At 47.2% G+C, this 288358-nt stretch overlaps 1 protein-coding gene and 1 long non-coding RNA gene across 5 annotated transcripts; one reads left to right on the top strand and one right to left on the bottom strand.

The window, feature by feature from the left end:
• Positions 1–51108: 51108 nt before the first annotated feature.
• Positions 51109–206420, top strand: LOC135900911 (uncharacterized). Of its 3 annotated transcripts, XM_070534432.1 has the most exons (6): positions 51109–51282; positions 54777–54828; positions 137675–137749; positions 149622–149693; positions 184734–184851; positions 206052–206420. In XM_070534432.1, exons 3-6 carry the CDS (start codon positions 137725–137727, stop codon positions 206116–206118), a joined length of 282 nt encoding a protein of 93 aa, XP_070390533.1. In that variant the 5' UTR covers positions 51109–51282; positions 54777–54828; positions 137675–137724; the 3' UTR covers positions 206119–206420. The 3 variants fall into 3 exon arrangements, 1 of the variants encoding a protein (XP_070390533.1); XR_010563974.1 differs by lacking the exon at positions 137675–137749; XR_010563975.1 differs by lacking the exons at positions 137675–137749; positions 149622–149693; positions 184734–184851; positions 206052–206420 and adding exons at positions 77820–77961; positions 78458–78589.
• Positions 100933–111830, bottom strand: LOC135900910 (uncharacterized). Of its 2 annotated transcripts, XR_010563973.2 has the most exons (4): positions 111521–111830; positions 110681–110880; positions 109059–109195; positions 100933–102636 (listed from the first exon to the last, which is right to left on the bottom strand). It is a non-coding gene; the product is annotated as an uncharacterized lncRNA (long non-coding RNA). The 2 variants fall into 2 exon arrangements; XR_011511883.1 differs by lacking the exon at positions 111521–111830 and having other exon boundaries at positions 110681–111185.
• Positions 206421–288358: the final 81938 nt, after the last annotated feature.

Consider the following 288358-nt stretch of genomic DNA (forward strand, 5'->3'; position numbering starts at 1 on the left):
TGTCTTAAGCAAAACAAGTCTAGCGATTGCGGGCTGCAAGAACAGAATTCGCAAAGCTCGCCCTTCATAAGAAGCGTGTTGCACTGCTAAGCACGAGGTCCTGGGATCAAATCCCGGTGACGGCGGCCATGTTTCGATGGGGGCAAAATCCAAAAACACCCGTGTACTTAAATTCGGTGCACGTTGAAAAAAACCACATGTGGTCAAAATGAATTCGCAGTCCCCCACTACTGCGTGTCTCATAATGGCATCGTGGTTTTGGCACTTAAAGCACCATACTTTATTTTTTAAAAGTAGCGTTCATCATCGTCGCCTGTTAGTGGGTTGCTGTAGTACATGCGGGACTCACCAGTGACCGTAGCTTAATTCCACCGATGAGTAAGTGTTTTGCGTGAAATATAGTAATGGGGTCCAGCTTTATAGATGTGGTTTCGGTACTCGAGAAGTAAGGTATCGATGAGTGTATTCACAAAGGATTTCGTTGGTAAAGGCTGTTTGCTGTTTAATCTGACTGGCCGCTTCCGCCACACGTGTATTCAACATCGCAATCAGCAGATGCTTCCTCTTGCGAATAGTTAGAGGGCAAGAAAGTCCTAGCAAGTACGGGCACATATACCAAAAGTGCGTATTCCGCAGGCACTGGCAGTAGACAATGATAGCTATCAGAAAGCAAACGTGCTAGCACTGACGGGCAAAATAAAATTTTAAAGTAATATTTAGAGAACGAAAACAAAATGGCAACGAGAACATGGCAGTATACATGCACGCCAACTTACTTCCACTTTCCGTCTCCGAAATATTAGCTTCTCAGCGTCACTCAGAGATGCCGAAGTAACCAGTTTGTGCAGTAACAATATTGTCTTAGCAATTATTACTTCCGTCATGTATCACTGGTAACTTGTTTGCTAACTACACCCCCCACCTCGAATGCTTCCTGCGCTAATGGGAGGTTGTCTGCGAACATCCGTGTGAAAAGTACGCAACGAACCTGAAAACCCGGGTCATAGTGGAATACCTTCGGGCGTAATTAGAGGGAGTGTTTCTTATTTTTCTAACACTAGCAACGACAGCTCTGCCATCGCACACTTCGCTTCACGATCAGTGCATATTCGCATAAGGCAGCCACTTCTTTTTTTCCAAAAGAAAACAACAACGAAGAGAAAAACAGTGCAGCAAGGGTTGCCGAAGCACCCCTCCAAACTCACGCATCTATCGATGTGAGAGCCCCAGAATTTTAGCGCTTGATTAAAAGGTGACACTAACTAGCGTCCTAGCCCGACGCCCGAAAGTTGTTCCGCAGCTGGTTTCGCATGCACGGGAGAGCGATGCGCTGCGTGTTTTCGAAAGCATGCCCTAAGTGTTACAGCGGTGCCCAGTGCATCGTTTCTTCGGGACGATAACGTCACGAGTCAATCCCTCCTGCGCTTCCCTCTCTCCGCTCGTGTGTTCGATTGTGTGACGCGGCAAAAAAGCAACAAACAATGGCAGGCCATCTTTCTTTCTCGAGGGGGGTTCAAATAAGCGTGGATCAGGATCAGAATAATTCATCAAACAACTCATCCACGTACGACAAATGGTTGCGATAGAATTGATAGAGAGGTTTAGTTTAGGTGACACAAGCGGCTTGCGTACGCAAGAACTAGGGGCGACGGTACTGCGCATGCGCAGACCTCTACGTCTGGGTCTGTGCATGCGCAGTATCGTCGCCCCTAGTTCTTGCGTACGCAAGCCGCTTGCGTCCCGTAAACTAAAGCTCTCTGATGTTGCGCTATTTCTTTTGGCTCGATGCACCTGACAACCTATTTGTGATGCCGTTCACCCACTTTCTGAGAATATTCTGTGGATATAACCGAGTATATCAAGCCACCTGCTCTGTCCCGTCGCAAGTGTTCTGATAAAGAGCACGAGGTCACGGGTTCGATTACTGGCCACAATGGCGCTGTATTGCCTTCCGAAAGCACAACGCGAAATGCTGGTGCCTCGTGCTTAAAGTGCGCGCACTGGGGAATCACGGGTGTCAGTAATTAAACCACAGCCGCCTTTAGAACTTCAGCCTTTGAACAATGCGATACAGGACGCAGGAAAAATCGACCCACCAGGTTAGCGCTGACAGTAATTAAACGTTTTCTTATAGCGCAGTTCCACGTTAAACATATAGTAGAGATAGATAGGTAAGCGAGGAAGTCAATCAAAGAACCAGTTAATCGATTCATTTGTCAACGGGCATTTTGTTTTTGTCGAGAGACAGAAGGAGAGGCAGATATAGACAGAGGGAGATTTCTCAAAGTTGTCAAGCTGTCGAAGCATGTGGGAAGTCGATGTATGTCGTAGAGAGCGGGATAGCGTCGCTCGCAGGCGGTAGCGGGGAACAGCCGGCGCGGGCGACAAGGAAGACGCGCCACCTGGGCAAAAGCATGTACGTCGTGAGCGGAAAAGCGTTCTCGTGCGTCGCCACCTTGATCAGGATTGATTACGCCGCACTCGCCGGGAACACTTGACGCGCCGCGCGTTGCTTGCTGCGAGTCGGTCCGTGAAGTGACTCTCCGTCGAGGTCGCTTGCTTTCGATACCCAAGCATGCATGCTCATTTTTTGATCCCCCACCCCAGTGTAGGGTAGCAAGCCGGAAACTCGCCCTGCCTTGCCTATCCCTCTCTCTCTTGGTGTAGTATAATCTATCCAGCACTTAGTCTGTGCATTTCAGCTTGAGTGAAGGCGCTTGAATGCGTGCGCTTCGTTAGATAAGTATCAGGTCTACCACAGCTGACTGAAACTAATTCGCTTGAGAGATTGCAGCGGAAGCGGTGAAGAATGGACTACGACGAACTGCGCTATGTACTTATATCCTTCGAGTGTATTTTGGAGTTTGATTAACAGCGCAGGGACCCCAGAGGAGACAGGAGAGAGAACAGAGCGCTATGTCATATCTTCTGTCCCCTCTGGTGTCCTTGTGTTGTTAATAAAACCTTACAGCATGTTTCACCAACAAGCAGAATCTTACGCCCTTCGAATGTGCAAATGGAAGACATGCCTGCTATAAGCTTATGAGGGAAAACATTAAGTGACAATACGTGACCGCAGCAGGAGATGGCCCGAAAGATGCTTTGTCATACCTGGTTTGGGTAGCAGGAAGTCCTTGGACAGAAAGAAAGTGTGCGAAGCTAGTAAATGTCTTCAGACTGGGGTTAACGTCGTTACGAGACTTTGGCCATCGTTGGGCGATAACACTCAGGCTAGTCGTAAAGCGCCAAACCACAGCATCTCCGAGCCACGCATATCCACAGCACATAATTGACAAAAAAGGTGCGAAGGGATCTCATTGATAATCGCATGCTTGCGATGCGAGCCGGCTCCTTTGTCGAGGCAGACTTCCCTCCTGCGATGCTTGAAATTTCCCCACCGCCAATGAGATAAGCGCATTAGACGCGCTCAAACTTTTAAAACGTCCTGTGCCATCGATCTCACCTCGCGGTTGGTTAGATTGTGCGTCAACGAGACACAATGCACATATCGTCGCTTTCGTAATCATATCGTAACATGCACTCTCATCATGGTATACTTCCTGCCTCAGCCGTGAAGACTAAACAAACACACTCAGTGCCTCCAGCAGTTAATATATTCTAGTGTCCAGCATGATGTCGCGCCTTCAATTCAGCACCGTGCCGGTTGCTTTACAATGGGTGTGGAGTGCATAAAACCTTGAATAGGAGCATTGTGTGTGCATTAGGGAAAGCCATGTGGTCAGTTTAATTCGGAGTCTTCCACAATACCGCGTCTCCTGAAAAAGTTCTTGTTTTGCTTCGGTAGCGTTGAGTGCTGTCAGCCATGAAAGTAGCGCGGGTGGTGTACCGGAACATGCGCTGACTAAAGTTCCAGCTTTGTCCTCGATGGTTGGCGACGCTTTTTTTCATTGGTTGAAAGCAGTGTGCCTGGCAAAGGCTGGGCTCAGCAGAGACGAGGTGGCGTGTTTATGGACCACAGACTGCTGTGATAGCCTGTCATTGGTCATGTTCCCTTCGTTCCTGATTAATAGATAGATAGATAGATAGATAGATAGATAGATAGATAGATAGATAGATAGATAGATAGATAGATAGATAGATAGATAGATAGATAGATAGATAGATAGATAGATAGATAGATAGATAGATAGATAGATAGATAGATAGATAGATAGATAGATAGATAGATAGATAGATAGATAGATAGATAGATAGATAGATAGATAGATAGATAGATTTGTATGCAACCAAAGAAACATTTCACAAAACACATTGTGGGGCTAGTTAGCGCTGCATATTTTCTTTCTTAATAAAATAGTCCAGCAGCGCCACATTTTATGACAAGGACACAGAGGGACATGACAGGATGGGCTCTGTAAAAATAAACAAAAATTGCGCACCGTCATCGTAGCAGAAAGAAATGCATGATGTAACGCATTACGTAAGCCTGTATGTAAAGAAAGATAATTGCCGAAGTCTTCATTTCAAAAATCTATATTCATTTCCAAAATACTAATTTCGGTTTCCCTTTAACGGTACGCCATACCGGTCATTCCACTACACAGAAAGCAAACTTATTAGAATGTATGCGCCATTTTCAGTTTGGACGCACTTGGAGTTGGTAGCACTCTGTTTTGGGCCACTTGTTGTCTTTTATATTAGTTTATAATTTTTCAACCCACTATTTGTCTGCACCTCAATTCATTGCCTCGTTTTCTCCCGAACCATTCAACTTATCGTCGAAAGCCGTCACGTTATGGGCAAAGGAAGCAAAACTCTTCGGAAATCGTCGTGTACACGGATGCAACGAGAGAAGCCGGAACAACAAGTATCGACAGAGGGTGTTCTATCAACGCGAGTTGTTGCCACCGGCATATCCGCAAGCTTCCTTCAACGCGAGCGCGCCGCTGTAATTTGTCCAGCTACGCGCCCCTTTTTTCGAACGATACAAGCTGCACACTTTTTCTTAGTTGAGAGAGCGCATACGTGCCGCACATTTCTAAATACGGGAAACAGGCACAACGCGAGACAAGATGTAGCAAGGAGCGCGCGCTCGCGTACGCCTGCTACGGGAAATTGAATTCAGCGTCGCGCTGACGGCGACAGATGTTGTCGCAGCCCGCTGTCGTCGTGTTCTTCCCGTCACTGTAAATGCGCGGCGAAGGCCGCTTCCGCAGCAGACGCAGCCTTGCAGCTCGCACGCAAGCGCTTCTGCTGCGGCAGACAGGGATGGCGAGGGATTGCGGGAGGCACGGGAGGGACGCAGTGCGGCTGCACCCGTGCATAGGGAGCGCGACCTCCCGGATAGGCGAACTTACCGAAGCATGGCGCGGTGCTCCTTATCGTCTTGTTCCTTATAGGCGTTTTCTGCCTTACGTGCGTCGACGGCGACTGTCCAAGTTGAGGCATCTCTCCTACATGCCTCTTTCACTTTCTGTCGAAGTTGTGTATACGCTGCGAATGGGTGATGACTTTTGCCTTCGCGCACCCGGCCAAACGAAAAGGAATGAGGCTCGTCCAACAAAACAGGTGATGATGGGGAAACGACAGCGGGAGTTCCTGACCCTAGTTCTTTCCTTGGTCGCTTTCTTTCTTTCTTTCTGCGTCTCTTTCTTCCTGAGCTTCCTTCTGCCGCATCTTGCTTCTTTCACCCCTTTTTTCTTTTATTAGTTCTTTTCGTTTCTTTTCATTCATCTTTCCATCTTTCTTCTTTCTGGCTGGTGCATTGCGTCATTTTTTTCTTCTTTTCTTTGTTTCTTGCTTTCTTCTTTATGCAGTATTTTCTATTTCCTGTCGGCCTCTCTGTCTTTCCTGTCAATAAATTCTGTTCAATTCAACTCTATTTCCAGCTTTCTTCGCATTTTCTTTCCTTTCTTGATTCCTCACTTCCTTTCTTCTCTCGTCTCCTTTGTTTCAGCCAATGCAATGGCTGCAGACGTGGGCTCCATCTCTCTCCGGTCTCAACTAAACTTAGTGGCGAGCGACGTTGAAGTTTTCCACTTTGTGTCTCCCACTTCTGATATCGTAGTGTCATACAATTGGTTTGTTCTTGCACTTTTTTTAAAGCGGAGCTGCATACCTCTTCCCCCCCCCCCCTCCCCGCCCCCCAAATGCATTTGTCCTGTCCGGTGACAAAAAGGTGGGCCGATCCCAGAGGTAGTGCAATACGGTGCCGACCCGTAGCGAAGGTGAAGCAGGCTTCATGAACTCCGCCAGCAACAACAACAACAACATCATCATCATCAACAACAACAACAACAGCAACAACAACAACAACAACAACAACAACAACAACAACAACAACAACAACAACAACAACAATAATAATAATAATAATAATAATAATAAACGAAACAAACAAAGACACATTGTTTCAAGTCGATGGGCATACTGGAATCGTTTGTCAAGAGAACATGGACTCGCCAGCAGGAAGAATTGTCATATACGAAAAGAGCGAAACGCATGTACAACCATACACCCTTGACTCGCAAAAGGAGAATGCTACCGACTGTGGGGATGTTTCTGCCGTACAGACGAAATACAGTATTGTGATATCCGCTGTGTATATCGAGAAGTTCATGACCGCGCACTTGGCGTGGTCAAAAAAAGAGGTGAGGCACTTTTTTTTTGCATTATGAATCCTTATCAACTAGCTCAGCTTTCTGTCGTTCCGTGTGATCGTCATTGGATATCTTAATCTGGACATTTGAAAACCAGACACGAAATGGTTCACTCACTTTGTGCTAGAAGAGTTTTGTTTGAAGTATCGCACCAATCCAAGTCACTCAACTACTCGACAATGGTCGCGTACATACTTAACTTTGGCCAAGATTATGTTTAAGGGTGCAACCGAACCAACCAGTGTGTATCACAGTAATCACAAAGCGATCGTCACTATCATTACCAAATGATGAAAATACTCGATACCCTCGGCTAACGCCGTGTGATGTGCTATACAGCTTCGTTGGTCATCCACCTTCACAGTTTGGAATGGCTCCGTGTTTTTAGATTTAGGTGCACGTTAAAGAACCTCAGGTGGTCGAAATTTCATGAGTCCTCCCCTACGGCGTGCCTCATAATCAGAAAGTGGTTTTGGCACGTTAAACCCCACAATTTTTTTTTCTACCCGGAGCTGATACGCAACAACTGGTCCTACACAATCTATTATTGCCTCACTAATTGGAATTGTTGAACATTCGCTTCTGTCCGAATATTAAGGACAACAACACTTATTGAAGTCTACAGGGAGAGGAAGGAGCGCAAGTGGAAGGCTGTTCTGTATACTATTTTTTTTCCTCTCTCGTCTCCGTCGGGTCTGCCCGTGCTGGCTGACACCCGTTGCCGTCGCTTTCCTCGCCTTCATCTCCTTGGCGATCTTCCACTGCGGGCGTGTCGTACTCCTCCGTCCGCGCGGCCGCTGGTTCACCGCGTCGACCGTGCCACAATTATGCAGCAGTTGCCTCGTGATACTCGCTGTCTGGGAATGCGCGCCTGTAATCCATGCTCCCGAGGAATGCCCTGCTGCGGTGTACCCGGCTTCTTTCGTGTTGTACGCGAAGACGCTGTAAAGGCGCTGCAAGTATGTCAGAGCGTGCACCGTTTCTGTCCGAAACATTTAATTAGTTTTACACAATGCGTTTTGCTCGTCGGTGGTGGGCTATGTGCGTATCATTTCACGTATCATTCTTCACATCTGGACAAGCATAATAGGCGGCTCGCCAAGCGAATCTGTCAGGTTTTCATGAAAGAGACTCCCTCTATGCATATATTTCACTTTTGTCGGCTCAGGATGTACTAAGTTACTCGCGGACTTGATCATTATTCCCTTCATGCGCTGTGGCATATTCCTCGTAAACACGTAAATTTCTTTGCCACCAGAAAGCGTAAATGTGAGCAAATGTATAAGGAATTTGCCCATGCTCACACATTCACAGAATATATTACGTCACGCTAGTAAACATGTCAGATTATTCATCTTTGTGTTACTGTGTATATTTTTCTTGTTGTGCATATATATATATATATATATATATATATATATATATATATATATATATATATATATATATATATATATATATATATATATATATATATATATATATATATATGTATATATATATGTATGTATGTATCTGCGCTTTTAACTGCCTTCGACCTGCTTTGGAATGTAGCGCTGTGCTAGGAACCTTAATTCGAGAAAGAGAGAAGGAAATAAAAAGTTGACACTCACTTAAGTATCCTTACATTATTTGAATGGGAAAGCATAGCGATCTCTACTCTATAAGTTATCCACCTTAAAATAAAAGTCTACCTTAATGCACCTTAATTCACTTTTGAAGGAGGGTCACGTCAATTGTGGGAGTGGGCCAATTCGGTTTCTAACGTGGGTCAACTCAATAATTAAATTGGGCAAAGCCAGTTTCGAGGGTGGGCCAAGTGAATTGTAGGAGTGGGCCAGGTCTCTTCTGAAGGTAGGTCAACTCAACTTTCGAATAGGGCGAAGTGAATTTTTTGGGTGTGGGCCACGGCACCCATCCGACGCCGTGGTTGTTCACCGTGGGATTTCGCATTGCGAGCCGCAGCAGGCCCAGCGCTGAGAACGTTGCGTCATCACTTGGTCACGTGGGTTTTGGTAACACGGATGTTAACGCTGGACGGACACCGCATTTTCAGCTCCATGGAACATGCATTTTAATGCCTTCGCATTAAAATGTGCAGACGCACGTGTCTGACGAGAACATTCTGTGGCAGCATGGCCAAGGCTACGTGGCCGCAGCCTATGTACATGTGTTACTACGCCAAGTAATCCTACCGTATCGCCCCGGGTTACGGTTTCGATTTCACCAGCGCATTCCGCCAAAGCGCGTTATTCATAACGACGCCATGTGAGCATGCGGTGCATGCTACGTTGGAAGGTAGCGTAAACCTTTATAAAACGTGTATAGCGTTTAGCGTTTCGCTTGCAGCGTTTCCCGGTAAACATTACGGTTACATAAGCTCCAGTTCCCGGGAAGCGAGAGAAGCAGTCAGGGATCTTTGAACGCCATCGTGTTGCGCTCCTAAAGACGAAACTTAAACGTTCTCCGTCTTTTCTATTCGCAGTTATTTTCTTCCTTACAGCCTTGCTCCGATACCTAAGGAGATAATGAATAAGGGAGAAAAAGGCTGATGAGATCGTGGGGAAAAGGGATGGTTTGACCCAAATTCGCTTCGTCTTCGTCGTTGCCATACTGTCGACGAGTTACCGGATCACCCGTGTTTGGTGCTTCCAAGCGGCGCTCGCTTTTACAATGTATATACCCCGCTGGTGTCCCCGCTGTTTCCTCAGCTTGTTAGCCGAGTTTGTGACCCAGACGGCGAACAAAGGTACAACGGAACAAAGAAGGAAATAGGCAAGGAATAGAGAGGAGACCAAGCTGAAAGGGAAAAAAAATTATGTCAAGAAATGAAGCGGCGCGTGTCTGCGTTTTATTGCTCCTTCTCCTACTCTTCGTCTCTGCAAATCTGACCTTTAATATAGTATTCCTTAATTTATTCTGACGCCCGTTTTTCGATCTCTCAAAAAGTCTTTCATCGCTCTTCTGTCTGCACAGGTCTCCGCCATTTCGGGGGCGCCCGAAGAACGAGCTATGATATGAATAAAATAAAATGAATAAAAAGAGCGACGAAACGGAGCCGTCTCCTTATAACGGTGGGTCGTAAACGCAGCAATAGCTCGCAATGAGTTGGGCTACACGGCTCCCACGCACAGCGGCACAGCTTGGGAGAGCCGTTCCCGTTCAGTGCCTCCTCCCACCCATGTATATCTGCTTACATTCTATATCACGCTTTTCATGGACGTTATTAGATCTCGCACTTTAGTTATCGGCACAGCTTTTAGGTCCCCGCTGTGCGCTGCTTGGCAATGGAGAAAGACTGAAAGAGTGGTCGGGGTTAAGGCACACTCCGGGGTGCCGCAGGAAAGTGTGGGTGTCATGGCAGATCAAAGAGCAGGCGGGCGTGGGCTGGTGTTCTCCGATTACAATTGCCTGCATATTTCCATTTTTCTTATGTGCCGCACACTCCCTTTTCCATTCGCTGTTGCTTCTATATAAGTGATCCGCGAGGAAAGGGTCGTATCTGAGTCGCCTTAAAAAAGTCGTCGTACAGTTTTGACGAACGGCCTGCCGCAAAAAAAAAAAAAAAAAAAAAGCGGCCCGGCGCTGGCGGATCCCGTCATCCGCCGGGGATCTTTATAGTGATACATGCGATATGTTAATGCGCGATATCCGTTCCATTCTTCTGACCGACACATACTGCTGACTCTGACGTGTAATAGATGATATGAAAGAGTGAGATATAGAAAGAGGGGGCCTTGAAGAAAACGAAGTCTAGCAGTTCCGGATCGACTGATTCGGCGAAAGCGAGGGCTTTTGGTAATATATGGGCTGACCGTACTTTTTGTTGTTTACCTCGCATGATACGTTGAAGGGCAGGCGAAGGCGATATTATGCTGGCTTCGACATATATTTCACTCAATTGTACTGCTGCCTTTTTTTTTTGCCTCTAAGTGGTGCCATTGTAGTCAGGCTGTTACGTGAAATATGCGAGCCTTCCCGTCTCAAAGAATAAAAAAAAAAGAGGAAGAAGAATTAGACAGGAGTAACAATAACAGAAAAAAATATGGATATCTCAGGCACTTTTGGAATCGATGTAAGCGGAGCTTTCTTTGCTGTTTGCTTTGACTGACGATAATTCGCGGTGATGTTAACGGCGAAAGCTTCATTTTTTCAACGTTTTGGCTGACACGAGAGTGATGAGTTGATGTTAAACATTACCTTGCGTGCGCGACTGCTGTTTGTCTGCGTAGTACACAGAACACAGAGGGAGAGGTGCTTGCTTGGGGCGTTGTTGTGCACCATAATGCATAACCTCTGAGAGGGTTGAGCACTGTCATTGCCTCACATCGCGCATCGCATGGTGGCAGAAGTACTAAACTTGAATTGGGTTATGGGGCTTTATGTACCAAAACCACAATCGGATTATGAGACACGCCGTAGTGGCGGACTCCGGGTTAATTTTGACACCGTGATGTTCTTAAACGTGTCCCAAAATCTAAGTGCACGTGCGTTTTCTATTTCGCACCCGTCAAAATGCGGCTGCCGTGGTCGGGATCAAATCAGCGACCTCTGGCACAGAAGTGTTGATGTGACGGTCGACCGATTCCGTAGTGTCGCCTGGACCCTGCGGTGCGCTTTAATTATTGCAGCTCTTTCTGCACGCTCAGCGCAATATGTCCGGTTGACATGTTTGCATGATGTTTATTTTTCAGAAATAGCAGGAACGTACTGTACCGTACCTTGAACTTAAGCTTATCCACTTTCCCCGCAATTGCTGACGTATATTAGTAGGGTTTCCTTGCCTTCTCACGTCACCTTCCCACCTCCATCCCCTTGTATGGGAACTGCACCCTCTCCTCCTTCCTCTCTACAGACTTGCACGTTAGTAGAAAGGGAAGCGCTGCAGTTTCTGTAATGCTTCTGAGGGGGTCACAGATAATTACAGTTGTCAAGAGGCTAAACATTACATTCGCTAGACACAGGACGCCGTAAAAATAAGTTGCGGACGGCTAATATACTAGGCTGTTTAGCGTGCGCTTTCTTTAGCTTGACTGGTGGTAACGGCCATAATACTTTCACAAATAAAGAAAACAATGTAATAAGGTTGGCTCTTACAATAATTGAAAATTATTTGCTTCATTCTCATGTATGTAATCATGCAAAACATCATTGTGCTAAAGCGCTATGTTTTTACTGCTACAGGGGGAAAAATTCAGTCTCATTTCACTTTGTGAAGGTGGATGGCCAGCGAGCTGTGCATCTGGGCCTCTTAATGGCGAACTGACCACTGCCGTCCGTCAGACGCCGTATGCATATAAATGGACGGTGAGGCACGACTACTCGCTCCTCCACGATGTTGAGCCTCAGAAGATGATGAGGCACCTGGGGTACACATCCGTACGTGTTTTTGCAAAACGCGGCAGGACACCTTTTACTAAGGAATCCCGCCACGTACAACAGGCACGCACCTCACCGCACTCCGAGGGCGCACAGTGCTTCACCGTAGCCAAGGCCATCGTCCGTGGGTCGACGTCCTGCAATGCAGTAATGGTTGTGAGGTCATTCGAAAATTACAAGGGGTCGCACACAACACAGGCCAAACAAAAGTGCTTCCCCACAAACACCCTCTGAAACCTGGCCGTTGATCCGGTGAAACGTCCGAAGTTCGCGGGATCGGGGCCACATGGACGGTTCGCATTTCTTTCTGCCTCGCGGTCCTGGGGAGCAACACGCTTATGAGGCCGCCACCACGGGAGAGCGGAAGGAAAGCAGATATGCAAGTGCTTGGAACGTCGACAAAGAGAGCGCCCGCGAACGTAGGCATGGCCGACGCGGATCACAGTATCTCTTCTCTTCAGCTCAATATTTCATACAAGTAGCATTTGTGCCTAAGATATTAAAGTTATCTTTGCAAGTTGACGGAGTGATTAAAGCCTGTTTCATCTCAGCCGCGGGTCCGCCCGGTATTTCACTATTTTCGGGATCGGACCGCGTATGGGGAGGAGAGAGAGAGAGAGAAAAAAAAACATTTATTCGGACCATCGAGGTGATTGCTCTTCAGGTGAAGTGGGGTATTGGGAGGAATTCTCGATCTACGCGGCTCCGTAAACGCACGTAAACCTTTCCCGAACCTGGCACATTGCAAATATTAAACGAGCTGAATGCACATTTGTGTGCGTGCGTACGTGTGTGTGTGTGTGTGTGTGTGTGTGCGTGTGTGCGTGTGCGTGTGCGTGTGCGTGTGTGTGTGTGTGTGTGTGTGTGTGTGTGTGTGTGTGTGTGTGTGTGTGTGTGTGTGTGTGTGTGTGTGTGTGTGTGTGTGTGTGTGTGTGTGTGTGTGTGTGTGTGTGTGTGTGTGTGTGGCGCGCAATATTAGGAACATAACCTCCTGAAGTCGTAGTCGTCACTATTCTTCCGATGAGATCAACAGCATCATTTGTTCGAATTGTACAATGAATGCGGATGCTTTGCTTGCATTTGTCACTTTGCTGTGTTCCAGGGATATCAACTATGATTTGAGGGCCGTTTATTTCATCGCGTAAAGGAAAGGAACAAACAAATAGGCATTTCGGTGAAAGAGTGCGATGCTCCGGCCTTATTTCGAATTAGCTAAAACAAAGATATGCGGTACACGGCCAGCTCTTACATATGACCTTTGCCCTTAACGACAACGTTAACTTTCACACTTGCCCAATATTCACCGATGCATTCTCGAGAAGCCGACAAGGCATCATTGCCTGTTGCGTAAAGGTGAAAGGAACGCATTTTAGAGGCTGAATGTGTCAGATACAAAACAAAAATGAACATAACCGAGGCACAAAAGAAGCGCATATAACCACAGTACGGTATGCCACGTCCAAGGTTCGTACACAGAGGATGCGAGTTTTGCGGAAATGCGTCCAGACCACAGCAAAAATGTGCGAGTCGACTACCGCAATCTACATATGAGAACACGGAAGCATGCCCCGCGGACATATATATTCTGGACGGCGAAACTCGGGGCATGTGTACACAGCGCTCGACAAGCAGATGTACTACGTACACGTGAGAGTACGGCCTCATAGCATTGCGAACGCAGTTGCCTATTACTGCTGCTGCTGGCGCCTACCTCTCGTCGTCGTACTCGCTCACACAGCGAGAGGCGAACGCGCTCCAAACTCGGCGAACTCCTCCTTGGGCGTCGAGAGGCACCTGCGTTTCCCATCTGAGCTGCGCATGTTTGGCTTCGCGTACCACTAGAAACGTGCAGTACTACGGAAGTTGGACTCGACGGAAAGCGTCGGAAGATGAATCCGTAAACCTGTAGACATGTGAGAGCGGTTTCGGTTGGCTGGAAGCCGATGCGCCCACCGGTGGCGATTGCCAAGTATAATATAGCCAAGGTGCGTGGGCAACTCGAGTTCTTATAAGGGATTCATTTCATTTCATTATGGGGTTTTACGTGCCAAAACCACTTTCTGATTATGAGGCACGCACGCCGTAGTGGAGGACTCCGGAAATTTTGACTATCTGGGGTTCTTTAACGTGCACCTAAATCTAAGTACACGGGTGTTTTCGCATTTTCGCCCCCATCGAAATGCAGCCGCCGTGGCCGGGATTTGATCCCGCGACCTCGTGCTCAGCAGCCCAACACCATAGCCACTGAGCAACCACGGCGGGTTTATAAGGGATAGCAAATAGAAATACGAAAAACATAGATAGATAGATAGATAGATAGATAGATAGATAGATAGATAGATAGATAGATAGATAGATAGATAGATAGATAGATAGATAGATAGATAGATAGATAGATAGATAGATAGATAGATAGATAGATAGATAGATAGATAGATAGATAGATAGATAGATAGATAGATAGATAGATAGATAGATAGATAGATAGATAGATAGATAGATAGATAGATAGATAGATAGATAGCATGGGACGTTAAGTCCCTCCACTGGCAAGAAAGGCGATTGGTCAGTCTTGCGTGAGCATAGACTTGACAAAGAAGAAAGGGGGAGAAAACAAGTGCAAAGATTAATCTTGGTGCGTGCACTTTAAGGCCGTCCCTACATTTGTACACACACACGCACATATGCAACACACGCACACAACACACACGCGCGCATGCGAACGCAAGTATTTGCACACACGGACACACGCACTACAGAGAAGAAAGGGAAGGAGTGAGTTACGTGACTTCACTGTGAAGCTGTTGACGCCGTTTGTTAAACTGGTAGTCCGAAAAGGACAGTTTGTCCTGTTCAACATGTCGAACTGTGCAGACGAGAAGTGATACGAACAGGACAGTCGCTAGTCCCGTCATCCACGCAGTTCAACGCAAAGAAACTAGACCAGCTTAGACGCACGCATTTTTTTCCAGAACCTACCCGTATACAGTTTCGCTGTAAAAAAGAATGTAAGTACAACTTCTGTAAATATCGGAGGTCGTCTTTATTCTTCGCACTATCTTTTCACATTGTGTTTATATTGTACCTATAGTTTAAATGTTTTTTTTTCCGGCTGAACTGTTCCATTGAAAACATAAGGCTAAAAAAGTCTGAAAGCGTGGGGGGAAAGTAACGCATGTTTCATTGCGCTTGACGTTTGGTGTGAATAGTCCATCGCTGTAAGTCTATGCGGTGAGGGGCCCAACCGAGACGCTATCTCTCAGTTGAAAAAATGAAGCATCACTGCGAGCCGGCCTAGACTTTACGCTAAGCAAATGGCGACAAAAAATATACGCAAGGACAAGCCATATCTAAGTGGTTTCATTTTTTTTCGGAAACATCAGACCTAACTGTCATACAGATGAGCGCAACACATCTCAGGATTATATTTACGGCGGACACAGCGATCACATTAATTGTCTGGAATTTGTATGGACACGAGGAAAGTAGCAACATCTCTTTATCTAACATAACAATGAATGGGTGACTCACACGTTCCTTTTGCTGCGAATTGTAAAACGCTTCCTAGCCTAGGAACGCGCCCTAGCCCGCGTACGATCTTGCATTGTGACGAGTGTTCGCGCACAACCTGCCTTGACAACACAGCCACCATAGTGAAGCATGTACGTGTGTGTCTGTAGCTTCTGTTTCTTTTGACCACGTGTTGCTTTCTAGCGGAAACAGCTCACTTACCTATACCTATACCTGTACTACGTTTACATGGACAGGAGACACCAGGCATAACAAGAATAAAGAAACCAAAAGTGCGCCAGATCCACTGCTGGGGCGGAGATAGGCGGCTCGGAAGCTATGATACCGTTCCAGCTATTCGGGCGGCAGAATGGCGATTATCATCTATAATACCAGGGGTGCCATTTTCTGTACCCATGCTCCGTCTCCTCTTCAGTGCAGCTCGCATAGGAGGAAGTACTACCGGCGTATGACGACGTCGTTCGAACTGAGAAGCTCTACAAGAGTACGTCGTCGTACCCTTTCTTCTTGACGGTCATTCTCCTTCTATGGCCGTTTCAATGCCGTGATTTATTATGCATGTAGCCGCACCCCTTTCTTCCTCGATGGGCGCGCTGCCGAAGGTGCCTCAATTCGGTATTTCGCTGTGAAGGCGATGGACATGCTACGGGCTCTGCTATATCTATCTTTCACTAGTCTGTGTCTGTCCGTCCGTCTGCTTGTCAACTGAGCTTTTCTTAGTTGTAACGCGGTAGCGTTAAGGAGCTCGTGTCGTCGGCGTCGGCGCCGTCAGCCGTGAGCGAAAAATGCCGAAAGGCAATTCATAAAAAACAACTTGCAAGATGGGGTGGGTGGGAATCGAACCAGGGTCTCCGGCGTGTCAGACGGAGGTGCTACCACTCAGCCATGAGTTGGATGCTTCATAGCGGGACAAAAACACTTCTAGTGAATGCGGTGTTGCCTAGTGAATGCGGTGTTGCCGGTGCGGTAATTATGAGCATGTAAATTACAGAAGTCGCAGTTAAACACGTAGCCAAGTACGTTTCCGCCACACTTCTGCGCTTGCCGCGCACGCAGAGCCATCTTGCGGCAAACACAGAAGACCCCCTCCTCGCAATGTACGGCGCTGCCCCTACAGGTGATGCGCCACTCGCCCGCGCGACACGGCTCCTCTTTCCGCTCACAGCGCGATTCCTAGGTGCAGCGTCCGATGCGGGATGCCTCTGACTGATCACTGCGCCGTAGCGCGTCCGATGGGAAAGTGTCCCCTGCGAAGTGTGCCATGCTGCTAGTGAGGAGTCATTCGTCTGCATGGTGCTCCCAAGCGAGATAGAGGACGATTCCATCGAGGCGTCAGCCCCCTGATCGCGTCCGCCTTCATGGCGCGTCGCGGCCCGGCTGTCCGTGCCGATCACGGCGTTTGGCTCGCGTAGATCGTTTCTCCCTCCGAGACACCGAGTTCTTGCTTCGTTCCGCTTGCTCAGGCGCACGTTTCGTCTTTGTGTGACTCAAGAGCATGCCGAGCAAATGAGTGGGCGGTGCGAACGGGGTGCGATAACGATATCGCGTTCCCCTCTTGAAGGCGCAGCTTAAGCGTCCTTCAATTTTTTTTTCTGCCGGTGTGCTTTTTTTCACGTGCGCTTGTGGGCTCCTTTTCTGATGCGTAATCACTGTATCCTCTGTCTGTTATCAATTAGAGATGAAAGTTGGGATAGTTGGAGGTTATTACGCACTTGACACAGCATTATTATTATTATTATTATTATTATTATTATTATTATTATTATTATTATTATTATTATTATTATTATACGCAAACATACAAGCACACAAAGGAAGCAGAGAAGGAGCAAGCTGACAACTGCCACTGAGAGAGAGAGAGAAAATGATAAAAGGAAGGTAGGGAGGTTAACCAGGACTGAGCCCGGTTGGCTACCCTACACTGGGGAAAGGGAAAGGGGGACGGAAAGATGAAAAGAAGAGAAAGTCCACTGGAGATATCAGTCGGTCACTCAGTCCGAATCACAGGCGCTAACTCAATCCGGTCGCTTTCAAATATCGCAGCAGCGCTTTTGTGGCCTTTTGCAGCTGCGATATGTGAGGCCATGGTCCCAAGATCTTCGTCAAGGTGAACGGCTTCCCATCCAGCTGATTGAGAGCTGTGCAGAGGTCTTGCCTTTCGTTTTCATAAGATGGGTAGTAGCACAGTAGGTGTTCTATGGTTTCCTCGACACCGCAGGCAGTGCACTCGGCGCTATCAGCCATTCCAATCAGAAATGCATAAGCATTTGTGAATGCGACTCCCAAACGTAAGCGGCACAGCACTGTTTCCTCATTTCGCGGAAGACCTGGTAACAGCCGCAGTTGCATAGAGGGATCGAGGGAATGCAAGCGATGGTGAGTGAATTCAGATGTGTGCCACTTCTCCAATGTCAAAGAGTGCGCTAGCTTGCCTAAGTGTTGGGCTGCGTCGGTTCGCGATAAAGGTATTGAAACAAGGGTTGCTCCTTCGTGTGCTTTTCTAGCAGCTTCGTCAGCGAGGTCGTTGCCGGAGATACCGCAATGACCAGGCAGCCACTGAAACACGACGTCGTGTCCTTTCGCGATCATGAGATGGTGCATTTCTCGTATCTCCGACACGAGTTGTTCACATGACCCGCGACGAAGAGATGCCAGAAGACATTGTAAGGCCACCTTGGAATCGCAGAATATAGCCCACCGATTAGCCGGTTGGTTATTAATATAATCAACGGCACCTCGGAGGGCAACAAGCTCCGAACCAGTCGATGTTGTCAAATGAGAAAGCTTGTATTGGATGCTTAGTGATCGTGATGGTATAACCACTGCGCTGGTGGAGCTGGTCTGAGTGGAAGAGCCATCCGTATATATGTGTATTCGATCAAAATAGAAAGTGTGCAAACAATCCAGAGCTGCTTGCTTCAAGGCCAAGGTAGGCAGGTCGGTCTTCTTTCTTATTCCTGGAACCGTAAGACGCACTTGAGGTTGTTTCAAACACCACAAAGCTGAGGTTGAACGTGCAGAGGGTGTGAAACCCGATGGTAAGGAGGCACGATGGATGCTGACCTTGTTGGAGAAGGACGCCTGTGGTCGTCGTTCCGGCAGGCACGCAAGAGCGCTTGACTGCATCCGTGAAACATGACGAACATGGGCTCTAAGCGTTTCGGTACTAATATAAGTCGTGATCGGATGGTCTTGAGCCATTACAATGGTTCCAGCTGTTGAGGCGCTGCGCGGAAGGCCTAGGCAAACACGTAGTGCCTGCGCCTGCACGCTCTGAAGTTCTCGAAGATTTGACTTGCATGTTTTAGCAAGCAAGGGAGAACTGTAGCGTAGGAATCCGATGAACAGTGCTCGATATAACTGTAGCATGGATCCCACTGACGATCCCCATGTTTTGCCCGCGATGAACTTGAAGACGTGAACAATAGATGTGAGCTTCTTCTTTAAGTGGGCAACATGAGGGCTCCAAGTGAGGTCTCGGTCTACAATGACGCCCAAAAACCGGTGATTTCTCTTGTAGGAGATAGGCTGACCATTGATGCATACCGGATAAGGAGTCATCGCTCTTCGCGTAAAAGCGACTAACGCACATTTTTCTGTTGAGATGGTAAGGCCTTGTGCGTGAAGGTAGTCAGATGCTTGTGTTGCTGCTTTCTGTAGCCGTGCGCGAACCTGCAGGCGAGTGACCGCTGATGTCCAGATGCAGATGTCGTCGGCGTAGATTGAAACACTCACTGTTTCCGGTAGGGATTCGGCCAGCCCAAGAAGCGCGAGGTTGAAAAGAATAGGGCTTATACTGCTTTGCGCCACCTAGGCAGAGAAGCACGACGAGAACTCCTCAGCATTTTTAATAATAATAGGGCATATACTGCTTTGCGCCACCTAGGCAGAGAAGCACGACGAGAACTCCTCAGCATTTTTAATAGTTCATGGCAAGATGGTGTCGTCCCACAGGAATGGAAACGCAGCCGCCTGGTACCACTTCTAAAAGCAGGAAAGTCACCGCTCGAACTGGCATCCTATCGGCCTATAGCTCTTGCCAGCTGCGTCTGGAAGCTCATGGAACGTATGATCCTCATGCGTCTCGAATGGTACCTTGAACACCACAAGATTTACCCTGACTCTATGGCGGGATTTCGACGGGGTCGTTCATCGATTGACAATGTCATCGATCTAGTAACATCTGTGGAACAACAAAAATATCGGAAGCGATTATCAGTAGCACTCTTTCTTGACGTGAAAGGCGCTTACGACAACGTTTTCCATCAAACCATTCTAGACGCACTTTTGACAATTGAACTAGGAGGACGAGTATATCGATGGGTCAGTAACTACTTGACACAAAGGTCCTTGTTCGTACGAACGGAAGATGGTCCGACTACCGACCACTACACATGCCGAGGCGTTCCCCAAGGTGGTGTTCTAACTGCCACTGAGAGAGGCACAGCGCCTGCCTACTCTTTCGGGAGGAGGGAATGACAAGAGAAGAAGAGGAGAAGAATAATAGGAAACGAAGAAATAGGAAAGCAAATAGGAAATAAAGAAATGACAGAAGCACGGACAAAAGAAAGTAGGAACACGGAAAGAATGCCTGTAAATGGGAGACCAAATTAGTTTTCTGCATGAAAGTTAGCATGGCTCTATGGGCCTGGTCGCTTTGAGCAGCACTCCTTCTCGGAAAGAGGCAATCGTGAAGGGTCGTACACTTGAGTAGAATCAGTCCGCATTCCTTAATTAGCAGCGCACGTTGTGTGACGAATGCGGGACACTCCAATATAAGGCGTTCAAGTGCCCCACAGAAGCTACAGGACATACACGACGGACTGTCCACATGTGCTCAACGATACAAACCTCGCCCACCAACACAGAGTCAACTCTTAATTTTACTAACGGTGCTCTAGCACTGCGAATTAACTAGCGCGAGAAGGACATCGGACGACAGCGATGTCTGGCCTACGTCCATTTCACGGTAGTTAATGATGTCTCAAGTCCGTCATCAACAAGCCTGTTTGCCCAGTCCGCCGCAGCGCGATCCCTGGGAGGCAATATATGCACCTCCTGGGGATGCGCAATTACACCTGTTGTGCAGCGAAGCTAGTGTCAGTAGCAGCGGTTAGTGATGGTTAAGTAATCACGGAAAACAACGTTGCTCAAAAAGGTGTCGACGCTCAACGTCCTAGCAGCTAACGGGGAAACGGGAGCCGCTGACACCTCTGCTGCACGCGGTGTCAGGATTGGGGGCTCAATCCCATCGTCCGTGGTCCTTTGCCAAGATTGGAGTACGGCATGAATTCGAAGGTAGCTGGCCCATGCCGTCGTCCAACTTATTTACGCTGAGATCGTTGAGGAAGTGAAGAACTGCTTCTCATCGAGAACGGGGAAAAGGGTTTATTTACAGAAATTAACTCAGTCTAACATGACTGCTTGAGAAAAAGAGTAACAGTCCAACATGACTGCTCAAGAGAAGTGTGTCCTCAGCATTCGCACAACCACAGTTTTTATACACTCGATCCGCCGTTCCTACGACGCGGCGACTGTTCGTTTACACTTCACCAACTCGCAGCTGCTCTGAAGATCAGTTTACAGACACAAAGGCACACACATTCCGAAGCCCAAGCGACGGCGTTGAAGGGGGTGCCGTTCCGGAAAGTATCGACGCCGCTCGAGGGTCGCTCATTGTTTTGCGTCTGCCGAAACGTGAGAAGCGCAAAAATCCGTCGTTCCCGCGGCAACTTCTCCAGGCGTGTCTAATCAGCTCCGCGTTGGGGAACTCTGGAATCATTGTCCACACACCGAACTCGTCCCGTCACAATGTCGAAGGGGCTGGAGGAAGGAAGCGGGTTCCAGCGCAAAGGCCGCTTCTTTGAACGCCTCCCAGCTGCAGCGACGGAGAGGGAGAGGTGCGCGTCTTGCACCCCTTGTCGTAATCGGGTGGCAAGGTGGCAATCTTGTTGCGCAACTCGCCATTCTTGACAGCGCCTCCATGGCCCGAAAAGTCTCGACTGTCTAGCGCTGACAACCGCTAGGCAGGAAGAGAACGGCTGCTGGTCAGGGGGGGATTGATGTCTTGGCTCGCAGCGACCACTTGTGCATTGATGTCACCGCCCCAAAACATCCAACAAGGACAGCCAACTGCAAAATGAACCCTACAACACGGCTCTGCGCCGAGATGACGTGCATTGGCTCTCACTTTAGACTCGCTAGGCTTCAAAAAAAACAACAACAACATAAGTGCAGAAACAAAAAAAATGCTGCATTTCACTATGCCAATTTCTGAAGCAAATTCCTGCTGACAAATTCAGCAATCATGGAGGGAATCCTGCTAAATGAGAGGGGATCTTCTTCGCTTAAAGAAAAGCTAACACTAGTAACCCCAAAATTTAGGCGGGACCCTCAAACGCAGAATTCAAATTAGCCTGCTCAAACCATCCGCATTGCTATGCAACTTTCCCTTATATCTAACGGAGAAGTTGTACTCTTGGAGAGTGAGGCTCCATCGGAGCAAGCGGCCGTTTTTGTGTGACATTTGATTGAGCCACGTCAGAGGACAGTGGTCGGTCTCGAAGATGAACTTCGCTCCGTACAAGTAACACGACAACTTCTGGGCGGCCCAAACCAAACAAGCGCATTCCTTCTCTGAAGCGCTGTAGGCTTCCTCTCTTACATTTAGTTTACGGCTGGCGTAGAGGATAGGATGCTCCTCATTATCGTCGCCGACCTGACTAAGTACCACGCCCATACCTCTGTCGCTTGCGTCGCATTGAACTATGAATTCCTTTGTGTAGTCTGGCGCGCGAAGCACAGGGCGAGAAACCAATAGCGTTTTCAAACTTTGGAAAGCGTTCTCTTTGTCCTTATCCCAGTGTACGTTACTCGGTGCTCCCTTTCGGAGGGCGTCTGTTAATGGACTTGCCAATTGCGAGTAATTCGGAATGTACCGTTGATAGGACCCCACAAGTCCCAAAAATGAACGAAGGTCCGTTTTCGTGCGCGGCTGAGAAAGTTCTCCAATCGTAGCTATTTTCAGCTCAGCCGGCCGTCTCATGTCCTGACCGACAACATGGCCCAGATAAGTAACCTGCGAACAACCAAACCTACACTTTTCCGCTTTCATCGTTAAGTCAACTTTAAACGTACGAAGCCTCGCATTCTTGTCGTAATAGACTTTGGCGTTCATTTGAGCTATTGCCATGTTCTTTCCGACTAGTTCTTGGTTTGCACTCAGCCGTTCCAGTAAATTTAGCACGTATTCAACCACGGTTGGACTCTCCCCTCTTTCCTCCCACATCTCTCTTAACATTCTCAGTGGAGAACGGAGTGTCCTCTCATACACTAGTTCTGCTGGTGAGAACCCTGTCGCCTCATGTGGAACCGTTCGCAAAGCAAACAAAGTTGCCGGCAGACAGTTCTCCCAGTCCTCCTTGTGCTCGTAACAGAGCGCACGCAAAACTCGCTTAAGCACCGAATGCCACCTCTCTACACTGTTTGACTGAGGGTGATAGACAGAACTGTGTATTAACTTTACCCCGCACTTTTGCAAGAATGTGGAAGTCAGTGCGCTCGTGAATACTGACCCTTGATCTGCCTGAATTTCGGCTGGAAACCCAACTCGTGCAAACACTGTCAAAAGCGCGTCTACTACTTCAGTGGAGCTGAGCTCTTTCAAAGGGATTGCTTCTGGAAACTTGGTAGCCGGACACAGCATGGTAAACAAGTACCTGTAGCCTGATTTTGTTTTTGGAAGAGGCCCTACCGTGTCTATTACAAGCCGTCTGAAAGGCTCTGTTATTAAGGGCACTACCTTCAGTGGAGCTTTCCAAGTCTCTCCTGGTTTACCAGAACGCTGGCAGGCGTCGCATGATCTTACAAAGTTTTCTACATCTTTGAAACAGCCAGGCCAGTAGTATTCCATAAGCAATCTTTCCTTTGATTTGTTTATGCCTAGGTGGCCGGACCACCCATTTCCATGACAAAGACTCAAAAGGTCCTCCCGATACTTAGTAGGTATGACTAACTGATCTAAAATCCTACCCTTTCGATCTCTGTAATGCCGATACAACAATCCTCCTCTCTCATGTATCGTTACGTTGCGCCTAGCAATGCCTTCTTTAGCTGTGTCATGTAATTTTGCTAAGCTCTCATCATTCTTTTGCTCAGCTGCCAGTGACTCTCTATCCACGCGTAAGAGTTGATCGAAGTTCTTTGAGGCCGGTGATAATAACGACCCTGTCTCGCTTGTGAGCGTGTCTGCTTGCTCTTCCTGCAGGCTAGAACTCTGACACTCTAGTGCTACGCTCTCATTGAGCTGGTCAACTGGCAGGCTCTCCTCAACTGTTCTTTTGTCCCTCGGGCCTAGCTCGGATTCGGGTATTGAAGCTATCCCCTTTTCTGCTTCAGCTGGAGGAGCTTGAGCATTTTCAGCCGAAAGCGCCGCGATCTTACGAGCTTGGCCTCTGGTCAGTGCCTGTACTATGCCCTCTCCCAGTTTGAGCCCTCTGTCACGCAGTAACTGATTCGAACGATTCGAAAAGATGTAGGGATACAGCAGTGACAAAAATTTGGAAACTGCAGCCTCAGTCTCTAGCTCCCCGAATGGTCCACTGATTTTGACTTTGGCCATGGGCAGACACACGCTGTGTTCTTCTACAACCTGTTTTATCCATGCTACTTCGCCGGTGAAGTCATCTACCATCACGTAAGACGGATGGACAATGTCCAGCGTGGCGGCACTGTCTCTTAACACTCGGCATGGTTTTCCATTAACTTGCAGGTCGTGGAGATATGGACTTAAAAGTTCCATATTCTCATCCTTTTCCTCCACGTAGGAAAAAACTACGCTAGACTTCTCGCAGTTTACAGCTATATGCCCCAGTTTGTGGCATTTGTAACAGCGAATTGGTCTAACCGATTCGAATTTTCTTTTCTGTTCTTTTTGTGTGGTTTCTCCGTTAAGTTTCTCCTCGCTCTTTTCTGTGGGCTTTTCCGCCATGTCTACAGGCTCGGATCGTCTAGTTTGCGCACCCTTTTTGAACGGAAATGGTTTCCGCGGTCCATTTCGACCGTCCCAGTTTCCCTCCTCGGCGTTCAATTTTCTACGGGTTGCGTACTCTTCGGCTAATTCAGCCGCCCTTTCCACAGTGTTTACATTACCTCTGTCTTGCACCCACAGTTTCACAGCTTGGGGGATGGTTTTGTAAAACTGCTCTAGACACATGCATTCAATGATCATGTCTCTGCTGTCGTACGCTTCCGCGCTTTTAAGCCACTCGACTAGGTTGGCCTTTAAGCTATATGCAAACTCCGGATAGCCCTCGCTATCTTTCTTGCCTGTGCTCCTAAACCTTTGCCGAAAAGCTTCGGCTGAAAGGCGGTATTTCTTCAGGAGACTAGCCTTAACTTTCGCATAATCATATGCATCCTGCACACTCAATCTGGCGATTACTTCCGCCGCCTCACACGGCAACATAGACAGCAACCGCTGTGGCCATGTACTCGGACCGAAGTTCATCTTTTCGCAAGTCCTTTCAAAATTGCTTAGGAACAAGCCTATGTCGGTCCCGACCTCAAATGGCTTTATTAGCCTGTCCATGCGGTACGATTCTGCCTCACTTGATCGACCCAGAGCTCCTTCACTTCCTTGAGACAACTCCAAACGTCTGTTTTCAAGTTCAAGTTGCATTTTTCTTATCTCGCGATCTTTATCGCGTTCCTCTCTCTCTCTATCCCGTTCCTCTCTCTCTCGTTTTTCTCTGTCTCGTTCTTCTCTTTCTTTTTCCCGTTTCTCTCTCTTTTTGAGAAGTTCCAATCCCATTTCAATATCTTGCTCACTGGCCTGATTGGAAATTAGCTCCAATAATTCCGATTTGAGCATTTCCTTGCGTACATCTAGGCCCAGTTCCTCACCAACTATCAACAACTCGTCTCTCAGCAGTGTCCTTAACTCCATGACTGCTGCTTTACTGCCTTGATTCTGCTCTCTAAATCTAGCTAGGAAAACACAACCTAGCTAACACACAACAATCTAGCTTCCCTACTGTTCTAAACAGAACAACCACAAAATGAAGCCTAGAAAGTCAAAGCAAAAACCAAGCACTCACCGCAGATACAGCACCATGTCGCAAAGTCCATCTCACCGCTGTCAGCCAGTTGTCAGGATTGGGGGCTCAATCCCATCGTCCGTGGTCCTTTGCCAAGATTGGAGTACGGCATGAATTCGAAGGTAGCTGGCCCATGCCGTCGTCCAACTTATTTACGCTGAGATCGTTGAGGAAGTGAAGAACTGCTTCTCATCGAGAACGGGGAAAAGGGTTTATTTACAGAAATTAACTCAGTCTAACATGACTGCTTGAGAAAAAGAGTAACAGTCCAACATGACTGCTCAAGAGAAGTGTGTCCTCAGCATTCGCACAACCACAGTTTTTATACACTCGATCCGCCGTTCCTACGACGCGGCGACTGTTCGTTTACACTTCACCAACTCGCAGCTGCTCTGAAGATCAGTTTACAGACACAAAGGCACACACATTCCGAAGCCCAAGCGACGGCGTTGAAGGGGGTGCCGTTCCGGAAAGTATCGACGCCGCTCGAGGGTCGCTCATTGTTTTGCGTCTGCCGAAACGTGAGAAGCGCAAAAATCCGTCGTTCCCGCGGCAACTTCTCCAGGCGTGTCTAATCAGCTCCGCGTTGGGGAACTCTGGAATCATTGTCCACACACCGAACTCGTCCCGTCACAATGTCGAAGGGGCTGGAGGAAGGAAGCGGGTTCCAGCGCAAAGGCCGCTTCTTTGAACGCCTCCCAGCTGCAGCGACGGAGAGGGAGAGGTGCGCGTCTTGCACCCCTTGTCGTAATCGGGTGGCAAGGTGGCAATCTTGTTGCGCAACTCGCCATTCTTGACAGCGGTCGCTCGCGTTAAAAATGACGAAGCTCATCGCGCCAGCTCCATTTATATGTGCACGCGCTGTTTGGTCTGCCAATAAAGCCAGTGACTCGGTTACGGTTTCTGAAAGAGAGTACAGTCGTAATCGCTATGCTTAGCAGCTGAATGACGGCTCCATATACCCTGCGCTGCCGTAAAACGCGATCGCTGAAACATCTTAAGCTGCGGTGGTTCATCTATTAACGAAATAGTGGGCTTACTTTGCACCGTATTGCTAACAGAGTGACTCAGTCTGACACGGTGCGCACGACACACTTTTGTAGTAAAGCTTTACACGCTAATGATCGTCTAGCAACGTTTCAGAACCAGTTTGTGTCATGCATTTTACATTAATGCGCCCTTAAGAATCTGCGTACTATGTCTGTAGTATTCCCCTGCTCAGCACGAGGTCGTCGACTCCGCCAAGCCTTTCTCATTAATCAACGCTTTGGAGGTCGTAGGTTGGACGTCCGGCCGAGGCGGCCGCATTTCTATGGAATCGGAATGCAAACGCGCTCGTGTAGCAAGCTTTTGATCCACGTTGAACAACGAAAGTTGAAGTGCTCCGTCTATCGGCAAATCGCATTACGCCGATGCTTTACGAGATACGATGCCCGGTACTATCGGGTTCACGCAAACGTAGCGTATCTATAGACAATTGCGGTTTTCCATCGTGACTCTGCGTAATTTATTCAAGTCGCGTGAAAACATCCGATGGACAGCAGTGGTAGCTGAACAGGGTGCACGAAAGTATTACATGAGGAACGCGTTTAGCTGTCGCAGGGAGTGTTAGTGTCATCATTGCACACTGCATTACTTTTTTTAATGGCTCATGAAGTGGAAAATCCGACGGCGCGGCTGGAGATGGTGCAGAGTCACGGGGTCACAGAGACACACTCTTGACACTACTCAGGATTCGTCGTCTTATTCCATAGCTGGCTCCGATGCCGCTCACCATGCCTGCGTTCCCGTACTGCCCCTCCATCTACGAGGGCGCTGACGGCACTGGCCCACTGCCAGTCGGTGCGGCGATTTCGGCGAGTTCTGTCGTGCGCTCCGACGGACGAACATTCGACTATGACTTCTAAGCCCTCGGCTGCGCCCTGCTCCTCTGGACCACCACTCGTATACGCGAAGGAGTCGCGTTGTGCGAGTAATGATACATGGCAACGTAAACAATACCACTACGCTTCGTAAAACGAGTCATCGTCTGCAAGACGCCGCAATGTTTTCGCATTCTTCTACGTAGGGATAGTTGCCATTGCCTTTTTTGGTGGATACTTGGCAGTGTGATTGGAGCAAGCCAGGATGGCAGGGCCGTGCGAGACACTACTTTGTATAAGTTACATGGTTTCTCAAGTTACCTACGCAGATTATTTTGAAAATTTTCTTAAACCTCGATTATTTTGCAAGAACAGCTTACGCGATGCAATGAAATTGTACACCTAGCATAAACCTTTTATCCAATTTACGCTAAAAGAATATGCACCGTCTATGCTTAATACAAAATCAACTAAACTTAGCACACATTGATGAATCCGCCATTCCAGTGCGATAGCTGTAAGAGTTTGTGAATGCTACTCCTACCCCCAGCCGACACAGCAGTGTTGCGTCACATCGTGAAAGGTTCGCTGGTAATTTTTAAGTTTCATTGATGGGTCGAGCCTGTATAAGCGACACTTAAGAGGAAGCTTTAGCTCGTGTGCTCCTATCTAAATACATGTAAAAGGAGAATTCGTTTTTCTCGGCAACCACTGCACCAAATTTGACGAGGTTTGCTGCATTTAAAAGAAAAACTTAAAATCTAGTGACTGTTGGCTTTGAATTTTCGATTTAGGTTGTAAATGTATTATAAAAAATTGGCAAAAATCGGAAATTTTCAGAAAACGAAACTATCAAGTTTAGAACTCCGTAGCCCAGCGAGAAAAAATGATATCGCTATTCTGTGAATTGTATCTGATAGCAAATCTAAAGCGGACAAAATTGATATGATACACATGAACCTCAAAAAGTGTAATAACATGTAATTACAACTTTTGCAGAACCCTTGTAAACAATGTAACAAATTCACGTAAGATATGAAGTGACATATCAAATTTGTCCGCTTTGAATGGTCTAATAGATGCCGTTTACAGAACCGCGATCTCAGTTCTTGACGCAGAGTTATGACTTTGTAAACTTCGTGCTTCTATTTTTTTCAAACTTCTGAATTTTTGAATATCTTTTTCACAAAATTCGAGCCCTAAATCAAACTTCCGCTTCCAACAGTCACTAGAATTTAACTTTCCCTTTTAAATGCAACAAATTTCATTAAAATCGGTCCACGGGTTATCTCAGAAAAACGTTTTTGCGTTTTTACATGTATTTGAATAGGCCGCGACGCGGCCTATTCAAATACATGTAAAACGCAAAAACGTTTTTATGAGATAACTGCTCGACCGATTTTGATGAAATTTGTTGCATTTGAAAGAGAAAGTTAAATTCTAGTGACTGTTGGAAGCGGAATTTCGATTTAGGGCTTGAATATTTTTAATCGATTTTCAAATATTTGACCGTTTGAAAAAAATAGAAGCACGAAGTTTACAATGTCATAGCTCTGCATCAAGAACTGATATCGCGGTTCTGTAAAGGGCATCTATTAGATCATTCAAAGCGGACAAATTCAATGTGTCATTTTACATCTTACGTGAATTTGTTACGTTGGTTACAACGGTTTTGCAAAAGTTGTATTTCCCTATGATTAAATTTTTTTTATATTCATGTGTAACATATCAATTTTGTCCGCTTTAGATGTACTATTAGATGCTATTCACAGAATTCTATTGTCGTTTTTAGTGGTTGAGTTACAGAGTTGTAAACTTGATAGTTTCGTTTTTCGAAAATTTGCGATTTTTGCCAATTTTTAATAAAAAATTGACAACCTAACTCGAAAATTCGAAACCAACAGTCACTAGATTTTAACTTTGTCTTTTAAATGCAACAAACCTTGTCAAATTTAGTGCAGTGGTTGCCGAGAAAAACGAATTCTCCTTTTACATGTATTTAGATAGAAGCACTGGAGCTAAAGCGTCCTCTTAAGTTCTGTGGTGTATGCCAGTAAGTTAACGTGATGGTACGAGCGAGACCATGTAGCTCTCTTGCAGCGTCGACTCTCGATAAAGGTATAAGGAGTGTCGGTGCGCCAGCCTGGCCACTGACACTTTTTCTCAACTAAACAAAATCTGCGGGTGCCACGCACTGTGGAAATCGATTTAAGCGAAGCTTTGTACGCTGTTTTCTTTGATCGACAACTATGAGCAGGGATGCTGGCGGCGAACGTGTAATTTGTTCAGCGTTCACTCCAATAGAAAAGTGGTGAGTTGACGTTAAACGTTACTTTGCGTGAACCATTGTTCTTTGTCTGCGTAGCCCACAGAGCACACAGGAGGCTGTGTTTGCTTGAGACAGTATTCTGCGTCATTGTTCATAATCTAAGGAGGTTGACTATTATGATTACCTCGCATCGGGACAGAAGTGTTAAGTTTTAATTAAATTATGGGCTGTACGTAAATAATATAGTTATTATAGTATAGCCCTATGTGTACACAGTATACATACATTCGCGGTGTGCACCACATTTCGCTGCGAAGCAAAGATGCTCCTGTTCCGCGCGATGCTTCTTTCGGGCCTGGGTGTCTTCGACGCAGAGTGCGCGATTTGGAGCCATTTTGCTGGCGCGTGTTTACGGGCACCTTCTGCATACGTGGCAAGCATGCCGTGGAGAGGCCAGCTCCGAGCGCTCTCTTCAGGCTATGGGCGATTGCAATGTCCACACTACCATAGTCCTGCATTTTTGTCGCATAGGAAAGCAAGCACAGCACGTGCCATACGCACAAACTGTGAAACGCTGCCGCGGTCGCGCCGGTCATGATGCGTGGATTGCAAGAAGCCCAGCGGCGCGAGCGAGTAAGATCACAGAAGCAACAGCGGCAGCGCGCGGAAAGTCGGGAGAAAAGGCAAAGAAAACTTCTCTCTATTTAAGGTCATCCAGCCACTAGCGGCAACCATCATCCAATCTACAGAAAGACTATCAATGCAAGGAACGCGAATGTGCACAGTGCACTATTGAACGGTTTCTTATTTGCTTTTTCTTTCTTGTGTTTATGCGCCGGGGGTATACGACGTTGGCTATCAGTCACACACATTTCCCACGCAGGCGTGCTTGCGAGAGAGAGACAGAGAGAGAGAGAAGGGAAGAAGGAAAGGCAGAGAGGTTAACCAGATTGAGTCCAGTTTGCTACCCTACACGTGGGGACGGGAATGGAGAGTGAAAGGGAAAGAGAGAAAACATGAGTCTATACCGCACTTTCACATGCACTAGGTTAGGTGTAGGGTGTCTATAGGCGGGCACTCAAGTCTATTGCCTTCAGGTAGTGAAGAAGCGCTCGAACTGCTTTCTGGGCTAACGAACTGTGAGGCCAGGCTCCCAAGATCTTTGCTTCTGTAAAATGGCCAGTCATCCAGTCTATTCAAGACACACTGGAGAGTCTGGCATTGGCTGTCAAAGCGAGAACAGTGGCGAGATTCGTCACGATGTCGAAGGTTCTCGGCGAGCTCGTAAACTGCGCCAGTGGATTCTTTTACGCAAAGCGAAGTGGCGGGATTGCGATTATTTTAGCAGCTACTGGCATAATGATAACGTAATATCTGCCAAGCTACTAAGGCTAAGCCTCCTGGTCTAGAACACATTCGTTTAGTACCGCGTGCCTAACCTGAATGAAAGTGTCTGTAGATTTTCTCAGAAAAAAAAGTAGCTTATTATTTGTATCGCTCGAACACGAAGAAAGCTTCACAGAATTGAGAGTGTGTTATCGAGGCTGTGGTAGCCGTTAAAGGTACCTTGAAGCCGTGAAGGATACCTGGATGAAGGCCACATTAACCAAGCACATCAGCCATTGGTCAATATTAGCTATAGCAGAAACGGGGTCGAGTCCACCGATTCTGGGGGCAGCTTCACTGTTTTCAGAATGCTCGTGCTCTCAGCCCTGAGAAATATTCAACGAAGTTGAAAGGAGAGATCGGGAATGCTTTGTAAGCTGCAGGGCGTCGTGTTGTACTTGCGACGTCACAACAAAACACGTCTGGCTTGAGCGCTCCCAACGAGCTCGCATGTGGTACGCCCGGCGAACCATCGGGCGTACTTCGGCCACTCCAAAGAGCCGTGCCTAGAGAACGCTTTGGAAGTCTCTCACGGTATGAAAGTCGTAGCGCCATGTGAGACGTTGTTATGTGCGCAGCGTTCAATAACCCTGGTCGTTGTCGACGGGAGGCTTTGCCCGGTCTGCACTTTGACAGTTCGCGCGGGCTTCACCATCTCCGCTTTCTCAAGTTTCTATGGTTTTTGAGTAAGGGTGGGATAAAGGTTTGAGTAAAGGTGCCTGGTCTATTTGATACGTGGGAAGGTTAGGCCGGAGCGCATAGTCTTTCGCACGCATATGATCACTCGCTTGCCCTTGGGACACGGGAAGACCTCGACCGAACCAAGTTGTATTCTGGAATAGACGTGTTCGTTGCCGATGTTACGCAGGACTGCCGTATTCGGCGTCTACCACTTTCGAGGCTATCGCTTTCACCGTAATGTGATTGGCTAAGCCGGCGGACAGAACGTCGGCATGGGGCCTCGAGTTTCATTCGTTTTAGCAGTGGCCGCGTTCTAGTTAGGGTGAAACGGTGCAGAAACAATCTGCGCTTAGATTTAAGAGCGCACTAAATAACCCCATGTGGCTCCAATTAATGTGGAACTCATGACTGCGCCAGCTCACATAGCTCCAGTGTTGCTTTTGGGCGCTGAAGACCACGAATCAATCTTCTTGATGGATTGAAGACCATGAATCAATCATTCCCACCGTAGTCTATACGGCGTTCTAAAACGAGGATATACCTGATAGCGATGAATTGAGTGAACTGCCCCAGTTAGCAGTATACTATGTATATTCAGTCACTGGTAGTTTCAAAACATTTATTAAGTTGCTGTACAGAGCTAAGTGAAATGTGTTCGGCCGTTGAACAGACCTTGTCGCCGTCTCTTCACGCTGTCGTCTGTCGGAATTGTCCTCCCACACATATTTCCGTAGAGCTTAAGCGTGCCCCATGTAGGAGCATCAATTTGTTTAAAATGCGTAAGCATTTCTGTGCCTAGTCAACGAGGAAACGCGTCTGTCCACCCGTACATCCGTCCACGCGTATGTCCGTTGCTCCATCCGTCCGTCCGTCCGTCACGCATGACGATCACACTCAACATAGGGCCACAGGAGCGAGCGAATTTACCTTCGGGCTGCCTTTCTGCTTCAACACGAACTAAGCGGCGAAGACAGCACTCGGTGCACTCTGTCCCCATTGCAGATCGCTTTCAAGTTAGGGCCGCTGGAGTACGGTTGATCATGCTTGATAGCGGTTTGACGCCGATGGACACGGCGCTAAAGAGCCCATAATGGCTTTTAATGATCCGAACGTCATCAGTGCATCTGGAGCCGCCCCCTGCAGTAGTTTGCTTGCGTCATCAATTCACCTTGTGTCGCAGTCCGCAGCAGTTCGTGTTGCCGCAGGGCTGTCGTTTATATTAGGCGGATCAAGTTTCATAACGTTGATAATGACACCGGTCTGCGTGGTGGTGATTAAGGGGCACAATGCTTATGCATACCTAGAGTACTTCCAGAGGAGTTTCTGCGGGAATTCTTTTATTTTCTTATTGCGCAGGATAGCGTATACCTACTTGAGGTTATTGAATGTGGACTGCATGGAGGAATATGTTCTTACTTTCTCTATTCCTAGGAGGTGGCTTCACAGGCAGTGGTATAAGCATTTTCGACGCAGGCCCTTTGTCCATGACCATGATTTCTGCGCTACGTATTGTCGAAAGTTTCTGACAACATCAATAAATCATCACGGTGTGTGAAAGAAAAAGCGAAACAACGAACAGAGTAGGGTAGACTTGAGAAACTCATGTAATCATTCGTATTGGCGCGGTAGTGTGCATATGCGTAATGGCTTGCGTGCAAATTGTTTTGAGGCTACAAAAAAACAAAAAGTGCCTCTGGCTTTCAAGGCTCCCTTAAGAGCGTGGCTTCTAGGAAAACTTGGAGGCAAGAAAGCAATGGGATTTGAAGGCAAGGAGAGCGTAGGACACACAGAGAAACATACGGCAGCACTCTAGTAACTGATACGTCGTAACTACTACTACTACGTCGTCGGCAAGGATTGACTTCTCACCTTGTAAGTAGTACGTCATCGGTTTCTCTAACAATGTTAAATTGATGTGGTAAAGAGAAGGTGGTGCAAGGCGAAGGGGATCCTTACAGCGACCTGTTCTAAGTTTAGTGCAGAGGCAAGCCTCTGTTCTTCCTGCGAGTAGTCAGAAAACTGTCCGGATGGGTATCCGGTGATCCAGCAATGTGGTTGAACACGCGCAGAAAGAACTGAAAAAGACAGAATTCTTGGGTGCTTTTTCCTAGAGCCCAAGACGGAAGTTGTAGCCCCGGAGAAAAGCCTTCGCTCAGAAATTTTATGGCGACGGTGTCGGGCGCTCCGTGCAATACCTCCTGTGTGTCTGGGGCAAAGAGAGTGCAAGCACCAGAGAAGGTTCTGGCACCGGAGGTGTGTTTGCGCACGGCGCGCTGCCACCTTCTTTCATTGTCACTGGAGATACGCTATAACTTTGCTGGCTTCTTCGACGTCTGCGTGATTCTGCTGTGCTGGAGATGGTTAAAAAAGAAAGGCGAATGGCAAGAAATGTAAAAGCGACAAAATACAGAGAACAGAAGCGAATAAAGGAAAAGCGAGTACGATGTAACGGCGATGTTCAACCTTTTCCTGTCAGAAAGTGACGTGATTTGGTTTTCAAATGGCGCAGTGCGCTTCAGTGGACCGATATGCGGCGAGGCGTTGCCATCGCTTCCCGCGCCTCACCCCTTCTTCCCCAGTTCCGCTACCCAACTGCTTTTCCAGAAGCACACAGCAGGAAGAAGCGCCGGCTGGGATCTCGACCTGGGGCTTCAACAAAGCGCCAGCACTCAGGGCCTTTATCGATGCCTATTTACATTATCTTTCTTTTCTTCGGTAATGCCCTTCTTGCTCATTTCACGACCTGCGTATGTCCTTCTCTCGTTCCACATCGCCATGTCGTCTTCTGTTGTGTGTCCTAGAATATTGCGTGCGTGTGTGTGTCTGTGTGTCATCGACTACTTGCGCCTTCGCTTTTCGTTGTAGTAGTTCTCGCTCTGGTTACATATTTTGTCAGCCAGTCAAAGCCTCCCCCATCCCCGTTCTTCCGACGATTTTTCTCATCCTCTACCTCTCTCCGAAGGTTTAGATTTTTCGCTTCCGTGGTACCGCTGCAGCTTTCCTACGACACAGTTTGCTCAATACGTCCAATTCTGTATTCATTTGCAAGTATCGTCGAGGCCACCTCCTGCAATGTGCCCTCATTGACTACTGCCAGCATTTTTTCCTTGCGACAACAGTTAAAGGATCTAGATTTTTTCTCTCTCTTAAAGCACTGTAAATATTAGGCAGCATCTTTTTTCCCACTAACGTAGCTTTCTGTAGTAGCGGCTGCGTTTTCCAGTACATTCAGCAAGACGGCAAGCAGCCAGATGCCCAAGCAGGCTACATGCCCAATTGCCACCCAGTCGCCACGCAGCCAGCCTAGTAGCCACATTTGCCACATGCCCACTTGCACATACTTAGTGTTGAGTGTTGTCTAATAGACAAGACGACAGCATAAACAACAGCTATAGGACCAGCGTATAGTGGAGGGAATGACAAGAAAAAGCTTCCGACGAAAGCGAAAAAATCCAGCGTTCCGTCTGTCCGGTTTCGCTCCTCTGTTTCCCCAAGCGCGGTAGAAAAATAAAGAAATCTGTTTGGCATATGGCGGACTTTGTTCGAAATAATGAGACACCTGCTGAGTAGTATTAATATTACTTTTGCAACATCATCTGTTGTTAATATGCATGACAGATCTGAGTGTCGTTTTCTTTGCTTGTCTCCATACTGCTGATTTCTTAATATGCAAGCTAAGTAACTTGCTTTGGTTTATCAATTTTGTGTTTGTGTCCTTTGCGTTATTTTATTCCTCCTATTCTGCTTTATTGTTATCATTCCCACATGCACTGTTGTTCCCCCTCCTGATGCCATAAAATGGGTTTTAGGACTTAGTCAAGCTGCTGACGCAGCTTTTTTCCTCAGGACCTGTCCATATTCAAATGTATGTTGTATATGGGAAATAAAGCACTTTACTTACTTACTTAATTTACTTACTTTTACTTACTTACATACTTTGCTTACTTTTACCTACCTTACTTATTTTTACTTACTTTAACTTTTACTTACTTAGGCCCGTATTCAGAAACAGAACTTAATTTGGGCGTCAATAAGTGCGGGAAAAGTACAAGTGTTAGGAAAGTTTTAGGCGAGTTCTTCAGAAACGACACTTAAGTATCACTTTCGAAAGTAACACTTTTCGAGTCAAGTATGTCGTCTGGTGTCGAGGATCCGTAAATATTTGACGTGTACGATAGGTTCAATCGCAAAAAAATAATTTTTGCAGCCGAGTAATGTGGATATAACTGTTGCAGTGCTTGCTCGCGCATTCTTCTGAGTAAAATACAGAGAACGGTTTGGTTTTAGCGCTTTACTCAAACTCGTCTGGCCACAAGTTCACGTTCGCTCTCGCAGCCACTGCGGTTCTGCGTGTCGCCGTCCCGACTTCTTCTCTTTTTTTTTTTTTTTTTGCTGCTGAAAACTTGCGGTGTTCTTGCGCAGAGAGTGTGTGTGCGTTGCGTGTTTTCAACTCGCGCGGACGATGGAAAAAAGGAAAACAATCTTTTCCGAGGAAGAACGCGCCGTGCTCCTTGAGTTCGTTTCCCGCCATCGCAGCCTTTCGACAGTGAAAAACCTCCGCGTCATCTCCTCCGGGACTAGTGATGGGTACATGAGTGCGGTCAATGCACCCGCTCACACCAGGAAACCGTGCGATGGTGTAGAACTCCTCCATTACTGATGCCAAATCATTACCATTTCGCAACTTCACGCGCTGCGGGAACAAAGTCTCGGCAATCATTCTTGACATTCGTGCTATGATTCGAGACACAGTTGCTTGCGAAACATTAACGCGGTTCCCGGTGACAACCTCAAATGTTCCGGCGCCGTAGAATCGCAGCGCGATTAGAAGCTGCAACAGCAGTGGTACGCGGTGACCGCGTTCATTGTCTTTGCGGACCAGTGGCAGCATTTCCAAAAGCCGTAGCACCGCTTGCTTGGAAAAGCGGTACCGCCACGAGAATTCTGCGTCGTTGTATACTTCCATGGGATTCTGTCGATCCTTAAGCCGTGGCCGTAATGGCGACACGTATCGGTATGCCTCATCCTTCGTAATATTGCGCACACGTCCGGCGAACTCCGCAAAGTCGTCGAGGCGGCCGTAGTAGGCGGTCTTCTTGCTTGCTAGGCGAGAGTAGCGAAAGTCACACTTAAGGTTGCCAATGACCGTACTTTACTTTCCGGCACTTAAGTGTCGATTAAAGTTTACTTTAGGTACAAGATTTGTCTATGAAAGGCGTTAAGCATCAACCGGCTACTTAACTCATAAGTTAAGGGTAAGTTCCGTTTGTTAATACGGGCCTTACATTTACATACTTACTTTTACTTACTTACTTTTACTTACGTACTTACTTACTTTCACTTTTACTTACTTGCTTACTTTCACTTACTTTTACTTACTTACGTTTACTTACTTTTACTTACTTACCTACCTACCTTTACTTACTTTTACTTACTTACTTACTTTACTTACTTTTTACTTACTTACTTACTTTTACTTACTTACCGTTACTTACTTTTACTTACTTACTTTTACTTACTTTACTTACTTACATTTACTTACTTACTTTTGCTTACTTACTTTTACTTACCTACTTTTACTTACTTACTTTCTTACTTACTTTTACTTACTTACTTACATTCACTTACTTTTACTTACTTGCTTACTTTCACATACTTTCACTTACTTGCTTACTTTCACTTACATTTACTTACTTACTTACGTTTACTTACTTTTGCTTACTTTTACTTACTTACCTACTTACCTTTACTTACATTTACTTACTTACTTTTACTTACTTACTTTTAGTTACTTTACTTCCTTACTTTTAATTACTTACTTTTACTCACTTACTTTTACTTACTTACCTTTACTTACTTACTTACTTTTACTTAGTTTTAGTTACTTACTTTTACTTACTTACTTACTTACTTTTACTTATTTACTTACTTTTACTTACTTACTTTCACATACTTTCACTTACTTGCTTACTTTCACTTACTTTTACTTACTTACTTACGTTTACTTACTTTTACTTACTTACTTACGTTTACTTACTTTTACTTACTTACTTTTACTTACTTACTTTTGCTTACTTACTTACTTTTACTTACTTGCTTACTTACTTACTTACTTTTACTTGTTTACTTACTTTTACTTACTTACTTTTACTTATTTACTTACTTTTACTTACTTACTTACTTTCTTACTTACTTTTACTTACTTACTTACATTCACTTACTTTTACTTACTTACTTAGTTTGACATACTTTCACTTACTTGCTTACTTTCACTTACATTTACTTACTTACTTACGTTTACTTACTTTTGCTTACTTTTACTTACTTACCTACTTACCTTTACTTACATTTACTTACTTACTTACTTTTACTTACTTTTTACTTACTTACTTACTTTTACTTACCTTTACTTACTTACTTTTACTTACTTACTTACTTTTAGTTACTTTACTTACTTACTTTTACTTACTTACTTTTGCTTACTTACTTTTACTTACTTACTTTTACTTACTTACTTACCTTTACTTACTTACTTACTTTTACTTACTTACTTTTACTTACTTACTTACTTACTTACTTTCACTTACTTTTACTTACTTACTTACTTTCACATACTTTCACTTACTTTTACTTAGTTACTTACGTTTACTTACTTTTACTTACTTACTTACGTTTACTTACTTTTACTTACTTACTTACATTCACTTACTTTTACTTACTTACTTGCTTTCACATACTTTCACTTACTTGCTTACTTTCACTTACATTTACTTACTTACTTACGTTTACTTACTTTTGCTTACTTTTACTTACTTACCTACTTACCTTTACTTACATTTACTTACTTACTTACTTTTACTTACTTTTTACTTACTTACTTACTTTTACTTACCTTTACTTACTTACTTTTACTTACTTACTTACTTTTAGTTACTTTACTTACTTACTTTTACTTACTTACTTTTGCTTACTTACTTTTACTTACTTTTACTTACTTACTTACCTTTACTTACTTACTTACTTTTACTTACTTACTTTTACTTACTTACTTACTTACTTACTTACTTACTTTTACTTATTTACTTACTTTTACTTACTTACTTACTTACTTTCACTTACTTTTACTTACTTACTTTCACATACTTTCACTTACTTTTACTTAGTTACTTACGTTTACTTACTTTTACTTACTTACTTACGTTTACTTACTTTTACTTACTTACTTTTACTTACTTACTTTTGCTTACTTACTTACTTTTACTTACTTTTTACTTACTTACTTTTATTTACTTTTATTTACTTGCTTACTTTCACTAAATTTCACTTACTTTCTTACCTAATTTTACTCACTTACTTACGTTTACTTAGCTACTTTAACTTACTTTCTTACTTATTTTTACTTACTAAATTACTTGTACTTACTTACTTACTTTTACTTACTTACTGACTTACTTTCACTTACTTTTACTGACTTACTTGCTTACTTTCATTTACTTTTACTTATTTGCTTACTTACTTTTGCTTACTTACTTACTTTTACTTACTTAATTACTTACTTGTACTTACTTACTTAACTTTACTTACTTTTACTTACTTACTTTATTTCACTTACTTTTACTTATTTACTTACCTTTACTTACTTCATTTTACTTACTTACTTACTTAGCTGTACTTACTTACTCACTTTTCTTACTTACTTAGTTTTACATACTGACATTTACTTACCTACATTTACTTACTTTCTTACTTACTTTTACTTACTTACTTTTACTTACTTATTTACCTACTTACTTAGTTACTTTTACCTACTTAATTTTGCTTACTTACTTACTTTTACTTAGTTACTTAGTTTACTTACTTACGTTTACTTACTTACTTTTACTTGCTTACATTTACTTACTTACTTTTACTTACTTTTACTTACTTACTGACTTTTGCTTACTTACTTACGTTTACTTACCTACTTTTACTTATTTTCTTACTTACTTTTACTTACTTCCTTTGCTTACTTTCACTTACTTTTACTTACTTTCTTGCTTAATTTTACTTACTTATTTTTACTTACTTAATTACTTACTTGTACTTACTTACATTTACTTACTTACTTACTTTTACTTACTTTTACTTACTTACTTTTACTTGCTTACATTTACTTACTTACTTACTTACTTACTTTTACTTACGTACTTACTTACTTTCACTTTTACTTACTTGCTTACTTTCACTTACTTTTACTTACTTACGTTTACTTACTTTTACTTACTTACCTACTTACCTATACTTACTTTTTACTTACTTACTTACTTTTACTTACTTACCGTTAATTACTTTTACTTACTTACTTTTACTTACTTTGCTTACTTACATTTACTTACTTACTTTTGCTCACTTACTTACTTACTTTTACTTACTTACTTACTTACTTTTACTTATTTACTTACTTTTAGTTACTTTTACTTACTTAATTACTTACTTTCTTACTTACGTTTACCTACTTACTTACTTACTTTCACTTACATTTACTTACTTACTTAGTTTCACACACTTTCACTTACTTGCTTACTTTCACTTACATTTACTTACTTACTTTTGCTTACTTACTTACTTTTACTTACTTTTTGCTTACTTACTTCCTTTTATTTACTTTTACTTACTTACTTACTTACTTTTACTTACTTTTACTTACTTTTACTTGCTTACTTTTACTTACTTACTTACTTTTACTTGCTTACACTTACTTACTGACTTACTTTCACTTACTTTTACTTACTTACTTGCTTACTTACTTTTACTTACTTTTACTTACTTACTTACGTACATTTACTTACTTACTTACGTTTACTTACTTACTTTTACTTACTTTTACTTACTTACTGACTTACTTTCACTTACTTTTACTTACTTACTTGCTTACTTACGTTTACTTACTTTTACTTACTTACTTACGTACATTTACTTACTTACTTACGTTTACTTATTTTTACTTACTTACTTTTACTTACTTAATTACTTACTTTTGCTTACTTTTACGTACTTAATTACTTAGTTTTACTTACTTCCTTAGTTTCACTTACTTTTACTTACTTACTTGCTTACTTTCACTTACTTTTAATTACTTTTACTTACTTTTGCTTACTTACTTACTTACTTACTTTTACTTGCTTACTTACTTACATTTACTTGATTACTTACTTTTACTTACTTACTTAATTACTTACTTTTATTACTTTTACATACTTACTTAGTTGTATTTACCTTTACTTACTTACTTTTACTTACTTACTTACTTACTTACTTACTTTTACTTGATTACTTACTTTTATTACTTTTACGTACTTACTTAGTTTTATTTACGTTTACTTACTTACTTTTACTTGCTTACTTACGTTTACTTACCTACTTTTACTAACTTACTTACTTTTACTTACTTAATTACTTACTTGCACTTACTTACTTACTTACTTTTACTTACTTGCTTGCTTACTTTCACTTCCTTTTAGTTACTTACTTACTTACTTACTTTTACTTACTTGCTTTTACTCACTCACTCACTCACTCACTCACTCACTCACTCACTCACTCACTCACTCACTCACTCACTCACTCACTCACTCACTCACTCACTCACTCACTCACTCACTCACTCACTCACTCACTCACTCACTCACTCACTCACTCACTCACTCACTCGCATACTTACTTTACTGACTTACTTACTTACTTACTTAGTTACACGATCTGCGTCCTGAAATGTTTCTGTCTTGGATATGCCTCATCACTTCTTCGTTTTTTCCGCTGCGCTTCATCGACACTCCGCGGAAGTTTTTATGAAACGTAAAGCTTTGTGCGTGCGTGCGTGTGCGTGTGCGTGTGTGTGTGTGTGTGTGTGTGTGTGTGTGTGTGTGTGTGTGTGTGTGTGTGTGTGTGTGTGTGTGTGTGTGTGTGTGTGTGTGTGTGTGTGTGTGTGTGTGTGTGTTTCAGTCGAGGAGTGGCGCAGATCTGCTCGAGAAACTGTTTAGAGTCGAGGATCGCTTTAGGATACGAGACCCAAGATCACCACATTTTTTTCGTAGCCGTTAAGAATTAACGCGGCATTCACGTGGCCTTACAGAACACACGATGTACGCTGAGAGCTGTTCTACCAAAACATGTAGACTTTTCATAAAAAGTGCATTAGATGACAACTTCAAGAAACCACTTAGTAGCGTTGTCGTTCCCTTTTTTTACTAGTTTTACAATAATGTGGTTACTTATACGAGGACGGCTGATTGGCAAAAGAAACGTAGGAGAAATGGGTCACCCAGCTTATGAAAACTCCCGGAACCGCAATCGGCAAAGCGCGAGTGGGCCAGGAACAAGGCTTTCGTGGCAAAGCGATGATCACGTATGAAACGCTTGCCCGTTGTTTAATGGGGCTTGCGAGAGAAAGCCAAGGGAGAGCGGTGGAGACAAGCGGAAGAGAGAAAGAAACGGGAGAAGTGCTTACCACGTATAAGAAGGTTTCTCTGAGATATCCAGCGGAAGACAGCTAGGAATTACGTTAACGAGAAGCCATGAGTTTGTCGAGGAAATAGGCGGATCGTTATGCTCTCGGCGCCACAAAAAGTGCCGAGAGAAATCTGGAAGCCGGGTAAGTGGTACTGTAGGACTCTTCAAAGAAGCACACTAAACAAACTGGTTTTATTGTGGGCGAACTCGTTCCCGGAAACTCAATTCTAAAGCACTTTCACACAGTTTACAAGAAGAGTTAACAGCAGCCTATTAAACAGTGAACCACGTCTCCACACCGCACTCTCACGCGACCCGACGACCCCGAGCCACGCCGTGACTTCGCATTGGACGGCGGACTCGGGCTCTGCCGTGTGCGCGTGCGCGAGAGACACGCGCTGTCTCGCCATGCACGAGGCGTCGCTGGCGCTCTTGTAATGGCGATGCGATAAGTAATGCCTTGGGGCTTTAGAGATGAGGTGCTTGGAAGGGTACCTCACGAGAGTGCTCGTAACTTGCATGTGGCGAGCTGTCGGCGACAATACGAGAGAAAAGTGAAATGAACATAAACCGAGGGCAAACTTCTGCCCACTTCACACTTTCTTTTGCTGTACAGTTGCCCAGGCTTTCCCTTTCCTACCATTGCAGTGTAGTGACTCTGTGATCGAAGAGAACACGTTCACAGCGAGTGTCGTGGCGTGGGACGTTCTCGCAGCTGTTTTGAAGATTCACGCTACACCCTGTGCGCCGCGCGAAATGCGCGCCGAATGGGAACGGCAGGATTCAGAGTGAGGTGTGAACCTAACAGAGTCGCTGATACTTAGGGAGCGCTGAAGCAGCATACACAGATGTGACGTACGCACACACAACACACAGGCACACACACGTGCACATAGGCACACAGAAGCACATACACACGCACACACACACACGAGTGCGCACGCACACCCGCACACGCATACACACACACGCACACACAGCGCACACGCGCACTCACACACACGCACGAACACGCACACACATGCACACATGCGCACACACACACACCACGAGGTACAGGCAAACTATATCACCCCTCAGCACTACCAGACGAAAGTCGTGGCCCGATCGAAAACGCGTGTAACGTGTGCATACGCCTAATACGTTCGAAGACATCTGTTTTTCGTTATGCAAAACTGTAATTTTAAAAAGTTGACCGACAAAAGCGTAACCCATGCACAGAACGCCAGCACTGCTTATTGAATTTGTGCCACCGGGCCATCATTCACGCCAGCCAACGCCGTTGCCGATATGCAAGGGGGAAGAGAAAAGCGCCCGGGGTAACGGCTTTTATTTAGTTATACCAACGGCGCGACGAGGCTTAGGTTGAGGGAAAAACAGCGGCCTAAATAAAGAACCAGAATGTGTACAGCGCGGGTTCCAAAGAAAATTCCACAGCGTGCGTTACAGGGTTCTCGTTGTGGAAATGGGTTATTCCTACCTGCATATCGCGATTTCAACGAATCGTCTGTCAATAAGAAACGCGCGAGAGAGAAAAAAATAAATACAAGGAGCTTTGTACAAAGAAAACTTAGGCAGGTGCGAATTCGAGAAGCCTAAGACTGAAGGAGAAAGAGTGTGCGAAGCGAAATAAACAAAAGTAGGTAAAATATGAAATTTGACTGATAAGGGCCGAGGGGAAAAACGTCTTGCGGAAATGAGGCTGCATGCATTCAGAACTGCAGGGGTGAGGGAGCTGATCGATGGATTAAATGTGGGTTCATGTGCCTGGCTGTATGTGTGTATATGTCTATGTACGTGCGTCTGAGGGAGAGTTGGAGGTGGGGGGTGGGCCGCGTCAAGTGAAGAACGGGGATATTGTAATAGTCAAATAAGGTTGTTACGAATGAAAAAAAAAGAACGAAAGTTAACCAGGGAAGAGTTGTGGTATGGCTCGAGATTTATGGCTGAGGGAGAGTGCGGTGTAGAGTGGCCGTTCGGAGCTAATTAGCGGAATTCCTCGAACTCCTGCTGTTGATCGCTTTCCCGTGCATACCCAAACGCGCGCTACACATAGTACCGAAGCGCAAGAATGGACTCGGTACTACGTGTTGCTGGGCTAGTCGGTTCATACTGAACACTTCTCGACCATATGACACATATGGCCACTTAGCGCAATATGTATATAAAAAATGGGAGAATGGCAAAAATTAACATAGGTTCGAGTGAGTGGACGCTACGAAAGAAATCTGAAAATGGGGCAAATGAAAAGGAGAAAGAAAGGACAGAAAGAAAGCAATAAACGAAAGTTTGAGTAAGAGAGGCTCAGATACAGGAAGTGCGTGTGAATGCGGAATTATTGGGCCCGGAAGAGGTTAGTATGCAGGGAGTGTGCTCTAGCGTTTCTCTCCTTCTTTGCACTCCCTCGCTTCCCGCTGAATCGCTTAGTTCTCGTATCGTGGCGCAGTGATTATTGACGATGCGACGGTGGCGAGTGGTCTTCCCAGCGAAGCTGGGGTGCCCAAAGGAGAAGCCGACAGCACGTTTTGAATCGATTGTTTACGTATATACTGCACTCGCACAGGATTATTATTATTATTACTATTATTATTATTATTACTATTATTATTATTAATAATAGTAGTAGTTGTAGTAGTAGTAGTAGTAGTAGTAGTAGTAGTAGTAGTAGTAGTAGCAGTAGTCGTAGTACTAAGCATTGAGAGTAGTGTTAACACTTAACTGTAACTGATGCAAAATGCAGATGTTGGAAGACAGAAGTTTGATTAGCGACAAGAGACGCTCCTGTTTGTTGCGCGTTTGTTGTCGCGACGCAGATTTGGTTCACTCCTGATTGTGATAGCAATTATACGGACACTCCTCGTGAATTTCCGTCGTCGTAGTCGCCATCGGCGTCGCGTCATGTTTCGTATAAAGTCCAAGTGCGATAACATCGCGGCTGAGTGCAGCCGCCTGGGTTCCAGTGGGTTCCGCCGGTGGGTTCGATGGCTAGGCGACCCGAGGCAGCTGATGTCTTCGTTTGCGCTGTGTTCTCGCGCGCCTAGTTAGCATCGAAGCGAGAGAGGCAGCACGAAGGAGAATTCGCTCGCCGCTGCTGCCGCTCTTCATCACGGCAGCGTTCTGACAGCGAGTGTCCGCGGTCATCGAGTGAAGATGTGTTGGTGTTTGCCTGAGCTCACTTGACAACGTATTCTTTAATTTAGTTAGTAAGCGAATGCTTACAACAGTTCATCCAGCTGGTGAAACTACTAACATTACTTAGCATTAACATTAACAGTAATGCATAACTTAACATTATTAGTATAGCTGTCTAATAATTTGCTATTGCAATCAATGCTACACGCCTTCTGTGTGAAACTGCGATATTTTGTTGCTACCCTGCAATACACAACAGCACTTCTTCACCCGACTAATTACGTAGCAGCATGTAAAGCGAATTTCCAGCTGCTGGCGCACGCGATGGAAATTGTGGGGTTAATACGGGAACACCCCGAGGGGGGCGACACTAGCGCTTTTTAGGCTATGCGAACTCCCCAGCATGTGTGTGCGCGTGCTTAAATGTTGCTCAGAGTAAACGGAAGGCGGGTACAAAGGTTAAACGGTGAGTAGCAGACGACGCACAGACGACGAGGAAACAATTTGTTGCCCGAGTGAGCCTGCTTCCTTGGAAGATTAGTTCGGGGCTTCGGTTACTAAACAACGATAGCTAACTTGTTTTCGTCACGGGAAGGAAGTTTATTTCATACTGAGGTGAGAAAAAACTATGTAACGGGCTGCTGTGAAAGCGAAGCCGATTAGCGGAGCAGGAGATTGTTTTCGGACGGTGCTCTGTATGTGTCAACACCGCGGAAGGGGGGGGGGGGATGGGTCATGTGTATAACGGTGAGGGTTTGTCTTCCCTGAAAATATCTGCAGTCGCACCCAGTCCACCGGCCATGTCTCTGACCTAGGCGTCCATTGCTTTTCACTAGGAAGTTTTCTTTTCATCTGCACATGTCACCTGGCGAGGATTTTTGCGCCCTCTTATAGATGATAGGAAGGAACTGCAGAACAACTGGAAGTTGGGCGAATCGATAAGCATTCATGGTAAATCTTCAGCGCACCGAAATAACTGTTTAGAAACTACCTGGGTCCTTCGTCCACAGCTGTGTCCGCTGCAGTTTTGCCATAAAAAAAAGTAGGGGTGGGCGAATATCCTAAGTTTCGTATACGAATCGAATATTACAGGCTAACTATTCATATTCGTGTTGGGAAAAAGGATCTTGCGGTATTTTTGAATAATCGAAACTATTTTAGAATTCGCAACAACCGACTATTAAAGTCTAGTTATTGTTTTCCGTCAGCTAAGTAGTATGCCGCCAATGGTCAGAAGTGACTAAAGGACAAGAATTTTTGAAGTGACGCAGAAGCACATTGTATGCAAGATTTGTTTTCGGCTTCACGACAGAGGCCTACGTGACGACCTGTGCTTATTTCTTGTAGTTCGGTCATTAAGTGTTCTTGACATTGCAGCAATGTAGCAGTTGTATATTGCTATATGTTATATATATAGAAATATATATTCTATACAACAGCCATTCGTTCTTGTAAAGCTTGTTTGCGATTGGCGTCTAAAGTACAAGCGATTCCTGCGGGATTTTTAAATGGCAGTTTGGGATATTCTGTGTAAAACTGATCGTTTGTTCCTGGTAGCTGTCTTTCTCATTACTTTTTTTTTCACTAGTCTGTACAGGAGCAATGCCTACTGAATATTCCCGAAACGAATATTCCTGCTGTAAATATATTCGTCTACCTCTAACTACTGGATATTCGATATTCGGTACTTACTACTCGAAAACATTTATACTTACACTATATAAACCCACACATGCTACCTGAAGTTAGCATGCGTGGGCAGACCATTTTTTTCGGAACATTTGAAGGAGATTCTGCGGCAAATTGGCTCTCTAAGTCGGCGTGACGCCTTTTTGCTGCTTTTGGTAACTTAAGCCTTGACTTCTTGCGTTCTCGTTGAATCCGTCCGTGTCACCTGTGCGCCCCGGTAAACATGGCTCCCTCTCTCCCAACCTAATTTTCTCCGCGCGTGCTTGACTGCCTGTCCTTAGTTTCGATTAGTTTATCGGCGTGTGGACAGTGCTGGGTCGTGGTTGAGTTCGCCTGACTTTCGACGGCCGCTTCGCTTGAGTGAGCCTCTTTCGTATAGTTAGTTTCGTTGCGTTATTACTGCTCCCGAGGTCAGGCGCTTTCAGCAGAGCGAGCAAGCGTAGACGTGAGTCGTTCATCACGCTTGCGGGCGTGGCGTGAGGGAAGCCCGACTGGAGAAGAACACGCCGCACGAGATTCACTCATCTGCGCCCTATGGGTGTGTCGGGCTCGATGCCCGTACGCGACGCAATCAACCAGGAAGTTGTGTTTGCTTTAACGCGGACATAATGCATTAGGAAGGTAAGACCCGTATTCATAAAAAGCTCTTACGCTGCTGCCGTACGTAATAGAAAATTCCTGCGAATTCTGGTGCTGGACATGTCACAAGAGCCGCTTCCAATAATGGCGAGGAACACTGACGGACGAAAACGTTTGCGATTTCGGCAAAATAGTAGACGACGCTGGTGCTGTATTTTGAGAAGTCTAGCATTTTAGCACCCGAGTGGGCCGTCTCACACAAAGCTTACCTGCAAAAGAGAGTGCTTCCACTCTGCCGCGAGTTTTCACGACCTGTTGAGAACCAACTGCATGGGCGAAGTCGGGAAATGAGAACTCAAGAAAATGCACACAAAACAAAATTCAAACTTCTTGTGTGGGTGTGTCTTTTCTTGGGTTTGCCTCTTTCCACAGCTCTCTTGGCGCAGTTATTAACAATTAAAGTAGTACTGGCATGACGTATTCAACTAATATTCTTTTTTTGTTTAATTGAAATTTGTACACCTTGAAATCACGGAAAAGATACCGTGCAACCTGGGGTGCCGTGAATAATTTACTGTAACACCGTTTCGGCGAACTAGCTTCTCCGTTTTGGTTTCCGTGGTGTCTCTTTTTCGTTACGTCATTACATAGAAGGTGATCAGGTGGGAGTAGAGCATCGTGACGTTTCGGCACTCGCTCCTGCTCGCTCCGACATGACACTCACTGCTGTACCATGCGCTTTCCGGAACTCAGTGTGGCTGCTCCGCAGGGCAACATCGGTACTGCTGTGTGCCTTCGTTGCATTGAAAGCAAACCACCCGTCGGAGATGCCTAAACTCCTTTGTTCTACAGGCAAATTTATTGTAAGAGCCTACACTCTATATAGGTGTTCACAACACGTATGGCAGATGGGAAATAGGCCATCACATACGGAATCCTTCGGTGTGCAAGCCATTTCATTGTAGGCATGTTCGACTGGATTTCGCTTTTGGGTACGTACGTGTCAGAATTGCAGAATTTAATCCGAGCAGTAATGAATTCATACCAATTCAACAAATTTTCCTACCTACCTCCTGTTCCTCAAAACGCGTCCTCAAATTCTGGGGCGAAATGCATTGGTCAACAACATTGTGCTGGCACAGATAATTGGGATACCTATCTAACTCCCTTGTCTTGTACGTATCTTTTGTCATATATGTGAGTCACTGCTGTTGAAGGCTCCGAACAATATATCCAAGATGTTCAAGAGCTCTTGTTCTTGGGCCAGCCGTCGTTTAGCTTTGTTGCATATTATTACTTTAAATGCGACGTGAACAGCACGAAATAAGTGACACAGAAAGAGATCGGTCTGGTTAATGTCATGTCTAAAATAATAACGTTCACTGCTGATCAACAGTATAGGCGAACGAGACGAAAGCAAATTTTTTGGCAAGGTGATTTGTACAGGGCAAGTCCTCCTGCTGAAATGTGGACACCAAGCTGAGGCTTCTCATGTTTGGGCACTATTGATCACTTGAAGACTCCCTTATCTTTTGCTCACCACCTCGTCTAGCGGCATATATATGTAGATTTCATTAAAAGCATCGAGATCCTTCTGATGTAGAAACTGCAGTAGCGTTGCGGAGCGAACTTACTGGAATGGCGGACAACGCTGCCTTTGACGACTATCGTATAGTGTCGTGTCCTGTATGTAACTTGATCTCGTCCCACGTTTCTGCTTTTTTTTTGTATTGCAATAGTTCAGTATTTCACAAGTCGTGGGACACTTGAACTCATATTGTGCGATGGTCCTCGTTACACTGTGCATACACAAATAATCGCGACTGCGCTGGCTCATACCGACGAAAGACCATTGTCTGAACAAATCATTTTAGAATACCAACCAAGCACACAAGCCGTCACTGCAGAGGCCTACGAAAGCATTGTTGAAGTTCTTACGTACGACAAACCTGCACGGGCGGCTCTACCAGTGACAACCGTTAACTGTTATCTTGTGCTGTAAACAACAGCTATATCTGTGTGTGTTCTGTATCGGTCTCTCTCTTTCCTTGTCTTTCCACGTCTCCCTTAACCCCACTGTAGTGCAGGAAACCCTGTCTTTTTTTTTCCTTCTGGTTAAACTTTCTACCTTTCGGATTTCATCTCTCTCTATTTCTCTCTCTAACTTTCTACTGGATTCGCTCGTAGCCTGGCAGGTCTTAGCTCGAGTAACCCTCGCTAATCGGTAGAGCAGCAGCAGAGACTGATATCAGAACTCCATGCATTCAAATCATACAAAGGTTTCGCATGAAGTCTCCAATTTTTCTCTAACCTCTTGTCTTGTTTAAATGCGCAGCGCTGCGAAATTGGGACCGGCTGGACTCATCGTTTTGCTGTAGCTGCCCCAAAATTGCACGTCTTCTTCGTAAACGGTCTCGTTTTAGAGCGCAAAGAGGTCCCTGCACCAAGCTCGACAAATTTGTCAATGGAAAACTCCGGGAAAACTAAATTATTTAATACTGGTTTCAGACGACGCCACCTTGAGATGTCCTAAGAGCACTGTCTTTCTTCAAAAGCATCGGCACTACATGCCGGTATCAGGCGTTATCAATGTGTTTGTGCGGAGAGATTATTTTTATAGGTTCGCATAATATCTATCTATCTATCTATCTATCTATCTATCTATCTATCTATCTATCTATCTATCTATCTATCTATCTATCTATCTATCTATCTATCTATCTATATATATATATATATATATATATATATATATATATATATATATATATATATATATATGTATATATATATATATATATATTTCTGTCCTTCCCGCTTCACACGCCTTCCGACCTCCCTCCCCCCCCCCCCCGTCTCCTCTTTCTCCAGGGGATGGGGGGGTTATTCTGTAAGAGTCCACCTAGCGGACTGTCCATTTCGGCTGCTGCTTATTGGATGCAGTTGTACGAGCGAGGAGGAGACGAGCGGCCCTAGCCAATCAGCAGCGGCCGCAATGGTCAGTCCACTAGGTGGACTATTACAGATTATCCCTCAGTAAAGCGCAGCTAGCCAAGCGGACAATTACTCCGGTTATCTGGTTATATTTCCTCTGTCCATGAAACGCATGCGCACGCTTCTGCCTAAGCCGCGGTTATGACGGTACGCCGTTTGCACGCCGACTTTCCCGAGTTTCCCGAGAAATGCGTCGAGTAAACACACTAACGCAACGCAGCGGATGCCTGCACGAAAGGCTTAGTTGCGCCAACGTAGAGAGGGCGGCAAACTTAGAACTTCTCGCGGTCGCCGTGCGTTGGGAGCTTAACGAACGCTGATTGTCCCCCCCCCCCCCTCCCATCTCCTCCAGCGCTTGGCTTCAGCCGGGCAGAGCGCCCGGAGCGAGAGTGTGAGCTAGCGAGTTAGCGGCCGTATACGCGTTCAAGCCGCGTGCTCTACCTGAGGTCCGGACAACAGTGCGGCCCAGTGCTTTACAGGGAAGTCCCACTCCTCGCCAGTTCTCCGCGGTTGACCGTCGAGGCGATCTGCGCCTTCTGCAAGCTTCTCGGGAACAGCCACACGTTTGAGACTGGGTAACTTGCTAAGATGATGTTGGTGGGCTAGCTGGCTTACGATTGTTGTAGAAGTTACCCGATTCGGTAGACAAGCGGATAAGCGTGGGAACAAATACAAGAATGCATGCTTGTGTGAAGGTTGCCTATATTAGTGGTGTTACTCGGTGCGGTAACACCACATCCAGGCCATATTCACGAAAAACCTCTTAGACTAAAATTGTTCGGAAGACTAAGGTCGAGCCAATCTTGATGTTGTACATATTATCACCGCGAAAGTTCTCGATACGCACGCACGCACGTGTTGCGCTTCTGATTGTGAACTCTGGCTGCGCCTTCGCCTAATCTTGCCGACTAAGTAGGAAATTTGAATCGAACTCGTTGGGTGTGTGGTGTGCGTACATGCGCGTGCGTGTGTTGTACAGAAGTTAACTTCCCGGTACAACAGCGCCAGTTTCCGTGTCTTCTTCTTCTCTTACCGTCGACAGTTCAAGCTCGTGGACGCTATTCTTGACCTCCCCCTCAGACCGCTTCGCCGACGAAACGACAGCCAGAAACAATAGAAAAGCTCCCAGAGGTACAGCATGCAGTTTTGCTGGCACCTAACGCATAGACCCGTGTAAGGGCCGAACTTTTTTCACAGCTTTGACGACGCGCCTCCCTTACATGGCACCAAACCTTTTGGTCATGATGGTGCCGGTGCAGCTGGCGACTACTGCACACCCCGGATTCCCCAATGTACCTTTGCGTCAGAGGTCAACGAGCAGCTCTCGCCATCTATAGGGGCACGTGCAAGTGCGAAGCACATGAAAATTCGCCACCTAATCGTGGCACCTAACGCGTTTCATGGTATGCTCAGTACATGACATGCTAATCGGGGCACCTACACATCCCATAGCATGCTCAGCTCCATTTCTTTCTCTTGATATCAACTAGAATATCGGCTACACCCGTTTGCTTTCTAATGCACACCGCTCTCTTCCCGGCTCTCAAGGTAGCGCCTAACATTTTTCGTTCCGTCGCTCTTTGCGCTGTCCGTAACATGTTCTCGAACTTCTTAGTTAACCTTCTAGTTTCCGCCACATATGTTAGCACCGGCACAGTTCAATGATTGTACACATTTATTTTCAATGACAGTGGTAAATTCCCAATCAGGATTTGGTAATGCCAACCGTGTGAACTCCAACCATTTTTTATTCTACTGTAAGCTTCCTTCTCATGAGTAGGATCCCATCTGAGTAATTGACCTAGATGAAAGTAATCCTGCCCAGACTCAAGAGGATGACTGGAAATCAAGTATTTCTGTTCCCCTGCCAGTGTATTAAACATTGTCTCTATCTTCAGCATATTAATCTTCAACCCTACTGTTATACTTTCTCGGTTATGGTCTTCAATCATTCGTTGTAATGCACCCCCGGTGTTGCTGAACAGGGAAATCTATTTTGCAAACCGTAGATTGTTGAGATATTTGCAGATGATCCTCACTCCTTGTCCTTCCCAGTCTAATATCTCGAATACGTCTACTAAGCAAGCCGTGGACAGCATTGGAAAGACTGTGTCTCCTTGCATTTGTGACTTCTGAATGTTACACGGCTATTCCCTCTTTCTCAGTTACCTCCACCTTGTCGTGCCCTACGTGTAAGAGCCAGTTATAATGAACGTCTGTATCTTTCTCATCCCTTTCTCTTTCTTTCCGGATTGACATGCTCATCGCAACATGTCGCTATCGTTTCTTTTTCTCTGCGTGCATGGAGTCTGTATAAGGGTGGCCGCTTAATAAAGTTCTTGTGATTGTATCCTTACAGTAATACTCGAATATGCCAAGTGAAGCAAAATACTGGCAACGAAAAGTGACACTCCGAAGAACGACCGCGGTATACTGTTATGGGTCTCGCCGATAGCGTAACTAATGTCTGGGAGTGACCGAGCTGGCTCTTCTTGTTACTGGAGCCGGTGTGAGAGTCAACTCAATCAAACGTCAGCAGGGCCGCTAATTTATAGCGATGCCTTATGCCTTATTCTATGCTATTCTTATCATCCACCACACACGGCCGCCTGATCGCGTTGATAATGTGGGCAGACCGTCGCTCTGACCAGTGGCCAAGCGCGAAAAGCCTGAAAAGGCATAGAATTGGAAAAGGCATCGCTACAAAATACCGGCCCAGGAAACCTTTGCTGTTGCGATATTTTGCAGGCGCTCGGGGGCGACGTCGTGGGAATGCTATGGATTGTGTCGTAAGCTATGAAATCGTCGAGGCGAGTCACTTCGAAAGTCGTGCTTCTGTGATTGCGCACCAGTTCTTTTTTCCCTGTATATCATACGGTGGGTTACAGTGGTAAACGTGATGACATAAATGCACCTCAGTGTATAGGAGCTCCAGGCACTTCTGTGCAGTGCCAGCATCTGGACACATGCCTATAACAAGATAATAGAGCAATCTTCCGCCGAGGAATAGTGAACCCTGCAGAAAATTGCCAAGCTTTCCCGAAATGCATATGAGTACCCGTAACATGGTGGCCGATGCCATGTTAAAATACCGAATAATGCGCAGCTAGTCCATAGTTATTGGTTTCGTGCATTTATTTCCCCTCATATCTAAGACGCAAGAGTGAAAACACGGCCCAGGCTGCCCAATAATCACTATTCTAACGATGCGCTGGCCAATATTATTTTCGTGTTCGTGCACTGTCGGAAAAGCAACTTGGCACTTTTTCTAAACTGACTATACTCCGCTGGACAATGTAGCATTTAACAGTGCGACATTGGACCTTGCTTACTATGACGATCTATGCTATGCGGCATAAGTACGCGGGACGACCAAGAAGGTTTCGTTCTTCGCGAATTTTGTCGGCAGCGTGTGCACAAAGCGCGACTCTGCGCTCGGCTACGATGAGAGCGCATGCGCGGACGGGAGCAGGTGCAGACGCGCTCGTTCCCTCATTAGCGTCCAGACGGCGCCTCCGCGCTGACGATTCAAAGATGGCGGACTCTAGTTGCGGCGCGGTGGTACTGATTGGGTGCACTTGCAGCGCTGGTTCCTGAATAACTAGAGCTTTTCTTTTTCCTTTCTTTTCTTTTTTTGGCCTGTTGACGCCGAGGCCGTCAACCTAGCTACATCTTGCTCTTCCTTTAGTCTTATCGTCCTTCCAATGACTTCGAAAAAGTTAGTTTCTTTCTTTTTTGTTCCCCCCTCGCTGGAGAAAATCTGTCGTTATTTCGCTAGCGTGAAGAGGCCATTTCCTCGGTCATCAAGAGCTCCGGCGTGCACCGTTCTGAAGCCAACAGAAGCGTCGTGTGTTGGCGTCTACTGACGCGTTTGCAAAGAATTTAATACGTCCAAACTGCTCTAGTTGTTGCCCCAAAAGCAGTTTTTCTCTCTTTGTTTCTTTCTGCAAAGTCCGCACTATGCACATTGAAGTGTTTAGACAACCCGTGTGAGCACACTGCGTGTGCGCCTATGCGTATCCTGTTACACGTAGACACTTACATTGTTTTTGTTTTTTCCTTCATACAGGTGCCATCGGGAAAAGGCGAACGCTGAGACGAAGTGGTGACTGAGACAAAGGGTGAGACAAAAGCGTAGTCAACACGATATCTTGGAATTGCATAAAAAAATCCATTGGGCTCAATTGTTTGCTCGGCAGTCCTCCAATTATAACATCACCTACATGCTATTGCAGTGCATGTTCACGAGATGATAACAGGAGGAGACATTGACGCCTTTTTCTTGTTCCATTAATTTATTTATTTATTTATTTATTTATTTATTTATTTATCCTTGCCTTAGAAGTGTGTCCATTTACACCTTTGAAACATAAACGACTTCGAGTCGATCTGCCAGTCAAGCGGTAAAGAAACAAAAACCTAAGTAGGCCGTCGCCGCCAATTCTTTGGCGGTCACCTTTGGCGGTTGCTAAGCCTCAGTCCTAAAACACGAATACTTATGTCAGATGTCTGTGGGCGTAACCTGCGCATGTATGTAATGTTTCCGGAGACCCGCATTAGTAAGGTTTTGAGCTCCGCACGCACGATATAGGGTATGTATACGGCGAGTTCGAACTTGAAGTGTGCGATTCTTGACGTTACAGCCCTCATAGATGGATGTAACCGTTCCCTTGAATGCTAAGAGGTCCCACTTCCCCTTTCGCTCGTTTTCTTCAGGGCAACGAGGGAAAGACTACAAGGTAGGGTGGTGGAGGCGGGAGGGGCCATTTAAAAGTGCATAAGCAGAGACGTCTCCCAAAGTTAGGAATCGCGAGGGAGCCCACCATTCTCTTTCAACGGTACAAATCCGCGCTCCGTCTCGTTCACTGCTGGAAAAATTGTAGACCGCAGGGGAAGCGGGGGACATCTTATGAACTTGCTTCGTAAGACGCTACCCGCTTCGCATAAATTCGAACGCCACCACTAGTTGGATGAGAAGTGCTCCGTAAATGAAAAAGCCGTGTACTCCCTAAAATCAATTTGTCCCATAGAAACAGTGGTCATTTTTTTTGCAGTGATTTATTGTCACCACTACTGAACTGTTTTCTCCTCAAAAATGGCAACATATGTGCATCCATCCCTTGCGAAAATTGATTTAGAAATACCATGGCGCTTCTACTGGCATTTTCTCGACATTAGTGGACTTTCTGAAGAAAGTCAATCTAACATCATAAGCCCTTGCACTTTGTGAAGGTGGTTGACCAGCGAAGCTGTTTAGCACACTACACGGAGGTGACACAAATTTGAATGAAGACACGAACTCATTTATTATCTTGATGGTTGGTCATCCTGACGAAAGGTACGCACACTCATTTATTGTCTTGATCAGCGGTCTTCAGTTCACTCGCAACTGCAATGCCATTCTTTGATGTAAAATCGATGCACGTACGATGCACAGTCAATTGGGCCGGATCGGTGTGGCATCGCGTTCCGTGTAGTCTGCAACACGGAACGCGTAGACCGCTCCCTTTTCGGGGCCGACACATCCACACTGATATCACCGACAACAACGATAGGGGTGGTGCCATCGCAGCTAATTCACGCAAAGTGAGTAGCCATGAACCTTGCGGGACTCTGAGTCATTGAATTTTTTGCTTGCTTACAGGTGTATGAACCATTTATGATGATAGTTTTTGTTCATGTAGAACAAAAATGCACAAAATTCTAGCCATATAAAGCTTAGCTGTAATATCATGCGTAAGTTTCTAAAAAAGAATAGTGTTCTTCGCAGAAAAGTGCACAACGTGAAAGAAGGGGAAAGACCATTTGAATTGTGGCGACTGTTATCTTGTAAACTTCACTGATTAAAGGGTGTTGCATATTTAAAAGTGCGTACGTTTTGTACTCCTTATAAAGGAAGGAAGGAAAAAGTAGAGAAGGAAAGGCAGGGAGGCAAACCAGTATAGCTTAACCGGTTTGCTACCCTACAAATGGGAGCGGGACGGGGGGATGAAAGATGGGAATCTATATGCGCCGATATATCTCCATGCGATCATTTGAAATCCGTGCTCTGGCAGGTATCGCCATCATCGGACGAAGTGTACAACTATTTATCATTCCAGCGTATTCTGTTGCATGATTGTTTCGCCACTATACGCACGGTTTCGTTTCGGTTGGACGATAACAGCCATCGCTGCCATTCTCATATCATGCCTTTCATGGCGCCGGTTGCCACCTACGTTTGCGCCGTCTCCTTATACACATGACGGACAAAAAGAAGTTGTGGGAGTTCGCACGTACACATCGTTATTTGGGAACGTCTAAATGAAAGTTAAATATTATGCCGGGGTAGATGAAATGGCATGCTACTTGAGGTGTTGGCTGCGGTATGTGATCTACACATCAGACACACACACAAACACGGGCACCAATATTGAGCCGCAAGTCCCCATGAAAACGGCGCAGTATATATACATACATATATATATATATATATATATATATATATATATATATATATATATATATATATATATATATATATATATATATATATATATATATATATATATATATATATATATACATATATATATATATATATATATATATATATACATATATATATATATATATATATATTTATATATATATTCGCTGCAACAGCGCTTGGACGCATTCAACTATGTGTTTCGGGGGTCCCCGGACCATTTGTTTCCAATGAGAGCTTCCCCCAGTACTGCGGCACGTTCTGGCGATTTGTGTTTCTCATTGCTCTGGCGCCGTTTCAAATGGCATCGAAGAGCGGGACTCTTTCACGCTTGAGCGGGCAGTAATAACGACGGGGTTTCCTACAATATTACTCGAAGGAACTCCGATGCTACGGGTGCAGCAGACGTGAAAGTTTGAGCCAGCCAGCCAGCCAGTGATGGGCAGAGAGTACAATACTTGGTCCTCGTTACTTCAAGCGGCTTTGTAACTTTGAAAACCTATCATTTTTTACCTTGCGTTGCGTCATAAGTGCCACACTTCCAATTGTTTATGCCCGTGCACTGAAGCCCGTTGTCATCGCACATTCAGTATGCGTACTTGTTAGAAACTTAGGAAGATTCATCGTAATAAATGACACCACGAAAGCGCCTGCAGTCACAAACACGAACGAAATTAAAAGATTTTTGAAAAACTTGGGGAAAGACATGGATGAATGGCTAATGCAATGGGAACGAGCGAGCAAATGTAACAAATTGGACTCGAAGGCCCAGCTTACAATCGTAGTGTTCGCGTTAACTGATACTGCGTTCGTCTGGTGCTAGAACACTGAGGATGCCCTAAAGACCTGGAATATCTTTGTTGAGAGAGAGGGAAAAACTTTATTCAGCTGTAATTGCCGATGGTGTTCCGAGCAGAGTCCCTCCGCCCTGAGCCTCTCAACCGTCTTGTGTCATCCCGGCGTCATGCTAGGCTAGCAATTGCTTTGATGAGACCGCTGAAAAAAAAAAGAGCAATAGGCATGCGCGGCCGATGTTTTGCTTCATGACATTTGTTTGTCGGCTGCCGCCCTCAAAATTCTGACGAATAATTTTGGCAAGAATGTAAGCCCTGGCATGAGCAGCTTTAGTGATAGAACGGTGTGTCAATGTAACCTGCATATACGTAATGCATTTACACGATGTATGTACCACCCGCTGACTAGACAATGTGTTGTTAGGTGACAGTATCGTTTGCACTTTTGAGAGTTTTATGTGCATAAGTGTGGAGCCATTTACTTTGTGTATTGTATATACCATGTGTTCCTTACGTGATAGTCTTCCTGTGAAAACGTTGCGTGACAAGTACTGGTGCTTGTGCGAAAAGAGTATTTGATATGTAATATTGAACCCTGTATTATGTACGAGGGAACCACTCAAGAGATAAGGTGTAGCCGGCGCCTAAATTGTGCGCCAACACCTCCTTACATCATATCAATAAAAGAAACGCATATACGCCGCCCGAGATATAGCGTGGCATGGTATATAGCATACATGAACCTAAATACTTACGGTACCTATCGGTGACACCGACGGCAAAAATGTTATGGCCATCTTTCGCTTCGCGAGCGCAGGTTAAGCGGCAAAGTGTATCGGCGCCACGAACATGCACGAAGATGCACAAGGCTGTCGAGGCACAAGCGGAAGGGGGCGCGAACGCGACGATTCTCTTCCCCACCTCCAGGCGCCTTCCTCCTCCGGCGCTCGCTTCCATCGCGGTGACTAAGATAATTTCTCCCATTTCAAAGACGGAGCGGAGCATCTACGCTAGCGCGTAACAAAACTTATAGGACGCTTAAGCTTCGCCTTTAAGAGTGGAACGCGATAGCATTAAGACGTCCCCGGCTACTCCTCACGCTTCCCGACAACTGCAGCTTATGTAGCTGTAATGTTTACGGAAAAATGCTGGAGCCGAACGTTCTGCACGAAGGCGAGCGGGCGAGCTTTCTGGTAGAAACGCGGCCTCTTGCGTGGTCCGCCATTGCGCGGAGGCGAGCGCCACCTGGAGGTCTTGCGAGGAACCGAGCGCAGCACGCCGCTCTATGAATGGTAGAAACGCTGGAAAACGTGTTTATCTTTGACTTTCCGCGTAACATAATTATGTTTTCTGGTATATTCAAATTACTGTTACCCGCCGTGGTTGCTCAGTGGCTATGGTGTTGGGCTGCTGACCACGAGGTCGCGGGATCGAATCCCGGCCGCGGCGGCCGCATTTCGATGGGGGCGAAATGCGAAAACACCCGTGTGCTTAGATTTAGGTGCACGTTAAAGAACCCCAGGTGGTCGAAATTTCCGGAGTCCTCCACTACGGCGTGCCTCATAATCAGAAAGTGGTTTTGGCACGTAAAACCCCAAATATTATTATTATTATTAAATTACTGTTCCACGCAATCATGTCTGTAGGTTGTGTTTAGGTTGTACTTTACGAGTTTTCTTACGCGTCTGACTTTGTGTTGAATTAAAGTATTCAGTTAGTTCAGTAGGGCTGACTTGTACACCTAGCGTAAAACCTTTGATTTAATTTACGCTAAATATGAGAGGGACCATCATCAGCTAATAGAGAACAAAATACAAAAATTTAGTGCCCTTCTACTCTATGAAGAATGATAAACAGAATTGGTACTGCGATTACAACTATATTTCCTGACCCGCCGTGCTTGCTCAGTGGCTATGGTGTTGGGCTGCTGAGCACGAGGTCGCGGGATCGAATCCCGGCCACGGCGGCCGCATTTCGATGGGGGCGAAATGCGAAAACACCCGTGCGCTTAGATTTAGGAGCAGGTTAAAGAACCCCAGGTGGTCAAAATTTCCGGAGTCCTCCACTACGGTGTGCCTCATAATCAGAAAGTGGTTTTGGCACGTAAAACCCCAAATATTATTATTATTAACTATATTTCCGAACTTAAACCATAAGCAAATTCATAAGTTCAACCGTAAGCATATCCATAGGCTAAATCATAAAGCATAACCATAAGTTTAACCGTAAGCATAACCATAGGCCAAATCATAAAGCATAACCATAAGCTAAACCATAAGCATCACCGAGCCTTTTCACATCGAGATATCCAGGCTTAACTTTAGCTAAGCCCCAGCCAATTACCCCCCCCCCCCCCCCCCAATTGTGTTCAGCCTACAGGACCACAAATAGTCGGCATCACTTATATGCACCACTACCTCACATCACCTCATGAAATCCGTTTAATACCTTAAAGACCCCGTTTAGGGGTGTTACACGATACACGTCAAGAGATCCTACGCTGTACTCTTCAAAAGAATCAAAGACTGCTTTTACTGAACTGCTACGCCCCAAAAGTGAAAAAATCCTTTGATTTTCCTGGCGTCATGCTGAAGTACTGGCCTCTAAGATTTCGGGGCTAAAGTTAAGGAAAAAAGACAAAACGAAATGTGACTTGGATCTTCATTTCCTTTGCTAGTACAATCAACCTATTCGCGTGATAATAACGCAAATAAAGTTTAAAAATTCAGTTTTATCAGTGTAAAGTTATTATGTGTTCCTCATTAGTGCACGAGTTCCCATAATGCGTGAGATCCGTATACTGTTGTCTTATTTGTTCTTTCTAAGGCATGCTTCTAAATAGAAAGGATTGTACAGGTGTTCTTTTCAGCGAGTAGCACTGAACTTCGACTTCAACGCACTTCAACGTATGGTAATAATAGCGAAGCGCGTGTTTAAACAATCATGAACGCTCCACAAATCTACCGCTGCTGGCAACGATGAGTTCTGTGCCCCCCCCCCCCCATCCCCCTCCCGTCTCCTGTTAATTCACGGCTCCCCTTGTTGGCGTCGACGGCGTGCGACATCACCGACGGTGTACGAGGCGCTAGCGGCATGCGACGTCCACGTCCTCGGCACCGCGCGGCAGTCAGGCCGACGCCAGCCGACGCCGGGGTCTGGGAGGCGGCGCGCTGGCGACGCCGAAATAGAACAACGCCTCGTCGAGCGCTCGGGGCCGCGCAAAAAATAACGCCGCAGCCGCGCTGGCGACCGCCCTCTTGAACCAAGTGGCGAGATTGCGTCGTGTAAGTGTAGGTTGACGCCAGAGTTCATCAATCGCGCCACTTCCTCCCGCAACTCAAATAAGCAACTGAAATGATTTAAAGTCGTTTTGGCGACTGGGTTGCAAATCGCGGGCAATCTAAGACAAGAAAACGCCCCTGTGTCTTTTAAAGCGGTCATGTTGCTTTGGAGCGTAAATCTCGAGAAGTCTTCAACAATTTGACTTGTTAGTAAATCACTCGGACTGCTGAGCTGGCTTCTGTACGAAAGACAACACAGGGAAGAACATAGAAGAACAGCTGTGCAATTACCAACTGTTAGGGGAACCTCTCCGAATGGGAATTATCCAAGATATGCGTAGCGATATATTCGGCTTCGGCTAGCTTCTGCTATACTGTTGCAGCTGTTTTGTACATGTGCTGTGGGAAGAGCAATGCTTGCGTGCGTATGGAATTAACTATAGGCTGATTTCTGAAGCAGCCCTTGAAGTATGAGGGAAGGCACCAAAGGAAACAGTAGGTATGATCTGCGGAGAAAGAAAGGACCGGACCTAGAGAACTGTTCCCAGAGAACTGGAAGAATGCCAACATTATACTGATCTACAGAAAGGGAGACGTGAAAGAATTGAAAAAATTATAGACCCATTAGCTTACTTCCAGTATTATATAAAATATTCACCAAGATAACCTCCAATGCAATAAGGGCAACACTGGACTTTAGTCAACCAAGGGTACATGCCGGTTTCAGCAAGGGATATTCTACAGTGGATCACATCCATGTCATCAATCAAGTAATCGAGAATTGCTGAGCACGAGGTCGCGGGATCGAATCCCGACCACGGCGGCCGCATTTCGGTGGGGGCGAAATGAGAAAACACCCGTGTACTTAGATTTAGGTGCACATTAAAGAACCCCAGGGTGTCGTCGAAGAAAGGAAAAGTCTACCACATGGATAACGATTGTTGTTTAGAAAAAGAAAAACCCCAAATTGCGCGAATCTTTTCGCGAGAGTGAAGTGAAAGAAGTCTCACAGAAAGGCATAAAAAAGGGAGCAATGTCAGAACTCAGAAGAAGATGAATATCAGAAGAAGATGGCGATACCTATTTTGTTGTATTATAGAATTTAAAAGCTGCTTCTTGTCATTGCCGCCAGAAGCGTGTCAACGTGGCCGCCGGAGTCGTTCTTTAGCATAAATAAGGCTTTCAAGAATTCTCGAGCTTTCAAATTCGAACTGTCCTCAAGTAATCAAATCAATTTTCGACCAAAGCTCACAACCTTGCACCAGTCTGATGGTCGGTGCTTGTTTCGCATGTATCGTCACACATTCGCACTTGCAATCTATCGCAATGGCGCAAAGCGATAAAACAAACAAATGAAGGCGAGAAAGCCAGCATCATCGTTTTTGTGCCCATTGTTCGTTTGAATTTTAAGTTATGTTATAGTTATGTGTTATGTTAATTAGTTATAGTTATGTTGACTGTGTGCATTCGTATAATCCGTCGCTCATGATATGATGCGCGCAGACGTACACATGCATATTACAGCTGCATAAGTGTACTAGGGCAGTGTACAAGCCTGCCTGCTGATCTCCGTTATCTCGGCAACATAATATACGCATACTGTATACCACACTAACAATAAAGCAAATGTCGCACAGCATCTCGGCTACTGAAATACTGAAAAAGACAAATGACGAGTAATTATGTGTATGAAGTATTACGAAATACGCGTAAATTGCGTAAGTTTTGGTGTTAACGCTATACATTTCTTTCCTTGAGAACATTTTTTTATTCGCTTTACCCCTTATAGTTATATATTGCCGTTCGTCATAATATAGCGAGTCAGCTGTGTCTATTGCCTTCTATTGCTGCCGAGAAAACTATAACCTCGCCACCTTGGCCTGAGCTTCTTGTTTTCAAAACCAAAAGCCGCTTCTGCACCTGCCCTATATTGCAGCTGACAAAGTGAAGGACTTGGCGCACTTAGCTTCGCGTGGCACGTCGACGGGTTCATAAACAAGGCGAAAGCGCCAAACGATGCCACACCCGGCCAGCTTTCTTTCTTTTTTTCTCTCGCTTTCGGTTGGCAGGGGACGAAAAACAAGCAGGATGTATTTGTAATTTGTAGGCACGCGCAAGAACACTCCGGGTTTTAGTTCGCCGCCATTTTTTTCGTCGCTTCACGAGTTCCGCTTTTCGCGCCAGAGTGTTTTCATTCTCAAAAAAAAAAAAAGGATATACGAATAACGATGACGGCACGGGGATGGACTGCGTGGTAGCACGTGCCAACAGGACGCGTATGTTTTCTGCGCGTTCTTCATAACGCGATGCGGTTGCAGACGCACGTGTAATACGTATGCAAATTTTGATCTGCAGAACACATCTGAAGAGCTTCGTTCGAAGCTTCATTCCAAAAGGGAGACGGAAGAAAACAGCGATATAAGCGAGCGAGCGAGGTCATTTGAAAGCCAAAGGAGAAATCATTCCTCTTCCGCCCCCAACCCCGCGATCCTTATAACCGTCGCCCACACGCTGCAGAACGAGTGGGAAGAATATACGCCAGAAAGAAAAAGTAAATAAATTGGAGGTGCACTCTCTCGTGCTGCTGTTTCGGTCAACAAGAAGCAGCTCGCTCACTTTGGGCGCTTGTGGTGCATATCTCGGGGTGCTTACTTTTCAAAATTCTTGCTTTCTTTCGTCGTTCCGACCAGTGTGATTTTTTTTTTTTACGCGGTACAACTAGGTGGGAGCAGAGGTACTCCATTAAGTTATTTATTTCATTCTTCTTGCCTTGCTCCGCTTTCGTCATTTTTTCACTTCTTTATCGTTGACTCGTTCTTTCCTGTATCTTTCTTTCTTTAATCACTTTGCGTCTTGATTGCGGCACTTCTGAATTGTGGCAGCACTTCACGGCGCTATCACTTATTTCAACCATTTTCCTTATTATTTTTTTGCACATTTAAGCTACGGATGTCTGCTACGAAACCGCTCTCGAAAAACGTGAATATGGGTGAAGCGAGAAAGCATTGGGTCGTGTATTTTAACGTCCCAATACGGCTCAGTAATAAGGCGCCGCATTGCCGTAATGGTGGGCTCCGAATTTCTTGTGAACACCGGGGACTTCTCAACGCGCACATAATTCTAAGTACACGAGCATTTCTTCCTTTCTTTCTTTTTTTCATGCTTTCTTTCCTTCTTTCTTTGCTTCCTTCCTTTCTTTCCTTCCTTCCTTTTGTCCTTCTTTCTTTCCATCCTTCCTTCTTTCTTTCCATTCCTTCTTACTTTCCTTCTTTCTTTCCTTCTTTCTTTCATTCATTCTAACTTTCCTTCCTTCTTTCCTTCTTTTCCTTCCTTCTTTCCTTCCTTCCTTCTTTCTTTCCTCTCATCTTTCCTTCCTTCTTTCCTTCCTTCCTTCTTTCCTTCCTTCTTTCTTTCCTTCCTTCCTTCCTTGTTTCCTTCCTACCTTCTTTCTTGCTTTCCTTCCTTCCTTCTTTCGTTCTTTCCTTCCTTCTTTCCTTCTTTCTTTCTTTCTTTCTTTCTTTCTTTCCTTCCTTCCTTCCTTCCTTCCTTCCTTCCTTCCTTCTTTCTTTATTTCCTTCCTTCCTTCTTTCTTTCTTTTTTCTTTCCTTCCTTCCTTCCTTCCTTCCTTCCTTCCTTCCTTCCTTCCTTCCTTCCTTCCTTCCTTCCTTCCTTCCTTTCTTTCTTTCTTTCTTTCTTTCTTTTTTTCTTTGCACTTCGCCCCCATCAAAATGCGGCCTCAGCGGCCGGGATCCGAACCTGCGACTCGCCTTCTCAGCAGCAGTACACCATAAGCTTCTTTCCCGTCATCTCGACGGAAGCCGACTGAGCCAGAGGTCGAGCTGACCCAGACCGACCGCGCTTACGTGCACTTTTCCAAGCGCGTTGGTCGAGTCCACACGCGTCTTGCATGCGCGTTGAATGCACGGTAAGTGAACACATGCTCGGTATCAAGCATGACGATTACTATTCGAAGTTCCTAACCAACGGGTCTTGAAATGCGAGACAGTGGAAACAAACAAAGAAAGACAAAGAGAAAAGTATTAATGGAATGCCGGGAGGATAACCCGGACAGGTTAACCAGCACTGTGGGAAGGGGGGCGGGATTTGGAATTGCGCAGTGGTTATGTTGCGGCTGCATTGATGAAGGACTGGGAAACTCTTCCGCCACTCCGTGTCTCTTGTGTTACCGCAGGTGCATGAGGTCGTGGATTTGACTGCCAGCCACGGTGGGCGCATTTCGATGAGGGCGAAAATGTTTGAAAAATATTTTAAAAATGTTTTAAAAAAAGAAACAAAAAGAAAAATTCATGCGCATACAAATTTAGGTGCGCGCAAAGAAACTCAGACGGTAAAAATTAACTCGGAACCTCCTTTGGCCTCTTTTTATTTTTTTTTGTAGCATCAATGTTTAGTTTGGACCGCAAATTCCGCAAATCAATTATTTATTTACTCACCTAGACCTCCCTCAAGTTCTCATATCTTTAGGACGTGATTTCTGCAGCACAAAAATTCAGGAATGGGGAAGGGAACAGCAGGCAGAAAGGCAGGCGTCTCTCTGCTTGTTCCTTCCTTTCACTATAGTCTCTCCTCGTCTGAACTTTGCACTACAAAGATTATGTCTTACAACAAGCACCAACTTGCCGAAGAGGAAGTTACCTTGCAGTACATTTCTCATATCTCGAGTGATAAACATGTCCGCACGCAACAAGACAACCTAGGTGGAGGCAGTGCACGGCCGGCAAATGCTTTGACGATTATCTCGTTATCACCATGATTCCTACTACGAGTAACACACTCATGAACGTAGACCAATAAGTTAACGCTTTTACGTAACAGTTAATTTGTGAACAAGAGAGAGATAAGTCGTAAGGGAAAAGTAGGGAGGTTAACCAGGCTGAGCCCGGTAGGCTACACTGCACTGTAGAAGCGGGACAGGGGATTGAAAGAGGAGAAGAAAGAAAGAAGGTCACAGTCTCCACGGTTACGGACAAAAGCGTGCACTACTGAGTCAGTCACAGGTGGCCATACAGGCTGGTGCATTTCAAGAAACGCACCAGGACCTTTTTTTCGTCTTGCACATAGCAGACGCACGAGGCCACGGCCCCAGGATGTTCTCTTCTGTGAGAAGATGGTCGTCTAAGTGCTTCAGAGCTGTACGAAAGGCACTCCTCTCGTCTTCGTATGTAGGGCAGCCACACAGGATGCGTTTGGCCGTTTCTTCGACACCACATCTGCAGCAATGGGAACTGTCCGCAATTCCAATTAGAAATGTGTAGGCGTTTCTCAAAGAAAGAACTCGCAAGCGCCACAATAGCGTTTCTTCCCTTCAGGTATAACCAGGTAGAAGTTGCAATGCCATATGCGGATCCTTAGCATATAGGCGCCGGCTGGTGAACTCCGGTGCGTTCCATTTTCTTACAGTCAAAATAAGGACGAGACCACTGAGGTGCCGCGCTGCATCCGTTTTCGACAATGGTATCGAGGTGCTTTCCGATTCACCATGAACCTCATGGGCAGCTTTGTCGGCACGTTTATTGCCTACTATTTTATGGTGTCCGGGTAGTCACTGAAATCTAATGTCGTGGCCTCCGTCCACCGCTTGATGGTAGCGTAATCGTATCTCTGCTTCCGGTTGATCATGTGGGCGGGTGGCGCAGAGATGATAAGAGTGATTGCAGGGCTGCCTTTGAGTTACAGAATACAACACTGTGCTACGGAAGGCGGGAAGTTCGGATCCTGTCGATATTGTGACCTGGCTCATCTTGAACTTCTTCTATATTGACATCGACGGAATGACTATCGCACCAGTAGAGCGGGTTAGAGTCGAAGAGCCATATGTAAACGGGAACTCGATTGAAGTATGAATCCCGCAGTAAATGTAGAGCGGCTTGATTCAGGGCACAACTGCAGCAAGATCACCTTGTCCTTTGTGGTGTGTCCGGCAGCCAGAAGTGCGGCTTTCCATACCAGGAGTTTATAAGAAGTCCTACTTGCCAATTTATGAACAAGGCACCTGTATCGCCTGCCAGGTCAGAGCATTCAAGATTCTTTCGTTGCAAACCTTTGTTTATTACGAAAATTGTGTTAGTGGACGTGCAGAGAAAGTGCAGAAATGTGAGAGACGACAAAACATTGTCAGCTTTTCGTTTGCTCTGATTAATGGCGCTGCGGGTATATGCGCGAATCAGCAAGAGTTCTTGCGCAGGTTTCAGTTCCCAAAGGCAAACGCGAGCCTATAGCGCAAGAACAAATAGAAACTCTTCATTATACGGTCTGAGGTTGCGCGTTAGCGTACTTAGAAAACCATTCCGTGTTCCTATAAATTCTGGTGCTTACTTTTACTTCAAAAATTTCATTCTTTTTGTGCGCTGAGGGCGTAATTGAGGTCGCCGATTTTTCGCTTGAGCGGCTGCAGCAGACGGCCCTCTGTCCCACGGGACATAGTGTGCCTCCTGCTCATTCGGCCCAACACTTCTTTATCTTCTTTTTTTTTTTACATTGTTTCGGGGAGCTGACGCAGAAAGATTTCCCCGGGTGACTACTGCGTGAGGTGATTTTAATTAGCGCACCTAATTAAGACCGCTTTGTTTCGAACGCGCTTGCTATTAGCTGGCGCCCATTGTGCGTCGACCGCAAAGTAGCGCTTTGTTTAAGACGTAACTTCTGTAGTCGCATTCCGTGATGGTGCGGTAACGTTGTTGCTGTGTCATTGAGTCTTCTACGAAAATTACTACAGGGAACTACGGCGCCGTATTCTTTATGGGCGCTTAACGTAGGTGGTTTTGAACACATATATACAATTAAGAGGAAAGGGAAATTGAGGAGCAGGCTGGCAACTGCCGCCGGAAGGGGCACAACGCCTGCCTACTCTTCAGAAGGGAGATGAGAGCAACACAGAAATGGAAGATAGGAAAAAGAGGAGGAAAGAGGAAAGAAAACGCAACAGGACAAATCTAAAGAATAAAGTAGAACACAGTACAGATCACGCACAGTAGGGCCGGTCACTGAAGTTCACGCTACTACAGAATGTTGAATAGAATAGTTTCGACGCTACAAACGTGAACTTAACCTAGTTAACTCTAGGAAAGTAAGTAGAGCGCGATGAGCCTGATCACGTTTAGACGCACAACCACTGGGGTAAAAACATTCGTCGAGTGTCGGACACCGCGGGCCAAGGAGATGATAGCCTCTCACTAACGACATGCGCTGAGCAGTGAAAGCGGGACACTGAAGCATAAGGTGCTAAATTGTGTCTAAGCAGCCACAAGATATACACGATGGACTTGCCACACGTCCTTGTCTGCATAAACGTTCGTGCACGTTCACGCAGCCAACCCTCAGCTTGAGTAGTTGTGCTCTAGCACGACGAGGCAAGCCTCGACCACGAACACGGGCCCGGAACATTCCATTTGCGACGCGCTGGTCTGGATCCTGCTTGAGTAGGTGGCGACGAATCAGCAGACGAGCGTCATCAAGCTTGCACAAAATTTCTGGGCAGTCACAGTTGTTGTGAGCGCAAGTTCAAGCGAGTCGATCAGCCTCTTCGTTTCCGGCGATTCCTACATGTGGAGGTATCCATTGAGCAACGAGAGATACCCCACTAGATGAAATTTTGCTCGCAGAGTCAGTAATGCTGCGCACACTGGGCAATCAATCTCACTGCGTTGTAACCTGCTTAGGACAACGCGGGAGTCCGTGAATATGGCAATCTTCGATGCAGTTAACTCCTCGCGCACGTATTTCAGTGCAACATTAAACGCTGCTAGCTCCGCAGTTGCTGACGAAGTTGGATGAGATATTTGAAAGACGCACCGTACTTGAGTCGAAGGCCAGAAAAAAAGCTGCACATGCGCCTTGACCGTCGCTGTGTACAGATGCACCGGTGAATACTTGGAGATAATCTGGAAACTTTTCGAACATGTGAGACTGAGCCGATTGGAATATTGCCAAAACAGGCATATCAGACTTTTGTGCACGTCAGGGATTGTGAGGTAAATGGGGAATACGTGTTTCGTGATATCCTTTGGAGGCGGGAGGCGTAACTGAAGCAGTATGTTCAGAAATGTCAGTGATATTCATAAATAATGCCGCCATATTTCCCATGCGAGATAACGGGTGGAGAATGAGACCATCAAGGAGCGGTTCCAAGAGCGAAAATAATCGCCTTATGCGGAAATGAATCGAAAGCTTGCTGTATGTCTAGGAAGAGCATGTAGGCGGAATGCTTGTTTCCTTTAGCAATCTCGAGCGCTGAGACAAGGTCTGATATGCTGTCCAGAACTGAACGGCGGCGACCAAAGGCACTCATGACGTCAGGGAAAAAATTCAGCTTCACCAGCCTGACATCTAAGCAAAACAAGACCATTGGCTCCATTAAATCGATGTCACTTGAAGTTACGCATATTGGCCGGTAGGATTTGAAATGTACTGCAGGGCGCCCGGGCCTTAAAAGTGGTATAAAAGAATTATTGAGTTTTATGTGCCAGAACCACTTTCTGATTATGAGGCACGCCGTAGTGGAGGACTTCGGAAATTTCGACCACCTGGGGTTCTTTAACGTGCACCTAAATCTAAGCACAGGGGTGTTTTCGCCCCCATCGATATGCGGCCGCCGTGGCCGGGATTCGATCCCGGGACCTTGTACTCAGCAGCCCAACGCCATAGCCACTGAGCAACCACGGCGGTTTTAATATTGGTATCACCACGGACGATTTCCATTCAGCAAGGATTACACCGGTTCTCCATACTTCGTTATACTCGTCCAATATACTGTCATGAAAACTCCTGTCAACGTTTCGCAATGCTTGGTACGTCACACCATCTTCGTCTGGAGCCGTGTGGCGTTTGGAGAGGCTCAGCGCGTGCTGCAGCTCCACAAGAGTGAAATCTGCCTCGTTCATGTGGCAGGCTGGACTGTAGGAACCGGTTATGGTACTGTGACTTGTAAAAAAAAAAGGAAGGTCGCCATTTGCGGTGGTACTGGATGCAGGAGAGACGAAAATGTCTGCAAATGCTTCCGCTGTAACTTTTGGTGACTGGCCAGTCACAATGCACAATGCAGCCGTAGGATTCTTGCAGATTTCACGAGCGCGGAGAACCTTCAGTATGCGCCATACACTTCCAAAACCACTTCCGGTATGCAACGAACTACATAAGGCTTCCTAGCTCTTGCGACGAAGCTGTTTCGTATGCCGCCGTATGGCTGCGTCAATGCGATTACACGCAGTCGAGTCAGTGCGTCGTTTAGAGCGCTGTGCCAGCCTATAGGCGCGCCGTCGACATGCGCGGAGCCGCAAAAGCTTCAGATCGGGGTTCGGTTTGCCGATACTCCGTCGTCGTTGTACCGTAGCTTTTCGTAAATGCTCTCATCAGTTTGAACAGGCTGTCTGGAGATGGGCCTTTGGAATCAGCTGATGAAACTTGTCCCATTTTGCCACTGTATACACGACAGCCTGGCGGCCCGCAGTATGTGTTGGTGTTAACCAAATGGGTAGGTGATCTGAGCCCCATGGGTCACGTTCACATGACCAGGCTAAACACACGTCTCTCGTTGATATCGCAAGGCCTATAGTGGAATACTCCTTTTATCTACCTATAAATGCAGGTGAACCGTCATTCAGTATTTGCTGATCGTTCTTGATAATGATCTCGTTAATCTCTGCCCCACGATCGCCTTGGAGACGGCTATACCATCGCGGATGGTGGGCATTAGAATCTCCTCATAACACAAACGATGCACCACACCGAGACACCAGGCATCAGGGATTCTTGTTAGTCGTTTCCGTTTTCTGTTTCTCCTCGGTCCGGTCTCCTCTAAAGCCGAACGCCACTTAACTACAGTGTCCGCCCTCGTTACAGCCCTTATTCACCATCGGTTTTTACGGAACCTGTCAGGTGTGGCTGTCTTGACGAGGTCCCCAAGTCAGGGGAGCGACAGTCTCCGAAGCAAAAGCTTTCCTTTGAAGCGTTGCTCCACGGTGCAGCGGGACGCTCAGTGCTTTCGCCCGGTTTACGCTTCACACCGGCTTCCCTGGACTCTTTGTTGTTGTCCGCTGCCAGTGGTCCTGCCCTCGCTGTCGCTTGCCGTTCTTGTGCTTCCATTTTCACGCGGATAAACCTTTCGCCACCTGTTTGTTGTGGGTTTATTCCCAGAACAAAAAGGAGAAAAAATATTGTCAACGATGCCGCTCGCGCAAGGAGGCATGGCACATGGGGAAAAGTTAGAAAAAGAAAACGATAAAATACAAGAACAAAAGCCCCTTGAAAGGTGGACAGTATTGTTGAGCCACTGCGGCCTGCGGAGGTGCTTTGCACGTGATGCGCTCTATTTTTTACGCCAGGGTTGCCATGCGGCAAAACATGGAAATTAAATGCCATGCAAGAACTAACTGGAAGCACGTTTCATGTAGATACCACAAAGACGACATTTGGATGTAGTGTCCGTGATCAATCGTTCAGTGGCTTCCGGCTGCTTAACTCTCATTGCCAATTACATTTTCGTGGACCGTCTTTGTTCCGGGAAGTGTGCAGAGAAGATGACGAGGATTCGGTGCGGGGTCAGGAGTGTAACACTTCGAACTCTGGACATTGCCTTCATTACCATGTACAGTTGACCCCACGTACAAGTGATTGGTGATGTACTGGCTATCCTGGCCAAATATCACCGGAGGGAGACTTCTTCCACCTGAGAAATATTGCAGGAAAAGGAGTAGGCACGTGAGGGTCATCTGCAGAGTACAGCGCTGAGTTCGAGCAGTTTTTACCTTACAAATTCATTAAGTGCATCAGTTAAGTCCTTCTACATCGCACGTATACGTAATCATCCGCTCGTATTCTGGAGAGCAGACGACCAAGCTGTGGGACGTGTGCTTGCGCAATGGCTTACGCAACTGAGCAGAAGCAAGATGCGATCTCGTACGCGAAGAAATGGAAGTTCACGAACAAACACTTGTGACCATTGATGTGTAATGAAGCGTAGACTGTTGGGCCAGTTGGTGCTTCATGTAGTGTCGTTGAACCTAAATACTGGCGGGAAGAAACAGAGTGGACAGGACAGACGCTGCCCGAGCGTATGTCCTGTCCACTCCGCTTCTTGCCGCCAGTATTTCCGCTCAACGGCACTACATGTATGTAATGAGTTTGCGCAATAATGAATTCTACGCACTGTAGTATTGCTAAAGAAGAGATACAAGGGCTCTTGTAGTTTTCTTGTCATAGAGGCGTTCACACACACGTAGACACATTGTCATTGCCAGCAGCACAGTAAGCTAAACAAAACACGATTCTGATCCACGTACTGAGCCATTGTTAAAGAACAAGGAAACATAAAAATGTGGATGCAATAGGCATGCTTTTACGCAGGTAATCCGTCACAAACGCTGCTCGCACTACTATCTAGTATGCAATGTGTCATTAAAAGCAATTTTGGCTTATGACTGCACAAAAAAGTGGAACAGTATTCCCATAGGTGCCGACAAGAGCTTTCTGCCTTCATGAATGGGAGGGCATAGAAATCAGGGTTTGACGAACATTGAGATTCCGACTGGTCGTGTCGAAAAAAGAAAAGTACCTTTGTTCAAAGAATCCTCGTTTCTATGTCATAATGCCAACTTATTTAAGGATCTCAGTAACGCGGTATCAACTTTAAGGAGGAGATTGACACGACCGTTTTATGTACCGGCATAGCTAGCGGTACAAGGTAAATAGACATGTTCTGAAAAAAAAAAGGGGGGGATTGAGGCAATGTATACGAAAACGCTAGGGTGAAAAACATGCATCGCATACCTGATTAATCGAGCAGCCTAGCTGACTATTTGTCCCCGCCCCGTCAAAGGGGATTTATAGAAATCATCGTCATCATCTGATAGGTGCGTCTCTAGCGGCACCTGTGAATCCCGCCCACGCGTCACCCATGCGCTGCTTTTCGCGGCTTCCCGATTACCGATGCAGTCGCACCACACTTCGCTCCGTTCGCAAACGTGCTGCACGAGACAGATTGTCTGCGCACGCGAATCTATCGCGAAATGAAAACACGTATAGAGCTGCGTACCAATTTCGCATTAGGGTGTATCGTAATCGCCGGCAAATTTTTTAAAGGCGAAAGCCTTATATCTCGATGTTTCAAGGTCGCGCTGTGACGTACAGTAAATATCACATGACCCGACGAAGGCCATAAGTGAACCAGCGCCTCTCCAGCCGTTTGTACGATATGTTTAATGATTAGTAAATATAATTAATGATTGATTAGTTATTGGACTAATGTAGATTAAGATCGTTTAAGGTGTATTAATGTCGATTAAGGTAGATGAAGGAGAATTAGGCTGGATTTAGGTGAATTAGAGGGGATTAAGGTCGATTAAAGTCGATTAAGGTAGAATAATTAGGGTTGGGGTGAATTAAAGTGAATTACAGTAGGCTTTACAAGGCTTTCGCCTTCGCGTCTCTCAGGCGATAGCGAAGGACACCTGGGATGGTTTTGGCAGCATCGCTGGATCACGCTAGATTCTCTGTCTCATGAAACATATAATGCCTTCGCATTGAAATTCGCTTGGAGTTTTCATGTGTTTACAAAAAGTTTATTTTAACAAGAGACGATACGAACGCTGAGTCCCAATCATGACAGAATCCCGCCAGGAGTATAGCACATACAAAGTACGAAGCATTGTATACACAGCACGTTTTCAAAATAGAGTCCGAGTCCTCACTCACTAACATATAACCACATAGACACACGGAAACGCCCAGTTGCACATAAACCAATTGCCTGGTATATAAATTGATGTTCAATATATACAGTGCGCATAACGGTTATGTACAATGATGATGTGACAGAAGCACTTTGCATAATTTTGATGTGATGATGTTGGGTGTGTATATAAAAAAATGATCATGTATACGATAGCACGCACGCACAAAAATTGCGGGCACATACATTCTGTGCATACTCTATGAACACTTCTGATAGCTCGGCTACATAAACGAGACTAGTCGAAAATTAAGCCATACGCGTCGATCAGCCACTGAAAGGAAACGGCATGACCACTGTCGAAGGAACTCTTCTTCCCCACGGAATAACAACTCCTCTGACAGAAACGACAGTAGTTTAGAGTTCAGCCTCTCCAGAAGTGGAAACAGAGCGCGACGACGACGTCCCGCGGCAACTGCCTCGCACTGGTTGCGCCACAGACAAAAGGCGCCCGCAGAAATTAAAAGTCGCGCGAAGCGGCCACGTGAGCAGCGACCATATGTAATAAAGCAGTTAACTCCAAGGCTGCGCAAACCAGCCCGCCAAAATACCTTGGCAACGACGCAGCGCAGCAGCACATGTTTATTGGATTCTTGAAGGGGGCAATTGGGCCACAGCGAAGATGCGGCTATGCCCCACCGCTCCAGCCTGTCCCGCGTTGGGTCTCTTGCCACCCTAGATGCCACATGAAGTCGCGTAGGTGGCCAGGCAGAAATAACGCCGTCGTCGCACCCCATGACACAATATTGTAACGTGGGCGGCTTGCCGGGAAAACTAGAGGAAGCAGTAAGGCTGACATTGTATCTACAACGCGGTTTTCGAGAACGTCTGCATCAGGACATGCCTGTTGTAAGTGGCGATACAATGCCACGGCCGTAGAGTAAAATGGAGATTCCTTTAGTACTCGTGGTCCGCGATTTAAGCGCACGCCCGGAAGCATGTAAGGAAGTTTTTGTCCAAAGAAATATCAGACGTCAATAGCATTAATCTCGTATTCAGAAATGCATCTTGAAGCCGACGCTTGACATGATTTAAATGACACCTGTCGGGAACGCACCGAAGGAAACGCAATGAGCGTCTTGGGGACGTTCTCACCACACCTCACTTATGTCAAGTCAAGCATGGGCTTCTAAATAACGTGCATTTCTGTGCTTAGAAAATATTCATTTCAACACTGAATATCAATGAAATTTACCCTACCTCGGAGCCAAACGTTCCAGCAGGGTTAATATACGACTTTGTGGAACCTACATGGTTTCTCCAGTTACCTCCATAGATTATTTTTTAAATTTATTTATATCCTTATATGTTGAAAAACCGAAATAGCTTGCCGGATGAACTTGTACACCTAGCATAAAACCTTTTATTTAATTTATGCTAAATTTGAGAGGGACCATCATCAGCTAATAGAGAATAAAATACAAAAATTTAGTGCCCTTCTACTCTTTGAAGAATGATAAACAGAATTGGTACTGCTATGACAAGTGTATCGATTTATATGGCTATTCCTTTATTGACTGAAAAAAGACACAGACACGTAACTTCGTCCTTGTTATCATCTTTGTCTCATTCGTTACCACAGTGACCATAGCTTTGTGGTGGCTGTGGTGCACCGCGATCGGTGGTAATGCTGGGCTAGACACGTTCTTGTCAAGATAGGTAAATCTGTACACGACCGGTGACGCGTGGTCGGCACATTGGCATCCGTGCCGCGCTCAATTCCAAACCGTTCCAACAGGACGGATACAATCAACTTGCCGTCGGGGTGCGCTAGGTCAACGTTAAGGTGTCCCGCTACAACGATGGGCTTGTCATCGACGGATGAGATTCAACCAAAGGTGTATATTGGAAAAGGGTCAATGTCTTCTTTGCAGGTAGCCGAAGACCGTCGCGACGACTGTCCCATCTTCGGCCTGCACGGCACATACTCGATGGTCCCGATCCGTTGGCCACTGCACGTTCGGCGGCAGAGGCTTCAATCAATCAATCAATCAATCAATCAATCAATCAATCAATCAATCAATCAATCAATCAATCAATCAATCAATCAATCAATCAATCAATCAATCAATCAATCAATCAATCAATCAATCAATCAATCAATCTTTATTATTAAAGATACTGTACAGATAGTGGTATATACAGAAGGTCCCATAATAAAAACTGAATTGCGACCATCCTCTCCTTCGATTTCACTCCCATTTGCGCTTATGCTTAGTTGTCACTCTTTGAGGACAAGTTCTTGCTCAAGGCGAACTATGCGCGTGCTACTCATAGCGGGTCCAGAGAGAGAGAGAGAGTACAGCGAAAGGCAGGGAGGTTAACCATAGGTAGTTCCGGTTGGCTACCCTGCACGGGGGATAAAAAGAGAAAGCGAGTGGAAGGGGTAGATAGAGAGAAAGCGAGACGAGCACTAACAAAGCGCATAGCGAGTCCAAACTGCTGATAACTTCGCTAGGGTGATGCTCGCTTGCCCAAGTGCACGCGTCCTTTCCCAGCCCACCCTGCGACGAACAAGCGAGCGAGATAACAATCGATGGTTCGTCCTCTCCCCTCGTTCCTGTCCCTCCATCTCCATTTGCCTGCCCGAAGGGTGCGTTACAGGTCCCCCAGCCCACAGGAGTATGTGCCATTTGGCTTGGACCCTTTCTGCACTCTCACCAGGATCGGCCCACATGATGATTTGTTTTTGTCAACATCTCGGACACATTTTTTTTCCAGATCGTAGTCATAGACATATATCAAAACGTTCATTGAAAAAAAAAAGAAGCGCAGGAAACGAGTGGGTGGAGCCCCTAGTCCAAGGCCCCACTGGCTTGAGCGGTCCGATCAAGCGGTGCCTGGTCGAGGAGCGCTGGTTGCATCACCCGATCCTCGCTGGCGAGCCACGTCTCCCACTGCCCCCTTCCCGAAAGCTTGCCGGTCATTTTTGGTGTATTAATTTTGGGTGGTCTGGGGTGCTGTCTTGTAGGAATTCTATTCCTTTCTTTATGCCTTTTGCCGCCATCACCGCGCATCCATTGCTCGAAAATGACCGGGCCCCGCCCATTTCGCCTGTAAATCACGCGACGTCAGGAACCCGCGAAAACTGTAGTCGTCACAGTGACGTTGACGCATTCATTATGCGGAGCATAAGGCAGGGATTTTTGGCACGGCCAGAGGAAGGTTCTTTTCCGAAGGAATTGAAAAAAAATGGCCGCCCCTCTGATTGCTATGGCCGTGGCTCTTCGCCGTAGCCGACGTGAACACGGAGAGCCAGACGACGCGTTTGACATGCCGGATGACCATTTTCGACGGCATTTTCGACTCTCGAAGGGAACGGTGCGGTTGTTGTGCGAGGAACTGGCGGGGGAACTAGAAGCGGAGCGAGCGACGGGACTGCCGGTGGAGCGGAAGGTGTTGTGTGCGCTGCGCTTCTCTGCCACTGGGAGCTTCCAAGCGTCCGTTGGGAGCGAGGAGACGATTCGTGTGTCGCAGTCGACAGCGAGCGAGTGCGTGCGACGGGTGGCAGAGGCTGTTGTGAACGCCGGGGCGCGCAACAAGTGGGTGCATTTTCCTAAGGCGGCCGAGGAAAAGGCAGCCGTGAAGGAAGGTTTTGTTCGGCGCGGTGCTATCCCCGGCGTCATAGGATGCGTCGACGGCAGCCTCGTAGCTATTGTCGCACCGAAGGGTGAGCGCAAGGCTGCGTTCATGTGCCGCAAGGGATAATACTACGCTCTCAACTGCATGTTCGTAAGTAAACCTCACGTTTTCTGGTGCCGATCCTTCTTGACTGTTATGTTGCTCGTGTCAACGGGCACATTCTCTGTTTACGTTTTACCAGATCTGCGATGCGGACATGAAAATCTTGGCCGTGGACCCTCTGCGACCGGGGTCGGGCCACGACGCTTTCGTCTGGCGGACGACATGGCTGCGCCGGTGGTTTCAAGCGGGCCGCATCGTGAATCCCGGGGAATACCTCCTCGGTGAGGCAAAACATCTTTTTTGGCGCAGTCACGCTTCAGTAGCGCAAAACGCCGTGTCCGCTCCAACCCAAACTTTTAACCAAATTACCAAAAAAAATGAAGTCACCATTGTCACCATTGTGACTGCCACCATTGTTAATGTTCGAAGTGTTAAGTTACAAGCACATTATGTGCCTACAAGGAGCAGATAAAAGCAACACGTATTAGTGCTGCTGCTGCACCCAGTGCTTGCCAGAAGCAGAAGAAATGAACAAACATTAGTGCTGCTACTGCTACTACTGTCATTGATAGTACCAACAAGTGTTGATTTCTTCTGCTTGTGGCAGGCACCGAGTAGTGCACTTGTAAATTTGTTAACCGTCTGTGTCGGTTATGGACTTGCTCAACTCATGCTTTTACTTGCGATTCACCTCTGAAGCCTGCTGTAGATTTCCTAAGTTTACAACTTGCCTCTCGTGAGATGAGTACTCAATGTACTGTTTCCATCTTCGTGCAGGTGACAGTGGCTAGCCCTTGGAGCCGTGGCTCCTGACTCCAGTTCCTGGCCATCCTCCAGCGCAGACAGCCGAGGGGCAGTACAACACAGCACATGGCGCCATGCGTTCCGTAGTGGAGAGGTGCATTGGGCACTTAAAGAGTCGTTTCCGCTGTCTTCAGCGATATCGCGCCCTCCTATACGAGCCAGAACGTGCAGCCAACATTGTCGCGGCATGTGCTGTGTTGTACAACTTTCGCCTTTCTGAGGGTGACATAGAATCGGGCGATGATGACAGCGATGACGACAGCAGCAGCAGCAGTAGTCCTGAGCTCTGCGGTAATGGCGACCCCATTCCGCAAGGTCTGCCCCGAAACACAGGGTCGAGAATGAATTATTTGAGAGGCCGGGCCGTCCGTGACTCTGTGATTGGCATGTTTGGGACAACCCGTGCGCAGCACATACATTACCTGAGGAGTGTTCGGCGGCAGCTGCGACGTCAACAGCAGCGTCAGCATCGCTAGGTGCATGCACACAGTTGTAGCATAACATATGCCAAATAATTGCATTGTGCATTTCATGCTGTGAAATTGCAGACGTTTTGCATTGGCTGGCCGCGATGGCTATAGTACTGTGTCAGCTAACGTTGGCGGCTGGCTTGTGTTTGTAAGAAACGCTTTAGCGCGTATGCATCCGAAAGAAATGCGAACGACACGCAGGTTCTCATGAACACGAATACAGGATGCCTGGAGGAGCAAGTGCTCAACAATGGTCTCTGTGTAGATGCCCATTGTAGCAACGTTGGACAAGCGGAACTTGAGACGGGGTCACTCCATGTTCGACAACTGTTAATTGCTTATCGTGCGAGGATGAGAACTGTCACTGCCAACAGAAGCCCCAAACTGGCGCTGCCCTAGTGCGCAGAATGCTCGTGATGCGTTTCAGAAGAGATTCCTGTTGGCGTAGGAAAACACGAAGCTCGGCTCATTGGCGCTGACGTACTGTAGTAGAAAAGGCGGGTCGCAAGGACAAGGTGGGAGACGGACCTTCACTGACTAATAGGGTTTACGAAAAGAAACTAACAGAATTAACCTCAGTTATAAATGTCGTGCTTCTATCTTTAACCTGATTCTTTTACCTTTTTTTAAGAGCCACGTAAATCGGCTTAAGCACATAATCACTCCGACGACCATAGTGACCGCACTGCGGCAACACTGTGCTCAAAGGTAGTACGTGAGTAAGCTTTGCACCCACGCTTGCGTTTTTTTACGTTCATGTTTTATTGCCTGGCCACCCGCTCGTTCTGGCCTTAGCTATATATCCACCCACCGACCGTTTTCCAGCCTGTGCAGATCTCGGCTACTTCGCGCCTAAAACTGGTTTGGAAACCCGAGCAAGAACTAAAGTATTGTATAAAAGCGCGCTTACGTGGTTATATTTCACGCCGTCGCGATCTCCTGGTGGTTGCGTTCGCTTACAGCCGCTTCGGGGGCAGGCCAGTGTGGCAATAAGAAAAGAAACAAAAGAGAGAAACGGAAAGAAATACCTGCGCGACGCTCACAATAAGTTCTTTCGCCTTCTTTAACATCGGAGAAAGCCGCCTCGAGTTTCTTCTTTCCGCAGTTCCCTTTTGTTTCAGAAATGTTCAGCAGTAGCAACCGAAGCGAGCTGAGTATTCTCGAGATATATTCACGAGAAGCGTTACCTTGGCCAGTATATACCGACAGAGGCTATCTTTTCACCGCGTGGACAGCGAGATGCGCCTCCTACGCCTGAATTGGTTTTCCCGAGCACGAGAGGCTGCGCAACACCGCGCAGCCTCTCGAATAAGGTGGGCGAAAATTCCTTCCCTTGAACCTAAAGCATGGACGAGTTAAGCCTTGCGAGAGAGAGAGAGAGAAAGAAAGAAATGGGTCTTGTGCACTTGTGCCTCACACTTGTACGAGCCGGGAATGATGGGAAGCGAAGAAAGTGATAATAGGAACTGAAAATAAATAACACCTTTTTTTTATGATTCTTTGCCACCTCGACCACCGTTTGTCGCAAAAACCACGCGCGTGCTTGCTTCCGTTTTCCCGTTGAGAAATTGACTAGCTATTTCAGTGTCCTCTTTCCTGGCGTTGCACCTCGTATCGTTCCGGCTATATATATAGGTTCTTTTTTTCTTCTATCTACCTATCTTTCCAGTCAGCCACGCAATTGTACCCTGTCGTGCGAGACTACCATGTTACGTATATTCATACTCACGAAAGGAGTATACGTCTCCCATTATGAGCAGTTGCAGTGAATAGACGTTGCTGGTGGTACTCTCTCCGGCGTGCACTTTTTGGTAGGGTGCACGTGGAAATTATGTAGAAACGGCGAGCGCGCTTTTTTCAACGGGCTTCCCGCTTATGCATTCCGCCGAGGGTGCGAATTTCAAGAACATATATAAGGCGCTGGAGGCTAGCGCGTTATGCAAACCCGAGTCTTCTCAGTCTGCACAACTGTGGGAGCGATGACCGGGTCTTGATGACCGGGTCTTCTTGATGTCTCGCACACGTGTGCGAATTCGGCGCTCTCTTTCTGTTTAGCTACATTCTTGAGCAATCAGCGTCTTGTGAGGGGGGGAGAGCCACAGCAAGCGATGGTCGCCTTTGTGTTAGAGGAGTGCGCGAAAGCTATGGGCAAAGTATGCAACATAACTGCAGTAGGGAGACAGAGAGATCCATTCGCCCGTCGCTAAAGACCGGTTGCGAGCGACGAAAAATCTAGGCAGGGGGCCCTTGATGATCCTTTTACCGTACCTTTTTTTTCCTTTCTTTGTCGGGGGCACCACGGCTTGGCGAAGATGTCGTGGCGTCGGGCTAGCAAACTCCAGCTGCTGGCGCCTATTTTATGGCATGACCGAGAGTGCCGCTAGGACAGCGCGTTTATGGCATGTCCCGACGTTCAGCAAACCACCCAGGAGATGGCAGAGCGGGAGTGGAGGAGGGAAGGGGTGGGGGCGAAAGAATTTGTTGTATGGTGTCACGAGGCCTAAGGCCCAACTTCAGTTTTAAAAGAAAGTGTGTCGGCGTTTCCATCGAAACCAACTTGTGAACTGGTGATTCACGTCATTCCGGCTAGCATTATGTTGAAATTCTCGCCTCACTCTATTCCCTTCTTGTCGTACGCAGCTGTGGAACGGTCAATTCAGGCGATAAGTTGGGTGGTTCGGTACTATAGGACAAATTAGGAAGAAGGTGGAGAAACGGGTGTTAGAATTCAAATCATTAACAATATTCCCCAGCAGGAATCCCTCTAGCAGTGATTCACGTTTACCTTGCTGTTAATTTTTGGACTATCGTAAGTTTATCGCATTATTGATAGTGACATGCAAGGGTTGGCGCGTCCCATAATGGAGACCTTTAGCGTGTCCGCTATTCCGCCAAACGAGGGTGGTTTGGGCGGATTGCCGGATGTGCGGGGGCGCAAACCTGAGCGGCCGGAGCGGTGCAGCCGCCTGGTGGCGTAGAGTTCAACCAGGCAAAGACAGAGATAAAATTGGAGTAACAAACTAGAGAGTTTTAGTATAGCGTAAAGCAGCAAACGCAAAGAGTTAGCGTTAGCGTTAGCGTTGCGTGCGCCACACTGCGCATGCGCTATACGTAAACGCTGCTGGAGCTCTTACGTACGTACGCTATTTTCAGGATTTAGCGTTGAACGCTAACGCACGCAAGGGGAGCCTTACGTACGGCAAGATGGCGGCGCCAGTCGAAGTGAGAGCAGCCCGCTTCGGATCTATCGAGCCGTCTGCCTGCACTGCTAGGCTCTATCCTTCCCCACTAATGCTCGTGTTCGCCTTAGATTTGTGTGATGATGCTTCGGCAGCGGTGCACAGGTGACAAATGGGCGTTGTTTACGATATACGTTCTCGATTAGCGGCGCAGTAGGCTTAACGAGAGGGTTTGCTCATAGAGTTAGTAGAGCAACTCTATGGGTTTGCTAAATGTGTTTGCTGTATCCGCCTCGAGATGGCGCCCAAGTGTATTTCGCTCGTTCGCTTGGTGTAAAGCCGCATGTGGAACCGATGCATGTCATGTTTTCCGCGGCAAAACACAGTAGTGTGGTCGGTGCTGTGGTCACAATGCGTGTGCGTTTTACCAATGACGACGATATGAACCTCGTGAAGGAGGTTTTCGCCTTGAACCCATTCGGATGGACGTCAAGGTGGGAGTCCGTTGCAAAAAATTGGAAAGAAGTGGGAAATCCGCTTTCTGGAAGAGAAATTGCCGGCGAAACGTCCCCTCCGGTATAGCTTCGACGTTGAGTGGATCTTGAGGACACGTAGAACCTGCACGGTCGCTCTCATTCCCGAAGCATGAGGGTGTCTATGTCATCCCAACTTAAAAAGGACACGTAATATGGGTCCCACAGAACACTCGATCACAGCATGATAAGGTTAATCGGTATGTTTCGCGACTCTCGACAAAACAACGCTAAAACCAAACACCTACATGCGTAATTAACGCAGCGACTGTGGCTTTCGATAAGCTTGACTTAGGGACACACTTGCGGATTCGGCATTGGATAAGCTCGACATTTCGTGTGGATTTGGCTTTCTGGTATTTTGTGTCTTTACATCTAGATGGCGCTGTATTTGTTTGCGTTAACGTTAACGCTTTTCTCCGTTCCGCTATTCTAAAACACTACCTTGTGCCGCGCAGTGCAGTCTTTCTTTGCGTTAGCGTTGCGTCGCACGCTAACGCTAACGCAAGGGTTTTACGCTATACTAAAACTCTCTACTATATCCTACTTCGCTACTGTTGCAAATTATCAGCAGCTGCGTAATGGTGAACACGATTACACTGCTGTCGAAAATTTACACCAGCAGCTAAGCAGAATATAGTAAGTGGCTTTGTGTTTGTGTGGTTGAGCTGGCGCCACCAGCTGGCGCCACCACCACCCACGCTTACGCGGCCGCTAAAGCGGCAGACCGCCCGCGCATGCCAGATTACCAGAGGAACTAAAATTCTCTAATGTCTAATTTACGTGACAACCACGCCTAAGATACACACTCGAGCAATTTTCGGGACATGGTACGCCTCTCCTTAAGAGACGTGTGTAGAAGCGTCTCCGGCAAAAAGGTTGAACACTCCGACCGTATTGTGCAGACATAATTAATATGACGCTGTTTTTTTTTTCTCAATTATCTCTCGGTTCGTGCAGTGGTAATGACATGAGCTCGAATGTACGCTGGCAAGGCATCTCTTTCAGGTAGTCCTTGCAAAGGTTAGCTCATTAATCAACGTTACTTGCAGTCCTACACTTCGAACAATATATAGAAATGGCTTCCCATAGAAATTTCTATGCATCCGAGATGGTACATATAGTATAGATTTAAGCTTATCCCGTATATTTGCTGCTTCTTTTCTTTTTATGCCGAAATAACTCACAAGTTTCGCGAGGTCCCGCGTTCGCCTTTGTTTGAATTCAACGCAACCATTATTTATCGCAAACGGTTCACTAGCGTTCTCAAGAACGTGGTCGTAAACAGTGACGTCATGGGAAGATAGTGCAGGAATCGTAAAGCAACGTCCTCACCAGTTTCATTGTTTTGTATCTCTTCTGCTTCGCAAGGCCTTCCCGGGCAGGAAAACTTGTCTATGTTTAATTCGATACAGGGCGCGATTCTTTGCTTTCCTATCACTGCTCCACTGTTGCTATGAGCTACGACTCACTATGTGCTTAGCGATAAAAAGAACCACAAAAAGCGCGACATTATTTGATGATGATGATATGTGGTGTTCGATGGCCCAAGGGCTAGGTCTGGCCGAACAGTGCCACTTATTTGAACTTTAAGAGAGGTGGGTGCCGTTGCAGCACGGCTCAGCGCCATAACATGCCGCTCAAAGGCCGAACCAATGAAGGGCAGCGAAAGGCCGAAGTTTTTGTTGAATATTGCGTTGGCAGTGGGCGTGGTATGCTCCGTCCGCGAAAGAGAACCAGTTGCCGTGAGACATTCTTTTACTCCCGAGGCTGCCTTCGTTTTGTGGCGTCGGAGGCACCTCATCAAAGGTTTTCGGTGGACGGCCAACCATTAGCGTACACTCTGGATATGTGGCTGTTTCTTTACGTCAGTGTCTTTTCTTTTCTTTAACGAATTCTCCGTCTGTGACTCACGAAACAAGTGCTCCCCTCCCCCTACCACTTCTCTGGCACGCCACAAGACACTGGTCGCTGCCGACAGGTCACGAACGTGTCTTGGCGCTAATTAAAAAGAGAAACACTCGCCACCGCAGAGTGCGGTTTTCTTTTTCTCACCGAAGCAATTACTCAGCGCGGTGGAATCATCAGAAAGCAGCGCACGTCGAAAACTTCGGATGACGAAACGGGAAAACAAGACGAAGGAGAAGAGGAAAAAAAACTAAGAGTGAGGAATAAGTAACAGGCATATACGTGCATACGTGGTTGGCAGAGCCACCTTAAATGTGGGTGACCTCTATTTTCGTTTGGCAGAGTTTGTTCTGATCTCTTCGCTGGTGACCTATTAATTAGGTGCACAAACGCGGTCACAAGAAAACTGTACTGCAGCGCTTCCCCGTAAAGCACATGCCCTATGTTGTGTTTTCAATGCGTACGACGACAGAGTTATCTATTAAAGCGAATATTTCTTCGCCAATTTCCCGGCTTTGACCTTTCTGCCTGTTGGACCGGTTATCTTTCGGTGGATATATCTGTGAAGATATCGCGTACGAAGGTTACATGAGAGTACCCGCAAATTTGCTTATATAACTCTTATTTGCTGTTCAAGATAAGCTGTATTTTTGTTTCTGAACGTGGTCGTTCAGTCTGAAATTGAATGACGCGGTACCCGTTGGCGTGTTCGACGAATTCGCTGCATTAGTCTCAACGCCATGCTGTTCACTCATGCTGAAAAGAATAAATTGAACCTCTCTGGTTGCTTCCATGCATGTGTTCAAGCTTACTTTCGCAATGGTACATACATCATATACGTATGTAGGAGGTTACTATTTCTTTATTTTTATCCTGGTTTGGTGCAAGACCCACAACTGCGCCGCTGTCAGTACCTGCAGTCCACAAGGCTGTTGTAACTTTAACAGCATATCTCGAATTCTCAGGTGCTCAACGTGCATATGACTGTAGCTTTGGACAACTGTTAATAACGTTCTTCAGCTTCTCGAAACTGAAGCTCTTACGTGTACAGCAATGTTTAAACACCTTAACTTTCGATACTTGTTCGTCGTTTCAAGCATGGGACTCGACGCAGTAAGCGGAGCTACGCTACTGAGCTCGAGGTCGGGGGTTCGATCCTGCAGGGACGGCGGCTTGATTTGGATGGAGTGAAATACAACAACGACGCTCTGGTGCTTAGGTTTAGATGCATGTTAGAGAACCTCAAGTGGTGAGAATTATCTAGGAGTCCCTCACTATGGCGTGCCTTATGACATTGGGGTGTTGACGCATAAATCCCCAGAACTTCATTTTTGCATCTCAAGTTTCGAGAGCGCTATCTCTTGTTCCAAGTTCTTTTTCTTGCTTGCTTAAGTTTCTTTCCCTTTTTGTTTCCCATTATTCATCCTGTGCACGTGCAGCCCACCACACGCACGCCCATAAAGAGAACGGCGTTTTCACGAAAGGCGCCAAAAGTTCCGTCGAGCTCTCGATGTTGTTTGTCTCGGCACATTCCGCAGCGAAGTCACGATGGCCAGCAGCAGTGAAGAAGGAGATGAACAACCGGACGAAGCGGCGCGAAGTGCGAGGGGAAGGGGGAGGTCTGCATGTCTCTGGGAGTACGACACGCAAGGTGTCGCCTTCCCGCTGCGACTTCACACCGCGCAAGCGAATAACCGACCACGACCAGTCAAGCAATCTACGCACCACGTGAGCCGTCTAGCAGCCGGAGCCGGCATAGAGTGTGGGGGAGAGATGGTAGAAGCTGAGTTGAAGGCAGGAGGGGGTTGGCGCAGGGGGTGCGTAAACAAGCAAGGCAGGACACTGCAGGACCGAAGTTATATAGTGCTGGAGGAGAGCCGCCAGGTTCTTTCTTTCCGCCAGGCTTGTGCAAAGCCAGTGCCGCCGCTACCCACCTCCTGGGGAAAAAAACAGAAACAAAACCCTAATGGAAACAGGAGAGCAAGCCACAGGGGCCAGCCGCATATGCCAGCATACCGTACGTGCACTCTTCTGTGTGTGCGTGCTTGTACACTATGGTGGCGTTGTCCGCGCTGCTAGCGATGGGGTTGGCGCGTCACCGACGAATGGGTCACGCGCTGGGTGGCGGCACACACAGCGGCGGCGTCTTGAGTACAGCAGACCTCCCCCATCTCCACCCTTCAAGGCATCTCCTCGTTCACTGTCTCCCTTGTCGGTATACCGGCGCTGAGTCACAGACATGGTCTAGCGAGAAGGTGAGCACTAGAAAGAGCGGGTGGAGGACAGCACGCTCGTACGACCCGTTAATAATAGCCTGCTTTACCGCCAGCTTTACACATTGCTTATACCCTTTTTTTTCTTTTTTTTCTATCTGTTCCCATACGGCTGGCCTTTTACGCCTTGCTGCACTTCCTCGTACATCTCTTTGCTTCTTCTCTCTGAGGCCGATACGACGTCAGCTGCATTCTATTGTCGTTGGTGGGCTTTTCTCTTCCATTTTCTTTTGATGGGTCGCGCGCGGCCTTCGTCCACAACTGCTTGCACGAGGTGTGCATTCCGATCCTCGCTCTAGCTTCACATTCGGCCGACTTTACTGTAAGCTAAAGGCGTTTCCAGTATGCGGTGACTGTGCGCAGCGCACGGTTTCAGGTAAAATCCTGCTGATCGGTGTTATCCTGTCATAGTGGTGGTACATTAGGCGCTTCTGACTGTAGGTTTGAAAGAAGGTCAAGGGCAAAAAGGCAGCTTCGCGCAAGCTCGCTTGTATATAGAAGGTGCCGTCGTATTCACCCCTGTAAAGTCCCGCCCCTTCCGTAGTGTTACGCCTAAGAAGTAGCACTGCACTTTTAAAAGAACAGCGCTGTTGTTTATTAGTACATTGGTGCTTTCGCGCTTCTATTTGAAAAGCCCGCTCTGTTTAAATTCTCACTTGCGTAGGTGTAGTATCATGCGTGGTCAAGCATTCCCGAAAGGATACAGCAGAGCCTGACAAAGGGGTTAAAACAAGGAGAAAAAAAAACGATTAACAATTTAGTGTGTTGTATATAGCGCCGCTGCAATTAATACAGAAAGAACGCGTTGAAAAGACAGAAAGAAAATAAACAGACGGTTACCTGGTGACCTATCTTAACTATCATAGCTATGCTATTTATTAGACTGCTAACAAACGCTTAGTAATTGCGAAGAGTGCGAGAAGTCGCTTATGCATCTTCGCTTTGATGTATCAGTTGTTCTCATTGGCATACATCTGCGAAAGCTGTATGTCTAAATATTTATGCTTTCAGGGGCTCCACACTGTCCCGGTTCAATACCTGCCGTAGCGGAAACACGGGTGAATGTATATACGTGCGTAACTCGTGCCTTTTAGCCTATTGACGAGGAGGTTCAAAAATTACATAGCACACACGGACGGGGATGCTCATTGTAAAAGATTAGACAGTTTTGGAACTGCGTACGTTGCGTACGTAAGATCGCTACGTTCTGCACAGTGCGCATGTGCAGAACGCCACACGAACGGTGCCTGATGCATACGCGGCCGCCACGTACGCGCGCAGGATGCACGCGTACGTGAGGAACGTCGCGTGCTGCTCTCGTGGTTCTCGTTTGTTCGGGAGAGCGCGAGAGGAAGGAGAATCGCGGAATGGTGGCGTCAGTGTTCAGTGTGTGCTGTTTGCGCCAGAAGCTCGCGACCTCCTGTTGACGCAGTTCGTCGCAAATGTCCGTGCCAGCCTCAGAAAGCGAGTGCGCAGTTTTTTTTATTTTTCTCGACCACCAGTCGTTGAAGTATTGCATTCGTATTAAATGCAGCGTGTTTTAAAAGCCTGAATGTAGTCCGAAGTAGCGTGAAGACGCGCAGATCTTACGCCACGTCGGCGAGGACAACAGCGTCCGATGGTTCGACATCGACATCGTCGTTGGTTCGACATCGGCCGACTCACCCGATGTCTCACGACGCTCGCCCGCTTACGTACGTAGGCATTTCCCAGTACTAAAAGCCCTGACGTGACACGCGCTGCTACGTTCCGCAAAGCACTTGCGTGCTTGGTACATCTCGTCATGGCTCAGTACTAAAACTGTCTATTGCGCACAGACTTCGGTATGGCAGCGCAAAGGTTACTAGGAGATTGAGAATGATGAATCCACAGTGCACATCTGCTAATGGAGCCGAGCATACATAGATGGCTAACGCAACATATCTTGCAAAGCCTGCGGATTTGCTCTGGGCAGACGGCAAATTTCGTTTTCACATCTAATTTGCCTTATAAATGACAACAATGTAAAAATTTAGGTCGAACAGTTTTTAACATTCCTTTATATTCTTTAATATAACAACTCCACAAGCAAGACAAATATGCCTGAAATTATATGTTTCGACGCACGACGTCTATCAATATCGTCAGCGTGCTAAACTGCATGTAAAGGAAACGTAATACTTGGGGTGCATGCCTTGGCTCCCCAGTAATTTTATTGACGCGCATACTTATTTTATTTACTTTTTCGGTGACCGAATTTCACCGGCTAACGAATATTAAGAGGTTACCGCTGATCGCGAGACGCGCCATTCTGTATAGGAGAGAGAGAGAGAGCAAATGATAAAGGAAAGGTAGGGAGGTTAACCAGGACTGAGCCCGGTTGGCTACCCTACACTGGGGAAAGGGAAAAGGGGACGGAAAGATTAAAAGAAGAAGAGAAAGTCCACTGGGGATATCGTTCGGTCACTCAGTCCGGATCACAGACGCTGACTCAGTCCAGTAGCCTTCAAATATCGCAGCAGAGCTTTTGTGGCCTTTCGTAGCTGCGATATGTGAGGCCATGGTCCCAAGATCTTCTTCAAGGTGAACGGTGTTCTATCTAGCTGATTGAGAGCTGTGCAGAGGTCATGTACAGGAAGTTTCACAAGTGTTATCGATGGTGGTTCTATCTGGTGTCTATGTTGTCGGCGAGCCTCGCGCAATTAAATTCTCTGCGCGACGGAAAGAGAACTCATGCGAGCGCCGACGATTACGCTGGAAAGTTCGCGGAGCCATGCATAGATAGCTGATGCGTCTGATTCGCACATCAGATTTCGATGATCGTCGACTGTGCTCACCGCTGTCGTTGTGCTTCAAGTCTGACTCGCTATTTGTGGGATCAGGCGCACCCAATACAGTCATTTTTACTATGATAGCAATTATGTGAAGACTGCAGGCGCATTTCTGCTGTTACCATCGGCGTCGCCGTCGCCGTGATGTCCCCGATAAAGTCCGAGGGCGATAATGTCGTCGTCTTACTAGCGCAAGGGAGGAAAGTTGGGCGAAAGCACACCGTCACCCGTAGCGCGCGAGGTACCGAAGGGGGGGGGTAGGAGGGAGAGAGTGGGGCGTTTCACACCGGTGGCTTCGGCGTATGGCGCGGCCGCGCGGGCCTTATCTTGAAAGTGACCAGCGATAGGTACAGAGTCTAGGTGCGCCGAGGGCTATATAGCTTCGCATGTACTGCCCTCTCGCCGCTTAGCTCGCGTCACAGCCGAAAAGCAGCGCGAAGGTCAATTCGCTCGCTACTGCTGCCGCACTTATTCACGCCAGCGCTTTGACAGCGAGTGTCCATGGTCATCGAGTGAGACATGTTTATGGTTACCTGTGCGCGCTTTGCTCCACGCTTCTTAGTTAGTAAGCGAATGTCTACAAGTTTTACTATCCATAAAACTTGTATCCTTACTTCATACAGGCTAATTTCCTATCGCCATCGCGCCTTTCGGGCGAAACTGAGACTTCACACTTGACGGGCTCACCCAGTTTCGTTTTCTTGGCTTCATGTTTTTCAATTGAGGGCACCTCAAAAATAATATAAAGATGGAAAACTAAAGCAAGGACGCAGGTAGAATACTTTTGCTACCCGCATATTAGTTTCTATGGCATGAAGTCGCCGGAAGTTTCGGGAAACGTGAAAGCGCACTAGATATTTGTGTGCTATGGCTGAAACCCTAGATGCATCACATTATTATTATTATTATTATTATTATTATTATTATTATTATTATTATTATTATTATTATTACGTTTGAAGAAAGAGAAACAGAAAGCAAACAGCGGGCTGGTGAACTGTCACTGGAAGGGGCGCAGAAACATACAAATAAAAGATAGAAAACTGGGTAGCAAAGAACGAATTAAATCACAGTTCTTGAACTACACAGTAGAACAATGACAAACACATAGAGCGGTAGCAGGAACAGGAAATATCGCTGCACTCGCGTTACTAAAAGAATGTAAAAAAAGCGTTGACAAAATAATGTCCAGGCGTACAAAGTATACGAATGCGTGGAAAATAACTGAAAAGGCGTCCAAAACAGTTTCGGCCTTCGGGTATCCAAAGTCGATTGACGACGCTGTTTTTAAAGCTCCCTAATAGAGATTTAGTGTCTTCGCAAAGGTTGAAAAATCAAGCTAAACACTAAACGTCCCCAGCAGAATGTCTCAGCACCGTATCTCAGCGATCTTCCGATATACTTCCTGCCTAACTTCTTTTATCTTCCTTTCCCGTCTTGCCTATTTTTTTGCGATAGCAGTTACATGGACACTCGATGCGTGTTTCTGCCGTCACCGTCACCGTCATGTTCAGACAGATAACTCGGGTTGCAGACAGACAGAAATCATGAATATCTTAACTATAATTATGCGAGGCAGTGCGTATATAGTTTAGGATTTATACAAGGCTTCTATTTGTCCATTTCCACTTGGCTCCGTACTCACGCTGAAACTTTTATCCAAGGGCTTAATATAAAGCCGCCAGTTCACACCTTGCCATAAATCAATATTAACGGAACGTGATTAAGTGGTAACCAGGATAAAAGCTGTAGCAGGATCTTCGTAGAACGTGCCCTGTCGCGCCTTAAGTCATTCCACAGCCACCCTATTCCGTTTCGTAGCCATAAATGTCATTCTATAAAGAGATGGGGGGAGGGGGGGGGGGTTGTAACGCTCCGCTCTAGCGGACACAACATCTGCTTTAGGGAGTCTTGCCGAACGGTCAAAAGTTATGATCGAAAATTGTGGAGTGCGGCGCGTGTATTCGTCGCACCGTTAGCGATGCGGCGAGTGCTTCTGTATACGAGGAATTGTCCGTGAGAATCGCAGCAGCGCACTGCAAAAAGCGTAACAACGCTTGCGGGTTTCGAGAGCCGTCACTGGCGTCATGGCCAGCGGCTGGAGAGATGATGACGCAGAATCAAGGTTTGCGCGCGGTCCTAGCACTCGGCGAAACGCGTGTGTGCTGGCCTCGGTTCCTAGAGGATTCGTACGTCATCTTTCTTTCGCGCTGACTGTCGGCATGCCCGCTTTCCCTCTAACTACGCTGCATACTTTGCGAATGATGTGTATCCGGTGTCTACGGGTTCCCTTGCGCATTCGGTACTCTTTACTCCTCGACCGCACCCGCATCAAGCGAGGTAAGTGCGTAAAAGAACCAGTGATGTGTCAGATTGTTCTAAGCTGGCATAGCTGGTTTACGTTGAACGTGGCATGTCATGTGCTAGATATACTGCGCGTCTCCGCATAAAGACCAGTTGGTAGTCAGCGCATCTGTTTCCTTTCGTTCTTTTGCCAGTTGTCTGCATGGCTTTGGTGATGAGGTGTGAAGAGTGGATCCGCTTTCATATTTCTGTTACCCGTTTTAATGGACCGTTTGCCGCGCCGTGCACAAACTGAGCACATAGATTTTGCCCTCGTCATGCTTCGAAATGTGGACGCGGTGAAAAAAGAAATCTGCATCACGGTGTTCTCGGCAAAACGGAATCTCGAAAATAAAAGAGAGATAATGTGTTTCCCTTCCGTAGCAGAAGTGCATAAAAGCAACTGCTCTTGACGAGGCATTCTATCGCGCTCATATATGATTTGTACTAAATAACCGTGGTAATTCTACCAGCCGCGCAAAGTTCTCTTCCACCTTCACTTTTCTCTTCTGAAGCTTTTCGCAGAATTCACTCGTATTTTATGATTCGTTCCACATGTTAGTTAAGAAGCAGTTACATTCCCCTCCTGTTTTTTTGGCTCCTTCGTTAACACCACCACCACCAATAACAACATCATCATCATTATCATCATCGTCGTCGTCATCGTTGTCATCATCATCATCATCATCATCATCTTAAAAATTTATGCCCACTGCAAGACGAAGGCACTGATCTGTGCAACGCGGACGAAGGCATCGACCAGCCATCTCTCGTCAGCTTGCGTTTGTATCCGCTGACACCGCACAATATGCCTGAAAACATTACAAACATGCCTGCAAATATGCCTGCCGAAAAAAAATGAGAACAAGAACAGAAACACGAAAATAAGTCCCTTGGTTCCTCCGAATATTATCGCTCTTGATGGTGCCACGACAGACGTGGCGAAAGCCAGCCTGAGATATTATTATCTCTAGAAGATCGTCGCCGCTATTTCTCGGAAGGAATCGCCAGCGATGCGAGCATAGGAGGACGCTCACTCATTTAGGGTGCACGCAAACTACTTGCAGATGTGAAGGTTATGAAGCTCAAGGAGAAACCGGCGGTGTCTTTTTTATTCACCTTCTCTATTTCCGTCGTGTCCTTCAGAAACGAGCTGCTATTCGCGTCTTTGAGCGCACTTGCTTCTGTCGTAAGGACGGACGAGCTGCGGTTGCGACAATTCTGGCGACTTCGCAGAAATTCACGCACGCACGTTGCGTCCCCGCTCGGACACCGCAGTCCGAGGCCGCATAGCTGGACGCGCTCATCGCTTTCCTGCTGACCCAGATTCCTTCGGGAAGAGGAGACTGCGCGCGCAGCAGCGGCATGAGATGCCTGCATGCAGCGGCAACTTTTTTTTTCTTTTTCGTTTAGTGGCACGAGCATCGAGTGACACTCCTGTTTCTTGCGCAGCACTTCCGGTTCACCTCCTTGAAACGACCGGGGAGGAAATCCAAAATAAATCGGAACAAAGTTCATGGGTTTCGTTGTAGATATGATATCAGAGCATAAGTTTTGTTACAAGTAGAGTTACCGAAGCGTCTGGAATAAGTAGAGGTAATTAGAAATCGCCGATTACCACACACCAAAGTGAAGAATCGTGCACATTAGAGACCCGCCACGTGAGCACGTCTTTGGTGAAATTCCTGCAAACCCGGAAGTAGAAAGAGGAAGTAATGACGTCACTAATGACGTCTACGCAAGACGGTGCCATTATATTTAGCCGGCTAATTAATGGAAAACTGTTGCCTCCGAGTTCGGTTCGTACGTTGCATTCGCCTAAAGGTAACCCAAAGAACACCAATGCACAGGCGCGAGTGCCACTAAAAGCCACCTAAGCCAAAGGTTAGAGTCGCTTACCATTATTATTTTTTTCTTCCTACGACATGCCGGCCCATGCCCTCTATGTAAATGATATGGTACCAAACGAATAGAAACGGGTCGCTCAGGGACCGCAACAAGGAAGGAAGTGTATCGTCGCTTGAAAAACAGCGAGAAATAATTTTTATGACAGCACCTCACACTCGTCTTGACGAAGAAGAGAAAAACCGAGGTGGAGAGCACGGACATTGACAGCGGGACCGGCTTCATTATAAGTGTATTAAAAATTCAGACTGCGTCATTCGTTGTGTTGCATCTATCACACTAAATTTAGCAATTTTCTTAAAATTGCAAATGAAATGAAATTTCTATAATAATTAGGCCTTATCCACCCGAGTCTTGGGCCATGTACGCCGCAGTGGGTGTGAGCTAGATTGTATGAGCAACGCAACAACAATGACGACAGCCGCCTTTTCTTATACCGAAACACGAAATATCAAGTACTTCGGTGGTGACATGCATCCGAGGGCGTGCTATTTGATCGTAACCCTTTATCAGCCGCCTACTTTATAGAGCTATAGTGTCATCAGCTGGGAAAGAGGGGGAAATTATTTCCTAATCACCCAATGTCTGAACTAAGTTTATCTTGAAGGTGACTTCGAAGGCAAATGCTCGCTCGGTAATTCTCGGTAAATTGAGAAATCGCTGCCGCGGGAAAAAATCAACATCCGCTCATCATTGAGTTCGTTCCGCTAATTTGGTGTAGTGTTTGCCATGACGCGGTCGTTACTCTTGGCAACTGTTCTCTGGAAACGTCGCAGCAGGCGGACCATCCTCGTCAAAACCAACATCCGACGGTCGCCCGAGAAGTGGCTTGTTTGAACAGCTCTGCTATCGAGGGCTTCGAAGAATCGCCCTTATTGGTGCGCCATTCATGAGTCAGAAGACGCACTCCTGCTACTCAAGGAGTGCCGTCTGCTTAGTGCCAAGAAAAACTACTGACAGACGTGCGAGTAGCGTCGAACTTGGATGAGGCATAGATATCTGTGGTTCGATTTGACAAGTGGCTGAGGTAACAGCGCATTCGCAAGTGCTTTCATCATGCTGCATTTTGCGAAGTTTCACCACGGTTTCAAAGCGTGGGCTTATAACTCAATAAAAAGTAAACACGGCGGGCACTTCGTGCAAGGGAATTGCATAGTAAGAATCACTCGTTTTTCTTTCCGAATCGTCACGGGTTCCTGCTGACAAACAGCGGGCAGAAGGGCATGTCGCGGTAATAGGGTGAGCAAATTTGAGCTTACATCCGGTGATGAGTGGGGTTTTCTTCAACCTGTAGGCTTGTTTACAGTTCGTATAAAATCACTCGGTCGTCATAACGATCAATGCGACTGAAACTGGAAGCAATATTTTCGCGTGGTAGTGACTATCATGAGTACATTAGCAAAACCGTGAATGGCGAAACTAGGGGCGCTATAACGTAAAACTATTCCAAACTTTTCTATTCCAATTCTGCTATCAGCCCTCCACGATTGGTCAAAAACTTTTTTCGACCACGCCCACTTCACCTGTCTGTCACGCGGCGTCACGAAAATCGCGATACCTCCCCATCTGATATGATGTGTTCCCACTGATTATGCATGATTTGACAGAAAAAAGAAAAACAGTTATTTCTGATTCGACCTCTTTTCGCCATTAGCCGTCGGCTATTAGTAAAAAGTTTTCGGGCTGCACCCACTTCACCTGCCTGTCACGGGACGTCACAAAACCGCAAAAACTCATCGCGTCAAAGTGACGCGTACGCGATAAAGATGCAGTAATATGCCGAACAAAAGTGAATTTTTTTCGCAATAGCCTCAGGCTTCCCCGTTCCGAAAGGAATAAACGATGGCTGCCGCCGATCTGGCTACTCACACCTGCCGGAGAGCATGGGCGTATTTGCGTATAATAAAAGTTCTTGCGTGGCCGTGTAACGTTTTCGAGCCCTTTCGGCACGTTTACCACCTCACTCGGCCAACTCTTCTTTGCTGAGGGTCAGTTTTAGCGTGATTCTTAAGCTTCCGTTGCATGCCGCCGTGATTTTCAACCAGCCACCACAAGCTAAGTAAGCGAACGCCGACCAATCGCACACGCCGGCACCACCCTCTTCTTCCGGCTATCGATTTTCAGTGTACTGGCTCTGCCCCAGTGAATCCCTCTCCACTTGAGCGTTCTCCTCGCCTCTTGTCAGCCAATTAGATACGACAAGCCGCTCAGTTTCGGCAACGTTATTCATTTTTCAAGCAAACAAAAGTGACCTCCTTTGAGCGAGGAGAGTGTTTGATTGGTCTGTTCCGACAACCCTGCGGGTGACCGCCCGGTGCTTGCGTCGACGATTACGCAAATTTGACGTCAGGAGATTGGAATAGAAACATATTGGAATAGTTTTACGCTATAGGCCCCTAGCTTTTTTGTTGGACGAACCTGTGCCAAACGAAACTCGAAGCACAACGATAGTGGCGAGCACAGTCGGTGGTCGTCGAAATCTGATCTGCGGGCAAAGCGTTTCGGCTTTTATGCATGACTCATCGATGTTCCAGGGTAATCACTCGTGCCTTTCAGGAAGGGCCACACGACTTGTGTCATGCAACAATCTGATCGCCCAATGATGTTCAGCGAGATCATACGCAACAGATAGAACAAACGATAACATTCTTGTGAGTTTGAAGTCATGCAACCGCGTGTTGCGCTGATCGATAACTTGAAGCTGCTATGGTAAGTGAAATTCAGTCCCCGAGAACAGGATATATATATATATATATATATATATATATATATATATATATATATATATATATATATATATATATATATATATATATATATATATATATATATATATATATATATATATATATTATTGAACGTGGATTTCTTTATGTAACTATACAGTTGCCAGTACCCCTTCCTTTTCAGCTATATATATTTATTTATAATTCAGAGGAACCGAAAGACTGCGTATTGAGTAATTGAAGTCATGGTCATAAACAAGCAAAACTCGCCATTAACAAAAGAGCCGTAACGAGAAGTACACGACACGAGCGATGAAGCATCTATACTATATTTACCTGCGCTTAAAGAAGCACAGGTGCTCAAGCTTAATCCGACGCTCGCCAATGCGGTGTCGTCCACAAGATGTTGCTTTCGGACATAATAAATAATTATTCAATTAAATAATTAATTAAATATCAGCCCTTGCTCGCTTTGATCATCCGCATTCTTATTGGGAACAGACACATGTATAATGAAAGAGCGATGCATAGTCCACGCGTCTGGGCGATACCAAGACAAGAGCGAAGAATCTCGATCTCGCGAGAACAGGTAGAAACGAAAACCTCTTTTGTCGATGGGATAAGACTCGACGACCACTGGACGCGGACGACACGAGTCAACTTGGATCCGCACAGCGATTGCCGCCGCTTTTCGCCGTTCTTCGCGTCGATGTAGTCGCCGCCGCCTCCTTATGTCAAACGCAGGCTACTCATGTACTGTTGGACCGTATAATTTTTATTCACCCAGTGTTCTACTGAGTGTTATATTTTGTGTCACTATTCACCCTTTTTACGTAAATTTGTTTCGTTTGCCAAGTGACAAGGAGTAGCCGGTGCCACCATAAAGGCGCCAACCTCTCCTAACATTTCACTTCAATAAAAAAAAAATTACGAAATCCGGCAAAACACGTATGGCCAGCGAATGATGATACAATGCTCACCACATTATATCCTGGCGAATGACGCCACTGTCTCGTCTGCCTAGCTCTGAATTAAACGACGCTCAAATTGGTTGCTAGTGGAGCTAAGAGCAGCACAACTTCCAAACGCACCTCTGTCAAAAAAAAAAAAAGGAGGATTAAGAATTAATCTCGACTTCGCCTTCGAGACGCTCGGAGAGCTGTGTCTCCCGCTGCATAAGGTAAACGCGATGGTGAGAAGCCGCTGGGCTTGATCTCCGTGCGGTGAGGACTGCTTGAACACCCCTCCAGTTGACAGTGTCGCTACCTGTGGAACGCCGCCCGTCGCGCCATCTGGTGGGTGCGATTGGCCTAATTGTGTCTCTGCCATCGCGCGTCCCGACAGGTCGAGTGCTCTTTCGCCTCAATCTCTTTCCCGCCATTTCACCGGCCGTTAATCTTCCCCCTTTCTCCAAGCCTGTCGTTTCTTTATTTAGTTATTTGGTTTGATGTCATTGTTTCAATATTCTCAATGTTCCAACCAGCCACCCTCGAAGCAACGTCTGCTTTGGTGGGAGAGGGCTCAGGAATCGTTATTTCCTTTCTTTAAGTTTTGTTGTGGCTTTACCTCTTACATTACCTCTTAATCGCACCTAGTGTTTTGTCGCGCGCCCTATGCTTGCGGAAAGTATAGCGCGTAACTTTAAATGTATGAAGGACATAAGGCGAAACCAATTAGCTCTGCCTAGACGTGCCAGTGTTAAAATCTCGAGAAAAAAAGAGACATGCTCGTTTTGATTCTTTGCGTTAAATGAGAAATTTGCATTAAATGAGGAAGCGATTTTTTCTTTAGCGCTTAGGATACAGTACTTGTACATTTGATGGAGGAACATTTCGATTTGTGAAAACCGCACTTTGTATCCCTAGGAGCCACGGTGCGATTCTCGTTCCTTTTATTTATGCTTTTCATTATTATCCTGCAATTCTGTAGTCAGCTCTCGACGATTTGCCTGTTTGTTTGTTTCTGGCAGACTTGCCTTTCATTTTAATTTATATATGCGTGCGCCTCACACCAAAAGCAAGAGTGAAAACACAGTGTAAAAATTTGCAGCCATCTTGGAACTCCTTCTACAATTCCCAAATACATTTTTCTGAAAGTCCATAAGAAAAAAAAAACAGAGAATCATCAGCGTTTTTGTGCCACTGCTAGCTACAAACGCCTACAAGACACTATAAAAAAACGTCTCAACTTTTAGAGACGTAAGCGCTGGTTAAATTTTACCCGTCAAAGATAGAAGACGTCAGGAAAGCAAAGTTACTGCGGCGACTTCCCACTCTGCGTTCCACAGAACCAATCGAGCAATAAGTTAGCACTTTTTACGCAACATTAACATAATCTTAATAATTGCAGGTTTCATCATACGCGAGGCTGAGGTGTTTAATCAATAATGTATGTCGATTAGCAGGGACACATTACATGGATGTACACAGACATGTCTGGAGGGTCAAAGCCACAGGGCTGCTTGGCCTCAATAGTGGCTCTTAAAGAGGGTTGTAAACATCCAGCCTACGCGCTTTTTGTATTCAAGCCACGTTAGGTACTAATTATTCTGTACGTTTACCTACCAGAGACACCGCTAGCTAAGCGAAAACGTTTACGAGCACCACGGAGCAGACGACGCAGACGGATACAGCACATTACACTCAGTATCCGCGCTGCCAGACGACACTATTATAGCGACGCCTGCGTGCTTAACACGCGGCTGACGTGTTATGAGGCGTGACGTTGGTGGAGGCACTCTAATAGAGCGTCATTTAGCTCATGCACAATATGAACGCCTGATGATGTAGTTGGACGTTGCGACACATTTCTGGCACCATCTGTGAAACAACTGAGCAACGTTTCTCGTGCCGCCGACCACCTCGAGCGCAGTATTTGTTCCTTTTGCGGTGGGCGCCAAGTCTTCCAACGGCTTCATTTCACGCAGGGGCTTGCCGTGCTAAATGAAATCCCGCTTTATCGTCAACGTGCCCCCTGGACTCAATATCACCCAGCGTGGCTGTTTAGCCGCTTTGGTGTTGCAATGCCAAGCACGAAGGTTCGTGGGACCAAATCCCGGCCATGGAGGCGGCATTTCGATTGGGGGGGAAATACAAAACACCCGTGTACTTTTGTTTAGGTGCACGTTAAAGAACCCCAAGTGGTAAAAATTAATGCGGAGTCTCCCACCACGGTGTGCCTCATAACCAGGTCGTGACATCGGCTAGTAAAATCCTATAATTAAGTTACATTAAACTTAATATCCAGCAGTGTCGTCGTGCGCATAATCCCGTATGAAAAACAGCATGTTCTTATGCTATATGAGATTACTGCACAAATGTGAATTTATGGTAGGATACGAGTTCTTTATTAAATAAAACATCTGTAGTCTTGCACCAAGACTTCCTGCGTGTGCGCGTGTGTGTTTGTGTGTGTGATTATCTCCCATAAGAACGCTTCCTTTTCTGTGTATTCTCCCCCCATCTCGGGGGTCAACATCTCTTTTTTTTTCAGTTTTTTTGTTTCTCTCTATATATGTCCGACCAGCTGCGCTTTAGCGTCATTTTCAACTATATACTGCGAAGAGTGTAACTCGAGCGAAGTAAACTCCGGGACCATTAAGTAAGCAAATCACGGGAGGCGATGATGTCATTAGGCGTCCGTTATCGAGCGAGAACGGGGCACTCTAAGCAACGATACACATGTACAACATTATCATCGTACACTCTAAAAATTTTAACACCCTTAAGGGTGTAAATGACTTGTCCCACGGGTGACACCCTTTTTGGGTGTATTGCTACACCTCAAGCAAAGGGTGCAAATTAACACCCTACAAGAGAAGGGGTGTTAATATGACGTCACCTCGCCTATGGGTGTAAAGCTAACAACACCCTTTCTATATGGGGTGTAACAGAGACACCACCCTTAAAATATGGGTGTAGCATGGACAACACGCTTCCAAAAGGGTGTTATCACTGCAAGTATTTTAGCGTTCACTACAGCCATGTAGTTAATGGGCAGACTAGCTGTTGTGAATGCTGCCTAGCCTTAGCTATGGTACTACCTTGTTCAGTATGAGCCAGAATCTGTGAGGCGTCGTCATATTGCGCTTCTGGTCCGTCATGTGGTGGCATAACGTGCGACCCTTTCAGGCAAACAATTGAAGGTTTCACCATTGCAGCAAGGCACGCAGGCCATGCTTTTCGTAATCTTCTTCTGCAGTGATAGTACACTGCCGGTCGGATGCAGAGCGCAATAACAATGCGCGCTGCACTAAGGACACGATCTCCCACACCTTGGTGCACCAGTACTTATAACCCCGTGGAAACAGCACACAGCCAAAAGCATAGTTACATGCATTTCAGAAATAATTAAAAACCTCCACTTTTCTTGGTCAAACATTTTCGCAACACCAGCTCGACCAGGAGGGAAAGACACCACAGCTCGTTGTTGTAGCTCATATTGAATGCAATAGAGCACAAGCAATGCATGGATTGGCGACGGTAACAAGTACAGTACTACAGAAGCATATGTTTGCCTGTCAAACAGTTTTTTGCCGTTTTAAGCACACATTTTACACCTCTATTCATCAAAGTTGTCATTTATCGCCAAGGGATGCTTCTACTACTACTTTGACACATGACTTAAAGGTAGCACTCAAAGCCAAAGAACAAAGTGCTTCCACGTCGAATCATGTTTCAGCATTTACGAACAAAACAGCATGTGTAGCTGTCCTTGCTGTTCAATATATAAGAATGCACTATTTCCTGAAATATATGTATGCTCCATTTACTGAAAGATACCTGCTTATACCCAATAACTTAGTTTATTTTTCACCATGTGCTTGCATTGAATATTGCAAAGGCATTGTAAGTTAAGCTACCAGAACAACAATCAGCTAGTCTAAGGTTACCTAATTGAACAACATCATTGTAAAATTTGTGACGAAATGTCAGAAGTATTTATTTCATTCAAGAGAAATGGTTACATAATAATGTTTGCACATTTTAAAAGTAAAACGGAAGATGAGCAAAACCATACCAATACAAAGACATAAGCACCGAATAATGGCACAGGCTTGCTCAATTAAATTTGAAGCAGAACAGTTTTTTTAAATAACCTCACTACTAAATATCACGTTTTCATTCGAAAAGCACTGCATCTTATTATAAAGCACAAAAATAACCGGTCACATAAGTAAGAACAAGTCTGAGTGTGTCTTTAACACAAGGATAAAAAGTTGGGCGAGTTGGTACAGTAACATGATCTTGGATTGTAGCGCGAAGTGGACACAGACTCAGACACAGACTAGAAGCAGACAGGATGAGCGCTAACTCTCAACTAAATTTTTGCAAGCTAGTCTCTTATCAAGTATACCTGTAGGCATTGCGACCATTGTGCTCCCAAGATGCATGAGGCATTAGTCATTGCAGAGTTGTAAGGACATGACAATCCTAGGATGATTATGTTCTTGAGGCTTTTTTTCCCCACTTTCCATCTTTTGAAACGTGTATACTGTAGTCATGAATACAAAAATGCTACAACTGGCGTGTGATAAGTTTTGCATCTTATTTCCTAGCAGCTCATTGAAACAAGCCACGATGACAAATTTAAATGCTGTTACCTCATCAGACATTCAAATTTCTTAAACACAAACAAAACCAGATAGGCATTAGAGTGAGCATCACTTAAATACATTACACTGGTTTAAAGTTATTGCGCCACTTTGTGCCAGGTAAAAACGTTAGAAACATCAAAAATGTTAAGATTCTACGGCCAACCGTGAAAACTAAATAAAAAAATCATTAAGCTTTCTTAAACGGGTACAGGAGCTTTACAACTAGCCGTCTTGGTGATGGACACGCAGATAGATGGGCAGCCATTCCACTGAAACGAGAATGTTGAGGGCTTCGCATGGAAGTCTGTGAGACACTGCAGAGTAGTTCTTGGTCCACATGAAGGAGGTTGCTTGCATACACGTCTGGGCCACCATACTGAATGCATGGTGTTACCGGAACTTTTTCCCCCTGCATTGTGGTAAAAAAGCATGGTTAAGTTTATACGACATTTAATATGCAAAAAAAGAGGTGAGACATGCAGACAGGACACGAGAGTAGAGAAGTGAACACGAACGCGAAAAACATGAAAAATTTCATTAAATCGTTTTATTAGATAAAATTTTTATACTATGTGTCATTCATTATGAGGGTTCATAACCGCAACACATTTAATATATAAGCAGGTAGAATTATCAGCTTGGTCAGTTTGTACAAGCTCGTTTGAGGCAAGAAATCGAGTTTCACAAACACAACCTCAACATTCTTGATTGAAAAAGGAACACTTCACATGACATGCAGTCCTGTGAGTGGAAATTGCACAGTTCAAGAAAAACAAATTAAAACTCACAGACCGATCCTGAAAAAGGAATAAGCACCTGCTACTGCAAAAAGCGAATTAATTGATAGGTTTTAGTAGCACAAGGGCATCTTTGGCCAATTAGCGCCAAGCCTATACTGCAAAAAATAAACTTAGTGCATCTTTACAAAGCAAATATATAAAGATGACTAATGCCTCTCTGCACTACAGTTGCTTTGCTCTAGCGTGAAGTCATTTTAATGCATGCACACGTACACCCGTGAGCAAAAGTATACGGACCACGGGAGCGCGTGCCAAACTGCATCGACGCGCCGTCTACCGACGGGGTGCCTGCTGTCGAGAGGGCCGCTAGATCAGTGGTGCGCATGCGCGTCCTATCATATCTGCTGGCCTGACATGTAGCCTTGCCTGACGTGGCTACGGCGCTCGTAGACTAAACGTCCACTGGGCGTCGTTTTCTCTGCTCCGTCGCGTCTGGGCCATTGTATTACGCAGCGGCTGGGCTAGCACGCGCGTCCGCCGCGCTTCGTTTTCATTCTTTTTTCGGGGGATTATCGCGCGCCGCACTGCCTTCCCTAACGCCTTTAGATGACTCGCGCAAAATGCCTTTCTGCGGTGTTGAATTATCTCGAACTGTTCCAATGTTTGCTGTCGGGGTCTCCTCACGGCATCGCGTTACCAGTGGATACCACGGGACCTCCGAGGCGTCATCACCGCCTATAGAAAATTAACAGCATAGTGAACTCATGCATACAGTAGTGAAAATTATAATCTCCGAAAATAACAACAGCACGTTGGCTTGTTCTAAGTGCCCTCAAGACCGGAGTCTGTCGGTGGTAACCCCGACCAGTGATTCAGTTCGGTCACCCCGACCCGATTCGCAAGAGGGCAACTGTAATTGGAACTTCACGGGTGCGTGCACCACACAGCTGCACCTGATTTTATATTCTCGCGAATGTGTCAGCGTTGCCGCAGCTGCCTGTAGTGGCACCCTCGCGTGCATTTCTTGTTCAAGCCTTGTTGAAGGGTTTGAAGAAATAAAAGCTGTACGGTGCCGCTAATTTCTCCTTTTAGCACCCTGCTGCTTGCGGAGCATAGTAGCGTCAGCAACTCAGTTTTACTTCTTAACGCGACGGCGGACACCGATTGCAAAACCTTGCTTCTACCTGCGGCAGCAAACATTGGAACTGTTCGAGATAATACAACGCCACAGAAAGCCATTTTGCGCTAGTCATCTAAAGACGTCAGAGAAGGCAGTCGGCGCGCGACAATCCTCCGAAAAAAGAATGAAAACGAAGCGCGGCAGACGCGCGTGCCAGCCCAGCCGCTGCGTAATACAATGGCCCACACGCGACGGAGCAGAGAAAACGACGCCCAGTGGACGTTTAGTCTACGAGCGCCGCAGCCACGTCAGGCAAGGCTACATGTCAGGCCCGTAGATATGATGGGACGCGCATGCGCACCGCTGCTCTAGCGGCCCTCTCGACAGCAGGCACCGCGTCGGTAGACGGCGCGTCGATGCAGTTTGGCACGCGCTCCCGTGGTCCGTATACTTTTGCTCATGGGTGTACATACACATGCTACACCCAAGTGTAACAGCTGCAGAATTAAAATTGGGCATCAACAAAGTCGCAACATTTAAGCTGTACTAGTGACTGGAGGTAGTACTAATATCGCCAAAGACGAGTTGCACTCTTTCTGCCCGATGTTATGCTGCTCGTATTGTCAAAGATGAGTTACAGTCGGCATTGAGGGAAAGCTGCCCTCAAGAGCAGCTCTTATTTTTGTGTTATTTCTAACCAGAGACCAATGAAGTAATATATTTTTAGAATGAGAATGACGGCGAAAAATTGAGTACGTAAAAAATTTGGTGCATTTTTCCGGAATTAACTTGGGGGTTAACGGCTAAAGCGGCAATCCAGACACTAGAACAAGTTTTGACATGTTTGTTACCAGTGAATGCTAGAAAATATGTTGGCATTCTGTAGTTTTGTCCAACAATGCAAAAGGGATTCTTAATAACTGATGAAATAAATGGAAAAGTATCATGAAGTATATTTCGTGAATGTAACGCAGAATCACTCAACTTCTGTTACTATATAATCTCCACTAGATTAACCTGCACTTTCTGAACTAGTTCAGGAGGTGCTGAATTTCACTCCTCATTCCACCAGTTCAACGTGGCAGCACCTGCACGTTGTGATTCGTTTTACTTAGTGCAGGCTTTGTACAGGGCGAGTTCACAGCATTCCCTGCACTTGGCCGAAAGGTAGTGCATGTTTACGCAGCAGGTGTGGTGCCGCTTCTGCACGAGTGAGGCGCAGAAATCAGAGTTTCATACAATAATTACTAGAGGAAACTCTGACGTTAGTGTCCACAGGAGATCAAACAAGAACGGCTGTAGCAGCATGGAAATTATGGGAAGTACATGGATTTGCCTAAACTTCATCTGTTTGGCTTCAAACGGCTTTGTGACTTTGTAAACTAGTCATTCTCAACAACATACTGTGTAATAAATAAATAAACATGAAAATCGTCCGACGACAGGATTCAGACACAGGAACTCTAGAACAGAAGTCTGATATTGAAACCATTAAGCCACGGAGGCGTGTAACGACAAGCGAGTGCAACGCCCTGATGAATTTATCGCGGGCATACCAGTGCCTTGAGACGCTTGGCGCCCTTCGATTTGGCTACCTGGACAAGCTCAATCGTTGCAATTAATAGCAATTGTGCGTGTTGACGCCGTCTTCTGCACTTCGAAGAGTATAGACTGCGCTGAAATTTACGACAATGAGATTTATATAGCGTATAATATACGAAGCCACAAGAACGTCTGAATACACAAGCACGATTATCCGACAAATCCATGTGCTTCCCATCATTCCCATGGTGGTACGACTGCAGCGCCAGAGTTCCCTCTAGTAATTACTGTAAGAAACTCTATGGCAGAAATAACCGAAGTGCCTCGCATTTTGTTCTGGAGTAATAAACTAAGTTTTGCTGGTCCCATAAATCTTACTGGTCATTAATTCCAAGTTTTAGTGCAGTCACATGTCTAGTAACCAATTGTGGTATTTTGCATAAACATTGCAAAGCCAACTGTGGTGAATGTTCACCCTGGTAAATTGTTTATGATGGAGTAGCATAGACTACTGAAGCAATCTCTGGAAGGCAAGTCAAGTAATTTTCTTATTAGCAGCCTCTAAACAGCATTCGAGCTTATGACACATGCACCTCAGATATGCAAATATTTCCTTGACTCAGCAAGAAGCGATGCTTCATGTTCCACGAGGCTACCTCTATCAAAGCAGTATTGGTGCTCTCTAAAAACATTGCCAATGCATATTATCCAAATATTTTTCAGGGGCAACAGTTATGCCTGAAATCATGCTAGATTAGTTTTTTTAAACACATGCTCAGACCATGTTAGAAGTGCTTCTTAAAATCCTCCTATTTATTAGACTAGTCATATATCTGTACACAAAGGCTACTAATTAGGTCCCATGCTATATCATCTTAACAAAAACTTCACTTAGTAATACACATGCTATGATAAGATTTGAGACCACATTGAGATACTGAACAAGGTGAATTCATTATTTTTAAAATGAAGCTCCTGTTCTTCCAAAGGAGAAGAAAGGATACTGAGGGTCAAAATTTTTCTGAATCACAGCTGGAAGATGCCAGGGAAGGCACGTGGAAACTTATTTGTAATTTTCTATTTAAATGTAGAAATGATAAAGGGAAATGAAAATGGTAAAAAAAAAACAACCAGGCATGGGGGGAGAACGAACCTACAGCCTTTGCATTAGGCATGCGATGCACTAACCACTGTGCCACCGAGGCAGCATTCAACCGTCCACAATGGCCCCTAAGATTGTCGACGCTCGAATACGGCAGTAGTACCACAGTGGTTAGTATATCACATGTGTAATGTGAAGGTTATGGGTCCGTTCTCCACCCACAGGTGGATATCTTTTAATCCACTTTCACTTACCCAGAATTTATCATTTCTATACTTCATATAAAAAAACTTAACACATGTTCCTGTATGCTTTCCTTGGCCTCATTATCTGCTGGCTTCTTCCAGTTCTGTTACTTCCAACACTTATACATATTCTAATCTGGTAAGTAAACAGTTCTGCATGATGCTGGAATACAATATAAACATTATTGCATGGCAGTGTTATGTAGAATGCCTTACACTGCCCAGGCAAGGTGTATTTATGTCAATCTGAAAAAAAAAACCATTTCCACTCTAGGCAGAAATGCTGTGTACTGCTGTGTGCAACAGGGTTTAACGAAAACAACTTGTTCAGAAATAAAGCCACCAAACAACGAGGAAACATGAAAACTAGATGAAAATTTGTGCAGTTGCATGTTAAAAATTTAGCACAGCAACAGATAAAGACATAATGAAGGAAGCGCGAGGATGGTTTATTTTGGACACACGAGGCAATATACTTGAAAGATGCATATGAGCTTACACGTGGAGAAATATTGTTTATGTAGTAGCTAAACTACGAACAGGCCTAGAACACACTGATACAAGGTGTCGAGCATGTCAATCTTATCATGCCCTTAAGTCAAAGAAACATGGCTGTTTCTCATGATTCGCTACACATGGCTGGCTTACACAACTTAGCCACTTCTATATATGCCTTGTAATTACCAGGTGGTCTGTATAACACATGCAAGCTTTAAATATGTACAACTGCAACGTAGCTGGACAGCACCAAGGTAATGTCGTTTGCCATCGTTTTGAGGAAGTGAAACCAATTCTTGCATTTTTCGTAATTAGGTAATTAGTTAACGATTACTTAACTGCTCAAATATTATATTCAAAGCAAAAGTGTCAGTGCGAAAATTGCAGAGCACCCTGAAAAATTCCCAATCCAGCTTTCTACTGCTCAATAGGTGCAACAAATGTTTCTTTCAAGCTTGAAAGAAGCCAGTGAACACATGCAAGTGCCGTGCAACTAGCCGCTCGTGCACCTGAACACCATTTGGCTCCTCCTTTCATGCTTGAAAAAAAACTTTTTGAAAAGAATATTTTAGAAATTGATAATTATTGACTATGTTTTAGGCAAAATGCATGAAATAGTGTGACTGCCACCTCCATTTTCGGCGACATGAATTGACTCCATTTTCATGTCCAAATCCAGCTATACATGGTGCGTGTTTTGAGCTGTTTCTGTAATTTAGGCTGGTTTTGACTAATTGAAGCTTCGCACTTTAATAATGGAGTCAGGTTAAAAAGAAATTGGTACATAAACAGTCGCTGTCAGTACTCCATACTCCTTTAACTTAGTGCAAAGTGCTTGTGAGCCAAGAAGTTGGTAGTTCTAAGCAGTATTTCTCATTTTGACCTAGTGTTATAGCCCACTTACTATGATGCCATGCTGCTCAGTCATGCTGGTCCCAGCTTCAATCTAGGCCATGACAGCTGCCCTCCAATGAGGGTAAAATGCAATAACGCTTATGCACTTATATTCAGGTGTACATTAAAGAAGGCCAGGTTCCCAAAACTTCAGGCTGTGACTTTGGTATGTAAAAGCCCATAATTTAATTTTAATATCTAAAGGTGCTTTATTAGGAGCAGGGGCATCATTTTGAGCTTTTACTGCACTGCCATGGCACCAAGAAGCTCTAAGTAAATAAAACAATTTCATAGACAATGTACATATCTTGCAAACATTTACAAACACTTCTCTGCATGCACCTCTGTTGCTGTTATATTTAGATCCGTATGCCAAGGCGGGTTATGATGTTAGAACTTGTTTCAAACTTGTTTTTTTACCGCTTTAAAGTTGTTGGTTACCTTGCATCTCATTGTGTGTCGAACGCACATTTCAATGCATCAATTTCTTCAGAAAGTGAACTCCTCTTTATTTATTTGTGCATGCAAAAAGGGTTCAGAAGAACTGCCTTCTGAAGGTCTGTATAAGAACAAAAAACAATTCTATGTAGGCTGCACAAAGAGAAAGGATTGGTTTGTAAATATGTTATTTAGTTCTTAAAAAAAGAGGCAGCTGTCAGTATTCTGTTCCAAAGTAAAAATTGGCCCTACCTGGCTCTGCTTCAGTTTCCGATGTTGATGGTCCATTCGGGGGCACTCAACTGATAGGCTGCACTTTGGCGATGTCGGGTGTGCTGTCACCAGGCCCAAGGTCGATCGACAGCCTCACCAAAAGTCGAGTCCAAACGCTATAAAAGAAATATCTCATCATTTTGCTATCAGTTTTGTCATCTTGCGTGTTTCACACACGGCCGTCAGTGGAATATTTCGTCACTTGGATACTGAAAGAAATTCAAGCATTTTCTGGCAGCCAAGCTGATGATGATGATGTGTGGTGTTTTATGGCGCAAGGGCCACGTTTGGCCAAAGAGGGCCATGACAAGTGGTAATGTTGACGATGTATTATGGAAGATGTAACTTGGCTGTAAACTGGCCTAAAAATTGTCGCTGTAAAGTGCGTAAAATCTACGTGCTATAAAATTATGGCGATGACTAATGACAAATAGTATGAACATTAAAATCCATCGTGGAAGAATGATGCAAAATAGAAAATATATAGGATGGTAAAATTACTTGGAGCACTGCTGCCTCGCCAGAGCCCTTGAAACACAAGGGCCTAGAGGCATGTGCTATACGAAAGAGCTATCACAGCAGCATCCTCTGAAGAGAGGACGGCAGCCAAGCTGAATACACAGTAAATGGAGAACATTAAAGAGCAAATGCAGTTGTCACATTAGATTGCTCAAGTACAGCAGAAATGGAAAATAAATCAGTGATACTCTGTTGGCTTTGAATGCAAGAAACGTAAAAACAGGAACTTGCAGCCACGCCACATTGAATTTCCCGCGTTTGCTACACCTCACACGTTTGGCATCGTCCGGTACTCGGGGATAGTAACCGCTTAAAATCAAGATGAACGAGCGTCGGCAAAAAAAAAAACAGGATACTTAACCAGGCAATATTGGCGCATAAAACAACTCACGTAGCGAAGCTACTGTCAATTACCCGATGACGCATCTGCGGGCGAATTCAAAAAAGGAAAGAGTTTCACTTGTTTCACGCCTACTAAGCTAAGACAGAATTCCAGTTTCTTACTAAACTATACTGGATATTTACGCTCCGAATAAAACGCTGGAAATTTTGTTACGTCACATTGCATACGTATGAAAGTGAGGAAATTGCTTTTGTTGTATTCTGCCCAGACGGCATGCAGCAGCTACCTCTCATGCAACAAAAGCATGAAAGTGGTACTCGTGACACCGAAAACAAGCATATACAGCGCCAACGTTACGCCCCTTGAAGTTGGAACTAAGCACGATCAAGCCAGTTAGTTTTCTAGCTTTCATAACGCCATGAACACGACCAAACATCGAGTGAAACAACTCTCTGCTCTCGAAAATTATTACCGCTTCCATTTATATACTTATCGCTGCCAGAAGCAAAAGTCAATGGGCTAGCTGTCCACAAGCCGCAGATTAGACTGACAGCAACATATTACGGTAACGTAAAACAATTTCCACGCTAACTTAGCAGCCGCGGTGTGCTCTAAATGCCAAAGTTCTCGTTTGCCGCTCGAAATTCACACCATGATGACGGGCACTGCATCTTTCACATGAAATATTGCACGCTTTGCGCCGGAGCTCAATAGGAGGGCGAAACGCATTTGCACGTACCTGAAATCCGCATGCCGGAAACCCGTTGACGCTTCCGAGAACAGGGCGCACAGCCATACACCCGTACGGCGGCTTGACTTGGACGTGAGGCACTTCTACCAAACATTTCACATGCGACATGCTTCACACCGATTGCGCGAACACCAAAAAATGACGCAGGCCGCATTGCGACGCCGAGCAGACGTGCATCCACCGATGAGCTGCGTGCGCGGATTGTAGAGAACAAAGCCATACAAAACGTTAGGCGCGAGAAGATGGCGGCTCTCGTTGCGAAGACGAAGCGAACGAAGCAATGACGCGCGAATGAATGTTGCCAACTGTTGGTTCCGCGTTATGCCGGCGGTGGTGGCTTTAGTGGCGTGTGTTGCGGCTGTCTAATTTTTTATTTCTTTTTCCCAAACAGTATAATTAAGATCAGTTATTTGTTTGAATTTTTAACTGTGTCATTTGGCATTATCTTTGTCTTTTTATGCTATTAAGCGGCCAATTAGGGCCTCCCAGGTTCGCGCGCGCCAGCTGCGCGCGCAAATCTCAGAGGCCATAAGACAACTCGTTAGGAGATGCCGTTCTTGTCGTTAACGTTTCATCATTGTTTCTTCAACTGAGATAGGTAGTGTCCCTTTTCCCGGGGTTGGGAGGGGGGCGATCAAGACGGCATCGCTCCGCGGGGCGCCGAGGAGTGGGTTGGTGTTGGTGCTTATCGCGAAATTCGCGAACCCTGCGATTTTTTTTTATAACGTAAGCATTTCTATACTTCTCCAACAAGAAAAAACATCCGTCCGTCAGTCCGTACCGCACGATATCTTTCAATATAGAACCCGCAACAGCGAGTGAATTCACCTTCGTGCTAGCTCTCGCTTCAACGCGACCGAAGCGGCGAGAACACTGCGCTCACGAAGCTCTCAGCTCATGCCGCACTATGCGCTTTTCGCAGAACACTTTCAAGATAGGTGTACGCGCGTCTGTTTTCAAAGCGAAGTAAACGGTGCGAACACAGCGCGGGAAGGTTTCAGCAGTGGGCACACTCTGTCCACAATGCAGTTCGCTTTCAAGATACGGTTCGCGCGGCCGTGCCACAAGCAGCCGCCGCCGGAGAACGGTTGATAATGGTTCGACGCGGATGAGGAGGGCTAAAGAGCGATAACGGCTCAAAACGAACGGAACGTCACCAGCGCGCCCGGCCCCGCCACCTGCAGTACTTTGCTTGCGCCGCCGACCAGAGCAGCTCGTGTCGCCGCAGCGCTGTCGCTTATACTTGTCGGCTCAAGTCTCATAACATTGATAACGACATGGACTGCGTGTAGATGAGGAAGAGTCACAATGCTTACGCACACTTAGACAAATCCGAGAGGAGTTCCGGTGTGATTTTTTTTTTACCGGAAATGTACAGTCAGCGGTGGGACCCAGAGTTGACAATGCCTGTAAGAGGGGTGCCAAGCTTTTTTTTTTTGTGAGAGTCTTGCCCAGCTCCCAAAGATCTGCTCAAGCTAAGACTTGCTGATGGCTGTATGGGTTTTTTTTTATTGTCGCATGCCCTCGAACCGCCACAGATCCTACAGTGTAATGGCATTAGAGCAGTATTCACGTGCAAAGGGAAATGCAGCCGGTAATTGGGCTGCCTAAGGTTTGCGGCCCGGCGGCAGCTGCCCTCCCGTCCCCCGTTTCCGTTGACAAGTTACAGGGAGGGGTCTAGAGCAATATTACACCCTCTCCCTACAGTGGCGTAACCAGAAAATTTTTTCGTGTGAGGGGGGGGGGGGTGGGGGGGTCCCAATTGGCCGTGGAGGGGGAAGGAGCGGGGCCATTGCCATAGCAGCAAAAATTTTACTGTTAGTGAGCGTTACAAGTGCCCGGCGTGCCCCACTTGGCTACGCCGCTACTAGCCCCCCCCCCCCCGCGCAATCGACGCAAATCGAGCTATCAGAACGTGCATGACACGCATGCATGACATAACATGAATGACATGCCGCGAAGCTAGCATGGATGTCGTCACGTCATCATCATCATCAGCTTATTCTGACGTCCATCGCAGGACGAAATCTTCTCCAGCGATCTCCAATACCCCTGTCTTGTGCTAACTGGTTCCACGTGTCTTCAAGTTTCCCAATTCCATCACGTCCACATTATTCTCTGCCGTCCTCGACTGTGCTTCCCTTCCCTTAGCACCCATTCTGCAACTACAATAGACCAGCAGTTCTCTCCCTTACGCATTGCAATGTCTGCCCAGCACGACTTCTTCCTCATAATGTCAACCAGAATATCAGCTATCCCCGTTCGCTCTCTAATCCACATCGCTGTCTTCCAGTCTATTATCATCATGCCTAATAATTTTCATTGCATCGCTCGTTGCGCGGTCCTCAACGTCTTCCAAAGCTTCTTTGGTAACTTCCAAGTTTCGGCCCCATACGTTACTAACGGTAGAAAGCAATGGTTAGCAGTAAGCTCCCTGGTCATGATTTAGTAATGCCTGCCGTAAGCTCTCCAGCTAATATTTTATTTTTGTTAATTTCCTTGATCAGAGGCCCCTGCGAGTAATTAACCTCAATAAACGTATTTCTGCGCAGGTCCTAGAGGTTGACTGCCGACCATGACATTCGTTCTCTTGCCAGGCTGCGGAACATTACTTTTCTCTTCTGCATACTAACTCTCAATCAGACTTACTTTCTCGGCAAGTTCCTCAAACGTTTGTTGCAAATAGTCTGCAGCGTTGCTGAGTATGCCAATGTCATCTACAAACCGTAAGTTGGTGAGCTATTTACCGTTAGCCCTCACTCCTAACCATTCCCAGTCTAACTGGTTGCACACCTTTAAGCATTGAGTGATAGCATTGTAAATATTTTGCTATTGATCATATGAAGCCTTTTGCAGATATCTGGCTATGCAAAGTCTGCGCGTTAGTGTCATCCGTTCGATATCAACATTCGTGGGAAACTTCGTTTTTGACCACTGTTCGGAGCCAGTGCGCTGCTGCCTAGGTGCCCCGATCTAATCATTCCAGCTACCTGATTCAAGCGCTGGTAGCGCGCGTTTCATGTACAGCCAATATCAACGCCTTAACTGGCAATGTTCATTTATCATATACTGTAAGCTTGTTCACTTACTCCCTTATAATTAGGGTGTAAATTAGAAAGACTGGGGGTGTTCCAAGGGTGTTTTCTTGTTGAACGCCCTTTTGCGCTGAAAAAGGGTGTTTCAAGGGTGTTTACAAGGGGTGAAAAGACGAATACACCCGCATTACACCCATAAGGGTGTGAAAATTTTAAGAGTGTAGCCAAAAAAGCGACACGTAGCGAATGCGTTTGCCCGAGGCTTACGAGAGGTCAAACTACTAACAAGCGAAATCGGTGTCGAGAGTTAGTAAAGATAAAATAGAGATATATAGAGAGAGTGCGTACAGTGGAAGAGCACGCGATGAAATGTTGCGCAGAACGCTGTGCGAACTATTAGCGTTCGCGTTAGGCCTAACTGTTCGCCGCTACGGGCACAGAAAAGCGGCAATGATGATGATAGGCATTCCCTTCGCGGTACCGACGTTTGGCCACAATGCAGGGCGCCCTTTGTGTCCACGGGGTTCCCATTTCTCGGCGGCGTTCCCGAGCTACGATTCGTGGGTTTGCCGCGTTCGTCGTTATCGCTGCGCGCGCGCAAGTGACGCCCTTCAAAATGTCGTTATACGCAAAACGAGGCTCGTGGGACTTCTCGCCTGTAATCCTCCGAATAGGCTTAGCTGCTGTCGCCGTAGGCGTTCCTCCAATCTGCATTTATTCTTTCGGTTTTCAGCGCAGACGGCAGTCGTCTGCGCTGTATCTGTTATGTTCTCGCACCATGGGACCATGCTTTACGAGATGAAAAATAAGAACTTGAAGAGAGGGAAGCTTTATTCTTCAGTGCCAGTCGAGTTTGTCGACTTTTGTGAGGCCTATACGCTCCCAGAAGCTTTTCCCGGTTCTTCTGTGAGCAGACGACCGCCGTTTCCCGGTGCTCTTATCAAGTAGGATCTATGTACTATACGCCGTCACCACGGCCAAGACATCAATGCTTTCCTGTTAAGGCCAGGATAAGAACAGCCATAGCAGGGGAGTTAGCGCATATAGAGATCCACGAGAGAGCATGTTCGTTGAAGAACTTTGGTGCTTCCAGAGGCGCGTTCGCTCGGTGTAATCTTCATGGCCTGGTGGACGTAATCGTATGCTTGGGTGCAGAAATTTTTCGCGCATAAAGACGGCCTATGCACGGTTGCTGTGGATCCTTTCTTTTACCGTACCTTTTATAGGAAGTTTCAAAAAGTATGGTTTTTATTTTGTCATCACGGTCATCTATCTCAGCTCAGAGACTTAAGAGGCAGCTTTAGCTCGGGCCCAACTCCAATGCCGCCTGTTTATATGCATGTAAAGCGCAGAAACAGTTTTATGAGATAACCACTGGGCCGATGTTAATGATATTTGTTGCATTTGAGAGAGAAAGTTACATTCTAGTGACTGCTTCAAGTGGAAATTCAATTTAGGGCTGTATTTTTTTTAGGCAACTTGAAAAAATTGGTGAGTTGGGAAAAAATATGAGCACGATGGCTGTGCATCTCGAGTATATATCGCAGTTCTGTAAACTGCATCTATTACAGCATCCAAAGCGGACACATTTACTAAGTCAATTTTTATTGTACGTGAATTGTGAAATTGTTTACAGAGGCTCTGCAAACGTTATACTCACAAATTATTAGTATATTTGTGAGCCATATATAACACATCAATTTTTCCACTTCAGATGTACTATTAGGTGCAGTTTACAGAATTGTGATATCGCTTTTCATTGCTGAGTTACAGAGGCGTTAACTTCATAGTTACATTTTCTGAAAATTAGCAATATTTGTCATTTTTTTCAAAAAATTTATTACCTCCATCATAAATTCACAAATAACAGTGATTAATTAGACTGTAGCTTTTTCTTTCAAATGCAACAAACCTCATCTCATTTGATGCAGTGGTTGCCGAGAAAAACAATTTCTCCTTTCCCTTGTTTTAGATAGGAGGACCCGAGCTAAAGCCTCCTCTTAAGTAATGGCTCTGCGAATAGAAGAAAAAATAGGATTTTAGTTTCGCACTTTTGTGGTTTTTTCCTTGGCTTGCTTTACTTGTTACGGTCTCTCATGTGTATAACTTCGACAGTGTAATCGTTTCTAACTAAGCTCGATATCTTCGTCGAGAAAATGGAACGCCACTGTGGTGAAGTCATCCTCTCCACGACAGTGGTGAGATTTGTTGATTGCTGGAAGCTATTTTTCACATGTGCTTCTAAAGATGCATCCTTAAGACGGAAAAGACAAACCCTGCAGTGCAAAAGAACAAAGAAGTAAACAGGAAAAGTTGCTTACTTCGAAGCTGTTTGTTACAGCACTGCCGATCAATGAATACTGATAAGTTATACGATGATAAAAGATGCGTGGAAATAGAAAAACTAGAAAGAAGAACTTGACTGTCTTTGTAAGTTGATCTTTAAGTGTTAGACTTTGTCGGGATTCATGTCATGACGATTCTTCAGCGTAACGTGAGGCTTTATGAATGCATCCGAGATTTGTACGACAAACACACCGCAAACAAATTATAAAAACAGCAACAGCAGACGACTTGGCACTATGCAACGAAGTGCACTGTTGATCAATAAGTACCGAGATGGCAGACGAGGTAAGCGCAGGCCATCCGGGAAATGAAGAGGAAAAGGTATTGACAGCCTTTTAACTTGAAACTTGTGTGCTAGTTTTTCGCGATTCTACTATCAATTATATAAAAAAACTGTTTTCTACATGCAATACTTGTCGCTGCCTAACAATAACTGCCGAGAGATCATACGACGAGAAAGGCTCGAAAAAGAAAACTACAGAAGAAAACAGAAAACGCGACGCAACCAAACGAAGATGATTGCCCATGTCTACGATAGCTTTCTTGTGTAACCTACGGCATATCACCATGCCATCTGCGAATCACGAAACCTTATGAGCACAACAGCAGCCGCACGAACTGGCAGTCTGGTTGCCAACCACAATTCCAAATAATACCACGACGTAGTATGTCTTGTTGTAATAACAGCACCACAGTTGAAACTCCCTAGAAACCTCCACTGTCCCTGGTATCTTATAAATGCAACTTCGTTGCAATGGCTTTCCATCAAGCTGCGGCAGCACTCGATGGCGAAAAAGCCTAGGACAAAGTAAAGGCTCTTTTAGATTTGCTCGCTTTTCACGTGTTTCAGCAGGTTGCTTTCGTATGTCGCACCTCCTCACACCGTAGTGCGTGACGTCACCCGCACGTGTGCCAACCGATCAGTTTCTTTCCTCTCCTATTCGTCCTCCTCCTCCCTATACCTGCGCTTCCTCTCAATGTTCTCTGCTCTCCTCCTCGTTCGTGTTACCATCTCCGGTTTTTGTTGTGCGAGATCGGCTGACGCCCATCCTAAAGGGGCCGAAATAGTCAAAGAAAGCTACTGCTTCCAACTTGAAAGTTTACGCGGTGTAGCTTTTCGTAACTGGCGTCATGATAGTCTGTCATCTTTATTTGGGGTAGCACTCGTCTCCGTCTTTAGGCCTTGCAACACAAAGGCGACATTCATTCTCAAAGATGGCGCATAAGGAACTGACCTATTACATGGAAGACGCTGCTAAGTACCAGCAGCCGAACGACACGCTGCAGAGCAGTATGAGTGCATCACGGCCAACGCGGAGCGCCATGGGAACCTGTGCTCGTGTGCGTGCTGCAGCTCTCCTCAGCGGCGTTCACTATATACTGTAAGTGCGCTCTCCTGTAGACTGCAGGCCGATCGTATATAAACGGGTAAAGGAGAAGCCATAAAGTCAGCAAGACCATAGTGACCATCACGTTTCTTTGTGTAGACACAGGGGATTTCTCAGCCGTTCTAAGCTCTTTCTTAGTTCTTCACTGTTTCTCTTTCTCCACCTTCGTTCCACCGCACGTCACGCGAACGTTGAGGCGTGAAGACGTTGCCCGTTCTTTTTCCTTGTTTCGACGGTCTTGTTCCAACAAGGTCCTTGTTTTCCGGATCTTGCCTCTGCTTAGCTCGGGATACGCGTGAAGGCACGCCGCTGTTGTGCCTTCGGGGCTTGTACGAACGGGAGTAAAAGTCGGGGACGTAAGGCAAAGTTGTAACAGAAAAAAAAATAATGAAGTGAAAGAAACGACTGAAAACGTGGGTGGTAAGGTAGGGATAGGAGAGGCCGTCCGCAGACTCCGACAAACACTTAGTGTTTATAGAAAAGCGCCCCCTCCAAGGCTGTGCGACGCTTCAATAAGGTTCTCGGCGGTAAAGCAGGCTGAGAAGAGGAAGCGGACTTCGGTTTTCGCTTTGTATACTTACTATTGTTGTTTTGTAATCGTGTAGTTTACTTACACGATGCCTATTGGGCTCTGTTTGTACAGCATATTGCCGGAAGCGATGAAAGGAAGAAATATTTTATGATTCTCGAAATGGGATGAAGCGAGAGGGTGGGGGCCTGGTACTAAAGTGGCCCTTCTGTGTCGCCTATTTGCTTTTCATGCGTCATAAATATTGATTCCTGTACCGTGTTCGTCTGCACTATTTAGGAGTGTGTACACCTGGGTTTGTTTATACATTGCCTCTCAGATTCTTTCTTTTTTTTTTGATCATTGCTAATTTCTGGAATGGATAATATCGCCATCTATACCGTGTTTAGAGCCCGTGTTGGCTCGCGTGCTATTGCAGACTATTAAGTGGGATGTGCGAGCGACTGTAATTCAGGTGGATGGATTCCATCATCTTTGCTGAGTGCGAAGTCCTTAATTTCTTGAAACGACGCAAGTCGAGTGCGCGCTCATAATAATAATTCGTAATATGCATCAGGCTGTTGTATTTTTTCGTTTTTCCCTCTCCAAAAGTGGCACGTACCAACCGCGGAGGATCGTCCAAGAACTGGGCGGTTTCTAAACATATGCTTAAAGGAAGTTTAGGAGTCGAAGAAAAGTTTCTTACAGGGGCAAGATGTGCTATTGCGCGCTATACGTATAATGGCACTAGTGGCTACTCTTTTTTATGTTTAGATAATAAAAACAACAGAACAAGAACAGGTAGTCACGATACATGGGGTTCGCGCACCTTTGAGCTCAGCTCTCGATGCGTTCGCTTTTTTTTCTTTGTGCGTCTCGCGACATTCCGTGAGCAACGGGTTTTTTCACCTGATCTGAATAAGGCTTCATCTTGTTGCTTTCGTGTCCCTTTCGTTCATTCATTCCTTCTTTCCCTAGTTAATTTGTTTGCTTTATTTATTATTATTATTATTATTATTATTATTATTATTATTATTATTAGTAGTAGTAGTAGTAGTAGTAGTAGTAGTAGTAGTCCGCGAGTTCTGCAATTACTCCGGGTATTTCGGTGTAACCCTGTTAATGCCTCCGTTTTCTGTTTACATCGTTCTCGTTGCGAGGAAAGATGATATTCCAGCTGAAGTTGCTCGCGCTGAGCTTTTTCTTCGCATTTTACTCCGATGGCTCCGCGTCGTTTGATTGTTCGTTTCTTTCTTTCTTTCCTTCTTTCTTTCTTTCTTTCTTTCCTTCTTTCTTTCTTTCTTTCTTTCTTTCTTTCTTTCTTTCTTTTTTTCTTTCTTTCTTTCGTAATTACTCTCTGTCCGTCCTCTCACTCGTGGATGCTTGTACACCACGCCTCCGCAGTGGCGTCAATGTCCCTCGTCGCTGCGTGTTCGGTCGACTGCGACGCCGATTGAACGAGAGAGGAAGCCAGACTGTGGCACGGTGTGGAGGCAGTCTTGGAGACGGGCAAAAAATTAGGACTTGAAGGCACAAGAAGTGAGTAAGAATGCGGGAGGAAGGTTAACGAGAAGAGGGGAGACGCAGCGGCTGAAGATGTGATACGCGGGAAGGCATTGCCGCCGCAAGGCGCGCTGCAAGAGGCGCTTATTGAAGATGAGAGCGCGTTGACCGCGTTAGAAATAAACGAAAAAAGAAGAAGGAAAGAAGAACGAAAGACGTCTGGCCGGTGCAAGGACGAGAGGACACAGGTGAGGCAGCGCGAGCTGATGAAATGACCGGATAAGACGACAAAGTTAAGGAACTGGAAGCAGCGAGCCTACAACGGAAATAGAGCGATTGAAATGGCCGATACTGCCGGGGAATCCGGAGCCCCTCAGAAAGAAAGAAAAAAAAGACAGAAAAGAAAGAAAGAAAGAAAGAAAGAAAGGAAGGAAGGAAGAGAGTAGCGCCGGGGCACGTATGGCACCTCGAAAGTTTGTTTTTCTTTTTTTTTTTAGAATGAAGGCTTTTTTCACTTAGCTACACTTTGACGAAGAAGCGAAGGGCCGTGGAACTAAGGAAAGAAAGGCGTGGTTTTGTTGGGCACTTAGCGGTAACGGCGCCTTATTGGGCCGGACTACTTGGAGCGCGAAAGGGACACCGAGGTGCTCCACCGTGGTATTTTATACTATTCTTATTTGTTCTAACTTGCGCTACTGTTAGTTCAATTCATTTTCTACAGGGTTGGAGTGGAAAGCAAGAGATGAACGAAACCTGGACTTTGGCAGGGGTGCGGCCGGACATGGAGGCAGGTCTTTATTTTCGCTCACTGTTTTGGAGTAAAGTGGCCATCGGTATTTGTTTCTGTCGACACTTTTCCATGTACTGGTAGGCAAAGCCACTGGTCTTCTAATGCTTTTTGGGGTGAACTGCTTGAAAAATGGCGATGGTGTTGACTGCTACGGAAAAAATATCCGGGTGACAGAGCTGATATACCAAATTGAATAAAAGTACTGCGCACTTGATGACATAGTCTGTAGTTGGGTTCTTCCCATCGCCTGGTCAGATAACTAGTTGTAAACTCTTTGCGGTTGTTGATGTCTAGAATACGCTCCTAAAATAATACAGCACTGATATCTCCTCCCTGTGGAAGTAACTCCTTGCTCATGATTATTTAAACTTTCGATATACGAATGTTTCCGAATAGACTATATTTAGTTTTTGCCCAGTACACGAGTGAACCTTCTCCGTTTACTCAGTACTGGACGAGGAGGAAGAGGGCATGAGAGGGCATGAGTTAATTCTTGTATATGTTGTGTAAAGTAATACACGGAGTTACTCCCTGCAACTAATTTTAGTTCGCAAAAGTGCATGACACTTTTGGCGGCTGCCAGAGGACACTCGAGCCCGAATCTGAATGCAAGTGTTCCTATACCCAGAGTCGACGTCATTCGTCTGCAACCACTCCTTCGAGTTGAGCCTCGGCCTGTTATGAGGGACAGTTTAACCTTGCGTCGGCCGCGGATCGTCCTGCCTCTTATTAACAGAGGGCGTGTGCATCGGTGAGGTATGGGTGCGCATTTGTTAGTGAGCCCCGTAATGGCAAGCGTATGAGTACAGGATGAGACGGGGCGCGCCCCTTTCTGGACGCCGGCATGTGTGCGAGCGACTGCGTTGACGAGCGCGACGGGAGTCAGAATGTCAAGGCCGGCACCGAGCGTTCCTGCGGTCGCCGGCGTCGCGAAGAGACTCGCTCGCGTGCCGGGTCGATGCTATCATCGTCTCTCGTCGCCACGCTCTCGAGGAGGGCGTCGGGATTCCTAGCGCGCCGTCCAATCCAGTTGCCCGCTCAACGCACTGGCACCGCTACCGAGGTGGTGTTAGCTCTTTCCGAGGAATGTTGTAGGCTAATAGAAGCCATTCTCTAGTGTAAAGCCTGACGTTACGAAGCCCGTTTATGTGGATGATCATTACTCTGGAACAATTCCTTTGCGAAAGGCTTAGCTGGTCTTATGGTGCGGGTACCATAAAGGATAGAAAAATGAAGACAAAGCAAGCAAACAAACAAACAAACAAACAAACAAACAAACATATAAGATTCTAGAAACATATATTCAGTTAAGCTGGAGTACTCTTGTGTCAGAGAAGGAATGGAACGGTTTTTTGCCTATAGGTCCTGTAGTTGAAAAACTACGTGTCCGTGGTTCAACCAAAGCGAGCATATTTTGATCGACTGTGGTAAAAACGGTCACCTCAGGTCCCAGGTTCGATTTGCGCCGCGGCTGCAGCATGCTGAAGCACAATGCATAAATATTCCCCGGACATTGTTTTTAGCCCACGTTACTGAAATACATGTTCTTAACATTCGAAAGGCCCTTGTTATGTGTCTTATAGTCCGTGTTCGCTTAGGACGCTAAATATTTTATATGTATGTATGTATGTATGTATGTATGTATGTATGTATGTATGTATGTATGTATGTATGTATGTATGTATGTATGTATGTATGTATGTATGTATGTATGTATGTATGTATGTATGTATGTATGTGCGTATGTGCGTATGTATGTATGTGCGTATGTGCGTATGTGCGTATGTATGTATGTATGTATGTATGTGCGTATGTATGTATGTATGTATGTATGTATGTATGTATGTATGTATGTATGTATGTATGTATGTATGTATGTATGTATGTATGTATGTATGTATGTATGTATGTATGTATGTATGTATGTATGTATGTATGTATGTATGTTTTTTGAAAGACACCCCCTTGAAACATAGAATATCGGCAACGCCGAGCCACGCTTTCTCTTTGTTGGAAATGCTACGCTGCCAGTTTGCATCAAAGAAGTTGCATAAATGCATGCGGTGTCGACATCTAGCGAATATTGCGATAGATTATTGGCCGAAAGCCAGGAGCATATCTCATAGTGCAATTACGATCACGAAATTAATTATGTCTTGTTTGGGATGCGGGTCCTTCCGCAGGGAAACGCTGCAGCGTTAATTAAATCGGGGTGGAGTTGTTTGTTGCACGAATATTCTGGGTCACCGCTTCCGAGGCAAGAAAGGCCTTCGGTGACTGCGGAGCTATTAAAGATAGCGTGCTTACGAAACTTTAGTCGTCAACAAAAGTTTTCTTTCTTCTTGACTGAAGAGTTCTTGAAATTTGTTTTTGTTGTAAACCATTGTATCTGTGTTGTTTAATAAAAAAGAGAGAACTGAAGTTTCCAAGGCCGCTATTTTGTAGCGATGCCTTATGCCTTATTCTATGCTATTCTTATCATCCACCAAACACGGCCGCCTGATCTTGTTGATAATGGGGGCAGACTGTCACTCTGACCACTGGCCAAGCGCGAAAAGACTGAAAAAAGCTTAGAATTGGAAAAGGCATCGCTAGAAAATACCGGCCCAAATTTTTCGCCGGCGTCTAGTGATTCAATGCTCAAGAGCTGTACTGAGCAAGACTGATCGAGACGACTCATAAAACGCCTCGGCGACACTGCGAAAATTGTAACGACAAAACAGTGAGCAGGTCGGGTTCATCTGCGTCGAGATTCACGCGCATTCTCCCTCGCTCGTTGGGTTATTATAAGTGGAGACGCGTCTCGCTTTCTCAGACAAGCCCAACGGCGTGTCGTCTGGGCTGATGAAGTACCCCCTTAGACCCCCAGAGGGCAGCACAAAGCACCCGGGACTCTCCATTTCCTCAGGCGCGCACACACGCACGCACCCATTCAAATGACTTCCCATAAGCACCCGTGTGACTGGGTCTGTGTGAGCGCGCCGACGCCATCCATCACACCCACTTCCGGCGTTCGTTTTGCCTCGGAGCGCTGGCAGTGTACCGTATAATAAACGTGTCCACGCGCTAGCGCCTTCCTGAATGGCGTTCTGCCATCGGGGAAGGGCTCACTGGCGACTTCAAATGAACCCAGCCGTGGAAAATGCAATAGAAAGTAACAGTGACAGCGGTGCACTAATGCATTTGGAATGGTCATCTTTTTATGATGTTTATTCAGTTTCCTTCATCACGTTCTGTTTTCGCTATCCAGTGTCTCTGAATACGAAGTGCATAATCGGGATTTGGGACTTATATGTCGAAGCAGCTAGCGATTGCTCACGGTAACGTCTCACTGCTAACTTGCCGAAACCATAGGCGCAAACTATCACCAGTGAAAATTTGTTTTGCCGTCGTACATATAAAGAAAATCCCTTTACTGTAGCGTAGTTTCGCGGGTCCAGTGCGTCTTTGCAGGACGCTTGCGAATAATAAACAAGAAAATTTCGCACATAATTTTCGGCAGCGATGCGGTTCCATGCCTAACGAGCTTTCAGAATAGGTTGTCATGCAAGCGCATCTGTTCTGAAAGGAAGAGGCTTCTAGACAGCATGAGAAGAGGTACTCCTCATGAGCATGGGAAATAGTTAGTTTTACGGGAAGGACCGCAATTAGGGCGCAAGGAAGTGTGGAGAATTCTACTGGGATTTCCGCTCGAGAGACTGAACTGATTAACTCATAGTGACAGATGTTCATGACTCTGAAAGAGACGCTCAGACGGAGAAATTGCCGGCCTGTGTATATAGCTTGCCAGCTTAAACCCGCCTGAAGCATAATCGTTACCACCAACCTCACTGCCATAGCGACGAAACTAGGCAAATTTGAACGCTCTCTCTCTCAGCGTAGCAAACAATCTACTAGAAGAGTTGCTGCATTGTTAAACATTTTTAAATGTATAACATCTAAAATACACAATTCATCGATCATCTTTTGGAAGGCCTTTACGTTCGGCTGCTCCAAGTTTATGGTTTGATCACTTGCTGCGGCAGCTGCATTCTGATGGTCCGCAAGAACTCTCGTGTATTTAGATTTTACTGCACGTTGTAGGACTACATAAGGTGGTCAAAATTGCACCTGAGCGCGTTCTGTGACATCTCTCCTAGCGACGCTTACCTTTCTCTGGGATGTTACACCTGATAAATAAATAAATCAGTCAGTGAAACCTTCTACAGCAGGAGAAGTTTCGTTGATGATCGCAATCCAGACCTCGTAATTAGAATTACATTCCGCACTTCCTCTGTTGGAGCTAGTTGCGTGTAAGACGGGGCGCTTATGCGCACACTTCCACCTAAAAATACCATCTTCTATGCGCGTTGTGTAATCCATTGAACTCTCGATCCAGGTGTCACATTTCCGAGGCATTTCGTGTGTCAGAGCTGTTTGCCGTAAGTAGGCCACCCTCAAAAATATGTCCAATATCACGACTGGCTGGCGCCTGCCTTGACGAGCCACAGCCTAGCGTGACTCCTGTATGACTCCTTTGTGAACACGACCCCGGGCCTTTAATTTCACCATACTGCACATTTCTTGGAATGACACCACGATCTAACGCTTATCTCAGCGCTCTTATTTCGACAGGCTCACCTCAAAATGATGGTCGTGGCTCAAGTCCATCGCGAGACCGTCAATTCAGTTCAATTGTATTCCGTTCACTTTTTTACGAGTTTTGCCTCAGGAGACATAGGCTAAAGGCTGGAGACGCCTGACAGAGCTTCTGCAGTCATTGGTTCGCAACAAATGCAAGGCGAAAATTGCAAAGATAACGGTCGAACAGAGTCTCACATTCTTCAATATGAGAAGTGAGTTCCACAAATGCTTCTTCACAAATATCAAAAGGACTCACTTATTATTAAATTTCCGAAGTTATGCGAAACACTTTCTTCTCACGAAAAACTAAAATTTCTAATTCGATGTGTCAGGAACACCAAGTATAACACAGTGAATATTGCAGGAAAATGGCAGAATAATCTGTTACAATAGCAACATATTCACCATAATAACAAGATAATGCAGTATCTCATACAGGTTTCAAAAAAAAAAAGAGAAGGTTCTTAATAATACACATATTGAACCCGTCCAAGGTCAGTAGTTACACGATACATCCTGAACACATGCTTTATTTTCCCAGAGGGTGCATACGCCATATTCTGGCAGAGTAAATTTCCCTCACGTTTTTCGCACACATCAACCTCCGCTCACCCTCAAACTTACGCCCATTCTATCGCTCATTTAACAAGAACACTGCCCCAAGCCAACGTTTGAAGACACTGTGCTTTTGCCCAAGCGCTGTGGCGAGACCTGTCCCGGAGAAGGTCAGTATATAGACTGGAGCGTCATTTATTAGTTTCGGCTCACGCTCCCGGTTACCCCTTAACTCGTTCAGTTAACCAAAATGTTGGAGCCCTGTGGTCACCGCTTTCAACGATGACTGGTTTTGGACGGTTTACGTTCAGAATCATTGGCAGTCCTATATAGGAGGTTTGGTGTCGTGATTTAATGGCGTTGAAAGAGATGCATTGTAGTGCCTACAGTCCCTTTTCGCGGAGTAGTTTGGTCTAGAGCAACGAGATGGCGCGTTGGGCGCCGCGCTGAACGTTGCCTCAAACGAAAGCGCACGAATGCGAAACCGTACCGCTTCTACACTGCTACTGTGCAGTCAGCTGTCGAAAACGCAACTGGGTGATTGTTGGCACACTGTGCTCCATTTATACTGCACAATGTGGAAAGGCAGAAAGAAGTTGTTTGCAGTAGTTGGATGAAAAGTAATGACAATATTAAGGAATCGAATGAATCTGTACGGTCAAATTCACCGGTCGTTGCGTCACAAGAATTGCCGTTGTTGCCGGCCCTTCGAGAAGCACGGCTTTCTACGAGTGTAAAAAATTTTACTCGTCCACCAGGGTTGTATTGCTAAGCCCCCCCCCCCCCCCCCTAAGTAAAGAAGAAATTTAATCCCAGAATGTTAGCAACAGTGAGTATCGCTCGTTACACAGTGACAAAGATAGTAACATCGCATTTTATTGTGTTTCTCGCGCATTATTTACACATATCCACCTCAACTCGCACTTACGCCCACCCTATCGCCCACCTATCAAGATTAGGTGAATAGGCACACTTTTGAGTCAATGCGCCGAAGCATGGGTGCATAGCGGTCTACATCAAGCGCCCACGAATTTTCGAAGCTTAATGTTTCGTGACAGTTAACTAAGTAAGCGAGTTAGTAGCGATAATTCGACTTTGCTACAAACTATTACAACGTGCACAACATTTACGTTCCAAGACTTTTGTACCCACAGGAACAATTTTATCGCAAGTGAGCACACCCCCGAATGATTAGGCAAACACTCATAAATTGTCTGCACCCAAAAACATTGCTGGATCAGAAACATGACAAAGCGCTGCTTCAAAGTGATCGGCTAATAAAGGGCGAAGAGCAAAAGACACTGATCCTGATTTATTTCAAAAGTGGGAAATTTGGACAGCTTGGAATAAATTTGTAAACCCAGTTCTTGTACAAGCACAATATACGCTGCTCACGCCATATGGTGGTAAGCGTAATGAGCTCCAAAAGCACTGACAAGTCCTGTGAAGCTGTGGCCAAATCAGAAGTCGTGGCCAAATCAAGGTTTGCTTAGCCACACCGGCGTCGTGCGCATTCATTGTAAACACGGAAGCCACAGAGGCAGCCGAGGCAAGTGGTGGACGCGTCACACGTGATCAAACATGGCGCCGCTACCCCCAGTAGTGAAGAAGGGTCTATATCCTACGGTTCGAAATCAGGGTTCTTACTCACACACACAAAAAAAAGAAGCGGAGAAAACGCTTCTATGATAGAACTGATCGTAAGAGGAGATGGCAGTTTATAATGACACAAAGTGCCTGCCATGAGAAAAAATCTGGAACACCTGGAATTTTCAGCAAATATGTGAGTTCTGAAAAATATTGTTACGGTGAAGTGAAGGAAGACGTTGAGATGGACTAGAGAAAGACGAAGTCTGGCGGTTGCCTGAACGCCATATCCATCATTTGTAAATATAAGTTATTTTACACTCGTGGGCCTGCTTTCTTCCCGCAACATTTTGGTGGAAGGTGTGGGGTACCACCACGGAACTTCGCAGCGGACGTCATCTACCTGCTGCCACAATGGCAAATCAACCGACACAAGCGACAACGCCTCGGCAGCCCGTGCCCACGGTCATCCTCACTCACCCACGGGACCCGGGAACATTTTGTGGCACGGACAACGTCGACGTCGAGGACTGGCTTACGATGTACGAGCGAGTGTGCGACAACAACAGGTGGGATCCTACAATGATGCTTGCAAACGTAATATTTTATCTGAAGGGAACTGCGAAGCAATGGTATGACACACATGAAGCTGACCTAACGAGCTGGGATGTTTGCAAAGAAAAAAATGCGAGACCTGTTCGGCAGACCTGTCGGTCGTCAGCTGGCAGCTAAAAAAGAACTTGCGTGCCGCGCTCAGACGTCCACAGAATCCTATGTCGTGTACATACAGGATGTGCTGGCCCTCTGTCGCAAGGCTGATGACAACATGACCGAGGCAGACAAGATTGGCCATATATTGAAAGGTATTGCAGACGATGCCTTCAATCTCTTGATGTGTAAGGATTGTGCCACTGTGGATGCAATTATTAAGGAGTGCCGGCGCTTCGAACAAGCGAAGGGCCGCCGCGTCACTCAAACTTTCGACCGGTTGCCCAATACCGCCGCGACATCTTCTTGCGAAGACCCGCCGCGGTTCGTTCAGCCCGCAGGACCGGAAGAAATAACGCGCATCGTTCGCCGTGAGCTTGAGGCCATGGCCCCGGCTCCCGTTCGTTCAGACTATCGGGAAAGCGTACCCGCTATCTCCCTTATACAAGCGGTCGTTCGGGAGGAAATAGCAAGTTTGGGCATTCCATCTCTCTGCTCAGTCCGCCATACCAACACCTACCAAATTTCTCCGACCGCTCGCTCCCGGACGCAAAGCTTTCCACCACTCCGCCGCAACCCAGCTGAATGGCGCACAGCGGATGATAAACCCATCTGTTTTAATTGTTCCGGTATTGGACACATCGCCCGTCATTGCCGCAACCACTGGTCGTCGCCTCCTCGGTGGTCGTCTCCGAGTCACTACAGCCAAGTACCCGACAATCGCACTTTCTCGCCCTATACGCCGACTAGGAACATCAACGCCGACAGTGCTCCACCAAGATCCAGCCGATCCCCGTCTCCGCAAGGTCGTAGGTCCCGTTCGCCTCTCGTTCACCGCTCTTCGTCCCCTTCTGCAACCGGTCGCTTCGCTTCGGGAAACTAGGCGGTGCAGCTCCCGGAGGTGAAGCTGCAACTCCGACCCGGCCCACAAATCCTCTATTGACCCTGCCTACATGTGGAAACCTGCTGGACATTGAAGTCGATGGCGTTCCTGTTAGATCTCTCGTTGATACAGGAGCGCAGCTTTCAGTTATGAGCGCTGCTCTCCGCCGCCGGCTCAAAAAGGTTCTGACCCCCGCCGTACCGTGCACCGTGCGAGTCGCCGATGGGAGTACGTCACCTGTCCTTGGAATGTGCACAGCACGTGTGACCATTGGGGGCCATTATACCGTTGTTCTATTTATCGTCCTTGAACACTGCCCACACGACCTAATTCTCGGCCTCGACTTCCTTTCGAAACACTCTGCCCAAATTGACTGCTCCGCAGGTGTTGTACAGTTGGACCTGCCGCTTCCTGCCGACGCAACCACTTGTGCTCCACACCGCTTATGTGCTGCTGAATTTGCAAGGCTGTCTCCACAGGCTGCTACAAATGTCCTGCTGACGCCCTGTCCTCCCGTACCTGATGGCGAGTACGTCCTGTCGCCGCTTACTGACGTGGTTTTGTCGCGTAATATTGCCCTACCGAGCACCTTAATTCGGATCCGCGAAAACTGCGCTCGCGTGCCCATCCTCAATTTTGGGTTCTCGTCACATGTTTTGCCACACGGTATCGCCATAGCGCATATCACTCCTTTGGAAGAATTTCAGATTTCTTTTTTGACCTCTGAATCCTTCCTCAGTACGAACGGACCTTTGTCATCCACTCCTTCGTACTCGACGCCTGCGGACGATGTTTCTAAGATGATCGCCCCCGACCTTCCTTCCGAGCAAACAACAGCTCTTCGTCATCTCCTGTCATCTTATCGGGACATCTTTGATTTGGACGACCGTCCACTTGGCCAGACATCTGTTGTCACGCATCGCATCAACACCGGTGACGCCAGCCCCATTCATAGGCGGCCATATCGTGTCTCGGCAACAGAAAGGGCCATCATACAGAAAGAAGTAGACAGGATGATGGACAAGGACATCATTGAACCCTCCAGTAGCCCGTGGGCATCACCGGTTGTCTTAGTAAAGAAAAAATATAACTCGTGGCGCTTCTGCGTTGACTACCGTCACCTCAACCGGATAACAAAGAAGGATGTTTATCCCTTGCCTCGCATTGATGACGCTCTTGACTGCCTTCACGGATCCCAATACTTTTCATCAATTGACCTCCGCTCCGGCTATTGGCAGATTAGCGTCGATGAGATGGACCGCGAGAAAACCGCCTTTGTCACACCGGACGGTCTGTACCAATTTAAAGTCATGCCCTTTGGATTATGCAATGCGCCAGCTACATTCGAGCGCATGATGGACTCTCTCTTGCGCGGCTTGAAGTGGTCTACATGCCTGTGTTACCTCGACGATGTGATTGTGTTTTCGCCGAACTTTGAGAGCCACCTGCGGCGCCTCACAACCATACTCTCCGTGTTTCGCAGGGCTGGCCTTCAGCTAAACTCCTCCAAGTGCCATTTCGGTCGCCGTGAAATTAACATGCTTGGTCATCTCGTCAACGCCGCCGGAATCCAACCTGATCCACAGAAAGTTCACGCCGTGCGAAATTTTCCTGTACCTTGTTCAACGAACGATGTCCGTAGTTTTCTGGGCTTATGCTCTTATTTTCGGCGATTTGTGAAAAATTTTGCGGACATCGCTCACCCTCTCACTGACCTTCTTAAGAAAGACGCCTCTTTCTCTTGGGGACCGCTACAGGAGAAAGCCTTCTCTACCCTGATTGAGCGGCTTACCACTTCCCCGATTCTCTCCCACTTTGACCCTTCTGCGCCCACTGAAGTACGAACTGACGCGAGTGGTCATGGCATCGGCGCTGTCCTCGCTCAGCGTCAACAGGGCCAAGACCGTGTCATCGCTTACGCTAGCCGCCGCCTTTCCACGCCCGAGCGAAATTACTCCATTACTGAGAGAGAATTCTCGCGCTCGTATGGGCGGTCGCGAAATTTCGCCCGTACCTTTTCGGTCGGAGCTTCTGCGTTGTCACCGACCATCACGCCCTCTGCTGGCTCTCCTCTTTGAAGGACCCAACTGGACGACTTGCACGTTGGGCATTGCGCCTACAAGAATATACATTTTCTATTATATATAAGTCAGGACGCCTGCATAAAGACGCTGACTGCCTGTCCCGCAATCCCGTGGATCAACCGGACGATACCGATGCAGACTCGGACATCAGTATTCTGTCCCTCTCCGGCTTCCTCCACATTGGCGACGAGCAGCGCAAGGATCCTGTTCTTCGAACACTTATGGACCGCCTAAGCTCCTCGCCCAATGACCCGTCCCTTCGGATGTTCACCTTGCGCGATGGAACTTTATACCGTCGTAGCGTTCGTCCTGACGGCCCGGAGCTCCTCCTAGTCGTCCCCAAGCACCTTCGACTCACCGTGCTCCAGCAACTTCATGACGCTCCTACTGCTGGACATCTGGGCGTCACTCGTACTTACGACCACCTGCGGCGCCGCTTCTTCTGGCCTGGCATTTATCGCTCTGTGCGCCGTTATGTCGCTTCTTGCGACCTGTGTCAGCGCCGGAAGACGCCCGCTATGCCTCCCGCTGGTTTGCTTCAACCCATTGATATACCTACAGAGCCCTTCTTCCGTGTGGGCCTCGACCTCCTTGGTCCGTTTCCAATTTCCATCAAAGGAAACAAATGGATTGCTGTAGCAACCGATTATGCCACTAGATATGCCATCGCACGAGCCCTGCCAACCAGCTGCGCTACAGATGTCGCCGACTTCTTACTAAAAGACGTCATCCTGCACCACGGCGCCCCTCGCCAGTTGCTGACGGATCGCGGCCGCTACTTTCTATCGAAGGTCGTTGATGATCTGCTCCGCTCCTGTTCTACAGAACATCGGATTGCTACCGCGTACCACCCTCAAACGAACGGCCTCACCGAGCGACTCAACCGCACACTCACTGAAATGCTCGCCATGTACGTCTCCAACGATCACCGCGACTGGGACGTCGCTTTACCATACGTCACTTTCGCATACAACTCGTCCCGTCACGACACTGCCAGGTTTTCACCATTTTTCCTTTTGTACGGCCGCGACCCCACCTTGCCTTTTGACACGTTGCTACCTTCCGCAGTACAGTCACCCAGCACTGCTTACGCTCGCGAGGCTATTGACTTAGCCGCCCAGGCCCGAGATGTCGCCCGTCATCGCCTCACAGTCTCGCAAGCTTCTCAAAAGCGACGCTACGACCTTCGGCACCGAGACCACCATTTTTCACCTGGTTCCCTTGTCCTTCTCTGGACGCCTTCACGTCGTGTCGGCTTGTCGGAAAAATTACTGTCCCGTTTTTCTGGTCCGTACCAGATCTTACGCCAACTGTCCGACGTGACCTACGAGATCGCCCCACTCAGTCAGCCTTCCGTGCCTCCCAACTTAACCAGTGATGTTGTTCACGTCACCAGGCTCAAGCCCTATGTCCCCCCAATAAGTGAGGCTGTTTAACTTGCACCGGGACGGAGCTCCCCCACCGGGAGGGTGATGTTACGGTGAAGTGAAGGAAGACGTTGAGATGGACTAGAGAAAGACGAAGTCTGGCGGTTGCCTGAACGCCATATCCATCATTTGTAAATATAAGTTATTTTACACTCGTGGGCCTGCTTTCTTCCCGCAACAATATTAAGGGAATTCCCACTCCACTTGCTTTGAACCAGGAAAAAATGTATACCTACAGTATATACACGGCAGTACTTATGCCGAAGATCTACTCCGTTTCATGCTTAGCATCCAACTCTGTGGAAGCTGCACAACTGGTCCTGTCATGGATGTCTCACTCCGCGCATTTCGCAGTCGTTATGGATCTGTGAGGCCCATCTATGGGATAACTATACTTCATATATTACAGCTACAACTTGCGTGCTTAAGGTCCTATCAGGTCGCGTATCTGTGCACTTTTGTGATTCCAGTACATGCGAAGCTCTGGCTGCAAACACAAGTGCTGTGCTGTGGCCACTGGTCGCGGAATATGTCACCCTCGCTTGTTTCGTGGTAATGGGTACAGATCTGTGATACTTTGCACGCAAAAATGAAGCGATAGTTTACAACATAAAAGTATGCCACTTACATCGAATTACATGGCACATAACTGGAACTATCTTTTGTATGTGACGTACTATTTTTTCGGTCGCAAATCTGAGCAGTAGTCGGAATCGGAAGTCTCGTTAGCGTTTGTACCATTGTCAGCTATGTGTGAAATGGAGGACAGCCTCCCCAGAAGGGAACGAAGCTTTCAACTTAAGCTATAAAATTCGCCAATATGGTGTCGTCCGTTGGTTTTGTGAGATGGAGCCTGGATGGACGGTCGGAATATTATGAAACGCTTGACTCAGCCGAATCTAATACATCGCACCAGATGTATACCTTACCAGTAGTACTTGAAAATTATGCACTGGGCATAGGGGCCTTTCATGTTATAAAGCTCCATTTTTATTCTTGCTCCTGAACAGCAAGTGTCAAACACCGTCAGAGAAATTTAATTTTTTAAAAAATCTGTCTGGGAAAAGCAGAAAAAAAAGAAAATATGAAACTGACGACATAAACATAGTCAGGACACTGCTCGATCAGACATGTTATTAGTCAAGAGGGCCAGCCAATGGTAAATAGCTATTACGAACAAAAAAAAATTATCTCTGAATTCGCATCCGCTGTCGATATCTGCGCAATACCACTGTAGTAGCCCAGTGCCTTCACCACTGCTTCGCTCAGCGCTGCATTTATTTTATCTCATGTTCATCTGCGCGGCCCCGCGCTCCAGGTTCGTTTCCTGATGCCCAACGTGTCTGATGCCTGTATAGTTGAAATATTAGAGGAACATGAGGCTCTTACGATAACACATTTTCTAGATAAGCATAGTGTATTATCGTCAAATCAGTACGGATCTGTGCAGGGAAAGGCACCCAAGCACTGTTAGATATCTCTATCTATTAATTTCCACACTAGATCGCAACCGGGTAGCCTGTTCTCTATTTATCCATGTCCCTAAGGCATTTGACAGTGTTTGTCATGACATTTTGTTACAGAAGCTGTCTCTGCTAGGCCTTCGTGGGTCATTCTTGAATCTGTAGACTAACTTTCTGCAGGGTATACAACAGTCTATAAAAGTTCGAAAAAGTGTTTTTTTATGCATATTTATTCTGGAGTCCTTCAGGGCTCAATATTAAGCCCCCCACTCTTTAACATTTATGTGAATGATTTGTACAATATAGTAGGTGATCATATATATCAATACTCCGATGATGCAGTTATTGTATGCTGTGCAATTGATCTCTGCGATGCAATTAGCTCCTTGCAGAATAATGTGACTAATGCTATGAACAGGCTCGCAGCTAAATTATTAAGCGTCCACCCCTCTAAAACGCGACTTGTATGTTTCCATAACCTCACGAAAAAATCCTGCCTATGAAATCGATATCCTTACACACATCTGACTGTTATACATGCACATGTCAACCTGTCAAATACGCATCTTCTGTTAAGTATCTTGGGCTGCTCTTTGACTGTGATATTTTATGGAACTCACATTTGTCCTACCCCTGTAACAGGTTGCGCGCGGTCTCCTGTGTATTATTCAATATGCGATGTCTTATGCCAATATTCGCACGAAAAATTATTGTGAATGCTTTAGTCTACACTGTGCTGCGTTATGGTATGACTCTTTATGGTCTTTATGGTCGCTGCACCTTTAGATGGTGTTCAAGAATTAACTCAATTTTACGTTCACTGTTGTCAATAAGGGCGTACGGTTTGCGTCCAAGGAAAGATACAGATCTCTTCAATTTGTTGAATTTGCCAAACTTAACTTCCCTGATTGTCGAGAGCGCTGTAATTAAACACTTCCGCAATAATGATTTTAAGATACGGTGTGCACCAGCCCATTCCCATAGACCGAAAAAACTGCATGTGATCCCCAAAATGGCAACAAAATACGGAAGAAGAATGCAGCAATATTATGTTCCAGCTACATTTAATAAATTACGAACGCCTGCGTTAGAAGCTAACACAAGCCGGGGGATCCAGAAATTACTCAGGACTTTCGAAGTTTAAAATAACGTTTTGTATAACGCCTTCAATATTTCGTTCCGACCCGCTAATAGCTAAGTCCGCTAGTAACCTCGTGCAATTATCTGTGACCTGATTGTTAGGCAGTGCCAGTCAAGCCCTCTGAGGCTGTGACAGGCGTGTTATCTGTATTTTGTTTTGCCTTATGCACAATAAAGATTGTATTAGGTTGCATCGTATTTTTTAAAGAAAGCGACATGAAGAATTAAACATGAAGGAAAAAGCAAGACAGGAAGCGGCAGAGGAAGTCTAAAAAAAAAAGTAAAGACTCTGTTCACTCCGGAAAGCAGGAAGCCACTCGCGGGGAAAGACAGACTGGCCATAAAGAGAACGTTAAGTGCTTTGGGGTTTGGCTTCAGCGTCTATAAAATGGATCTGCCGTTGGCTTCCGCGATGGCAATGAATGCCACCAAAACGGCCTAAAGCGTGTCGACGCGCTTACTCTAATGGAACGACGGTAGCTGTCGAGAGCATTGTGCGCACCTCGCGAACGCGTGCCCTGCATGGCGTGCCGTTCGATCTCCTTAATACTTTAGCAATGGACGCTCGCAGTGGCGTTGGAGGCGGCGCATAAGAGCGTGTACATTAATCTGGGCGTCCTAGATGTTTGTATTTTTTCCTACATTGTTCGGGATTTTATTTCAGACCTTGTCGTGATAACTTTGTGTTACGGTGTCGGTGGTCTTGGTGATTTAGAATCCTGTGATTTACTCTGCGTCGTTCGTCGAGAAAGCGTAGGCTTTCTACTATGCAAGAAATGTCGTTTAAGCGAATTTGAAGGTGCTGAAGTTGCGTTTGAATGGAAGAAGGTAAGAGCAAACATGTTAAAACTTTATTTTTATTTTTTTGCTGTCGTCTGCATAATGAAGAAATAATAGTAAAAGCTTCGAATAAAGGCCCCGCTCGTTCGAGATTGTGTGCAGGCCGACCCAGATGCAGGTCTAAGGCATATAATTCCGCTCACAAATGCTCGCACCCAAGAGCTACCTCTAGAATGGCTTAAAAGAGGCTTCATCTATGGGCTTAGCGGTTCTTCACGTGTTAACATCACAATCCACGCAGGCACGTGGTCACGACCACAACAATCACCCTGCAAACCTCAATGCTCGCTTCTTCTCCCCACCGTTTAACCTCTCCACTTATCGCTTCCTCTGATCCCCGCTCTCTTCTCATTCTTCCCAAAAATCTGACTCCGGTGGGAGACGCATTGAATAAGCCCCCCTTCTTTCCACGTGTGTGCTTCCTTCCGAACAAGCTTTCTCGTGTGGGTTGAGGCGGGGGGCTTGACTGCGAGTTTCATAGTTCATGCACATTGTAGGCTGACTCAGCCAGTGACACTGTCGTCACCCTCCACACGTTCGCCATCGCAGGGGCACCTTTCGTCTGGCAACCTATTTTACCGCTAGGAGGCGCCACGCTAAATTTCCGAGTCGCGTGTCTGCGCTAGCGACGTCTGTCTGCCTGCCCGTTAACGGAGCCGGGAAAAAGGGAGTTGCTTCCGCAGGTAACGACATTTCCGGTCTTTTGAGCCCATCGCCCCGGAAGTGAGTCGATTTAGGGGCAGCAAACGACTGATATTAGCGATGGGAAAGGGAGTCGCTCGGAGGCATGACGAACTCGACCTCTCTCTGTCCTAAAACTGTAAAGTGTGGCCAACGGTAACCATGGGAAGCGAGAATAATTCCGGTATGGTTTCGCTCAGACAGAAGTGCGCTGCTAGAGAAAGCCGTTCGCATGTCCGTGCCGATTACGATGGTTAGACTCGTTTCTTGACGCATTGTGATCATTCGATATTTCTGCAGATTTCTTAATCGCTGCGGTTTATTTTTTGGTGTTCGTAGAAGAGCCGGTCTTCCGTCGCTTATTTGCCCATGCTCACAAAATTTAAACGACAACAGCGACTCCAACATAATGTCTTCTTTTTTTTCCTTCGTGTTTTATATACAAAAATGGAGCCGGACTGGGCAATCGGAAGTTGTTGTTTACTTTTGTCGAGCCTGTGGGGCGAGGCCAGGCGCGAACACCGCCAGCCACCGCTGCTGGTTGCCACCATTTGGTTCGGCTGTCATGTTTGCTAAACAACGGCGGGAAGTCGCCGGTCGAGTACTTTTACCGTAATTTCACGCAAGCGTCACCCACTGAATACTTTATTATTTCTGGTCGTTCTCTTTTAGAAAAATAAAAAATGGAAACACGTACTCGGCACGCCTCCTGTCACGCTCGGCTATTCTCGGTCGCACTTCTATCAGCGTGCGAGTGTGACGAGAGAACGCCGTCCCACAGCGACGTGCGGTGGCGACGACAAGGCGAGAGGCGCCGAGGAATGGATGCTCGTGCACGCGTCGCAGCTCCAGCAGATCCGCGGTGTTTGCTAAGTTAGTTCTGTGCACTACTGTCAGAGCGTGTCCGTTCGGGTTCACAGATATATGCAGTGTAGCCTACACTGCACAGCCACGATGCCTACTGAGCCCACTATAGGCCTCGTATACGGGCCACGATACTGTATACAGATGGGCGTCTACCGTTGCCTTACCGGGAGCCTGCTGATTTTGGCACGCGGGTTTGATTGTATTAGTATCGTGAGGTTTTAGTTGTCATGTAGCGAAACTGTCCGAATCACAGAACATTGCGGCCACGAATTGAAGTGTCTTGACGAGAACCAGCGGAAGCATTTTCGTTTTCTTGTTTTGTATTTTTTCACGAATGCGCCTGGGCACTATAGCGACGTCGTAGTCTTTGTTTATAAACAAGAAGCTAGAGAAATTCTGGGGTTTTACATGCCAAAGCGACAATCTGAGCATGCTTTAGTGACGGACTCCGGATTCATTCATTTCTGACAACCTTGGTTATTTTACGTGCACCTAAGTCCAAGTACATAGCGTTTTCTTGTTGTTGTCTTTTGCATTTTTACCCCCATTGAAAGGTGGCCTCAACTGCCGGTACAGAACCCGCAACTTCGAGGAAAGCAGCGCAATGCCATTACCACTCATCTACCATGGTGGGTAAACAAGAAGCTTGTCTATGCTTTGTCGTTTTTTCTGCCTTCCCTCTTAAACTGCGTGCAATGCTTCTGCTTACTTATGACACGTGGTCGAGTTCCCCATATATTTATTTCAACTTTACACGTTGTTACAGCAATACAGAACTGGGAGAAATAATGAACCTGCATGTTATCCGAGGGCTGGTGCCTTTCAACTACTTTTGCTACGAAAGAAACAGGAATTGCGAGCAATTAAACGGGCAACGAGGCTGCCAATGGTTCTTATGGAACTTGAATACACCACTGAAAGGGTCGTCGAGGATGGCGCCGTGGTGGGACAATATGCTTAATGGTGCTGCTTTTCAGGTGCGCTATCAAATGAGGAAATGTCGGCTTTATACTAATGCATGCATGTCGCGCGTGCCACATGATCGCGTATATACCGGTGCATGTGCAATCAAGAGTGTGTACGCGTGATACTATGGTGTCAGTCATGTCGTCGTGGCCGCCGTATTTGTGCACTAGCTTGAAGAGAAACTGCGTCCGTGACTTCTCGAGAAAGATCATCATCATCATCATCAGCCTGGTTACGCCCACTGCAGGGCAAAGGCCTCTCCCATATTTCTCCAACAACCCCGGTCATGTACTAATTGTGGCCATGCCGTCCCTGCAATCTTAATCTCATCCGCCCACCTAACTTTCTGCCGCCCCCTGCTGCGCTTCCCTTCCCTTGGGATCCCGTCCGTAACCCCTTAATGACCATCGGTTATCTTCCCTCCTCATTACATGTCCTGCCCATGCCCATTTCTTCTTCTTGATTTCAACTAAGATGTCATTAACTCGCGTTTGTTCCCTCACCCAATCTGCTCTTTTCTTATCCCTTAACGTTACACCTATCATTCTTCTTTCCATAGCTCGTTGCGTCGTCCTCAATTTGAGTAGAACCCTTTTCGTAAGCCTCCAGGTTTTCTGCCCCGTAGGTGAGTACTGGTCGAGAAAGATGTCTATCCCTTATTTCGCTTCTTGGCGTGGCAGAGCATTCGCGAAGTCCAGTTACCGGAAGCACTGCAGCGAATAGTGAGACGTGCCTCCGAGGCAAACTGCTTCTACACTTCACTCACCGATACGAGGGGTTCGCACGCGTTTTTTCTGGTCGCCTGCCAAATCGCAGGCCGACGAGAGAGGCTATCAGTGACGTGGCAGCTTTAAAAGAGCTTCGTGTGCACTTCCGCCTTGCGGCATAGGAAGCTTGGGGCTACTGGGAGTTTAACGTCAGCGGCCTCTTAGCATAGTTTACGTAAGTGTGATGTAAGCAAGGAACAAAGAAAAAAAATGAGAAAGCGCCACGGTGTTACGTATTGATCTTTCTCAAGCGTGGGCCTGCAATGCAGTGCAATCCCGACCGAGAGCTCAGCTTGTCGCCATTATTTCCCCCTTTCGACTGTAATTTTGTAGCAAAATGGCGAACGTTACGTGTTTAGCAGGCCTGCCCCGAAGCAAAATGAAAGATTGCTTCTTTTAATATTATGTGCAATATATAATCGGTTATTACTTATCAGTTTGGTGTTCCTGTTAAAGTTCACAAGTATCCTATTTACACGTACGCTTATCATTAGGTAGGTTTTTCAGGCGTTCACTGCGTACATCATCACTCTGCTAAGAGTTACGGCTGGGTTTAAAACTTCTGCGTCAATGTTTCATGGTTTAAAGGGAACTGTCAGCGGCTGCGGCACCCGCAAGTGTTTGAGCGTCCTGCAAGCGCACTTCGCCACATACCATGCACTGCAGCAAAAGCCCCCTCTCTGGCGGTGCCGAGAGATCGAACATTGGTCGCGAAACAGTGATGCTTTGTACTAGCGTTACTCTGCGTTTCATTTTATTTCCTTACGTACATTTGCAGCTTTAGTTAGGCACCGTGGCCCCGTAACAGCGAAGTAAACTTCAACTTTGCACTGCGCGTGGCGCCAAGAAACTGTCGAATAGTTGATCTCGAAGCGCACAAGTGATCTGTAGGTTGAACAGGCGTCAGCCACAAGCGACGGAAGCGAAAGGATTCTAACATGTACTTTATGTGCTTATACACTCTGCTAAACTGTTTACTTGAGGACACGAGGATTCTGTGCCCAAACTTGGCTTTTCACTGTGAAACACTGTCAACAAACATGGTAAACACGTTGAGCAATGACAGCTTAAGCTTTGTAAAGTTGAAGCACTTGAAACCTACTGCAAATACTCGTACTCGAATGACGGCTAAACGAATCATTCATCCATCACTATTATTTTTTTTAGGGGGGGGGGGAAGGAGGGGAGCAAGCTATTTGCAGCAGCACTGCAATCTAATATAGAAAGCGTTAAGTGAACAGAAAGCGTTTCCATAACTCTTCCTTTATCTTCAGCACGGAAGCCTTTCAAATTTCTCGTCATCTTCTGGTATTCTAGGCTCTCGTTCTCTGCGGTAAATCCCTATAGCATTCTCGAAGCCGTTGCCGTCTCCTCATTCTGCTTGCGATCGCGTTGTCGTTGCGTCGGTGGCTTTAGTGCGATCAATGGCGGTGCAGCTCTCAATTTTTCAGCGAGAGACCGGCCTCAACGAAGATAGCTTATTTCAATACATGTTGTTGTGTGTTTAAACTGTCGTATGTCCTGTGTGTAGTTTTAGATATGAATCACGTTCGCCTGGAATATCATGCTAGGCGCGCCGACAGGCAAACCCTTCCGGTTTTCGTTAATGAGCACCCTTCTCTCTCTCTCTAAACACACACACACACACACACACACACACACACACACACACACACACACACACACACACACACACGCACACGCACACGCACACGCACACGCACACACACACACACACACACACACACACACACACACACACACGAGGAAGCCCGCTCAACGTTCAACGTCCCAGCGTCTCTGTCGCAAGTGGTTCGTGACTAACGGCTGTAGCTTGAAACAATGCTACTGATTTATCGACGCCGTGAGCTGCGGCTGAGTGCCCCCCCCACGTCTCTGGTTTTAAAACACGGGAGCCGCGTCTTCGGCGCTCTTTTGTGGACTGAGCGAAGGCCCTGGCGCTCGGTCCGAGCGCTCCGGATTCTGTCCTCGTGTCGTAGCGAGCATGCCACACCCGGCTGCATGCACGCGTGGCAGCGCAAGTACGGCGGATAATAGCAACGGCCGTTTGCATAAGGGTCGTGGGGCTCTGTCATCTCGGTTACGCAAAAGTAGTGGTCTCCGGCTACAAACAAAAAACACTCCCGATGGCGGTGAAAAAATGACGCCGCCTTCACGCGTTTCTTGAAAGGGCATTTTCATAAGACGTGCGTTGAATTGATGAATTGCTTGCGAAAGTCAGTTAATGTGCATTTGTGTGATTTACTCTTTATATATTTTTACATTAGTAGTACATGCTTGTGTTAATTTAGTGGTCTAATAACGCTTTTTCTTCTTCTTTATATTCTCCGTGGTCTACGGGCTTGCAGCGTTAGTGTTTAAACATTTTTGCCTCATCTATAATAACGGAGAATTACTGGGCTCCGTAGACGACTTTTCCCGAGCGTCGAGAGATCCCTAGAACTTTCAATCACGGAAGCCTGCCAGTCTAGGACCCACTGTTATCACTCTTGTTTTCAGGTATTGACAGTGCTACCTATCAATTTTACGAAGCAGCATAGACGAAGTGGCACGTGACTTGATTTACGAAGCAAGTTCGTAAATCCCCCCTGCCTCGCGTGCGACAGAAGAGGGCTCACATCTGGGCAGCGTTTCTCGCTCGCGCACGCGAGATTGAACCGCGTTCGCCGGCTCACCCTCTCAAGCTTTCACTCGCACATGCAGCATATACGGCGCGCGGCGACGATTTATCGCACTAGGAGAACTTCACGGCAACGACGACAGCGATGGCAGAAATGCGCCTGGAGTGTCCTTATAATTGCTATCGCAACATAAGGAACGGGAAAGCTGGCCTTCACGCATCGTGTGCCCGTTGTACGTATATACATATGGCGCCACGCGTCGCGGCTCTGCCAGTCGGTCCCGCGACCGGTGCGATGCCTCACTACATCGTAACTTGAAAGTACGTATAGAGCTGTGCTCAAATCTCGCATTAAGGAGCATCGTAATCGTCATTTTTTGGCGTCTTCATGCCGTCGGTCATTCGCTTTATCACGCCGGATTTTCAGCCTCATGGGACATACAATAGAGTTTTAGCAGAGCGTTTACCGTACGCTCCGTTCAGACCGCCATATGATAATTTTCACACAGCCGCTCAGCAGAACGCTACCGGGAACACTGCCGCGCGTGCGCACAGCGCACATCGCGACAGCGGAACGTGGAACGCGGCAACTAGACGCACCTTGACGCAGCGCTAAATCGTGTTCCTAGCGGAACGTGGTCAGCGTTCCACGGCTAGGAAAACGATTTAGCAGAGCGTCCAGGTGCATCCAGTTCCTTTCGTAACTGTTTTACAGTGAAGGTGGGAGCACGTCTCTGGCAACTCTAGGAAACGCGCTTGTTAGATAAGCGAAATCTAAGCATTCTAAGCAGCCATCGGTGCGCGTGAAATGTGTGCGGCGCGGAACGTAAACAACGCTCTGCTAAAAGTATGTAATGCTTCCACATTTAAGTTCGCTCCGGCTGTTCATATAATAAGCTTATTTAAACAACGGACGATGCGAATACCGAGTCACAATAACGGCACTATTCCACCAGGACGCTAACATATATAAGAAAGGAAGGATTCTATACATTCTCGTTGTACATGCGACTGATACACAACTGCCGGAAGACTATCAAACAACGCTCTGCTAATAGTATGTAATGCTTCCGCATTTAAGTTCGCTCCGGCTGTTCATATAATAAGCTTATTTAAACAACGGACGATGCGAACACCGAGTCACAATACCGGCACTATTCCACCAGGACGCTAACATATATAAGAAACGAAGGATTCTATACATACTCGTTGCACATGCGACTGATACACAACTGCCGGAAGACTATCAAACAACGCTCTGCTAATAGTATGTAATGCTTCCGCATTTAAGTTCGCTCCGGCTGTTCATATAATAAGCTTATTTAAACAACGGACGATGCGAACACCGAGTCACAATAACGGCACTATTCCACCAGGACACTAACATATATAAGAAACGAAGGATTCTATACATACTCGTTGCACATGCGACTGATACACAACTGCCGGAAGACTATCAAACAACGCTCTGCTAATAGTATGTAATGCTTCCGCATTTAAGTTTGCTCCGGCTGTTCATATAATAAGCTTATTTAAACAACGGACGATGCGAACACCGAGTCACAATAACGGCACTATTCCACCAGGACGCTAACATGTATAAGAAACGAAGGATTCTATACATACTCGTTGCACATGCGACTGATACACAACTGCCGGAAGACTATCAAACAACGCTCTGCTAATAGTATGTAATGCTTCCGCATTTAAGTTCGCTCCGGCTGTTCATATAATAAGCTTATTTAAACAACGGACGATGCGAATACCGAGTCACAATAACGGCACTATTCCACCAGGACGCTAACATATATAAGAAACGAAGGATTCTATACATACTCGTTGCACATGCGACTGATACACAACTGCCGGAAGACTATCAAACAACGCTCTGCTAATAGTATGTAATGCTTCCGCATTTAAGTTCGCTCCGGCTGTTCATATAGTAAGCTTATTTAAACAACGGACGATGCGAACACCGAGTCACAATAACGGCACTATTCCACCAGGACGCTAACATATATAAGAAACGAAGGATTCTATACATACTCGTTGCACATGCGACTGATACACAACTGCCGGAAGACTATCAAACAACGCTCTGCTAAAAGTACGTAATGCTTCCGCATTTAAGTTCGCTCCGGCTGTTCATATAATAAGCTTATTTAAACAACGGACGATGCGAACACCGAGTCACAATACCGGCACTATTCCACCAGGACGCTAACATATATAAGAAACGAAGGATTCTATACATACTCGTTGCACATGCGACTGATACACAACTGCCGGAAGACTATCAAACAACGCTCTGCTAAAAGTATGTAATGCTTCCGCATTTAAGTTCGCTCCGGCTGTTCATATAATAAGCTTATTTAAACAACGGACGATGCGAACACCGAGTCACAATAACGGCACTATTCCACCAGGACGCTAACATATATCAGAAACGAAGGATTCTATACATACTCGTTGCACATGCGACTGATACACAACTGCCGGAAGACTATCAAACAACGCTCTGCTAAAAGTATGTAATGCTTCCGCATTTAAGTTCGCTCCGGCGGTTCATATAATAAGCTTATTTAAACAACGGACGATGCGAACACCGAGTCACAATACCGGCACTATTCCACCAGGACGCTAACATATATAAGAAACGAAGGATTCTATACATACTCGTTGCACATGCGACTGATACACAACTGCCGGAAGACTATCAAACAACGCTCTGCTAATAGTATGTAATGCTTCCGCATTTAAGTTCGCTCTGGCTGTTCATCTAATATTACTTAAACAAGTGACAATGCGAACACCTAGTCACAATAACGGCACTATTCCACCAGAACGCTGACTTATATAATAAACGAAGGATTCAACACATACTCGTTGCACATGCAACTGTGCGAAAACTGGTCAGGTACTGTTTCCACATTTAAGTTCGCTCCGGCTGTTCATCTAATATTACTTAAACAAGTGACAATGCGAACACCTAGTCACAATAACGGCACTATTCCACCAGAACGCTGACTTATATAATAAACGAAGGATCCAACACATACTCGTTGCACATGCAACTGTGCGAAAACTGGCAAGATACTGTCAATGGAGCCAACCGTTACTGCTGGGCCACGAGACACCACTTTGTACAATCTGCGTAGTTTCTCAAGTTACCTATGTACAATATCATCCAATATTCTTTTTTTATTATGAATATTTTGCAAATATTGTGATCCTGCGCAAAACTGTTGCACACTTAGAAAAACTTTTATCTAATTTACGCTTGTATGGAAAAATGTGTCATCTATCGATAATAAAAACTAAAGGAAAATAAAGGTCAGGCAACAGCTACCGGCAACCACTGCCGGACCATTACGTTTTCGTTATTCGGCTAGGTCGTATAAAGCTCAAGAGAAGTCGCTATGAAGCACCTATGAAGAGCCTTTAGAGTCCCTATAAAGCGCTTTTTTTTTCTTTTTAACGTGTTAGCATTGTTTGGCGAGTACCCCAGCAAAATCCTTGTATCACGCTAAAAGTCTAAGGCCTTGCATCCGCACAAAAATGCGTAACTTGCGAATACATTGATTCGTTGTAGTAGTGCAAATGTATATACCTGGTACCTTTATAAGCGATCAGGAACAATTGAAACCAAAAAAATCGCAGTTTCGCCGGGAAGGCGAAGCACTCATTGCGATAGCAAAGAAAGAAAAAGTCGTAAAGGAAAGATAGGGAGGTTAACCACGCTGAGCCCGGTAGGCTACCCTACACTGGGGAAGCAGGAGAGAGGATTTAAAGAGGAACAAAGAAGGTCACAGTCTCCACCGTTACACACAAAAGCGCGCACCACTAAGTCAGTAACAGGTGGTCATACAGGCTGGTGCATTTCAAGAAACACACCAGCGCCTTTGTGGCCTCGCACATAGCAGATGCACGAGGCCACGGGCCCCATATCTTCTCTGCGAGAGGACGGTCGTCTAAGTGCTTCAAAGCGGTACGAAGGGCACTTCTCTCTTCTTCGTATGTAGGCCAGTCACACACGATATGTTTGGTCGTTTCTTCGACAGCACATCTGCTGCAATTAGTACTGCCCGCCATTCCAATTAGGAATGAGTAGGCGTTTGTAAAAGAAACACATATTCGAAAGAGGCACAGTGGCGTTTCTTCTCGTCGGTTATAACCAGGTAAAAGTTGAAATGTTATGTGCAGGTCCATGGCGTATAGGCGCCGGTTGGTGAACTCAGGTGTGTTCCATTTTCTTACAGTGATAATATGGGCAAGACCGCTGAGGTGCCACGCTGCGTCCGTTCCCGACAATGGTGTCGAGGTGCTTTCACATAGATCGTGTGCCTTACCGGGCAGCTTTGTCGGCACTTTCATTGCCGGCAATGATATTGTGCCCAGGTAGCCACTGACATACAATGTTGTGGCCTCTGTCCGCCGCTTGATGGTAGCGTAATCGTATCTCTGCTACCAATTGTTCATGTTTACTGTGGTGAAGAGATGATAATAGTGATTGCAGGGCCGCCTTTGAATCACAGAATATAACCCAGTGATTTGGTGCTTAATGCTGTACATACAATATAGCACTGCGCTACGGAGGGGGAAAGTTCGGATTATGTCGATCTTGTGACGTCGCTGAGCTTGAGCGTCTTGTAGATTGACATCGACGGAATGTCTACCGCACCAGTAGACCTGGTTATAGTCGAAGAGCCATCTGTATAAACGTGAACTCGATTGAAGTGTGAATCATGCAGTGGATGTAGAGCAGCTTGATTGAGGGTACAAGTTCTCAAGTCGGATTTCTGGGAACTCCTAGAACGGAGAGCTACACTTGCGGCTGCCGGAGACACCACAAAGGACAAGGCGATCTTGCTGCAGGCGCGAGATCAGACGGAAAAGAGGATCGGTACGAGGTTGCAATACCTGAAGGAGTTGCACCTGGTCTACTTTCCGAGAGAGAAGCAAAGCGTTCAGACTGGAATCGGGAAAGGTGATGATGGTGATTTCTAAGGGTGTCTTTGACTATTTATTCACTGATGGGACGTTCCTTGGCGATGGAAATTGTTGCTGCTGTTGCAGCGCATCGCGGTATACCCAGACATGTTCTAGACGCTTGAGCTTGTATGCTCTCAAGATTTGTAATCCGGGTGCTTGGCAGCACCGTAGTGCTGTAATGCAAGAAACCAATCAAGAGCGCTTTGTACGTTTAAAGCATAGAACGCACCGACGGTCCCCATGCTTTTCCAGCGATGGCAGTGAAAAGGTGACTGAATGATAGAAATCTCTTCCTTAGGTAGGATACATGGGGGCTCCAGGAGAGGTCGCGGTCGAAAATTATCCCTAAAAATTGATGGGTTCTTTGTACAAGATGGGCCGGCCATTAATGGACACCGCGTATCCAGTGATCGATTTTCGCGAGAAGGTGACTAAAGCGCACTTTTCTGTTGAATTTCTGAGGGCTTGTTTCTGAAGATAAGTATACACGTCATCTTTGCAGCGTTTTGCAACCTTGCGCGAATCTGCGGCCGAGTTACTACTGACGCCCAGATGCAGATGTCACCTGCGTAAATTGACAGACTGACCGACTGTGGCAGGAAATCCGCCAGCCGAATCAAAGGCAGGTTGAACGAAACCGGCCGGGCTCAATACGCCACCTTGTAGAACTCCACGGCTGGTGTAGTGGTCGGAAGTTTGACCATCCTCGGTGACTACAAGGAAGCCCCTTTCAGTCAGACAGCTCCGAATCAATCGAATAGTGCGGCCTCCGATCGAAGCAGCCACGAGGACGTCAAGAATGCCTTCGTGAGAAACATTATCATAAGCGCTCCTCATATCTAAAAATAGCTCTACAGAGACGCGTTTGGATGATTTCTTTTGTTAAACGGAAGACACAAGATCAATGACGTTGTCGACCAACGAACGGCCACGTCGAAAAAGTGTCATCGTGTCTGGATAAAGACTATCATCTTCAAGAAACCATTCGGGGCGCGTGATAATCATCGTTTTCATCAACTCGCCAACAGAGCTCGCGAGAGCAATTGGTCGATATGATGTCAGTTCAAAGGGAGACTTTCCATTCTTCAAGACTGGGACAACACGGCTACGCTTCCAGAAGGAACAACTCGGTCTCTCCATAAGACGTTGAGATGACGCAGCAGGATCTTGCGTTCCTCATGGTCAAGGTGGCGGATAGCAGCGTACGTGGTGTTGTCGGGTCCGGGCGAAGAGGAACGCCTTCAAGTGGCTACAGCAGCCTTCAGTTCTTCCATAGAGAAAGGTTCGTCCATTGCCGAAACTTGCATGAAGGGAACTTGGTACAATTCAAGATCCTTTAGTAGTGCTCTGTCACTTGCAATTGCCCCACAAAACTCTTCCCCAACATCCACTCCTCGACAGCCTTGGTGGAGAAGCAGTGCCTTGCAGGGGGGTGGGGTTGCTGAGGAGAAGAGCGAAGGCCTTGGAGAGTTCGCCATACGCGAGATAGAGCTTTGCGTGTGTCCAACGTGTAACAAAATGACTGCCATCGTTCGTTCTCTAATTGGTCCGTGCGACGACGTATTTTCTTCTGCGTGCGCCTGGCTTCCCTAAGGTACAGAATCGAACTTGTACATCTACATCTCTTCTCAGGGCACCGATGTACTGCTCGAAGCCTTTCTAATTCAAAGTCAAAGCCCGTGCGAATAGCTGACCATCAGAAGCAGGGCGTTGCTGCATGCATCGTGTCCGCAATCACAAGCTCTGTGCTACGTGCAAGGCCGCCCTGTATTCAACGTCCACAAAGGCTTCAAATGCATGCCAATCAATCGCTCGAGACACCTAGGGGAACACATACTGTTTAGACCTGTGATGGCAGTATAAATGGATAGCTATACGAAGTAAGCACAGTAGTTTTATGGGCCGTGTAAACTTGTAAACATTCTCTTACTTACTAAATTAACAATGATATAATGTACAAGCGCGAGTGAACGAGGACGCAGAAAGAAGCAGACGCACAGAGACATCGCCGTCTCTGTGTGTCTTTTTCTTTCTACGTCTCGTTCAGTCACGCTTACACATTCTATCATGGATTCAAACCAAGTAGCCCGCCAACGTGTTTTAACTAAATTAACAAGTTCGGTGTCACGCGCTTAACCATAAACATGAACACATCTCGCTCGAGGAAACTCGCTGTCAAAATGCTGGAGTGAGGAATCGCGGCCGCAGCAGTGATCAAATTGACCTTCGTGCACCTCTCGGTTCAACACGAACGGAACGTCGAAAGCTCAGCGCGTACAAAGCTACCGGCACTACGCGTGCTCTGCAAACGTGGCAGATCGCTTTGAAGGTCAGGCCCGCGCGGGCGCGCACTTTGGCCACGTCGCAGAGGCCGCGCCGTAAGCAGCAGCTGCCGGGGAGAAGAACGCCCCCTCCCCGTTTCTCTCGCATCACACCCGTGCCTCGCGCGCGACAGAAGAGGCCGCACTTGCTGCCCGCCTTCCTCGCTCGCACACGCGACAGTGAGCCGCGTTCGCCGGCTCACGCCCACATACGGCATACTGCGCGCCGCGACGATTTCATCACACTTGGTCTTTATACGGAACCTCCCAGCACTGTCATTACAGTGGCTACCTGGGACCGTCCCAGTGGAGTCGGCCCGGTGAATAATACCTCGGGCTAGCGAATTGGCCAGTTCGTTCCCCTCAAGGCCTGTGTGACCTGGACACCATAGGATCCGGTGATGATGGGCGAATTTCGTCGGTATTATTGAGTGACATGTTTTGGTCACATGGCCCTTGAGGAAAAGGCGACATGCTTCTTGTGAATCTGTTATTATGGTGACGCTCTTTTGCGTGCGTTCCGCGTGAGCGAGGGCCATTGCCACGGCGAAAGTTTCGGCAGTCGCGGGAGTACCTGCCCCAACGGAAGCCGTAAATTGTTGCTGTGCTTTCGTGTCGACGATTGCCTGCACGTAAATCGTTTATCAATAAAGGTTTCTCTCTTTCTCCCGGCACTGTACTGACAGAGTGCAGAGTGAAGACTCAATCTGCTTTCTTTTGTTTCTTGATGCACTCATTTAATAGACCACCACCGGACTTTACGTTTAGTCACATATACCATTCGTGGAATACCATGCGCGCGCTTTCATTGCAGACTATGCGGACTTGGAAACGGGCCTGACCTTGCGTAGACTGGAACTCTGTGATGAGGACAGGAGCTCCAAAGGTAAGCTGCGATTATACAAGCACTATTTGACGCTGGCGTGGCATACTTTGACGCAAAAACCTAGATCCGTGTTCACAAAACTTACGAAGGTGCAAGCCTTAAATGGCTCATCGGACGAAAAATCCGTTTTCCGGCATTATGGCGCCAAAATTCAAACCAACCAACTTGGAGATATTGGCGAACCAGCCATACGTTCAAGCTGGACTTCACTTAACGTCGTGATTGCCGAGAGTCGAAACCTCGACCCCTGGTCGGAGTCGAACTCACAACCTTTCGTGTTAGTTAATGTGAAGCTAATTAAAGCACCCAAACCTACAACCCGACTTGGATTACAATTGACATCGTGAAGGTCGAGCGTCGAACCCACTAACTTTGGCATTAATGAAGGCAAAGTCAATTAAGGCATAGTTAATTGGGTCTTGTATCGAAAAATTGACCGTCCGCCTTTATAGAGTTCTAGGTCTGGACCTTGCCACTCCAAAACAGGTCGCTTCAAGGATTCGAGGAACTTGCATCGACTAGACATTCCACAATGAAAAGTCCATAAAAGATATCAAGTATGTGGGATGATAATTCACTAATTGCAAGGCCGTTTTATGTCCTTAGATCCAGAATTATGGCAGTGGCGCACAAGTGAAGGTGTGTGGTCAGAAGATGTGTATGCATCTGACGATGAAACATGAGGTCTACGCCCCACGCACAGTGTCAAAATAGAAGCCATTCATTGAACCTGCGTATGTGTCTTAACGGTCTTCATAGACATGCCACGATTGTTTTAACGTGCCATAAACCATGTATACTAGTTGTGGTCATGTCGCCCCTGCAAACTCCTTAATCTCATCCGCCCACCTAACCTTCTGCCACCCCCTGCAACGCTTCCCGTCCCTTGGAATCCAGTCCGTAATCGTTAATGACCATCGGTTATCTTCCCTCCTCATTACATGTCCTGCCCATGCCCATTTCTTTTTCTTGATTCCAACTAAGATGTCATTAACTCGAGTTTGTTCCCTCACTCAATCTGCTCTTTTCTTATCCCTTAACGTTACACTTATCATTCTTCTTTCCATAGCTCGTTGCGTCGTCCTCAATTTAAGTAGAACCCTTTTCGTAAGCCTCCAGGTTTCTTCCCCGTACGTGAGTACTGGTAAGACACAGCTGTTATAAACGTTTCTCTTGAGGGATAATGGCAACATGCTGTTCATGATGTAAGAATGCCTGCCAAATGCACCCCAGCCCACTCTTATTCTTCTGATTATTTCAGTCTCATGATCCGGATCCGCGGTCACTACCTGCCCTAAGTAGATGTATTCTCTTGCCACTTCCAGTGCCTCGCTACCTAACGCGTAAGCTGCTGTTTTCTTCCGAAACTGTTAAACATTACTTTAGTTTTCTGCAGATTAATTTTTAGACCAGCCCTTTTGCTTTGCCTCTCCAGGTCAGTGAGCATGCATTGCAATTGGTCCCCTGAGTTATTAAGCAAGGCAGTGTCATCAGTGAATCGCATGTTACTAAGGTATTCTCCATTAACGCTTATCCCGAATTCTTCCCAATCCAGGTCTCTGAATACGTCCTGTAAACACGCTGTGAATAGCATTTGAGAGATCGTATCTCACTGCCTGACGCCATTCTTTATTGGGATTTTGTTGCTTTCTTTATGGAGGACTACGGTGGCTCTGGAGCCGCTAGAGATATTTTTCAGTATTTCTACATATGGCTCGTCTACACCCTGATTCCGTAACGCCTCTATGATTGCTGAAGTTTCGACAGAATCAAACGCTTTCTCGTAATCAATGAACGCTATATATAAGGGTTGGTTATATTCTGCACATTTCTCTATCACTTGATTGATAGTGTGAATATCGTCTATTGTTGAGTATCCTTTACGGAATCCTGCCTGGCCCTTTGATTGGCAGAAGTCTAAGGTGTTCCTGATTCTATTTGCGATTACCTTAGTAAATATTTTGTAGGCAACGGACAGTAAGCTGATCTGTCTATAATTTTTCAAGTCCTTGGCGTCCCCTTTCTTATGGATTAGGATTATGTTAGCGTTCTTCCAAGATTCCGGTACGCTCGATGTCATGAGGCATTGCGTATACAGGGTGGCCAGTTTTTGTAGAACAATCTGCCCACCATCCTTCAACGAATGTGCTGTTATACCTGATCCTCCCCAGCTGCCTTCGCCCTTTGCATAGCTTCCAAGGCTTCCTTTACTTCTTCCGGCGTTACTTGTGGGATTTCAAATTTCTCTAGACTATTCTGTCTTCCATTATCGTCGTGGATACCACTGGTACTGTATAAATCTCTATAGAACTCCTCAGCCACTTGAACTATCTCATCCATATTAGTAATGGTATTGCCGGATTTGTCTCTTAACGAATGTATCTGATTCTTGCCAATGTATAACAAGTGCAGATGTCTAGACGACAAGAAAAGATAACAAGTAAAGGGAAAAACAAGTCAAGAGAAAAGAAGTAATGCGAAGTAACAACGCATTATAGTCAGAATGTCAAAGTGATTTAATGAATCTCTCGTGACATTCATCCTCTTTAGCGCATGCTAAAGTGACGGTTATGGAATGGAATGGAAAACTTTATTCACTCTTTAAAGGTTTTAGCGGGTCGAGGCCGAAGTCTTCATTCTTGAAGCTTGAGTCCTCTTCAGCCATGGATGGGCCCCTAGTCCAGGGCTCCACTGAGCCGGGCCGCCTCGCACGCGTGCGCTATTAGAGCTCTTTGAGTCTCTAGCTCGCGGCTGGTGAGCCAGCTCTCCCATTGCTCCGCACTTGGTGTTTTGTGTTTGTGGAATGCCTGGTTTCTTGTACACTCCCATGTAATGTGATATAATGTTGGCTTAGCTCCACACCACGGACAGGTTGCGCTATACTGCGTGGGGAACATCCTACTTAGTAGGTGTAAGTTTGGAAAGGTGCCCGTTTGCAGTCTCCGCCATCCTGCGGCCTCCTCCTTTGTTAATGATTTATGTGGTGGCGGATATTGATATCTTAGACCCTTATAGAGGTTTAATAGCTCTGAATAGCTGTTCCCGCAGTTGATCTGTGGCCCCTCTGGGGCGGTTGACGTTCCTGCTCGGCTGGTCATCCCTCGAGCTAGGCAGTCCGCCCCTTCGTTACCCCTGATCCCTGCGTGGCTTGGTATCCAGATAATGTTATGTGTGGGTTGTCCCTCAGCGATTGGAACTCTGCTGAGGATCTTGAGCGCCGTGTTACTTATTCTGCCTCTTATATAGCTCCGGCACGCCTCTTGTGAATCTGTTAGAATATTGAGCGATATTCCTGTTCTATAACCTTCTTCCGCTGCCAGTGCGACAGCAATTTCCTCTGCCTCGGTTATGTTAGCCACCTCGGCCGTGAGTCCTGTGATTAATTCTCCTTGATTATTTACTACTACCGCTGCCGCGTTGTTTTTGTGTGCGTGTGAGTATAGGGACGCATCCAAACCTCCATGCGAGTAGGAGACAGGCTAGGGCAGAGTTTTACGAAAAGACGATGGGACATCGGGACAATACAAAGTGACGGTTAACTTTTTTTTTATTATTATTGCCGTGCACTGCGCTCCATTAGTATCGAAATCGTGTACTTATCACTAGATCGCTGTTGTGAGTAGCATACGCGCCTGAACAGAGCCACTCAGTCAACGCTCTCGCATAAGAGAACGTTTGTGAATAAGGGGCGAGAAGGAATCAAGCAAAGATGCAAAATTGGCAATCTCGCACCCTCGATTACAGGGAGAAATTTCGCCAGTTAGTTTTCCTTTTTCTTGTAATGTCCTGAGTGCCACTGCCAATAAAAAGAGTTATTAGTTGCCGTATTTAAGGTGAACTCACAACTTCAGTGCTTCTTCAAGCAGAGAATTCTGCGACTGTTCATAGTCTTTCTTCAAGACATGGAGTATGTTAACGTCTGACGAGACACTTTTGCTAACAACGCGTGCCAGGCTAACGCCGCCTACGCCATAACCACTATAATATCACCAGCGTAGCACCGCACCTGTACCACTCAGTACTACAGGTAGCACTGGTACCGCCACACGGTGGTACCGTGCCACCGCCATAGGCGTGATTATCAGGGGGGCGGTAGAGGGCGTAGTTGCTCCCCCCCCACTCTCACAAGTGGAGGGGGCCCAGTTAAGTGGTCAAACGGTTCTCACGGTCGAATTCGCGGTTCTCAAGGTCAAATTTATTTGTGTATTCACGACTTATCCTGGATTAGTTAGTGGAAACGAGCATGTTGAATGTGCAGAACCATTACAAATACATCGCTGACAATTTATTTCTATAGACGTGTGTCACTTCTGACGGTGTCTGTCCATTTCAATTTTAGGCTTTTTCTACATAAGAGTTAATTAGTACATGTACCCTGGCAGAAATAAGTACAGCAGAAATGTAATATTCTGTGGAAATGAAGCCAATTTTTGGCTGACGTATACCAAAAGCTTAAACTATTTAGCTTACTTATGTGCTTTGAAAATAATTACTGAACTCTAGCCATCTCTTTTTTTGCGTCTTACAAAGCACTTAGTTGCTTTTCCCAAGTTTCGTCGGCAAACTGAGTGGGAAGCATGGTGTATATATTTCATTCAGGTATGAAACATGTATCGATAAGAAGTGTTGCAGGACCCGCTTTAAGCGTCCCTTCAATAATTTCGAGATGTATTTTTGGGGAGCGCATGTAAGTGGTGGGAAAGAATGCCGAAACATAAGCACGTGTGACGAAAAGGAAGTAGAGGCCCGAGAGTGGTGGCTCGTAACGGCCGGCTGACCATATTGTTAGTTTACTTTGTATTAGCGAAATGTTTTTCTCGTGCTTACACTAATAAAAGACATGTGCTATAAGTACAGTTGCATAGCGCCGAATAAGCGTTATTGCATAATGTTCATAATAAAAGTAGCTTGCAAAATAATGTGCTTGTGTAGCTAGAGAAACTACGGAGGTCATACAATGTGGTATCTTCGAGGCACTGCCACAAAGGCTGGCTCCAACCACACGTAGGTGCGTCGAGCTAAGGGTGAGGCGTTCACTGAATGCGCACTATATGTAGGTGCCTGTGACTTCTGTGCGCGTGATCTCGTATACCTGATCATTTCTGTATATACCCACCTCATAACCACACTTCAAAATTACATAAAATGTCTCTGTCGCATCATCATTGTACATAACCATTTTGTACACTCTATATATCAACATCATTTTATATAACGTGACAATTAGTTTATGTGTAACTGTGTGCTGCGTGGGTTTATGTGGTTATTTGTTGGTGAGTGAGGACTCGGACATTTCATAGAAAACATGCCGTGTACACGGTGCTTCGTACTTTGTGTATGTGATCGTCCTGGTGGAACTGTGCCGTGATTGTTACTCATCGTTCGTATCGTCTCTTGCCGAATAAACTTTTCCTAAACACATAGTAACGTCGTCCGACAAGAAATTTCACTTCGTATAAAAAAATTGGCTGAGGCACAGAGAAGGAAATTCAACAAGAGGGGACACTCGGCAAAAACTGGCAACAGGAAACACGTCACGCCTATAGTGTTAGTTCCAATCCGTTAGTTGGCGCGAGCATCGGAAAAAAAGAATGTGAAATGAACTTACAGACAGCGTTCTTTTTAAAATTATTTCACGTTAAAACTAAGAATTTGTGCCTATAAATGAACTGATACTTTGCGGCTTATTTTCTTGCGTCACCTAGCAACAAATTAGCGGCACGCCGGACGCGCCATATATGCATGCATCACGCGCCAGACAGGCCACCGAAGCGAGCGAGGCCGGCTGCGCATGTGAAGTTCGCCTGTTCGGCGACCCGTTTCTTTTCGAACGGTTTGTTGTGCTCCCGGCGTATTGTTGTTTTCCTTCTGCACTTCGACAGGGTACCACTGCACTGTTGGACTAAGGCAAGGTGAGAAATTTTGTTTGACAGTGTGCGACGCATTTCAAGCAATTCAGGCTTTTACGGTACGGAACCGAGACTTGTGACGCAGTTAGCGAAAAACAACTCGGCTGTCCTGGCGTAGTTAATTTGACTTAATCACTTGTACTCGGAGATGTTTACGACGCTTTGTACGAGCCCAACATTATTGCAACTTATTTTGGTAGTTTTTGGGCCCGCTCGCCGCAGCCGGCTTTGTGACGCAGTTAGTTTCACGTGCACCAACCATACTGGGACAAGTTTTGGCGCTTTCTCTGACCACGAACATTGTTGTAATTAATTTCGTTACTTTTTGGAATACTTTTGAGGCACGCTCGGTGTATAGAGGAGAAACGTGCCAAAGTGGTGAATGGACAGCGTTGCAAACATCAGAAATTTGGTTTTACATACATGGCGTAGAAAATACCCGACTGACACCAAGCAACACTATATATAGAATAAGAAAACGTGATTTGCAAGCATTCCTCCGTTCCCGAACATTGTTTCCTGCTCTTGAAGAGCGCGAATACACGGGTGACTGCGCGTTTCCGAAGTACCTTGGCCTCAGCCGACACGATGGTACGCTACGTACTCAGAGCTGGCCACCAACACAGGTTCTCAGTAGGATTGCGCTACACGCTCGCAGAATGCCTTTTACTCGCACTAAAGACTTGAGTGCGAAGCCTGTTTTCAGTCATTCAGAAGACAGAATGATCGAGTTCTGGGATTTGAGCTCCTCGGCGTTATATTTTGCGCGTTCTGCCGGCGCAAACAACACACTCCAGCGTTATCGCTACTGACAGTCGATCGTCGCGTTTTCTACAAGCGTTAGTACCGGAAGAAGATATATGCTGTGGCGCGGTCACAAAAAGCGTCTAAAAGTTGTCCCACTCAGATTCAGTACACGACCAAATAACTTGGCAAGCACGGCCATGCTGCTTTTCGCTGAGTCACTACGCCAGGCGTGGTGAGCGTGGCGCAAAGTATCCCAAAATGTAACTGTTGCATATCATAACCAGCAGGGGGCCACGCTCGGCCGCAATACGGCGCCACCACAACGGTATAAACAGCCTGCCCAAGCAGGGGGGCGGGGAATTCATTTTATGTGACTGTACGGAGAAGCCGTCGCCAATAAAGCATGCAGTTCCCAACATATTAGTTTTCGAATAGCGTTTGTCGCCTTACGTACGTTAAACGTAAACACCCTTGCAGTACGTTACTGCGCGGCTTCTTTCAAGACCTTTAGTTTGCCGTACGGGAACGCGAACTTAAGGAAGACGTTATAAAACAGGGCGCCGTTTGCTGCCTCGTGCCAAACGTATTCAAGTGAAGACAAACCATTAGCAACCATCCTGTTGTTGCTATGCGGACGCGTCTCGAAAGGCCTACGGGCGCCGGAATCGCCGAACGATCTCATAAATCGGACGCACTGTGCGCTCATAGCTTACGTTTTAGGTGAGTTTAGAGAAAGCGAAAGCTCATTTCAATAGTTGCTGGCGATCAACCCGAGTGAGGGTTTAGCCATCATGGAAATTCAAGCTGAAGCGGGATCCATGGGTTCTGTCATGTTCGACAACGCTATTTCCGTAAACATTACGAACTTAAACTCGCCAAATAACGTACGTTATAATAGCGCTCGTAAACCACAGAAACCCAATAACATCCAAAGCATGCGCAGTGAGGACGACGCTATTTCTTTACGTACGTAATGCGCTTACGTTTGGTTGCAAACGCTATTCTAAAACTGTCTCTAACAATGGCGATGAGGAATCCACGCACCTGCCGGCCCTGACTCAAGCATCAAACCGCAGCAGCCATCATGGGCGGCATCCGAAAATCAGCACCGTCCACTGGCCGCCAACCGTTCATCGGGCGCTTGTCGGAATTGCGCACCACGACGGGTAACGTGGCTATCTGTCTTGACAGGCTCGAGGCTTTGGCGAGAGTGAATTAGCTGGACGAGCGAAGCAAGACGGGCGTGCTTATCATGCTACTATAGGTGACGGCGCATATACCATGCTGCGAAACTTTGTTTGCGGAGGCCCTTAAAAAGAAGATGTATCGAGATCAAACAGGCGCTTCTGAATCATTACGCGTCGAGGCGGTCAGTAGTCACGGAGCGATATAACTTCCGTAAACGGACACAAGGATTCCGGGAGACATTTGACGACTTCGTAGTAGAGTTGAAGCGTGTCGCGGCGAACTGCGCGTTTGGAAGGGTTTGACTCAGGTACTAGAAACTAGCTTGTCGTTGGTGTGGCCAGCGAGGCTAGTCGGTGCAAGCTTTTGGCCGCGGAGGGGCCTAACGTGGGACAAAGCGCGTGCTATGGCCACATCCATGGAATTGTCAGGAAATCACGTGAGGGTGGTGCTTCCGGTACCCAGCGTGTCACGAGAACCAGAGGAGGACGTCAAGTGACAACGCGGCGACAGCGCGACGAGTACGCGGTCGACGATCGGCAGTCGTTGACGTGGGACGGCGAGCGCAAGGAAAGTGTCCACTGACAAGGACAGGAAACTGTCGTGCTTTCGTAGGGGGAGTCGCCACCAGCAGCGTGACTGTCGGCACGTCAAGGCGAGGTGCTGTAGTTGTTCTCGGACGGGACATTCCGCTAGCATGTGTAATATAAGGCAAAGCAATTTCACCGAAGAAGAGAGTGTGTCTAGTTGAGAATTATGCGCGCTAGGAGAACGAATTCAGCCGTACAAATATGAATGTAAACGTGCAAACCATTGCTATGGAAATAGACACAGGCTCAGCAGTATCTATTATTCCTCAACGGGATTTGTGAACTATTCTGGACATCAGCCATACCGGTCTGTGGGGTCCTGCTAAAGGATGCACAATGGCTCAAATGTTCCATTGAAGGGCAGTGTCTCTGTAAATGTAACTGATGAAGGCACTTCTTGGAGACCACCGCTTGTGGTAGGTGCGAATGAACCAGGACGCATGGTACCTGCATTGCTTGACCGTGACAAGCATATTCGCCTGAACTGGTCACAGTTCTTCCGCGTGAACGCAATCACTAAACAGGATGGGCTGCTAGACAAATACAAGGACGTGTTCACGCGCCTAATTGGAATTATTAAGGAGTTTGTGGGTTCTGTTGCTTTGAAGCAGTGAGCACACCCGTTACTCCGTAAAGCCAGACCAGTGCCGTACGCCCCGAAATACAAGGTTGAAAAAGAGTTGAAGGAGTTGGAAGCGTCAGGTGTGTTGTACCCTGTATGCGAAAGCCAATGGGCAACTCCTACAGCAGGTGTTCTGAAGAGTGACGCAGAAGCCATTAGGCTCTGTGGTGACTACCATGTATGCTTAAAACCCTGTACTACGGTAGCCCACAACCCATTGCCATTAGCGGAAGATGTGTTTGCGTCATTGGCAGCTGGGACTTGTTTGAGTGTGCTTGATTTACCGAAGGCGCATTTGCAACTTCAAATGGACAGCCATTCGCAAGAGTTGGTAACGATATATAAGTAGACGCCTCGGCCTTCTTTGTTTACACTCCTTTACCTTTTGGTGTCGCGAGCGCCTGTTGGAGTTGGAGGACGATCCCACCGCTGTCAACCAGGTGTTGGATCTGGAGTACAATACCAATTGCTCTCCCCCAGATTTTGGACCTTGCCGTTGGGTGCGGGAGTTGGCCGAGGTTGAGGAGTACTTTGAGATTAAAACTGGAGGTTTATTTACATTATTTAGGGTGAGAGGACCAAGAAATTAACAGTCATAGAGTCATCACGGCCAGCAGCAACTCGGACGCTGCGGCCCGTGGCAAGAAGCTCGAAGGAGATGAATGAAGGAATGCTCTCTTGCTGCTCCCGGTCTCTGGCTTTTTAAGCCCTTCGGTGTCTCGAAGACACGTCACGTTCGGCAAATCGGCGAGCCCGCTCAGTTCCCTCTCAGTGTAGAAGTTCCCTCTCACATGTGAAAGAGTTTATAGGCCAAACTGGTCGATGTAATAATGACCACCTGCGTGAGCACCACTCCTCCATGGGGTCAGATAACGGTGCAAACTTGCCTCGCCATTGCAATGCATGTGGCTATTACCCTTTGTTCAGCAATGTAACGATTCTTGGTAGGGGCAAGGGCGAAGAAGAGCGAGATATCCTGGAAGCGTACTACATCAGTTTATTAGGTGACGACTGCATCAGTACAACCTCCATGCGCTTACTTGCAAAAGAACTCGCATTTCTAGGTCGGTCACGATAGATGCGATATCTTGTCATGCTCTGTGATTAGCGATGGTGTTGTTGCGCACGCTCTGCTGGCCTTGCTGGGACTACGACGCTTCTGATAAAGCTCAGTTGATAGTCCAGTCGTTGTGGTGGGATCCTTTCTTCTTTTCCGTAGCGTTTTGTGACTGGTTTTTTCCTTCAACCATAGAAGACGTAAGAAACTTGTCTCACTAATGGTATCTTCGACTGGTCGCCTCCATCCCCCGAAGCAGAGTCGGGGCAGATCCGGCGTTCCCCGTGCTCAGAGGTAGAGGACAAGCGCGCAAGCCGAACGTGCGACTCGCTCGCGGAGGAGGAAATGACAGATGTGGAACCACGTGACTACTGCCAACGTCCAATGTTTCGTCTATCCAAAGCTCCCGGAGCTGCCGGGAAGGCCGGCGGACGCGCCGGCGGGGCGAGTGTTCGTCGAGACGCCAGCATGCAGCGGCCTAGGTTGCCTAGGTTACGGTGGGCCGTCGCCAGCAGCAGCGACGCAGCGCTGCAATGACGTTTCAGTCTCGACGACTGCTCCGACGACGGGGCTCGGAGCACCTCAGAGCGCTCGAAAATGGAGGAGAGCAATAGAGAAGAACAAGCCGAACGCAGGGCGCGCACACTCTTTGAACCAGCCGAAGACAACGCCGCTCGCGAGAGCGCTCCAGAGCGCTCAGAAACAACCAGCCAAAGATGGCACAAGATTCAGTACACGCGCAACTGTCACCACGGCTGGCTGGCTTTCTTGCTAACTACGTCACAGCCCAAGGCGAGGCGAGCGTGCCTCAAAAGTATATCCCAAAAAGTAACGAAATTAATTACAATGATTTTTGGGTCCGAGAATGCGTCATGAACTTGTCCCGGTAAGATTAAGTACACGCGAAACTAACTGGGCCGCACGACCGAGTTGCTTTTCGCTAACTGCGTTACAACGCCGGGCGCGACCACTGTGCTTGAAAAGTTCCCCAAAAAATTTGCGAAATTACAATAATGTTGTAGGTCAGAGAACGCGCCAAAACTAGTCCCGGTAAGATTAAGTACACGCGAAACTGCGTCGCATGGCGGAGGTGCTTTTCGCTAGCTGCTTCCCAAAGCCGTATGCGGCCAAAAATTACCTACGTTATAATAATGTCGGGGCTCACAGAAAGCGTCGCGGACATCTCCCAGCACGATTCATTAACTCAAGTTAACCACGCCTGGACGACCGAGCTGTTTTTCGCTAACTGCGTCACAAGTCTCGGTTCCGTGTCATTGAAATGCGTCGCAGAATGTCAAACAAGATTTCTCACTTTGCCGTTGTCCAATAGTGCAGTTGTGCCGTGTCGAAGTGCAGAAGGCACGCAAGAATATCCCGGGAGCCTAACGAACGCGTTACATCCAAAAGAGGTGAGTCGCCGAACAGGTGAACTTCACATGCGAAACCGGCCTCGCTGGCTTCGGTGTCATGTCTGGCGCATGATGCACGCATATGTCGCACCTCACGTGCCGTTAGCTTGTTGCTAGGTGACGCAAGAAAAATAAGTCGCAAAGTATAAGTTCATTTATACACAAAGCTTTGGTTTTAGTTTTAGCGCTAAGGAATAAAAAAAAAAAACTTTGTAAGTTCATTTCACATTATTTTTTTTTTCGATGCTCGCGTCAACTCACGGATGGGATTAACACTGGGCGTTGTTTCCTGTTGCCAGTTTTCGGCGAGTGTCCCCCCTTGTCCCCAGCTTCACCGACGGATGGTAACTAAGTCCACACTGAGCATTTTTGAAGCACTATGAATGGCAAGTGTGCGTGTAGTATAAGCTTTTCTCAGGGCTTACGCCGACTCTAACCTTTCCCGGGGCTTACGCAGAGGATTACGGTGCGTTAGGCCGTTCCCCACTTCCACCGAGTTCTACTGAGATTGCTTCATTCTTGCTTTTTTTTCAGTTTCGGCGTAAAGCCGTTTTTTTTTATCAGGTTTTCGTCACTGCCTTTTCAGATTTTGCGCGAAAAGCGTACTTCACCTACTGAAGCATGCAGTCCGTTCAAACTGACCCACTTCAGATGGGTGGCCTCAGGGGGAACTAATTGTGCCGATCAGCAGTATACGCGTTCATTATATATGTATACGGTCCGAAGGCGCGATTTTATCATTCTGCATTATTTGCGACGTTTTCTCATTATTCCGGTTCGACATTAGCGCAGCAAGCCTTCCGCCACGTCCTTTATATCCCCGCATATAGCTTCTCTGTGAGCTCTTACAAATTTTGCACTTGCACTCACAGTGCGTGCGTGCGTGCGTGCGTGCTTGCGTGTGTGTGTGTAACAATGCTCTCGCCCGGCGCTGAGCAAAGGGTCGTTGAGCTTGCGCTTCCTGTAGCGTGACTTACTCTGTCGTACCTGGACATAATTTATTCTCCTCCTCAATGATGTCTTTGTTAGGGTCGTGCAGTACTGTGAAAACTAAGAGGGATGCAAGTCCTCAGCCATTCTCTCCATCCCTCTCCTCCAGGAACGAAGTAAACTTGGCGTCTGATAAGCATTCGGTGGTGTCCTTACTTGGCATGTAAAATACGCGCATTAACCGCAAGATTTCGCGTGTCCTACAGTTTCCTATAATAATTATAAGAGTGAATTCTGGTGATACAGTTCTTCAGCTGCAATGAGAATCGAGGTCAAACTCGTTGGTCAAAGCTTCGTGCTTGTGACTTGAGATGTTTTTTTTTTCTCGGAGCTATTCGTTACGATTATCCTTCCAAAATTTTCAAGAATAGTTTCCTGAACACATCAAATGAGTATGTCTCTGCGCATGTTCGTAATCAGTGGTAACAGTTGCATTTAGAACCCAATATGTGGTTCGAAAATTATCAACTTGCGAAGTCAGTAAACCATGTCACTAGACAAAGACGTAGTTAGCGCAATTCCATACATCCTATACAATCTGTCTAAGCAGTCATACTTATAGATCCCGCAGACGCCCTAGCGCCACAGCTTGGCCAAGAGTTACGCGAAGACATCATTGCGGGAAACTCTACGGCGTCTCCCGTGCCCTCCTTCAAGCGAGGAAAGCAGGGCGGCTTTTTAAAGTGGACACGCTCGATCGCAACACAAACCGCGCACCGTGCTTCAGCGAAGTTGCAGCTACCTGAAAACAGATGTTCGCGCGCGTTTGCTAAATTGCGCGAGACTCGTGTGAAATTAGGCGACGTGGTCGCCGGTGCTGGAGACATGCTGCGCTTGCGGCTCCCCCTGCATAGTTGCACAGCGTCTCGCTCGTCGTTACAAGAACCGGCGCGTCGGACGCGTTCTGCTGGCAGCGACAGCCGATTAGCGCCGCGTTCATCATCCCTCTCTGCCCACACACGCACACACACTCTCCCACACACACTCTCTCTTTCGAGCTGTTGAGTCGGCGTTTGTTTGAGTCGCGTACCGCACGCTTACCGTGGGTATACGTACGGGCGTGCGCCGCGGGCATCTGTCTGTCTGAGAGGCGTCCCTGTCGTGAAGGACGGCGCGCGCGGCTATTTGTCTTGCCGACCTGCTGGTCGACTGCCGGTTGAGTTCCAGGATGAGAATAGAAGGCCTCTTTTGCGGCACCGCCGGTGGCACGAGGACATGCGACGCGTTCGCGCGCACCGCGAGTCCATGGCGCCAGCGTTCCAAGATGACTGCGCGGGGAGTTTGTACGCGAGGTCTCCCTGGGAGAAGATGAATGCCCGTTGCGAGCCAGAAGGCGCGAAATTGTGAGTCGACTTGGGTCCACGGTCGCGCCCCTTCGTCCAGTGACTTCACGCGTAATGAAAACTTGAGTGAGGTAGCCGTTTAATGGCGTCGCCAGTGTAGGCGGCGTTTACGGGAGCATCCTGCATGGTGTGAGTCGGTGTAGTTGACTAGAATGGCGTGGACTGTGCAATTTTCTCGTGCAGGTATTGCGCTGACATGCACACATTGTGAAAGAAAGGTCGAGATAGTTCCAAACACGCACGTGAAACGGTTAACAGTTATAGTGAATCTTGTGACCTCAAGCAATGGTTTACACACATCTAGGGCGCCAGAGAACAATGCTACGCATCGCAATTAAGCAATAAAAATAACCGCAGATTGGCCTGGTATTGCGGGGCCGAGATTGGTCCATATACATTGGAAAGGCATCCGCGACAGCTGATGGCTGCGGATAGTGGCTTGGCTTCACTATGTTCAGAGCTCGTTAGGTGTATGCACGTGCTTCGCTTTCTGGCGTGTACAGGTCGCGAGGGAGGCAGCGCAAAGAAGGGCGCTTGCTACCCCACTTAGCACAACGCATCGTGAGGGGTGCCCCTTGTGTGCACTTTTTTGGCTGACAGTGAACGCATAGTGCTGTATATACTGACACGGGCGTTGTACGTGTTTGCTTAGTATCGTATACAGTGTGTATACCCCAGCGAACTTTAGACAAGCTGTTAAAAAAAACACTGAATAAACATCCATGATGCAAGGTAGAATTGTAAAGTCCATGCGTTCTGTCGTGAGCAGTCTGACAACCGGACAGCGTAGATCGAAACTTGTTTCTTGCGCCGTGTTTTTTGTATCCATATTTGTTTTACCAGCTTGGCATAACCTTAGCTGGGACGCCCTATTGAGTTGCGTATAGCTCACCACCAACACAGGCTCCACCAACACAAATTGTTCTGGAGTGGCGTAAACAGAAGCATTTATTTTTTCATCTTATTCCGCATACGGCACCCGTTGTTGCGAACAAGCGAGTGTTTAGCGTTTCTTCGGACGTGTTACCATTTGCACTGAACAAGCAGGTGGAAGCAGAACCGCGCGCTGGTGGTGCCATCTGAAATCGTGTTATAGCACAGTACGCTAACATACTTGCCGTGTAGCGTGAGTGTTCTTCTCGAAGAACAAAAAAATTTAATTGGCCCTCTGCGTTCATGATGACTGTGTTGCTGCCGAAGCTTTTGCGTCAGCAGATAAGTAGAATACTGTTGGTCATTGCAGTGATGATCGATAGCCAACGTGAGAGGGATTCTGCTCTAATCTTTAGTTATAAATGAATCGCTGTGGAAAAAACCAGGCCAAAAATGTTTCGGCTACTCGAGTTCTCTCTGTTCTAAAGCAATCAAAATGTTATGTCTTCCTGTCTTCCTGTTTCCACGAGTTCTGTTAGAGCTTGCTGGTATCGATCCTCTTATACTTCTGAGACGCATTTACTTGCTGTGCATACGCTCCCACAAATTCGAATGTCTTCCCGTGCGAGTACCTGCCAGCATTTGTGAAAGTGGCCATCTCCACATCAAGGGAGTTTTTGAGGAGAAGCCGACTCTGGCCTTGTATGCGATGGCCAAAGTCGTTCGTTCGATAGTTCATTGATGGATGGATTGATTGATTCATACTATAAACAAACTTCTTGAGCGGATGAGACAATTACAAAATGTAGATAACGCCTTGCCTGTTAGAAGATGGCATGAATATGCGTTTTAATTGCATTGTAACCTTAGGAAAGAAAACGCGACTCCCTAAGTTAATTGCAGACAAATTCAACAAGTTCAATCCACGGCACTTCTTCTAGACAATCGCTGATTAGAAGATGTGCCAGGAACAGAAAAGACAAGCAGAATAAAACAATAGAATACCGCTTCCGCAATAACGAACTAGCTCCCATGTGTTTTAACAGAAGTAATTTCGCCGCTCGCCTGATTCGAGCGTAAATTACTGTTTTCCGGAACTGCAATCAGTAAGAGATTAGGAAGGAAAAGCGAGAACACAGCTGTAGTCAAAGCTGGATCTACAATAAGCTGAGTGCTTGCGGAGATAATTAACAAACTGGTAACGTGAACTTAAAATCTTTTTCTTTTCCTTTTTCTTTATTTATTTTTATTGTATTTTTTTTTGTTCCCGCCATGAGATTGGGCTTCAATTCGCAAAGCTTTAATACGCGTTTGAACTGATCTTGCGCAGGGGCAGAAAGCACAAATAGGCTTTCCTGCAAATCGCTTCTGTACTGACAGCAAGAAATGCTATAGTGGGAACCACACTTTAGATTAGAGTTTAGTGAAATTTGCAGATGCAAACTGCTGGCTTAAAGCGAAGAAAGCGAACGCTGGAATTAGCCAAGGACGCGTCGCTGTAAGCGTGTTGCTTATACTTGTCCTGGAACACAGGAGGCTAGATGCGAAGGAAGTCTACTTTTTTGCTGATAATTAAATGAACAACAAAGTTCGCAGTCAAAATAATCAAAGCTCGGTGAGGTCCCTAATTAAAGGAAAAAAAAGGAACAGACAACAAAAATCTGGTTTTACGTGACATTTTCGTTTTCCTTTCTTTTTCTTTTTTCTTCACTTGATCGCCTAATGAGGGACCTCCCTCGCACACATTTGGCTCAGTGCTTCTACACTTCTCTTTCCTTCTTCCTTTCGTTCTTTCCTCTCTATTTCTTTATCCTCGTCTGACTAACACGTTTTTCGCGTCTCTTCACGAAGGGATCGCTCCCTTTAATTAGGAAGAGGTCTGGTTCGTGGACCTTGCAAAGTAAACGAGATACGAAGGGCGAAGGGTGCGCAGGGAAGTCAAAAGCGGCAGAATGGCGGGGTGGAAAAAAACTCACACAAAGAAACACCTGAAGGTCTGCTCCCAGCAGCGTGTCCTGTCCGCGGTCCTTGAGCTGCATACACTGTATCTCACCGCACTGGGGCAGCGCTGTTCAGGCTTGCCGGAGGCGAGGTCAGCTGATGGAGCGCATCGGACGTAAGAAAGTCATCATCCCACTCGGAAAGTTGTGACGACCACTGTTCCAAGTATTCGCTCCTCTGTCAGTGGGGAGCCATGATTGGGAAGTCGCGTGGGTTTTGACAGAAACAGCCCTGAGAATTCCGCGCTCATTGACTACGCTAACTGGCTTTCACACTGCTGCATCGATTTAACAGCCGGTGTAGGGGGCCATGCGGGGCAATTAAAAGGAGTCCTCGAGATAAACAGAGCGGGCAAATGAAATCTCGTAAAGTGAGGGACTCAGCTCCCAGAGCGTCTTTCTTTTTACTTATCTTGTTTTCTTTTCTTCTTTGTTTTTGCGGGGCCCGGAGCACGTGTAGTGTCTCTGCCTTTCTTAATTGTTTGTTTGGGCCAGTATATTTTTGATATGTACCGTTCGACTAAACTAGAAGGATTAGTGGGGTCACCGATGATGCCAACACCGCCTAAGCACAGGTTTCTTATTAAAAATGTGTGACGCATTTCTTGCTTGGCGAGTTCACATTGCGCCAGAGTTGTTTCATACAGTTGTGGCTTTTTCGTTTCTTTTTACTTCCTTGGTGGGTAGCGTCGATGAACTTTTCTCTCGCCTGTGTTAGCACCTACGACGACGTTACTTCCGTGGAGTCAGGATAGGCATTTGCATTAAAACTATGCCGAGTGATCGAGTGTCGCTGTTCTATCTGAGGCATTTTAAATCACCATCTTCTTGCACCGATGATTACGTGACCAGAACGGAGACATTGAACTAGGAGACAGATGGTGAGTACCCGAATGACAGTGAATTAAGAGACTCTTAGGCGGAGCAATTGCTGGCCTTCATCGCCAGGCCGGCAATTGCCAAACCCGCCTGTAGCTAAGACACACCATCTAGACCAGCTACCAAGAAAATTTAATTTATGACGATGAATTTGGTCTTACCATCCTGCCATTAATTCCGCAAAACAGTTTCTAAAAGGAAGCAATTCGATTCACAAGAAATGAAAGGCGTTCTTTTACCCCGCCGGTGACTTAATGAGACAGGAAGTGTGTTATTTTGTATCAGCCTCACTGTTGATCAGAATAAAACTCATACACGCGCGGCGATGGACCTCTGTATGAATCATGTTCTGTTTTGTTGCCATCTCTTTGAGTGTTGTGTGTTGTGGGGTCTTAGGGTCTCACAGGAGTACCGACCACCGCGGGTTCGAGCTTAGCGAGCCACAGGGCCGCGTCAGCCGTCAGCCTCTAGCGCCGCTGCGCGCGAGCTCAGGCCACGAGGGGCTACCGAGCGACGCACGCAAAAACACAGTATTGCCCTAAAATGAAGGAAACCGTTTATTGTTTCCAACGGCACCCAACACTGCACAAACGCCCGGTCCCGGGACGGCGGGGAACCAAAGGGGTCCCGCACCAAGGGCGAAAATACAGCTAGGGGCGCCTGTAGCACGTCGCTGCGAGAGCACAGGCTCAAGCTGGGACGCGCCGCTAGGAAAAGTCCCGGCGGCTATGCTACTTGCTCTGGCGATAACCAATGGGCCAACTCGCGAGAGCTCGGGCAATCTCCTTCGGCTTGGGCCTTCGATGAGTGCGGCTCGGCGTGGTACGACCTCGCGCGAGCACTAGGCACCCGTTCTTAGGCTTAGCGTCGGGATAGGAAACAACACGAGGTACGCGCTCCCCGCACGGGCAAAGGCGCCGTGCGTGAGCTCAATCCTAGTCACAAAGGTGTCGGCGGACGAGAGAGAGCATCGTACGTACCGGGTGCTGTCCCAAAGGAGAAGAGAGCCCGTACCGTCACGGCAGTAGCCACCAGGGACCACTCCCGTGACGTCACTAGCTCCGCCCTCACCCACGAACCACGGCGAGTGGAGCGCCACCGCTAAAACTGGTTCGGAGCAAGAACGGCATGGCTTAGGATTGCAGACATGGGTGAAATGCGCCTGCGCCATGGCGTGTCGAATTCCCCAAATCCCCACATCCTCCTCTCCTTAATTGCCCCCCTACCAGTCTGGCGAAGAAGCTGGTAGGGGCTAATGCACCAAAGACAACTGAGCCTTTCATGCACTAGCTAATTGCTACCTCAGCCCAGCAAGCACTATGCGTACAAGAAAACATACATACAATGATAATGGAAAAATAATCAAAAAATACACTCTAAAATACAAGAAAATGACGCCGCAAAGGGGGAAAGAAATATTAACAAAAGAGTCTGCTGCTAGCGCGGGACAATGTCCGGGGGTGCGAAGAGAACGCGGCGCGTAAAGTTCTGTGGCTAGGGCGGTGGCCGAAGTCGCGGGAGTTGCGATCGTGGGCTTGATAGCAGGCCAGTTAACGCAGGAACGGGCTCACCGTTGTTCTATCGGAGTTGCCGGCGAAACCGAGGAGTGTGGTGGTGGTGGTCCCGAACTCCAGGTGGACGGGGCAGGACACTGCCAGGTCAGCTGGCCACGCCGCCGTATGCAGGATGGATGGGCAGCCACAGTGGCGGCTGCAGTGCGTTCGCACGGCGTCGGCGACTGCAGAGTCGAGCTCCTGGCGTGATGTCATAGGGTCCCGTCCACCAACGGTATCCGCGGCGATCCGATGGAGTTGGCGCGGCTGCTTCAGCTTGCTTCAACGAGCAACAGCCCCCACGCACGCACGCACACACACACGCGCACACTCCTCGTGGCACCGCGCTCCTCGCCGTCCGCCATGCCGCCCGTTGGCCACAACGCGCCGCGCCGATCCAGGCGCGAAGCGTCCCTCTCTCCCGCACCAACCAGTCAAGGGGACCACTGTCACCCCCCGCGCTGCACGACACGCCAGTCACCGACCCCCCTCTTGGCAAAAAAGCAAGGAAAAAAAACGAAAACGAGAAGAAAAAAAACACACACAGAAGAAAACAAGAACGGTCAAAATCTATGTACAAGTAACAAAAATGAACTATACAACTGTACACTTAAGACATTAAAACAATAATTACACTCAGCATGCGTACCCAAAAATAAAAAAAATGCACACTGCACAACACACTGTCAACAAGGCTACAGCTGGGCTGGGGCCAGCTTCTTTTCGTGCACTGGCCGCAAAGAAGCTAACCCACTGAGGCTAAGCAATGTTACTGAGGGCCTTCGGTGGCGGAAAAAGTCCGCCGTCAGGCGCGATATCACACAGGTGACCGTCTCCTCAGGTTGTACCGGTGCGTGGTCCGAATGCGGTCCTTCGCCCCGGGTGTGCCCTGTTGCTTGCGGGTGGTGCCACTGGGCACCGGCGCGAGCTCGTCGGACCGCGACGCAAAGGCTTTCAGGTCGGCGATATGGGCACGGCTGAGTTTTCCCGAAGGGGAATCCTTCAGCAAGTACGCGAGCGGAGACCAAACTTTCTCTACTCGGTACGGACCAAGCCACTTAGGAGCGAGCGAGGCTGAGAACCCCTTGCTCGCGTCGCTAAGAGCGTGGTTGCGCTTCAGGACTAAATCACCTACCTTAAATGAAAGATGGCGATGCTTCCGGTCGTATTGAGCCTTCTGCTGGGCCCTGGCCGAAGTCAAACTCTGCCTTGCTCTACAGAGAGCTCGACAAAGTCTGTCCCGAAGTGCTGAAGCGTACGCAGAACAGTCTGCCGGCGCCTCCTCATCCCCGAGCTGACATTGAATGACACTGGTCACCGGATTTGCCAGCTCCCTTCCAAAATTGAGGAAAGCGGGAGAGAAACCAGTCGAGCGATTCTCGGCGGTTCGGATTGCGAACGCGAGCTCACTCAAGTGGTCTGCCCAATCCTTTTGACTCACGGCAAAGGCCGCCAACATTGGTTTGAGGGTTCTATTGACCCTCTCCGTCAAATTGGACTGGGGATGGTAGGGTGACGTGGTGGAGTGATTAATTCCCAGGGAACGGCACGTAGCACCAAACACCCGAGCGGTGAAATAAGACGCGTTGTCCGTAATTAGTCTTTTCGGAAAGCCGAACCGACAAAAACTTCCTGTAGCCTCTCCAGCACCGCTCGCGCGGTCACTTTTCGAAGCGGAAACAACTCCACCCACTTCGAAAAATGATCGACGACTACCATCAGGTGTGTGAACCCCTGCTTACTCCTGGGGAAAGGCCCCATAAGATCGCAGGTGGCCACTTGCCACGGACGCTCACTGTCAATTGGTTTCATCAACCCGGGCGGCTTGCCACCCCTTGATTTCACCGTTTGACAGACATGGCAGGAACGGCAATAGCGAAAAATGTCACGCTTTATGCCAGGCCAGGTCACAGTTTGGCTTAGTTTCGCAAAAACTTTGGAGCCACTCAAATGACCGGCCAAGGGTTCGTCATGAGATGATCGCAACAGTGCGCTTCTCAGACTCTTGGGGATAACCACCTTAAACGGGTCCACAGCCTCGTTATCGGTAGCTATGTATTTCAGCAGGAGCCCATCGTGATCCAGCAAATATGAATCCGCGGGGGACCCAGCGACACACGCCGGTTCCGGCCCCCCTGCGCCCGCCGCACTACCAGCAGCGTCTCGGCGCTCCGTCTCCCTGAGACCGTCGCTCACTCCGCGACAAAACGAATCAATTTGCTGGGCCTTCAGTAACTCTTGCCTGCTGAATGCGATTCCAATTCTCCCAAAGGGGAGTCTGGTCTCGTCCCCACTCAGGACAGCAGCCAACGGCGTTGTAGGTTCGCTTTCGAGAAGCTCCCCCGCTCGCTCGTTTTGAGGCGCGCTGCTTGCCTGGAGAGCGGAATGACAGGTTTGCCCGCTTGCGGACTCGCCTCTCTCTGCGCTCGTTTCGCCCCCGACGCTTGCTGGTGCAAAGGCACCGGCAGTGGCTGTAACACCTGGAGGAATGCTCTTGGTGCACAATGGGGCACGGGATAGCGCGTCAGCTACCACGTTGGTGCAACCGGGCGAGCGCACAGCTCGAGGGCCTGCCCCCGAACTCAGCGCGCGACGCGGTTCGTGCCGTGCCTCTCGTTCCCAAAGGGGAGTAGCAGCAGGCGAGCGCACAGCTCGAGGGCTTGCCCCCGAACTCGGCGCGCGGCACGTTTCCGACGCCCCACCTGCACAGGCAAGATCGGACGCCGGCGGGCTGATGAACGGCTTTAGCAACGTGAACGGTCCGTCGCGATAGCCGCCATTTGCAATGTCCACAACGATTCCTGTTTTAAGGAGAAAGTCCCTTCCGAGGATCACAGGAACACTGAGCCCGGGGAGATGAACGAAACGCGTGCGTCTCATTCGCTCTCCCCACCTGACAGTCAGCCTTGCGGCGCCCGCCGAATGGGCCACGCCTTTCGCAAGATTGAATGTCGTTCGGCAATCCCGCAAGCGCACTGAGTGCTTCTGCAAGTGGGATAACACCTTTTCGCCGAACAACGAAGCGCTTGCGCCCGTGTCCAACAGCGCAGGAAATTCACGGCCGACAATGGTCACCGGAATGAAGGGCGCGTGCGCCCCAGCAACACAACCTGCTCGATACGCCGAAGGGACAAGCAAGGTTTCGGTCACTCGTGCCTTCACGAGCGACCCGCGCTCCCGTTTCCCGACCTCGCAGGAGGCCTGGGCGCGGTGCAGTCCCTTGCTATGTGCCCTCGTTGTTGGCAGCGAAAACAGCGCACTCCTTCTCGGTACCTTTCCCGAGGCGGAGCGGCCTCAGCTCGCTGCCGGGGTCGACTCGCTGCTTGACCAAAGGGCCTGTTATCACGAGCGTCCGCCTCTGCGATGCGCTGGGTCGAAGTGCGTCCCTGCGCATGCATTTCGGGCAGTGGTGCAGCACAGGCTGCCCGTTTCCCGTACGTGTAGGGATCTAGAGCGCGCGCGCTCAGCTCCCAAACACACCCGCTAGTAGCCGCAAAGGCAGCTTCGCCGGGTTGTTGCCGTTGGGGGAGGGGCACAGGCCCTCCCCACGCGCAGCTTGGCTCAAGGGCCTCGCTGGCGGGCGGCGGTGGGCGATAGGCTCGCGCGGCGAGAATGTCGCCTTGAATGCGCTTTGCCTCGGCGGCCAATTCTTCCAGATCTCGGAAGCGGCCGCCGCGCAGGTACGCCGAAAAGGTCGGATGTGCCTGCCTGATCACCCGTTCGACGCGTTCCTCGTTCGAAGCATTGGGCTCGGCGATTAAGAAAAGGTCTTGCATCGCGCGTACGTACTCCTGAAGCGACTCGTCAGGAGCTTGTGTACGTAGCTCAAGCTCTCGCCGCATCCTACTCTGGTAGTCAGCGGGTAGGAATTCGCGCAGGAATGCCACGCGGAACTCCTCGAGGGTTGTTGCACGGTATCCGGAAAGCCGGTACCACCTAGCCGCCGTGTCAGTAAGTGCTACGGGAACGACGCGTTCCAGCACCTCCTGATCCTCCAAACGATTTGCCATCTGGTAGCGTACCAGGGAGTCACAATAATCCCTGGTACTGAGCATGTCACCGTATCCGCTGTAAGTCGGGACTGCCAACCGTACAGCGGGGTGCGCGCATTTCGGGACAGCCGAAAGCGCCTTAACTGCCCCCGAGAGTGACTGAATCATTTCAGCGGCGTTTTGCAACAGCGTCTGTGCGCCTGCTCCAAAGGGAACCGTTGGCGCGTTAGCGGCGTGGTCGAGCAAGGGTGAACAGTCGTCCAGCTCGATTAGCGGCGCGGTTTCCACAGGGATACCGGCCGCGGCGCCGCCAGCCCCAGAGCAAAACGGGCTCCTAGCGGGGTGCGCCTGCTGTCGTTCACAGCTGCCACTTGAGGCAGCTATACGTGAATTGCTTAGGCCGCTTGCAGCCAGCGTCGACAAAACAGGTGCGCGCTCGAAGGTTGCGCCACTGGGCACAACCGAATGTACTCCAAAGGGAGACGAATGAGCGAAATTCGTGGCTGCAGCATTGTAATCCCCACAGGGGGCCGTGGCAGACCACTGGTTTTGGCTGCTCATTTGAGTAGCAGCCATCGGGCAAACGTCGGAGAGGGCTAAGGCCCCGTTTCCGTGCCGCGCTCCGTAAACTCCACAGGGAGCCGATCGAGAGCGCTGCGACATCGCACTGCCTTGCATTCCAAAGGGAGCTGTGGCAGACGAATGTGCTGGTGTGCACTGTTCGGGGAGGGCTCTGGCCCCGTTCCCAAACAACGCTACTGCTCCGATGGGAGCTGGTACGTAGCGCCTCGTGTTGTCGTCCCCACAGGGGGCTGCGACAGGTGAGGGTGCATAAGTCCGCTGCTCAAACGGAGCACTGGCCCCGTTATCGAGCAACGCGGCGTCTGCTCGCGGTAACAAAGGGCAAAAGTCCCCTAACAAATGACAAAGGTCACTCGGCCTAGCAGACATAACGCGGCAAGTATAATATGCAAAGGCGTACTAACTCGGCTAAGCACAGACAAAGGCTTAATGAGCCTTTGAATCCGCGTTGGGCGCCAGTGTGGGGTCTTAGGGTCTCACAGGAGTACCGACCACCGCGGGTTCGAGCTTAGCGAGCCACAGGGCCGCGTCAGCCGTCAGCCTCTAGCGCCGCTGCGCGCGAGCTCAGGCCACGAGGGGCTACCGAGCGACGCACGCAAAAACACAGTATTGCCCTAAAATGAAGGAAACCGTTTATTGTTTCCAACGGCACCCAACACTGCACAAACGCCCGGTCCCGGGACGGCGGGGAACCAAAGGGGTCCCGCACCAAGGGCGAAAATACAGCTAGGGGCGCCTGTAGCACGTCGCTGCGAGAGCACAGGCTCAAGCTGGGACGCGCCGCTAGGAAAAGTCCCGGCGGCTATGCTACTTGCTCTGGCGATAACCAATGGGCCAACTCGCGAGAGCTCGGGCAATCTCCTTCGGCTTGGGCCTTCGATGAGTGCGGCTCGGCGTGGTACGACCTCGCGCGAGCACTAGGCACCCGTTCTTAGGCTTAGCGTCGGGATAGGAAACAACACGAGGTACGCGCTCCCCGCACGGGCAAAGGCGCCGTGCGTGAGCTCAATCCTAGTCACAAAGGTGTCGGCGGACGAGAGAGAGCATCGTACGTACCGGGTGCTGTCCCAAAGGAGAAGAGAGCCCGTACCGTCACGGCAGTAGCCACCAGGGACCACTCCCGTGACGTCACTAGCTCCGCCCTCACCCACGAACCACGGCGAGTGGAGCGCCACCGCTAAAACTGGTTCGGAGCAAGAACGGCATGGCTTAGGATTGCAGACATGGGTGAAATGCGCCTGCGCCATGGCGTGTCGAATTCCCCAAATCCCCACAGTGTGTATGCGTCCGTTACATCTTATAGGTCAAAGCTTGCTTTGAATAACACGTCGTCTCGGTTTGCTGATTTGTTGGTTGACTTGATTGTTTTTCTTGCGATTTATCACGTGTCCAGCCTTACATCCGGTGTTGCCCAGTGTTGCGTTCTCCAGGGTAGCGTAACCCACCACTGGCCACAGTTGTTGCCGTTATGACACACGGGTTAAAAATAAAAAAGATTATAGGCAAACATATGTGCGCCTGCAGGACATATTACTTCCTTTATCTTCTTCATACATGAGGCGCATATGTGGAAACAAGGTTATGGCCGTGCCATATTTCCTCTTGAGGAAACAGCACGTCTCAGAGGCACGCAACATTGAAGCGATGTTCTTTTCAGCGTCTCTGGAACGCGTTTCATAACTGGACGGTACTGTGGGCTCCTGCGAATGGCGCCGCCAGAAAGGCGTCCCACGAAGAAAACGGGGCCAAACAAGAGTTTTCTACGTCGGTATAGCCTGCCGGGCTTTATGACACACAATGGACGGGAGGAAATCTAAAATCAAGAAGGGAGATGAGGAAAGGAGTAGCACACGTGGTGTAAATGTTATAAACAGGGATAAGGTGCCTCAGAAAGGCTGGGCAACGTTTCCATAGGATAAACTATCTTCGTCAAAGGCGGCCTTGTCATCGTCGGCAGGTTGAAAGGTTGAACTAACCTGCCAAGGATGATAACGCTGCATTTGACGTAGATAGCGCCTATTGAAACGTTGGTCAGTCTTTCTGAGGCACCTTGTCTCTGTTTATAACCTTTAAGCCCGAATGGAAAGGAGGAAGAATTGACGGGGAAAGTTCAGAAAATAAATATTGGTTGTAAACACGGGAGGGAATGTTTGGTTGTCTAACAGCACAGCACGTGTGTGATGCGTCTCAGGACTGAAGAAGCGAAGAAAGGCAACAGTACGATAGATTAAAACAAAATAATAAAAAGATGGAACAAATGTACTGAAATAAAATTGAACGGATAAGAGGAAACAACGAAGCGATAAACGAATTTGAAGAAAGGCCACTGGTTGCAGATTTTGTTCGAAATTATGCACTTCTTTCCGGGATTCCCTGGCAGGTGGAAGCCACAGAAAAACAGACGACAATAACAGGCTCTGCATCGCTATAGACGAACAAAGACAAACACACAAAAAAACGACAAAAAGCGACATCACTTCGACGCCTTTCACTAGGACACGCGTATGGTGTAGCTTTCGTGCAATGCTTGGGGCTTAGGCGAAACACCGACTGAACGAAATGTTAAAGAAAAAAATCAATGCTGAGAATTGGTAGCATATATAGAGAAAAGAAGGATCGGCGACGATGTGTTGAGATACAATAAAGTCTGGAAAGCTCGCTCACAAAAAGTCTGCCGATCGAAAGTATGAGACAGTGAGAAATAAAACTGAGGAAGAAATAGACTACAGATGAAACCGCGTGTCAACGTTTATAATAAAGATCTTTGCTCGTTCATTCGAAAAACTTGACGACACTGCCGTTGGTGCTTGCAAAAAATTCTCGGCTGAAGCAACGTGTATAAATCACGGAAATCACTGGCGTAATAAATGTACTTCAATAGAAAAAAAAATAGAGAGCAATACCGAAAAAAATTAATGGTGAAACCTAAAGCAGCATAGCAAGAGAACGGCTGGCGATCAGTAAAAATAAATAAATAAATAAATAAATAAATAAATAAATAAATAAATAAATAAATAAATACGAGAGGGAGAGGTTCACCATGTGTGCTCGCGATAGGGTGCAATATGATGCGGGAAAGGCTAGAGGTAGGCTTAGGAAGAGAGGCAGGTCACAACCTTGCATTCGCAGAATGTTACATCACCTTACAACGGCTCCTCTGAAAAAAAAAAGAAGAAAAATAAGAAATAATTTGCTGGGTCATCTTTATGCAGTACGTGAGCAAAACAAAGTATACTCTATTATATCACGACGTGCTTGTTTGAGAGTACGAGCAAATTAATAGTAGGAAATGCAGCAAGAACCGTCAGCATGCTGTAATGTGGCGATGGAAAGCTGGAGAAGCACGTTCATTTCACCATACGAGCTGCGTGATGCGAAGAATATTGCTCGCGATTGCCAGGCATAATGGCCACACGTTCAGTAAAATTTGGCGGTTTTGTTAAAATGGGAAAAGTGACCCGGTTACAAAGTTGAATTCCAGTCTTCATTCAAAACGACAAAGTTGTGAAGTCATTATTCGACATAGATTGACGTCGGCTCTCTACGAAATCTCTGGGGCAAACAGGCTACGACACAAGCGCAGATGTACCGTCACGTGCGTGGTTTGAGTTCGACCAGGAGAGGCTTCGTAAACCCACGATCTCAACGTAACATTCTTCCCAGAAGAGCTTTAGTGAAGAGCTGTAGATGTTTGCCTGGCTGAAGTTCTGGCGTATGCTACTGTAGGTCTTCGATGAAAAGTTGGGTGCCCTACACAAATTCAGTCGCATGCGCGCGCGCACACACACACACACACACAGACACACACACATACACAGACACACACACACACAGAGACACACACACAGACACACAAACAGACACACGCACAGACACACGCACACACACACACGCACACGCACACACGCATACACACGTACACACACGCGCACACGCACACTTACACGCACACGCACACACGCGCGCGTACTTGCATGCCCATGCATGTACATCGGCGCGCATGCCAAGCTTTTCCGTTTTTCACGGCTCGTATGTACTCTCCCATACCACACAAAACCGCGAATTAGTAGAGCACGGCCTGTGCCAGCGTAGCGAAGTCACCCTTCCAAGTCAGAAGCTCCATATTACTCGCGCCGCGTTGATTTCGTCTGGGCGCGAGGAGTGGAGGTTCATGAGAGCGGGTCTTAGCCGTTAGGCTCATTAGGAACGGCGCACCTTTCCAGACGTTCCACGTTGCGTGCATATTTGAGACGAGCCGGCGCGCCGTGACCGCCGGTCTCGCGCTTAATGACCGGGAACCCGCGGTCGTCGCAGTCGCGGCGCGTAGCGGTTAATCGAAAACCTGACAGCAGCAAAAAGAACGTTCGTGTCAGTTGCGTTGCGAGCTGTGTGTGCGGTGACGCGCCCTCTGCGCAAGCGCGGTACTCCGGTACAGTTTCTGTCGCCTTGCGTGTCAAGGTCGCCGACTGCCAAGGTCGGCCGTCTGAGTGTTGTCCGTCTCGCTAATTCCATGCACCGGTGGTGCTGCTAGAGCTGGCATGATTGTATCAATCAATCAATCAATCAATCAATCAATCAATCAATCAATCAATCAATCAATCAATCAATCAATCAATCAATAACGAATGAGTAAGTGAATAAATGAGCGAGCGCGTCTGTGAAAAATGAGTGAGTGAGTGGACGCGTCCGAGGGACGTATTCTGAAACGTTCGCCGCGGCGAAGTTTCGCACTAGCCACGCCTCCGCCGTTGCGGCGCGCTCTGAATGGCTGCTTTGACAAAACCGGATATTCAGGTGGCGCAAGCGAATTTCCGGTTTTGTCAAAGCAGCCATTCAGCGCGCGCCGCAACGGCGGAGGCGTTGCCAGTGCGAAACTTCGCCGCGGCGAACGTTTCAGAATACGTCCCTCGGTGTACGAATAAGTGAATGAATGAATACCGAACTGGACGACGTAATGGAGTGACGAAGTTAATAAACGAATATATACGCGAGCGAATGACTGACTGAAAGTTTACACATTGAGCAATAGAGTAAGTGGTCGCTGAGCAAGCAAATAAGCTGCTGTTACGGGCTGGGTTGTACCTTTGCATGATTACGCCGTAATTACCTAGCTCAGGTTCGCAGAGCAGCCGCCTCGAATGGACGAATGACGGGAGACTTCGCACCGCTATCACTACCACCGATGAGGCTACGGGATAAGCGGCCGTCACTCAGTTTTGGCGTCCTCTTGATACTCTGCATAAAGACGTTTCTTCTGGTATAGTCATCTCGTAAATGCTTTCCACGAACTTCCACTACAAGTTATGTTGCAAGACAAACATGACGGCCGCCAATTGGCCGTCGTCACGACCAAGGAATCTGCGTAAGCAGGAGGGAGGCTTAAGCCATAGGTTTAGCTCAGGACCAACACTGAGGCTACCTATTCAAATACATGTAAAATGCAGAAACACTATCATGAGATAACCCCTAGACCGATTTGAATGAAGCTTGTTGTATTAGAGACAGAAAAGTTAAGCTGCAGGGACTGCGGCCAGCAAGATGTTGATATATATACCTGGAATTTTTGAACAAATGGCGGACATTCTGTAAGCTAAAGATGATAAAAGGACAAAGCTTACAAATCTTTAACTCGGCACCAAAAACAGATATCGCAGTTCTGCGAACTGTTTTTGTTAGAGCACCTAAAGCGTTAAATTTAAATATTGATTTGCAGCTTGCACAAAATGTGTTACACTGTTCGCAAGAGTTTTGCAAAAGTTCTACTGATGTTAGTGGTAGATTTTAGAGCGCTTTATAGAGACTTAATTTAGTTCTCTCTATATTTATGGTTAGGCCCCGTGTACCAAATTTAGATTTTCATTGCTTACTTGGAGAATCGTAAAGTTGACAGGTTCTCTTTCTTTTCTTTTGGAATCTTGCCTCTTTCACCAATTTTTCTAGAACAATTGGTGGCTTAAGTAAGATGTCCGCTTAGTACACCCACTAGATTTTAGCGTATTCTTATACATGCAACTAACCTAATTATTTAAATTGGAGTAGTGGTTGACGATAAGAACAATTTCTCTGTTTCCATGTATTCAAATAGAAGCTCCCAGTTAAAGATTCTTCTTAAGAGGAAGTTTCACCTTACGAGCTGGTGTCTATATACTATGAACAGGAAAATCGTTTAGGTCAGCAACTACTGCACCCAATTTGATGAAAAATGTTGCATTTAACGCAAAAAAATATTTCATTCATACCATCAATGAATACTAATTAAAAGCGTGAAATTGAAAAAAAAATAAACTGTGCAACTCTTTGAGTTTGCAATAAACAGCGACATTAGGATTTTGTAAACTTCACTATTGCGAGATCTAAAGCAGACAAAATACGTATATATTTCATACATTTCTCCCACATATACCGTTAACTTGGAAGTAGGCCACTTTCAAAATCCTCGTAAGCATTCTAGCAATTTGACTTATGAGCTATACACTCAAAAGTCACAACTGCCTGCGTCAGATGCTCCAACAGTTGCAGCTTACAGAGGGCGGTCTCTAGCTGTCTGTAGTGCAGAGCCTCGTATTTGTAAACTTTCTGCTTTGGTGTTATATGAAACATCAATTTAATGCATTCATTGCAATTAATATCTTTGAAGCATTAAATCAAAATGCTGCTTCAGACAGCCGCAGGCGTTTAGCTTGGTCTCTTAAATAGCAACGAAATCTGTTCAGATAGATTCAGTTGTTGTCAAACGAGCATTTGTGCGTTTCACGTGCGTTTGAATAGGGAAATCAGAGTTGGGTCCGACCTGAAGCGTCGCTGTAATGAGATCTCTACCGACCACGCCTCTCGAATAAAAACACATATCACTGTATAAGTCGCTGTAGGTCACTGCGCATTCGTATAGAAACCATCGACCGGCTTCTTCGAATGCCTGTACACATTTTATTTCGCAAAGTACGGCATAGCGTACACCAGTCCGGGAATGTGCAGCAAGTGCACTTTCCCTTGTATAGGCTATGAGAAGAGAGAGGGTAATCGGGGAAGAGCGTAGTCAACCCCGTCCATATTTGCGAAGAGAAAGAGAGAGAGAAATCAAGCAGACGAAAGGCAGAGAGGTTAACCAGACGAGCGTCCACTTTACTACCATGCAGGGGGGGGGGGGGGTGTAGGAGAAAGGGGGGAGGGTTAGAAAGAAGAACAAAGACAGAGAGTAACATCACTTTCGCGCGGGAGGATCAACAGGCGTACTAAGAATGGCCACTCGGGCCGGTACACTCCTAGAACTCGACTGCACGTGTAGCTTTCTGCGGGTGTAAGGCATGTGGCCGTCGCCCGAGTACCTCCGAAATTGGTTTCGCGTTCAGCATAGACGAAACGCGGTGGAGGGCGTAGACGGTGCCGAGGGGGCACAGAGTCCGCGCAAGGCAGAGAACGAAGAACCACGCTTGCGTAGCGTGCGCGCTTGTGCAGCCACACCGCGTGAAGCTCGTCGCGAGACAGGCGCCGGACGGCTTATACCGCCTGACACTTGCATAAGACGCGGACGCGCCCTGGGTATGCATGCGCAAGGCCTGCGCTTAATAATTAAAAACCGGCGTAGGGCCAACTTCGGGACGGGACTGTAGAAGTAGTGGATGCAAATGTGCGCGTCCGCCGTCGGTCTAGACAGCTTTGCGTGTCTACGGCGAGCGGACATGTCTCGCTCCCACGCGTGTGAAGGGAGGACGCGTGGGTTGTGCTTGCATGTGCCGGCATGGGCCGACAGTGCCGATGATTCGCAAGGAGGGAACGTTATTGTGAGGCGGCCCTTCTACTTTGTCTCGGTAAATAAGCGCATTGTTTTCGAAGCCAGGACAATTAAACCAGAAATTTAAGCTTCATCGTGCTCGTGAATATTCTGCGTTGGGGCGGTGCAATGTTGTCGGCTATACCGATGAAGCTGCTCGTGTTCCTATTCACTTTTAAGGCTGTGAGTAATTTTACAACGTAAGCTCTAGCAGCCGATGCGCCGCATGTACGAGCGCGTGCTTGCATGTCTTGTCCGTAAATTACAGTTTTTTTTTTCAATGACGTTCGCTTTTCCGATCTACCATTGCGCGTCACTATGAACGCAGTGTGTCTACGGAATCAGTTACTGCAGTAGGGTATACGCGCATGAGTGCGGGACATTGAGTACGGCGTTCAGTGGGTCAGCTTCAACTGTGAATGCGACCACTTCGTTGGCCGTTGCCCGACAGTTCGTCTGTATTTCCCACTAATGGTGATAGTTAAGCAGATGTAAAAGGAACGTGTAGAGCGCGCACAGGGATATTTGTCCGTATTAGAGTGCTGCACATAGGCTCTTGAGGCGAGCGTTGGCGTAATAACCGAGCGAACGAGCACAACAGGGAAACATGAAATAGCGAACGACGAATAGGAGATGAAAGCCGCGAGCCGCGAACGGCGAACCCCAATGACAGCGGCCCCTTCAGTGACGTGCACGCAGGTAACTGGTGTCGTTCGGGCTTGCCTGTCTGCTCGATACGTACTCGTATGTGGTCTTAGCTGGGCCGTTCGTTTCCCACTATAGTCTGCTCGCGTCAGCTGTAGCTCGCACTTGTTTGGTTCGCTTGGTGTGGTCTCAACCCGCCGCAGTTGCTCAGTGGCTATGGTGTTAGGCTGCTGAGCACGAGGTCGCGGGATCGAATCCCGGCCACGGCGGCCGCATCTCGATAGGGGCGAAATGCGAAAAGACCCGTGTACTTAGATTTAGGTACACGTTAAAGAAGCCCAGGTGGTCGAGATTTCCGGAGTCCTCCACTATGACGTGCCTCATAAGCAGAAAGTGATTTTGGCATGTAAAACCCCATAATTTTGGTATGGTCTCTATCACGCTTGATTCAATTGTCATGGTTTGCGATTGTTTCGTGATCTTATTGTATGCGCGACGCGAATGTGTAGTGCTTTGTGGAAGTGACGCGGCACCAGCGACCACGCTGGAATTTTCGACGAGTCGTGCACTAAAAGCCGACGTGCTTGACCCGCAGATCAGATCTCCGACGGTCACCGACTCTGCTACATGTATCTCTCAAATTCTTTGCCTCAATACATTGCGACATGAAGACGTGTATAGAGCTGGGCTCAAGTATCGCATTAGGGAATAGTGTAACCATCGACTTTTTTTTTTTTTGCGCACTCGTGAGCAACGGCGCCCTTGGGAGCTGTGCGTCACTCGCCTAAAGTCGTGCAGGTGACAACACTCGCGTTTCTTGAGCCGAATATGATACTCCGGGCAGGCATGCAGTGAGCTGACGCGATAGTTTGGCCGAATATTGTCACGCTTGCGGGTCCACTTAGACAGCGCTTTAAATTACGGCGTTGGGTTAATTGCAACATCAGCAAATAAGATGTCGCAGCCAGCCGCACTTTTGTTTGCTTCCCCCTTTTTTGTGTAAATTTCTCAGATGGAATCGAGAATGACGTAGTACTGAACAAAAGTTGGAGCTTCTGCAGTCAAGGTAATTTATCGTTGCCGGTTTAGCTGCTTCAGCTTTGTAGTGTAGTCAATGACGTCTTCGTGACGCAAGCGTGGGAGCGCGTGCCGAAATATTTTGCCTGTAGATAGTTTTCATGGGACGTTGTGGACGCACCTCTCACTGCGCTAATGCCCAAAGATGGCCACGATGACGTCAATGCATTGTATTATCACGCGCACATTGTTTTGCCTATTGACTGTGACTGTATTTCACCGGTTTATCACTGTTATCGCTTTGTCGTTCGACATAAGATGGGCCCATCGTGCCGTCATTCTGTCACGTTTCTTGATTACACTCCTTCTCGACGTGCTACTGCCTAAAGATGGCGGCCGCGATGACGTCTGTGCAAGCTATCTATACGGGAAACCCACCTTACGTCCTCAGGGCCATGTCATACGGCGAACATGCTGTGTGCACATCAGAACACGACAGCAAGCTCAGCGAGACTTGTCGACGAGCCCCCCCTCCCCCCCCCCCCCAAAAAAAAAAAATTCCTACGCACCTCCTGCGCTCGACCACACGTCTATCTTTTACAATGGTGCCGGGAACCCAATGCGCGCACTGGGTCGTCGTCATTATGCAAAATAAGGTCTATAGCCACTGAGCCAACGCGGCGGCTAGAATGATCCCATAATGCAGACAAATCGACGAGTTCGGCTTCCCCGCCTAGCTCGCGTTAGCTTCCTCGCGCTCGCTCTGCATTCCGCGCAGCTTTACGATTCTTCAGTGACGCAGAATGTAGAAGTTGACGCCGCTTTTTTCCTTTTTTTCCCTTCATTTTTGATGAGATCAGCGCTGCAGAACCAGAAAGAAAAGCTAGGCAAAGGGGGAAATGTAAATTAGGTTTCAGATGCTCTTATCTAAATTAGGCACCCCGTCCAGTATGCGGGCTGCAAATACGAAGTTTCCCGCCCGGTCTTTCGCCACCTGTAAAAAAGGCTTCTGGTCGCTTCGCTCGCAGGAGCTCTGCTAATGGTGCGCGCAGCGCCTTTTTGAGCTCCCACCTCTGAGAAAGCCGTGTCGGTCACGTCCGTGCCCTGCCTGAAGGTAGTAGGCAACGTTAGAAAGAAAGAAGCATAACTGTATAAATATGCGTGGCATTCCAATCCGACCGAGGTGTTTCTCACGCAATCTGTTACTTCATGTTGTTTGCGTGTATTTAGCTTTTATTTTTTTTCTTCTGCAAGCACTATTACTTGATAAAGAGGGAACCGATTCAGGGTCGTGCGGGTGCAATTGGTTGCTGTGGAGCGACAGTTTTTTTTTTTTTGCAAATTTTCGGGATTACCAATTACGAAAATTGAAGGTTGCCACTCACTCGACGTTTAAGTTATACTCTTTTACCCTGTACCACTAAATGTTCGAATAGCATTGAAATGTCCTTTCGCGAACGGGCCCAGTGAGGTATTCATCAAAAATTGCCTTGATGTGATAAGATATTGATATTTGACTGTGATTACTCTTAGTCCTCATAGATCTCGGTACTCTGATCCAGTGTGTAGTGTATTCTGTGAGTACCTGTTAGGGTCAACGTCCTGTAAATCTTATTCTTCAACTCTGTTTTATTTCTTTGAAGTATGTTATGTATTCCTGCCACTCATCTCTGTGCATGGTACCAGTACGTTTGGCGTAAGTAAATAAGGATAAGTGAAAAGATGAAATGTTTTCTTGGTTCTCATGCCTTGAAAATAAGCGCCGATAAATTACTGCCCGAATAGCGTTAGGGGACAGTCAGTGAACGAAGAGCATGGGCTAAAATTTAATGAAATCTATATATCAATTTATTGTTTACATGATATTGCTGCGCAGAGTCCACGGTGCTGCTCACTGGTCGTGGTTCGATCCAAACTGTGGCTATGAACGTCGCGGCTGTGGTGTACCTGACGAACATCAAGAATGAGCTCCACATCGACGTCTACCCCAACAGGTGCGTTGCGTTTGACGACTTCCACCGTTGCTCTTCGCTTTGTGTGTCCGTACCACCTTTTAGCTTCGTGTTAAACGACACCGCAGAGATGCCGCTGACAAAGTGGCAGGTGTGGATGTCTTACCTTACGGTGTTGTGAAAGATATATAGATTAAGAAAAGGCAGGCAGGTTACGCAGGACTGAGTTCGGACCCAATGGTGAGCAGGGGGTAGATAGAGGAAGTGATAAAAATGAAGGAGAAAATGATTTATAGAAAGCAAAATACTTTAGCTAGAAGTATTTTTGGCCTGCGCTGCACGCGTACGTAAAGGGAAAGAGTGGGAAAAAAGAAATACATAAGCACTGCGAACAAAGGAAGAACGGGTGCTTTCCAGGAATAACACGCTGTGTTCTCAATCACTGTCGTGTAAGCCTGTGAACCTGAAGAAGTGGAGCAGCATACGGTGAACTAATGGATACCATACTAACTATAATAAATGGCTTCACTAAGTGCTTGTACGATGCTCGCGTAGCGACGACGCACTTCCCTGCAGCCCCTTCTGGCCAAGAGGAGAAGGAAAAGAAGGAAGGAAAGGTATAGAGATCAACCAGACGCGTGATAGATTTTCTGTTGTAAGCGGAGGAGGGGGGATAAAGGGGATAACGGGATGAAAAGAAAGGAGAGGGAGGGAGCAATATGCTGTCTATGAGTGTGTGAGTGAGTGAAAAACTTTATCAGCTCTAGATTCGCTGGTCTTCTGCGGTCTTCAGATGGAATCGTCCATCTTCTAACACAACGGTCGGTTGCCCTTAGTCCAGGGCTCCGCTGGATGCTGCTGCCAGTTGTGCTCGCCGAATCAGACCTTCTTGGTCGACCTGGCGATCGCTGGAGAGCACTCCCTCCCATTGTTCCGCACTCGGGTTTGGTATAACGGGTGCCACGTCTATCTTCTGGCATGCCCACGTTATGTGATACAGCGTGGGTGTTTCGTGGCACCAGGGGCATTTGTCATTGTATTGTGTCGGATAAATTTTGCTGAGTACGTGTAGGTTCGGGTAAGAGCCCGTTTGTAGCTGCCTCCACGCGACAGAGTCCTCTCTGCTAAGGGAGCTGTGCGGTGGTGGATACCGCTTTCTGCAGCCCTTGTAGTAATTTAATATCGCCGAAAAGTCTTGGGGTACAGGTTCGGTCTCCTCGAGGTCGCCTACGTGGGATGCTCGGTAATAAGTGTGCCCTCGAGCTATCCTGTCCGCCTCTTGGTTCCCTGCGACTCCCGTGTGTCCCGGCGTCCATACTATTGTATGCCTAATTGGTTCTTCTTTTGTTTGTCGTTGTGTTATGTGGTCTCCGGAGCGGAGTATGCGGAGCGCTCCGTGCCCTATTCTGCCGCGTAGGTAGTTGCGGCACGCTGTTTGCGAGTCTGTAAGGATTGTTAAAGACTGTTTAGAACGATATCCCTCCGCTGCCGCTAGAGCGACGGCCGCTTCTTCAGCCTCGATTATCGTACAGCCTTGTAGTGATGCGCTGGTGATCTCGCGTAGGTTCGAATCAATCACCGTTGCTACCGCGTTGCTGTTGTTCTGCCCCGCTGCTCTGGCGTATGTGGCTGCGTCCACATATACCGTCGTTTCTTGGGGTGCTAGTGTTTTTTGTAGGTATTCAGCCCTCGCTTCTCTGCGTGCTTTGTGGAGGTTGGGATCCATGTTCCGGGGTATGGGTGCTACTTTTAGAGTGTTGCGATACTCGTCCGGAATTGTTTCGGTCCTCTGGATCTCTTGCAGTTGATCGGCGCAGCCTAGTTTCTTCAGGAGCTCCCTGCCAGATGGGGTCTGCTGTAGTCTGCGTTGTTGGGAGACTAGTTGCGCCTCTTTCAATTCGTCGAAGGCGTTGTGTAGTCCTAAGGCTAGGAGCTTTTCGGTTGAGGTGTTCTGGGGAAGGTGGAGTGCGGTTTTGTAGGCTTTGCGTAGAATCGCGTCCGCCTGTTGTACCTCACTCTTGATGGGATTGTAGTATGGGAGGCTGTATGCCACTCGGCTGACAACCAAGCTTGTGACCAGCTTGAGTGTGTCCTCCTCTCGCATGCCGTGGCGTCTGTGTGAGATGCGCGTGATCATGCGGGCCACTTGTAGGGTGGATGCCTTGAGTAGGGCGAGGGTGTGGGTGCAGCGTTGGTTTGACTGTATCCACATCCCCAGGATTCTGATGAGCGTCTTTTCCGGTATCGGCTTGCCCTCGAGGTAGACGTTGAGCTTTAACTCGTCGCTGGTGGGGACTGTGCGGTTTTGCTTTCCTCTCCAAACTCTCAGGAGCTCGGACTTCTCAGTGGAGCAGGCTAGTCCTCTTGCTCTGACGTAGTCCTCTACGCAGGTGGCTGCCTCTTGTAACTTCTCTTCTTTCTGTCTGAGCGAGCCTGTGTTAACCCAGATGGTGATGTCGTCGGCATACATGGCATGGTGTATGCCGTCGATTTCTTTTAACTGTTTTGCCAAGCCAATCATTGCTATGTTGAAAAGCGTGGGGGAGATGACCGACCCTTGAGGCGTCCCTTTGTTTGGAGTAAGGAACTTCTCTGATCGGAGCCCTCCGAGGCCAATCGTTGCCGTTCTATTTGAAAGGAAGGCTTTGACGTAGCCGTAGACTCTCCTCCCGCAGTTCAGGTCGTTCATGCCCGTGAGGATAGCTTCGTGGCTTACATTGTCAAAAGCCCCCTTGATATCCAATGCCATTATTATATTCTCCCCGCTCCTGGGGACGTTCCCGAGTACTTCTTCTTTGATTTGAAGCAGTACGTCTTTAGTCGATAATTTTGCTCTGAATCCAAACATGCTGTGGGGATACAGTTCCTTGTCCTCCATGTACTGTTGTAGTCTCAGCGTCACCACTCGTTCGTACAGTTTTCCCAGGCAAGATGTGAGCGAGATCGGTCTGAGGTTCTCAATTTGCAGTTTCTTGCCCGGTTTAGGAATCATCACTACCTCCGCATGCTTCCACTCCTCGGGGACGGTCTCAGCTTCCCAGTGTTTGTTGAGAAAGTCGGTAAATTCTGCGACTAACTCTTCACTAAGGTTGCGGATGAGTGCGTTATTTATCTTGTCTGCACCCGTGGCCGTGTTTCTGGTTGTGTTTCGAATCGCTGCGTAGACCTCTTCTCGCGTGATGGGTCTGTCCAGGTTAACGTTTTCTCTTCCTCGGTAGCGCTCTGCGTAAGCTGCTGGGTTTGTGTCCCCGAAGCATTTAACGCGCACCTTCTCCAGGAGTTCGGAGTCTGGTCCCTCGTACTGGTGGATGAACCGGTAGATGGTTTTGTTGTTTTCTGCCTTGGTCTTGGTCGGATCTATGAGAGCCTTGAGGATATGCCACGTCCTCGCTGTCTATGAGAACATGTGTGGCTATCCATCAATTTACGTCTGCAATCGGTTACTGAGGCCAGTCTTTTTCATCAACCGTAACAATACCCACGTCGTTTCGTAAGCTTGCGACGCGTGGGCCCATAGCCCTGGAATATTTCTCTGAAAATAGGCTGCTGTCTAATCGCTTTAACACATTCCGTAAAATGTCGCGTTCGATGTCATAACGTTCACAAAGAAAGAGCGCTTGTTCGATAGTCTTTTCACAGTTGCATCAGTCACAGGTAGGTTTGTCTGACATTCCGATAAGGAAAGAGTAGGCGTTCGTAAAAGTTAGAGGCGGCAAAGTTACATCACGGTCACTGGCGTAGCTAGGTCATCCGGCACCCGGGGCCCTTAGTTATTCTGTCCCCCCCCCCCCCTCCCCGGGTGTAGTCGAGGAAGGCGAGGATATCGACAATTTTCGGGTGTCTTCAGGCGTATGTGAAACCTCCCCCCCACCCCTACTGGCCCCGTGCACCCGGGGCCCACGGCCCCCCGGCCCCCCCTGTTGCTACGCCACTGATCATGGTGGGAGAAGTGCCATGGAATCTGTAGCTTCAAAGTAGGATCAAGCCGGTGGAGAGACACTCCGAGGCAATCAAGGTGTTCCACGAAGCTTGAGTCTTGGTTTGAGCAAGTAAACGAAGAAGACCTTTCGCTGGCGTCAGTCGCTGACAAGGGTACGCGAAATGTTTGGGTTTCCTTATGGGCTGATCGGGCGTCATCATCAGCAAGGTCGTTACCGATGATGCCGCAGTGCCCTGGCAGCTATTAGAAGATGATGTCACTTACATTCATGAGGGCTTGATGGAGAACCTGTCCGGTCTCAAACATCAGTTGTTCATGGGCCTTACGCCGTAAGGCTGACTGTAGACTCTGAAGGGCTGCCTTGGAATCTCAAAAAAAGAAAAGCGACCCACTTTTGAAGTTTTACTTGCGTAATGTAATTAACAGCGGCACGTAGGGCGGCAAGCTCTGTTGCCGTCGAAGTTATTATGTGGGACACTTTGGGCTTGATTGCGCCTTGTAAGGTCGGGGTGACAATAGCGGGAGCTAGCAGCTGTTACGTCAATTGACGTATCGACACTATTGAATGAGGGGTCTTCTTAATTCCCGGAATTGTGAGGCGTCCTTGTGACTGTCGTAGGTACTACAGAGGTAACAGTGGTCATGCTGCTCGTGTAAAGCCCGAATGAAGGCAGCGTTTACGTGTCGCAACAAGTTTTGAAAATGTGGCTCGCGGTCCTTGCGCTGGCAATGCAGCAATATAGTCACTGGGGCGCGACACACGCAACTAGGTACTGGGGAAGCGACAGAGATGTTGAATGGGTGCTCTGAGTTGTCAACTGTGATGTATGTTGAAATCAAGTAGTCTCCAGCAATCGTGATTTTTAGATGTGTCGACGCGCATCGCTGTAATCCAAGACGCGTGCGTATAGAGCTCGGCACTGCAAATTTTCGAAGGTGCGAACATTTGTTTTGCATGTGTTTTCTGGGTTTGCATGTTTCCAAGCCCAGAAACAGGGCTCTGTACAGCTGCGGCATGGACAGTACTAACGTTCCCCAGGGTTTTCCGCACACCAACTTGATTATGTGGACAATCGAAATTAGTCTCCGCTTCAGGTAGACGCAGTGGAAGCTCCACGAAAGGTGACTCGTCCTCAGGTGCGCACGAACATTCACCAGGCAGCCACCCTTCCAGCGAAGGCCTCTGAATAGGTAACTGACCTGCATACATGCAAGAAACCATCAGTCGTAGGGCTATGCCTTACTCGTAGCATGCATCATCATAATTTCATTCGTGCACTCAGAGATTCGTGCAATGAGAGAGCACTCAGAGATCTTTGAACGCTGTCGCGTTCCGCTCTTAAAGGCGAAGCTTAAGCGTCTTCCAACTTTATTTTGTAATACGTAGGATTTTACAGCCAAGCTTTTAAGGGCTAGTTCCCCCAGTATCGCGTACGTGTGTAGACACGAAATCCCGAAGATAGCCGAACGCCGGGCCGAACCGCGGAGGAGGTGAAGCAGGCGTTAAGCACTCCCCATACGTGGGCCAATCCTGAAGATAGTGCCATGCAGGGCTGACTCGCAGCGGAGGTGCAGTTGGCCATTAAGGGGCCCACATACACAGCTTCGGTGGTCATCCTTCTTCACAGAGTGGAAGGGTACTGCGTTTTTAAGGCACATCTGCAGTCAACGTTTTCGGCAGCCATATAACGTACTTCCTTAAGGCTGTATACTTTCAATAACACCGTTCATGTTCTTAGTGCTCTGTGGGCCCACGTGACCCTTGCGTCATAAAGCGTATCACATCATCAGGGATGCTACGCACGGTATGCTCCTCCCTGAAATGACCTTATCCAGCATAGGAGCTAGTGGCTCAGAATTTCTATATCACGGATCCACGAACGTGCACAACAGTTTCCATCAAAGCGTAAAAGTCGGGCACGGAAAATTGCAAACACACTGAAGCGGACTACGAATGATACACCGAACATTCTCGCCGAGTCGTGTAAAAGAAGCCGTCATAACCATAAGCCTCAATGGGCGGCCACCAATTTATTCCGGCGGATCGGGAAAACGGCCTATGAGCGCAATTCTTGGTGCGGCCCATTTATTTGCGCAGCGGAGGCGGAAGATATGGGATGGGGCACATTTTGTATCCTTCTGCTGGATGGTGCCAGAGTAATCCTCCATCTCTTCCAGCTACGGGGGAGCCATCCGGAATGACCCGCGAGGGAGTGCTTTGCACAGGATAAACAATGGACGCCTGCGAGAATAGTAGATATCCGACCTCTTTAAAACCCTGCAGTGTTGCGGATGGCAAGGTTCGTGTTGGCTGTATACTGATCGAATTCATAAAGCAGTGAGCAAAGCACGAACGTTTTTGCGAATGGCCGGAGCATTGTCTGTATTTACTCTTGGTGCAAACAAAGGTACATTATTTTTTAAGGTTGTGTACAGAACTAATGTTTTTGGCATTTGACAAAGTATAAATGTTCCAAGGCAGGCTGATTGTTTGGTGAATAGCTTTCAAGGTGTACGGCGCCTAAAATAGCTGCAACAACAAGAATAAAACTTGTGTCAGTTATGGGGCAGAATTCACAAAGCTTTTAGTTCGTAACCGCTTTGTGCCATTGGCCGTCTACTTTCGCTATTACAACCGACATCACCACTAGCTAGCGTCAGCTATTACGAAGCGTTCTAGTGAGAAAACATTTTTGTGAATAGGAGTGTTGTAGGTCCGTTACATTCTGAAGGGGAAGGAACGTTCCGTCGATGTGTTCATTCTTACATTTTCACACCTTGGGCGATCGCCTTACGCTCCCTTGCGCGTACGCATGTGCAACTTTTCAAATGCACCAGTCACAGCATTCGACATGCTATGCGTGGTCTACCATCCGGAGTATCGCTGAGTTTTGCCCAAGTGAAGCACTGCACAGTAAAGCCTGCAAACCAGCAGGCTTTATATATATATATATATATATATATATATATATATATATATATATATATATATATATATATATATATTTATATATATATATATATATATATATAAACAGAAAGGCAGGGAAGTGTAAACCGGAACAGGCCCTTTGCGCTAAAGCTAAAAGCGCATGCGCTAGTGTTTTTCCAAGGATAAATTCCGGCCAATCCTGATGCTGGGCATAGTATTGGGAAAGGCAGCCTACGAGTGGCCCTGAGTGATTGCCCTGAGTGATTTCTCTGGGAAATCTCCATTTTAGTGCAAGTTCTTATACCTGTCCCATCGCCTTTTACGCACTCGCTGAAGTGGGCCGCCGTGCGGGCACGCGATGTATTTGCCAAGAATATTCACGGTTAAGGGCGTCTACCGTCAACGCGCTGCGGATCTCCCTACTACGATGAAACGACTCCACCAGACTGTGACGGCCCCGCTGGCATTGTCTGCGTACTCGAGGTTGAAAGCGCGTACTAAACACAGGAAGAAGGCCACGACAGGTGTATAGGTGTGCATGCTCTGTTTGCGCTTCAAATTATAAATGTATCTGCAAACTTGCCCAGTTTTCCGTTCTTCTTCATTTTGCATGCATTTTTGTCTTTGTTCATCGTCTCCTCCTCACCTTGTTGCCCTTTGCCTTTGCGGTTATATTTCCGATCGTACAAAAGGCGCCCTTTCTGTCGGTCTCTACAGCTTCTGCAGGGTCATTTCTCTAACGGAAGTGCGATTACATGTACACATGCAATAGCCTTCAGCGCATATGCTTGTTGAAGTGCTGAAAACTGATCTTGTTGGTGTATCTATTAGAATACTCGAAGAGAACGTAAAAAAAAACTGGACAACAACACACAATGCGAGCACAGCTTTACTCGTGTCTACGCTGCCATATTGTGCAAACCTAAACCGGCGTGGCCGCGTGGGCCCGCATCGTAAGCACTCTAAGTAGTTTATCTAAAACCTATTTTACATGCCGAAAAAAGAAAGCTAGCATTATAAACGTTGTTTCAAACGCATTTTGTTGCGTGCATGATTTATTTGTTTCTGGCGAAATTGGAAAGGCTGGCAAATCTAACGTAGCAGACTTCTCCACAAACAATAAATTGTCTAATGAGAAAATGACAGGCAGTTATATGAAAAAACAAACATACGAACGCTCCCACAATGAACCAGTTTTCGCAGACATGCTTAACGAGAACAAAAAGGTATTCTTTTTTGCTGCCTTGCTTGCGCAAGAAGTGACAAAATATACAAGCTGATGGGCAATGTATGGCGATCCGGCGTCCTAGAATGACCTTCAGAGCATGTATTATACATCGCCAAAGGAAATCAGATAAGCCAAGCCGAAAGCGGGAGTCGTTTGCTTCGAAAAGCCATTAGAGCGGAAAGTCAATTTGGAAGCGCATATATGAAATAAAAAAGAACGGGTCGAAGAGAGAAAATGCAAGCAATCTAACGGCTGCGAGAGACACGTGTTCGTAATTTTCGCCCCTAAAAAGCCTTTGCCGATAGATGGCGCCGAAAGATATTATATCTCGGCCTCGTGGCAAGTTTGTCACACACTCCTAAGTGCATTCGCTGCACTTGAGAGAGCCGCGATTTGTAGCTCCGGACCTACTATTTAAGGAATGAACGGCTTCTGCGTACGTTATCGCCATATTGGGCTACGTTTTCGTCTGCACCAATAAATTTCGTACGCGCCAATCTTCGTCTGCGCCTCTTACGTCAAAGCTTGCTCTCTGGGGCCTCGTTAACGGTTTTGAGCAAATCTGATGGTACTCCTCGACGCATGCTGTAATAGTACGACAACAATAGGATAAAGAAACACTTAGAGCTGTGAATCTGTGCATATTGATCAACCTGAAGACTATGCGCGATGGTTTATTGAGGGTAACCCTCATATGGTCTATGCTGAAGCGTTCGCAGGTGGTGACGAGGAACGCTTACATTTAGCGTCTCGAATTTATTGTGTGTTTGGCAATCCATGCGAATAAACAAAGAACATACTCTATTGCTTCCTGCGTAATGCCCCGAAAGTGGTAAGAATTATCAGTGTACTTAGGAGACTTCTGGCTTTGGTTCCTAACTTCAACGCAAGGGAAGTTGGGGAAGTTTTTTCTTTGGTTTACACGGCCGTATCCAGATTTAGTCCAAGGGAGACCTCGTTTCGAACATTGATCTGTCAAAATGCAAATTCACGCGACTGCTGAAGTATTCTGGAGCAAAAGTAACGTTGTCATGCAACACACGGGATGCCATTTCCGTGTTTTCGTGCAGACAGTTATCTCTAATCAGACGGAAGCATGTTGCTACCGAGTCCCAGAATCATGTTGGGACGAAAACATCAATAATTAAACGGCCCCTATCCTATGTTTACAAGGTTAGAGGAAGGTTTAGAAAATTATTCGAATGTGTCCAAGTGACCTGGGCCGTAGTCCTTGAAGTACGCCTACTGTCCTGTCAAGAGAACTGCTATCGTCACTAAGGAGAATTAATGAAGTCGCGGAGCACGCTGAAACTCTGGTTATTACTTCTGATGTTGTCGTATAGGCCGTAAACGCTAATCAATCGACAGTGCAATTGACAGTGCAATGGGACCGTGACCTCAAGTTACCAGAGTAAGAACACTAGACTTAAGCAACCGATGCATGTTCTTGTCCAGAAGTTAGAAGGAGGAAAACGAAAGAATGATCGATAAGACCTTGGTGAATTCTGTGTAGCTTGATCAATGCTGTGGAGGCGTCACGCGACTGATTTAATTTATTTTGCATTTTCTTCTCGAAATGACGCTGAAAGAAAGAGATTTAGGGACCTTGCAAGGACACAGCTGTTTCTTTATTTGTTCACGTCGCAATCAGAGAAGCGAAACCATAGAAGATAGGCGGTAACGCTACATGTACCATGAAACACGCAACCCTACCCCCCCCCCCCTTCCCCACCCCGGAGGGCGCTAAGATAAATTACACAAGCTTGCAATGTAGCCTGAAACACGCAGGTGCATTCAGCACCTAATATCATATCATCGTAATCATCATACTCGTCCTTCTACTGTTCTACTGCTTCTTCAGCAACAACAACTACTGCTACTACTACTACTACTACTACTACTACTACTACTACTACTACTACTACTACTACTACTACTACTACTACTACTACTACTACTACTAATATTGCTACTACTACTACTACTAACTTCCACCAATTTTTACCCTCTCTCTCTTCTACTTCGTGCTTCGGCGCCGTGTTCTTTTTCCTCTGACATTCTTTTTCCTGTTCTGTCACTCTTCCCATATACCCTTTCTATTTCTCTCTCTCTCTCTCCATTCGTATTGATTCTATTTCACTTCGTTTCCCGTTACCCTCTATACCTTGTACTTTCTCGCCATACAGTACGTTCCTCCACGTTACCCTTCCCCCCCCCCCCCCCCTTTGTCCCTCCATCTTTTTCGTCTACTTCCGACATGAGCGTTCAAGCCTGTACCCTTCATACTTCCTCTCCCGCCGCTCTCCCCTTTCAGCTTTGTTCTGATCTCTTCCTGTTCTTTTTAATATCGAACATTGTTTCGAAGACCCGCTCCCTGCGCCACTTTTCTCGCCGGTTCTAAAACTAGAGTAGTGCCTACGTCTGTGTTTAGGGGGAAGGGGAATGGAGGTCAAGGTGCGGCGAGAATTTCCCGCATAGGCCTCGCTTTGTGTTTGGGCCCGCTTTGCCTCTTTCAGTGTATACACCGCGAGGTCGATATTGAACAGCTCGTGATCGCGTCTGCGAGTTGGCCCGTGTTTTATTTTCTTCTTTCTCTTTTCCTTTAATACGTAAAGGTGAACTACAAGGAGGCACGCTATTGACGCGAAAGTAGAGTTGCGCCGGAGTAAAGCTTAAAATTTTACAAGGGAAGCCATGCAAGCACTGTTTTACGTGCTGAATACCTTTATGTGTACCCTAAAATAACCTTAACAGACAGACGCATTTCTGGCTGAAAGTAGGCCGCGGGCAGTGCTTGGCAGCCCCGGTCGACAAACCGAAAAGACCTTGTATAAGCGGCCTCTACGAACTAGACGACGCATGCATACACTACGCTCTAATGCTTCCTTAGTGACATGATGAACAGTGCTTCGGGCAGCATTTTATGATTGCGACGAGGTTTTATAAGATAGCGTCATTTACTGCCTTTCTAATTCTAGCAATGAAAAACAAATATTTCGTGCCGCCTTAAGCCAAGTGGATGACAAAGCTTTCACAAAATAAAAAGAATATATTTCGGCCATGGACTCGGGCGTCATCCACGCAGAGGTCTACAGGAGTACTGTTGCATTGTTGTCCCCACTATGCCCTCCCCAGGTGCAGGGTAGTTAGCCAGGTGCGGACTGGTTAACCTCTTTGCCTTTCCGTTTCTTTCTCTCTCTGTTCCATTTCTTTACATTTACTTACAACCCTGTCACAAGGACATTTTCGAGAAAGTTCAGTTTATTATTTGTTTTGAACACATATATATATAATTAACTGGAAAAGACAAGCGAGGAGCAGGATGGCAACTGCCACCGGTAGGGGCACAACGCCTGTCTACAATTCAGAAGGGAGGTGACAGCAACACAGAAATGGAAGTTTAATGCACAATGAACTCAATGCAGACAGAGCTTATAACTGCCCGTAATTTTAGAGCATGCTTGATTTCAATGCTGACATACTCGCTCACTTCTTGTGCTTCAGTCGGACTCTAAATCTGAATTTTAACTCGAAGAATTAGAATTCAGATCCAGATCAGTCAACATCGAAAGTGCCCGTGTGACAGTGGTGTATTAGATCACACTTCGACATGTCTGAGGGGCAGAAAAAAAATGGCTGTGGCTTAGGTAAGGTTAAGCCCAGGATGCGAAGCATACTAGCCTTTATTTTAGTTGTTGAACCACTGTTTAGCCTGGTGAACTGCTGTTGCTTGGCTATATTTGGTTCGGCTAGACGAAGAAACAACTCATGCATTACTTCTTCGCCTTCAAGAGTGGAACGCGACAGCGTTCCCGTCGACCCGCCAAGGGGTGTAAGACAATGGGCTACAGGGCAGCGACTACCCGCCCCGCATTGGACGCGGTGAGCGTCGAGCAAAGCAGCGTTCGGCGCGGCAACGAAATGTGCGCCTGAGCAAGAGACGCACGCCTTAGAAACAGCGCGTTTCTAAGGCAACACCGCATTCACTAGAGGCGCTTTTGTACCGCTTTGAAGCGTTGTACTCGTGGCTCAGTGGTAGCGTCTCCGTCCCACACTCCGGAGACCCTGGTTCGATTCCCACCCAGCCCGTCTTGCAAGAGTTGAGCCAAAGCCACTTCTCCTCTGTCGTGACGTCACGGTGTCACGTGATTTCATGGTCACCGCCGCGCCTGAGGAGCTGGGTTGAGCCCTCGTAATATGCTTCGCATAAAAAGAACACAATGTCAATATATACATTCTCGATAAAGGTGTACACAACAGTGGCAGCCACAACATCAAAAGTACGTGATTACGATGGCGCACCATGTCAAATTGGGCGAGCGAATTTATCACATTTTTGTTCAAGCGCTGTGAAGGTATCAATCAGTGAATGAATCGATAATTGTTCGAAGCGTAAAGCATATTTTTGCATTAATAAATAGTTATCGTGGTCAATTCTCGCAACCTATCGGCCACTCCTAGCACCGACTAGGCTGTTAGCTAGCAGATTGATTGACAATGCTACCTGTTATATTTTGAATCAACCGGCCTGCTTCAACACGTTCTATAAATTGCCAAGTTCACATTAGGTCTCGGTAAAGAAAACTGCCTGAGCAACCACGTTGAAAGGAGCACGAGAAAGCACTCAGGTGCAATGCAGTTTTGGAATAGAAATTACCCAAAGCTGGTCAGAGTTACCGAGGTAGCAGCAGTAGTGGGTGGCATGAGCACAGCCTTGTAGCATGTGGCTGTTAGAGTTATAGGTCACGTGTACGTAGGCGATGTTTTGTGCCTGTTTCGGGGAAAATGTTGACGTGAAGTTTGTGCACACAGAAGTGCCACACATACCAGTGCGCATTCAAGGCTTCGTTCCTGGCGTGTCATGGTGGCACATTCATTCGGGGGGATAGGCCGAGAACGGGCACATACCCACATACCAGTGGCGCATGTCGTGGCACATAACCAGTGCCGAAGTTGTCTCTTCTAAGCCAGCCGACACTTGGCACGCAGTCTCACACTGACCGAGTGGAACTCGCCAAACTTGCGACTTACACGACTACATCGACTAAACCCCTGCCTGCAACTCCGGCCTCCACTCGGACTTCCTCGACGTGAAGCTACGCTTCTCTGTCGCCTTTGGTTAGGAGTTGCCTTCACAAAGGCATACTCTACATTAATTGGAGTGACTGACAGTGGAGCATGCGAGGTGTGTGGTACGGAAGAAAACATCGACCACCTGCTGTGCCACTGTCCACGATACACCCCTGAGAGACAAGAACTTACCAAAGCTTTTCAAAAACTGGACAATCGGCCGCTTTCTGTGCAGGTGCTGCTGGAACACCGCCCCCATCGCGCGTCCGCCCATAAAGCGGTGAAGGCACTTTTGTGCTTCTTAAGGACGACGGGCTTGTGCGACCATTTGTGACTATAATTGCAATTTCTGTAAGGCCACACACGTCAGCGAACTCACTGCAATTTCCTTCTTTCCTTCCCTCCGCTCTGTCCCCGTTATCTTTGTTTTCCCTTTTCCCGTTCCCCCGGTGTAGGGTATCCAACCAGACGCGATTCTGGTTAACCTCCCTGCCTTCTTCTTATCTCTTTCCCTCCTCCTCGCTCCTAAGCCAGATAGCAGCAAGCAGAAAATTGTCCACTCGGGCACATGCCACGTGACCCGAGTCTTCTATTTGGCAAGATAGCAGCCAGCGCTGCAGCAGCAGTGGCAGTAGCAGCAAAGAAAGCTTCGCTTTGAAGAAAGAATGAACGAAAGGAAAGGAAGGAAGGAATGAAGGAAGGAACGAAGACAGTAAAGGAAGAGAGAAGGAAGGAAAGAAAAGAAGGGAAGAAAGAAAAAACAAGCAAGAAAGAAAGCGAAGAAAGAAGGAAGGAAAGAAAGGAATGAACGAAAGGAAGAAACAAAGGAAGGAAGTAAAGGAAGAAATAAAGGAAGCAGAGAAATAAAATACTGAAAGAAAGAAAGCAAGGAAAGCAAGGAAATAAAGGAAGGAAGGAAGGAAAGAAAGAAAAAGAAAAGAAAGCAATGAAGGAAGCGAAGAAAAGAAAGAAACAAAGAAAGGAAAGAAAGAGAGGAAGGGAGGAAAGGAAAGAAAAAGAAAGGTGTAGGAGGAAGGGGGAGGTGAGAACAGGCAGGTGATTAATTCCTGCAGCTCAGAACCGCCCACATGCTTTTCGGCCATCGTCACCGCCTCACACGCGTGTAGTGTAGGTTAGGGCACCGGAGCCAACGCGTATGCGTCGCCGGGAGCGGCGGTAAAATGAGCCACGCGCTGGGCGACGCTCCGAATGAGTCCAGCGCGCACGCAATGCATTTGGCGTTCTTTAGATACACGCACCGTATTACGGGACTCCCTCGTGTTTTTCCTTTTTCGCGCTGACGCCGTCGTGCACATCAAGCTCTCTCTCTCTATCTCTCTGTCTCCGTCACCCCACTTACGCTCCAGCGGACCGCTAGAGGGTGCCTCGACAGCTCTCATTAAATTGGAATTCCCGTGCGTTCTCCTGGAAGCGCTCGCACGTTTCCTCGGAGCTACGTATTCGTACCCGGCCTCCTACCATCCCCCTTCTTTTTATTTCTCTCTTTCTGACTCCATATTCGCGCCATTCTGCTTGCCATACAATATACATAGACCTTACAACTTTTTTTTTTTCTACTGCGAGGTAGCTTGTTCAGTAGCCTATTAGGGGCTTTTACGTGCAGTTGGGGAAGAGAACAGATAAGAAAGAGGTGATGAAAAGAGAGAAATAAGGCCATGTTAAGAAAACATATGTTACGGAAAGAACAACTGCGAGCGAGTAGAGCGGCCGCAAGTAATATTGTGTTGAGGCCAGCCAATGTATTAAATAATTGCAATTAGCTAATGTTTATTAGGTAAATAATTAGGCTGGGGTGCTGTCGGTAAAGAGTTCCTAGAAAGTTGGAAGAAACCTAAATGTGGTATGTTTCCAGCCAGGTACTTTTTGCCGGTTTACTTCTTCCGACTGATAAAGAAAGCCTGCGTTAAAATGCGTTACAAGGTGTCACTAGGAAAAACTCACCGGTCACCCGGTGTTCCGCAAACGGAGATGCCGCTACGGAGACGCTAAAATTTCTCTATAGCTTCGCATAAGTTTAGTACACAGCAAAGCAGGCGAACCTTCCCATACTTTTTTTGGAACACGCAGCGGTTTCTCCTTCCTGATTGGTTGACGCCAGCATTATAGGTAAAGTTCGTGTTTGTGAACAAAACAAAACAAAGAGCGCACACACACACAACTTGAAGTGCGGGATCAAATCCCGGCCGCAGCGGCAAAATTTCGGTTGGGGCGGAAAGCATTTTAAGACGGCCGTTTATCGTGCATCGAGGTAAAGGATCCGCGGTTGTGTAGTATATTCTCGAGTCCGCCAATATAACGTGCGTCAACATAAATATCGTGATTGGGACATGCAAATCCCCAGAATTTGTTTTAAGAAACTCAGGACCTCGAAAGTGTGCAGGTGCGTTTGTTCAGAATAAGAGAAACATTTTTTTTTTCTATGTATTGTGGAGCCACTTCAATTCTAGACCGCAATAATCTGTCTCTGACTGTTTTTCTACACGATGATAAAGAAGAGAGAAAAACAAACTCAGGACTAGCAGAATCGCGCGCGTCTGCCAGAACCAGCAGATTCGTGTTAGCCAACGGTAGGCAGCTATCTGCGTGACGTCACGGTCTGGAGCAGGTCCGTATAACCTTCTCTGCATTGCACGGTATCCGTAAGACGGAGTATACGCACGTAGCACAGCGGTTCGTCCTGGGCTTTCTCTCGATTCGAGACAAACAGCGGGGTCACGCCGCGCCCACGTGAGTCGCGGAGAGAGGGTGCACAATGTGGTCGCGCGTAGGCACTGCCTAGCGCAAGCGCACGCCAGCGCAAGTGTGTGCAGTGCACACACCGCCTAACTAACCACATTGCGACTGGCGCCGGGACGACTCGAGGATAGGTGCCGGGTGCAGCGGCCATACGAGACCTGACTGCACAGGCCCGCTTGCTCCTTCGTTCACTCGAGCCGCGAAGCGTACATTTGCGGGCGGACGGGCACGTGTATATGCGCACTCCGTGCTCGTTAGTGGAGATGCCTAACGTGGTCAAGGATAACAGGCGTAATGATGGTGTTTCTATGTTTGTGCAGCAAGGCACAGGGAGAAAAGAGAGAGGAAATGCCTAATTCGGGAGCTACCACTGCGCCGAGCTTTCGATCAATTGATGACGCGATTATGGCGAGTTTGTAGCAAGGCTTACTTGCTTCGTTAGAGAAAGGATGCCATGCAGCGTCTGATACCATAGTGCTAAACCAAACTAAATCTCGTCGAATATTTACCGATGTAGTGCCACAGCCATGTTTTTCGGACTCATTTCGGGCCCTATACCGCGTGGATTAAGTCAGGTTCAGATTGAAAATTTAGCGCAATCTACTAAAGTCCGGGTGCTATCATAACGTACGCATATTTAATACCTAACAAATAAATTGACTTACTAATTGATTGCTTATTTGACTGACTGGCACGTTGACAAGGAAACAGAGTCGCTATTATGTGTTCGTCTGAAGATGCGCTTTTTTGCGTCTTAGTGTGTAAGCCGTGCTGAATTTCCCGACGTGAACTCGTATCGCCTAACTCTGTTTACCCTACCACCGAGCCCAGTTCGCTCACCTGAAGTAAAGAAGAGTAGGAAAGTGAAAAAAAAAGAGGGGGAGAAGAGCAGAACAACGAACACCGCGCCATACGCGCATGTTGAAGGGTTTCTCGATCCTTCCTTATCATGCGATCATACAGGCTACAAACATATCGGTGGCGCACTCCTCGCCTGAACAACGCGCTTCCTTCTCCGTGACAGCTATGCGTGTGTAAGTAGGAAACGAAAGTGCTGTATCATGGGTAACGGTCCTCGCCGACACAACTTTTCGCTTTGATCGGGACGTCGTCGTGTGGTGAGCTAATGCGTGTCGCGTACCCCTCGGCAACAGACAATAGGCGAGTGCTGTGTCAAGCTTCTTTCCTATGCCTGGATCAGAAAGAAACATTCGTGGTTGTTGATACAGTGACACAAGTAGGACGTATCGTTGGAGACCCGGATGGAGGAAAAAAGGACAGATAATGCATAAAAAGGGGGATCTGCTTAAGCTTAATCTGATCCTCGCGCGGAGGCTGGGTACTCGGTATGGAAATTGAAGGCTGTTGGCCGTGTTGTTGCTCGATGCAGACCGAAGAAACATTTATATTTGTTTAGACTTGCGAGATGTTGCGAGAACCGCAAGGGAATGAAAGACGTGTCATCAAGGGAGGTATCTCGACAACAATTAGATTCTGAAATAGATTAGCGAGGTGTTTATATATTAGTGCGCAGTTTGACCTGGTGTTGTTTTTTTTCCTGGAGACTGTCATGGCAGCCTTTCCCGCGTTGCAACAACAAAATATCTAGTCTTTCTAGGAGGCGAAGCGTTTAACACAGTTTAAATCCTAGCTCGAGCTGTGCACCATTTTCCATCGTCTCACTATAAGCTCCATTTAGTTACCTTGTTTCGTTACGATATTTATTTACTTTTGCAGTGTTTATATCTGCTAGTATCGGTGGTCGATCATGCCGTTTTCTTCCAAAACATTTTAATGCGAGGAAGTGTTACTTCTGAACCTTTCCATCTAGTGCTCATCTAGTACCTGCTAGCATCTAGTAAAGCAGCGTAACAAGTACACGGTTTCAGTTAATATGAATGAATGGTGATCCTCGCCTCTCCCCTCCACTTAATGAAAAATGTCCCTATGCAGTTTCCAAGCATATCTTGAAACGCCTGGTCGTATGACGACATCAACGGAGGCAGGAGGGTGGTACCATTGGACACGTGCTTTCAACGAAGGAATCGCGTTAAAGGTTGGTGTGGCAAGACCGCTGACCCACTATACTATGATGTTCACTTCGAGGATTGATCGGTAGCATCGGCGAAAGAAAAACAGACCATTAGAGCAAACATTGCTACAACATATTTTGCGAAAGACCTTGATAAAATATGTAGAGGAGCTCCAAAAGTGGAACTAGAAGCGGGAACATGGTTAGCCCTATGTGAGGCCAATGCTAGCTCGATAGAGACATAAGGTGGTCCCAGTTTAGCAGCTAATAGAAAAGCCGAGTTCGAGGAAAGCACGTATTTTAATTACGATTTCAATTTCATTTTCCCATCTCTCAATAAAGATGGAGTGGTTGCAGGAAAAAGCTACACCAGGGCAGCTTGACAAGTCTATTAATACGGTCTATTGAAGAAAGATGACATTATAACGTGTCATATCCTGCGAATTCATGAGACGTACAGAATAAATATGTATCAAGTTCGTGAAGATGCATCCTTTACACTTTGGGAAGCCAGTCATGAACATGCATGGTTCCAGATTTTTCTTCTGTCTATACATATTGCTGCGCTTTGCGGGCAACCTTGCTGAGCGGCTAGAATCGTCGAGCTGTGCCTATTTTTGCACCGCGGAGGACGAAACAGCGCGAGTGACGGGACACTTTAGTGGGAGTAGAGGCGCCGGCCTTGTGTGCGCAATAGCATGACTACTGATCGAGTGGGCGTGACTGAAGCTCCTCGAGACAGGGTCGTAGAAATTCAGTGTGGATGAGACGTATATTGCAATTGCGATGGTGAAAATTAAAAACCCAATAATCCGTGATTTTTCCTAATGTAAACACGTAGTATGTGAGCCACGATTGGTCCGTTATGTTTTCGGCTCACCTGTATAGGTATACAAAAGGCGGTCAAGGCGCTACTGAGCGTCCAACGCCCGTGGGACGCGCGAATGTACATGTTCGCATGAAACTGCGACCTCGCGTCTTATAGGTGCACCACCCTTTCAGCAGCGCATTCTTTTTTTTTTCCCTACAGGGCTTCAACACGCCCGCTCTTGCGATGACGCACAAGAATTTTTTCTACGCCTTTCTTCCCTTGTCTTTGTCTCCCCTTTACCATCTCCTAGTCATCATCCTCAATTTCCTCCTCCTAATGACAACTAGAATATTGGCTATACTTGTTTGCTTGCTAGCTCACACCGATGTCTCGCTGTCTCTAAAGGTTCTACCTATCATATTTCGTTTCATCTCTCATTTCACAGGCTCTAGCTTCCTCTTAGCTGTAGGCCTCCTTAGCTTCATCTCAAGGTTCTTTCTTAACTACCATCATAGATTTGCTACAGTGCAAAGCAGTGACTGTAGCGTACCTCTCCCTTTAAGGATGCTACCCACCCCCAGTGTAGGATAGCAAACCGTATGTACCCTTCCGGTTAACTTTGTTGCCCTTCCCAGCTAGTTTATCTCTCTCTATCTCTCCTCACGTGTTCTCACTCTTGTTTTTAAACAACGCGGTGTACGTGTCTCATTTTAGGTGGCTAGGCTTCCGCACGGAACAGCGTGTGGACACGGGAATGTATAACACTGCCGACGTGAGACACGGTGTGTGTGAGGTGTCGTGGCTAACAAGTCTTCGTTGTTGGCGGTGTGCGAGCCATGCAGCACAGTTGGCTGCCAGCCACTGCAAGCTGGGGACGCCCTGTTTCCCTCCGCCTTCGGGGCCAAGCTTCGTCCTGTGAAGCGGATTTTGTCGCACCCATTACACGGGCGGAGACTACAAAGACACCGCTCGCGGAACGCGCGAGGGGTGTAACTAGGGTTGTGTGTCTCGAGCCAGCCTCGTCGTTAAAAAATGTGACGGTGATGGACTGCGCATAGAACTCGCGAGGTCGTACCGTGAGCCATGAGCTCGGGTCGTGTCTGCAAGAAAATATATTCCCGCAGTCCGTGTTTTGTTCTAGCTATGTGCAGAAATCGTGTCGTGTATGTATACAATGCTGTTTGCTGCACACATGTAGCGTAAAGCATTTATAGATAGCGTGTGCGCAGTCTCCTGTTTGATCGTTTATATGTTTCACGGAAATTTTAAAAGTCGTGTAAGTCGGATAGCATAATTCTTCTCGTTGAGCTCGATTTCTCAAAGAGGCGGGTACTACTAGCACGAGCAATCTAAACACATATTCAGCTAATTAATGAAATCCACCCATTTAACTTCCTAATTAATTTACCGCACTTATTGCAATTTACGAACTGTAGCCGTGGCGCAGTGCAGGACTTTTCTAGATCAAATTCATTTTCAAGATGACACCAGCTTCGATATATTATTTCCCTAAGTGTGGGGTGAAACACTTAGGCGTTCCAGTTACCTTTTTGTGCTTCAATGCATAAAAGAGCGCTTGTTAAAAAGGTGAGCGGAACAACGCTGGATTTGAACGGCTACTTTGATGGCGCATATATAGAAACTAGTGTTATTCTGAAAAATCATTGCAAGTGGATACTTCTTGGAAACTCGCCGGCTACAATTCGTAAATAGCAATACATGGTGTAATGCAAATAATTAATAGGTTAATTAAAACATTATGGGGTTCTGTGTGGCAATGCTACTTTGTCATTATGAGGTACGTCGTAGTGGGGGACTCCGGAAATATGGACCACCTGGGGTTCTTTAACATGCACCTAAATCTATGTACACGGGGGTTTCCCCATTTCTCCACCATAGAAACGCGACCGCCGTGGCCGGAATTTGATCCCGTGACCTCGTGCTTAGCAAGAAGTTAATTAGTAATTTTTTTAGTTAGTTGAATGTGTGTTTCGATTACTCGTGAAAGTAATGTTCGCTTCTCTGAATAATCCCGCTCAAGGACTATCACTACGTTATCTTCAACAGGTGATTTTTGAAAATTCCTGGAAACATAAACAAAATTATTGCCCTCTATCTGTAAACAGCAGATGATCTGCAGTCTAGTGAATTATCATTTGTGCTACAAGTAGGAAGGTGCAGTAAATCTCATTCTAAAATTTTGGCCCAGATTGATGTGATTAGAGAGCTTACGTTCAAAATGTCTGTGAGGTATATGCGCTAAAGGCCCTATTGGCGATGTTTACAAGCAGAAGAAGAGAAAGCAGGTGGTTTGGCTGTACTTCAACGTGTGACCCACTCTCCTTGTGGGTACGTGCCATGCGTTAAGAAAGCAACATCGTCCACAATAACATCTTGGCTACAGATCTCTGGCATGACTGCGCCATTTGCCAGCTCAACCGGCATAAGCACAACGCCGTATTCCCGTTCCAGCGGAAGTGCCGGTGGCCGTGGCCAAGGACCATCTCTGGCAGCGCCGTCCGGGATGGAGGGCGTCTGAATTTCTTTACGGCCCGCCAGTTGAACACGACGTCTCGAGCACTTACGGTATACAAGGGCCCTGTGGCTCGCACGCGCGTGTTATGTATCGAAAGTACTTAAGGAAGCCGAGCAGCGACTGAAAACAAACAGCAGCCCACTCGGTGTGTGGGCGGCTTCCTTAAGCATGCACGCCTGAGAACAACGGACGTTAGAGGCGCCAGCAGTAAGAGAAAGATGGCGCGCGATGCATTCCTTTGCTGTTACTGTTTGTCTCTCGTTCTCTTTCTACAACGACTGTCGCTTCTTTCTTTATCATCTTTTCTTCCATACATATGAAATATGGTTGCAAGTGTAAGAAGAAACCAGCTTCGAATAAATCATCGTAGGAGGTCTCGTGTTATTTTTTACAACCTTGTTGTTGTCGTTTCTTCATATTCTGCTAGCTTCGCCTTTGCCCACGATGAGCGGTGCTCCGAAGGTTGAATTTTTTTCCTTTATGTGGAGGCACACTCTGGCGAAGGAAGACGCAGAAAACTGCGTAGTGTCTTTTCTAGGTTTCTCTGCCTGCACATGCGTGACGTTACATGCGAACAGCGCAACATATCTGCGCCGTGTTGAAGTTGCTGGGCGTTCGCTATTTTCTTTGTCTATTCCTTCTCCCTAGCAAAAAAAAAAATAAAAATGAGAAAGAATTCTAACAGTTTCTCAAAGTACATCCTTCTTATGCAACTCGCCTTTAACGTCTAGTTAAGCTTTCTCCATTTTATAAGTCTTTCTTGGGCCAGGGAAAATATGGGAAGCCAGGAGATGGAAATTCAAGACGATGGGCAAGACGGCAACAAGGTGAAAGCAGGAGCCAACGTTTCGACAAGTCCACTTGTCGAAACATTGGCTCCTGCTTTCACTTTGTTCTCCTTTTTTTCTTGGGTCAGGTAATTCATCGAACAACGCTTGGCTTCAGTGTTACGAAAGGTGACAAGGGGAGCAAGGAGAGGGAAAAATAAAGAGAGATTGAAAGAAAAAATGGGGATGCCAACCAGATGCGGGGAAGGTTTGTTATGCTGCGTAGAGGGAAGTTGTTTAGGAAGAGGAAAAAAATGAGAGAGAAAACACTAGCATCGATTACTGAAGAGATGTTATTTACCAGTAAGGGCTAAAATTAGACCTATTTTGGCTAAAGTAGAGCTGAAACAAAGATATGATTTCACTTTGATAGACGTGACTATCGGGCTGGGCACACAACAGGTGTTCTTTCTTGCAAAAGGTGGTTTGCTTACCCAAAGGTAATAAAAAGAAAGGATAGAAACTTTGTATCGGATGCAACTCAACTAAGCCACCTGCATGTTTATTTGGTCTGTCATGTTGGGTATTGCCCATTTAGGGATATAATTTTGTTTGAAGTGCGTTGAGAGGCGTAAGAGTAGCTCCAATCAGACAATTTCTTAATTTACTGACCTGCTTATTCCAGGTGGCCAAAGATTAGCGTTGTGATCACCATGGCCATTTTGATTCTTACATATTTGTTATTTTGGCTGTTATCTCGTTCCTGATTTTTTCCCCAAAGCTTGTTTTTTTTTATGTCAGCATTGAGAGAGACTTTTCAAGGGATGAAATAGTTTTCTTTTGCAAAGTTTGTTTTTGTATTTTTAAATCCTTCTGTAGTTAGCGCGAGCTGTGTGTATAGAGTTTTCTTTTTCGGTTCCTGCTTGTATGTTTTGTTACCACTTGCTCACTGCATGTTGCTGCTTTACTTACGTTTTTGTGGCCTGTAGTCTCGCTGTTTCCTTTTTCTTCCTTGCATTTCTTGTCCTTATCTTCAACTCTTTTTTCTATCCCCCGCTACTTCCCTCTCTTCTCTACAACCGCTCTCTCAGGGGCAGTTACCAGCCTGCTCGTTCCCCATTTCCCCCTCTTTATGCGTACATGTGTTTTCATATCGAATAATAATAATATCTTTTAGTATCTGCTCGCTGACGTCGCAGTATTGAATGATGTGCTAGCCTAAGTTGTAAAAAAGGTATCAAAGCATCAGAGTGTGCGAAAAATGATGTCCTAAAGACCAGATCACGTGCTATGATGAGGCAGGAGGGCGTGAGTTGCTTGGTTTCGTAACATATTTTCTCTTAACATTATGCATTCCACTCCGTCTGTCATATTCGTCGTCCTCGGACCCGATGCCTCCCCCACCAGGTTACTCCGCCCCCTACCCCCCCCCTTCCGACTTCCTTACCATCTGTATCTATAGTTTTCGCATTTGTTTCTTTTTCTGTGTTATTACTGTGCAAGCGTCTTCTTTTCTAGTAGTTTTCTTCCGTCGCCTCCCTTTTCATACGGAGCTGTAAACACCTTTTCCCCTAAGCAGTTGCTGACACGGCCATACGAAGCAAGTGGCCGCTCCCTTCCGAGCATCAACCCTCAGTTAAACCGCCCATCGAAGAGAAGAAATAAAAATGAACATAGAAAACTGACTTCTCGATAGTCAACAAACATCAAGTGCTAGAAGGACCACGCAAATTTACGTACATATCATGGGAAGTCGTGCAGCCTGCCTACGCGTACGTTTACCTTGCGGAAACTGCGGAAACGGCGTTCGCCGCGAGCCCACTCATACGAGAGTCAATAATCGCGCACTCGTATGGGACGTCGCGTACTCGCGCGTCGCGAGTGAACGCATATTACCTCCGCGACTGATGCCAGCCGACGTTGTCGTTGCCGTGGCCGGGAATGGGCCAGCCGCGCATGGCTGCGTTTCGTCGGGAAACGCGTCTCTGGGGTCGCGTATTTGCGTAGATCAATATTGGGGCCTGCGGCCGTGTGAGGGGGCTCAGTGTTACTAGTATTGTGCAGTGTTGTGAATATGCGATAGAGCCGTAGTCGAACGATTTAGTAGAGAACGCGGCGTATCATTGCACAGGGTCCCTCCGCGACACGCGTATGCTAGCGTCGACGGATGCAGTAATTTTAATTAGTGCTCTTAGATTATGCGACGTCAGACTTCCAATAACGGAACTCTCCAAGTGTGGGGTATAGCGACGTGTTTTGAGCGAAATCTAAAGCACGGGAATGGTGAGCACAGCTGAGTTATTACGTTCACATTTCGAGCACCAACTACCTTAGCGTCGTTGTGAGTGGAGACTCGGTAAGCCAAGATGTAGCATGATTATCATAACGGCTCGTCACGCCGAAATAGCGCCCAGGGACATTACAAATCGCGGAGCTGTCCTTTCGGCGCTGAGTGATCAGTCATCTACAAATTATTGATTAGGTTGAATTTCAATATAACAGAAAACTTTAAAAACGCATCTCGAGAAAGAAGGGTTGAACTACGTAAAAAATGTCACGGTGTCACACTGATGTCATCAGCGTCGTGATTTGAACGTTCATAAATGTTAAAAAGGGAAGTCGGCGCTTTGCTGTTGCACTGATAATCTTACGATTGTCCGCCGTGATACTGCGTTAGGATAATGTTGGACTGCGTTAGGAATACGGTAACAGTCTAGACTACTTAAATGTATTAATGTTCCTGCCACCTGGTACCGTTTTTTTTTGTGTGTGTGTGTGTGTGCTTTATATGCGAACGTTCAAAGAGCAAGACAGTCGTCGGGACTAGCTTTGGGCTTCTCTGCGGGTTGGCATAATCCAGGTGCGCAGAGATCCGGAAATGTCCATTTGAACAGCCGGATTTTTCCGCACGTAAGCAGCCTTCGTTATACAATAAGGTGGTCTGTGGCAAATAGAATCGCACAATGTTACAGTTAACGGAAAAGACATTATGCTGCTCAAAAAACAAAAAAGGGAATCTTAAAATTTTTAATAAACTTGTTTCATTACATAGGTGCGCCTACGACTTAATCACAGTTCCCAAATTCACCAGAAGCTCTACGACGGAACGACTCGAAAAATGGCGGTATTACTGCGCGTGCTATCACCACACGCGTCGCGCATAGGCAAAAACTGAAATCTTAACGGACATACATTTTTGACATTGAACTAATTATTTTTTTAATAAATCAAATTCAGCGTGCTCTCAGAGTGACCTAGGCAGTGGCAAGTTATTTCGTGTTCGGTATTTTTAGACCTGACTACTGTTACTATTTTTTTTATTCACGCACACATATACATGTACGCTGAATATTTCGCGGTCTGCAGCGTTGCAGGATTCTGATTGGACGTAGTATCGCAACGAAGTCTAAACATGTGACCTGTCCATCGGCGGTCAGCTGTCGATTTCTTTTTACATTTATCTCTTCGCTTATACTAAGCGCGCCTCGTTTAGCAAATGTTTCACGCGATGTTGTTGAGCACGGGCTAAAATGTCTTTGCCTTTACTCCCGGTGGTCTTCCCTCCTTTCCCTTTCCAGCCGTGACGTGAGTAGTTTTTTCGCACCACTAGCCTACCCCACGCATCGCATTTACATAAACGTCGTCACCGTTGCTAACTAACCGCACGCGTTGAATGTACAACTATACGGCACCGGCGCATGCAAATAGGAGCCCACGCTCGCTGCGTTGACTAAGACGTATGTGTCGGACCATCGAGGAAATGTTAATTACACTGCAGACTTCCTAATTCAGTCAGTCGCCTTGGGAACGAAATCAGTGTGTTGGCTGCCGCCTACTGCTTGGCTATATACAAGGGCTCAAATGCAGCGTCTGATTGATAGGCTTGCTTTGTTTGCAAACGGTAATTAGGCGTGCCGACGTTATTGCAGCCCTTCCGTATAGAAGGACAAGCGTGCGCGAGTGCGTAGGTGAGATGACGTCATGGCCTGCAGTCGAGGGATTATTCTAGCTGCAGGCTTGCTTTGATGCTTTCTCCTTAATGTTCTCTTTCCGCCAGTAACTCATAACTCGCAGAATAATGAACACTAAGGAACACTACCGTTACGAGGTCTGAAAAGTTGATCTGAATGTGAATGGAATCGTGTATCCGTCAGGTGTGTACTTACTGATCAAATTGATCCTAACTTTTACGAGGTTCGATGAAGCGCATATATCCGACTCGTACGCAACTGAATAATTATATGGCGGGCATGCAACTTTCCAGCCGTGACGTGATTGCTTTCTCCGCACCACTAGCGTACCCCACGCATCGCATTTACATAAAATTCGTCACCGTTGCTAACTAACCGCACGCGTTGAATGTACGACTATATGGCGTCGGCGCATGCAAATAGGAGCTACGTACGTCCGCGTCTCGTCTCTCATGTTCGTCAGTGTAACATTAATCGCAATATAATCATGAACGTCCACCAACTAGCCCCGTTCATTGCTTTACTAAATGTAACTTGTTTAGTTACAGTGCCTCTCTGCTGTTATTGATTTGCGGAGTTGTATAAGTAACTTTCGTCGTTCAGTTAGGTAACAGGGCTCCGATATAATCGTGCTCCACAAACCTGATATCAATGATTCACAAACTCGCCATCACAGTAGCCTTGCCGTCGGAGCAATATAGCGTGAATCGTTCCGTATACCTGACATTCGCAGCCGTTGTGCGAGGAAACGGGAAGTTATTTTCGAACAGGCATCTTTAGAAACAAGCACTAAGAAAGCTTTGCTGCCGGAAGCTAACACGAATTGGCCATGCGCTTCAACGCGTAACTTGCGCATTTTTTTTCTTTGACCGACGAAGATGCAGCGAGTTATCGCAATACAAGAAGCATACTCCGAAACAAACACAGTGTTCTCTTCTGCCTGGCTTGACATAAAATATTTATCGCATCCCGCTAGACAAGCACGGGGCCCTGACTGCAGCGTCTGTCCCAATGCCGAGACAATAGCTGATGTAGTTTGCGTCTGCCCTCAATAAGCGGCCGAACGAGGAGCACTTAATTCTAGTGTTGACTGCTTAGACTCCCGCCCCTTTTGGAAATAAAACATGTTAGGTGCGTGGAGAAGAGTTAACTATGTCAAATGTGCCATAAAGTCACTCTTGTGCTTTCTACGTGAGGCTGGTTTAGACGATCGCCTCTAGAACCTGTGAGACTGGCAGGCAGTGCGAAGTGTCTTTTCGCGATAACTTTTTGCGTGGACAGGATTACTCTTGCGTGTATTGTGTCTGCAGTGCGCATCCGCATATTGGACAGCGTTTATATAGTAGCTAATCGTACCATAACATAATCACCTGCCACCTACCTTTCCCTATATTTCCACTTCCCCTTTTTCCAGTGAGGAGTAGCAGGCTAGAGACATGCTTTCCAGGCCCACCTCTCCTCTTCATTAAATCTGCTCTCTTCCTCGTCTCTATCGCATCCCCTCATTTCTTACCAGTTTTTTTCTACGTCTGAATTATAAAAAAGAAGACAATGCTGCAGTGGTATACGCCAAACATTAAAACAAGATACGCAGTTCCCAATTTTTCCTTTTCCTTCACACAAGCTACCAATGTGATTTACTGACATTTACTCGTACTAATTTAAAGACCATCCTTCACCATGAACCTAACATAAAGCCCGCGCACGCCTGCGGCTGTTGTGTATCTGTTTCGGAGCATGTTCTCTACATAATGACATCGCCCGGTAATAAACAACGAAGTTTCACTGTGTAGAGATACTGAGTTCTGGTGCAATGATCTGTCTCAGGGCCATTTTCTTCCCCTAGCGCTCTCATATGTTCGCTCATGGCTTCTTATTTCTCGCTCGCAATTATTTGCACAGAAGGCAAGAGGTGGCTTTCTTATAGAACATTAATGGGCTTCGTTCAGGTTTGCCTACAACGCCAGTGTAAGACATCAGCGGGAGTTATCTCAGCGGAAATTTCCTCTGGCTAGTTCGCACTCTTTTCAGGCTCTCTTTTTCTGCACTTATTTACCTGATATAATAGGGAGATGCGGGCACCAAGAGACGCTGCCGGCTGTTCATTTTCACATTTGAAGTGCGTGAATATTTCGCAAGTAATGGAACATCGCGAACGCGAATAGAAACAACAATAAAAATTATATATGCGCAAGAAGGGCCCAGAGCGCAATATATCCCAAAAGAGTGGTGCAAACATGGGCTCATGACTCAGAGATAAGTCAATAATGAATCGCTGCCAAATATTGACTTTTTCCTTAGTCGTGGTCTTGTCTAGCTTGAAACTCACCGCAGAGTCCAGTTGCAGGTGACGCAATCTAATTTTTTCTGAGAACCCACTTCTCAGGTCCTGAGAACTACAACGTGTTGTTGGTGACGTCACTTGTTGCGGTATCATGACTGTGCTGTAACGAGTGTCTACGCCTGTTGATGCGTATCACTCCACCGTTGTCCACCGAGGGTGTTAGGGAGAGGTGATATCGTAGGAGCAAGGTGCTGGTGAAGGTGTTGATAAGGCTGCCGCCAGTCGCCATAAAGCACTGCACGTGCGCCGTCATAGATGAGTTCAAATGGCGTTGTCCACAACAGCACGCATAAAACAATTTGCCTCTTTCCTTTTGACCGATAAAAGTTTCAATTTTATGGAGTGAATGATACGCCTATGGAGTTTCTGCTACTTTCAGTTCTAGTTGTAGTTGACAATTCGCCGAGCGCATGAAAAATGTTACCCTAATTTTTTTTTATTTTAAGAAAGTAAGCAACAATATGTTTTAATCAATGCACAATCTGACGTGGGTTGTTGTAGGTTTCCTTCGTGCGATTGTCGCTGTTTTGGTTCTGCTTGAGGAAGAGTGACAAGGCAATCAGCAAATTGTACATTGACCGTTGATTTCTTGATTTAAATATTTGACGAAATTGTAAATGCTGGCAACGTTCATTCATTGCTTTTCCGCGACATTTGATTGTCGAATGAGTAAACCGAAATGAAGTGGAGAAAGGGTAAAATAAATACGAGCACAAAGCCCACGTGGCTGTTTTTCGAACGCTCCTAAAAGAGTTTGCGCCCTTTGGAACTTATACTGTCTGTAAAAAATAATCGTAATCTGCTTTGCTTGCGTTTCCTTTCTTTAACCCTGCGCGCCCCGCACTTCCAGGTCACGAACACCAAGCGCTCTGTAAGCATGACATAGCATTCTTGAGAGGAAAGTAGCCAGTGCCGAGTTTTCAAGAAAGGAAACGCAAGCTAGGGAGATGACGATTATTGTTGTGGAACAAGATTAAATCCAAGTGAGCGCAAATTCTTCTATGAGTGCAAGATAAAGGGAGTCCTGACCACTGGCTCATGCTGGAGTAACAGTAGACGCGCACTTAATCATCCCTTCTAAAACATTTCCCGTATACCTCCACATACACACTTAAAGAAATCTACGCCCTTTCGGTCATATCTTGCCACACAACAATAATCGTCATTTGTCTTGTTTGCGTTTCCCTTCTCGAAAACGCTGCGCTCTGTACTTCCCTGTCGAGAATGCTCTGTCGTGCTGATAACGCGCATGCCGTTCGTGACATGTAAGTACCTAAACAAACACAGTGTTCTCTTCTGCCTGGCTCGACATGAAATATTTATCGCATCCCCTCATTTCTTTCCCGTTTCTTCTCTCCGTGTGAAATTAAAAAAGGAAACAATGCTGCAAGGGCATCCGCCAAACATTAAAATATGACATGACGCGAGATGCACAAGCAGCCTTAGTCTATAGGCCAAGGCGTGTGATCGTTCAAGGGATGACAGTCGCCGGAGAGAGTTTCTAAGGCCACCTTTTTGACACTTGGCATTTGCCGATAAGCACGATTGAAGCTGACGGACTACTTCCCTAAGCAGCCCTCGCGATTCCTACAGTTGGGGCCAAGTTCCAAAATCGGGAACCTTGAAGAACAGGCACACACGCGCGCACGCAAGCACACGCAAGCACACGCAGGCAGGCACATTTATGTGCACGGTAACTACTAGTACGATGCTGTACGTTGCTTACCTTCACTGCTCTCCTACACAGTGCACCCTGTGAACGCGGGATACTGCTAAGTTACAAGGGCCGTTGACACCGGTTCGTGAATTCGCTGGGTCGGTGGTTCCACGCTCTTAATTAATCATTTCGCTCGCGCAGACATTTTTTCGCATTATGTTCGGGCTAGCACTTTGCGAGGTGTTTCCTCGGGAATGTTAATTAAAGGACAGCGAATAAAATACCAGCACACGGCAGTTTCATTGGCCGCCCTCGTATGCATACTTGGGTCGGACCTTCGCATAATCCGGGAAAGCTTCTTTTTTTCTTTTTTCGTCTTCACTTCAAGGAATTCTATTTTTTTTCCGCGCTGTTTCAATCATCAAGGCCTTAATCTAGTGTCATCCCATTAGTTTCCCGGCCTTTCATTTTTCTTGCTTGTCGGTTTAAGCGGACTGGGACATTTGTTCTGAACAAATATGGCTTCCGGAACAAGAAAAAAATAAAGATATGGAAGAAAGCCAGCAAAGTCGCCGATTAATCGCTTACACCCACTACAAGAAAGAACCAGTAAAATAAACTGACGCTACTTTTCACGCGCTTGGGACTGCATTAGCATATTCGCCGTCTTAAGAGGTCACAAGCTAAATCCATTTTTATTGGACTACAGTGTTAACTGGTTTCTTTTTCTGCGGGGATTTACTTCCACGCCGACGTGGTGATTTCTGACCCCGTGGGTTGCCAAGGCAACGTTAGAAGGGATATCCATTATACGTTGAAGGCTACCGTGTCGCTACGGTGCTGAGTTCTTCTTTCATCCTTTGTTTTCTTTTTCTTTTCTTCTTTTCTTTCACGCTTAGGCAGCTGCAAGTCACAGACTGAGGTGACAACGAAGTGTTTCTATTGAATGCTGGGGCTTCATGTGTGACTGATGGGTACCATTGTGTTTAATTTTCCCCGCACCTAGGCAGTAGTCAGTTGATCTGTGGCTCGCCCAAAACGGAAAATATTGCATTGTTGGGAAATAGTCCTCCTAGAATATCCTGACATCATTTTTTTTTCAGATACTGCGCACTTAATTCGTAGTGGAACTTAAAGAAAAAGCAGACTGAAATCGTGGAGACATCATAGGCTGCCCATGAATCCACTTGTTCCATCTTAATAAAAAATTAATAAGCGAATCTATACACCATTAGGCGCGCGGTAGAGCATCAGTAAATCTCATGAACATACACGCTACTGTAGGCTTCTGTGCGTCGTCGCCTATGAGCGTAGCACTCACTCTCGCCCTTTCTTTTTCTCTCGTTACATTCTCTTGCCCTTTACTTCTTTGTAGGGTGGCCAACAAGGCGCTCTTCTGGTTGGCTTCCCGTATATTTCCGCTTTGTTGCCTTAGTTCTCTTTTTCATTTCAGTTTTGAAAGATAGGGAATATACGTTCAATGAAAACTGAGGCGCTTTTCTTGAAGATGTATGTCAGAAAATAAAGCGACACTTACTCGACAACACGTCATCGCCTACCTGACCTTCTTGCTGTTTTGTGTAGCCTGCACAAAGAGAGGCGCGCGCACTTTGCCAGTAGCTTTCAGGCGAGAGTCGTTCAATTTTCCGCACAATCTCTTAATTTGTACGCAGTCGCAACAGTGCTCGGCTTGCTTATGGCGCCAAACATATCCGACGTGTCAGATCACCCGACGCAAAGACTTCCAGATGGTCGCAATTTCCTTTCTCTCCGTTTTGTTTCTCTGCATTTTTAGTTTTTTGCCGAGGTCAATGGAAATAATCAGAAAACGCTGACAAAATATAGAAAGGAACTCGGAGGCTCATGAGCCTCACTTTCTCTGAGCACGTCACGGTGGAATAATATTGACTTTGCCTCGACAGCGCTGGCTTCTGAAGTATTGATTAGTCTGTGGCCTGGCGTTTGCCATATCCTATAGAGTTGCCTATATATCCTATTGACCTACCTATATAGGCAGGTCAAGCGCTTAACTCAAAATGACGACCGCAAGGCCTTGCTAACGCTTTCGCGCGTTTTCCATTTATTGTTACTTTATTTATGTAATTTTGTTACAACTATATTATAGATATTTTTTGTCTGACATCTATATGTTTCTTTGTGTGCTTGAAATAGAGCATGTTTCTGTTTTACTTGCCTGTTGTTTACTTACACTTTCTTTCTTTCTTTCTTTCTTTCTTTCTTTCTTTCTTTCTTTCTTTCTTTCTTTCTTTGGCCAACGAGGATGAAGACTTTGCCATAGACGGTTATTCTATATGCTTCCGCAGAACTCTGTCGCCATTAGCATATTATTATTACCTTTAGCGTGGCCGTTTTATGGATGCTGAAGAGAAACGGTTTAGCGGTTGCGTTTGAACAGCGCCTAACTTTCAGGAGACTTGTTCAGAGTAGGGGGGATCCCTTGCTCCGTTACAAAGACATACTCCGTCATTATACACGCATTCGTCGCTCCCACGCCGCACCACCGCCGTCCTTCTCGTGGGAGGAAGCAGTGGCATTACGCCAGTTACAAACCGCAGCTTTCCCAAATCTTGTCTTTATCAATGAATGCTACCCACACTGTTATGCAGATCGTTGCCCTGGCTGTGGCAGCTCGCTCACAATCTTCCACGTCACGATTGAGTACACTGCAAACCTCTTTCCTCCCATGCCAACTCTCCTTTACCCCCTACGCAACAAAGAGCTGTGAAACGATGCCCTCCGCGACGGACCGCCCGAGGTCCTCCGAGCTGTGATACAACGGGCTCGAAACATCGCGGGAATCATCCTAGGGACCCTGGACTGAGGGTTCCTCCCACACTGCTCTCACCATTCAAATATTTAAATAAACATGTTTTACTCTATCTCTGTCTCTCGCTGTGCGCTGCCGAGCAAGTTCAATCGGGTTAGTCTATCCCGAACTTCACTCACCGCTTCCTTATTTCGGAAAAATCGAGCCTCGACATGGTACTACGCCTCCAAAGATGTCCTGGAAATTTTGAAGCCCCGGGACTCTGCTCTCGTCTTACCTGCAGTGCTCATACGCTGTTTGTGTGTGATGCGATGTGTTGTGCTGTGCTGTGCTTTCTTTAATAGCGCATACGCACTGTCTCAGCCATTCACTTCTCTATTTCTCTGCTTTGTTTACCCCTACTCAGGCGGGCGGGCGCGGTGCTTCTTTCAAACAGCGGCCCTCACACCAAATCACACCACTTCATATGCCACAATGGACTCGAAAGTGTTCGAGGACGACGTTGTGCGCGTTGCAAACGAGTTGTTTCTCAGAAGATGGCGCTCTTTTCTGTGAGAGTGCCCTTGCTATTGTCGCAGTAAATAAATTGATAAGTAGTGCTATCTCTGAAGTCGGCTATATTTTCTTTTTCTTTCACACTTGTCTCTCTATACAGCCCAAGAACGTTAATCCGACGCCACCTGGATATTTTCTCGAGTGTTCCCTTTTTTAACGGAAAGAAAACAACGGCGTCCTTCGTCTCCTTGTTAAAACGAGAGAGGTAAGTCCGCACGGCTTCTCCTTGCACGGTAGTGGACGCGCTGGGCCGTCACCTTCTCACAGTAGTCACCATAGCCGGCAAAAAAAGAAAAATAACGATCTCTATAGGTGCAGCCACGATGCTCCTCCATCGCTTCCGGCTTCGTCTCGTGTAAAGCGATCTTGGAGCGAAAGGCTGTCCTTTCGTGGCTCGGTTCTGCAATCTGGTCTCTGGAGATGACGGCGTCCGTGACCAATCGGCGCGTCGCGCGTACCACGGACTAACGTCCGCGGGCGCTGTCGTGTCCTCCTGCGCGCCGGAGGGAAGACGACGCCGAGCATTGTGGGTGGTTCGGCCGACCCAACAGTTGGTCGGGTGCCTTCGCCTTCGAGGCTCCCTGCGCTATGACCGTGCGGTTGTGCGCTGGGCTGCCTTGGCTTCGCGGAGTCGGAGTGCAAGAAGGCAAGAACGCATGGGGGTATGGAGAAAGCGGCAGTCACGCCAGTTAAAAGTGCTCCCCGTACTTTCTCATTCGCAACATATTGGACAGCGTTGCGAACGCTCCAGTCAGCTGAAGCCAGTCAGGAACCGGACTTACGCTGCCTTTGATCGCGCAACAACGGCTCGCGAATCACCAGTTGCTTGCATATGACTCCTTCGACTCCATCCACCAGCTGAAATATTTCGCTGGGCTATATAGGTGGTTCATGTTTGCACTTGGAAGCATTATAGGTGGTTTAAGCGCGGTATTGGAATAAGGACGAACAAAGAGGGACACAAGTCATGCTCACTTTGACGTCACCATATAGTTGTTTGTTACGTCGGGAAGAAAATTTCATTTTTCTCTCCCCCCCCCCCCAACCTTACCCCAAAAAAGAAAAAAAAATTGAAATTTTATTTCTAGATACCAACAAATGCCTTTGTATTCCATACAATTATTGCCCAATCCGACTTCCTGGGTATGCGTACCATATCTAGAAGTAAACCAAACAAAACGAAACCAGTCAGGCACTACAGGACCAGCCGCAGGAATATGACATTCATTTCCTTACCGCCTTTTCGTTCATGGTGCCCGCTTATTTAAAGCTGCAAAGATCGATCAGCTGCTTGGCGTTCTCGCGCCGGCCAATGGCAAACCTTCGTCCGCGTCTGATACCGTGGTTCCGGCCGAAAAACAACGGACGAAGGAGAGGCAGTTGCACACGTTCGTGTCTGCCCTTAGTTTCGATGCTGGAATTTGCTTGTATTCCACGACGCCGCGTGCAATTTTCCGAAGCACTGCGAATAGCTCTGTTGAAATGCTTCCTTCTTACGAGTCTACGTTTGCCTTCTACGCGTGTCCTCGCGTAGCGACGAGGCGATCGAATTATTCGGGACACGTAGCAGCGTTGTTTGCTCAAAGTGATGTTGAAATGTGACTCACGTGGACTTTGCTGTCGCAGCTACGTCCATCACTTTAATTTCACTGGTGTAATCACAGGGGGAAAAGGAGGGGAGGGGGGGTATTGTCAGTATGACACGCATACGGAGCTGTGGAAACAACGTAGCTGAGGTGGACCGATTGACTGATTTATTGGATGAATCGAAAATAATCAAATTGCCAACTTTCGTCGCCAGGATTCCCCCCCCCCCCCCAATTCTTTGTCAAATGAACAGAGAGAAATGGCATGAGGATTTAAGAACACAAGAAAGTAAGCGCATGCACTCACTTAATGGCTAAACTCCAGCTTTCGTTTTTGTTATCTTACACTGGAGTCTGCGAGCGCATGATTCCCGAAAAATAAAAAAAAGAATTCCCCAGGCGCAGCTTAGTCGCTGTCTAAATTAAAGAAAAAAAAAGAAAGCTGATCGCAAGAAAGGCGCGTGTAGGTGAGATATCCCCGACGTGTACCTTAATTTTCATTCATTTTCTATTTTCTTGCGTGCCACCAACTTCTCGTAGCCTTTCATGTAAAACGGAAGAATAAGAATTATGGGGCTCTAAGAATAAGGAAAAGGGTACATTGGGGAGAAATCTTGTATTTCGAATGATCAGCAAAGTGGCTTCGTTACTTCGAGTGAATATAAAGCACGCTTTATATTTCCCGTCATTTCTCAATCATTGCGAACGCGTTCCTGACGCAGCCACAAACTCTTTCTGTGCGCCGAATCGTTAACTTCGAACACATACAAAAAGAAAAGAAAAAAAAAACTCTTATAGCTCTTTGCTTTTATGAAGCTAATGGTGAGAGTTGAACCCATTATAACTATTGTTGCGTCTCAACACCACAAAGGTGTTAATTAGACGTTTGCCACGAGGCGAAACCACACCCATCCATCAGCGCTTATCCATACGTCAACGCAGCGCGGACACCGACTACTGACGGGTCCAAAAAAGGCCACAACCACTACCTGACGACCTCAACTAATGATGAAAAGGGCCAACATCAAATGCTACCATAGAACTACGACAACCTTGGATTCTCAGTTAATTAGACGTTTGCCAAGAGGCAAATCCCCCACACATACATCATCGCCTATCTAGACGTCAACGCAGCGTGGACACCGACGATTGACGGGTCCACAAATGCCCTCAGTTCCCCTCCCCACCCCCTCGGCCTGATAGCCTGATCTAATGATGAAGGGGAAGGGGGGGGGGGTCCATCCAATGCTGCCGAATAACGACGGCGACCTTGCCTTCACAGGTTCCTATACTGCCGCATATTCCATACAATCGGGATTCGGAGGCGGGGTTACTGCGTAGCGTTGCGGTAGCATGGGCGTGGTATCGCAACGGATTCGAGGATAGTGATTTGCTGCTAGCAATACTTCGGATTCCCAAGTAGACTCGCCTAGGGAAGGCGGCGGTATTAAAAGCAGAGAGTTTTCGTGCAGTAGGACACAGTTGGTCGTGATGTGAACTCGGGCGGTTAACTGTCTCCTGCGTGGAGTGGGCTTCCGTAACTGGAGCCGTTTAACTAAGTCAATAAACCCTTTTTCGTTCATGCCTCCAACTTGACGTATTCAGCGATGGGCTTGGTGGAGTCCTTGCCCTAACGCCACCTTAAGCCGCAACGTCTTCTCGCCGATTATCACACGGGTTTAAAACCCAGCGAAAGGGATCTTTAAAAAGCGCAGGTAGACTTTTCTTTGTATTTCGGAACGTTGGCGTCTATGATTAAACAAGAACGAAAGACAAAAACAGAAGAATGTATGTTTGCCCTCATGCCAAAGTTCAGCTGCACTCTGAAGCAAACACTAACTTTGTGTATGGTATCTGTAAAAGTGTACCATGCCGTAAACTGTCCACGCACATTGAGCGCCAGGATATTACGAACGAGCTGAGCGCAGTTCCTTCAGATACAGATGTGTATCTCGGCACACTATTTCCTTTCAAACTGACGGCTCTGCGGTGCTATACGGACAGCACATGTTATATTACAGAGGGTCACCGTCACTCACATTCAAGGCACCGTGAAATGCAGGCAGCATGCCCATTATACAACTGAGCTGTCCGTTACACTGGGCAATCCATATCGTAATTTCGCAGCCTCTTTCGCCTACTCGGAGCTGTCGTCGATTTAGAAGCCAAATGCCGCACGCTGCAAATATACTGAAAATAGGCCCGCCAAGGCACCATTCTTTCTTTCGGATTCCTATCACATCCATGCACACACACGCAAAATTACACCTCAGACAGGCGCTGGGAAACGCCTGTCTGAAGAATACAGATTCGTGTTTGTCTCGTCGCTTCGGCCGTGCCAGCAACTCGCTGTTCGAGGATATTTCAAGGTGGAACAAGCGCCCAGTTCCTTTCGTGGTGCCGCTCCCGTTCTTTGTCAGGATCTGGCATCCAGTGCCAGCGCCGCTCAAAGAGCCTCGTTTATTTCCGAAGGCGCGCTTCCTCTTACCGTTTTCTACCACAGTGACTGGCTAGTCTTTATTTCTCGTCTTTTTCTTTCCTCGTTGGTGCTTATTTTTTTGTTCTTGCTTGCTTTTCCTCTATTTCCATCACTTGCTGCCTTCTTTTACGGAGCCCCTCTCCTCGCGCTGTTCTCTGCCTCATTTGTCATTTTGGTGCATGCGCGATGATGGAATTGCAAGCAGTTCGCAGGAAACACCTGTCTTTCTTTTTTTTCTTTTCGTTTCATTACGACAATGTGTTGGCGTGCACTTTCCAGCTCGTGCTTTCCCCCCCGTCTTCTAACCTTCTTTTTCCGGCTTTTCTCTCTGCTTTATTGTTATTGTCTACTTAGTTCAAAGCAAGATTCTTGCGTACTTATGTACACCATTGTCCTCTTGTGTCTGTTCTAGCAACAATATTTTTCGTTGTCTTGTCGTGCTCTCGCTCTCAATGCATTGAAATCTGGTACCCTTTTTCACTCTTGACGCAAGACGCCATTTTGCCGTCTCATTCTTGCAAACGAGCTTTCCTGTTTATTGCGAAAGCGATGATATGGACGCTCCAAGCACATTTTTGTCATCGCCGTCGCCGTCGCCGTGATGTTCCATATAAAATCCAAGGGCGATAACACCGTCGCCGCGCGCCGCATGCTGTATGGGCGAGTGAAAGCACGCGAGGAAAGCCGACGATCGGCGGCTCAATCTGGCGCGCACGAACGAAGAAAGCGGGGAGCAAGCGCGCCGTTTCCCGTCGCGGCTGTAGGGAGAGGGGAGGTAGCGCTGCGTTGTGCTCCGACAGCAACTGCGCATTTCGCGACCGGGCGCAATGGGAACTTATGTTCGCGGCTCAATCTTGCGTCTCATAAATGGAGGCAGGAGCCGAGGCAGCGCAGGATTGAACGGGGGCGGCTTCGATGCCGCCAAGTGTGTACTCCGTACCGCTGCGCGCTCCGTATCTTTAAAATTATCTGCACACGCTTCACAACTTTGAGGCTGTGTGCTCGCTGCTCTTGTGTTGAAGCGGTAGACCGCACGAAGGTCACTTCGCTCGCTGCTGCTGCCGCCGCTATGGTTACACTAACGTTTTTACAGCGAGTGTCCGCGCTCTTCGAGTGTGATGTGTTCATGCTTGCTCGTGCGCGCTGACACCATATGCTTATGAATTCAGTTGTAAGCGAATGTTTCCAAGTTTATACGTCTACACGTTATACGTCTAAGAGCACTGCGAGTGACTCCAGCGTAAAAATTTTACTGTATATATATCCGGTATCAACAATCTGGGCTTCTCACTCCTCTACACTTGTAAACGCGCTACAAGCCATCCAAAATCGTTCAGCTTGGTTCATTGTTGCTAATTATTTTCTAATTATTCTCGCATCGCCAGTATTACTTCAATAAAGATTTGTCTAGACCTTCCTAACCTTTCTAACAGAAGAAAGCAGGCCCGTCTGTGTCTCTTTCATAAAATCTTCTTTACGAATCCCGAACTGAAACGCGCATTGTTCTCACCACCTTGTTACCTTTCATCCCGCGTCGACCATAACTTCAAAGTTCAATTGACGTTCTGCCACATCAACACGTACTTCCATTCCTACGTGCCGAAGACGTCATCCGAATGGAATCACCTCCCTGCCTCCATCGCCAGCAACAGTGAGCATGCATCATTAAAGACTAGCGTTTTAAACATGTGTAACCACTCCTCTCATGTAACACCGCAATGGCATTGAGAGTACTTGAATAAAGAAATCAACTTCTGTTTCTTGTGCTTCCTAATATTTTTTCTCGTAATACACTTTTTATGGTATTTCCACACGACATGCGCCACGGTTAGCACAGGCGTACATCGCTTTCCACTGATTCGGCTGACAGCAGCCCCACGCGGTTCGTTACCACAGCAATGGCGCACAGGATGCGTGCCATGCGTCGCGACGGAGAACCGTCATATACTATATGCGTTCTCTATTCATCATTTCTATATTTCATCACCGCTTTGTTGAAACTTTCTTTCTTTTTCCTATGCTTTCCTTTTTCTTTTTATTGCTTAACCTGAGGAAAGGGAGCAACAAAGGCGCTCCTCTCTGTTTACTCGACCTTGCTTGCTCTCTTTGTCTTTCTGCGCAGTTATTTCAACGCTTGCCTGTTTCCTCTTGCTGCCTAGTAAGGAGGATCGGAAGGAAGTAAAGAAAAAAGAGAGCGTTATCAGGGATTTCTCCCCAAATCTCTCTCTCTCTCCCGGTGTGTTGTTCGTGCTCCCCTGTCGATGAGTTACTGGGTCACGACGGCTGCGTTGTTTTCCTTGCGTTACCACACAGCGTGCGCCACTGCTGTTCGCCGAACTCGATTTAGCTGAGACCGTGGCCCACATGGAAAGTGAAAGTTCCGCATGGAAAGTGGAAAGTGAGAGTGAGGGGAACGCTCAACATAGTTAATTATGGGAAGAAAACAGAAATAGAAAAGGGAGGAGCGTGCGTGCGTTTTATTGCCTGCTCCTTTCTTACCCTACTCCCCAAAGCTGCTACGCTTATTTTCTTTCCATTCTTTTCAGCGTTTGTTTCATGAATTTGCTTCGCGGCGCTGACTTTCGCCGCCCTATATGCGGCTGCCGCAAAAGCCCGCCGCGGTAATGTACGAAAGCACTTTATGTATAGATAGATAGATAGATAGATAGATAGATAGATAGATAGATAGATAGATAGATAGATAGATAGATAGATAGATAGATAGATAGATAGATAGATAGATAGATAGATAGATAGATAGATAGATAGATAGATAGATAGATAGATAGATAGATAGATAGATAGATAGATAGATAGATAGATAGATAGATAGATCGAGAGAGAGAGAGAGAGAGTGTATGTGTGTGTTTTTATTATGTAACATATGCGTGTACTGCCTGGTTTAAACGCCGCAAACATTATGTGGCATGGGTTTGCTTCGCATATGCTTTGGATTTCATGTTTAGTGGTTCTCCCACCCCTCTCTTCTGGAACTTTTTCTTTCTTTGTTTCTATCAATCTCTCTCTCTCTCTCTCTCTCTCTCTCTCTCTCTCTCTGTTATTTTTTTCTCCCTCACTGGAACCACCTCTTGCTTTACTGTCAAGGTCTCCCACTCTCTCCCCTCCCCTGTCTTGAATTAAGTCTACTCATCCTCTTTCACTTCCTTCTATTTTCTCGATCTCGTTGTTTCTCTTCAAGCTTCTCCTATTTCTATTTCAGTCGTCGATGGACGTTCAAGGCATGCAATTTTCGTGTCATCTGGTCCTTATAGCCCTACGCGCTGTAATGGAGCCAAAAGTATAAGCGGGGAACGAGGAGCGAGTGAAAAGTCGTTCCGCGCATGGTCGCTCCGAAGGTCACGAGCAGAAAGAACACAAAGGACCGACGGCTGGTTGAAGTAGCGAGCGTTGCTATACGAGCTCGTTCGGAGTTCATCGTGGGTGAAAAGCGAGGCACAGCGCAGTAGTAGTACGAAATGGCGGATGTTTTCGATGTGGAGCGCTATTAGCAGACTGGGAAGCTGTCCGCTAGTTTTATTGAGCCCTCTCTTCTTTTCGCGTCTGCGTTGAATATCACCTGCTCCATTATACTGTATACAGTGTGTTTCAGCTAACTTTTGCCAGAGTTAAAAAAATATGCCGATGCATTCTAAGACGACGGGATCAAATGCACGTTGCTCACTTTGATATGTATTGTGTCACGCTATATTTTCTATTTAGCTTAATTCGATGATTAGTCAAGACTAATTAACCAACTTCTGAAGCAACAAAGCTAGGAAAAAAATGCCAATTATAAAGTTGCAGGGCGGTTTGCAAAACGTCCGAGTATACAGTTTGTCCTTCTATCTATTAAATATTAGTGTTTTTCAGCTTACTGCGGATGACCGCGAAATAGAAAAAGAACGCCACGTGACATGCCTGTTTGCACGTCGTGATTGCGCTGCTACCAAGCGTTCCGCGCACAAAGGAACCTAGCATTTAGCCGGGTGTGCGTCATTTGGTCGCGTCGTCTTGGAATGCATCGGCATATCCACGACGACGCATTCCATCCATCCATCTATCCATCTCTCTCCCTCTCTCTGTCTATATAAATATGTATATATATATATATATATATATATATATATATATATATATATATATATATATATATATATATATATATATATATATATATATATATATATATTACGTGGCCATTTCACAGGAAACAGAGCGAACCAGCTAGCGAGATAAAGAATGAAGCGTTCCTCATTTAGGACCGCTTAAAGACGCCAGGCGAAAACAACGATCGGGAATATTAACCAATGATGTAAGCAGCGCAGAAGAAAGTGGAGCTGCGATCATATCACCTCCATTCGTGGTGGCGAACGGTACATAGCCACAGAAACCGCAGCCGTCGGCAAGAGCGTCATCTAGCGCTGAACAAAATGCAGTGGAGCGTTGGCTTTGGGGGGGGGGGGGGGGGGCACACTTTGTTTCGGTTGGTTTGCATAAACGTACGACTCATGAGAAGAGCAGCAATAATCGACGCATCGCGCTCCCGCCGCTGTTCCGTGAACCCGGAAATGATGGCTCAGCTCAATCTAGCCACCTTCCAGATCTCCCACCCTGTCGATACTGTGGTAAACACCCGAACACATCCCATATCCTCTGGTCCTGTGGACCACCCCCACCTCCCCTTCCTGCCCCCACAAATCTTTCCCCTAAACCCCATGCCGGGTGGCTGACAGAAGCAGCCAGCGCCGACGACCAACGGTACCTTGCGGCGTTTATCAGTGCTGCACTGAAGAATGCCGCAAGCGAGGCTCTGGACTGAGGGCCTTTCCACGTTACAACCGAACATGAAAATGAAGTTTTTTCTCTCTCTCTCTCTCTCCCTATATTCGCCCTAACATGTGGATGGATGTGAACATATATGTTAGACAGAAACAGCAAAGTGACAATTCCAAAGAACAGGTGTAACAACGTTGAACAATTACGATGTACAATCGCAAAGAGAACAAAGAACATCAGGTCAAACTACATTTCTAAACAATAATTGCGAAAGCAAATATTTAGAGTCCACAGTCCACAGTCCACCTGGTTCTTCAACCTCGACCGACGTTACTATTGGGTAGCGTGGCGATAACATCGTCGCCGCGCGCCGTATGTTGTATGTCCGAATGAAAGCGTGCGAAGGTCAGCTGACGATTGTGGCTCGATCTCGCGCGCGCCAGAGAGGAAAGCGGAAAGGTAGCACGCCATCTTCCGTCACGCTCAATGCGCCGGCGGATGGCGGAGGGTGCGTATGGCGCACCTGCGCGGGCCATATCACGCACGCGATCGTTGATCCAGACACAGTGTGCCGACCTGCTGATAGCTTAGTGTGCGTTAGGTTCTCGCCGCTTAGCTCACGTTGAAACGAGAGGCGACATGAGGGTCAGTTCGCTCTCTCCTTCGCCGCGCTTTCTCCCTCCAGCGTTTAGAGAACGAGCGTGTGCGGTCATCGAGTTGGAAGTGTTCACGTTTGCTTGTGCGCGCGTGACACCATGTTGGTAATTTATTCAATAAGCGAATGTTTAGAAGTTCATACTATCGATGAAACTATTATACTTACTTCTTATACCTGTTGTTGTGCCATTACCACAAGCCCGGATTCCGAATCTGCAAGATGCAGAATCTATCCTGCGAGCGCCATAATTCTCGCTTCACAAGTCAAGATGCTGCGCCTTCGTGCGGGAGAAGCCTCGGCGAGCAGCGTGTTTGGACGTGTCCGCGTGTGCCAGACAGCCCGGCGCCGCACCTCCCTTTGCCTGGAGGTCATCGCGCGCGCGAACTTTGAACCGGGTGGCCAGCGCGGTCGCTGGTTGGACCCCTCGGACGACCGTCGTGTGCTGACTTTGTATTGGGCCGTTTGAGTGACAATGGTCCTCGGGGATTATAAAAGCAGCGACAGGCCGCCTCGAAAACAGGATCCGCCAACCCACCGGGAGAGAGTGTCGCTCCCGACTGGGGTGAGATGTGTCACGCGTTTTCGCCGGACGTCGTCGTGCGAGAACAGTCGCGTTTGTTGTGAGCACTCGGCCCCAGTGCCGACCCGTTCAGGTCCTGTATGATAACCTGTATATAATGTATAAAGTCCCTTTTGTTATTCTCATCGACGCCAGGCTCGGAGTCTTCGCTACCAACGCTCTGTCACGAAACGGGTGACGAGCGCTACGGGACCACAAAGCCGTAATCGTGGTGCAGCGGTGCAAGTTCGTAACACTGGCGGCACCGGTTGGATGTCGTAACACTGGTGGCACCGGTTGGAAGTTCGTAACACTGGTGGCAGCGGTGGGATTGACCGGCATCAGCTACCTCGGCGCGGTGAGTGCCTGAAGTTTACCTCAAACACCAGACTTTCTCTGACACAGGTTATAGTAGCTCAGGGATTGACTTGGTGTTGCATTGTGTTTAACCTTGTGTGTTTCAAGCCTAGTAAGAGTGTTTTGAAAACCAGGGGATGCTGAGAGGGTAAACAGGGCAGTGTGTGAAATACTTGCATATGTCTTACTAGTAGTGTTATAGTAGCGTACGGCAGGTATATTCAAAAAGGGTAAACAGCAGGAGGACAGTGTGAACGATGGAGAAGTACAAGGTGAAGGAACTTCTCGAAATTTGTGAGGAGTTGGGCATTGAGTTGGGCTCAACCAAAAGAAAGAATGCGATCCTTGAGGTCATGAGGACTGGGGACGTAACGGCTGAGGAAGCCGCAGAGGCTTTGGCGGGTATCAATGAACGTCGGGAAAGGGAGGAGAAGGAACGTTGCGAGCAGGAAAGGAGAGAACAGCAACGTCGCGAGGAGGAAAAGGAGGAAAGGAGAGAACAGCAACGTCGCGAGGAGGAAAAGGAACTTCGCGAGGAGGAAAGGGAGGAAAGGAGAGAGAGGGAGCGACGTGAGCACGAGCTTAAAATGAAAGAGTTGGAGATCCGAAATAACTCGCCGGCGCCTAGTCTCACTTCTAATGTTCCAAGAATACGCGATCAACTTCCACCCTTTGTCGTCGGAGAGGATATGGCCAAATACCTCGTGAAATTTGAGCACGTGTGTGAACGGAATAGCATTGAGCGATCCCTTTGGGCACAGAATCTGTTAGCCTTGCTTCCTGGGGAGGCATCAGACGTAATAACTTGCTTATCGAAAGAGGCGTTTGAGAGCTACAGTGATGTGAAGGAAGCGCTACTGCGGAAGTACAAATTGTCGCCCGAAGCTTTCCGGCAGAGGTTCCGGTATGCAAAAAAGGGTAAGGAGTCGAATGTTGACTTCGCGTTTCGTCTAAAAGCCGACCTGGTGGAATGGCTGAAGGGCGAAGAGGTTTACGACGACCGCGACAAAATTGTCGAATGCATCGCGTTGGAGCAGTTCTACCGTTGCATTGATGAGGATGTCCGGCTCTGGCTGCAAGATAGGCTAAAGGAGGTTAAGCTAAACAAGGCAGCAGAGTTAGCGGAAGAGTATTACACCCGCCGCAGCTTGCACAGCAAGGCAGTGCGCGTAGAAAAAGCTGATAGGAGAGATTGGTTTTCCGGGAAGTCCGACGAACGGAAGCAAATCACGCGTCGCGAGTTTCGGGACGACGAATCCCTTACCAAAGAAACTGTAAGGGAAGGGCAGAATACATCTCAGAATGATGACGATGGTCCGAAACAGCGAAACGAAATGACGCGTTCTTTTGAAAAACGGAAACCGTTAACCTGCTACAATTGCAAAAAGCAAGGGCACATCGCTGCAAGCTGCCCAGAGAGAATTGCTTTTGCAACGATACAGGAAACTCACAAAAACATACGTCTATTGGAGCCCTATGTGCAGGAAATTAAGGTAAACGGCAAGAAGTGCCGAGCACTGCGGGACTCTGCAGCAACTATGGACGTTGTTCACCCGTCTTTCGTCTCCTCGAGTGATTTTACGGGAGAGTGCGTTAGGATACGGCAAGTGGCCGAGAAGGAGAGTGTCTGTTTACCGATCGCAACGGTTATCATTGAAGGAGAGTTTGGGAAACTTAACAGCGAAGCCGCTGTGTCAGCCGCCCTCCCGGAGCAATTTTCCTACCTCTTCTCAAATAGCTCGGAGCAGCTGCTGAGGGATCAGGGCAAATCATTCTTTGCCGACGTGGCGTACATGGCCCCCACGCGATCCAAAGCGCGCCCGCTGTCGAGGGAACTTGACTTAGCGTCGGTGAGCGAAAGGCGGTGCGGCACACGGACCGATCACGGTAACTTGAGTGGCGAGCAGTCACGGGAGAGGCAGAGCTCGGAGGCTGGCCTAGACGAGCGGGTCCTGGAGGTGAGTGGGAGTGACGCGTGCAGTGCTAGCCGCGATAGAGACGCGACGCCGCAATTAGGCGACGCGGGCTCCACACTCGCTCCGGTTTCCGCCAGCTGGCAGGAGCAGGCTGCAGTTGAAAGGGAAACTCGGATTCGCGAACAACAGGAAGATTGTTCACTAGCCGATCTGAGGAAGAGCGTCAAACGGGGAGTGAAAAAAAAGGAGGTTTCATTTGGCAAGGAATCTGGCTTATTGTACCGCCGCTACACGGATAAGCAGGGTCGCAAATATAAGCAGCTTCGGATTCCGCGAAAATATCGCCGGGAAAAATGAACGGCCTCATTTGCTTCCTCAGTAGTATGTTTTCGGTCCAAAGTGATTTCAAGGGGACCATTCTATTTGTAATTATTATTGCTGATTAATAATTGTTTCTATTTTGTTGTGTTGTTAATTTGAAAACTGATTGTTTGAGCCTTGTGTGCTAGATCGTACACCTGCCTCTTGTTGCAGCGGGAGCAAAAAGAGGGATAGCGATTTAGTTAGGTTGATTTGGATTATGGCCTTGTCTGGTGTTTGACGGGAGACAGAGGGCACTTGTTCGTGTTGGGTGTTGCCTTTTGCCGGTCGGTTTTGCAAGCTGCAGAACGACCAAGCGGGACCAGTGGCGAGAAGCAAGGTCTTAGGAACGACCCGAGCGGAGCTGGTCAAGGTGCCTTGGCGACGACGTGGTGAGCAGAGCTCCTGTCCTGGCGAGTCGGACCTGGGCACGTGAAGTTACCTGGCGTCCCGACACTGGACGTGAACTTGGACGAGCCTGACGAACGTGCGCGCCTGGCATCCGAGCCACGTGGAGGCAGCTCGTCTTCCCGGCGCTTTATCTGAGGGCGGGGATGCTGTTGTGCCATTACCACAAGCCCGGATTCCGAATCTGCAAGATGCAGAATCTATCCTGCGAGCGCCATAATTCTCGCTTCACAAGTCAAGATGCTGCGCCTTCGTGCGGGAGAAGCCTCGGCGAGCAGCGTGTTTGGACGTGTCCGCGTGTGCCAGACAGCCCGGCGCCGCACCTCCCTTTGCCTGGAGGTCATCGCGCGCGCGAACTTTGAACCGGGTGGCCAGCGCGGTCGCTGGTTGGACCCCTCGGACGACCGTCGTGTGCTGACTTTGTATTGGGCCGTTTGAGTGACAATGGTCCTCGGGGATTATAAAAGCAGCGACAGGCCGCCTCGAAAACAGGATCCGCCAACCCACCGGGAGAGAGTGTCGCTCCCGACTGGGGTGAGATGTGTCACGCGTTTTCGCCGGACGTCGTCGTGCGAGAACAGTCGCGTTTGTTGTGAGCACTCGGCCCCAGTGCCGACCCGTTCAGGTCCTGTATGATAACCTGTATATAATGTATAAAGTCCCTTTTGTTATTCTCATCGACGCCAGGCTCGGAGTCTTCGCTACCAACGCTCTGTCACGAAACGGGTGACGAGCGCTACGGGACCACAAAGCCGTAATCGTGGTGCAGCGGTGCAAGTTCGTAACACTGGCGGCACCGGTTGGATGTCGTAACACTGGTGGCACCAGTTGGAAGTTCGTAACACTGTCTACTAATTTGCTACCGCAATCGATGCTTCGCCTTTCGGGCTATACTGCGGCGTTTCTTGTTTGTCCAGAGCAAAAGATCTTAAGGATATGGGGAGGGGAGGGGTCAGAATATCCGGGCATCCCCCACTGGATGCGCGCATGGCTCCAACGCCAACACGCCATCCTTGTCATGCCGTCATTGTCACTGCGTGGTCATTTCATCGCCTTCATAACGCTGTCATCATTCCTTCGTTGTCATGCAATCATCATTCTTCCGCCGTCTTCTCGATGTCCTTGCTACTGCCTTGTCATGCCCTCACCATTACGCCGCCCTCTTTCGGCCGTGCTCATTGTACCGTCGTCACGGAGTTGCCGTCATTATTTTGTGGTTGCGCCATGCCCATCATTTTGTCGCAGTGATGCAATTGTCGTCAACCTTCGTCGTCGTCGTCGCACGCGCAGAATTGAGCACGACGATATCATGATGATCACGGTGAGACAGCGGTGAAAGTTGACGCCGTGGCGCTTCCAGGCAGCACGTCTGGGAGCTCCCTCTAAGAGTTGGCATTAAAACGTAATTAATAATTCTTATAAAATAACACTTACCTTGCGTATGTGCCTCACTATTATATACAATCACTTCTTCGCAAACGAAACAACTGAGAAGGGGCTGGAGCGATCCATGACATTAGGGCAGCCAGGAGGACGCAAGAGGAGATTCAGCGTCGTATGGATAGGTTAGCGTCGGAACGTCGCACAACGTTTTGCCAGACACTAGACCCCCGCAAGCCACTGTCTCACGTTTGGAAAACGGTGCAAGGTCTGCGTTGCCTTCCAGAACAGCGTCTTCCATTCAAGGCGCTCGCGCTTTTCCCAGGGCGGCAAGACATCCATGTCGCAGAAGACTTTTGTGCGCGGATCGCAGACCAAGCGACTCCTCCAGATCCTCCAGCCCGAGGCGATGTCCCCCGTTTCCGTGATTGCCGCATGGACCTTTCTTTTACAATGGAGTAGCTCGAGGTGGCACTACATCTCTGCAGGCTCTCTTCATCTCCGGTTCCAGATGGTATATCATACCGAGCCTTGTGCTACCTTGGAGAATCCGTCCGTATAGAATTGTTGAGTCTTTACAACTCCTCATGGCAGGAGAGAAATGTTCCTGACGAATGGAAAGTAAGCCGCCTGGTGCCACTGTTGAAGCAGGGCAAATCCCCGCTAGAGCTCGCCTCTTACCGCCCAATAGCGCTGGCCAGCTGTGTAGGAAAGATAATGGAACGGATGATCCTTGGCCGCCTGGAATGGTATCTTGAACACTACAAGATTTATCCGAATTCCATGGCTGGTTTCCGACGTGACCGCTCCTCCATCGACAATGTAGTTGATCTCGTTTCATATGTCCAGCGCGAAAAGTCCCGTGAGCGTTTATCTGCAGCTTTATTCTCAGATGTGAAAGGCGCATACGATAACGCATTACATGAGGCCATTCTCGACGATCTTGCGACGGTTGGCCCAGGTAGTCGAGTCTTTTTGTGGATTGCAAGTTACCTATCTGCAAGACAATTATATTAACTCACGATGACCCACCTACACGACGCTATACCAGCAGGGACATTCCTCAAGGCGCTGCTCTCAGCACGACGCTATTCAACCTCGCTCTTATTGGACTTGCTGAATACCTGCCAACTACCATCAAGATTTCAATATACGCAGACGACATATGTGTCTGGACTTCGGCAGTCGCACGTCCTCAGATACGTGCGCGGCTTCACAGAGCGGCAACTTTGACAGCGAGCTACTTCTGTAGACAAGGTATCAGCATATCACCAGAAATATGCGCACTAGTGGCATTTACTCGCAAACCAATGACCCCTTATGTCATCTCAATAAATGGGCTGACCATTCCCTATGTAAGGACCCACAGATTTCTTGGCGTAATTATTGACCGAGACCTCTGTTGGAGCACGCACGTGGCCTACATGAAACGGCGCCTGACAGAAACTTCCCAGTTGTTTAAATACTTGATAGGAAAGATGTGGGGAATGTCAGTAGACGCAATGCTGAAACTCTACAGGGCCCTCTTTCTCGATTTTTTAATATATAGTCTACCTGTACTGAACAACACCTGCAAGACAAATATTCGTGTTCTGTAGGCAGCACAAGCTCAAGCACTAAGAGTTTGCCTTGGTTTGTCCAGATGCATGTCAACAGAAGCAACTATTGCGATTACTCGGTACCATCCAATGCAGACTAACATTACGGTGGAAGCCCTGAGAACGCGCATCAGACATTCTGCGCGTGCCCCCTATCACCACCTTGCAACACGACCTTCAGACAGGCACCAAGCATCATTCTCTAAAAATATCGTCAAGTACAACGACAAACTTCCCTCGGGCTTCACCGCTGCATCTAAACCATCGATACCCCCCTGGTGTCTTATCAGCCTCACAGTACATCTCAGTGTACCAGGAATCGGGGAAACGTTTGAGCCGTCACCGCCTGCACTGAAACAACTGTCTCTGCTTCTTCTGCACGAGAGGTATGCGGACAGTGTACATATTTATACTGATGGTTCCACAAACATCCAGTGTTCGTCCGGTGCTGTGATTGTCCCAGCAAGAGCTATTACCATCATCGTTAGGACTGTCCACCCATCAACATTGACTTTTGCGAAACTAGCTGCTCTTCGTTCTGCACTCTGTTTCGTCAATCGGGAACCACCTCCACAATGGTCAATCTTCTGTGACTCAAAGGCAGTGCTACCATCTATGCTATCAGCTTTACGTCGCGGGCCATACGAACAGCTCGCATTCGATATTAAATGCCTACTTCATACATCACAGGAGAAAGGACACCACGTGACGTTTCAGTGGCTGCCAAGTCACTGCGGCGTCATAGGAAACGAAGACGCCGACAATGCCGCTCGGGCACCTCTTGAAGACACACAGGAAGAGGCCATACCACTTTCACGGTCGACGCAGCTAGCAGACTTCGAGTGCTTGCACAGGAGATCACGCTCTCTCTATGGTGCACACCAAACAGCCAGACCAACCGGAGCAATCGTCAATACCACCTGACCTAGCTCTTTGATGCATTTCTGTATGCCAACTGGACTCCGCCGAAGAGAGGCCACTCTGCTTAATTCTTTATGGCTAGGGGTGACATTCACGAAATCTTACTCATTTCGCATTGGAATGGCCGACAACGCTCTTTGCAATGCCTGTCTTTGCCAGGAGACGCTAGAACACATTCTGTGCGACTGTCCTGAATATAATGTTCAGCGACAGTTCCTGGCGTCTGTTCTAGCGCACCTTGGCAATAGACTATTCTCACTTGAAATGATTTTCACATGTCACCGACAGAAGATATCACAGCTGAAGGCGACGAAGGGACTACTTCGGTTTTTGAAAGAGACGGGATTGGACAAACGGTTGTGACAGTGATGTCACGTACCATGCAAAAGTGATGAACTCTAACTGACGATGTGTGTGCTGTGTTATGTGCTCTCTCTCGCTCTCTCTCCCTTCCCCATCTTTCAATCAATCTTCTGTCAAACTTCTTCAGTCAATCTTCTGTGACTCAAAAGCAGCGCTACAATTTATGCTATCAGCTCTGCGTCGCGGGCCATACGACCAGCTCGTATACGATATTAAATGCCTACTCCCATCCCCCTCCCATGTACAGGGTAGCAAACTGGTCGAGCTAAACTGCTAAACCTCCCTGCCTTTCCTTCTCTACATTTTTCTTGCTTCCTTCCTTACTTCTTCGCAAGTCTCTATTTCAGTCATCCATAATTGCTGCTTCTCCTGTGGCATTTTTACCGCCTCCACGTTGGAGGTCATCTAGGAGATTGTACGGCTGCGGCAGCGAAAACTGGTGGCGTTATTAAGGAACGCAGCCTGCGTGGGAGCCACGAAGTGACCGTATGACCAAGGAGACGGTGGTAACGCACAGGTGGTGTCGGGTGTTGAATGGTCGGCAGAACGACTAATAGATGCTTAGTACTTGTGAAGAGTGCGAAAAGTCGCCTATACAGCTTCGCTTTGGTGTATCAGTTATTCTCATTGACATTCACCTGCGAAAGATGTTTGTCTAATTATTTCTGCGTTCGGGGGCTCCGCACTATCCTGGTTCAGCAGCTACGGTAGCGCAAACACGGGTGAATGCGAGTACGTGCGTACCTCGTGCCTTTTAGCATATATACAAGCAGGTAACAAATTACATACCACACACGGGAAGGAATGCTTATTTCCAAACATTATGTATCCGCAGAATTCAATATTGTAGCTAAAACATTAACAGCATGGAGGTACAGTGTACTAGAATATAAAGGCAGTGTGCTGCTCACTGCGCACCAGCGGCAACGGGGAGAGGTGAAGCCGCAGATATCAACTTGAAAACGGGGCTGTACATTGAAATCCACGGTACGACGTCTGGTGTGCCAAAGGGAAAGCACATATTGCTACACATGCAAGCAATAGAAGCGGTGAACATTTACGGCGAGCACCGCGGTGTCCAAGGGCAAACGGAAAGGTCGCGAATGCGGTCGCTACATTGATCTCGACTCGAGATCACGACGCCGCTCTTCTATGCGTGTGTAGACACCAGGCGTCGCACCGTCGATTCCAACGTATAGTTCCGTTTCCAAGATGACATCGGCGGCTTCACGTGCACAGCGCCTGCCAAGCCCACTGCCCTTATCATGGAGGAAGGAAATAATAATAATAATAATAATAATAATAATAATAATAATAATAATAATAATAATAATAATAATAATAATAATAATAATAATAATAATAATAATAATAATAATAATATAATAATAATAATAATAATAATAATAATAATAATAATAATAAACGCGATTGACTCCGCTGTGGCTGCCCAACACGTGACAGAAACGTCAGAGCGCGTGGTGGGTTTTAGTACTCCCGGTTTTTTTTCTTTCTTTCTTTGAAACACATTTGAAACCATTCGAAACTCTTCAAATAAACAAAAACATGGCTACGTCCACGGTACTTTTGCTTTATGCCACGCTCAAGTTGTTGGATTGTGGCGTCGAATCGCAGTGTAGCGCTATGCGTGTCCGTTCGGAGAGCCGCATCAGAGAGAATGCTTCTCAAGCGTGTCGGAAGTTGAATAAAGCAAATGTAGGAGGTCTCTCCGAAATGTGCGCGGCGTCGCTACACTGCTGACTCTCGTTGCGGTAAGAGTTCGTTGCGGTTAGTGTTGCAGTACGCAGTGTTCGAAGCGGGGCCAGTGCTATTGGGAGCATAGCGGAGGCCGCATGACCCGGCCGTATATTGGTCTCAAACGCCAAAAGCTGGAACAAGCGCTGTTTGCAGTAGTTGCTGCTCTTCATGGGAGCAGATAAATTGACAACGCACCATGTTTCATGAGAGAACAGCATATAGCACGTACGTTGCAAATGCAACTCACCGTTTCTCGCGGTAGTCAGCGTCATCTGAGGCAATAAGCTTCACCGCGTTTGGCCTGCAAGGATGACTACGCCTCCGCACTGTGATCAAGCGCATGCATGCAAACCCTCACGCATAAGATGTAACTGATCCAGCGACAATGCAAATCAATAAAGCTAGCATAACAGGGCAAGGTATACACGCGGGCAAGGCCTCGGTCAAAAATGTTGCAAATACATATCGCTTATTACGGCTCACAACAGTCTGTTTACTTCGGCCGAAGTATATCGGTAGCCTAAATGCGCTGACGTTGGATTGTGAACCTCCCACAACTCGCCCAAAGTGCGGAACACATGCCTTGCAGGAAACGACCGAAGCGAAACAAGCATCCAGAGAAAAATGCGAAAGGAGATACATGCAGAGCAGCTCAGCAGCCCCGGAGGCCTCCACCAGAGCAGCTAGCTGCTGCCGTCCGAGCGCACACTGAATAAAAACTACCGATAACCAAACGTCTCGGCAAACCTCGAATTTCCTGCGTGATCTCGACGCGAGATGTGACGGGTTGGGCCGCCACTGTGGCTTCACAGAGCGCTCGTTGGCCAAGCCTGGCTGCGTAACGTAATGCTCCCTCTTATCCTTTTCCTCCTCCATAACCCTTATATGTAGTACCCGCGCTTAGAAGTTTATTGAAACAAGGGACGACACGAACAGTGGGTCCCGCTCAGTAGTCTGGGAAGATCATTCGCTATTGGAGCCGAATATAAATCGACTACTAACGTATGATATCGTGCAGAGCCCCCGGACTTGCTCTGGCTAGTCTGCAAATTTCATCTTCATATCTAATTAGCATATTAGACAAAAATATCGTACGAATTTATGTAACGTATTGTTTTAGGATTCCTTTATATCCTTTAAAATAACAACTCCACAGGCAAAGCAAGTATGCCAGAAACTATGTTTCGACGCAACCATCTGGCAGGGTGGTCAGCGTATAGGGGCCACTTGCTAAAACTTTATGTAACGAAAACGTAATACTTGTGGAGTCTTATAAATGCACGTCGTGGCTTCGTAGTAATATTACTGACGGCGATACGTTTTTACTTTTATTCGGTGACCGCGTTTAACCGGCTAACAAATGTTAATCTCTCAGCGCAAGACGCAACTTTCGGTACCGTAAGTTTCTGAAATGTTGTCGATGGTTCTTTATGTTGTCCACGTTGTCGTCGAGCCTCGTGTAATCAAGTTCTCTCACCGACGGGAATGTTGGTGCACATTTTGGAACGTACGCGAGTACCAACGATCACTCAGGAAGCTTCATTGAGCCATTGGTTAATAGCCGACGCATCCGACTCGCAGATAAGATTTCGACGTTGTCGAATGTGCTCGCCGTTGCTATCGTTGGGCTTCAAGTGTCACTTATTTTGTGGCAGACACGCCCAACAAAAAGTTACTTCTATTGCGACAGCAATTATATGGACACTCCAGGCGCATTTCTGCGGTCGCCGTTGGCGTCGCCACGGTATTCCGCATATAAAGTCCAAGGGTGATAATGTCGTTGCCGCGTGCAGTATGCTGCAGTAAGCATGCAAGGGTGAGCCGACGATGGCGGCTCAACCTTGTGCCCTCAAGGGAGGAAAGCGGGGAGGAAGCGCGCCGTTTCCCATCGCGCGCCAGCATCTGGAGAAACGATGTGTGTATATTGCTCTTGATTGCGCATAAGCGGTGCCTGCTCCTCGCCATATTCTTGCACCAACCCGCATGTCCACGCCTGCCCTTGAAGGAAGCCGTGAATGATCTGTGCATGGTTACTGAACGTGGAATTGAAATTGTGTTGCGAAATGCAACCTTATCGCTCCAAAGAAAGGAGATGACTGGCCGGTTCCGAAGAGCCGCGTGTTCCAGCGCTTCAGACGAGTTCTAGGACAATTTGGGAGGATGAAGGAGAGCGCGAAACGAACACAGCATTCCTCCTATAGACTCTTGGCGTCTCCCCTATTGCGGGCGAAGCATTCACCGCGATAGCAGGGTTTAACGTTGTGCTTCAACTGTACGTACTGTGTTCCAACATTACACAGGTGCGAAACGATAACTCAACGAAGCCCGTAAGGGCAGAATGAGCAGCCATATAGCAGGCGCATTGCAAGGCTGGTGTCACGGCCGCTCGACCAGAATGAACCTTGCGTTTTGATCGGGTGGCCGTGGCTCGTAAATCGCTGCCTTTGGCGTTGCAGGCATCACACGAGACGGTGCGAAAGATAAGGCGGAATAAAAATTAGGGTCCATGTACTGGCACTGGCAAAACCGTCGGCGTTCGTAGTTTGCTGTCGGACAGACACCCTCGCGAACGCGCAGCTGCTCAGCATTCCAGTCTACAGCCGCGTTTACATGAATGCGACAGAACGCAACAGCAGCGCGTCACGAGTAATGCGATGCGCCAGCGTTTACATGTAGCGTATCGTCCTCGGTGCGATGGTGGCGGCGCATGGTGTCGCACCCCGGAGACAAAGCAACGCTTCTGAGACGCGTCCGGCGCCATACCACAGCTCGGCGTGCGCAGCAGATCCGCAGGAAATTCCATTTCCCAGCATTCCTGATGCGATGCGATCTTGTTTACATGGACTGCAAAAGTCTACTTATATGCTCGTCTCGATCCATTAAGGCACATTAATGTGGCGCGCTTTCATAGTGAATTAGCCCCGTTTACATGGGTGCGATGCGCTAGAAAGTTGATATGATGCGAAACCATATGCCAGTTGTCGCATTCATGTAACGCGGCTTCTGTCGGCATAGGCACAGGCTCCACTCACAAAACGCAGTGCACTTGCCCTTGACCTCTGAAAAAAAAGCGGAGCTGGAATTCGCTCACAGATTAATGGAGTTGTATTGATATTATATGTGCTAGAATAATTAAGGAACAAAAGCTAGCTGTTTCGAGCTAAATTATTACGTTAAACTGAACACTAAACCAAGAATACATAACATTTGCCAAGATATTCAGTTTCTTTTCATTCTAAAACCAGTAACACGTTCTGTACAGAGGAAATAAAGTAGTTTACACCCTTGCATGCTCCAAGCTGTACCAATTCTGATAAATCAACATATAGAGTTTCTCGTAACTGGCTCCTCGACGTAGCGCCTGTTATCACACCCTCTATTGGTTGAATAAACTTCCCATTTCTGCAATGCGCACATACAAATAAATCTCCGATGTGAGAAAAAAAAATATTTGTAAAGAGTTAATGAATTGTTTCTAAATTTCTTGCGCAGGACAATTACGCATAAGCGCAACACAGCGTGCATGACCACTACATGTATACCCGCTAACGTTACCTGAGGCTGGGAAATATGGACAGTTTATTTAAAAATTATATTTCTGTCTTGATAGCAAGAGCTTACTCGTCTACACTCCGCACGTGCTGCAGCTGGCCCGAAATTCTTTTATTAACAACTATTACAGCGAAGATTAGCTAGCAGTGCCCTCTTTCCATTCGCGCGCATCATCAAGTGACGCTAGGTGTGTGAATTCTCAGTTGCCGACGGGGAGAAATATAATCAACTGTTGCTCCTGAGAAACACGGCATCAGAGAGTTAAGCACGAAAAACCACTTGACGTGATGATCATTTGGCTGGTGCATCCATGTAAATTGTGTTTGAGTTGCACAGCATACGCACCCTTCATTGTTGCCTTATAATCAATCATAGTGCGCGTTTAGTGTATGTGCACACAATGTCCAAGCCAGCAAGGGAAGGCAGAACGCTGACTTGGCTCCACCAGCCAGGTCATTGAGTGAAGCGCTGCGGTGCGTCTATTTCTCTCCTTTGTTTGCACAGTCAAACGCAACTTCCATTCCCTGTTTACAAACATAGGTCCTGGATGGCTTCCGGTTTTACCCGCTGACGCATAGACCACGAAATGTCGTGACCAAGAAAGGCATTGGCGGCGATATCGAGTAGCAGAAGCGCGTTAAAATCTAAGCCCGCAGATTTTCAACCCATTTCCTCTGTACATAACAATTTTACCCAGCTAGAAGAAGAAAACCGGCTGAAGGCGGCCCAACAGGCAGCGAAAGACGCCAGGGAGACCGAGTGTACTGACCAGCTTGAAGAAGAGCGCCTGAAGGAGACGCGACCAAACCTCTCAGCAAATCTCGATTCTTGCATCGTGATCTCGACGAAAGAGGTCATGAGTTCTGCCACCACTGAACAAAGGGCCGGCTTCACGGAGGTTCGCTTGACAAGGCTGGCTGCGTGACCCAATGCTCTTTCCTAACCTTTTTCCTTGCTCCATGAAGGCAAAGGAGCGCATCACACGCTCCCAGCGCCACGCCACGCCGCAGTCCTCGCAGTACGGCGAGCGTCGCACATCGAAGGTACAGTGTGCTATAAGAGAGAGAGAGAGATGCAAATGAGAGAAAGGCAGGGAGGTTACCCAGACTTAAAACGTCCGGCTTGCTACCCTGTACTAAAGGAAGGGAAAGGGGAAGTAAAGACGGAAAGAAGAGCGTGACAAAAATAGAAGAGTGAGAAAAAAATTTTGAAAAGGGACGAAAAGGGGTCATTATAGTCTTTCTAATAGGCCACTGTCACGTAGAAAAGTCAACAAAGCCTTGACAGACTTTTGCTACGACGACAGTTCACGTCGGCATTCCAAAACTGACTGTTCTGAAAGTGGCCTGTCGTCAAGGCGTGCCAACGCGGTCGCTAGTGACAGCCGATGCGCGCTGTATTGAGGACAGTGGCAAAGCACGTGTTCGATATTCTCCTCGCCGCCGCAGTGTCTTCAAGTCGCGCTGTCGTCCATACCGACTCGGAAGGTGAAGGATCTTGTGTAGGCAACACCAAGCCACAGTCGACAAAGTACTGCTGTTTCGAGTCGAGAGAGTCCAGATGGGGGTCGAAGTCGAAGGGATGAGTCCAGTCGGTGTAGACGTGTATGCTTTAAGCTTGGTGTGTTCCATAACGTTTTGATGGCTTAATTTACAAGCACACGAATTTTCGTTGCGGCGTCTGTTCTTGAGAATGGAATGGAGTCTTGCAAGCCCTCCTCATGTGAAGATCGTGCTGCTGCGTCGGCATATTCATTGCCCACTATGCCACAGTGGCTTGGAATCCACTGCAACGTGATGTCGTGTCCTTGCTCGACGAGGTGGTGAAGCAGCAGTCTGATTTCTAGAACTAGTTGTTCGTGGGGTCCTCGGCGTAAGGCAGAAACCAAACAATGAAGAGCAGCCTTGGAGTCAGTGAACACGCTCCATTTCTTGGGTAGTTCTTCAGACATTACGCGAAGTGCACAACGAATAGCAGCAAGCTCCGCGGCAGTCGATGTAGTCTGGTGAGATAGACGAATCTTTATGGTGGAAGGTTTTGCCGGAAAGATCACCGATCCTGCAGAAGTGTGCTATGAGATTTGTAGTGGACTCAGAGGAGGGCGTGGCCAGATGTGTTGCAAGTTGCCGCCGAGAGGTGGCGCGGCAAGAGGTTCCCCCTGAAGCTTCGCTCCGTTAGCTCCGGGACACGACGGCTGCCTGGCAGTCGGCGGTACTTTTGCCATTCCCCTTCGACGTAGACCGCCGGTTTCTGCGCTACCGACCGCACAATTATTTGTAGGGTACCTCGACACTTCGGCAGGAATAAAAAAGGGCGATTCTCCGGACCACTGCAGATGGCTCGGGGAAGATTTCCCGTCATTCCCGCGATGATATCCATAATCACTCAGCAAATTGGCCTCCGAGCCTATGCGAGTGCATGGCAAGTTTACTTTCCGACAGCCGCGTAATGTATCACGGCAGCTTAACAATCAAACTCGATGCGGTTAAATCAAACGGCATGACGAAGGTGACCGGTCAGCCCTTCGCGTATGATTTGGCTGTGGCATTAACAAAGGCAAATTAATCTTCCCGCGGAAGCGTGATGATTGCTAGGAGCTTTGCGCAAGAACGTCGTATACCGTGATTTCCACAGCCTCTGAGCACATGACGTGGCATAGATGAACGCATTTAAAGGGGCATCCGGCATTCCTTCCCATTCGCTAAGTAGTCTTGCAGCTTTCACAGTGCTGCAAACTACTTGTGACATAAAGTATAGTTAAACTTCTTACCGCCAAACATGAATGCATTAATTCAGATACCGCATTCAGAAAGTGTCACCGACTGAAATTGGGAATTTTAAAGAACTTTCACTGAACCTTCAGTGGCTGGAATGCGAAAAAATAATGTGCTATCCGTGGCATCATCCTGACGTAGCGGCCGTTCAGCGCCAAATTCAAAAATGGAATTTCGACCGTCGTTGTTTTTTCTAACATTCAACATATTACCAAACAAGCAAGGAAATAAAGTTATTGAAGAATACTTTATCAATCTAGACTAATTAGTTGTTGCTCTCTAGTGTCCTCCTAACTATTCTCTCTCTTTTTGTCCGTGCACTCTTAATTCCGACCGCGGGCTGGATAACGCAAATTGTAGCTTTGCCAACGCTGCACCGTTTTATTGAGACGTTGTCTAGCTGCGGTTGCTTCGTCGACACTCTGAATAAATAACATCGAAGTAATCACGATTGTGTCTTTTTCTTACCAATAAATGCTTTCCATGTTTATGTTTTCGCTGCCCGCCATCACCAATATGCATCGGCTTTATGACAAGCTGCTAAAAGGGACTGCAAGCTCGCGCGCTTTTTCTGCCGTGCCCGAAGCAAAGCAGCTTACGGTATTAGCTGACACCGCATTTAGCTCCTAACGATCTTTGTCATTATCCTCGTTCCCTTGTCAGTGGCAGCCATAAACCCTGTATTAGTTCTGACACACACTGTCGCGAGATGCGGCGCTCTGTAAGCCTAATTGGTCCAGTGTTTAAACATCCATGTCGGGCGCTAGCTCTTCTTCAAATGTCTACGTGACGTAGCGCAGAAAACAAACAAAACAAAAAGAAAGATTGTGATGAAAAATTTTCGTCTGCGGAATTCCCACTCTGTAAACTTCAAGCAAGAATACCGCTTGGGCTGTCAAAGCTTGGCATTGCAGCTAGCCGCTACCCCAAAATAAAGTGAATTGCTCAGCGAAACTTGCTGATGGAATACTATGGATTCTTACGGAACACGGTGACTTTTGTGTCACTACAAGATCGAAACACAGATGAGTCTGTTCTTCACTCTAACCTGGAGTGTTTTAAGCGGAAGAGTTACCTCAGTTGTTTCTGTTAAAACATACATGAAGCGTGAAATGTTCGCATTATGGCAATCGTTGAGACAGGTTGTCGTGCGGCCGCGGATGGCCCGTTCTCGGGCCGCACTGTGAGCGGCGTCGCTTACCAGAAGACCGGGGTGTGCCGGTGCCCAAACGAGTTGCGTCCATCGGCGCCGGGTTTCGGGTGCCCTGGGCAGAATCTTGAGGGCTTCGGGCAAAATTCGCCCTTTCGCGAAATTTTCTATGGCTGTCTTTGAATCGCTGACTATGAATTTGGCTGCGGAGGAGGTGTACGCCAAGGCGATTGAGATTTCCTTCCTGTCCTCCGGCGGGGTTGGAATAACTGAACTTGCAGGAATGGTTTGAATTAGTTGATCTACACTCTTAAAAAGGTTGTACCCTTTGGGGTGTATATTTGTCCCACAACAATAATCGTCATCTCCCTTGCTTGCGTTTCCTTTCCTGAAAACTCGGCGCTCGCTACTTTCCTGTCGAGAACGCTGCGTCACACTGATAAGGCGCATGCCGCTCGTGACTGGAAAGTACCGGGATCGCAGCGTTAAACAAAGGAAACGCGGGCAGCACGGATGACGATTATTGTTGTGGGAAAAGACACGCCCCAAAGGGTGTAAATTTTTCTAAGAGTGTAGTACAGCCGCTGTCATAGCGTCTCGATCACGATACTCGGCCGCGTCTACACAGGCCACGTCCTTAGAGTTTGCAAAACGTGTTTGTAAGGATTTGGCTCTTTCTTGCCTGCGCTCTTGGTTGTGCAGGGGGTGGGTGTTCTTACTTTCTAGCGGGACTTGTGTGGGTTTTCTTAACTCTGTGGGAATGTGCCGCTTTGGTCCGAATTATGTATTGTATGCAATCCAGAATAATTGGTGAATGTGTTCTTGAATGGGATCATGAAATTCTTGCTTTTCGCTGAAGAGATATTTATCAGATATCCAATATATTCCCGCCCACTTTCTTAAAATGCATAGGCTATACAGTACTGCTTCTTCTGCTGGCATAATTCACAAAGCTTTTCATACATGACTGCTCACTGCGTTTATTCTTACGTCCTCGATAATGTGTCCAGATTCAGGGATGGCTGGCGGTGCTTTTACGATAAGATTTTTCTACATTGTGTTTTTTAAACCATGGGGTGGTTCCTGTCGTTGTTGTTGCTGTTTTGGGATTGTTGTATTGGAGGCGCACGTGGTATTTCTTCCGTGAGGTCCTAACCCTGAATTTCCATATTTACTTGTCATGCATGCGCATATCGTTTGAGAAAACGCGCTCGGCACACCCTTCTCGTTTCTGAAGCAGGATTGCCACCTACGTTCCCGCACAAACCGGAACCGCCGGAACGCCCGAAATTTGGAAAGACTAAGGTAATGCGTCCACTGCGCACTGTTCAATATATATCTCCTACAGGACAGTTATATGTGCGCCGCATATATAAAACAAGATCAGCTGGCGCGTTCAGCTGGACTATTTCGCAAAGCAGGCCATTTTCTTTGTTTCCTACACGAGCTCAGCGGTTCTGAACGCAGCTGCACCTGACCATGCAATGTGCGGCTTTCTGTGCGAAGAAGACGAATTTCTTTTCATGAGCTTGAGAACTTGATGGAACAGACACAGAGCAAAGGAAACAACTATACTAGTCTCTTAAAGCAAGTATGATAAAAACAACTAAATGGTGGGGTTTTACTTGCCAAAACCACGATCTGATTATGAGGCCCTCTATAGTTTGGCGTTCGGAAGTGATTTGGACCACCTGGGGTTCTCTAACGTTCGCCTAAATCGAAGTACACGGGCCTTTTCGCATTTCACCCTCATCAAAATATAGCTGCCGTAGCAGGGATTCAATCCCGCGACCTCGCGCTTAGCAGGCGAACACGGGTATGATAAGTGCTATACATTGTGAATGAGAACTGAGGCAGTATTCTTTATAGATTCCTTTCAGTTTTCTTTTGCTTGCCTTCGTCATTGGCTCGCATCAAACGTGGCCCCAATTATAGCTGGGAAAGACCATTCGGCGAAATGCGTGATTACAAATGAATTGTATCTGACGCGAAGATTTCTTGCGGAATGCTGCCCAAAATGCGCACGAGTTGAAGACTCCGTAAGGCTACTTTTGTGCTCCATGCCGTGTTTTCTAGTGGTTTGCTGCCCGCATTCAGCTCCCGTTTTCATTTCCACTAAAACAACACTGAAAACAGAAGCCGCGCGTTGGATTAGCACATTAGCCACTGCCTTCTGCTTGGTTAGAAATGCAAAAGCTTTGGTGCACTTGGACGCTCCTTAACGGGCCTCAGGGATCCCACATCGACCGGGCGCCCTGCATCACAGAGTCATTCATAAGCAAGACATTGCTCTGGAACTTTCATTCATTCATTCATTCATTCATTCATTCATTCATTCATTCATTCATTCATTCATTCATTCATTCATTCATTCATTCATTTACTTGGCTGGTCGATCGGTCGGTTAACAAAAGCCACCTACTTCTGTACGATCGCATATGAGTACGCTGGTGCCCTGGCCAGTTCCAGGATATATATAGGTATAAATAGATGCGTAAAATACAATTTGTCACTGGCTGGTCGCTTTAGCCAACGTTGCGGTTGCTACTACAGCTGAGTAATGATTCATCTTGCGAATGAATCTATTCTTACTTTATTTTTTTGCGAATAAGGGGCGTAACTCTCAAAGCCTGGTTAGCGAGGCAGGAACTCTTGCTGAAAGAGGCGTCCTTTCTTTCTAATACTGGCTGGGTTTGCTTGGCTGCGAACCTAGAATGCTGCTCTAGATCTTATCTGGAGCGCGATTCCTTACGGTAAAGGCGCTGAAGAACAGGGCCCAGAATTAAAGAAAAACGGTAAAAAGCTCTTACCCTGGAATAGTCGGTAAGAGAAAATTTCAGCCAATCCTGATATTGGACATACTATTAGTGGAGACGCCTGGTACAGCTTTCGGCAAATTTTGGTCTAGGGTACCCCCTAAAGCAAAGCTTTGTTAATGCAGCTCCCGAAATTCTGACATTAGTCCGGAGTGCCGGGACGTAAGTTCCTAGGACCGCGTCTGGTTCACCCTCTTCAATGCCTTCACATAACAGCACGGAAGCGAGGTCTAGAAAAAAAATAAAAAAGTCAACTTTTGCTCTCGCGTACGCTGCACACCTGCGTTTTTCGTTTCCAAGCAGCATTCAATGTTTCGCTGAAAACATGACCTTCGCATTGCCCTTGCCGGAGCGATGTGCGCTTTCATCCATCACTGGAAGTGCAGTACCCTGCTATAGGGCGCGATTGCAGACAGTGCCAAATTTGGACACATCGATTCTTGCCACATTTTCTCTTTCCGTCCGATCAGCGATCACGCAAGATGATAGCCCATCTTGACAAATCACTGCAATCAACAAGACGAGCGCGACGGCAGCAATATTTCGAGAGCAGGGCCAGCACAGACTAGGACACGCGGATAGGGCAAATCAATAAGAGTAAGCCACATCAACGATTCCCCTATGGATCTCGCTCAGACGTCAGACTGTGAACGGCGGTCGAGCGTTTGAACAGAGTCACGTAGACAACAGCGAACGGACAAGACATGGCACGCACTGGTTCGCTGGCCATCAATCATTGTCCCGATGAGGGCGGAAGCAGCGACGATACCGCACATGTGGCTGATCGATAACCCAGCGTTGGCGACACTAGTAAAAAGACACTAGTAAGATTCAGGGGTGCGTTGGGGCCGCCATGCATGCGACACGTAGCACAAGAGCGTGAGAATTTCACGAGTAAGCTTTTTCATGTACTGCATTTCTGGAACCATGAGGCTTTATTTGCTTTCCTTTTTCTCTCAGCCACCCTTGCAAAGTATCTTACCTTATATTTAGGCTATTTCGCAAAGCCAGTTGCTCTACCTCATTGCCCCATTAAAATGAAAAACAAGAAAATATTTAGGTAAATTTATTTACTTACTTACTTATTTATTTTTGATACTTTTACCGTATGATGGTGATGGGTTGCATTTCGTGCCTAATAATAGCCGGCATTATTACGTGACCAAACATACGTTCGCGTCACAGTTGTGTTTTGGTTGGTCGGCGCTTCGTTGTGTCACTTGCTCACCCTCTGCGGCCCATCTTCGTGCTGTTTTCTTTTTGTTTTTCGATTAAGCCAGATGCCTAAACGGGCGACAATCCTGCTCTTGCTGAGTTGGCTCAGTCATTAGGAAGAACGTTGATTCAAAAACCATGCCACGGTACAATGTGGGGGGAGGGGAAGGAAAGAGAAAAGCAGAAGCCAGGGAGATTAACCAGAAGAACGTACGGTTGGCTACCCTACAACGGGGAATGGGAAAGGCGAAAACAAAGATGACAGGGAGAGAGAGGAGGGAAGGAAACGAGGAAATTAGAAGTTAGTTTGCTGACGCATGTGGTCTAATACAAATTGCATTAATGGTCGCAGACGTTCACACAAGCCCGTCGTCCTCAAGAAGCACAAAAGCGCCTTCACTGCTTTATGGGCCGACGGGCGATGGGGGTGGTGTTCCAGCAGCACCTGCACAGAAAGCACCCGATTGTCCAGTTTTTGGAGAGTGTTAGCTAGTTCTTGCCTTTCTGGGGCATATCGTGAACAGCAGGTGGTCGATATTTTCTTGGGTGCCGCAGACCTCGCATGCTGCACTGGCGGTCACTCCAATTAATTTAGAGCCTGCCTTTGTCCAGGCAACTCCACAATGTGCATTTCTCGCATACCTCCGTTCATGAAATCGGCAAGCCATTGACCGCGTCAAACTCCACGAGCGCGCAGAACGACTAGTCAGGTGGCCCTGACTACCAGAGCGTTCTCCCAGGTCACGTGTAAGCTAGTGGAACAGCATGCAGCTTCCATACTCCGATTTGATCAAAGACGCTTTCACCAAGTTTCTGGCTAACACGAGATGCGTGTTTGACCCTGTGTACAGTGGGCCCCTTCTGACCGGAAAACCCAACACTGCTTTCTCTATGTGCACAAGTGTCGCACATGCGCGTACACCAATTACAATTAAAGGACCAGCTGTTTGAGAATGGACTGCTCGCTCGTACACTCAGTGCGTAGGCGAGTTAATGAGTTACCGCGCTCCGCTTCCGTTAAGCAGCTCAAAACTGTCACTGACTATTTTTCGCGACGCTTAATTCCGACCGTAACGATATCTGCACCTTCCGGCCAACGATTTTAATCACGCGATTTGAATTACAGCCGATATACATGCCGCTGCCACCACGAAGAATCCCGTATGTGTAATATATTTTTGTTGCTGTTCGGCGCCCTTTTTCACGAGAAAGTTCTAGACCATAGCTCTTCGTAAGAGCAGGTGCGAGCAGCTTGTTACGCTGGACATATTAGTAAAGCGAAGGTGGCCGACCAAACGGTAGGAAAGCCGTTACGAACGAGAAGCGTTTTCGACCCGCCGTGGTTGCTCAGTGGCTATGGTGTTGGGCTGCTGAGCACGAGGTCGCGGGATCGAATCCCGGCCACGGCGGCCGCATTTCGATGGGGGCGAAATGCGAAAACACCCGTGTGCTTAGATTTAGGTGCACGTTAAAGAACCCCAGGTGGTCGAAATTTCCGGAGTCCTCCACTACGGCGTGCCTCATAAGCAGAAAGTGGTTTTGGCACGTAAAACCCCAAATATTATTATTATTATGAGAAGCGTTGAGAATTGCGCCCCGATGCGTCCATTCGTGGCAGTGGAAACGGCAGAACGGGCGTTTCTCGAGCCGGGTATACTGTCACGATTTCTCTCGCTTCGTACGTGGAGTCCAAATCCACGCCCCGGCGACGGGGCTTCTCTGGGTCACAAAAACAAATCTCTAAAGCAATGCACTCCCTGACTGCGCGCGTCGGAAGCATTTTCAGAGTGGAAAAAAAAAATTTCCTTGACTGCGTGTTTTATGTCTGATTTATTCTATTGCCTCTTTATCGTCCACCGCCCGCGACTTACCGATCCTTGTGATCACGTGGACGGACCGCAGACAGGACCCCTTACGCCGCGGTATCGGCCCTGTGTAACGAATTGGGTTTTAATCGGGGTTACTTTCTTGCTGCTTTTTTCTTTCTATTTGCATGTACGGATAGCACTATTCTTTGGCGTGATAGCTCTGCGAAAACACGCAACGTGAAGAGAAGTAATTAATAAAGGAAAAATTAGACATCCACCCAATTTTTTGGCAATTGCTATAAAGGAAACCCATACGGGTTTCTCGAAAGAACAGCCTCGCAGGTGAAGAAAAATTAGTCCTGGTCCAGGACTCAAATTCGGGGCAACCGGCCTTCCCGGTGTAGACGCTCTATACTATCTGGGCTAACCAGGCGGCTAGCATATGACAGGGCGAAGTCGAATTCATCAACAACTCGAAGCACAGGCTTTGTAGCAACTGCTACGATTGGGTAGGGGTCTCATTTTCCCTTTATTAATCAATATTTTTTATGCTGTGTGGGGAGTTGTGAAAAAGAAAAGAAAAAGGGCGCTACGAGAGCACGAAGCAGGAAGTGCACGACCCAGACAGCATCAGCGGCGATACAGCGTCATCGCATATGCAAGTCACGTTCGAGAGGGCGTCAAGGTATGGGAGTCACAAAATCTGGTCCCTGTGTAATTATAGGAGCACTGTGTTTTATAGGAGTGACGAACGCACGCCTACACCGCAGAGACACACATTCTCAACCGTACTCACACGCACGCACGTGAACAAACGAACGCAAGTGCACGACTAACACGTACGCTAACCTGAACACAAGCTTTGCGCAAACCAGGCCGAAGCTTTCGCAATACTGATCACGAAACTAGAGAAACAGTGTAGTGTGTTAAAGGCGCGTTGGGGTGCACTCGTCTTACGAGATTTCATTAGGCTGGCCCCGCTCACCCCGGGGTTTCTTCTTAATTGCCACAGCTGGTTCGCGCTTGATTTTCTATTCTGTCGACCTGGTCTCGGCTTCTTTGAACTAGGTTTCTCCTAATGAAAGGAATCGAGCCGAGCATGGGGGACTAAGGATACGAACAGCACGAGTTAACGTAAGAGAAAACAGAAATAAAACAGTAAGCGAGCGCCCGAGGGATGACTGCTGTCATTCGAGAGCAAATACCGCGTGGATGGGCTATCGTTACAAAGACAGATGGCCGTTTTCTTTGCGTATCTTTCACTCTTTTCTCCTTTGAGTCTTGCTTTATCACATTTTCTTTTATTTCTCTCCATCTCTCTTTGCCAAGGTCAGGCTGCAATGCGTTATTCCTTAGTTAGTTGGTTAGTTGCTTGGTCAGTTAGTTAGTCAGTCAGTCAGTCAGTCAGTCAGTCAGTCAGTCAGTCAGTCAGTCAGTCAGTCAGTCAGTCAGTCAGTCAGTCAGTTAGTCAGTCAGTCAGTCAGTCAGTCAGTCAGTTAGTTAGTTAGTTAGTTAGTTAGTTAGTTAGTTAGTTAGTTAGTTAGTTAGTTAGTTAGTTAGTTAGTTAGTTAGTTAGTTAGTTAGTTAGTTAGTTAGTTAGTTAGTTAGTTACCCAACCCTTCATTTAGTCACTCAATCTCTATAGCACTATAGCACTGCGTTATCTATTTGCAAGTGGCGCGGTGTCTGTGAGAAATACTCTACTGACAATTCTTCATTTGTATTTGCTCCTTGTTTCATGTTTCTAAGATCGTGTCTCCTTCGCGATAACCCATTGCATTCACCATGACTTAGCGCCTGCCTGTAGAAAGGTGCGGAATTCTTCTATGGTTGTATCCGCCGTCTGCTTCCTGACATAAGCGTGTGACGTTACTGATGTCAACAACAGGAAACGCTTGAATCTTCGCGCTCTCTTCAGCTCGGCGCCCGCGACTTCCCTCGAAGTGGCTTGCAAATGAGATCCAGACGTGCAGTCTGCCACTTCCCGCGTACACCTCCATTGATTCTAGAGTCACATAATCGTACGAATATTTTTATGGAGTTGTAGATTGGATTTTCTGGCAGCGGACGATCGTATTACGACGAAAATAGAAGACGAAAATGCTCGCGTGTGTCATGCCTTGATTGCGCGGTAAATATCCATTTGGTTGAAAAATTAATCGTGCGCCTTCCACTTCGTCATCTTCTATCGCCCCTGCGTCGCTTCAGAACACTAAACCACAGATCTCATCAATCAATTGTTGGCGTCTTCGCACTGCAAGCTCAGATTTGCACTCTTGATTTGCCCTCTGCATGGTAATGTCGTTGTAAACATGAGTTGTATAGATTGTTATAAGCGTTTTACAAACTGTCTTTATTTAAATGGGTCGCCGAAGTGTCGCGTGCCGTTTTCGTTTTACCCAGTTCACTTTCTGCACACGCTACGCGTGTAAAATTTGTAAATGTACATTAGAGTAATATTTGTATGAAATGCGTCCTGAGATGAGGAGTCCTGAAATATCTTAAAATACCTTGATGAAAGCCAAAGACATGCATGAATAACGTGTGCGACTGTAAAAGGTTTATAAGGGGCTGCTCAATCAAAACAAAAATTGACTTGCGGTGGCATCCGAGACACGCTGACATAGCAGGCAATGAATGAGCGGACTCGCTCACAAAATCGTCCCATTCAGATGCGGAATTTCACCTGATTCCTTAATCATCGATTGAGATGCGATGCCCATTAAAGGTACAAAAAAAAACGAATTGTGTATATCCTCCTGCTTTGCAGGTAATACCAAGGAATCAATTTTTTAGAACTCCAGCCCTGATCGAAAATACCAATTGGATCAGTTGCATGTACACTTTCCAAGAAGTACCAAGGCACTAATTCTTCGACCTTGCCTTGGAAGAAAATGAACAAACTATTTCCTATAACACATAAAGGAGACGACGAATGCCGATTGCTTTTATGGCAAGGACGATGAGGAAATTTGCCATCTGCTCGTAGATTGCCCAAAAGACGCTACGCACATAGAAGTCAACAAGAAAAAGAACTATACCCAACTGGCCCCCACATACCCTTCACGACAAGTAAAATTGCTCGATCGGCCATCGAAAACTGAATGCAATTATATCCCATTAAACAAACAGGAATATCAAACATGTATTAGGTGCCGCCTGGATTAAAGTTATGTGAAAGCAACCCACTTGCGTGATTTTAATATAAGTATACTTGCGGTCTGTTATACATATAATGCTCATGTCAGTGCGCGTTTTTTGATAAAGCGTGTCTTTAACTGCCATGTATCTGTACGTATTATATTTTGTCACCTGTGTGTATTTTCTAAATGTGTACGGATGCTCACATTGAACCGCGTCGCAGTCATTATTCGGGCGTGTGCAGAGACTCCGTCGAGAGTGGAACAAGCTGTTATCACTCTGACTTTTCTGTACCTTTGATGATACTTCTTACTTTACTATATCTTCTTCTGATTATTATTATTATTATTATTATTGTTATTATTATTATTATTATTATTATTATTATTATTATTATTATTAGTAGTAGTAGTAGTAGTACATCAAAAGGGGAGCAGCCGTCGCCATTATAGAAGACTAAATCATTGCTTTGATTTTGATTTCTGTAAACAGAGAAAAAGAAATAAAGGAGTAGCTAGAACAGCATGAGCATCTTCTTTATTTCGCGTTACCGAAAAAAAATGTATTCATGTAATCAGCATATTCATGAAGCGAATTCAGCGATCAAGAATTACGAACAAAGGGGAAAAAGTGGGGGGGGAGGAGGTTGGATGGACTTCCCTTGTGTACACCCGTCGCGTTTAAACCGACCGACCCGCTGTTCACCGCAAACGCGATGAACGCTATGCGTACCTCCGGAAGCATCCCTATTGTGCGCGGATAATGAAAGCGTCACATGCGTCGGAGCCGAACTCCAGGCCCATCCTGCTGTGCACACGAAATGACCACAACAAATAAAAAAATTGCGGAATGTAGTTCGAAGAGATTGTCCGAGGCTGCCACGTGGCACCTGACACAGGAAGTTGCAATGGTCGGTGCCCATTGTTCGACGCTGAAGACAGAAACGCCGCCTACGGCAATATAGAGCCCCACTATAACTCCCTGTGGTTGGGAAAGTTAAACTCGGCGAACTCAGCGAACTATAAACTAAATAACTTAAACTCAGCGAACTATATGGCTAAATAATTCTTCAACTAGACCAAGGCAGAAACACAGTTAATGACGTATAGTAGAGAGGCTATGCACCCCAGACAGCGAGATCTACTAAACATGCGCGTGTGAGCGACTCCTTACGAGGAAAGCCGATGCAGTTGTACGTAAACGCGCATGTGAAGTGGTAGATGATCGAATCATACAGCTGCATGGGGATCGCGGATCAATTGTCCTACTCAACAAAGGCGATGCGTACAGCCTCAAAACCGCAGCTTAACTAAACCATTAGCTTTGCCACATCGAGAATAATAAAATAAAGTGAACTTACAGAAAATATCACATTCAGAAGTCACCATTCACTGCAGGTTGAATTCTGGACTCTTACTGAGGGGACAGTGCTGGTTGAGGTTTACCTGCAGAAAGTGCTGAAGGTTAGAATCACAGGTGCAGAACTTAGCGTGCCTCAGACCAATGCTCCATAGGTCACGTGGCATCTGGTACGCAGGTAACTAAGTTCTCCGGCCTACATGACGCAAAGTTTATTAGCGGAGCCGAGCCTACTTTGTATCTGGTCGCCCCTTTCCCTGCGTCACAAGACGCGGGGTAATATCCTCAAATGCCAGAAGCTATCGGTCGGCAAAGAAACGACGCCCAACTACGCTGTTGCTCACGTCTTTACTCCTTCGAGAAAAAGGTAATAAATCCAACTGAGCGAATGAGCTTCAGTGGGAGGCATACCGTGTACGGACTTCCTCGGACACCTGCACTGAGCTTTGTTTACATGTTGAAGACGTGGAAAACATGCGGTTAAACAAACGTCCCCGCGTTCGTTCTTTCGTCTTGCATTCAAAACGATTCTGCGCAGGTTCGTTGGCGCCAATAAACATCGAAGCGCCACGCGAAACTTGTGCCCACAGGCGTGGAGGGAGAATATGTCAGAAAGTGTGACGACACAATCACATTTATCTCCAAGCTAACAACTTTATTTGCGTCGTGGAAAAAAAAAGAAAAAAGAAACTCAGATCCTTTCCGCTCGTGGGGGCGGCCACCGAAAACTTTTTCGCAGACTTGCATCCTCATTTAAGCGTCTTCCCAGCAACACAAGATATTTGAATCGAAACGCGACTACCGAGAAACGCTTGCACAATCGCCGCTCAGGCTCATTTTGGACTCGGCGATCTGCAAGCTTCCGGCATGCGGGCGTGGACAGTCTCCTGCGGGCTTATCTTTGGGAGTGCGCCGAATGGTCGGCAATAATGTCGCACCGGACACTTCTCCGGCCGTGATTTGTACAGCTCCTGCGCGGACGAGCTTTCAGCGTTCTTACAGAAAAGCTGAGCCCCAATGTGAAAGCCACTTCACTGTCAGTTTCAGGCCTAGCTCTGTTTTGAGAGCCCCACTGACGTTTATAGAATCAAAGTCCGCGCACAGCCTCCGGACAGATACACACGCGGAGTCCTTTTCGACGACCAAGCGATAGAAAACTTTAGCTATTCCGTTTCGCAGGAATATTCGTAGGAGAAAAGCGAGAACACTGGAACGATAAAGAAACACGCGTGATGAGGCAGTAAGCCTGCGAGAGCACGTGTGGGAGACAAAGCGCGAAAGAACGCACATTAGTATGTAAGCTCCTTACCCACAGGAACCTCGTTAAATGGCGCTCATAGCAACCGTAGGACGTGTTGCAGTCACCGTTGTGTATGCATGTTAATTTGTATTGTCCACTGCGCACGAACAACAATTCTGTAGTGAAACATAACAACTATAGTCACAGCGTGTTGGACACGTGATCATGCATGCATGGTAGGCTGTACCACGGACACGGCCGCTGTGGGGGTACGTGAGTCACCTTGCGTGTACTGCCGGTGACGTATGGGCACTAGGGCAAATAAACGACATAATCGCAGTCAAAATTACTTTGATATTTCTCGATGTGCTCTACAATTTCTACATTTAACATTTCGCGCCTAAAGCAGCAATACAGAATATCGTTGATTAGTTATTCTTAATTACGTAACCTCGTGTTAAAGACACATTGAGTTGATGAAGAGTACAACGAACAATACTAAGTTGGTTGCATTCTCATAACTCGCACGTACTTTTTTTAAAACTATGGCACGACTTAGCTGAAACACCCTGTATAAGTGATAATGATATAACATGCTTTCATACACGCGGATTTAGCAAGCGACCATCCCCGACCGGTTTTGAAGACATCTCACATCAAAACAGGGCGGCTTCCACAAATATTCACCCGCATCAATATGAAAAATGTCGCTCGACAGTGGGTTCTTGGTTTCAAAAGCCGGAAGTTCCTCGCTGGCTTCCGCTTAGGGTTCTTGGAAGCCGCAAAGACTGAAAACAAAAGCATCAAGAACACCGAGACTGTACGCGACAGCTGCAATCCACGGAGACCGAACTTTTCATCGCCTGTCAGAAAGTGACACGATTTGGTTTTCAAATGAAGACAGCGCCAGAGCGCTTTTGCGAGCAGATACGGAGCGCGCGGTCTGTCATTGCCTGTATGCAACTGTTCTGAGACTGTCACCGTTGAGGGCAGCCGGGTAGGTGGTGGTGCTGGTGGTGGTGATGTTGAAGCAGGCGGGGTTAGCCTGGCATACATAGCCGGCAATTGTTCCGCCTGATCCTCCTTCGAGTTGAGATCAGGGGTGCGTCACCAGCTGTCTATGAGCCCCGTGTCTTGCAGGAAGGCTATGAGCAGGCGTTGCGCACTCTTCCTGAATGCCGCGGGCCCTCCAGGGAAAGCAACGTCCTCAAAGGTCCTGTACTTTCGTACTGTTCGCGAAATTTCGACATATAAGAGTGGATCTGGTAAGCCTTTGTTCACGGGGTTCTGGCAATATTGAAAGAAAAAAAATACGCTTTCCTTTTCAAAGTCCTTTTTACTCTTCGTGCACTCTGTTTTTTCCAATGCCACCATGTCGCACCATGCCACTTCGGAGACAAGAGAACACTGTCATTTGCTTTAATTCTAACTGGTGGTTTAAAACAGTTGCGAGGCAAAGGCTGAGTATCGCAATGCCTTTATTCTTCGTATGGACTAGTCGTAAGCCGGTGGTCTTCGCTGTGAGGATATGTTCGCCACGACTGTGGGCCGGCGCCTGTTCCAACGACCTGTTCAAGCGTGCGGACTGTTTTCCGAATACGGGCGTTGCTTCCACATGAAGCACTTTCCTTTTATTCTCATAGGCTCTCACAGCGCATTCGTATATGCGAGTGCCCTAAATGTTGCACACCGTGCACAACACGTGGATGCCCGAATAAACAAGTGTAGCAGAATAGCGGTGCCCTAAAGTGCACGAACGTCCACCTGACAGTGCTCGGTCCGCGTATATGTGGCGCCAGAAAGCCACCTGTTGTTCACGTGAGCACCTAGAGATATTTCCATGCTGTAGTGATGATGGCAAACCACAGTGGGACAATGCTGGTTACAAAACTAAATGTTTACTGGGGGAACCTGTGCCCAGTATAATTCAAGTAACATTGGGCACAATGATAGCGACGAGCACGCTCTTCAATCGTCAAAACTTGATCTGAGAGCCAAGCGTGTGGGCTTTTTATACGTGACTCGTCGAAGGTTCCATCGTAACGGCTGGTGCCCGTGTTCTCTCAAAACTTTCTACACAATTCGTGTCTCGCATACGATCTGATTACGCAGGGTTCAGTGACGACGGACAACTAATACAACCAGCAATAACAAGTAAGAAACGTCTGATCCGGAGAAGTGCGTCTTACTCTGCGCGATAACTTTGAACATTTCTTAGCCGCTGAAAAACAGTCACCATGAAAGACAAATAAGTACGAATGCCAATATCTTCGGCGCCGGCTCTGTTCGGTGAGGTCCGACTGGGCCGCATTTACAGCGGGACCACTTCAAGTGACGCTTTCATTCGCTGACTCGCCAGGTGTAGGAGGAAGAGCTACCTAAACCGGATGAAACGGACGTACATGGTCATACAGTAATGAGAGACCTTGCACCACTATAAGCAGTGCCGTATCGTACATCCGCCGCCTCTACGGTTTGAATAACGAGAGGACGTGCTGTCTCTATACGGCAATTGCAGTCGCACCCCATCCCCTATCTCCACTTTCTTCATGTGCTATTCCAACTGCGATGCCCGCACTACGGGAGCACACCGATGTTACGTCACGTAACAGTGGAATATTGACGCTCGCCTCTTGGACAAAATACTTTACAGCGCTACCATCCCCATCCAGGACCGCCTCCCAGCTAGCACGGCATAGGTAAGCTCGAGGCCGCGCTATAAAAAAAGGAAACCACCAAATCTGGCTGGCGCTGGTTCCGGCAGGCCCGCGACATCAACTCGGCCATTGTAGTCCTGAACTAGGCACGTTACCCTCCAAACTTATGACCAAAATAAAGTTGTCTTCCTTTCTATCTCACTCAGAGCTCGTTTAGAGACTACATTATTTAATTACATGTTGCTCGTCGCGCGACCGAGCAAAGTGCCATGATAGGCTCTATGTGTCACAAACGTGAAAGTGTGACAGTAAGACCGAGTATATGAAGCCTCCTTATGGGAGCTCCTACATCGCGGGAAGTAGCCTTGTAAAATACTTTTTTTTGTGTGTGTGGTGCCTCGGAACGATGGCATTCCAACCACAGATGACCTCGTCGTAGAAACTGCGCAGAAGCTGCTGGAATCACTCTCGGAGAGCAGCAACCGGGAAAGTATTCTATAGCTATGCATCCTTTCATTCACAAATCTCTGTTTTATCTTTATCAATTTCGCTTTTATTATCTGCGTTTCCTGTGAGAAGAAACAAAATGACAGAGAAAAAAAGTCGCGATGCCAGTTATTGTCACGTCGCCTCTATTTTTTTATGATGCATTTGGCTCCCTACTTCCGAAAAGGAAACGTCCCTGTGATTCTGTCTGCCTAACCTTTGTATGAATTTATTTTTCATTGTTTAATTCACTTTATTTGTCGTATACCTGACCGGAGCGATAGTAAGAGATTCTGGTGGATACGAGCGCTAGTGCATATATAGAAGCGCACACGCCATATCGACGCCCTTCGCGAACTGGACAAACGAATGAATGAACGAACACACACAGACTAAAACACACACGCACACGAAGAAACACAAAAGACTTTGAGCTGTGAAAAAAGTTCAGATGAACGACCAGCGTGTCCCAGCCCCCTTAGGCTGGATCACGCGTCATCGGTATTTGCCCTCACCCCTCTCTCCCCAACCGAAACGTTGATTCCGAGCACGTTCTCGAAACCGGGAGAGATCGAGTCGAATGCGCCTTGGAGCCAGCCGCAGGTGCGATTGACTTTGCGTTGTGGACACAACGCTTTCGGCCACAGGGCCCAACCCACTGGTTCGTTTGTTTTTTCCCCCTATTTCCGGGAGCGCCTTTATACAGCTCCCTTCTGTTCTAGAACTGACCTCTTTCCGGCCAACACATGACTGACGGCTTCGAAATTTCCTTCTTTTATCAAATTGAGAAAAAACATTAAAGAAGACCTAGCACGCATAGGCTGAAAGCGGCATCTTTGTTACAGGAGAGAAAGAGAGAAAAAGTTTACACGCGTATACAACGTGCCCGAAACGTAAATACCACTTGGTTGGGTATAGACATGTAACAATGTTAGCTTGCTAATATGGCCGTAGCTTTTCTTGAAAGAGTGTCGTTTGCTGTTGGCCGGCTACCTTTTCTAGTGATGCGCCCGACATCACGGTTCCCTTGCATTAGCCCTTCAGAACAGTTACAGCGTAAGGAGCATTTTTCTAAATATGGAGCCTATTTCCTGCGTCATATTTTAATGGGTTTCGATATTGACACAGTCAACTGCATAATTACCGTGGCAGCCATGTAGTTTCAGTGGTTGTGAATATACAATGAATCACTCTAAAACTCATTTTACCGGATCTTTATTTCAGATGACAACCCGCCGTGTTCGCTCAGTGGCTATGGTGTTGGGCTGCTGAGCACGATGTCACGGGATTGAATCCCGGCCACGGCGGCCGCATTTCGATGGGGGCGAAATGCGAAAACACCCGTGTACTTAGGTTTAGGTGAACGTTAAAGAACCCCAGGTGGTCGAAATTTCCGGAGTCCTCCACCACGGCGCACCTCATAATCAGAAAGTTGTTTTGGCACGTAAAACCCCATAATTGAATTTAATTTCAAATGACAGCATAATTTGGCCGCGATCCTCTGCAATACCATTTGAACTTGAATTCAGAGTCAAATAAAACACTTCATGGTTACACACAGACACTGCAGTTATCATCAAAATGCAAAACACTTTATGTTTGGATCCCGAAAGAGTGGTTAGCGCAAAACAACCATTAAATTATTTTGCTGCTCCAAGATATTCGACCGTGTCGCACATAGTCGCCTAATATCAAAACCCTCAGCGCACAAATTGTACTGTCCTACCTTGTCATGGATCCGTAATTCCCTGTCCAATCGTCAGCAGTTTACTATTGCAAATAACTACTCTTCCCCCGTAACAGACCTTTCTTTGGTGTACCTCAGGGTAGCGTCCTCGATCCCTTGCTTTTCCTCATCCTTATTAACGACCTACTTGATGAAAAGAGCGCTACGAAGACAAGGACGAAAGATCAACAAGTACGACAGACAAGGCGCTACCACACGTTGTGTCCTCCATTATCAAAATATTCGCCGACGACTGCATAATTTATCGCCCAAATAAAAGTTCAGATGATCATATCGTTCTTCAGCAAGATCTCGAACAAATTATTAGCTGGTGCAATAAATGGCTAATAAACTTAAATATATATACCTCAAAATGCAAGGGACGGTCATTTACCCGGAAGTCGACAACCTCTCCGTATCCTTACCGTATTGATAATTACACTGTAAATCCTACATGGTCAGAACACATATCGCATTCATTTCGGCTAACGTCTCCCAATCGTTGGGGTACTTGGGACGCAACTTAAGAAATCTCCCTTCTAATGTTCGCAAGTTAGCTTATCTAACTATCATTCGTCCCAAGCTCGAGTACACCATCACCCATTTCGTCCCCTCACCAAAAATTATTGAAAGGCCAGAACGGATGCAGAACAGCGCAAGCCGCTTCATCTTAAACAATTAGAGCTACCAGTCTAGTATAACACAAATAAAACTTAAACTTCCATTACCCTCCATGAACCCTCGCCGAGACATTGCGCTTTTAACACTGCTTCACAAATTCATTCACTCCACTCGAGCACTCGCATGCTTGAAACGACCCTACTCCACGTCAGATAGGCTTCATAATCATTTCAGCTATGCCCGCATTTGCGGTTCTACACATGCTTTCCATTACTCTGCTCTTTGCTCTTGCTGTCGGGTTTCGGAATTCTATCCCAGGTAGCATGGCATGTCTATCCAACTACGACTTCTACCATGACGCCTTAACTGATTACATGACTAAAGAGATGTGAGGTGTTGCGATTCTCGTATCATGCTTTCTTGTACTTCCACTATGTTTTACAGCTTCTTGTGGTGTTAGTAAGGTTATGTCACTATGTTTACCCTTCTGTCGGAATGTCCCATTAGTAACTTTTTTAAAAATCTTTAATACTGTTAAACACCCTGGTATTGTTAATTACACGGCTGCATTGAAAATACTCCGTGTGATTCATTCCTTGTTGTTATATTGTTTTTTGTACTAGGGAATCGTGAACTAAGTAATTCTTTTTCAACTTGTTTGTGATTACCGTTGTAGTACGCAAAATGCTACGGTTTTATGAATTTAATATATTCTATTTAATTTCTATGTAACTTCTATGTATTTTCTACGTACTGCCCCCTTTACTCAATGCCTTAATTTGAGGCCTGTCAAATGCTTTTAAATAAATAATTATGTCTTGGAACAACAAAAGAATTGGAGAACAATATAAATGACATGCGGAAGAATTGCAAAACAAAATCAAGGCAGAAATAATAATAATGTGACACTGCTATATTGTGACACCGCCATATTTGGGGATGTCCCACGATGCACCGCTTCGACTAGGGAAGCAGATCGCATATATTCCAACGCATTGGAACACAAAGCCTTTGCAGCAAAAACAAAACAAAAAGACAATCTGCGCAGATATTACTATAGCGTTGCCTGGTATGAAAGAGGTATAGGTGCATACAAAACCCGGAGAAAATAACAAAGGTGAGGATAACACAAACGCCTTTGGTTTGCCTTCCTCTTCTTCGGGGGTTTGGACACCAGCCTTTTAAAACTGTGAATCTCCACCAGATTCTTCAGCTTTCCGGCGTTCTAACATTGGCGTTAGTATAGCAAAGCCCTCGCACTATAGTAGAGATTACGCTGTTGCCACGACGACTCATGCAGGAAACGTGTACGGGCGCCTGAATCAAGGGACGTTGTACAGGGTGTCCCAGCTAACTTCAGCCAGAGTTAAAAAATATTCCGATGCCACGCAGAGATGGAAAGCACAAATGTAATGTTATTTGCCATGGCTTGGAGATACTCAATCTATCTTTTTTTTTCATCTCACATAATTAAATAATTAGTGTTAATTAACGAATTCCTCAAATATTATAATTAGGTGAAAAGTGTCAATGAAAAAATTGTAGACCGACATGAAAAATTCCCCGATACAAATTTCTCTTGCTCGAGACTTACTAAATAAAAGTGTTCTTTTCGAGCGTGAAAGAAGCCCGCAAATGCACGCAAAATTGTCACGCGATTGGGGGCTCTGGGCACTTTGCTTGTATTCGCCGGCTTCTTTCACGCACAGAAAAACACTTTTATGTTTTTCCGAACGCATATTTTCGCATCTCAGTGCTTGTCGCTGCTACGCTTGCTCCCGAAAATCAGCCCTGTGACCCGCTACGTAGGACAGGCCCAGAACATGTCGGTAGACTAGGACAATTTCACGCTGTCCCATAATGTCCTCTCCTTTTTCTTACGTTTAGTGATCGGCCTTTTCTTTTTGTTTCTTTGTACATCGACAGGAGCAAGTTAACGCCAAAACTGCAACGCCGATTTATAGAAAACGTTCGCCTCTAAATATTTAAAGACATACGCACAGATAAGTTTACTACTTTCTCTTCGTATGCCGTAACACAGGAAACACGAATAAACAAAGACTAAAAGAAGAAACGTCAAGGTGTGTTATGGATGGATGGATGAAAAACTTTATTAGGGTCCTTTAGGGCGCGCACTAGCGCGCAGCGGGCCGCTCCCACGTCGGGACAGAGAGGCCGAGTCTCTCCGCCGCGTCGCGGGCCCGTTGGACAGCCCATAACTGTTCTTCGAGGTTGGGGCTGTGTAGGACCGCATCCCAACGTGAAGAAGTGTTGTTTTTATCGCTGTGTAACGCGGGACATCGCCAGAGCATGTGAGGTAAACTCGCTAAATCATTGCAAAGTGCACATGCATTTGTTGTTTGAATTTCGGGGTACACCTTGTGAAGAAGTAGGGGGTTTGGGTAAACCCCCGTCTGTAGAAGCCGGAGTGTCAAAGCTTGAGGTCTACTGAGTTTGCAATGTGGGAGGGGGTAGATCCTCCGAGCCAAATAAAAGTGCTTAGTAATTTCGGTGTAGGATGAAGGAGAGTCCCGATTGTCAGTACCCCCAGCGTCAGGCTGCCCGGTAGCTACGCGGTTGATGATCCCTCGCGCAGCTCCGTGTGCCGACTCGTTGAGGTTGGGCGGGGCACCCTCGATCTGTCCCACGTGGGCTGGAAACCAGATCAATGTGTGTGGCTTGATCTCCTTGCTTCCTAGTATCCTTAGGGCCAGCTCGGATATGGTACCTTTGGCAAATGCCCTAACAGCTGATATGGAGTCACTGTAGATTGATGTCCTCTTGTCGTCCAATAAGGCCATCGCTATTGCAGCCTGCTCTGCGATCTCAGAGGACGTCGTCCGAATCGAGATTGCGTTTGTTATTTGCCTTTCATGATCTACGCTAACTACAGCGAAGGCCTGTCCGTCGGCGTAGCGCGCTGCGTCTACGAAACTGTTCTCCGAAGCCCGTTCACGAGCCTTTTCCAGGAGAGCCTTCGCGCGCGCCCGACGTCTTCCCACGTTGTGATCTGGATGGACGTTTCGTGGGATCGGGGCGACAATGATGCGGTCCCGCTGCTCTCGAGGGATGCTACAGAACTTTGTTTTGATTACTGTGGGGGGAACGCCCAGCTCCTGTAAGATGCGTCTTCCAGCTTGTGTGGTAGATAACCTGACGAACTGGGCCCTCTCCTGTGCTTCCGCTATTTCCTCTAGCGTGTTATGCATGCCAAGTTGAAGTAAGCGTTCCGTGTGAGTGTATATGGGGAGGCCGAGAGCTCTCTTGATTGCCTTCCTGATTAATGCGTTGAGCTTATCCCGCTCCGATCTTTGCCAGTTGTGCATAGCCGCGACGTAAGTGAAATGACACATTACGAACGCATGTACCAATCTCACGAGGTTATCTTCTCCGAGGCCTTGCTGCCGGTTGGCCACTCTTCTGATTAGTCTGATGGCATTGTCCGTCTTCTTAGTGAGTCGCAGCACTGTCTGGTTGTTTGAACCATTCGACTCTACCATCATGCCGAGAATCCGGATAGCATCCACGCTCGGAATATATCCTCCGTCGTTTGTGCGCAGTTTTATGTCGCATTCGGCGAGTGGTTTCCACCCCTTTGGTTTCGGGCCTCTGCGCTTGGGTCGATAAAGTAGCAGTTCCGACTTGTGCGGTGAGCACCGAAGGCCCGTGGACTCAAGGTATCTCTCGGTAGCATCAATCGCCTCTTGCAGGGCCGTCTCTACCTGTCCGTCACTACCTCCCGTACACCAGATGGCAACGTCATCTGCGTATATGGTATGACTGATACCATCGATAGCAGAGAGTGTCCTGGATAGTCCAATCATGACGAGGTTAAAGAGGGTTGGGGATATGACTGCCCCTTGTGGCGTCCCCTTAGATCCCAGCTTGACCGTGTCTGAAGTCAGGTCCCCGATCTTAAGTGTGGCTTCTCTATTTGACAGGAAAGATGTCGTGTAGGAATGAAAGTGCTTCCCCAGGTTAAGACTCGAGGTTGTGTTCAAAACGAACGAGTGAAGAACGTTATCGAAGGCCTTTTCCAGATCTAGACCTAGTATGGCTCTCGTGTCCCGCGTATTACAGTCAATAATGTGATGCTTGATGAGCTTAATCGCGTCCTGCGTCGAGAGTCCGACCCTGAAGCCGATCATGTTGTGTGGGTAAATGTCGTGGTCCTCCAGGTAGCGTGAAAGCCTGTTTAGGATTGCGTGCTCAGCAACCTTCCCCACGCACGATGTGAGCGAAATTGGGCGGAGGTTATCGAGGCTGGGCGGCTTGCCTGGCTTGGGAATGAGAATGGTGTTGGCCGATTTCCACATTTCCGGGACTTTACCGCTGCTCCATGTTTGGTTAATGATGCCCGTTAGGTATTCGATGGACTTCTCGTCCAGGTTCCGTAAAGCTTTGTTTGTGATCTTGTCCGGACCCGGAGCCGATCTGCCGTTGAGGGCATGGAGCGCCTGCCTGATCTCCTCAATCCCAAAATCTGCGTCGAGCTCAGGGTTGTCGGAGCCTTCGTAGTCAGGGCAAGGTGGTGTAGGGCCCGATGCGACTGACAGGTACTTCTTCACTAGTTGGGATAAAATTTCATTGCTCGAATATTCTCGCTTTGCTATGTGTAGGGTGCGCGCCAGTGTGTTGCGTTGGTTGGTTTTAGTGTTTGTCTCGTCGAGGAGATGCTTTAGGAGGTTCCAGGTGCCCCCGTTGCGCAGCTGCCCGTCGATCGAGTTACACACCTCATCCCATTGTTGTTTAGAGAGGGCTCTGCAGTGTTCCTCTATAGTTCTGTTGACTTCCGATATCTTTTTTCTTAGCCTGCGGTTGAGCCGTTGTCCTTTCCACCTGGCGAGGAGCGACTGCTTGGCCTCCAACAGGTGAGCCAGACGGCTGTCCATCTTTTCCACTGGAAGATCGGTACAAACCTCTTTGGTGGTAGCTTTGATGTCCTGCCTAACCTGTACAACCCATTGTTCGAGGCTAGGCTTCTCCACACTCTCCGTTCGCTCTTCCCTAATTTTGCGAAATTTGTCCCAGTCTGTGTACTGGAACATACGCTGTCTCTTCTGCTCGACTTGGAGGTGCATGGCCAAGATATAATGGTCGCTACCAAAGTCTACCCCGAGGTTCGTCCACTTGACGGCTGCATTGCTCCTGACAAAGGTGAGATCCGGTGTCGTGTCACGGCTCGACGATGTTCCGCATCTGGTGGGGAACGCTGGGTCCGTGACTAGCATCAAGTTTAGGTTTATAGCCTCACGCCAGAGTTCCTCCCCCTTGTTAGTGTTATATGGGTAGCCCCAGGTGTGGTACGGTGCGTTGAAATCACCAGCTATGATCAAAGGGGAGTCGCGCGATAGTTGCGTGGCTTTGGTGATTAGGCCTTTGAAGCGTTGTCTTGGAGCTTTGGGACTACTGTAGACATTCAGGATGAATATACTTTCGCAGTTAGTTGGGCTAGGAATTATCTCTATCATCATGTATTCGACTTTACTTGCGGTAATGTTAAGGTCGTGAGTGATGTGGGTCAGCTTGTTGCTAATCAGTACGGCGATCCCCCGTCCTTCTTCGTGTTTTGCTACGGGCTTGTAGCCAGACAGCGTGACGTTAGACGTTAATGTTTCTTGTAAAACGATAACATTTGGCTTCTCTGCGTGTGAGCGAATATATTGTTGCAGGGGAGCCCTCTTGGGAAGGAAACCCCTGCAATTCCATTGCCACATTCTGAATGAGCTAGTTTGAGTGGCCATATTATTGCTCTTGAGGTGTGTTATGGCTGTTCTAAATATCTGACTTTATATATGCATACGTGGACTGAACTAATGCACAGAACTTTGCGACTCTTGTACTGTTGGACTGTATATTTTTTATTCATCCAGTGTTCTACTGAGTGCCATATTTCGTGTCGCTATTCTCCATTTTTACGCAAATTTGTTTCCTTTGCCAAGTGACAAGGAGTAGCCGGTGCCACCATAAAGGCGCCAACCTCTCCTAATATTCATTTCAATAAAAAAAAAAGGGGGGGGGGCCTCCCTCACCGCAGTAAGGACACCGGTGTTCGACCCGTAACGAGCATCTCGTTTGAGCTATGCGGGCGGGAGAATGAATTTCGTCGTGCGTGAAACGTTTTTTTTTATTCATATTTTTGTGTCTGCTGTAACTCCTTTTATATGTATGCGCACGGGAGACGTTGGTGCGGTGGTGTTTTTCGAAGTGCGTAACACCGGCAACTCGCCACTCATCTACACTCTTTCAGCTTCTTTTTCCGTTGCACTTCCCTTCTTCTTCCAAGTTACTTCGCCCTCATTTTGCGTCTCTTCCGGTGGCGGTGCCCGGATCGAAAACTAGTCGTTTTCGACCGCGTAGTTTATTATGCATTTGCTCGATGGACGCCGTAGAAGTGGCCCGTATCAATTCGACATTTCGCGGGAAAAGCGACGGACACCAGTTTCTGTATCATTCACTCTCGTATGCTTCCTTTCTGGTGGTTTGTGGCGCAGTAATTAGGTATTTCCACTTGTATACTCGCGATCCGATTTCTTTTTCCTTTTTTGACTTACGTACTCTCCATGGTCGGAAGTAAAGGTGTAAAAATCGTTCTAATTTTTGCTTCATGTGGAACACTGTTTAGGCAGTCAACGGTAAAAGAATGTCGCTCATATCCCGAACTATAGCACTAACACGTTAAGCCGGGAAAGACTCAAAATGCGGCAGTGCGGGATAGTAGGAGTGGATAGTAGTAGTGGATAGTGGATAGTAGGAGTTGGAGTCAAACTGAAGCGAAGGCATGCGTGGATGAAGGACAGCGCGTACATGCAGTGCGTGTAAGCGTGACAGGTGGCGCCTCACATCGGTCGTCGGTTGCGATCAGGACGAGCGTGCGCTGCTGTTCTCGCGGCAAACGACCCGGGCCTAGACGCAGTCGAGAACGCCATATGTTCGGAGGCAGGTTCACGCGTGCGAACTATGGAAGGTGTCATTCTTCAAGACGGCAGTCACACTTTTCGTAGCGGCATCGGATACATGCGACAAGGCGAAAGAGCTACATATTTGCCGCTGAAAAGACATGAACAAAAAGGAAGATGCATTGACGACTTCACGGGTGAAACTTGCAACTATTCATTTTAGCATGCACACCCCCGGAAGTACTTCAGTCAATATTAATTGGGCGAATATACAGGGGCTGAATTCACGGAGTGATTAGTTCGTAAGTTAAAAAAAAATAAACTATGGGGTTTTACTTGCAGAAACCACGATCTGATTATGAGGCACATCATAGTGGGCGACTCCGGAAATTTGGACCACCTGGCGTTCCTTGACGTGCACCTAAATCTAAGTACACGGGTGTGTTCGCACTTCGCTCCCATCGAAATGCGGCCACCGCGGCCGGGATTCGATTCAGCGACCTCGTGCGCAGCAGAGTTCGCGGGAACCTCGTGCTTAGCAGAGTTCGTAAGTGATTTTCGCTATTGGTCAACCACCTTCGTTATATGTCTAGCATCAGGATTGGCTGGGTAGTTTCTCTTTCGAACAATCTTACCCTTAGGGATTTTAGGGAACACCGCAAGATTTTTTTCAAGGAGATTGAAGCAATGGTAAGCTTGCAGCTTGCGCAACTAAATTTCCTCAGAACCCGAGGGATGCTTCACAGCTTTTATGATTCCTTTCGTTTTCCTTTGTTTTTTCGTGAATGGCCTGTTTATAGCGTTGTTGGCTTCTTTTACGCTTGCGTAAAACAGACAGGGGAAAAAAAGACAGGTGAAAGGACAAGATCTGGGGGTAGAGCTTTGCTGTTAAACCTCTTCCTGTCAAAACGTGACTTGATTTAGTTTTCAAATGTAAAGTGCCTCGGCATGCCCTATATATGCGTCAAAGGGTTCAACGTCTCTTTCTCTCCCATAATGCACAGACACCCAGTTACGCCAACCACCGGGCCCCACAGGCTTGTGCCAGAGCCTCGAGATTGCGCCGGATGTAAGAGAGAGAGAGAGAGACAACTTCATTTAGTCGCCTGCAGAACGACACCATGACTAAATGGCGCCGTGACGCGGGCCCTGACGTCTTCACAGCGAGTGGTCTCTACTCAACTCCAGCGCGTGATACTCCCGCGGTCGGTCGCCCTGAGGGGCAACATTCCGTCGGTTTCGCTCAGCATTTGTCTTTCAAGAGCCGCCGAGACCTGCTGGACGGCCCAGGTTTGGCTTTCGTGGTCGTAGCATTCCGCCGCAGCCGCGAGTCGCGATGGAATCGTTGTACTTGTCGAAGCTTCGTCGGAGAGAGAGAGAGAGCAAATGATAAATGGTGGCCCTCTCAACCTCTTACCATATACGTCGTCGTTCGGGTTTTTTGGTGTTTCTCCTGCCTAAGCTGCACTCTTTCAGAATATTTTGGGGCTTGCTACTGTCTTTATTTTATGCTGGGCTCTACCTAACTGTATGACAAGTAGAGCCCAGAAGCCCTAGGCCGCTGTCCACCCACAGTTTTATTATTTTTTTTCTTGTACTTCTCCATCCTCTTTCTTTTTCTATTTGTTGCTTCCACGTCACCAAGCACTCATCCGCCTTTCCTCGAGTGATGTTTTCCGGTACTGTTTTCTTCTCACCTTCGGTCCCTCGCCCATTGAGTTCTTACTCTCTGCTCAAGATTTTGGTTGTTTCCTGTTAGCAGCTCCTCCGACTTACATTCCTGCCGTATTACGACCTTTTACCATTGTCAACTAGCCCAAGTTACTCTTTCATGTATTAATATTTCTTTTTTAACATCTCCGTAAACTTTCTTATTTCTTAGAACGTTCCTTTGAGTCTCCGTTTTCTCTTTCCCCATCCTCGGAAGCTGCTGTCTAGCCTCACTCCTCCACCGCTCCACATTCACCGACACGCTCGTTCAGTGAAACTAAACCATTATTTATTTTGTAGTAAGAACGAAAGCTGATTGACACCACTGCAAGAGGCCTTTGCGTATTAACTGAATATAAATGCTGTCTTTCGTCGCTTCTACTACCCTTGTTGATATTTGTTTGGCTATTTTCTTTCCTTCTACCATGGTACATTTCTTTTCCCTTCAAGTAATACAAGCAATTTTAAACCCCGTTTACGCCTTTATTATTTCCATGTTTCGTTTTATTTTACGCGGCGGCGATGCAATGAAACATTTGCTTTACTTAGAGCTAGTGGCTATCTTCCGATTCGAGATTCGCTCGGACTACGCTTCGTCTGCCTTTTCAACCTACTGACACACACACACACACACACACACACACACAAACACACACACACACCCACACACACACACACACACACACACACACACACACACACACACACACACACACACACACGCGCACGCACGCACGCACACACACACACACACAAAGAAAGAAACGTTTGCTGTTAATTCGTTCATGCTTATTTGCTGTCGCCACCTGTTCACCGTTACCTTGAATGCGTGCTTTTTTTCCTGTGTTACGTGTGTGCTGGCGCCTCTTGCACGTGCCAGCTGCTCCACTGCTCCGACGCCTGGTAAAAGCCTGGCGAAACATTCACAGCGACCGCAAGGTTTAAGAAAAAGTTGCGCACGAACTACTCGGAGGGTGTTCAAACTACACGCGGTTGCGACATCTTGCCGTGACGCAGCACGCATGGCAACTGCTGTTTGGCAGGAGGAACAGCGCCGTCAAAGCTACCAGGCGTCTCACGCCGTTGGGAGGATGCGGAGGGTCGCCAGTGGTGTTGCAGACGTCGTACCTCGATGGCGCACGAAGCTGAGACCTACGAAAAACCGTCGGCGTTGGTCAGCACCCAGTTGAATGTTAAACTTTGCTCGATGTCTACATGTGTGCCTGTCCACTGTGCACACTCAGCAACAACGCTGGTTTGCTTAAGGTGCCCACAGTGCTCATGCCAGCAGATGAAGCCACAGCGCAGCCTGGCTCCACCAGCAAGCCGACTGAGAGAAGCGGTGATTGTTCGTCCATTTCTCTTCGTCCTTTTTGCAGAGAAACGCACTCCGTGTCTACGGTAAACATCAATTAGTGCGCGAACAGTGCGTGCATCGTCGATTGCAGGACAGCACAACGACGCGAACACGCCTCGAGCCTCCGTATAGGTGCTACCGCAGTGAAGTGAAACAAACACTGAACAGAGGATAACGTGCGTGAGACTTACGAAAAGCTGTTTATGGAAGAAGTTAGGAAAACATTCCTGAAACACACGTTCACAAATTGAGACATTTTACGACTTCATTTCACGTTAAGATGACGTCTCCAAAAGCAAGTTCTTTCGCAGCGAGGCTGTTAGCCTCTGGCTGGCCGGCATTTCTCGTGGCGTGCTCACCTCAAAAACAAACAGCAGCTCGAAGGCTTTGTCTTTGAATTCCCGTGTAACAGAATTACGTTTTCTCGTATATTCGAATTACATTCCGAACCCATTATGTCTGCACATTACGTGCAAGTAGTAATTTCCTCATTTTCTGGTACAGTTTACTTTTAAACGTTAGTTTAGTTCAATAAGGCACTTGCGCTTGGCGGAGGGATTACAAGAATGAGAATGCATGCTGCACTTTCGCATGCGTGCGTGTGCGCATGACGTACGTCTATAAAAGCGGATCAAGGTGCTTGTGTAAAGTCGTCTAACGTCGGTTGTGCTTGCTTAACGACGGCAACAGCTCCTCTGTACACCCACCTTCACAGGATGGAATAGGGGCGGATTTTTTTCTCCTTTATTTCTTATCGCTTATAAAGTGATAACGATTAACAGTTTAAATATCTTCGCCCATTGCGCATTTTTGTGCAGATACAAGGCGCTAGACTTTTCGCGTGACAGACACATTTTCCTGGGGTGCTCGCCAAGGAATGCTTCCGCATCAAAACGAGCTGTTGTGCTAGGAGTCGTCTTTTTTAATCCTGTCATCGGACAATTAAACTTATGCTTATTAATTGCACCCAACGTGTTTCTTAGCGACTTTACCACCCGTTCTTCGTATTGGCTATGTTCCAAACCTCTTTCCTGTGCCAGTCACGGAGCTAGTGCAGAGCTGAACGAATAAAATTATATCATTTTCAGGATTGAGCACTGTTACTGCTTCGCACATTCAATATTTACGTGTGAGATCCAAGATAAGTAGCATGCGCTGTTGGCGTTTTGTTTGATGACATTCGTTCGTGGGCGCCATTCACAAAATTCTGAGGGATAATTTTGCCAATGATGCAAGACCCAGTACGAGCAACTTTAGTGATAGAACGGTGGGACAATATAACCCGGATGTACTGCATGTCATATAGCATACATATGTCTAGGTATATACTGTACTTGACGGTGACGTCGAGGGCAAGAAATTTCCTTGGAGTGTCCACAATACTGTTATCGGAATAAAACAAAATGAACGTTTATCAGTGTGAAATGGTTATGTTACGGAAATGGTACCGAAATGCGATGGTACCAAAAATGGTCGACGGCACAAATAGGAAAAACAAGTCAACTCGGATTGACGTCAAATTTCTCAGGGAGTTTCCTTCCTGCAAACAATGTAAATTAATGACTTCGAAAAGGAAATTTTGTAAATCTCGTTCTGGGTTCGAATCGAACACGGACATCATGGGTGCGATAAGAGCACGCTTCGCCGACGCAATGGCGACAATACGGTTTTAGCTGACTAAAGGCGTGGCCTACTGCGTGCGTCATTGGCCGCGTGACGGCGCAGCCAATGGGGAAGTGGTGGCGCCACGTCATGTGTGTATTAAATAGTTCTGTCAAATAAAGAACACTAGTGTCCAACTGAACGCCGATGAGTGGTCCTTCGCGTTATGAACTCCTCGCGGGCAAGCGAGCGCGTTGAGAAGCTAGGCGTGTTTTGATTTGATCTTACTGAGGCGCAGTTTAGGCGAGAGATTGCGCATGCAAGGAACGGTCAGAAAAAATTGGCTGGGGCTTAGCTAAGGTTAAGCCTGGATATCTGGAAGCGAAAAGGTTCGGTGATGCTTATGGTTTAGCTTATGATTATGCTTTATGATTTAGCCTATGGGTATGCTTACGGTTTAGCTTATGGTTATGCTTTATGATTTAGCCTATGGATATGCTTACGGTTTAACTTATGGATATGCTTATGGTTTAAGTTATGGATGTGCTTACGGTTTAGCTTATGGTTATGCTTTATGATTTAGCCTATGGTCATGCTTACGGTTTAACTTATGGTTATGCTTTGGCTATCTTATGGTTATGCTATACGTGCGCCTTGTGTAGTTATGCAAATTGCTTATAAATGATATATACCATAACATATGCAGGATTATTAAACTGCTTTATTCATCATTGTTGGGCACATTGTCTTGCTATTTCTGTGCAGCCATAAACACAGCTCTCTGTATCAGTAGTATCACTCTCTTCTCCTTCCATGTTGAACGCGCACGCCTATTTTCCGGCAAGCGGTTATATAGTCGGCCTCCGCGATAAACACGCGCTTGCGGCGAACCTCAAACGATGACGACGCATAGCGCGCGGTAGTGGCCACCTGCGCCGCGCGTGACGTCACGCGCGGCAGCGGCGAAAGGTCAGGCGACAGAGCCGGCCACCTGCGCCGACTCCGAACACGCTCACGGAGCCAATTCAAACATACGCCGGCTCGCGCGAAGCCAAAGCTTTGGCGAAGCGCGGTGTTGACTAGCGTAGTGAAGCTTTTCTCTTGAAAACACATTTCACCAAAGGGATTACAACGCTTTCTCATTCCGACACGTAAAGCACTCATCAGTCTGTCTGCGAAATTTGGGAGAGAGAGAGAGCGATTGTGAAGAGGAAGTGTGGTACGCGGAACTAAGGCTGATGAATTGGAAATACAATGAAGAATACCTTTACACGTACCGTCCTTGGAGCCAATACTTATGGCCGGGCTACGAGATACCCCTTTGTAAAACCTACAAAGTTTCTCAAGGTGCCCCAGTAAATTATGTTACAATACATTTCTAATCGCAATATTTTGCAAAAGGAGCTTATGGGGCGCAATGCAGTTGCACGCGGAGCGTAAACCTTTTCTGTAGCTCACAATTAAAAAAAAGAAAACATGTACCGTCTGTCGCTAATACAAAGTAAAATATAGGTCAACCAGGCGCTACCGGCGATTCATTACGCTTTCATTTTTGCGTGAGGTCCTACGCACTTATTTGTTTCCTTTATTGACTTATTGCCCACTTTCTAGCTATTGATCGGATAGAAAAATGTGGCCCAACTTCGTAGGCGCAGCAGTCTAACACGGCGTGTCGCAGGGCAAGCTGTCACATTGAGAAAACGCGAGAAAGTGGCGTGTGCCGCAGAACCAATGCAGGCTTTTTTTATTTTAATTCGTCATTTACACTGCATTTGTATGCTGCACACGAGTCGGTCCTTTCTCTCTCTCCCTCACGCGCTTGCACTTTATTGCTGATGCGGTGCTAGTGCGTACAGTGAACACTAGCAGCATTCTCGCGTCGCAGCTATCTCATATTCTACTCGCGATGCAAGCAACGTCGCTTGGAATATTTGCGTCGTCGCGTCCTGCGGCCCGGCCTCACGGGAAAATGAATTCGAAGCGAAGACTTTGTTTGCGTAGCCCACCGCCGTTTCGCTTCTGTCGGTTGGTCGGAATCTCGCAGACTACAACGTATACGTACGCAGACTGTATTATACATACAGACACTATGTGACACGTGTACATGTTGATCTTTCTCGATGACCACGTTTCACCACTTAACAAATGTTATCGCACAGCGCAGGACGCGCCTGCATGCATAGGAAGTTTCAGGAATGTTATCGATGCTTCTATCCGCTGTCTGTCGTCGCCGAACCTCGTGGTATCTGATTTCATCGCGTGACGCGAATGATATAGAACTTTGTGGAAGACACGCGGGTCCCAGCAATTAGTCTGGAACGTTCGACGACTGCTGTATAAAAGCCGGCGCGCTTGACCCGCTGATCAGATTTTTCGACGATCACCGACTGTGTTCGCCGCTCTCGTTGTGCTTTAAGTGTAGCCCATTTTGTGGGCACAGGTTCGCCCAATAAAAGCTAGTTTTGTCTTTCACAGTATTGCTACTGTGTACTTTAACTTCACTACCACGTGACAATATACGTGGAAACCTGGGACTAAAACATATTTACCCCATATGTGTCATACTTTTCCTTGCATACACCTCTGTACACAAATCTTTCCTCGACAAACTACGACATCGATGCGTTGACCACTGTCCATCCGCATGAGCTGGTGTCTCCAATGCAACATAGCTTGAAAGCTCTGTACATGCATAAACATTCTGTAGCATTAAAGTTGTGACCTGTGTGGCACGTAAACATAAATTTTGCATGAGTTTACACATCGCATAGCATAAATATATATACGATTGTACGCGCCGCATTTAGTTGTACAGAAGTTTACCCCTTCACGAACGCTTCGTTTCACATTGATTAAAACTTGAGCTTTGTATCTCAATAATTTCTTGTCATGCTTTGTGGGTTTTCATTACTTAGAACGACAGAAAGCTGAGCTAGTTGGTAGGGATTCATTACGCAAAAAAGAGGCAAGGCGTGCAGACAGGACACAAGAGTAGAGAAGTGAACAACACGAACGCCGACTATCAACTGAAGGGAGCACTGAGGCGAAAAAAGAAAGAAGACACAAAACTCATCTGCGCAAGCTCAGGAATGGTATCACCACGTCTGAGCTTGCGCAGATGAGTTTTGTGTCTTCTTTCTTTTTTCGCCTCAGTGCTCCCTTCAGTTGATAGTCGGCGTTCGTGTTGTTCACTTCTCTACTCTTGTGTCCTGTCTGCACGCCTCGCCTCTTTTTTCCATAATGAATTTTTCATTACTCTTTCGCCGTTACAGCTTGTGACTGAGATTACGGTTCTAGCGACTCTCATTGCTCAATTTATCTAGACTTGGGGCAACAGACTCGTAATTTCGATTTTCCTGAAACATTGTAATTGTTCGCACTTTGATGCCCGCTTCGATCAGGCTTCTGTGCTGCACTGATGGATTCAACTACCCTAGGTAGGCTACATGACTTAGGAGACACGCAAATGGCCTTCAGATAGCTTCTTATAGTAATCCACACACTTAGCACAACTAATTTGGAATTTTGTGATGTCCCTAGCTGCCTACAATCGGAACAACCGGAAGTCAAAAACTTCCAATTGGCAGTCAGCGCTTGTCTGTGGTATTCGTTTCCTCGTGTCCTTGTTTTATTCCCGCTGTTCAACTTCAGTTCTAAATATGAACCAACTAGCGCTCATCAAGATCTTACTAACAGAAGCATGTTTGCCTAAAAGGTGACATCGACATCGTTGTAGGGTTCTCGCTGAGAATGATGGTTACGCACGTTACCCTGTATTGCGATATCACCGAAAAAAAGGAAAGCAAAAAATACAAGAAAAAAAGTGTATGTAGCGCGGAGAATTCGTAATATAGGCAGCCGCGTGGTGTAGCACTGAGAAATATGCGCCAACAGTGAAAAACGAACGAAGAAAAAAAAACAGAAATGCAGTCAAAATGTGCTGAGGTCAAAGACCGCTTCCGGAAATGAGGCAGCCTTCGTAACTGCGGCGCTGCGGGCATCAAAGGAGGAGGTGCGGTCGTCAGTATGTTTATGGATGGGTTCGTGAAGCGAGATAGCGGAGACAGGGTGGGGCGGATGGTTAAGGGGGAAAAAGAACTGAGCCGGCAAGAATTACGCCATGATTGCAGATTTCGGAAGGAGGGACGGGGAAAACCGCTGCCGAAAAGAGTGCCAGTTATCGGAACTCAGCTACAGCTCGTGCCAGTGATCGTGGTATTCGTAACATGAATGAGTTGTTTGTGCGGAGCGGAAAGATAAATGAGCAAGAAATGAAAATCAGGTGTGATAGGTGCGCGTGGATGCTGTGTAAAGGAGAAGCGGTGATAGGAAAACACAGGAAATATGTGGCGAAGAGCATAAATTATGAACCAAAGGGCGAGCCAGGAGGGAGGGGGAGGGGGGGTGTTAGTCTGTAGAAGAATGTGATTGGAGAGCGTGCATTTTTCTTTCAAGCTTCGCCCGTCAAACTGCTCGCTTCTTTTGAGTGCAGCGTATCGACAACTGACGACGTGACGGCGGTGCGTGGTCTTCACGGCAACGCTTACTTTTGAAAACGAAAAGCCAGCGCGCTGTATTGCTAGCCTTATTGCTGAGCTCGTTAGTTGAGCACGGATTTGTATTCTTTTATTGCCATATCACTTATATGGACACTTTGGGCGCATTTCTGCCGTCGCCGTGATGTTTTGTAGAAAGTCCGAGGGCGATAACACCGTCGCCGCGTGCCGTGTGGTGAACTTCCGAATGAAAGCGTGCGAGCTAAGCGCGAACGTGAGCCAACGATGATGGCTCAATCTCGAACGCGCCGTTTTCCGTAGCGCGCAAGGCCCCGTGGGAAAGGGAGGGAGGGACGGAGAGGGAGGGGTGTTCTACGCCGGCGGTGATTGCGCATGGCACGGCCCCTGTTACGAACTTGCACCGCTGCACCACGATTACGGCTTTGTGGTCCCGTAGCGCTCGTCACCCGTTTCGTGACAGAGCGTTGGTAGCGAAGACTCCGAGCCTGGCGTCGATGAGAATAACAAAAGGGACTTTATACATTATATACAGGTTATCATACAGGACATGAACGGATCGGCACTGGGGCCGAGAGCTCACACAAACGCGACTGTTCTCGCACGACGGCGTCCGGCGAAAACGCGTGACACATCTCCCCCCAGTCGGGAGCGACACTCTCTCTCGGTGGGTCGGCTGATCCCGTTTTCGAGCGGCGTGTCGCTGCTTTTATAATCCCCGAGGCCCATTGTCACTCAAACGGCCCAATACAAAGTCAGCACACGACGGTCGTCCGAGGGGTCCAACCAGCGACCGCGCTGGCCACCCGGTTCAAAGTTCGCGCGCGCGGTGACCTCCAGGCAAGGGAGGTGCGGCGCCGGGCTGTCGGGCACACGCGGACACGTCTAAACACGCTGCTCGCCGAGGCTTCTCCCGCACGACGGCACAGCATCTTGTCTTGTGAAGAGAGAATTATGGCGCTCGCAGGATAGATTCCGCATCTGGCAGATTCGGAATCCGGGCTTGTGGTAATGGCACAACAGCATCCCCGCCCTCAGATAAGGCGCCGGGAAGACGAGCTGCCTCCACGTGGCTCGGATGCCAGGCGCGCACGTTCGTCAGGCTCGTCCAAGTTCACGTCCAGTGTCGGGACGCCAGGTAACATCACGTGCCCAGGTCCGACTCGCCAGGACAGGAGCTCTGCTCACCACGTCGTTGCCAAGGCACCTTGACCAGCTCCGCTCGGGTCGTTCCTAAGACCTTGCTTCTCGCCACTGGTCCCGCTTGGTCGTTCTGCAGCTTGCAAAACCGACCGGCAAAAGGCAACACCCAACACGAACAAGTGCCCTCTGTCTCCCGTCAAACACCAGACAAGGCCATAATTCAAATCAACCTAACTAAATTGTTTTCCCCTTTTTTCTCCCGCTGCAACAAGAGGCAGGTGTACGATCTAGCACACAAGGCTTAAACAATCAGTTTTCAAATCATCAACACAACAAAATAGAAACAATTATTAATCAGCAATAATAATTACAAATAGAATGGTCCCCTTGAAATCGCTTGGACCGAAAACATACTTCTGAGGAAGCAAATGAGGTCATTCATTTTTCCCGGCGATATTTTCGCGGAATCCGAAGCTGCTTATATTTGCGACCCTGCTTATCCGTGTAGCGGCGGTACAATAAGCCAGATTCCTTGCCAAATGAAACCCCCTTTTCTTTCACTCCCCGTTTGACGCTCTTCCTCAGATCGGCTAGTGAACAATCTTCCTGTTGTTCGCGAATCAGACTTTTTCTTTCAACTGCAGCCTGCTCCTGCCGGCTGGCGGAAACCGGAGCGAGTGTGGAGCCCGCGTCGCCTAATTGCGGCGTCGAGTCTATATCGCGGCTAGCACTGCACGCGTCACTCCCACTCACTTCCAGGACCCGCTCGTCTAGGCCAGCCTCCGAGCTCTGCCTCTCCCGTGACTGCTCGCCACTCAAGTTACCGTGATCGGTCCGTGTGCCGCACCGCTGTTCGCTCACCGACGCTAAGTCAAGTTCCCTCGACAGCGGGCGCGCTTTGGATCGCGTGGGGGCCATGTACGCCACGTCGGCAAAGAATGATTTGCCGTGATCCCTCAGCAGCTGCTCCGAGCTATTTGAGAAGAGGTAGGAAAATTGCTCCGGGAGGGCGGCTGACACAGCGGCTTCGGTGTTAAGTTTCCCAAATTCTCCTTCAATGCTAACCGTTGCGATCGGTAAACAGACACTCTCCTTCTCGGCCACTTGCCGTATCCTAACGCACTCTCCCGTAAAATCACTCGAGGAGACGAAAGACGGGTGAACAACGTCCATAGTTGCTGCAGAGTCCCGCAGTGCTCGGCACTTCTTGCCGTTTACCTTAATTTCCTGCACATAGGGCTCCAATAGACGTATGTTTTTGTGAGTTTCCTGTATCGTTGCAAAAGCAATTCTCTCTGGGCAGCTTGCAGCGATGTGCCCTTGCTTTTTGCAATTGTAGCAGGTTAACGGTCTCCGTTTTTCAAAAGAACGCGTCATTTCGTTTCGCTGTTTCGGACCATCGTCATCATTCTGAGATGCATTCTGTCCATCCCTTACAGTTTCTTTGGGAAGGGACTCGTCGTCCCGAAACTCGCGACGCGTGATTTCCTTCCGTTCGTCGGGCTTCCCGTAAAACCCATCTCTTCTATCTGCTTTTTCTATGCGCACTGCCTTGCTGTGCAAGCTGCGGCGGGTGTAATACTCTTCCGCTAACTCTGCTGCCTTGTTTAGCTTAACCTCCTTTAGCCTATCTTGCAGCCAGAGCCGGACATCCTCATCAATGCAACGGTAGAACTGCTCCAACGCGATGCATTCGACAATTTTGTCGCGGTCGTCGTAAACCTCTTCGCCCTTCAGCCATTCCACCAGGTCGGCGTTTAGACGAAACGCGAAGTCAACATTCGACTCCTTACCCTTTTTTGCATACCGGAACCTCTGCCGGAAAGCTTCGGGCGACAATTTGTACTTCCGCAGTAGCGCTTCCTTCACATCACTGTAGCTCTCAAACGCCTCTTTCGATAAGCAAGTTATTACGTCTGATGCCTCCCCAGGAAGCAACGCTAACAGATTCTGTGCCCAGAGGGATCGCTCAATGCTATTCCGTTCGCACACGTGCTCAAATTTCACGAGGTATTTGGCCATATCCTCTCCGACGGCAAAGGGTGGAAGTTGATCGCGTATTCTTGGAACATTAGAAGTGAGACTAGGCGCTGGCGAGCTATTTCGGGTCTCCAACTCTTTCATTTTAAGCTCGTGCTCACGAATCTCTCTCCTTTCCTCCTTTTCCTCCTCGCGACGTTGCTGTTCTCTCCTTTCCTCCTCGCGACGTTGCTGTTCTCTCCTTTCCTCCTCGCGACGTTGCTGTTCTCTCCTTTCCTCCTTTTCCTCTTCGCGACGTTCCTGTTCTCTCCTTTCCTCCTTTTCCCGTCGTTCATTTTCCTTCCTTTCCTGCTCGCAACGTTCCTTCTCCTCCCTTTCCCGACGTTCATTGATACCCGCCCAGGCCTCAGCGGCTTCCTCAGCCGTTACGTCCCCAGTCCTCATGACCTCAAGGATCGCATTCTTTCTTTTGGTTGAGCCCAACTCAATGCCCAACTCCTCACAAATTTCGAGAAGTTCCTTCACCTTGTACTTCTCCATCGTTCACACTGTCCTCCTGCTGTTTACCCTTTTTGAATATACCTGCCGTACGCTACTATAATGCTACTAGTAAGACATATGCAAGCATTTCACACACTGCCCCGTTTTACCCCCTCAGCATCCCCTGGTTTTCAAAACACTCTTACTAGGCTTGAAACACACAAGGTTATCACAATGCAACACCAAATCCTTCCCTAAGCTACTATAACCTGTGTCAGAGAAAGTCTGGTGTTTGAGGTAAACTTCAGGCACTCACCGCGCCGAGGTAGCTGATGCCGGTCAATCCCGTAGCTGCCATCCAGTGTTACGAACTTCCAACCGGTGCCACCAGTGTTACGACATCCAACCGGTGCCGCCAGTGTTACGAACTTCAACCGCTGCACCACGATTACGGCTTTGTGGTCCCGTAGCTCGTCACCCGTTTCGTGACAGAGCGTTGGTAGCGAAGACTCCGAGCCTGGCGTCGATGAGAATAACAAAAGGGACTTTATACATTATATACAGGTTATCATACAGGACATGAACGGATCGGCACTGGGGCCGAGAGCTCACACAAACGCGACTGTTCTCGCACGACGGCGTCCGGCGAAAACGCGTGACACATCTCCCCCCAGTCGGGAGCGACACTCTCTCTCGGTGGGTCGGCTGATCCCGTTTTCGAGCGGCGTGTCGCTGCTTTTATAATCCCCGAGGCCCATTGTCACTCAAACGGCCCAATACAAAGTCAGCACACGACGGTCGTCCGAGGGGTCCAACCAGCGACCGCGCTGGCCACCCGGTTCAAAGTTCGCGCGCGCGGTGACCTCCAGGCAAGGGAGGTGCGGCGCCGGGCTGTCGGGCACACGCGGACACGTCTAAACACGCTGCTCGCCGAGGCTTCTCCCGCACGACGGCACAGCATCTTGTCTTGTGAAGAGAGAATTATGGCGCTCGCAGGATAGATTCCGCATCTGGCAGATTCGGAATCCGGGCTTGTGGTAATGGCACAACACCCCGCGGGTCCTATCTTGAAAGCGATCTGCGACGAATGCAGAGTCTGTGTGCACCTAGCACTCATATCCTTGTGCGCGCTTCGTTCTCGCCGCTTACTTGGTCGTTGAAGCGAGAGGCGGCGCGAGGCCAATTCGCCCGCTTCTGCTGCCGCGCTTACTCGCAACAGCGTATTGACATCGAGTGGGCGCGGTCAGCGAGCGAGATGTGTTCATGTTTGCTTACGCGTGCGTGACACCATGATTGTTCATTTAGTCAACGAGCGAATGTTGGCAAGTTTATACGACCGCCAAAGGTACTATCGTTACTTCGTATAGCTGTCTACTATTTGGCTATAGAAATTGATGCTTCACCTTTCGGGCGAAATTGCGAGTTTTTCATGCGCAAGATCGAAGCGCGACCAGTCTGTTTGATTTGTATTCGCTCTTTCCCTTTATTGTATTCTGGCTTGTCAAGTAATCGCTGTTCGTCACGCAATCTGTAAAAAGAATGCATCGCTCACTTATTTCTAAGGTCACTTGATTATGTGATCGCAGCTATAACAAGGGGCCTGTCCAGGCTTTGTTGCGTTAGTCTTGTAATGAGCCTTCTACAGCACCGCCTTTTTTTTTTTACTGTGAATATGAAAACTCCTTTTTTTATCTTTTTGTTCGTGCTTTCATGCTAACTACATCTATGCTGGATGAAACATGAACGCTGCAACTGCACTTCGCACTGTTCGCCACAAAATAAAAGAACTATATATATGTAATATATTACCTTTTTTGTACTGAATTATGTCGGATTATATTCGCTGCTCGCGACGTAGCCTTGGCAGATGACGCGTGCTCTCTAATAGTTTTATTTCTTCAGTTGCTTGCGCTGCCACATAACCTAACGTGATATGGCCCTACGTAACTCGTAGCAGTTGGCTATAGAGAAAAGCTTAAAAACCTTCGCAATTTACTGTGTGCCCAGAATGACTGAGCGAGAATCGCGGAAAACAAACGCTTTCTCTTCTCACCTCTCCCTCTCTCTCTCTCTATTTATATCCCCTTTAATGCAACATAATCCCGGACCTAGCAGTAGTTCGATCTGCTTGCTGAGCTAGATGCTCATCAATAGTCACGTGATAGAAGCAGCGGTTCTCTCTATCAGTCTATCTCTCTCTCTCTCTCTCTCTCTCTCTGTCTCTTTGGTACACCTGGCTAAATACGGCACTATTCAACGCCTAACTACAAGGTGACAGGCACACATCGCTAGTGGCATGACCGAAACAGGAACATTCTTGGGACTTATGCCGAGCACGACACAATTCGTTCATTACGCTAACAGCTTGCACGTGCGCGAGTAAGAGTGTGACAGAGTGGAAAAGAAAAAAAGGAAACTGTGGCCCAATGTTTATGGGGAGCTGACGACAGAAAAGGTTGTCACTCGAGCGAGCGCAATTCTCAGAGGGCGGCTTGGGTTCGGTGCTTCACTTATCAAAGATCGATAGCTGTCACACACGTGCCAAACTTTGCTCGAAACAGAGGCAAGTGAAGATGCATAAACCGTCGTTGCGATGGCAAATTCGCCAACGCGGCGATGCGTTATTCCTTCTAAGCTGCATGACTGCTATGTGTGTGTGTTTTTTTTTAAGGTTAATGCCACACGGGCCTAGCAAATATAGTGTGCGCGTCTCCACGTAAACACCTACGGCTCGCACGACGCCAGCTATTAGGCGGCTAACGAGCTGCATAATTAATTAATTCCGTGCGCCCCTCGGCGCGTGCGTTTTCCAACAGGTTTTCCTGTTGTGTAGTTCTCAGATGCTTTCGTCCACGCCTGATTGTATACATAACGTGTTAATTCGAGGCCGGTGGCCGGATGCCACTTTCCTTAAAGGAGTGTAGAGGTACAAATTTTTCTTTGCTGCATTTGCATGGAAGGATATTCTCGAAAGCACGGAGGTGAGTCACGTCCTTTTTTCACATTACGGGCTTGCGCTTCCGCTTTCCCGCAAGGTAAATGAAACATTCCGACATACAATTCTGGAAAATTAGAGCAGTTGCATTCGTTAGTCCGAGGCACGACCGATTAGACCTCCAAGTAAATAATGAAAGAATGTCTAAGAAATTTTAATTGCTTGTTACCTGCACCTACGAGCACTTACCAGAGACGGCCGCACTCAAGATAAGTTTTAGGGTTTTACGAGCCAAAACCACGATCTCACTTTATGGGGCACGCCGCAGTTGGCAAAGGGACGGCGGGGGGAGGGGGGTGGGGGAGGGAGGTCTCTAGATTAATTTTGACACCATGGGGGTTCTTTAACTTACAATTGATTTTATGTATACAAGTGTTCTTGAATTGTTCCCCCATTGAAACGTGACTGCCACGCCTGGATCAACCTCGCGGCCTCGAGCTCACCAAAGCAACACCATAGCCATTGCGGCCACGCCAGACACCTGAGGCTTGAAAACATTTTCCACATCTAGGTCGGGAAAGGCGCTGGCTAACACTCACAAGAAAAGCGGTCGTACGTAACACAGATGTCGAGAAAGGGAACTAGAGAACACCCACCCCCTTCGCGCACTTCGTGCGGAGGTTGTGCGATCGACTCCCACGGAGGGTAGGCTTATCTTGTCTTTTTTTTTTCTTTCATTTCCCTTTGACCTAATTGTTCTACATTTGAACAACAACAAAAAAACTTGGTTCGGCTCATGCTTTCCTTGGTTCCATGCAATGTCAGTTGACTTATGTGGTTGTTACTGACAAAAAGTTGACTACCTCACTTTCTCTAGTTCTCGCCAAGAAGAAAGATTTGCATTACGTGAGACTGCAGCCGCCAGATCTCCGAACAAACAGCTAGACCCAGAAATAACACTCTGCGAGCACTTCAACTGCGAAAATTGCGGAGACGAAAGGCTTGCGCTTTACTTGAAACCGGACGATCGGGAAAACTACCTACCACTATTAGTCCACTCTCTTGGATGTGTTGTTCTACCTGAAAAACAATGTGAAAAACAAATTATTGTACGAAAAGGTTTTCCAGGCATTTTTCTTTTTTCTTTTTTTTTTTTTGCCGTAATACACCACCAGAACGGAAGTTCAATCTGTGGAGAAAGAAGGCCGTTTTCTAGAAATGAAGCGAATCTATCGTAGATGTGTTTGTTTGCAGGACACATTTGTGTTTGAATATTGCGCGAAAAACTAGGACAATTAATTAGAACATGGAGGAAAATCATCTGCCTTTATCATCTTACTTGTTCTCGATTCTTTCTCTATACCTTCAACAACAAATATTGTTTGATAGCGCACAATAGCTTACAATACAATTACTAGTCTCGTTGTGCTTAACTTTCATGAAAATTGCAACTGCGAGTTATCGTCGTTCAACTAAAGTAATGAATTAGACGGAAAAAAATAAAGGAAGAAAAAGGCACAAATGCCAGAGGCAGAAATTTCGATAAAATTCTGAGTATGAGAAGTTTGTGAGTACCTTACATTTACGCTGAAGGAACGTAACATGAACTTTGTCATACAGCGGGCCTAATTAGAGGAGAAGCAAACGAGGTGATTTATGGTGCTTCCTAATGTGCCGTGTGCAGCTAAATGCAACCTTCGTTTTTGACTATACAGCTGGTCTCTCTCATTCAATTCGACTGTACCTGAAGCGGAAAAGTTAGCGCAGTGGCTTGATCACCGTTTTCGCTCCTTAACAAGCCACGGTTGTTGTTTCAGACATGCTGTACATACTTACTGAGAGTACAAGTTAACTGAGCAGTACAAGTTAACATCAAAGGATAAGAAAATTGCATTACTAATTAAACGGCGCGAATTTGTCTGCAGACTTGAATGTGTCATATTCCGAAACTTCGGGCATAAGATTATGCAAAACGAAAACACAATAAATAAGTATAATTTAAATAAAAGGAAACACGCGGACGCATCCCATTGTGCAACCCATTGTTGGAATCTAAATGACACGAAGAATGCTTGCGTTAACGACGTACCAAGACTAGCTCATTATATGAGCACACACTGTTGGCCATCTGCGTCAGAAGGAGGCGATGTACGATGCTCCTAGAGGGAAGAACGTCGATGAAAGTTATATGCACAGAGAAGTACGACACATATTCACATACGTTTAAAGAGCTTCGAGCTCCTTAAACAGTGCCTTCGTGTCACAGTGCCTGGTATATCTTATTCTGTGGGACTGGCCAAGAATGGGCGCTTATACTCAGTGGCACATTCCGCGTTGCACACACACCCAATGATGAAGGTTTTCGTTCAAGCTATATACCCAGTGGCAGACGCCAAGTGACGCAAGTTGTCTACTAGACCCGGCAGCAGCAACAGAAAGTTGTCGATTTGAGCACACACCCAGTTACCCAAGTTGTCTACGTATATGCACAAATGTATTCGGCGAACAAGCGACAATGAATATCAAACTCCGGGATAAAGACAAAATAAGCTTCGCCTACAAAAAACAAAACAAGAAAGCAGCATGGGTAATGGGATTAGCATCGGCAGGAATAGCGCGTTTGCCGGCAGAGCCAGTAAAAGTGGAGAAGAATTACAGTGACAATCTCGGTGCATGCTAGCCTTGCGAAGATTTTTGTGTCCATAAAAAAAAAGGAAGAAAAGAGTGGGAAGGGCGCTGAGGGGATTCATAAAGCGATTTTTAGGAAAGTAGATTCAAACCCGACAACAGCGTCTGGCACGGAGAAAATGCAATGGGCGAAACTGAACACGACTTGTCGCCTCCGGGACTTTCATTACCGCGTTTAATATTGTTTTGCTTGAAGAAAAGGAGTCTGTGCTGTTCTTGTGTATGTTTTGATTGGTTTAGACTGGTAACTGGCAACAACGTGCGGGTTGCAAGGCGGCTGCGTGGGTTGCCGCCGGCCCCGCTGCGTCGACCTCGACACGAGCGAGCACCGCTGTTCAGGCAATACGGCATCGCTGAATAGTACGGTGCTTGTGCAACTGTGTGCCTGCGGCGATGCATGTGTTCCTTACTGAGCGCGCAGAAGTTCATTGACTTTGTAACGCGCTGCCTTAAGGCGAGTGCTGAAACGGGCTGCGGTAAAGGACATGTTGACCCCCTTGTGTAACGACATTACACAATTCTGAGATGCAAGGTTATTTTGTTTTATACCGTATTTTTTTTTTTTACTTTGCTCAGTTCTAGGGTTCTACTCGAGAGTAAGACGATAAGAGAAAACAGCGGCAGACGCGTAGCTTGTGTAATAGCGTCGCTGTCGTGTCGAGAGCAGTTTATCGGCGAGTGTCTGGAGGTGTATGGGTGCAACTGACGATAAAAATAAAGAGTTTTCTTTTCATTCTTTTTTCTCTCTTTCTTTATATGGAAAATGCCACTTTTCGTGTATTGCAGCGCCCGGGTTACTTTTGCTACACGGCGGTTTGGCGTCTCTTTGGTTTTGTAACTGCCGCAGGGGACTGGAATGAAAAGCAAAACGAATGGATAGAGGCAGGCTAATATAAGGTTATCGCGACGTGGACAAAGCGGCGCTGTATTTCTGGAACAGTGTGGCAAGAAACATTTCGCCTGTGCGAGATGCATGGCACGTGTTAGCTGGACGCCGAACAAGGCCGTCGTGTTGCAGGTTATACGGAATACAAAGCGCACAAAGAACAAAGGACAGGTCTAGACAGGACAAGCGCTGACTCTCAGCTAAGGTTTTATTGTGGACCCTGAACATATACACACATATCTGAATCTGCAAACGAAATGAATCGGCATGAGAAGAAGAAGGTAAACTGCCCCGTGCCGTCTA

The sequence above is a fragment of the Dermacentor albipictus genome, chromosome 2, assembly GCF_038994185.2.
Source record: "Dermacentor albipictus isolate Rhodes 1998 colony chromosome 2, USDA_Dalb.pri_finalv2, whole genome shotgun sequence".
NCBI lineage: Eukaryota > Metazoa > Arthropoda > Arachnida > Ixodida > Ixodidae > Dermacentor > Dermacentor albipictus.

What these genes read in the sequence shown, in the direction of transcription:
- LOC135900911 (XM_070534432.1), top strand. Translation starts at nt 137,725, where the DNA reads ATGCCATTACCACTCATCTACCATG. An exon ending in ATTACCACTCATCTACCATG is followed by an intron (nt 137,750 to 149,621) that starts GTGGGTAAACAA and finishes CTTTCATTGCAG; the next exon opens with ACTATGCGGACTTGGAAACG. An exon ending in ATCGACGTCTACCCCAACAG is followed by an intron (nt 184,852 to 206,051) that starts GTGCGTTGCGTT and finishes TTCCCGTTCCAG; the next exon opens with CGGAAGTGCCGGTGGCCGTG.